At 50.4% G+C, this 226,019-nt stretch overlaps 1 protein-coding gene across 4 annotated transcripts; it reads left to right on the top strand.

Annotated features, from left to right (window-relative positions):
• The first annotated feature begins 23,336 nt into the window (after positions 1-23,336).
• GSG1L (GSG1 like) lies at positions 23,337-225,413 on the top strand. 4 transcript variants are annotated; one of them, XM_077907119.1, is made up of 7 exons: positions 23,346-23,750; positions 94,331-94,378; positions 149,560-149,712; positions 186,516-186,627; positions 199,050-199,202; positions 213,056-213,123; positions 224,863-225,413. In XM_077907119.1, the coding sequence occupies exons 1-7, from the start codon at positions 23,405-23,407 to the stop codon at positions 224,958-224,960; spliced, it is 978 nt and encodes a 325-aa protein (XP_077763245.1). In that variant the 5' UTR covers positions 23,346-23,404; the 3' UTR covers positions 224,961-225,413. The 4 variants fall into 4 exon arrangements, with proteins under 4 accessions (XP_077763246.1, XP_077763245.1, XP_077763244.1 ...); XM_077907118.1 differs by having other exon boundaries at positions 199,050-199,217; XM_077907120.1 differs by lacking the exon at positions 199,050-199,202 and having other exon boundaries at positions 23,337-23,750.
• Positions 225,414-226,019: the final 606 nt, after the last annotated feature.

Raw genomic sequence — 226,019 nt, 5'->3', positions numbered from 1 at the left:
TGACTCTGTTTTCTGCCTCCTGACAGACCTGAGCGGAGGCACTTTGTGGGCAGAGCTGCTGGAGCGCCTGAGCTGTGGGAAGAATAGGCAGCTGAGAGCTTGGAGTCTGGGTCCCTGTGGGTCCTGGGTTCACGGCATCGGCCCATCGCATCCCCTCCCTGGGCCCTGTCTCTTCGCACCATGTGTGGAGGGGCCTGTTTCCTGGCACTTGGTACAGTAGGGCTCCATATCCCCTGGGCCCTGCTCCCCCTGCCCTCGCGTCCCAGGGGCTTTGAGAGCTGTTTGCAGGTGATCCAGCTGGGGCTGCACATCCAGGAGGCCCTGTGTGCCCTGGCCCCTCCGAGTACAAGGTTCCTTGGGGTTTCTACCTGGACGGGGCTTGTGGGATTAAGGACCAGCTCTGTAGGTTTCCCTCACTGTGACGATGCATGTTTGACTCACACTCAGCTCACATACAAGTGTCAGTGACAGTCTAGTCTTCTCGTTCGCCATTGGACATGCGCTGAGGGATCAAGGGCTAGGCATGAAGCAGGGATGACACAGGAGTCCTGCCCTCCGGAAAGGGAGGGGGGATCCTATTGTGTGCCACATGCTTTACATGGGTATGTGTGTGTGAGTGCACACACTCGTGTGTTGGGTGATGGACAGAATGTACTCCATGCTCTGATCAGAGTCAGATGTGCACGAAGTCTACCTCCTTCTGTAACTGATCTCATTTTGCTCTGGAAAGCTGGTGGCATGAAAAGTGTATTTTTTAAAAATGTGCTGATTTAACAGAACCCATTCTCTTCAGATTTAAAACAGGCTCCTCTGGATAAAATGTTCAGCTGAAGTTCAGACCCTAGACAGGCTTTGTGCGAATTTCAAAAGGCACCTCTTCCTCTGAGCAGGTGTGACTCTGTACCAAGGAGAGTGGAAGGCTGGCACGACTTCAGCCGGTACCTTCCCCTCAGCTGGGCCTTCTTGGACAGTGAACAACTGGCACAGCTGTCCATGGTGGATTTGTCAAACTACCCATCAAAACTGTCTTTTCCAAAAAAAAAAAACAAAAAAAAAACAAAACACCTGTCCTTTCTCAGATGGTCTCCCTTCCCCTTCATCCATCCTCTTTCCAAGATGCCTTCAAGGGGTGGGGGGTATAGCTTATGTGTCTATAGGGTTGTGTGAGACCCTCTAGCCCTTTGTTTAGGACTTTAGACCCACAAACCAAAAGGCCACAATTAGACGAGGCTGTCTTGAATATCCAAAATGGACTCACTCCTGCATCCGAGGCCCTGTGAGTCTCTAGGCCACACTCCCATCTGTAACACCTCATCTCCACCAGGATGCAGTAGGTGAATATTAATGAAAGCTGTCACTGGCATCTGCACTGTCCCGGCCGGCTGGGGATGACCTAGAGGCCTCAGTGCTGTTTGGTGCCACAGCAGAGGAGTGGGTGTGGGGCAGCCCCTGCCTTCCCAGCCTCGCCAGACTGGGGGTGGGTGCTGCAGCCACTCCCCTACCGGGCCTCCCCACCACCCCTGGCCCCTGTCCCCTCCCTGGTTTGAGTGACTCGGTGGCCTCCCTCCAGTCCTCCCAGGCCCTGGGGGGTGTAGGGCACTCCCTCCCACTGTCAACCACCCCACCTCCTGGAGCCAGCTCCCACTGCTCTTTTCTAGATAACCCTGGCAAAAGCCATGGCCATTAAAAAGGGAGTTGGCAGCGAGAAGTGATGTCAGAGGGGAAGAGCCAGAGCACAGGTGGGCATCAGCCCTGTGGGTCGGTCCCTCGGCAACATGCTGGCTGCCGCCCACAGGAAGTCCTCAAGGGGCACCAACGAGAAGCTCAACTGACGCGGCTCCCAGGGGTCTGAGGCTCACTGGCCAGTCCTCACTCTGGCCGTGTGGACGTGACGGCAGGTGAAGGACATAGGGGTGGTGGCCGCAGGTCCTCTCTTGGGGAGGTCTGTCCTGTTCCTCCTCCTTTGATCTGTCTACCCTCTCCCCCTCGCATCCCCTAATTTCCTTCAGCCTCTCAGGGGCCGAGTTTAGGGGGGCAGCCCTGGACTCACATGCTTGGGGAGGACAGGAGCTTTGTGGCCAGTCGCTCACACTGGGGAGAACCAAGGGACTTTCGAGCATCCTAGGGAAGGTGCTTCGTTGCCATACGCAAACGGCCTGTCACCTTCCCGTGCCCACCCGCCCGCGGGACTTGTCGGGACATCCAGCTGCTCAGGGGTCCTTAACCAGCCTCGGAGCTCTACCACCAGGGGCCACGCTCCAGCCGCCGGACAGTCCTGCCACCTGCCTTCAAAGTCTTGGCATCCTTCACTGCGCACACTCTGCCTCCCGCTCCGGGAAGCAGCTGGACTCGCTCCTGAACTGGATTCCTACGTAGCACATCTGGTGAAGCATGAAAATCGCCGTCTACACTGGGGAGACAAGACTCCCGATGCCCGAAATTTCCCCCGATGCAAAGCCTGTTGCCAAGATGGATGGCAACTGCAAGGTGACCTGTGCCCACTAGGTGGCCACACAAGTATTTCTGATCCCCGGGCCTCCTACAGCCTCGCTGAGGGTGGCCGGCCTGGGCCTTCGGGGGACCCCACCCTTTGCCTTCTCTCGGTCAGCCCGGGTCCCTCTGGAGGCCACCGGACAGGTGGGTGTCTGGGGGCTTGGTGGGCGTCGGGGGCAGGCGGGGGCTAGACGCGGGCGGACCTAGGTTCAAGTCCCCACGCTACGGCTCAGTGACTGCAGGGTCAGACCCCGAATGTTGGAGGCAGTGTAGTGCCGACAGCCACCCCTAAGTAAGTCCAAATAAGACCAGTTCTAAGTGCATTAGACCAGTCAATTAGTAAAACGGGGAGGTGAGCGGGAAACAAAAAACAAACAGAAACAATACTAAGTCACAGAATTAGCTTTACTATTTGAAGTGAGGTTTTTTCACTTCTATGGAGGCCGATTTCTGTCTCTTGGGCATCTAAGCACACGTCTGTCCGCCCAGCTGTGTGACCTTGGCCAAATCACTTAGGCTCTCTGTGCTCGGCCCTCGTCTCTAAAGCAGAGTTAGTAAGAGTTCCTGCCGGGGACGTCAAAGGACGTGTGACGTCACAGGCGGTGATAGATGCCAAGTATTCAGCTTTGAACCTGGGACACAGTAGTTGCTCAATAAAAACAGGGATCCTTTGGGTTGTTGGAGTGTATTAGCCACAGTGCTGGAGGCCTACTGTTGGCTGGTCAGCAACAGGCAGGGGTGGCTGGGGCGTTCAGCTGCTACTTGATCTGGAAAAGATGGAGACACGAGTCAGGGGTCAGGAAAGGAGACTGTCCCAGGCAGGGCCCCGGTGGTTATCTCTTGGCTTCCCCCCACGTCCCTCATGCATTCCCCAGACACTGGCCACTGTAACAGGTGGATGGTTATTTTCGCTTTCAGGGGCAGAAACTCAGAGACTCTCAGAGAGGACCTGAGACTTGCCCGGTGTCCTGAGCACCTCTGCCCTGAAGTGCTGGCCGCAGGGTCCTGGGCTCCTCTGTGGCCTCCTCCTGCCTCCAGACCTTCTGTTCTGTTCTAGGTGGCTGCCACCCCTGGGGAGACAGCCCGTGACTTGGATGCACATGCACAGAGATACACACATACGTGTGTGCACACACAACCGCTGTGGAGAGCAGGAACTAAGGGAGTGTCCCGAGAGGTGCTGACACACCCACCCCGATCCTAGCCAAGTCCAATGCCCTTTTTCTACAGCTCAGAAGTCTGAGGCCAGAGAGGGGACCTGGCCAGCTGTGACACCCAGGGTCAGAGCCAGGATTAGAACCTAGGATCCCAACTCGGCTCGCTTCTTTTCTCAGAGCCACTGTGTGCCCCTGGAAGGGGTCACCCTGGCAACGGGGGCAGTGGTTGTGGTTAAGGTCACCGGTAATGAAAGCCAGGGACTTAACATTTCTTGAGCATCTACTAAGTGACTGGTTTGTTGGGGCATTTAACGAACTGGAGTAGAAACATGAAATGGTTTCATTTCTTTAAGAAAGGAGATAGCTGGGGATCCCTGGGTGGCCCAGCAGTTTAGCGCCGCCTTCGGCCCAGGGTGTGATCCTGGAGTCCCAGGATCGAGTCCCACGTCGGGATCCCTGCATGGAGCCTGCTTCTCCCTCTGCCTGTGTCTTTGCCTCTCTGTGTGTGTGTGTGTCTCTCAGGAATAAATAAAATCTTAAAAAAAAAAAAACTATTAAAAAAAAAGGAGATAGTATAGCTACAGACTGCCTGGGGTCACATCTGGGCTCCTTGATTCCTGCTGTGTGGCTTTGGGAAAGTTTCTGAACCTCTCTGCCTCAGTCTCCTCATCTGTAAAATGGAAATAATAACACTCTGATGACTAATACGCAGATTAGGTGACACCTGGGTGGCTCAGCGGTTGAGCGTTTGCCTTTAGCTCGGGGAGTGATCCCAGAGTCCCAGGATCGAGTGTCTGGATCGAGTTCCCACATCAGGCTCACTGCAGGGAGCCTGCTTCTCCCTCTGCCTATATCTCTGCCTCTCTCTTTCTCTGTGTCTCTCACAAATAAATAAATAAATAATCTTAAAAAAAATACCTTCCATTAAAAAAAAAATAATGCAGATTAACAGTTGCTAAATCGAAAGCACTGGAACTGTGGCCTGTGTGCAGGAAGCAGTGTGTGTGTCAGTTGCCATTATTACATTCATTCTCTTACTCTTATTATTCACACAGTTGCCCAGAGCTGTCCTCTATGCTTCCGTGGCAGGTCAGCCAGATTCCGTAGCTTTCGTCTCTGCCGTTGGAACGGTCTCGTTTCAATAGAAAGCCTCAGAACTGCTTGCTTGCAAACCTGTCTTCAGTTCCTTTGGGGGCTCTCGGAGCCAGAGCCCAGAGCCGGGCCCTAGGGCTGCTTGTGTGTGCCTGCCTGTGGGGGCACATTAGGCTCGACCACCCCCTCCTCCACCCTCTCCCGCCTCAGGTTTGGAGTCACCGAGGTCCCTACAGACGGGGTCCCACATAAGTCATGGGGCAGAGGCCAGTCTCGCCTCAGAACCCTCTGGTACTGAGCTGGCCCCCACCATGGCTCAGTCCTCAGCACTGTGGACTGAGGTCCAGGTCAGGAGTTGGTACCATCCGAGAGCTCCGTGGTTGCCGGAATGGTCCTGTGATACCCTCTTCTCTAACTTCTGCGAGGACAAAGGGGATCCTAACTTACCCTTCTTCTGAGGGCCACAGAGAAAAAATGTAATTTCCCCTTAGTCCCTCCAGGTGCAGTGCAAAGGCCCTGAGGCCTTCAAGTTGAGATCACCTATGGGCCTGGATTTCTGCAGTGGGCCTCCCACCTTCAAAAGTCGCTGGGCCAGAAGTGCCACTGGTTCCCAAGTGTACCCCCAAATCCTCTGTGCAGTAGAGTCCTATCAGCCCTGGTTCGTCCCCTGCTTCATGCTTGCCCGTTGCCTGTGGCTTGCAGCTCTTCCACTAAAGAGGAGGAATTTGTTTCCTACCCCTTGACTCTGGGTTTGACCATGTGACTTGGATTGCCAGGGACTTGGGCTTACAGGGGAAGGTGGAGGTGACCGTGTGTGTGCCAGTTCTGAGCTGAGACCTTCAGAGCCTCACGCTCCCTTCCTTGTCTGCTGTTGTCAGGAAGAGTAGGCAGGGATGGCCCCATGGTCCCAGGACGGGGGTGGAGCACACGAGTGGAAAAGCCGAAGCCAGCCTGGATGGCTCGCACTAGCCAGCTGCAGTCACCTGAGCGGGTGGGCCAAGCTCAGCAAGCTGCCTGCCCTGCCCAACCCGGCCTAGATCCACCCCAGACAGGTGAGCAGGTGTGGCCGAGAGAAGGAAGGTGCCAGCCTCCCCCCGCACACACGAGTGGGACCAGTGGAGATCCGCAGAGCTCTCCAGCCAGCACATTCTAGATCATCCGGCCCCAGTGAGCTGCTCTTCCTGAACTAAATAAACATATGTTGTAGGCACTGACATTCTGTGGCTCCTTGTTATATGGGATTGTCACGGCCCCAGCTGACTGATACACACCTCCATCTTCTGCCCCACCATGGTAGGGAGGGAAGGAAAGTAAAAATGCACAACTCACCTCCCCAAGCTCGGAGGAAACTCTGCTCATGCTTCTCTCTCTCTCTCTCTCCCTCTCTCTTTTTAAAATTATTTATTCATGAGAAACTCACAGAGAGAGGCAGAGACACAGGCAGAGGTAGAAGCAGGCCCTATGCAGGGAGCCCGATGCGGGACTCGATCCCAGGACCTCAGGATCACAACCTGGGCTGAAGCACGTACTCAACTGCTGAGCCACCCAGGCACCTGTCCATGCTTCCTTCTGAAGGAAACACTGGCTCGGGCCTGTGCGGCCTCGGGCTCAGCCACCGTCCAGTCGGCATCCCTAGGCTGTCTATGCTGTTCTCTTTCAGAATGTGGGGTGCTCGACATGATGGCTTTGGTCCTCGGCTTCGGCCTTAGCTACCAGGTGGCGACAAATATCTCACTGGGTGGCCTGTGACCTGAATAGTATCTTAATTAATCCTCACCTCCTCTTCGAGACCACTCCGGCTTTACAGGTGAGGAAACTGAGGCAGCGGTGGCGGAGTGACCTGCCCAAGGTCACAAGTGAAGGATCCGGGATCCCAACACACAGGTGTCTGACCCGGGTGCCTGTGTCCCTAGTTACCTTGTCCCACCACATCCCGAGGGAAAGCATCTCAGCTGGGTAGGTGGGGCCAGCAGCCCTGTCCGGCCACCTCACGGAGTCTGGGCTGAGAAGGGCTTAGGGCATCTGGAAGTAGCTCTACAGGGTTCCCCTCCTCCTTGCGTCTCTTGTCCCCCAGAAGAATGGCTGCTGTGCCTGTGTCAGGTTTGTGGGTGAGGCCTGGGCTCCGATTGCCAGGGACGGAGTAAGGAAATAGGTGAGCAGCCATGGCCTGGCTAACTGTCCCTTCCTTCCTTCCTTCCTTCCTTCCTTCCTTCCTTCCTTCCTTCCTTCCTTCCTTCCTTCCAACAGTGAGAATCCACCAGGCCCCAGGCTCTGCTCTGGGAGCACAGGACTCACCAGTGAGGACCACAAGCCTGTCCTGCCCTCGTGGAGCTGGCAATCCAGTGGGGGAGACAGAGGAGCTGGTAAATGAATAACTGAGAAATTACACGTGGCCTTTTCGGAGGGTGCCAAGCGGAGGACATTGTGTGGGTGATGGATATATACAGGCACAGGAGAGAGCACCTGTGGATGGATGGTTGGGAGGGGGCCTATCTGAGGAGGTGACAAAAGGAGAGCTCTTCGGGCAGGAGGAACAGCCGGGCAAAGGTCCTGAGGCAGGAATCAGGTGAGTGTGGTAGAAAACAGAAGGAGGACCAGCATGGCCAGAATTTAGAGGGTGAGGGGGGAGTATTATGAGGTATTACTTGATTGTATTATTTTTGATATGAATTTTAAACAATATCGGAATGTCCACAATAGTAGAAAACAGCCCCCTGCCCCTGTGGTCTCCTAACACCGCCCAGGCCGGAGCTGACAGCTTGTGCAGCTGCCGTGCTTGCCAGGAGCCTCAGCCCTTCCTCGGCAGCTGGCTGAGCCTCTGTACCCCCACCACAAACTCAGGCAGCCTAAAAGTGGCCTAGACCCTCGAGCCCCAGACAGGGCCTAGGGGACAGAGAGGCGGCTCAGAGGGTGTGCGCTGGTGCCGGCGGGCCTGGCGGCCTGACACAGGTCACACAGGACAGGTTTGCCCACTGGAGCACATGTCCTGAAGACTGTTTCCCACGACAAGGGACCTTAAAAGTCAAAGCTGGACATAACCGGCCGGCCCCTCCTGAGCTCTGGCCAAGCCTCCCGCCATCCATTCTGTAATCTGGGTGAGACTCCTTTCCATTCAAGCTGATTCTCCCCTTTGTCCTGTTTTAAGGCAGCCCCACAGAAGGGCTGTGAGGAGTGGGGGGATCCGGGCCTGGAAGTGATTCTGGGGTCAAAGCCCTGCTATCCACGGGCTAAGTGGCCTCCCACGGGTCACCCCAGCTTACTTATCCAAATAATGGAGGGAAGGAGGTCAATTGGAACGGTTTCCAAGTTAGAGAACTGTGTGGAATTAGCTGAGGTTGTCCTCACAAGACATGGGTACATAAAAAGAACCATAGGAGGGGTTAGTCCTGCTGGCATGTGATGAAGGACTGGACGCAATAGCCAATTACCTGATGGCACCCAAAGCTATAATCCTTCTCTTCCTGTCTTACCCACTCCCCTCCAGCCACAGGGGGACCCCTGGTTGCTCCTTAGGTGTGCCAACATTCTTCCTTTTGGGGGCTCTGCACCTGCTGGCCTCTCTCCCCGATGTCTGTACCCCACTTCCCTGGGGGTCTGTTCAAGGGGGTGTAAACAGTAACCTCCTCCCTGCTGCCTGTTCTCAGCCCTCACTGCATCCTTTGTGGCTTCTCATCAACACCTGACCTGTTATGTTACTCATCTTTATTTTTGAGGGAAAAGGGTTGTCATTAGTCTCCTTTCAAAAGAATGGAAGCTTCTAGAAAGCATGAAATGACTTATAGTGGGTTGAATGGTGCCCCCACCACCACCACAAAGATATGTCCATGTCCCAGAAACTGTGAATGCAACCTTACTTGGAAAAAAGGCTCTTGAACGATAGAATTAAGGTTCTTGAGATGAGATCATCCTGGATTGTCCAGGGGGCCCTAATTTCAATGACAAGTTCCTTATAAAAGATCCACAGAGGAGCCACCAGGAATGTCACAACCACCAGAAGCTGGGATAGACAGGGAAGGATCTTCCCTTAGAGCCTCTGGAGGGAGTGTTGTCCTGCCAACCCCTATGATCTCAGATTTCTGGCTTCCAGAACCATGAAAGAGTACATTTTTGTCGTTCTAAGCGGCCCAGTTTGTGATGATGGGTCATGGCAGCCCTAGGAAGCTAGACCACTTCTGTATGGCCAATACCCAGAATAGGGCCTGAGATGCCACAGAGCAAGGAGCAGCAGGCTTTCTCTGGAAAGGGCCGGATAGCAAACATCTGAGGCTCTGCAGGCCGTTTGTCTCTGTCTCAACAACCCAACTCTGCAGAGAGAGCATGAAGGCAGCCACAGACAATATGAAAACCGAAGGGCTGGATTCCAATAAAACTTTATTTATGGATGCCAAAATTTGAATTTCACAGGATTTTCCTGTGTCACACAATATTCTCATTTTGATTTTTTCCCTCCTAACTATTTAAAAATGTAAAGAGCACATTCTTAGCTGGTGGGTCGAACACAAACAGGTGGTGGGCTGGATTTGGCGTGCAGGCCACCGTTGGCCGCTTCCTGGACACGTGCTGGAAGAGTATTTGCTGAAGGGTTGAAGAAACATGTGAGGAGGTGGTTGGAGGCTCCAGTCAAATAGCCCAGGGACCGTGATGAAGCCACGTGCACACCGAACTCCCCGAGGATTAAAATAGATTTGGATTCTGGAGCCCCGCAGATTGGCTGGGGACATTGTTCCCAGGTCCTCTGTGCTGGTCTGTGCCACGAGGGCTGAAGTGACGGAGGAGGTGGAGCGTAGCCACAAGCACTCCCTGCACAGCTTGGATGTTGAGCTATGGAGTGGCAGGAGGTGTGGCAAAGTGGGGAGACAGTCTCCTGTCTTCCAGCAATTACCCAGCTCCAGCTAATTCTGTCAGCTGGGAATGAAAGCCCAGGTGCTCGCTGAAGTTTAGATTGGTCCTGAGAAGGTGGAGAATCCAAATGTTTGTATGAAATCTGCTTTAAAAACTTGGCTTAAAAAAAAAGTCATGCCAGGAGCTTCCATATGTCAAATGTATATTGTTACACCCATCTTATGATGGTTTGGGGAGGCCTGACCAACGGCGCACAGCTCGGACATGGCCAGTGCTGGTATCAGTGACCTTGCAGTTTTGTGAGTGAGGGTTCCCTGGGTCTCATTCACGGGGTGGAGGGCAAGGGGCTCAGAGGGTCTCTCTCCAGCTGGGATGGCTGGGTCCCTATCACCTCCAGTCAGAGAGGGCAGAGGGTGAGGTTCAGGTTCCTGGAGGGACGAGGCCACACGTGACTCTCCTCGGTTAATGGAGAGGTGGCCGGGCACACACCCCTGTCCCTGTATCTGATGGAAGCAGCTGTCACTCATGTTTGCTAAGGAGCCAGCCCTTCATCAAAGAAACCTTGAGAAAATGGATATCCCTCCATGCCTGTGTCTTAGGGGCCCGGGAAAGCACTCTGCATGTGCTTAGCGGGCTAGACAGCCCTCGTGCAAACCACTCCTGCCTGCATCGTCTCAATTCACAATCCCATCAGACTCGGCACCTGCTGTAGTGGAGAAGGATTTGCTCTTAATGAGTCTGCCCAGAATTGCCTTGTTGTCTCGGTGTTGACAAACTATATCCCTTAATAAAAGTTTCATGACTCAATTTAGTAAGGGAGACATGTAATCCCAGCCCCTCCTGCCCTGATCTCAGAGATTATCCCCAGGTGTTGGTCCCGGGAACATTCCTGTGTCTGACACCAACACCGTCTTCAGGGCCATTGTCCACCAAGATTGCCAGGGCACCTGTGGGTGGAGAGAGCCACCCACTCCCGCCTCTGCCCTAATGACCTGTAGCCGAGTGTCCGCAGATCCAGCAGCCCTTTGTAACTTGCCCTCTCATCAAGAGATTGGATCTGTTTGTCTGCCCCTGAGGTCTGGCCTGAGGTGCTTTGACCAATAGAATGCATTGAAAATGACTCATGTGAATGCCTAGGGCGGAGCTCCAGGCGTCTTGCAGCTTTCACCTGGGGGAGGGCTCCTGAGGAGGAGAGCTGAGATACCCTCAACCAGTTCAGTGTCAACTGCCAGATATGCCAGCGAAGTCATAATTGACCCCCAGCCCCGGTCGAGCCCTCAGAAAACTGCAGCCCATGAATGATGCCAGGAGAGAGGAGCAGGGCTGCTCAGATTCCAACCTGTAGCATCATGAGAAATAATTGCTGTTTTGTGCCATTGAGTTTTGCAAGTTTGTTAAATGGCACTAGATGACAGCTTTAGCCATCTCTTAGTCTCAGCCATGACCTATGGGTGGGGGCTGACCCACACTCAGCTCCAGAGGTGTGTCCTGACTGGCATAAGCCAATTGGATCATCCCATTCTCCTTGTCCATGGTGAGGCATCCGGGACCATGTGCTGGGGCTTCCTAGAGAGAGAAATCTCCCCACTGCCCAAGAAAGAGCTGGTGTGGTGTGAAAATGTGAGGTTAGGAATCAAGGCAGCCATTTTGGGGACTTCCATGTGGAGCCAAGGGCAGAAGGGTGAAGCTGATACAAAAGAAGATAAACCAGAAGGCTGAAGAGGACCCAAGTCCTTGACATCTTTGAGCTGCTCGATCAAGCCACGCCTAAAGCAAGACTTCCCCCTGGGTTTTTCAATTTTATGAGCCAATGAGTGACCCTTGAATGGTTTAAGCCAGCTCTAAATGACATGCTTTCCTGCATATGGGGCACAAGAGCATCTAGGGGATGTACTTAGAGGTTTTGTTCATTTAAGACATTGGGGCACAAATAGACGAAGAATTATACTAAGGCGTATGCATTCGAGTGTTGTTTCTATTGAAAAACTGGAAATAGGGGTGCCTGGGTGGCTTAGACAGCTAAGCATCTGACTTTGGCTCAGGTCATGATTACTGGGGTCCTGAGATTGAGCCCCTCATTGGGCTCAGCACTCAGTGACAAGTTTGCTTCTTCCTCTGCTCCTCCCCCCACTCGTGCACACACACACTCTCTCAATAAATAAAATATCATAATAATAAAAAAAGGAAAACTAGAAATAACCTGATTGTCAAACAATAGGAAATTGTTCCATAACGGTGGGACATCCACACAGTGAAACACTCTGCAGCCATGAGAGTACATTAGGGGCCATCAGACCTGAATTGAAGTCTTGATGGTGTCATTTGTCTCATGTGTGACTCTAGGGGAGTTATGTAACCCTTCTGAGCCTCAATTTCTTCCTCTATAAAACTGGTACAGTAATAAATGCTCACCCATAGGATTTTTGTGCAAATTAAATGAACTATGTCAAGAACTTAATATAGTGCCCAGAACATTCCTAAATATTTAATTACTGGTTATTATTATTAACAGCATCTAATGACATTGAGCAGTGATTATGATATGATTTCAAATGTAAAAAGCTTGATACAAAACTGAGCATGCAGTCTTATTAAATTTTTATAAAATGTACATAAAATTTTGCACGAAAACACCAACTTATCCCCCAAAATGAATATGAAAACATTGTGAAATTATAGGCACCATAACACTTTTTTGTATTTCCTGAAGTTCTGACACTATCCTTACATTCAGAAAATAAAGCTATTTAATGGTAGAAAGAAAGGAAGGGACAGAGAGAGGAAAGAAGAAAGGAAGGAACGGAGAAAGAAAGGAAGATGGCTCTCAAATCATAAGATAATTCCAAGAAGATAAAGGAGATCTTCTGTGGACTGGTGTTGGATGTTGACCAGGCGGCCTGCAGCTTCCAAGATGGCCTGTAATGATCCCTGCCTTCTAGTCACATTTCTGAGTAGTCCTCTCTCACACTGGTATTGACATGTGTGATGCTTTGAATATTATAGAAATGACAGTGTGACATCTAAAGCTAGATCACAAAAGACATTGCAGCTTTCACCTCATTTTCTCTAAGACAAATGCTCTGAAGAAGCCAACCGCCATTTTGTGAGGGCGCTCAAGCCGCCCTACGGACAGGTCTGATGGCAGAGGTCTGTTGCTTTCTGCCAACAGCCAGCATGAACTTGCAGGGTAGTCACCTTGGAAGCCAAGACTTCAGACACTGTATCCCTGTATCCCTGGCCGATAACTTGACAGTGGCCCCGTGAGAGAACCTGAGCCAGAACCACCCCGCTAAGCCAATCCCAAATTCCCAACTCAGAGACATTGTGAACTAATAAAAGCTTCTAACTGCTTTAAGTGCCTATGTTTGGGGTAATTTGTTACACAGCAGTGGCCAAGAGGGAGGAGCCCGTGTTTATTAAACCTTTGTGTTCTTCTAGGAATCCACAAATATCTTATTGTGAACCCCTCAACAGACTCTCACGTAGTGTCTATTATGAGTCAGTATGATTTGAAGCATTTCCTATAAGTCTGTGAGGCAAAGGCTACCATTATTCTTACTTTACAGACAAACCAAGACACTGAAAGACTAAACGGCCGAGGTGACATAGTGATTGGTGGGAGAACTGAGATTCAAACTCACATAGCCTGGCTCCAGGCTTCTGCCCATTGTACCATGTCGTGAGAAGACACCAAGGCTCAGCAGTTACAGTTAGCTAATGTCTTGAGTTCCCTTCTTTTCTTCCCTCTTGTCCATCACAAAGGAATGGTTTTATGAAGACATATCTTATGAACATCTCTGAGACAGACATATGTTGCCCATTTCTCTACATTCTTTGCAGTTCTCTTGATTCTATATACTTTCTTTTTGGAGAAGCTTAGTGAGTTTTAATGGGGAGATGTCTCCACTTAACCTTTCCCATCTTCCTGATGACCCAGACTTGCTGCACTGGATGCCTGGGGCCACCAGTTTCCCATCTGTGTCTTTCCTCTTTGAGGGTGTGCCTCACACAGGTCATCAGGGAGAGGGCTGGGGGCTGGAAACGTGGGAGAAATAAGGAGAACACAAATGTCCACTGTGTTGGTTAGCTTTTCTCCAAAAATCCTACATAACAAGTGACCCCCCAAGTCAGTGCCTAAAGCAATACTTGCTTATTTATATGGACATGTGGGTTGGTTGGTTGACCGATCTAGGCTACACTCAGTGAGGGAGTTGGTCTTGGCTGGGCTCAGTCACCTATCTGGAAGTCAGTTGAGGTGCTAGGTCTTCCTCCTGGGGCTAGCTAGCCTAGCTCAGGCGGGTTCTTATCCTGGCAATGACAGAAGGCCAATGGGAATACACAAGGTACCTTGAGGCCTAGCCTGGGAACTAGCCCATCAATACTGCTAACTTATATTATTGGCAAAGCAAATCACATGACCAAATCCAAAGTCAAGAACCAGGGAAGTAGGCTCATAGTGGAAGGGCACTCCGATTACATGGCAAAAGGTACAGAAATAAGTACCAGAGCCAGAACAACACCCCAGGCAGACAGCCTACAGTAGCTTCAGACTCCACTGTATTTCTCCAAAGCCACCAAGAAGGCAGGCTCTACTTCTCCCAGGGCCAAGGTCCCTCTGCTCTGCAGCCAGGCTACCAGGTATATGGGAGGGGGCGCACTAAGTCACAACCACCTAGTCTGCTTCCTCCCCCATTGATTATGACCCCGTTAGACTTAGTGGTACCAACATTCCCGAGTGTGAAGACTTACTATAATCCCTTTGATTTATAGCCCAAACCCATCCATTTGTGTGCCCATCCTTGGTTCACTGGACATCCCTGGGGGGTGCTGGCCAGGGTAGATCTTCTCTCAATAATATCCTTAACCCAAGAGGGGGCTCCATTCCATGCTTCACTGACTTCACAATGTCGATGAAACCCTCTTCTAATACAATAGATTGCCTTTCTTGTCAAAAACTTCCAACACACAGAATGAAACTGGCCATTCAGAGGGTTCCTGGGGAGGCCCTTTCCAGGTCAAGGTGTCCTGGGCCACTGGAGTCGGAGTCACACACTTGGGGTTGTATCTTAGCTCTTCCATTGACCTTGGGCAGGTAACTTCTCTGACAGTCTCAGTTTTCTTATCTACAAAATGGGGATAGGGGACACCTGGGTGGCTCAGTGGTTGAGCATCTGCGTTCAGCTCAGGGCTTGATCCCCAGATCCTGGGATCAAGTCCTACATTGGGCTCCCCTCTGCAGGGAGCCTACTTCTCCCTCTACCTATGTCTCTGCCTCTCTCTGTGTCTCTCATGAATAAATAAATAAAATCTTTTAAAAAAATAAATAAAATGGGGATTAAGGGTACCATCAGGGTCATGTGTGTGAAGCTCTGGGTACTTTGTGTGGCATTTAGTGGATATTCTCTCTTTCTTTTACTTGGAAGACTAAATCAATGAAAGGAGGGTTAGGCAGGTGTGTGTGTGTGTGTGTGTGTGTGTGTGAGAGAGAGAGAGAGAGAGAGAGAGAGAGCGCATCTGTACTGGTTAACAGATCATGTGGTAAAGATAAAAGGCTCCAGAAGATATGTCTTGATTATAAACCCAAGGAAGACAAGGCAGTGCTCAGCAGCACAGGCAAGGCTCACTCTTTTCCAGTGAGTTCAGTGCCCCTCACCTTCCATGAGAGTGTGGGACTCAGGCATCCCTTGCACAGGCCTGGACTTTAATTCACTAGAAACCCACAGTGTCTCCTGTGTGGTGGGGGAAGCTCTGGTCCCTGATTCAAGGGTCCCCATGTTCTCACCCTGGGGACTCCCCCTTGCCTTCCCAACAGTCTCCTTTTGGACAGTATCATCTATCACAACCACAACAGTAATGTCCTAAGAGTGCTTTCTGGTTGACCTCTCCCAGTTCTGTCCAGTTCTGTGCCTCAGTTTCCACCTCTGTCAAAGAAGCCTAGAGCTGTGTCTACCTCATAGTGTGGCTTGTGGGTATAATGAGTTAATGGGTGGGGGAGCCTGCTTCCCTAGCTCCTGGCACAGAATCAATATTTTCTATTGTTGTATTTATCACTTATACTCTTACTGCTAAAAACAAGACCTTTCCACAGAAGACTTCCCAGTGATCCTTTCTTATGAGATGGGGAGTGACCCTGAGGGTGACTTTCTATAGCTGCTGAGCCTGAATGTGAGTCTCATGTTTTTCTTTCCTGAAAAAGACAAGTGCCCACATTAGCTGACCTCTTCTGGGGTGACACATGACTGTCAGCTCTTTGTCCTCCAAAAAACAATGCACCTAATCTGCTTTTTCAGGAGGAAGGTGACTTTTAAACAATGCGTGAGACTCATTGCTTTTTTGAGAGGAACTCAGGTGTTGGGAAAAGCATTTTGAAAGCAGATGTTTGGAAACGCTTCCATTGTCATGAGCTTTTGTTGCCAAAAAGCACGGAAAGTATGTTTCCTTTAAAAACTCTCTGAGTCTGCATGCTTTAAGAACTCGAAAACAGAAAATTCGGCCAATTCCAAAATCTTTCAAAAGAAAACTTTTAGGGAGACTTGAACCCACTTGCTAAAAACACACCAACACCAATCTGCTGATTTGTCTACAAGACTAACTGATGGGCATCAAGGGAGATCGACATACCTTAGCCAAATTCCACTAAAAACAGTTCCTTATTTTGTGAATGGACTCAGATGTGAGTATCGATATGTAGAAAGCATAGCCCACAAGGCACTTCTTCCATTCAGATTTATCAATCTTTGTATAAATCAAAAATTCAGCATTGCTTTCATCTTCAATAGCCACTTGAATCAAGTATGAAAAGAACCTTCCATAAAACCAGACCCTTGACCTACTGTAGTGCTGTGTTAACCAATGGTTTTCAAAAAGCGATGAATAAAACACATGCAGTTGCATTGCAAGCAACTAAAATAACCCATTAAGAATGTTTAAGTGAGGGATGCCTGGATGGCTCAGTGGTTGAGCACCTGCCTTTGGCTCAGGTTGTGATCTTGGGGTCCTGGGATCGAGTCCCACATCAGGCTCCTTGTGAGGCACCTGCTTCCCCCTCTGCCTATGCCTCTGCCTCTCTCTGTGTGTCTCTTATGAACAAATAAAATCTTAAAAAAAGAATAAGTGAGGGATCCCTGAGTGGCTCAGCGGTTTAGCGCCTGCCTTTGGCCCAGGGCGCGATCCTGGAGACCCAGGATCGGATCCCACGTCGGGCTCCCGGTGCATGGAGCCTGCTTCTCCCTCTGCCTGTGTCTCTGCCCCCCTCTCTCTCTCTGTCTCTCTCTCTCTCATGAATAAATAAATAAAATATAAAAAAAAAAAAAGAATAAGTGAAAATCGAAAGACTTTTATGCTGTTAGTAAATAAAAGAGAAATATTTAAAAGTAGTGTTTATGCAGTCTTTATGCTCTTTCAATTTTTCTAGTTTTTCTATGTGTGCTTTTATACTGTTAGCTCTTTGGTGCTGGGTGGAGAGGTAGGGGGCTTCCTTCCTGGTCCAGGAAGCAAGGCCGGCTGTGCTGCTCTTGGCCCCTAGGGGGCAGCAGAGGGAAGCAAACAACAGCTTGGAAAGGTCTACTCAGAAAAAACAGCCCAAGAAGGGGCTGGTCCAGGAAACACCTTAAAACGTCTGTTTTCTCTCCAATCTCCCTGTCATCCCTCCTCAGGACTGCAGAAAAAGAAGAAAGAAGAAAGAAAGAGAAAGAAAGAAAGAAAGAAAGAAAGAAAGAAAGAAAGAAAGAAAGAAAGAAAGAAAGAAAGAAACCAGCTTCAGACCTCGAGGACTGAGGAAAATCCCACTGATGCTGAGAACGAGGAGGAGGGTCAGTGAGTGAAGAAGGAAGGTTCGTTTTGGGCCAAGGGGCTGACACTTGATTCACCCGGAGACGTCAGGGAGACAAGCCCTGGATTCTGATCCCTGTCCCGCCCCTTCCTGAGATTCAGTTCCTCCCTGAGAATTCCCTAAGGGTTCAACGATATCTTTTTGACCGAAGTGCCCAGCATGCAGTTGGTGCCACATAAATGTTTACAGGCTCTGACTTGAGTGAGGCTGGGAGGTGGCTTCAGTGTGTGACATAAACCTGGCACATCTTCAAGATGCCTTACCTCCCAACCACCTTCCCTCCTCATCTCCCACTGGCCCCCTGGGCCACCTTCTGGAAACACAGCCCTAGGTCCCATCGTGCTCCTGCTCCACAGTCATAACGGGCTCCCCGGGCTCAGCACATACTGGTGTTCCTGTCCCCCACTCCTATTTACAGATTTGAAAACAGAGGCTCTGAGAGACAGATGTGGCCCACATGTGGCCCCACATGGAAAATTCAGACCTTCCACCCTTGGCCTGGAACACCCAACACTCTCCAGCTCCAATGCCCCTCCTTAGTGAGGCCCCCCGCTGCTCCTTCTCCCATCCTCTTTCTGTTGCTCTGTTGCATATACTACCACGTGCAATTACCGAGTTTATCAGCGGTGTCCGTGTTTATCATTGACTCTTTCTCAAGAACATGAGCCCCATGGAATCAGGAACCTGGTTTGTCTTGTTTGCCCAGTGCCTAGCACAGAGCAGGGACCCAGTAAATTCTTCTTGAATAGTTGTTGGAAGAGTTAAGGCCATCTAATGAAGTTGGTTCCTTTCTCCTCTGGAGAACCCACCCCCTGGGACTTTGACTGCATGGAGCTCTGGGGTCTCTTCCTCCTGTGGGAGCACTCACCAGCCCCAGAGCAGCAAGTAGCCTCTAAACACAACAGCACTGGGGGGTGGGGGGAGCGGCTTTCACGGAAAGCCTGGAGTGGTGTCTTTACCAGGGGAATAAAGAGGGTATTATGCTTAGATACCTTGAGAATGAATGTTTCAAAAACCTCACCGATAATTGTTAATTGACTAATCCTTGGCTCTAATTAGGAGGGCCCAGGGGCCAGGGATGCTCTGGTTTCCCAAGCTCCACTTGGAAGGTGTAAGAAACAGGAAGGGACTTAGGAGGCCCAGAAGCTAACCCATGTCTTTGTATCAGCCGACTTTGAGGAAAAGTTGGAAGCAAAATGCAAGTGGGCTATGTCCGTACAATGCATATTTATACTTCCTGAAAAGTAGTACTTTCATTATGAATAGCAACATTTTTTTTCTGGACAATTTTGTTGAATATAAAAAAGGGCACAATTCCCAACTGTATGGCTCTGTGAGTTTTCATAAACTGAACACCTGTGTGAGGTCGGGCCACCTGGCCCTCCCAGACCCCGGGCCACCTCCCCAGCATAACCATCATGCTGACTTTCAGTACCAGAGGTTGGTTTTTCAAAATATTTTGGGCTTGGATTCCAGGTTCTCAGATTCAAATGTGTCCCCCCAACCCCCTCCCACCCTGGGGCCCCTGACAGGTGTCCCTGAGGATGGAAAGGGCCTCAGGCCCTTCGTGTCCCCTGCACAGGGACTTTTGCCAATGGTTAACCAGGCAAAGATGCAGGCCCAGTGTGGGCATGTCATTTGATCTTGCAAAAGGAGCTAGAAGTCTAGATTTTTATATGAAATCTCATGATTATTGAACAGTGGTAACTCATGAAAATTTAACACGCTGTGGAGACAAGTCCATGCAGGCCAAACAAAATACACTTACGGGCCAAATTTGGCCTGCAGGCTGTCAGTGGGGGTGACCTCGAGGGGCCCTCAGACCTGTCAGGAGACAGGTGAGGACACAGGCGTCGCAGCGCAGAGGAGGCCGGGGCAGGGCCGGGAGGCCTCTGCAGTGGAGTGATGTTTAAACAGTGCTTTGAAGGCCAGCCGAGATAAGGAGCACAGGGGCACTCCTGCAGACGGAGGAAGGCGGGCAGGGGCCTGCTGTCTGGTCTGAGCACCGGGTGGTCAGAACTGCAAAGTGGCAGCGGGAGGAGCGGCTGAAGGGGCCAGGGATGCAGGCTGGAGCCCATCTCGAAGGACCAGGAACAGTGCTTAGATTTTGTCCTGGGGCAGGCAGTGCGGGGGTGGGGGGGCGGGTTAAGCAGAGGTGCTGGGCTCCTGGCTGTGGCCACATGCGCAGGGGAGGGAACCAGATGGGGGTAGACTGGGGGGCAGCAGGGAAGTGGGAGGACCTGATTTGTGGCTGTGGCTCAAGGGAGGGGAAACAGGAGCTTGGGCCCAGATTTCTGGCTCCCTAAACAAATCCCCCCCCACCCCTGACATAGGCTCTCCTGGACCAAAGCAGAGTTGGATCCCTGAGCCCTCTTCCTAGCCAGGCCCTGACCTTGGGCTCTGTCCTTGGCCTGCTTAGCCAGAATCCCACCGCGTCAGTTTAGCAAGAATCCCTCATCCTTGGAACCCAGTCGGATTCCTCGTCTCCATCCCTGACATCTTCTCCCCCTGGGCTGCTGTCAGCGAGAGTCCTGTCCAGTCAGTTTAGCCAGAGTCTCATATCAATATTCCCCCCACCGACCCCCACTCTGTCCCTGGGCTGCAGATCCCCTCTTTTCCTTGTCTCGTTCAGAGTTGAGCCCCATCTCTCTGCCCTCAGGCCAACCCCCCATTGCTGTGACCCCTCGATAAAGAAAGTGTTACTGTCTTTAACAGGTGCCACGACGTTGGTTTCAACCCTCAGTGGCTATTTGAAAATACCCATCCTCTCCAAGGGGCGGCCTAATGAGTTTGCATTCATTTCAGGAAGGGTGCGCAGAAGGCAGCCCCCGTGGCGCAGTGGTTTAGCGCCGCCTTCAGCCCAGGGCGTGATCCTGGCGACCCGGATCGAGTCCCATGTTGGGCTCCCTGCATGGAGCCTGCTTCTCCCTCTGCCTGTTTCTGCCTCTCTCTCTCTGTGTCTCTGATGAATAAATAAAATCCTAAAAAAAAGGAAGGGTGCGTGTGGCATAACCTCCACTGCCGTCCTTATCTGCATGAGGTCCAGTGTGGAATCAGCCAGAATTTCTGATCTTTCCGGGTGGCCCCCCACATCTGCTTCTCCCAAGGCTTTCTGTCTCAGCAAAAGGCAGTCCTGTCCTTGTAGGAGCTGTCCTTGTAGGAGCTTCAGGGTTGTCTTTATACCCTACATTAGATCCTTGCACAAATCTTGCTGGATCTACTTTGAAGATGGACCCTGAACCTCCACCACCCTGGGCTGAGCAGCGGGCATTACATTGCCTGGATTTATTCACTAGCCCCTACATAGTCTCCGTGTTTCCACCCTTTTTCACTCAGTAGCCAGAGAGGCCCCGTTGCACCCTAAGTCAGATCGTGTCTCCCCTCTGTTCAGAGCCCCTTGAGACTTGCATCCTATTTGAAGTAAATGACACAGTCCTCATAAGGACCCAGCCCATGATCTCTTATCTTTTCCCCATCACCTCTGCACACTTGTTTTCTGCTAGTCTCCCCACTGCCCACTCGGCTCCAGCCACACTGCTCTCAGGGTTATTGCCCTACCTCAGGGCCTTTGCACTGGCTGCCCCCTCTTTCTGGAACCGCCTTTCCTGGGATGTCCCCATGGCTTACTCCCACTTTAACTTAAGACTTTGCTCCAATGTCATCTTCCCAGTGAGGACTCCTTGAAACCCTGCTTTAAATCACAACCTGCTACCCTCACTCTGTCCCCACCCCCTACTTTATTTCTCCTCTTGGCTTTTAATACTTGCATAGCCTACATCATAGGTATTAATGTTTGTCTTCTCTTTTCTCCCAGGTCTGCACATCCAGTGGGTGCTCAACGAATGGAAGGACATTTCAACCCCCCCCCCCCCTTCTCTGTGCTTCCTCTGGGTATTTCTGAAGAGGGTGTGATCCTGTGACTTATTTCGGTTGGGATCTGTTGGCTTGGAATACCCAGGGAAGAGTTCCCAGCCTGGAGGTCACTGAGTCCTGCCCACATGTCCATTGTCACAAGCTTCCATCTGAGGGACTGAGTTTCAAATGTGTATGGACACTTCTGTGATGAATATTGCACACCTATTTAGAAGTGTTACTGAAGTCCTTGCAACTTCTTGGCCATGATATATGTTCCCTGTCAAGCCATACCCTCAACTCCATGATTATTGCATGGAGGTCCTCCTCAAAACAGTTTGGAAAGCCTTGTGTAGGGCCAGAAAAGGGATCTAATGAACGAGGCTGGAGACCCCTGACCATCCTTCATATGATATCCTGCCAGGGACATTGCCCACAGTCACTGTCAGCCACCTTAGGCAGAGTAGCAGCAGCTGACAGCGAGCGCAGGTTCACCCACCAGAATAAGGCAATTCATACTCTGCTAACCTTGAATTCTGCAAGCCCTGCCATTCCCAAGCTGGGGGGTGTTGGAGCAGCTCTCAGCTTGGGCAGAATTCAAATGAGCTCTTGCAATCAACATGCAATTAATTGTTATACACCTGGGCATCAGGGTCCCATGCACTGCTGGTGTGAAGGGAGTTCAGGTCATCTCAGAGCCGAGGTGGGGCTGGGGTGCTCAAAGTTGGGCAATCCCAGTTTGCGGGAGAAATCTCTGAAAGGTCAACCTTTGGGTTGCAAATGTGGTCAACCGATCTTGGTTCAGATGTTAATCATAGTGGCTAGCATTTACTGACCACCTACTGTGCGCCAAATCCTTTTCTCGGTAGGCCCGACTCCATTACAACAGCCTGATTCTCCTCCCCTTTTTATAGACAAAGAATTGAGGCTCCCAGAGGTTACCTGACTGTTCAAAGGCCCCAGCTGGCCAAGCCCCAGAACTGCCTGACCCAAAAGTCAGTATTTTTGACCACTCTGCCCCCACCCCAACCTGGAAGAGTCTGAGTAGACAGCCTCTGCAGGGCATCCGTACCTACCAACTACAACTTTGTGTGTCCAGACCTCCTTGGGTCACGCTGCTCGGCACCTCAAGTGCGGATGGTCTGCGGGAGGAAGCCTCATTTGTCCTACACAACACATGCATCTGGCACGTCTTTGCCACCTTTGCCGCTGTTCCATGCCACAACAGAGAGCCCAGGCAACTGTGGGTTCCACCTGCCAGAGAAGCCCTTCTTGTTGCTTTAGGCAGTCTAAGTCGCGGGGGGCGGCCCCCAGGGAAAGCACAAGCCCCAAAGACTCTACAACCCTGCCTTCCTGGTGGGATGCCCCTTCTGATAGGTCCTGCGAGTCCAGGTCCAGGGGAGGGCATCCCTTCCGGGTGAGCTTGCAGCTCCGGGGCTGTGGGAAGCCCAGGGAACTTTGCAGTTCTGATCCTCTGGGGTTCCTTCCTAGGGGTCCTTCCTGCCGGCCCGCGCGCGTCCCTCTTGGGGAGCCCAGCGCGCTCGGCTAGGGCCTCTCTGGGTCTGGAGTAGGATGCCCTCTCCTGGCCGGGTTTGGGGCCCGCCCCCGGCCCCCGTGGGGGACCTCCTGCTCCGAGAGCGCCTTGCCTGGCGTTCTTCTGGCTTCTCAGCCCCTCCAGCCGGGTGCGGGGCTCCTCGGGGGCGTCCCTCCCCTCCGGGTCCCCCGCCCGCGCCCGGCGTGGGGCGCCCCCTCTCCCCGCTTGGGGCGGGCGCCGGAACAGTGTCGCCGGCCGCCTGCAGGTGTCTCCCCACGGAGGGGCGCGCGTCCCTGCGCCGTGGCCGCTGCCAGGCGCCAGCGGCTCCTCGCCGAGGTGCACTCGCGCTCCGGGCTCCGGGCTCCGGGCGTGCCGGAGCCGCTCCGCCGCCGCCGCCCGCGCCCCCCGCGCCCCCCGCGCCGCGCCCTCGCCCTCGCCCTCGCCCCGGGTGGGGGGGCCATGGGCCCGCGCCGCGTCCGCCGCCGCCGATCGCAGGCGCCCGAGCCCCGGGGCGCGGCGGGCAGCGGCCGCTGACGCGGGGCGCCGGCTGCCAACTTCGCGCGCGGAGCTCCCCGGCGGCGCGGTCCCGGCGGCGCGGGCGGCATGAAGACGAGCCGCCGCGGCCGAGCGCTCCTGGCCGTGGCCCTGAACCTGCTGGCGCTGCTCTTCGCCACCACCGCCTTCCTCACCACGCACTGGTGCCAGGGCACGCAGCGGGTCCCCAAGCCGGGCTGCGGCCAGGGCGGGCGCGCCAACTGCCCCAACTCGGGCGCCAACGCCACGGCCAACGGCACGGCCGCCCCCGCCGCCACCGCCGCCGCCGCCGCCGCCGGGAACGGCCCCCCTGGCGGCGCGCTCTACAGCTGGGAGACGGGCGACGACCGCTTCCTCTTCAGGAATTTCCACACCGGCATCTGGTACTCGTGCGAGGAGGAGCTCGGCGGGCTCGGTGAGTGCGCGGCGGCGCCGGCGGCGGGGCTCCGGGCCCCCGGCCCCGCGCGCCCCCCGCGCCCCCCGCGCGCCCCCCGCGCCCCCCGCGCCCCGGCCCCGCGCGCCCCCCGGCTGCCGCCCGAGGGGTCCCGGCGCTCCGCAGGGCTCGGCCGCAGCCCGGGGCGGGGACAGCGGGGGCGCGGGGGCGCGGGGGCGCGGGGGGCGGCCGGGACGCGCGGCCGTGCGGGGCTCCGGGCGCAGCGGAGGCCCTTCCCGAGCGCTGGGCGCCTGCGGGGACGTCGCCGCGCCCCGGGGAGGCGCGTCTCCAGGGCCCCGGCTCCGGGGCTCCCGGGCTCCCGGGCTCCCGGGCTCCCGGGCCGGCGGGGCGCGCGCTCCTCTCCGCGCCACAACTCGTCTCCGGGCTCGCCCCCGCCCCCGCCGTCGTGGCGGAGCCCCGGCGCCCCGCTCCCGGCCCGGCCCGCTGCGGGGAGGGCGCACGTCCCGGGAGCCAGCGGCCCCGCGGGGGTGGGGGTCGTCCTCCCGGACGGGGCTCGGGCGGCCCGGGAGTGGGCGGGGGGGAGGGGAGGCCCCCCTGCCCGGGAGAGAGGATGCGGCGGGCGGGAAAGCGGGACTGCTCGGCCAGGCTCCAATCACATTGGCTGGGGGGTGACTGTCCAGTCGGCAGAGCAAACTGCCCCCGGGGCAGCCAGGGCGGAGGCAGTGCCCCCGAGGAGGGCAGTGAGGCCCTGGGCGTGGGCCGGGTGCGGGGCCACACCACCCGCTGCCGCCCAGACCGGGTTGCTGTAGGTCCGGGCGCCGGGACCCTCTTGAGTGAATTGACCTCTCTCCCCAAGGTTAAAAGTCTGTGCATTCACGGACCGCTCTTGTGCGTCTATGTGAGCACTCCGGTGTAGGTGGGGGTGGGTGACAACGGAGCTTGCCCTGGATGAGCCCTCGGCCTGTTCGCGTAAGGACACAGACAAGAAGGTGTAAGATAAACCCTGGGAGGCTGCTCCCTCTGCCTGGAATTCCCTTCCCCACAGCTTCCGGGGCGTCAGCTCCCCTGGGACTTGCCCACCTGTCTTCCCAGGCAGGGTCTTCTGGAGAGAAGATCTCCCCATCCCCTTTGGAGGCAGGGTCCCCTAACTTTGTCTCTCATCATCACCTTTATCTCCTTCATCAGACTCGGCACAACCTGAAATTTTCTGGAGCCTGCCTCTGGTCACTGGCTTCTCGTCCCTTGTCTCTGCAGGATGTCCCCGGTGAGGGCAGGGACTGGGCTGCCTGGTTCCCCGTCATCCCCCAGCCTGTGGGTAGTGTCCTCTGCATAGTAGGTCGTGTACATTTTTATGGGATTCGCATTGGATGAGACCTTGGGATGATAAAGCAGAGGTTTCCCGGGGTGCTCTCTGCTCTGCCTTGCCTCTGGAGGTGCTGGGCTGGACTTTTCTGTGACCACCTGTGTGACACTAGCCATGTGCCAGACACTCCGTGTTTGGATATGGTTCCACCTCTGACCACTTTCTCCCCATCAGACTCACTTCTGGTGTGCACTCAGAAGTCACATCTTTACTCCGGGTTGTAATTAAAACAAAAAACAAAAAACAAAAAACCTCAAAAAGCAGACTGGCTAAAATTCTCTGCGTTCCACTCAGCCTGACCCTGACCTTTTCCACGGAGGTCTTGTAGTGTCTTGTCCTGGAGAACATCCGCACCTTTTGGGGTAGAGGTCCCCCACACATCACCTTCACTTGTCAGCAAGTTTCTCCTTGGTGTAGAAATGCAGCCTCCTTGTCTTTCCTTCATACATGTACTTAAAAACACAACATTGTGTCTCTGGAGTTGCCGGGTCCCTGCGGTCCCTTCCTCCGTAGGTGTCCAGGCCCTCGATGACTGGCTGAGCCTCTTCACTGAGGTCTCTCTTGGCTTCTCCCTGAAGGTCACGGCCCCACCTCTTGCAGGTACTTCCCTGGTTGGAGCTCATCCGTGTCGCTCATCCAGGGCTTGACACAGGGTGTTTAAGCCGGAGCAGTTTTAAAAATTATTAATTGAAAAACATTTAAAGCAATGTTAGCTTACATTTATTGAGCTTTTAATGCGCACCAGGCACTGCTAAAACTTCTCACCTGCCAGGTCTTGCTGACTCCTTGCCAAGGCCTCCGCGGCAGGCACTTCTAGGGTGCCTACTTTCAGATGAGGAGTTGGGGGTTCAGAGAGGCTTCTGTCCAGGTGTCCCAGCTGGCAAGGGGGCCCCAATTATCTTTGGAGACAGAAAGGGATCTGGGTGGAGTGAATGATGCTGTTGGGGGATCCAGGATGGGCGTCATTTTGGGGGGTGGCACTCAGCCTAAGACCCTCATCCCCAGTCCTGTGTTCGTAAAAACATGGGTGGTTAGTTTGTTGGGCAAATAATGCAAACCCACAGTTTGTCCTTTCCCTTTGATCGCTGTTGGCTAGAGATCGCCCCTCCCAGAAAATCACAATTTTCCTCCCCGAGAGCTTGGAAAATAGTTATCAGCCTGTCAGAGCCGGTGAGAAATTTGGGAGGTCTGAGCCAGCTTGGATGGTTTCCCTGGCTGATCCCATGGTGCCCAAATCCTGCCTTTGCCACCTCTGTGGTCCTGAAGGGATGTCAGGAAGTACCTGGCCTCAAACTTTTGTTGCTATGACAACACTTCTTCTGCGTTCTGTGACCATTTTTTAAATTTATTTTTTACTTGAGGAGGGGAAAAAAAAAAAACCCGCCCCCAACAACCGCCCTCCCTGGCCCTAACAAAACCCTGCCCTCCTATCTGCCCACCTCTGAGACATCGCAGACCATGTCTCTTTCCCTCCCTCCCAAACTACAGGCAAGGCTTTCTTTCCTTCCCAGCGTTTCACGTTCACCCCAAAGAAAACGCCAACCACGAAATCCTGACCTCTCCGTGAGAAGCAGCTGCTAACTGCTCCTTCCTCTCCAACGCCTGATCGGTAATTTCTTTCTGCGCCCAGAAGAGCCTCTCCCCACTCTGTGCAGCCACAGGGAAATCTAATAAGCCCTTTTACCCACATGAAAAAATCTACAGCGTTCACAAAGAAAACTGCAGCCTGTCCTAAACAGACACAATTTCACCAGACCGGGCACAAAGAAAGCTTTTCTCCTTCCTCCAAGAAGGAGCATCAACCTCCTTCAACAAACAGAAAGGGAGCATGGCCTTGACACAGAATTACCCCGAGCCCTTCACGCAAATTGGATTTCTCCTCTGGATTAGATGCTCAGAAGGGCTGGGTGGTTGCCCGTTGTAGGCATTCGGGGGGCGGGGGCAGCGGAGGAAAGGTCCGGAAAAGGAATAGTGTGGTTCTGGGGGTGGGGGTGGGGTGATGGGTGGCTGGGCTGTGTGGTGGTGCTAACTGGGAGCACAGGTGAGGATGGACTTCATCCGGTGTGTGTTTGAACCCGAGGAAGGAGGAGACTCGGGAAGACCGATGGGGTGGCAGGGCAGGGTCGGGGAGGGCTCCCGGGATGCCTGGAGGGAGGTGAGACATCCCTGGAAGGAGGTGAGATGGAGGCAGCCCCAGGGAAGGGCGGGATGGGTCACGGGAAGCAGGAGCGGGACCCTCTGAACCCACTCTTTCCCCTGGGATGGAGCCCATCCTCCTCTGTGAAGGATGGAGGCTTCCCGAGTCTCCTGTTAGCAGCGTGGCTTGGGCAAGAGCCTCAGTTTGTTCCCCTCTAGAATGGGCATCAGAGCAGGTGGCACTTGCTGGAAGTGGGAATATTCAGTGAAATAGTGTGGGGAAGATGCCGTGCCCCTGCTGGGTATGGGAGCGCCCCTTGCCACCCCCCCCCCCGGTGCTCTTCTGCAGTGGTCACCCTGCTTCCACCGTTGACCCCACCACCCCAGTCTGCTCTTCACCCAGCCCCACAGCAGCTGCCAGATCCTGTCCCTCCTTTGTCCAGCCCTGACTGATGGCCCCACTGTCACTTAGAGTCAAAGTCACGTCCTCCCATAGCTCCTCCACAGCTGTGCCACTCCTCTGGGCTCCTCTCCTGCTCCCCTCATCGTGGTCACTGACTCCTGCCACACTGGCCCCCAACGCCAGCACCCAGAGTCTTCGCACTGGCCCTTCCCTCTGCCTGGACAGCTTTTCCCCTAGGTGGCCACAAGGTTGTTTCTAGAAACTTCTTCAAGACAGTGCTGAGCTCTCTCTGAGCACCCAGTTCAAAATCGATCTCCCCACACGTTCCCTGCTTGATTTTTCTCCCAGCACTTGCCACGGGCTTTGATCTCAGTGTTGCTTGTTGGTTCTGCGTATTGCCCACCAGCTCGGTGAAGGTGGCGGCCAAGTTTATCTGCTCCGGTCGCTGCTGGTTCCTTAGCGCTCGCAGCGCCGGCCCGTACTAGGTGCTCCCTGAACATCCGGGGCTTGAATGCTGGTTGTCGTTAGGAGCACTGCCCCTTCTCAGGCTCCGGGTGTCTTCTTACCCTGCAGAGAGGCGGGGGGCCGGCTGGGGACCCCTCCCCGTTCACGAGGTGCCTGCTACACACGACCCCTCCCTTACACAGGGTGTACGTGGGGTGCGTGTGGGTGGGGGCGTGCTCACCAGGAGGAGAAAGCCCCTTGCTGACCCCCCCATGCCTTTCTTTGCTTTCCCATCTTTTCTATGGAAGAATCTACCTCTTCTGCTTGTTCTCTTAAATTATGCCGATAAACCTTTTTCACCAGGGTGAGGACCGGTCTGATGTCCCCGCCCAGGAAGGTTCTAGTGTTGGGAGTGTGTTGGTGTAATATCGGATGGGCTTTGTGTTGGGATCGCCCGGTGGGTGAAGACTCGGACTTTGAAAGGCATGGCTCTAAGTCCAAGACCAGCGTTGTTTCCTTCCACTTCAGGAACGCGTCTATGGCAGCCAAGTGCCATGGTGACACCTGCTTTCTGGGGCACAGAGAGATAAACTGACTTGCTCAAGGTCACACAGCTACTAAGTGGCAGAAGGTTCTAGAACCCGGCTCTTGCCTGCTATGCTGCACCACACCCCCACCAACCCAATTCGTTCAGGCACCCTGGGCTCCTCCAACAGAGGGGAGCTGTGCGCTGGGAGTCATGAGCTCCAGGTTCGAGGCCAGGCTCTGCCGCCAGCTTGCCAAGTGACTCTGGCTAAGTCCTACTCCTTCTCTCGGGCCTTTTCTTTACTTACCTGTAGAATGAAGATTTTGTTTGTTTTTGGTCTGGGTGATGGAGGCAGCAGAGCACCCCATGATGACAGGCTTCAGGGACAGACAGCCCAGGCCCCAGCCCTCCCAAACACCACTAGCCTGCTGTGTGGCCTTGGTTGAGGCGCTTATCCTCTCTGGGCCTCAGTTCCCTTGGCTGGGACACAGGGATGATAACAGCTGCCCCATAGCCTGGCTGGGACATAGGGATGATAACAGCTGCCCCACTAGCCTGGCTGGAGTTAAAGGTGATGGTGCGGGTGCTCTGTGGGCGCATAGCAAACCCTCGGTGATGGCACTGGCTGTGACTGACCCTGTGGCCTGGGGGTCCGCTCCGAACTGTCCATCTGTTTTGTTTGGCCTTACAGTGTTTACAGTCTTGGAGTGGGTCACCAACATTTGCAAATTGAGACACTGCCCGGAAACATCTGGATTTATGGCCTTCCTCAAAAGCCTGGCAGGTCCGTGAACACTGGGCCTGGGATCCCACGGGAGAGGCACCGGCCTATGCCTGTGGCCTCCCCCTCATGGGAACACCATCTGCCCCCTTCCAGGGGCTCAGGCCCCAAGCCTTGGAGTCCTCCAGGACCTACGGCTCTGCCCTGGCCTGTGCCCCAGTGCCCAGCCCCTGGACTAGGACAGTGGCGCCTCCCTGGGCTCCCTGCTTCTGCCCTTGGCCTCCATGGTCTGCCTTCTAGCTCAAGTGAGATCGCCTCCCTCCACTCTGCGTGACCTCACTTAAATTCAGGGCTACCCACTTACGGGGCCCGGGGCCTGCTGTGATGTACCCACATTGCCTCTCTGACCCCACCCCCTTCACTCCACGCTAGCCTCAGGGGTCTCCTTGCTGGTCCTGGAACAGAGCAATGCCCTCCTGCCCCTGGGCCTTTGTACTTGCTGTTCCTGCTATCTGGGGTCTCTTCTCCCAGGCAGGTCTGGGCTCAAATGTCCTGTTTCCCAGAGGCCTTCCCTGAACACTGGCTCTCAATCAGTGACCTCACTCCCGCTCCCCAGCACTGGTCTCCCACCTTCTCCCCCCATGGCTGTAATTGTTGTCTTACTGACTACATATTGTCCTCATTGATTTTGTTTATTATAATCTCTCCCCTTCCCACATGCCAGCTCCGTGGGGGCAGGACTTGGTCCATTTCACAGGATGCCACATTCTGGGACCTAGACGAGCTCATCTGCCCTTAGTAAGGGTGCACGGACTGTGTTGAATGCATTTAGGATTCTAGAACTTCTCTGGACTTCTGGGTACAGGGAGAGGCCCGGGCTCTGTGCTCCATGCCCGTCATTCCCATGGGCTTGTCGTTCGTTCTTTCTTTGCTCCCCCTCTTCCATTCTGCTCCTGAGAAGCAATGCTCCATGGGACCCTGTGGGGAGCTGGAGGGGTTCAGAATAGTCATCACCCCTGTTTAAATTCTAGGGCACCAGGCTCGGAACCATCTATGACCTTGGGCTTCTGTGTTGTCTGCAGGACTGTGATGGTCCAAAGTGACAGAAGTGGACTTAAGTCCCAGTCTGGAAAAAGGCGTGTTTCAGAGAGGCTGCTGTGCCCCACAGCATCCAGGCGGAGAGGCCATCTCCAGGCCCCGCAGCTCAAAGCCAAGGCCACCCAGGCTCCTGCAGCTCCGAATCGATGGGCCCTCCTGCCAACTAAAACCCTACAAGGGCCAGCCCGGAACAACAAGAGAGTGTCATAGAGGGCGTGGCGGGGGCTGTGGGGACCTGGAGACATGTACCTCAGCCAAAGGGGCAGCTGCCGAGCCCCAGACGACCATCCTCATTGCAGGGTGGAGGCCCACAGGGGGCCCACTTGTCCATTTTGTCAAAACTCCAGGTGTTTATAAGAAATCTCTTGCTTGTGTAAAATTCAAGAACTGATTCAATTAAAAATAAGCCTGCCCTGTGGGCCAAAAGCAAACCCTTCTGAGGGGTGAGCAAACCCTCCTCTTGCTAGTTTGCAATTTCTAGAGCAGAGCTCCGCTGGTAACAGGATTCGATCCCATGTCTGTTGGTTCATGGTCTTGAGAGAATCTGATGTGACGGCGTGGGGCCGGGGGCCGAGGCTGGTGCCATCTGCCGTGTTCTGGGAGGGGGGTGTGGGATCACACAGCCGGTCCTGTGGGGACAGAGGACCGGAACTGGGGATCAGGGGAACAGATGGCACTTGGGCAGATACTGAGTTTTAAAAGATAATTTATTTATTCATTTGTTTGAGCGCGAGAGGGAGAGAGAGCTCAAATGGGGGGAGAGGCAGAGGCAGGGAGACCAGCAGACTCCGTGCTGAGCTCCAGCCCGATGCAGGGCTCAATCTCTGCGATCATGACCTGAGCCAAAATCAAGAGTTGGACGCTTCACCAACTGAGCCATCCAGGTGTCCCCCTCCCTTTTTAAAAAGTAATCTCCACACCAAGCATAGGGCTCAAACTCACAGCCCTGAGATCAAGAGTCGCACGCTCCACTGACTGAGCTGCCGGGCACCCCTGTGGTGTCTCTTAATAGTCTCATGGGAAGAGTTTGGGTGTGTGGCATGGCTGGATCCAGCAGGGTTGTTGGGAATCTGAGTCCTTCCAGCACTCGGCTCTGCCTTCCTCTGGGTTAGCTTCTTTCTCAAGTGGACTCTCCCCCTGTGGCCATCCCTGGAAGCTTTGAGCTCACCTCCTGTCCTTCCAGGAACTCCAGTGGATAAGTGAGGTCTTCCTTCTCAAGGTCCAAACAAAAGTCCAGAACTGGTTCTCAGAGGATCCACTGGATTATGTCCTCACCCCTGACCCGATCAGTGTGGCCCAAGGGAGTGAGCTGTGTGGGTTGGCCGGGCCTCATTCACATGTACCCTCAGTCACCTGGTCATGCTCCTGGGGTGGGAGATGAAGACAGCTCTGCCTGAACCGCATGGTCTGAGAGTGAGAGGAGTGTAGCAGTTAGCTCTCGCTGCGCAACACTGGGTAACAACGACGGCCAAGCCTCAGCGGCATCGAACTGCAGGCATTTACTCAGTTTGAGTCTGTGGCTCAGCGATTTAGGTTGGGCTGGGTTGGGCTCACTCACGTGCGGTGGTCACTGGCTGTGGGCTGGGATGATGTTGGCACCTGGGCCTCTTATCCTCCAACAGGCTAACCTGGGCCTGTTCTCATGGTGGTGGCAGAGACGTGACGGCTGAAGCAAGCTGCACCGTGCAAGTGCTCTTCCAGCCTCTGCATGCATCGCATTTACTTACATCCCATTGACCAAAGCATGTCACATGGCCGAGCCCAGCGTGGGCATGTGGGGGATGCTGTGGAGTCACGGGAGCCAAGGGCATGGAAACATGGAAGGGTGAAAGAGTTGGGGGAATTATAGCAATCACTGTATCACAGGCACCCTCAGACTCCGGGGCTGGTCCTAATAGAAGGGACAGTAGATGCTGGTCGGGTGGGAACAGAGATGCCCCCTCCTTACGCAGCAGGGGCACATCTGGGAACCCAAGGAGTTTGTGGCCATTCCGTCAGCCCTGGCCTCCTTCTTTTAGCCAAGACACTGCAGCTGTGCTGGAGGCCAGAGGTTCTACACCATCTGGTGCTCTGGGGCTCTATGACGCTGGTGTGAAACCACGTACCTGTGTCACAGAGAAAGGCATCCCCCCTAAACATACCTGTGGCCTACAGTGTCCTGAGACCTGTCCCTGGAGACTGCATCAGGCTATCCCTGACACACCTGGTGTCTCCCTAACTTGGCTGATGCCCCTGATTCATCTAGAGAACTGGTTAAAGTGCAGGTCCCCAGGGTCTTGCCCTTGGACTTTTTGCTTGGTTGGTCTGGGGCGAGGCCCAGGAATCTGTATTTCTAACCAGCTCCCCAGGGGTTTTGGAGACGCAGTAGTTGTGGGCACGAGCGTCTGAGCCAGCCCTGTCATTTTGCATCTGGCAATGAATGAGGCAGTGGGCAGGCCTGGCGTTGGCTTCTGCAGAGTGTGGGGTGGGGCCGGCCCCCCGGCAGCACCCTTGCCCGCTGGCTCCACCTGCCTCCTCCTGCTGTCTTGTCTTCTGGAACCATCTTCCTCTCACCCCGCTCTGACCGGCTGGCCGCCCTGCAGTTCTGAGCGCTCCAAGCTGGTGTCCCACTCTGGGGTGTTTGCTCTTGCCAGTGCCCTGCCCCGAACTCCCTTCCTGTGTGTCTAGGTCTCTGCTCTGCCGGCAGACTCTTGCCAACCACCAGCCCTAGCTCCTGTCTCCTCCAGAGGCTTCTTGTCTTCACCACACGTCTGGCTCGCTAAAATGACCATCTTACTTATTTGCACGCCTCTTTATGGTTTGTGTCTCTTGTGCTAAAGTGAGCACCTTAGAGCAGAGCAGAGACCACGTTCAGCTGCTTCTCACTGTGGTGTCCCAGGAGCGGGGCACAGCGGTCCTTAGGAAGGGGCAAAATCCCTTGGCCTTGGAGAGCTGATGCCCAGTGCCCCTGGTCCTGGGAATGTGCATATTGCCTCGGAAATGCTCAGACCACAAGGAACCATTGAGGGCTCCCAGAAGGGCCAGTCATGTGGTGTCAGGGGGAGTGGACACAACAGGGCAAGGTCAGACAGTCCTGGCTTGTGGGGAGACAAGCCTGTCCCAGGGATCTCAGAGAGCCCAAGGAGGATGCGGTTTGGGTGGGGACACTAGTGGAGACAGTGGTTTAGAACAGAGCAAGCAGGTGTCTTTCCCCTTCCGAGTTTTCAGAGGAAACGTGGTCCTCAGTTTCTGTATCTGAAAAGTGGGGTTCATTGTGGTACCAAGCTTTTGGACTGGCTCCTTCCAGGGTTCCTGGTTGATACCTACTCCGAATGGAAGGCCAGACTCTCTGCCCCCAAGCAGTCCCTCAGCTCCAAAAACCTATACGAGGGAACTGAACTCTATGGTTGGCTGGTAATGTTGGCGAGGTGTGGAAGGTGGCCTGGGCGCAGGCTGCCCAAGCTGTTTGGAGAGCGTGGTTGTAGGGTGCAGGGCCTGCCCGCCTCCCCACTGGTGGGGACTCCAGGGTCGCCTCTGTGCTCCAGCTTCAGGGAGCAGAGCTGAGGGGACGGCTGGTAGCTGCAGGAGCCTTGTCCTATGTCCCAGCCTGCCAGGGACTGGGTCTGAGGTGACACCTGGACCAGGGTGGGGAGGGGAGGTCAGTGTAGGGGGAGGGAGGGACATGAGGGAGAGAGACACAGACGTAGACACCCACGCAGAGACACAATGGACATGCAGGCATACACAGACAAGAGACGTGCACACCGCATACATGCACACGCACACATGCACACACGCACAGACACATGTGTGCACACATGCACATGTATGTGGAGGGAGCGGCCTGAGTTGCTGGAGGAGAGGGGCAGAGGGGAGCCTGAGGTAGCCCCGGGAGCCAGGAGGGGCACATATGGCCCCTTCTCTGCTCTCTTCCAGGAGCACAGGAGTCTGTGGCTCTTCCAGGCCTTCCTCCCTTGGCCCTGGGCATGTGGGGGATGCAGGACAGCCTGGCCAGACCCTCCCTCACGCAGTCTTCCTCCTCCTTCCATCCATGCCCTATTGGGGGGCTTCCACTCATCCCAGCTCACTGCACCTCTCCAAACTGTCCCCAGTTATTTTTATCCATCATTCACCATCTAGGAAACTCAGCATGTGGGAGGCAGCTTCTCCGCAAGCCAACTGGATCTGCGCCCTGTCGCCTCTGGGACACACTTGTGGATCCTCCCCTCCCCTCCGTCTGTGTCCATTTGTCCTCCCTTCTCTCCGGGCCTCTCTCTACCCTGTGTTCTCTGTCAGAGGGTCCAGTTCCAGAAAAGGGGGAAGGAGGCTTATCTCCTTGATTCTGTCTGTACCCCCTGTGCTCTTGGCTGCCAGCCTTGTCCCATGTGGCACCTCCCCCTCCCCCCCAGCCTCGTCAGAGCTCTTCTGAGTGGTTCTGGAAGAAGCATGGAGGGAGGGAGACCCTCCTTGGAGCACAGTGGGGTGGGGTGGACACAAGTCTCGAGTCATCACTCAGTTGAAGGGAATGAACAAAGCCCAAACTAACCGCTTGCCTTCCCACCCTCATCAGCTGGGACAGGCTGAGTCGTGCTGCCGTCACCACTTGCAAATCTGGGAAGGTTCAGACAACCATGGGGACTGTGTTTCATGCTGTCCTCATCAGGGACCTGGATAAAAGAGGTTCCATCTCTAGGCTTCCATGGCTGTATGGCCAGAGACGGGGATGAGTTTTGCCTACAGGTGGCACCTGCCATTGGCCAGAGCAAATCCCATGATCACATCTAACATCCTCAGGGGCTGGAGGATGGCAGCCCTACCAGGGGCCTAGGAAGCAGGGAGCTGGGAAGATTGGTGACTGTGGGGCTGGCCGCCACACCCACACCCTGCCCCTCTCGGCCCCATCTCAACAAATGACAAAGGACACACACACACATACACACCATTCAGTCTATCAGCAAATCCTATTGGCTTCTTTCTTTTTTTCTAAGATTTTTATTTATTTATTCATGAAAGGGAGAGAGAGAGAGAGAGAGAGAGGCAGAGACACAGGCAGAGGGAGAAGCAGGCTCCATGCAGGGAGCCCGACATGGGACTTGATCCCGGGTCTCCAGGATCACGCCCTGGGCCAAAGGCGGGTGCTAAACCGCAGAGCCACACAGGGATCCCCCCTATTGGCTTCTTTTAAAAACACATCCAGAGTCCAACCATTTCTTGCCTTCTCTCTGCTACCATGGCTGAGCCAGCACCATCTCTTGCCTGGACGACTCCAGCACTCCCGTCACTGGTCTTCCTGCCTCCCCTTGTCCCCCCACAGTCTGCTGAGGGATCCTGTACACATTGGATGATGTCCTTCCAGGATCCTCATCTCACTTGGGAAAAGCTGAAGTGGTCCTGTCAGTGGCCGCAGAACCTGACCTAAGTTGTCCCTGTTGACCCACTACATCCTAGCTTCTTCTGCTGGGCTTTTATGCAAACACTCCCAGGCATCCTTCTGCCTCAGAGCCTTTGCACTTGCAGTTTTCTCAGCCCAACAGTCTTTCCCAGATTCCCAACCTCTCACTAATAAAATGTCCCCTGTTGTGTGAGGTCTTCCCTGGTCACTGTGTTTAAATCTGTGACCCCCACTCTCAGCACACCCTCTTCCACCACTGAGCTTAATTTTTTTTTTCTCCGCAGCACTTCTCCCAGACATTCATTGACCTCAAATGCCCCAGTGATAAGCAGCCCGTGCTCTGAGAATCACGATCTATGTCGACTCTGTTTTATGGACAAGGACACTCAGTCTCTGTAGGGAAAAGACCTCCTTGAAACCATCCCTCGGTCACTTGCAGAGCTGGTGCTAGGACCCAGACTGCTTCCCTGTGGCCCTGGCTTCTAGTTCCTGGTCCTTGATTATCCCTTAAAGATCTGCAGACCTTGACCTTCGGTTTCATGACTTCTGCTCAATTTGTCAGAAGGGTGGTTATTTAAAAATAACCCTTCTCTGCCCCTCAAAAAGCCACATTTCCTGGGATGGGTAGGAAGTGAACAGTTGGAATTACTCTGATGGGAAGTCTTGAGATTTTTTAAAGATTTTATTTACTAGAGAGAGAGAGAGAGAGAGAGAGAATGAGTGTGTGTGTGGGGGCAGAGGGAGCAGGAGAAGCAGACTCCCTGCTGAGCAGGGGGCCTGACCTGGGGCTCCATCCCAAGACCCTGAGATCATGACCTGAGCCAAAGGCAGATGCTTAACCAACCGAGCCACCCAGGTGCCCCAAGCCTTTGAGATTCTTAATCATTCTTTCATTGATTTTTGTGAGTGCCTACTGTATGCTAGGTTTTGTCTATAAGTGCAGGGATGTTAGCAGGTAACAAGGCAGAGGAAGTTTTTAGTCTCATGGAGCTTGCATTCTAGAGCAGGAAGATAGAAGCAAGAAATTGTGTATACATTTGTGCATTTTACTGAGATTTATTGAGCCCCTACTAAGGCCACTGTGGATTTGGTGGTGAACAAAACAAGGCCTTGTCTTCACAGATCTGACATCGTAGGCAGGATAGACCATGGAGAATGGGTTTATTGGTGATCCTGGCTCATGTGGCACTAGATTCAGGCCAGAATGACTCCAGGACGCAGGGAGTGGGGGAAACAATCAGACAGCCTACAGGAATGAAGGCTGACGGGAAGTGAAGGCTGACTTGCTGATGCCACATGTGTTCTTGGTTGCACAAGCCCGACACATCTCTGTGACTTTTCAAGCTTGCTTTTCATTTTCCTGCTAAAGATGGTGGAGTAGAATTTGGAGACCCGTGCCCATTTTTCCATATACGAACCCTTACCTGCCAGCCACGTTGTTCTGGAACTTCAAGTATTTTCTAGGATAGTTATTCTCATCTTCAAAGATTTATTCTTCTTTGAGTATTTGTTTGTTTCATTTTATTTTTAATCTTTTTATTTTTAAAAGATTTTATTTATTTATTCATGAGAGACACACAAGAGAGGCTGACACATAGGCAGAGGGAGCAGTAGGCTCCCTGCGGGGATCCCGATGCAGGACTTAATCCCAGGACCCCGGGATCACACCCTGACCCAAAGGCAGACACTCAACCACTGAGCCACCCAGGCGTCCCCTCCTTTGATTATTTGGAAGGATTTTCTGGAAGCTGTCTTGTTTTCTTTGGTCTTCATTTACTTATTTATTAACTCATTCATTCAACCCATTTACCAAGCACATATCTGCTAGGCACCAGAATACTTGGTGAATTTGATGAACAAGATCCCTGTTCTCAAGGAGCTCACATTGCAGTGGGGGGAGAGAGAGAGAGAGAGAATAAATAAGTTAATAAAATAATGATAGATAATCCAGTGATTGCATAGAGACATAAGTGCTGTGAAACAGGGTCATGAAGTGGCACTCAATGTCGGAGTTTTTGATAAGGTGTCATGGAAGCTTCCTTGAAAAGGATGCCATTTGAAGTGAGACCTGAATGAGCTGAGGAAGGCAGCATTCCGAGGTGAGGAGTATTCCAGGCTAAGTAAGCCCATCCTTAGTGGTGGATCGCTTTGGTTTTCTACCTACAGAGTCAATTATCCGTGAGTTGTGTTTTCTCGGAAAATAATTTATTCATTGAGATTTTTGAACTGACCGGCACAAAATTTAGTACAGTATTTTCCTAGGATTAAAAGGAAAAATCTCTTTGATTAGTTTTCTTTTTGTACTCCTCATCTTGTGGATTTGAGTTTTCTTTCTTTCTCTTATTTTTCTTGCTGGAGTCTGCCAAGTGTGATAGGAGCCCTGGTGAACATTGCTTTTCAAACCCTCCAGAAAATGTGGATTGGCTTGAAATCCTTACACAGGACCTGGGCTGAGATGTTGCATCCTCATGATGGAGGTCCTGATAATTTGTTCTAGCTTCCCCTCCTTATTTTTCAGCCCAGGTCTTGCCAAGCTGTTTTATGGTCCTTCCCTTCTTTCATCCCCCTCCCCCTCAGCCTGTTCTTAAGAATCAGTTCTATATTTATCAATTCTGTTTGTTTAAATTTTCGAATACGGCCTGTTTTCCTTTGGCTTGGTTTTTTTGAGGTTTGCTTTATTAGCATTTTCAAGTATTTGAATTGAAAACTTTGTTTCCTTAGTTTTTTAAAAAAGGAATGCATTTAATGCTATGAGTTTGCCTCTGACCCTTACTTTGGCCCTGTCTTGTGAGTTTCAAAATGCAGTGCTTTCTCTGAAATGATTTTTTAAAAATTCTGAAATTACAATTTTGGATCTAATAGTTCTGAAATTTCAGTTTGATTTCTCATTAATCCAAGAATAATTTAGTAGAGCATTAGACATTTCCCAGTACTTTGTCTTATCTGCTAAAATGTTTGGCATCAGTTTCTAGTTTTACTAAATGATAGGGAAAGTAGCCTGTGAACTTTCTGCTTCATAATTAAAAAAATTTTTTTTGGTATGTATCTTGGTGAATGTCCCTGAAAAAGCAGGGACATTCCCTGTGTGTAGGGTAAAGCAGCTTTATAGATAGCATTTTTCAAGGACTTTCTTGTTTATTTCTCTGCTTTCTTGATCTGCCAAAAGCTGAAGTAGGTCAAAATCTTTCCCTTCCATAGAATTCTTTCCATTTTTACTTGTGTCTCTGATAGTTTTTGTTTTTTATAAAGTCTGAATCTATGTTATTCATCACAAAACAATTCATGACAGTTATATTTTCATTGTGAAATTGTGGATTTTATCTTTTGTCAAGATAAAATGACTATTTTCCCCCAGTGAATGCTTTTTGCTTTGGATTCTATTTTTTTCATATTTTAATATTTCTATCTCAGCTTTGTTTTGTTTGTGTCCCTTTGATATGTCTCTTTCTAGCCTTTTCATTTTAACTTTCCATGTCTTTCTGTTAGGTGCATATTTGGCAAGAGCACTATGGTTAGATTCTGTCTTTGGTACAACTGGAACATCTTAACCAAACAGGACTTAAAAATACATTTGATGTCATTTCTCTCTCTTTTTTTTTTTTTTTTTTTTTTTGTTGAATGCTTCCAATTTTGTAGTCCTTTTTCTTTACACATTTTCTTTGTTTTATCTTTTACTATATGGATTAGGTTTTGTTTCCTTTTTCTTTACTAATAATTTAAAAATATATACACACTATTGTTAATAATGTTTGTAGTTCTTGGGCTTCTATTTCTCTGGTAACTATGCAGAGTGATACAGCATCTAGTGCATTTTTAAAATTCTGCTTTTTACTCATATTTGTAACAACAGTTGCAGAGTGATCCTTTGCTTAGCTGGTTTCAGTGCTAATTGCAGGTTCCTTTAGTTTACTTTCCCTCCGTTTTTGTTCATATGTTATTTGGAGTTGAATGTGAGGTATGACAGTCACCAGTGGTGTTCCGGGTCCCATGCTAGATGCTGGGATAGAATTTTGAAGAGGATGACAGGGTAGGTTCCTGCCCTCATGGAACTTCTAGTTGTATGTGTATATGCATGTGTGTGTACACTCATATGTGAGTGTGTGCGTGTGAATAATACACAAGGGAGGAAACCTACCCCCTCTGAGGAGGGAGATTTAATTAAGACTTGAAGAGTGAGAGGAAGAGTTTCATGGGCAGGTAGAGGAAATGGCATGTGCAAAGGCTCTGTGTAGGGACAGATTGGTGAGTGGGAAGAAGGAAGATGGGTGTGGCTGGAGTATAGTGAGCCAGGAAGTGGGAGAGGCAGCAGAAACAAGATTGGGGCTTTATGGGCATGTAGGTGTGGGTTTTGTCCTCAGTGCACATGATCTACTTCTTAACTCTTGAAACAAAGAAGCAAGCAAGCGAGCAAACAAACAAACACTAAGAATAGCTTTCCTTGGTCTTTGGATATGAATGATAGCATGGCTGGGTATAGAATCCACAGGTTTAAATCTTTTCCCTCAACATTCTGTGGGCTTAACTCTGGTTTCTGGCATCTAATGTTGGAGAAAAGATGTCTAAAGTCAGACAAATTTTTCCTTTGTAGGAAACCTTTCCCCCTTTGAATTCTTGTGTAATTTTTCCTTATTTTTCCTCAATATAGAGAAATTTTCATGGAATTTAGAAATGTTGATTTTTAAAATAAGCTGTGTACCTGTTGAGATTAGCTCAAGGAAGTTTGACTGTATCACTTTCTCAATTATTTCTACCTTTCCACTTGTTCCAAGCTTTTCTTGAAGAACACCACTTATTTATGTGTTTGGTTTCTGTTTTCTGACCTCTAAGGCTCTTATTTTCTCTCTCATAATTTTGATGTTCTCTTTGTCTCATTCTTTAGGAATTTATCCTGGTTGATGTTCTATGAGCTTCCCAGATCTGTGGTTTGATGTCTGACATTAATTTGGGAGTCATTATTGTTTCAAATATTTTTCTGTTCCTTTCTCTCTCTCTCTCTTTTTCCTTCTTCTTCTGGTATTCCCATCACACATATGTTATACCTTTTATCATTGTCCCACAGTCCTGGGATGTTCTGTTCAATTTTTTTCCTTTTCTTTCCTCTTTGCTTTTCAATTTTGGAGATTTCTATTGAGATATCCTCAAGCTTAGAGACTCTCCTCAGCTGTGTCCAGTTCGTCCATCAGCTTGTCAAAGACATTCCTTATTTCCGTCACAGTGTTCTCGATCTTTGGTATTTCTTTTTGGTTCTTTGTTAGTTTTCCATTTTGTGTTGCCCATATGTTCTTTCATGCTGTCTACTTTGTCCATGAAAGCCCTTAACACGTTAATGATAGTTGTTTTCAGTTCCTGGTCTCATAGTCCCAACAGCATTGCCATTTCTGAATCTGGTTCTGATGCTTGCTCTGTCTCTTCAGATTATGGGTTTTTTGTTTGTTTGTTTTGTTTTGCCTTGGAGTATGCCTTGTGATAATTGTCCTGATGGGTGAATGTGATGTACTGGGTCTAAGGAACTGCTGTAAACAGGCCTAGAGTGGCCTGGGCTTGGGTGTTTGCCTTCCCCCAGGTCAGGTAGGCTCCAATAATACCCCAGTAGGTTAGGGTTTGGTTAACTAGGTTTTCTGGAGGGCAGGCCTTGTTAAGAACAGAACACTCTGGCATATTTCAGAATAGTTCCTTTCCTGCTCCCCTGCTGGAAGCATGAGAGGATCTTTATCTGATATTCATTGTGAGGACCTGGTAGACCTTCTGGAGGTGAAACTCACAAAAGTGTGTGGACCCTGATGATTGGGTTCCCCTGGAGTTTTCATCTCTCAGACTTATCCACACTGAGCCTCTGGCAACCTGTCAGTTACAGTTCCAGATTTCCTACTCTGGGGCTGATTCCCATGGTGGTTTCTACTCTGGTAGGTTGTAATTCTCTGTATCCATCTGTCTTTCCAACTTTGAGGGAACAGTTTGTCCTGTGACCTCACTTCTCTTAGGGAAAAATAAGAGTTGTTGATTATGTTGCTTGTTCCACTTTTGAGTTCTGGTTAGGACAGATCAGTGACTTGCAGGCTCCTTATATGCTGGACCAGAAGCTGGAAGCCCTGTGTTGTCTCATTCTTTTGCATTCCAAAATAGTTTAGAAACTTTGTTCTCCAGCTTCTGGCCTCTCTGGAAGTTTGGGAGAGAGGCCTCCATTCCCTTGTCCTTCATACTTTTCTACTCTAGTGACCAAGGTGAGACTCTCCTAGACTAGCCGTGATGGTGCCTTGCTTTCTGTCCCCTGTACTCCAACATGGTTTTGCTTGGACTTCTAAGGGTGGGAAGTGTGGTGTCTCCACCAAAGCAAGAGGAGGCTTGAGGACCTAGTTTCAACTGCAGCTCAGAGGAGCAGAGACATGAAAGAAAGACCCTTTCCACCTCTTGAACTGGGTCTCATTATGTCCCTAAGTCACGTCAAAATATCTTCTCTAGGGCAGAGGTTGAAGTGTCTTGGGTTCAGTGTTACTAACACTCTGCATTGCTGGTTTAGGTTTCTGCAGGGTTCATTTCACCCTTCATTCCTTCCAGTGGGTGACCCTGCCTTTGTATCTGTGGTACCTTACAGTAATTCCTGTCCTCTGTGGCTCCTCTTTCACTTGGACTGCCTTCCAGACAGCTCTTCTCAATGAAATCTGTTGTCTTAGCCTCCAATCTGCCAAGCTTGGTTATAGAATTTAGAGTTTATATTTTCTCAGAGACGCAAACAAATGCTTTCATGAGTTATCTGTGCTTCCTTTAATGAGTGTGCTTCAAAGAGGTACTTCTCTTTTCTATCTTGAGTATATCCTTCCCCTTTTTAGAGTGTAGAATTGTCCTCCCAGCGCCCTCTGGGTGACTATTTTCCATGTGTTTCCTTATTTTGAGTATGGTCTCACAGGTCTCTCCAGGCGTAGTATTTGCTCATAATAGAGCAGGTCCTCTTTTTTTTTTTTTTTATTAAAAAAATTTTTTTTTCCTCTTTGATCTTTCTAACTTACACCTGGCTGCTGTTAGGTTCCTGTTCACCTGTCTTAAGTTCTTTATTTTTATTTTTTAAAAAATATTTTATTTATTTATTCATGAAACACACACACACACACACACACATACACACACACACAGAGGCAGAGACACAGGCAGAGGAAGAAGCAGGCTCCATCCAAGGAGCCCGATGCGGGACTTAATCCCGGGACTCCAGGATCATGCCTTGGGCTGAAGGCAGTGCTAAACTGCTGAGCCACCCAGGAATCCCCTATTCTAATTTTTAATTTTTATTTGAAGATTTTATTTATTTATTCACAAGAGACACACACAGAGAGGCAGAGACATAGGCAGAGGGAGAAGCAGGCTCTTCGCAGGGAGCTCAATGTGGGACTCGATCCTCAGACCCCAGGATCACGCCCTGAGCTGAAGACAGACACTCAACCACTGATCACACAGGCATCCTCTGTCTTAAGATCTTAACTGGTCCTGATGGCTGGCATTTTTATTGCTAAGCTGATTTCTGTTTTGGGGGATTTAAAAAAATATTTTGTGACTCTACAAGCTAGAGGTTAAACCTCCTTTGCTCACCTTTTGGTGAGCCTTGAATATGGCAAGGAGGAATTACTTTCCTTAACAGAAATGGGTGGTGTGAAACTACGCTTTCCAAGGTGCACGCTTCCTATGTTTTCCCCCGTCTTTGCCCAGTTTTCTTTGCAACACAAGATGCGATGCACTGTTGCCTGCCCGCTCAGGCTCTTGGCCATGTGCCCTCACTGGGAATCGCAGATGCTGGATGAAAGCTGGGGGTGAATGGTCTTGGTCTCCACAGAAAGTGGTTCATGTGCTACAGAGGTTGGACACTGCTTCTACCACATGCAGGGATGTCACAGACTTAGGGTGGTAGGGCCCTTCAGGTATCTTCTTCCTTGCCTGCAAAGATAAGTGGATTCATGGAAATTCCTTTTTGGTTTGGTAGAGATCATTGCTGATAGACCCCATTTGTAGCTCCCCTTGTAGCATTTCACTACTTGGTGTGTTTCCTTGACATTTTGGTTGAAAGATAAGAGAGGGCAAATCATGCGTCCCTGGCATGCCACCAGTCCTAATCTAGAAGCCCCACATCCTCTGATGGGCATAGATTTTGTGAAGGAGGAGGGGAAAGTGTGGTAGACATCGCCACTGGATTTAGAATCAAGAAAATATAAGTTGGCATCGTGACTCTTTGATTCACTCATTTGCTCCTTTATTACATGACTACCCCCTAAGCTTTGGATATACATTAAAATTTTATCAGGTGCTTTATCCTAATAGGAATAGATAAAAGATGTTTAGCACTGGGTCTCTGTCCTGGGAAGAATTCCTCCGGGCCAGCTCTGTGTGATATTGACTAAATGACATAAACTAGCAGTACCTCATTTTACCCATCAGTAAAATGGCCATAAAAGCACAAAACAACTTGTGATCTTGAGAAGGTGCAACATACAGATGAGGTCTCATCCACAGGGCCCAGCATCAGGGTGCATGTGTATGTTTGCTACTTTCAGGTCTGGATGAAGCTCTTGGGTTGCAGGGAGGTGGTCTAGGATGGGGAAAAGAGAACTCTGTTAGCTTTTAAATGGCTCTAAGAGATGCTGGGAGTCCAATCAGCACTGCTGAGAATGGGGGGAGCTGCCAGCAAGTCGCCCATTGCCCATATGTCCAGAGGAACAGAGCTTAGTGGAGGGAAGGTTCTCGGTTCTAGGGGCTGGAAGGCGGTCTCCATCTCCTGGGTCCTACTCAACAGAAGGGGTTTGTTCTTTTTCTTTGATGGAAAGCCATATCCTTGAAATTTCATTAATTCATTCATTCCTTAGGAAGTTTTTTTTTTTGAATGCATACTCTATGCCAAGTATTTATTTATTTTTTGTTCTTGTTTTTGGGGGCTAGTTTTTGGTAGTAAGGTATCACTGACGAAAAAGACAAAATCTTTACTCATCAACTTTTGATTCCTTTTTAAGGAGGAGAGTGGCAAGGCAACAAATAAATAAATAAGGTGGTTTCAGAGAGTGAGAAATACAGTGAAAAGAGGGTCGGGGAGACAGGACTTTCTGGGGAGCCAATGTTTTCCCTGAGAACCGACTGTTAAAAAGGAGGCTCCCAGTGAAGATATGGGAAAAGCGTGTCAGGCAGAGGGAACAGCAAGTGTGCAGACCCTGAAGTGGGAGCAGGGGATGAAAAAGAGGTAGATATGACTGGGGGTCAAGTTAGAAGCTGATTGTAGTGATCCACACAAGATAGATTGAGCTAGAAGAAGTAGATATGGGGAAGGAGGTGGTGGGGGTGGGGGTGGGGGTGGGCTTGGGAACTGTTTTGCAGGAAGAAGCAACAGGACTTGATGAGGAGGCCAGCAGAGGAGGAAGAAGAGTCAGGGGTGACCCCTGGGGTTTTGATCTGAGAGACTGGTGGGTGGTCCCATTTGCTGAGAGACAGAGAAAAATAGGGAAGAACAGGTTCAAGGGGGAAAGTCAAGAATTTTGTTTTGGGGCATATTGGGGTATAAATACTCATGTTGACATTTGACCTGCTGAGGACCAAGGACAGAAGTCCAAACTATTGTGTGAGTGTGAGTGTGGATGTGTGGGTGTGTGCTACGGAGGGTTTGTCAACATTGGCACGGTTGACCTTTTAGATTGGCTCTTTCTTTGTTGTTGGAGGGGGGGCTGTCCTGTGCATTGTAGGGTGTTTAGAAGCCTCTGTGCCATTAGCACCCACCTCAGTGGGCCAAAATGACCATCAAAATGTCTCCAAGCATTGTCACATGTCCTCTGGGGGACAGAATCGCTCCTGGCTGACAGTTAACACAAAATCTTCCCAGGGACACGTACTGTTGTCATAGTCGAATGCCAGCAGCCTGCTTCCTCACCCATGGTCGACATCCTTAATTGACCATATTACTTTTTCATACGAATCTCAGACACCACCTCCGAATCCCTCTTGACACGACTGACCAATAGCTGTCATCAGTGACTGAGATTGGTCATGAGAAGAAACTCATTTACTCTCCCTTTTCTGGGTTGGAAAAAAAAAAAAAGAACCCAGAATGCCGCCTGGGGCCCACACGCTTGTTTACAGTGAAACCCTCGATAGCAGTCTCCGTCCATCTGTGCCTCAGTATCCCTGCCTGTCAGCTGAAAGTGAAGCTAACTGCTTTCTACGGATCCGACACAGCCTTAAGTGGGAGGATCAATGAGATAATCTTGGTAACTCAATTTGAGTTTTTGGAGGCGGGCAGAGTATTACAGAAATGCACAGCGGGATCATCATCTCATGGGGTGCTGTGAAGGTGAACCTGTAAATAATTAGGAAACATTTAGCTGTTATAAAGTGCCAGGTTTCATAATGGGAATAATGAAAAAGAAAGGCTCTCAGAAGCGGGCAGGCAGGTTGGAAGGCCTAGCAATCGGCTCTCGGGCGATACTGCCGGGAGGACGGAGGGGTGGTGCTCAAGGCTACGGGAATCTGTGTGTGATGTTTTGTTCAGGTCCCGCGTAACCATGGAGACAGACTTCCCCCCCTTCTTGCCGTGGAGCTGATTCCACACTCCTGTGCTGGGTACATGCCGCACATGCTTGTCCTCCCCTTCCCTCTACCATGACTCCTTCTGGCTTGGGCAGAAGCGAGGAGTCAGAGGAGGCTCTAGAGAGGTCCAGCGTCTTGGAATCTGAACGCCAGGGCTGTGGGTTCAAACCCTGCCTTGCCTCTTCTGGGGTGTGTGAACATGGATAAATTGTGCAGCCTCTGGGAGCCTCCGTCTCCTGATCTGTAAAATGAAGATGAAGTACTTTCTCCCCACAGGGTTGTGGGCGAGGGGTGAGACTCTGTCTTGAGGGGTGAAGTGCTCTGGGAGGTCCTAAAGACTCGAATGTGGCCTCCCTTGTTACATTGTTAATATGGACCTCAGGGACCCAGAATTATAGTAATAGAAACACTTGATTTAAAACAAGTAGAACCAACAAAACCAGACCTGTGGTTCATGATGTCCTTTCACCCTCGGTCTACGGGTAGCCTCACTGTATTTTATTTATGTATTTAATAAGAGCCCTCGAGAACTAGGACCATGAATGACTCTGGCAGCCTGCAGTTTGGAGCCGCGCTGAGTGCCGGGTTGGGCAGCCTGCCTGGGTGCGCGTCTCAGCTCCAGCCTTGCTGGGTGCGGACCACGAGGTAACGACTTTCTCTGTGCCTCAGCTCCTCTTCTGTAAAGTGGGATAACAATAGTACCCACTGCACAGTTATTGTTACGAAGTTTAAACAGGTGGATGTCTGTAAAGCTTTGTAGGACCAGGTCTTGGCTCCTGAGCTATTTTGTTAGGTCAGTGAACTTTATCAAGCCTGACGCTTGATATCCAGTTTCTGGAGAGTTGGTCACAAAGCTGGAGGCAGGATGGGGAGAAGTGGACAAGTTGTGGGTGTGAGTGGCTGGGGTGGTCCAGGCCAGAGGGTGGCGGGGGTGGCAGGGGAGGAGGGGTGGTAGGCCTAGAGGTGGGAGTGAGAGCCTGTCCTTGGTGCTAATGTGGGAACATTTACTCCCTGACCTGCAAGATGGAATGGGACATTCAGATCAAACACACAGCTATCAGGCAGTGGGGGGAGGGCTCAGGGTGCTGACCCATTGGGAGAGACTGGAGGTGGCTACATCCCATTAGGGGAAACATTAGATGGAAAAATGTAATGTGCAGCACTCAGGCCCTGTTTACTCAGGTAAACAGGATGGAGCCAGTGAGTTCAGCAGCATGTAAGAGGTGGCCACGCTGCAGTTAACTGAATTAGATGCGAGAACAAGGTCTGGCATATAATAGTGATGTATATGAATTTTATATTATTGTTATTAATGCTGCTATTATTGTTAGTGTTATTCTTCCTAACAGGGAAAAATAGGTTCCAAACCCAGGATGTGATCTTAGGTCATATCCATAGAAACATTGTATACAGTATGAGGGAGGTATGGTGCCTCTCTTCCTTGCTACTGTAGAGGCACACCTGAAGTATCTGGGTTCAGTTCTGGGTGGCCCCAATTAAGAGAAACATTAATGAACTGCTGTGGGTCTTCTGGAGAGGAACCAGGAGGGTGGCATTCACAGGGAAATGGAGGCTGTGTCTTATTCACCCATTAATGGCTTGCAATTCAAGGAATTAAGGAACAGAAGAATTCTGTCCTTGTGGAGTGCATACTCTTCTAGGGCATATAAACCAGGCCCAGGGCTCTCATACACAGTGGGAGATACAGTTAACAGTGTAGGGGGTTTCAGCTGTTGGGGAACAGCATTATAAACCAAGGGAAGAATGGAAGGCAGAGTGGTCCGGGGCAGCTGGTTTTTTTTTTTTTCTTTTTAAGATTTTATTTATTTATTCATAGAGACACAGAGAGTCACAGAGAGAGAGGCAGAGACATAGGCAGAGGGAGAAGCAGGCTCCACGCAGGGAGCACGATGTGGGACTCGATCTCGGGTCTCCAGGATCACGCCCTGAGCCGAAGGCGGACGCTCTACCGCTGAGCCACCCGGGCGTCCCTGGGAGCTGTTGTGAAATGTGTCAAGGGCTTCTCTGGGGGAAAAAGTCTGCCTTGTCCTATGAGACCCAGAGTCACCATCGGAGGGAGACAGTGCCGGGAGGACTATAGAAGGAAGCTCAGTTCAAGTCGCCCGGGGCCCCCAGAAGCCGACTGTGAGTTGAGGATTTGAGGCTTTACATGTGGCAGTGAACTTGGGAGGGGATTCCAGAAGTTCCAGTGGTGGAGGGGCGCCTTGAGACAGGGTGGGGGTGTGGGCAGCGCAGTGAGTGCTCCTGAGCGGGCCACCTGCGGATTCTGGGAGATGCCCCTGTCACATGAGGAGTCAGGTACCTGCCCGCCACCTGCTGCAGACCACGGTGTCGCTAACTTGTCCTCACCCTGGTTGCTGGCTGAGCCCGTGGGAGGCCGCCAGGACCAGGGGCATGTGGGCGGTGCCTGGAGTTCCCTGAACATGCTTCCTGCCCGAGTGACTATTGCAGGGGAATTGGGCAGAGTCTGCCCTGGGCGCTGTGGAATCTTTGGGGCACTTTGTCCGAGTTGCCCACTTGAGAGATGCTATGGTCCCACACCTTGTTATCCTGCAGGTGACCGAGGGAGTTTGGAGGTGGGTGGATGTGGCGGAAGAATAACTTTTCAAGCTGTTTCCCCCCCACCCCCAAACCACCCACTCCAGGGCAGCCCGGGTGGCTCAGTGGTTTAGCGTCTGCCTTCAGCCCAGGGCGTGATCCTGGAGTCCCAGGATCGAGTCCCACATCGGGCTCCCTGCATGGAGCCTGCTTCTCCCTCTGCCTGTGTCTCTGCCTCTCTCTCTATCTGTCATAAATAAATAAAAAATCTTAAAAAAACAAAAAACAAAACCACCCACTCCAGCATCAGTCTCTGGCTAATTCTAAACACGGAGCCCACTCAGATGCCAGCTGGTGGTCAAAAGTGCCCAGTTTGCTGACCCAAACGAATCCCACACTGATTAATGGTGTTTTCCCCGCAGGAGTGTGGCCTGGTGGCAATGACGTGGCCCCGCGAACCAGGAGATCAGCCCTCGTCCTGACTCTCTGCTGTGAGATCTCAGACAGGTCACTTTCCCTTGGGTGGAGCGAGCTCAGATTCCCATCTGTAAGATGAGGGTTGGATGAGGAAATCTCTAATTCTAGAGCTGACATTTTCGGGCTCCGGAAAAGCTTGAACAAGACATTAAAGCAATTTATTATTTGAGCTGCCATTAAACTACAAAGACCCTGTGTGGAAATTCGGGCTATTACCATGGTGTGGCAAAGTGCTTCCTAATATTTTATGAATTAATCGTGGCCCATTAAAGCCCCTTGTGAGGGAACGCATGTGTGCTATAAAACCAGCCCGGGATGGGTGAGGGGGTGAGTAGATGATAAATAATTACTGTCTCTGAGATGTGCCACCGACAGGCTAGCAAGTGGGGTCCCACAGGAGCAGGAGCCTCACCTATTTCATTGGATTTAAAAGGCACCATAAAAAAAACGTTTAATATACATATTCTTTAAAAAATATAGCCGTAATTAGTGGGGACAGAGGAGGGGAGAGAATTTACCTCCCATTTTACAGTTGGGGAAACTGGCAGAGAAGCTCCATGATTTGCCTTGTACAGGGGTTCTCATCTGGGGGTGATTCTGCGCCCCAGGGGGCACCTGGCAAAGTCCAGAGACATTTGTTTGTCGTGACGGGGCGCGGAGCTGCTCCTGATGTGCAGTGGCTGAGGGCCAGGCTGCTGCGACACCGCTCACCGTGCACGGCACGGCCCCAGCAGCAGAGATGGACTCAGCCCCAAATGTTAGCGGTGCCCAGGCTGAGGAACCCCGCCTGATATCACCCTGGCAAGATCTCCCAGAGTCCCAAGGCTGGCCTCAGCCACCTTTGCCGCCACCCTGGTCTTGCCTGGGCACCGATGAGCCTCAGTCTCTGCTCTCCAAGATGGGCCCGTGCTCAGAGCTCAGATGTTACCCACGTTTTCCTGTCGTGATCTCCTTAGCGCAGGTGCTGAGACCTCCGGACCTGCTCCCTTCGACAGTTTTCCTCTTCCCGCTACACTGTTTTCCCTCCTTAATATACTCCTTTATAGTCTGCTTTCCCATTAATTATTGCCATAAACATTTCTCCACATTTCTGCAGTCCTAATAATGATGATGATTAAGGAGGTCCTACTACTCCATCCTGCTCACAAAGCATCTCTTTTCTGAGTCATTCCTGTGTTGCTGGGCATTTATTGTATCTTTTTGGTTCCTTTATAGTTTAATACCACAATGATTATTTTCTTGAATAGATCATTTTTGTTTGTGGAATTATTTCCTTGGAACAATTTCCCAAGAGTATCTTTCTCTCCCTATCTCCCCCCGTCTCTCCCTCCCCCCTCCCTCCGTCTCCCAGCCTCTCCTTCCCTCTCTTTTCTCTCTCCCTTTCTTTTCCCTGTCCCTGTCCCGTTCTCTCTCTCTCTCTTCCTGCTCCCTTCTTTCCTACCTTATTCGATTTGATTTAATTTAAATTTTTGGAATAATAATATATGCACATGATTTGAAATTCAAAGGCATAAAGCAATGCACAGTAAAAAGTCTCCCTGTTCCCAGCCACCCACTCCCTCTCCCAGGGGCAAGCACTGGTAGCATTTTTCAAGGATTTGTCTCTAACCCTTCTTTATAAATGGTGTCAGTCTGCCCACTGTTCTGCCTGTGGGTGTATGTGGGAGCAGATCTCCTTTAGATGCGGAGGGGTGTGGAGGCAAAGAGGGCCTCTCTGAGGAGGTGACATTTAAGTGCAAACCTAGAGGATGATAAGAAGGAAGAAGAATGAAATAGGAAGAGACAGCAAGTGCAAAGGCCCTGGGGTCGGGATTTTTGGCAGATCAGTAGAACTCTAAGGAGGTCAATAGGGCTATTGCAGAATAAGAGAGGTCACGTGGCTTGGGAGGGACCTGGTCATGCAGAGCTTTGTTGGCTGTGGCATAACATTTGGATTTCATTCTAAATGCACTGGGATGCCTTTGAGGGTTTTTATGCAGGGAGATGGTAGGATATGATTAGCATTTAACAAAAGAGCATTCTGACTGATGCGTGGAAAATGCTGGATAGAGGCAGAAATAGGAGGGCTGACAGGTGGTGGTCCAGGTGAGAGATGCTGGTGGCTTGGCTCTGGGGGGAGACGAGAGAACTGGATGGATTCAGGATATAGTTTGAAGGTACAACCAACAGAATCTGCTGGCTCGATGTGAACTCAAGGAAGAGAGAGACACTGAGGACAACTCCTAGACTTCTGTCTTGAACAAATGAATATGTTTATTACTGTAACAGGGAAGGCTGAAGTAGAGACATATTTTTGGGTTTTTTGATTATTTATTTACTGGGAAGGGAGGGATCTTGAGTTCAGACCTGGCGGGGTTAAGTTTGTGATGTCTGAGTGACGGCCCAGAGGCAAGGTCAAGGGTGGGGTGGGAGGAAGGGGGGGAGGAGTGAGGGAGAAGAGGTGGGGCTACAACTGTGCCCCAGGGGTCAGAGACAGGCCAGAGATCATGATTTAGAAGGCAATGTGCCCGGGGGAGCTCAGACTCTACTACTTTCACCCCAACTGTGACAGCTCTGGGTGTTACCATTCATTTTGTCTTTTATTTCGTAAGTTTCTAATTTTTCAAAGCAAGCATGGCCTGTAGTGAATTTAAACACTATATGGCTGCTTGTATTGGGATTCTAAGGGTTGTCTTCCTTGTTTTAGTGGCTTTCCCTCATCTAGGGTGAGACCCAAAGTCAGCCAGGTACCCAAATTAAGAAAAAAAAGCCTTTCTGGTTTTCCCGCATTCATGCATCTCCAGAGCTGTCTACCTTGAAAGCCAGGGGTGCTCACTGGAGAGGAACCTTCTGGTTAAGAGCTGGAGCTGGCTCTTCTCTTCCATGTGTCTCCGGAATACCCAGGAGATGCAGCTCCCCGCTGATCTTGCTATAATGAATTCTAGTTGCTTTTTCAATATAAGTCCCAATTTTCTCTACTTCCAGCTTATTTTCCTTTTCAATGGGGTTATAATTCCCGTCAACGCTTCAGAAGCCCCAGGAAGCACTCCCCCCACCCTTCAAAACATCAAGGCATGGAACTGGGAAATGCACCCTCTTCTCAGAGTGGCTGTTTTTTGGAAATGGACACTGAGTGGAGTTCACTCTGTCAGAATCAGTGCTCTGTACATCCAGACAGTGAATCTCATATTTATGTTAACATTTATGTAAGGTAGCATTAATTAATTCATCAGGCAGGTATTTATGGAGCATAATCTGTACTCGGGTCACAGCTGAGCTTACTGCCCAGGCCACATCAGCTCGCCACAAAGATTCTGGGGTCTACAAATAGTCAGGAAATGAAGGTCACCCCCCTGGTCAAGCCTCTCATGAATGGACAGATGGACACATCCATTTTTAACCTAGAGGGGCCTCACAGCCTTGGACACCTGGCTTCGGGGAAGTTAATGGATGGGCTCCAGTGTGGCAGGGGTACAGTTACCATAGGGGCCAGGCTCAATGCCATCTGTCCCTGTCCACCCCTTCCCCAGGGCCTGAGTCCTCAGTGCGGGCATTGGGATACAAAAACACATAAGACAGTTTATTTGGCTGCAAGTGACAGATTCCAACTCAAGCTTCAGCAAAAAAGACGAATTTTTGTTGGCCCATGCCAGGAAACATGTAGGTGGCTTCAGGCTCAGCTAGATCCAGGTGCTTGCATGATGTCGACAGGATTCATTCGGTGGCTCTGTTTCTCTCCACCTTCCTTTGTCTCTCCTTCTGTTTTTCTTCCCTCTCTCAGAGCTCTGTTTACTTTGTTGGCTTCACGCAATGGAAGCCTTCATGCGTAGCCCTTAACCAGCTCCATACTTATCCCTCCTCACTGCCAGTTTAGTACCAGTAAACCTCCCAGGGAGGGCTTATTAGTCAGGCGTGGGTCGCTTGCCCTCCCTGTGCCCTCCATCATGAGGGATGTGGCTCTGAAGAGCCAGGCCTTGTCATCTGCTCCCCGCCGGAGCTAGGGGTGGGGTCAGCCTCAACAGAATCCCCGAGACCCAGAGTGGTTATCCCCAGAGGAGTCAGGATGCCACTCCCACAGCCAGGGAGCACTGATGCCAGGCAGGCAGAATGAGAGGTTCTTCAAAGGGCTTCTCCATGCCTCTGTGCCTTGTGTGTGCGCTTCCCTTCCGAAGCAGCCCACATCTGGTCCTCCTGGAAAATTCTTTGTCTTCCTTCAAGGTTGTACGAGGCTCCCTCTGTCTGTGACCTGACATGCTTCGCCACGCACTGTTCTGTCCCCTCAGCTCACAGAGAAGTGTGAAGTCATCATCCCACCCACACTGTGTCACCAGCGAAATGCAATATGCATGGGGCCACTTCCTGGGATTTGGACCGTGTGCTTGGCAAGCCTCTCTGAGGCTTCTGGTGGACTCCTACCTGTCCTTCCAGCCTTGATGCACAGTCAGTGCTGCTTCTTTGATAAAGTGTCCTTGGCCCCTGTCGACATGGGTAGCCACTGCTCTGTGCTCTTGTTAGTGAGGTTAGAAAGAGACGCTGCAAGTGACACTATGCCATCCATATACCTATGGATGGCGATGTGACTGGCTTGTCCCCACCTCTGGCTCACGGTGGCCCCTTGAGACTGATGGTGAGGAAGGTGAACTTTAAGACAACCCGTCATATGTAGGCCTTCACTGGGCGGATGGAACCCGAAAATTCCTGTGGCAGTTAACCGGAACGTTCTCATACCCAGTCTTTCTTGAAAATCCATCTAAGATAAATCAGTGCCCCTTGGGGCTGTACTATGCTGAATGGCATGACGGATGCCTTCTTAGGATCTTTCTCTATGACCAGCCTCACCTGCAGCCTCCTGAATACAAGCCTTCCTCACGTGGGTCTGGGGAGGACTCGCAGAGGGCACACTCCAGAAGTTGTTTTAAGACTACATTTATGTTTGAAAATTTCTCCCCCCACAGCCCTCATTTTCTGCCAAATTCCCCCTCAGGATGGCACAACTGATCACACATATATACACTATGCATTTGAGAGCTTTAGATGGTTGGGATCCAGTATCAGACTAAGATTCTGACCCAATCAAGAATTGCATCCTCAAGTGCATTTGGAATTTATCACCCATCCATCCTCATCCATTTATCCATCCCTCACCCATCCATCAATCCTCCATCTTCCATCCATCCATTACCACCCATCTGCCCATCCATCCACAAGCCATCCATCTGTCACCCATCCATCCACCCACCCATCATCCATCCATCCATCCATCCATCCATCCATTCACAAGCCATCCATCTGTCTACCCACCCATCACCCATCCATCCACCCATCTATCACCCATCTATCCATTCATCCATCCACCCACAAGCCATCCATCCATTCCCCCATCCATCACCCATCTATCCACTCATCCATCCACCCATAAGCCACCTATCCATTCATCCATCCATCCATCACCCATCCATCCGTCTCTCCATCCATCCATCTATTCCTCACCCATCAATCCTTCATCATTCCATCCATGCACGCATCCATCCACACATCCAGTTATCTATGCGTCTTCCATAATCCATCCATATAACAAATATTTGTTGATGTCTATGCTGTGCCAGGCACTGCCTTAGGCAGTAGGCTGCCCAGATGGATAAGAAGATTCCTGCCCCGCAAGAGCAAAATACAGTGAGACAGGTACAAAAGCAAAGATCATTTTTAAAAAAGATTTTATTTATTTATTTATTCATGAGAGAGAGAGAGAGAGAGAGAGAGAGAGGCAGAGACTCAGGCAGAGGGAGAAGCAGGCTCCGTGCAGGGACCCCAATGTGGGACTTGATCCCGGGACTCCAGGATCACGCCTTGGGCTGAAGGCAGGTGCTAAACTGCTGAACCACCCAGGGATCCCACAAAAATCATTTAAAAAGAGATAGGTGACCCTGTCTCACCCCAATGTCAGCCATTTACTTTGTGCCTATGATGCCCATGATACACTTATACTCCAATAATGATCATGGCAACAGTTCACATTTGTTCAGTCTTTATGCAGTGCTTTCTCATGCGTGGCCTCACTTATTTTTTTAGGATCATCCTCTGGGGATAGGCATTGGTACTTCGATTTCTCAGCTGAGGAGGCTGAGGCCCAGAAAGGGCAGGGAACTGCCCCAGGATCCTCACCTTGGGTGTGGTGAAGGTACTCAGATATGGTTTGTGGCTCCTAATCGCATGCTGTGTGGCAAGGTTCTGTCTGCAGCTCTGCTTGCCGTGGGTTGAGAATCTGTCCATCAGCTGATGCAGGCTGTGTGACAGCTGGTAGTGTCACAGGCTACTGGCCCTCCAGTGCCCAGCCATCCATCACCCTCTGTAACTCACCTGGGCTAGGAATGAGAGCTTGACTGCTGGTCACCTCTGCAGGTTCTGAGAGTTCTTGAAGCTGACCCCCCCCCCCCCATTGCCTTTCTGACTACAGGCAGCCATAGCACCTCTAGATAGAGGGAGTTACCACATCTGCCTGGGTGTGTAGCATTGAGGTTAAGCATAGGGCCTATTAGGTCCCTTCTAGATAGTATGAGCCCAAGGCTGACTCTCTCTTTGTGCATATTCTAGAGAGGCATTAAAGACATATTAGCACTGAGCTGAGACTTTCTTCTTGGTATTAATAGAAGGGCAGGAGAAGCATTAAAAAGGGAATAATTTTTTTCTCTCTGAGAGTTAAAAGCTTAGGCTTTGAAGCAAAACTGCCCAGGATTTAAATTCTCGGGCATCCAACGAGTGCTAACTCTTATTAATATTACTCTTATCATCGCCACAGACAGAGTTGAAAAGCCACAAACAGAATAATGTGGTGGTAAAGAGTTTACACTCCAGAATCCTAGGGGCCCATGTTCCAATCCCAGCTTTGTAAGTGACTTAACCTGGGCGAGCCTCAGGTTGCTCACCTGCTGGATCAGGATGTAAGAAAAAAAAAAAAGTCAACACTAGGGAGCATTTGCCACATGCCTGGCACTCTTGTCATGTAATGACACACTAGGCCTTTGTGGTAGGGACTGCCATCATTCCCATTGGACAGATAAGGAAACTGAGGCAGCAGGAGGTATAGTACGTTGCCCAAGTCCCCACAGCCAGTAGTCAGTGCAGGTGGGATTCGAGCCCAGGCTGTCCAGCTCCTGAGGTCCTCACAGGCTTAGTTGGAAAGATCAATGAGATGACGCGTGCACATCAGCTGAATGCCAGGCACATAGAGAGAATCCACAAAGGTGACACTGCTGCTCATGGCATTAGTTGAGACTTTATTCTGTTCTAACGATGGAAATCCTACTACTTATGCGAAGAAAAGAAACTGATTTGCACTTATAAACAACAAAGTATAGGTGGCATCACATTCAACTGGATCCAGGGGCCCAAATATGTCACAGAAGTCTCCTTCATATCTTAGATAGACTCACTCTTTATTGGATGCATCCAGTATTTTCGCCACTAGCTGCATGGCTGTTAGATTAAAATGCAAGCAGATTAAAATGAAATTTAAATTAAACCCCAAATAAAATTTAAACCTGAGGAACTCACTTGCACCAGGCACATTTCTCACATGGCCAGCCCGGAGCGTTCCATCATTGCCACCATGTCGGACTGTGCTGCTCTCTGTGGAAATCAGTGTGCTGCCTGTTACCCCAGCACTCACACCCTACCTGCTTTGCAGGACTAGACAGGAGAGCTTTATTCTTGGTTACTCTGGCAGAAGGCTCTCAGGGAAGGCTCTCATTGGCCTGTTTCTATCACATGGCTCTTCCTGAACCAGTCACCATGGCCGGGGGAAGGGGTGGGTGCGAATGGAGCACTCTGATTGGCTGGCCTAAGTCATGTGCCCAGCCAGAGGTGGGGATGAGTAGACCAGCTCAAACCACCGGACTAGGTTTGGGGAATGGGGGGGAGGGGAAGCTAGAGAGAGAGAGATAACATACTGTGACAGGTGGTATTTTTTGCTCATGGTTATTCATTTTCTCTGCCATTGCCACGTGTCTTTGAGCCTATGAGTACTTTCCCACGCCCCCCTGGACTTTGGTCTTGCTTTGATGGAAATGTGAGCAGATGTGACGTTTGCCGTATCAGTGCACACGAGCCTCTGTCGTCCTTTAGCTCCTGCCTCTGCCCTGACCGCGCACAGTGTTCCCTCCTGCCCCCAATAGTGGCTGTCTCTCCTGTCGCCACAGCAAAAGCTGTCTCGTGCAGACTTGATCTTCTATTTTTATTTTTTTTAAGATTTTATTTATTTATTTATTCATGAGAGGCAGAGACATAGGCAGAGGGAGAAGCAGGCTCCCTGCAGGGAGCCCAATGCAGGACTCGATCCTGGGATCCCAGGATCATGCCCTAAGCCGAAGGCAGACGCTCCACCACTGAGCCACCCAGGCGTCCCATGATCTTCTTGATCCCGGGTCCCATCCTGCTTCCCACACTTGTGAACTTTGGGTGTCTGCCAAGGGCACACAGTGGCGTGTGGCTGACCCGTGGCGGAATCAGGCCCCAGGGAAGAGCAGTCTTGGGCTGAGGCACAGGGGCTCCTCTCCGGATGCCTCTTGGGCTGCCATTCATCCCCTCACAAACGCTCCCCGAGCTCCTGCACCAGGCCGTCTGCTGGACCTGCAGGGTCTCACAGGCCGGCCCAGCCTCCAGGTGCTGCAGCTGGAGAGGAGATTGATGGGCGGGCAGGACCAGAGCTCAGCAGACCTGAGCCAACACAACAGGGGGCTCAGTTGGCTGAACGAGGGCTGGCCTTGAACCCAGAGCATTGTGTTTGTCTGACTAGTTTCCTTAAAAATGCCCATTGGATCGAAACGTGATCCTACCGTGTAGGTTGTCCAGCAAGACTGAAGGGCTCTTGAGATTCTTCTTTTTGTGCAAGGAACATTCCTCCTTGAGCTCATTATCCTCCATCCAGCGCCTGCCATGGCATTTCTCTGTCTTGACTGTGGGTCACATTTTACTCCTGTTGCAGTCCCTGGGGCCATCAGAGTGACAGGCACGTCACACCAACTGTCAGCCTTCTCCTGTCCTAACACATTGTTCCCTGACTTCAGACCTTACCGGTCCTCATTATAAAAGCGAGGCTGGGGATGGGGATCCCTGTTCTTTTGTAGGTTTCTGGATAAAGGCACGGCTTTCTTCTGATTTATTCATGACTTTCTCGGACATTGAAAGCCAATTATGTCCACTTACCAGGGATGGGGGTTACACAGATTGTTAAGGTACGGTTAGCTCTTTGGCTGGGGCTGGGGACCTGGAGGCCTGGGGAACCGGGGAAGGGTGTCCTGGAGAAGGTGGCACTTGAGCCGGGCCTGGGAGGATGGGCGAGTTGATCAAGCGGAGAGCACTTGAGGCAGAAAGAACAGAGAGACGGCCCTTTGGAGGTAGGTCTCCTTTCCTGTTGATGTGGCTCTCCATGCTGCAGGCACAAGGCAGCTCCTTGGTGGGGACAGGACACAGTGACACCTGGTTCATTTGTTCTTGGTGGTGCCCCCTGCCTCTCCCATGTGGGCTGTTGTGGGCCCGCAAGTTTTGCTTTCAGGACCCTTGTGTGGGGCTTTCTCTTGCTTCTGGAGAGGAGTTCTTGTCACAGCCTCGTTTGGTATGGCTGAGGCCTCCAGGTGGGAAATCTGGGCTGCCATGATCATAGCACGCCTGTTGTCAGGCACCTACTAAGTGCCTGGCACTTTCATGGCAGCTGCAGCACATGGAGGCTTTGGTAGATTTGAAAAAGCCTCCTACTCTGAGCATGGAGGGTGGGTTTCACTAAAGTCCCACTGAGCCTCAGGTAAGTTTGTTTACAACCTGAACAGCTGTGCTTAGCAGTCCTGGGCCGCGTCTAGTCACTATCTCATTTAATCTTCGTAACGGTGCTAGGAGGTAGACATGTCCTGATTTCACTCCTGTTTTATGGTCAAGGAAACCGAGTCTTTGAGAAGGTCCAGGAACTTGGTTAAGGTCACCTAGCCAGCAAATGTGGGAGCCACTTCAACCCAGGCATCTCTGACTGCAATACTGCCCTCTCTCTGTCACGCGTCACTGTCTCCTGCCGCCAGCCGCCCGGGCCTCTCTTTTGATGGGCTCTTAGCTGATTTTCCAGTAATGCTCCCCTGCTGTTCTGGGGCCTGTTATCATTCATTATTGCGTTTTGTAGCTTCATAGATTGTTTTATTTTTCACTCCCAGTGGCTCATTGCTTGGGAGCAGCCGAGAACCTGGTGTGCCCTTGCTCTAAATGCATCGTGTCAGATGCAAGTGTATCTAATTTACTATCAGAGTCGGCGGCAGCACCTTGTCGATTCCATTCTGGACTCATTTCCTCTCTGATGATTTCCATGCAGGTGAGGAGATACCTGGCAGCCCCTGGGCCAGGCTCCATGCACACCTCATCTGGCTGTGACCCTAGGGACATTGAGTCGCCTGCAGTTCCTCAGCAGGCAGCAGTGGGGCATATCTCAGGAGCACCAGTTCTTTAAGGAGCAAAACCCCATGTCTTGGGGAGAGCTTGGATTTGGAGACAAAAGATCTGAATTCAAGTCCTCTTGATGCTACTTCCTTGCTGTGTGGTCCCAGGCAAAGCATTTAAGGTCCTGAACCTCTGTTTCTTTATCCATGTAATGGAAGCATCATTTTCCTTCTCCAAGGTGGGAGAAACGTTCAACACTTTGGTGATATCACAAGTTGGTAAGGATGTAGGAACATGGGGCTCTTCATGTAATGCTGGTGGGATCCCCACATAATGCTGGTGCAGCCACAATGGACAACAATTTAGTAACACTTATTAAAACTCTAAATGTTCAGGGGCACCTGGGTGGCTCAGTCAGTTAGGTGTCTGCCTTCGGCTCAGGTCATTATCCTGGGGTCCTGGGATTGAGCCCCGTGTCGGGCTTCCTGCTCAGCAGGGAGTCTGCTTCTCCCTCTCCCTCTGCACCTTTCCCCTACCCCCTGCTTGTGTTCTCTCTCTCTTTCTTTCTCAAATAAATAAAATCTTAAAAAAAACCCCTAAAAATGTTCTTTGCAGCAGCAATACCAACTGCTGGGGCAGTGGCTAGAGAAATGCACCAGGACGAAGATGTTCATTGCAGTCTTGTTCAATTGGAAACAAAATGTTCATCCCTAAGGGGATGGCTAAGTAAATGGTGCAAGAGTCACTCTATGGTATATACTGCACCTGTTGGAATGAATGAAGTAAATCTACAGGTGACAAATGGATACTTATTGGTGAGTGAACAAGAGCAGCATTTAGAAAGAATGATAAATTTGATATGAGACAGAAAGAGAACACTTACATTTTCATAAAGCCTTTAGAAATGGTGAATTATGCTTAAAGAAAGGTGCACAAAATGAAGATGCTCTGCTTAATGCAAGCCAACCTCACATGACCACTTCTGAGGTCAAAATAGAAACTTGCCACCACCAGAAACTCCCTTCATGCCTCTGCAATGACCCCCTTCCAACTTTCACCCCGAGAAGTACCCACTTCCTGGCATTTACAGTGGTTACTGCCATGATTCACTTGACAATTTTGCCACCTAAGCCTATAACCCTCAACACTATAGTATAATTTTGCCTGTGTTTTGCATTTACGTTAAAGGGGTCACACAATGTATTCTGTTGTGACTGGTGTCCTGCTCAGCATTATTTTGTGGGATTTCACCCCATGGTTGCTCCGCTATGGAGTTTTTTTGGGGGACATTGGTATGAATGTGAATGGCTAGGAAGAGAGGTCTGGAAAGGTACCCACCAGACTGATGATATTGGCTTGGGAGAGGGGCCTGGATGTAGGGATATGAGTGCTCTCAGGAGATTTAGGGATCTTCTCTCTGATTTGGATTTTCCTAAAGGAGAAATATATTGATGCCTTACTTGGCTAGTTACACAGTAACAGAAAGAGTAAAATGGAGAGAAAACTCTGTTTGCCAGAGTTTTTGGAGACAGGGAAAGGAGTTAATGTAGATAAAATCTGGAGCACAAAGTAGGGAAGTGGATGTAGGTAAACACGAACTCCTTTTCTTACAGAAGCATCCAGAGGGGCTGCATAGTGGAGTGGTTAGATGCATGGGCTCTAGAACAGGTGTCCTGGGTTCAAATCCTGGCTCTGCTACTTGCCAGGTGTATGACATTGGGCGAATTATTTAATGTCTGTCGCCCTCCCTGAGTTTTCCCTCCCTGTATTAGTTATCAGATACTGCCTGCCAAATCACCCCAAACTCAGTGACTTAAACAACAACAATCAATTGTCACAGATTTCTGTGGGTCCGGAATTTGGGAGGAGTTTGGTGGGTGGTTCTGGGTTGGAATCACTCTTTGAGGCTGCAGGAGACATGAGTGGGCACTGGAGAGTCAGCTTCTGCGGTGGCTCAGTCGCATGGCTGCCAGTTTGGGCTGGCCAGTGGGTCTCTCTCCACATGCACTTGCTACGGGGCTGCTTGAGGGTCCTTAGACATGGTGGCTGGCTTCCCCCAGGCAAGGTCTTTCCAGAAGATCAAGCCAGAAGTTGCAGTGCCTTTTGTGACCTGGCTTTGGAAGTCCCACACTGTCACTTCTGCAGTATTCAGTCGGTCACACAGGTCATCCCCAATTCAGTGTGAGAGTGCAAAAAGCAGAAAGTGAGGCTCCCTGGGGGTCGGGACTGGCTACCACAACCCATCTGAGATCAGAACAGTAGCACCCACCTCCTAGGGCTTTAGTGAGGTTAAGTGAATCCATCGGCGTGTAAGTGCTGGGAGCAAGGGCCGGCACATGGTAAGCTTCCTATGAGTGCTAGTTATTAGCATTATTGCCGAAATGCTGCCAAATGCATCACCTTAATGCATTTTTCTGAGTTTCCTTTAACTGCCTAATTTTGTGATTGTAAGTCAGTTCTCAGGTTTCCTGGAATGACACACCACCTAACAGCCACAAGTAGCCGCGCTTTGGAGTGACCGCCAGGGCAGCCTTTGAGCCACTGCACAAAGCGGGCACCCCACAGGGTCGTTTGCATGTTGGCTTCATTGCGTGGACTGAGTCACCAATGCCCAGTAAGACGGAAAGGCTGATTTTAATCTCTTTGGGCACAGACACTGAGTCTTTGACTTCAATCACCTCCCACATGAGCGCCCAGAATGAGTGGAGCCATTGATGTTAGAGTAGACTTGTTACTTTCACCAAAGAATGGGAAACCTGGCCATCTTCAGTGTTTGGGTTCAAGGATCCCAAGCTCAGTGCTTATAAGGCCAGACAGGTAACCCCAGCTCGGGGAGTGGCCAAGGGTGAGAAGAGCCATGTAAGCATGTTGCTAAACAGCAGCTGACCCTTGGCCTTGGCGTTGGCGAGACAGTAGGGAGCGGTGGGGACTGTGGCAAACAAGCCAACAAATGCCCCGTCTCCAGGGCCATGGTATACAAGACTGCAGGCCAGTGCCGCCTAGATTTCTGCCCCTCTCCTCAGCCCTTTGCTGCCACCACCTGCCACAGCAGCAAAACTCTGAACCCTCAAAGCTCAGGTATTCCAGTTGATGTGCAACCAGTGTGTAGAGTGGCTAGTGGCCTCCTCTGACGAGCTTCTCTCTTTTCTATAGACCGTTAGCACTACAGTACGACTGCGTCCCGTCGTATACCAGAGTTCAGCCTGGCCAGGTCATAGCTGCGGGGAGGATTTATTGACTTCCTTCATCTGATAGCATCCATTGATTGACAAAGTGAGGTTTATCATTCTATGCCAGAGATCATGATCAAAGACAATTCAGAGCATCCTTCAAGCATCACGTGGAGGAAACAGACACATCTCAACTGTTCATTTCGGGGCTGTGTGGGATGGACCCGTTTCCATTGGAGGTGGAACCTGGGTTATTTGACAGATCTGGGCATCAATAGTGGGGCAGATGTACTTAATTTACCTAGAGGTGGGGTGGGGTGGGATAGGCATTGTGGTTTCCTGCCCAATGGACATCTCTTTTCCTTCCTTGTTATTCTTGTCCATCTGACAAGGAGGTTGCAAAGGGCAGATACTTTCCCAACATCCCTCATGGTTAGCAGTGGTTAAATGACCTAGTTTTAGCCAGTAAGATGTAAGTGGAACTCTGCTGGGGACTTTTTTTGGGAAATATTTTCCCTTTGTTGAAAGGATGTGGGTGTGTGAGTAAAGTCTTTCTCACCATCCTGGGTGCTTCCCTGCTTCCTACATGTGGGAATGGTTGGGTGAAGATGTGATGTCTGGAGCTGCAGCATGCATTTTGTGCCTCTAGGAGAATTTCCGAGAATTGTATTCCTGAGCCACTAGAGCAACCCTTAACCACCTACCTCAGCCTACTTGTCATTATTTAAGTCACTGCTAGTTAACTTTTTTGTTTCAACCGAAATCTGTATTTTTAAAATTTATTTATTCATGAGAGACACACAGAGAGAAAGAGAGAGAGAGAAGAGAGAGAGAGAGAGAGAGAGGCAGAGAGAGAAGCAGAGAGAGACGCAGGCTCCATGCAGGGAGCCTGATGTAGGACTCGATTCCAGGACTCCAGGATCATGCCCTAGGCCGAAGGCAGGTGTTCAACCGCTGAGCCATCCAGGGATCCCTGGAATCTGTATTTTTAATGTTATAGGGTATGTTTGAGCATGTCATCTGAGGGTATGGAGAATTGAGTGCCCCTTAAACATTCATGGGAACTTGAATTTTCTCTGTCCTACTCCTAGGCCATTTTCTCTAAATTAAAAAAAAATTAAATTGTCAAATATATCACCTATGCAAAAGAGCGTGTAAAACATACATGTATAAAGAATAATAATAAAATGCCCATATACTCACCACCTCAGTTAAAGATCAGAATGTCATGAAACCTTAGACATTCCGTGTGTCCCTCTCCATCAGACCCCCTTATCCCCAAAGCCAACTACTATCCTTAATTTCGTGCTAATCACTTTCTGCTGTTCTTTAATTTTACCCACCACGGGTCCCTAAACAACATCATATTTAATCTTGCCTCTCCTTGGTTTGTATACAAACGGAAGCAGACATGCACGTAACTATAACTTGCATCTCTCGTCCTACTTGTTGTGTGTCATGTTTTTGAGTTGCGTGTGTGTCAAGTGTGCAGTGATGGTTCTGTCATTCTCACGGCTGTATAGTTTTCTGCTGTAAGATTAGATCGCAGGTGATGTGTTTATCCTGTGGTTGGCAGACATTTGGGATGCTTGCCGTTCTGCTGCTGCTGCCAGCAAGGCTACATTTTTGCCCAGGCATCAGAGTGCACATGTGCAAGAGTCACTTGGGGGCATACACCTTTGGGTGGGGATGCTGAGTCCTAGGAATGCACCTGCTACCTCCATTAGATAATGCCAAGTGGTTTTCCAAAGTGGCTGCGCCCATCTATGCTCCTGGCAGCAGTGCTGGCTGCTCGTGGAGCTTACATTCTCAGTCCTGGGCGCATTCTGTTCGGAATGGCTCTGTGGCCAAGCAGAGTTGACCTCTGGCCTTAGAAGATGCCCTGCCCCCATTTGTCCTTAGGTATCAGCATTCATACTTCTTTAAATGGTCACCCCAAAGTGATTTTGGGGGTTCTGCAATAAGGCCACTGTCTCACTCACAGCCTTTCTCTCTGGGTTCTACTGATTTTGGAGTTTCCAATAAGAGGACAAACTGATTTGACTTTCTCAGTCATGAGAACTGCACCTGATTTGATTTGCCCACATGTCAGCGGGAGCTTTTCCTGAAGGTCAGCATCCAATTTCTCTCCCTGGGTTCTCTCTCTGTCTTTTGAATAATCAACTCTAAAGGTGGAGGCAAATTACAAGATTCTCGGGCATGCACACTGCAGGGAAGTGGGGGCAGTGGGGACAATGTGGGCAGGCAGGAAGTTTTGACAGGAGGTGAGAGAGCCTCTCCTGGGTCTAATTACTGGCATGGATATGTCCCCTAACCTCTCTGAACCTCAATACCCCCTTCTATTAAAACGGAAGTGATAACAGGGTCATCGTGGGAGAGGGGGTATATACAGCGTCTGTCAGCATGATGTCAGCATGCAGCAAGTGCCCAATAAATGTTAACAGCCACTGCTGATAGCAATTCTCATCTGTAGAGTGGGATGCAAAGGGTTGGGATACGTCCCAGGCGTCACTGCTATTATGCCATAAATGAGCCCCGTAAGACTCCTGATTTGTATGATTATGTGCTAAGACAGGGCCGGAGGGACGAACAGAGTTGCGTATGCCTAGGGGAGCTTTCACTTCAGAGCACTGATGAAACCAGAACGCTTCGCCTCAACACCTGAGAGCGCAGACTCCCAGGGGTGTTTGCACCCAGCCTCATGGTCAGCCATGGGTTGGCCTTAAACCCAAGATTCCAGCCATCTCCGGAGATGCAGATCCTACAAGGCCCTGGCTTCTCATAGAAACCATTTCATCAACACTAAAAATGCAATGAAAAGGGTGGCATTTGTCATTAATCCATTCTTCCGGGGGAGGTAGGGCTGATTTATTTATTTATTTAATCTTTAAAGATTTAATTTGTCTTACTTTTATATTTTTACAAATATTTTGTTTTCTATATTTTATATTTATTTATTCATGAGAGACATACAGAGAGAAGTAGAGACATAGGCAGAGGGAGAAGCAGGCTCCCTGGGCGAACCGGATGTGGGACTCAGGACCCTGGGATCATGACCTGAGCCACAGGCAAATGCTCGACCACTGAGCCACCCAGGTGCCCCGAGGGATGACTTTATAGCCTTCTTCATCTCAATTTGCCATCATGCCAGCATTGCTTCATCCCACAACAGCACAGAGGTCCTTGGAGCTACTAATCCAGCCGCTATGTGCAATGAGGGAAGGCACTTGTACAGACATCCAGCTGCTTTCTTAAATTCTCCGATCCTACTAAGGGTATTTCTCAGGTTGTGCTTGTTCCTATTTAAAAATAATAGCATGCTGGGGAAAATCCTATATGGACACACTTTTTCCATGATTTCACCATCCTTTCCCTACTTACCAGTCATGGATGCGTAACCTGTGTTAAAAGGAATCCGTCTCATCGCAGAACAGACTGTACCCTCTGAAGGTCTTTCTGCTCCAGTGTTCTAGAACAGGAGTGAGCAAACTATAGCCTGGGGATGAAATCTGGCCCACTACTGATTTTTTTTAAATTAAAATTAAAATCTTTATTTTTAATTGTGGTAAAAAATAGTAGCACTAAGAATATTCGCATTATCAGTTAAGTGTCCAACTCTGGATTTCAGCTCAGGTCATGATCTCAGGGTGGTGAGATTGAGCCCCATGGCGGGTTCCATGCTCAGCATGTGGAGTCTGCTTACCATTCACTCCCTTTCCTCCTGCCCCTCCCCTGTCCCCAGTTGTGAGCTCTATCTCTCTCTCTCTCCCTTAAAAAAACAATGAAAAAAGATATTCACATTATTATGCTCATGCCCCGTTTTGTCAATAAAGTTTTATTGGAACACAGCTGTGGTCATTTGTTTGTGTATTATCTATAGGCTTTTAAAAATATTTTATTTATTTATTTGAGAGACAGTACAGCATGAGCGGGGGAGGGGCAGAGGGAGAAGGAAGAGGAGAAGCAGACTCCTTGTGGGGTAGAGAGCCGGATATAGGGCTTGGATCATGATCTGAGCTGAAGTCAGACTCTTAACTGACTGAACCACCCAGGTGCCCCAATGGTGGCTTTTTAATACCATGTCAGAGTTGGAGAATTGTGGCAGAGACTAAATGGCCCACAAAGCCTAAAATGTCTAAGATCTGGCTTTTTACAGTTTTCTGACTCCTATTCTAGAATTATGACAATTATCAATTTCCTGTGTCCATGGCCTCTTCCTACTTTGGGTTCCTGGAACCCAAGCATCAGTCATGATAACACTCTGCTCCTGTAACCAAGAGGCTCTACAATACAGTAGGGACTAGTTTCAGCATTTGTCAGTCAAGCTGCCTCAGTTTCTCCTTTGTGACTGAGGACAGATCAGTTCTGAGGAATCATTGACTGAACAGCTGTTTTATCTGGCCACCTTTTTTTGTGGTGAGCTTCCCTTTCCGAGTCACCATTCATCCCTGGTGCCACAGGAAACAGGGGACCCCCCTACATCTGACAGGATGTTGCCCCAGCCTTCACTGGCTAGTCATTTCCTGGCCCTGTAGGGTCACACTTCCTTGCTCCTGGCCCAAGCAGAGGGCGGGAACAGTTGGAAATTAATTTCTCCTCCCTGCCCCCCTTCTGCAGAGGTCTGTGTCCCCAGAGCCCCTGAACCCACACTCTGAAGACTTGTATTTGCACCAAGGTGTCCACCAAGGGCTCTCATCCTGGCCGGGCAGGGCGGTGTCCAGGTAAGAACCGAGAGCCTCCTTTCCAGAGAGGGCAGGAAAAGTACATTTCTTTTTTTAATTAATTTATTTAAAAAATTTTTTTAACGTTTCTAATTTCCTTTAGAAACACAGAAACATTCTATTACAATGCAATAGGTATTCATTGTCAAAAGATAAACTAGTCCGGTAGGACAAAAGAGTGAAAATTAAGATAATTTCTCTCCTTCTTTTGTTCTTTGGCTCCACTCTTCAGTTGAGTCTTATTTTTCCTGTTGCTTTCTCCCCATATACAGCCACATCCTCACGTAGGGTGTGCGTGTATGATTCTGCACTTTCTTTCTTTCCCTGACAGCAGAACTCAAGCGTGTCCCCAAGTCTGTAATATGAATTACATTCTCGTTCTCCTTCTGCCTCATTGTCCATAATAGTTGCTTAGTAACCCCCAGTGAGGGGGGAGGGTTACATTTTTATTTCTTCAGAATATAGGCTTCCTTAAAGCCTAGTGCCAATGTTATCCTCCTCTAAAAAGTCTTCCTTGATTTCTGGAACACAAAATGGCCACTTCCTGCTCCAAACTCCAGGAGCCCTGTCCTGGCTCGGATGTTGTATCTGTCAGGGGGAAGCTATGTTGCTGTAACAAAAAGACCCCACTATACAGATACTTCAAGAACTGAGACGTTATTTTTTCTTAGTCCTGCTTGATGGGGCAGCCCTGTCCCTCCAGCCATTTCAGAACCTTGGTTCCTTCCAAATCCCTTAGGGCACCTCAATATCCTCATGGTTGAAACTGGGCCCCCCAGGAGGCTGGGACAGAGTGTGGAGGAGGCCTGCCTGATGTCTTCACAAGTGAACTGGAGTGTCCACTTACAAGCCATTGACAAGAGCTTTGTGAGGCTGTGCCTCCTGCCTGCGAGGCCAGATTTTGGCTTCAACATCATAGAAGAATGGGAAACAGGGTTTGATGGACAACGACCGGTCTTTGCCGTAAGCCTTGATGCCTTTCCCTCGTGTTTGGGATCCACATGTTTGTGTTTCATGGGTTTGGCATTGGAAAGGGTGAGGGAGCAGGATCCAGGGCTGGCCCACCATTGCATCTTCCTTCAGGCCCATGCGGCAATGGCATATGGTTGACACGTGGTGATGCAGTCAGTCATTGCGTCAGAGGGTGGTGGACTCCAAACAGAATCACTCACTCACTTGGAAGATACCTGTTAATGTTTACTGTGTGCCAAACGTTGTTCTGGGCCCTGGAGACCTCAGACATTATTATCATTATCCTTTGGGGTTTCTGGAATAGGAAATTCTCTTCCTGCCCCAGGGCCTTTGCATATGCTGTTCCATCTCCCTGTGGCTCTCCTCCTCACTTGCTGACTCAGCCCCTACTTTGTGTTTCTTCATAAATGTCAAGGAAATTGCTCAAGGAAACTTCGTCTGGCTCCCCTTCCAGACTGGGTTGGATCCTCCGCATCATCCACACACTGTACTTTCCTTTGTCACTTTATCAGAATCATGTTGAAGTAGATTTTTTTTTTTGGTATGAGATTTTATTTGAAGTCAATCCCTACCATGAGTGTGGAAGGTACATGATGACAGGTGCATTTTTGAGAGCTCAGTACCCAGGAGAACACCTGGCACCATAACCATTCTGTCTCTACTTGTTAAATATTTTACCAGTATTATTGCCAGTTCACAGATGAGGAAATTGAGGCCCAGAGAGGTTGAGCAGCTGGCGTAAGATCACACAGCTGACAAGTTTGGGCACTGAGGTTTCAGCCTATCTGCCTCTAGAGCCCTTGCTTTCACAGCTAAATGCAACAAGAGTGCCACATGACATGTGCTGTAATAGGTTATTAATAGGGTATTAGTTTAAGGGGTGGTGGGAAGGCAGAGGAGGGCATGACTGACTCAGCCTGGGGGAGTGGATGGCTGCCTGGAGGAGGCTGTGACCTTGAAGACTCAGAAGCCGTGGGTAGTTTGGAGCAGCTATAGCGACAGTGGTGAGGGGATGTGGAAGGTGGAACCAAATGCTGGGCTGGTTGTGAAGGCCGTGCTTTGGGCTGTCAGGGAGCTTGGGCTCAGTTGAGCTGTTGAGAACTCTCAGTTTCCTAAGTAGGTGTGGGGGGGGTGACATGATCCAGTAGGTTCCATTTAGAACATCACCTTAGGTCAGGGCTGCCTGCTGGCGCTTGTTGGCACGGGTTGGCTGGGCTCCCTGAGCATCCTGCAGTGGGATTTGTGGCCAAGCCTCTTAGTTAGGATTCTGACCACGGAGCCAAACACCTAAAATGACAGTAGGTTAAACAAGACAGAAGCTTTTTTTCTCTCCCACATAAAAGTCCCAATGAGTTAGTACTTCAGCTCCATATTGGGGACCCAAGATTCTGCTAGATAGTTGTTTTGCCTGTTGCCCAAGACACAGCCCTTGTCTTCATGGTCTGAAATAGACCACAGCCATGGCCAGATTCCAGCCACCAGACAGGGTGGCTCTTTGGGTCAAATAGGATCCTCTCAGTTCAAACTGGAAAGAGTAAGAGGTTTCACATAGGAGTCAGGGTTTGGGTTCTTGGACAATAGGAGGGCTCTGGTGGTCATGCACGGAGCTGCAGATGGAGCTGAGTAGCGCTCATCTGTACACCCCCCACCCAGACCCCCAGCCGCTCCCTGACTCCTGAGGCCTGGGACTCCGCAGCCCCTGCTTTGGGCAGGGATGCCCCAGGGGTGCTAAGCCAGGGGGCCCAGCTCTGGCAGGAGCCATCATTCCCTCCTGATGAATGTGGTTCCAGCTGCTCCCTCTGCCTTCCCAATCCGGAGACTCTAGGGGGACCTTGCTAGAAGTCAGGGTGAGCTTCCTCTCTAAGTGCCCCTTGGACGTATGTCCTGGGCCGTCATGCACCATCCTGGGAATGCCTCTCACGGGGTCCCCACATGGGCAAGCGCGCCGGGCCCCGCAGAGCCCCCACGTCAGCCCTGCTCGTGGAGGCTCTGGCACCTGCTGTGCCATCCTAGAAAGGGCTGAGGCTGGCGCAGCAGGAGCGATGCCGTTCCGACTTCCTGTCAAGGACGAGCGTGGATGAGGCTGCACACGGAGCTTGCAGTCAAGGCCCTGCAGAAGCTCTAGATTGTGTTCTCCCGCTCCTGCTGGGCATCAGCTGCCTGGGAGTGATTTCCTGGGGAGGGATAGTTGGCGCCGTCCTTATCCATTATTCCTGACACCAGGCCTCCAGAGGGGAGGATGGATGGCTCTCCTCTCGGGGGCAAATGTTGACGAATGTGCTAGAGAACGGGGAGGCTCGCTGCCCCGCAGGTGCGGGCTTCGGGGTCCGGATGGCCCCTGTGGGCAGGACATGGCTGGCCCCTCAAGGTCGAACAGCACTTCCCAGTGTGCAAAAGGCTCTCCCATACAGGTTCGAGTTTGGTCTAATCCATCTTCCTGAGGCCAGCTAGTGACGAGGCCTCCATGCCTCCTGAGGACTGGGCACCTTTGGCACAATTCCCCACAGAGCGTGTGGCCTCTGGGGTCCAAGCCCTCCACCCCACCACCATCGGCAACTTCTCAGAGGCCTCCTGAGTGCTTGGGGTTGGGATCTCTCATAGCTGACTCTCCTCCTGAAGGGAGGTAGCTCAGATGAGATGCTCTCCTTATTTGGTCCCCATGCTGACCAGTCCTCTGAAAAAGGCTCAGGGCATTTGCTCATCTTCCTGAGGATCCTTGGGAGGTGACGTCACACAGTGCGGGACTTCCGGCATCTGGCTGGCCTGTCCTCCTTCCACCTCCTTCCATCTGACTGGCCCGTCCTTCCCATCCACCTGGCTTTTCCAGGGAGCACCCGATGCCACCCCCTTCGTCCCACAGAGGCCCTCCCTTCTGCCCGGAGGCCTTCCTCTTTGGGGCAGAGGTACGAGTGTGCGCATGCTGGGGCCTCTGTCCTCTCCTGGAGCACTTGTTAAAACGTTTTTCTCAACTGAGTGATTTCTGTTCCCCAGAGGAATTCTGGTGCCCGCAGCCAGGAGAAGATGGGTCCCCCACCTGGTGATGCTGCTCACAGCCGTGGAGTGGACTGAAGGAAGGCATCCCCTCCGTTTTCACAGATGAGACCCTGACACAGAGAGGTGCAGTGACTCCCGCAGGGTGGCCCAGCTGGGTGGGGTGCGCCCTGGGAACTCAGTGCTCGGCGTGCTGACTCCAGATCTGGCGCCCTTTGTGCGGGGCCTCGCTCTGCCTTTTCGAAGTCTCTTTGCTGGCTCACGGTGCCGAGTTGGCTTCCACGGTGAGCCTTCCTGGGATGACCAGACAGAGGGGCAGCAGCGAGACATCTGTGTGCTCATCCAGCAAGTATGTGCCGTCTTGTGCCTGGCAGTGTGCTGGCAGGCAGTGGTGAATAAGGCAGATGGGGACCCCCTGCCCACGAGGGGCCGAGGCTGGCAGAGACAGACGGTGAGCACGCACACAAACGTGTCTGCCCACCGTCGGGTACAAGTGCCGCTGAGGCAGGTACATCAGGGTCAAGGGGCAGGGGGTGCAGAGGTGGGTGCGATCCTCTCCTGGGGGTCAGGAAGGCCTTGGTGAGGGTGTGAGCCCCGCTGGAGAAGGAAGGAAGAGGGCAAGCAGGGCAAGCAGCTTTCCCGCTTCTGGGGGAAGAGGGCAAGCAGGTGCAAAGGTCCGAGTGTGGACAGTGCACGGGAGCGTGGGGAGCAGAAGCCCCAGGATTGGAGTGCGGGGCCGGGGCAGTGAGTGGGAAGGGCCCCTCACACAGGGCCCCTGCGCTGGGTTCTCTCTGTGCGCTGGGTCCTCCCAGGGAGTTAAAAGTCCTGATACCCTGACCCACCTTCTGGGCCTCCAGGTGACTCATATGTGGGGCCTGGGTTGAGACCACTGGTCTAGGGCCCCGCAGGCCTCTGTGAGGATTTGGGTTTTATTTCAAGTGTGACGAAAAGTGCTGGAGGGCAGGCGGGGAAGCGACGCAATCTGATTTACTTTTCTAGAAGAGCTCCCCGGTGGAGCTGGCATCTTGGAACAGATGGAAGGCAGTGGGAGAGAAGGCAAGGAGGCCACGCACGGGGAGGCTGCTGCCGGGGTCCAGGGGACGGACAGAGCTGGCTGCTAAGGAAACCAGTCCTGGCTGGTGGGGCCTGGGGGATTGGTGCTCAAATGACCATAAACTTAAATGGCTTAAAACAACAGAATTCTCTTACAGTTCTGGGGGCCAGAAGGACTAAAATCAAGGTATCTGTAGGGCTGCGTTCCTTCTGGAGGCTTCCGGGGAGAATCTGTCTGCTTGCTTTTTCCAGCTTCTAGAGGCGGCCTGCATTCCTTGGCTCATGGCCCTTCCTCCATCTTCAAAACATATCATGCCAACCTCGAGTTCTGTTGTCACATCTTTTCTTTTTTCTGACTCTGAGCCTTTGGTCTCCTTTTTTATAAGGACCTTTGTGATTACCTTGGACCTACCCAGATAATCCAGAATAAGCTTCTCAACTCAAGATCTTTAATCACATCTGCACAGTCCCTTTTGCCACGGAGGGTAACATATTTATAGAATCTGGAGATTAGGATGTGGAAATCTTTGGGTCCAAAAGTCAGCCTCAGGAGGAGGGTGTGTGGTATGGGGCTCAGGGACTCTCTTAGCTCCTCAGGGGCCCTCATGTGTCTCCCTGCCCGGACACAGCTATGCCTTGGCTTTTGCCTGGGTCGCAGGCCAGCTCTGGCTCTGCTTGGGGCCTCAGTGGCAGCGGCCACAGGGTGCAAAGGCTTCCCAGTCTGAGAGAGGAGGCCCGTGAGCCACGGGAGGAGACAAACTGAGCCTCCTCTCCCCTGCTCCTCCTGTGGGCTCTCTCTTCCTTCCTCTCGACCCTGCTGTGCACACAGGAGCTTCCGACTGAGTGGCTGTCTGCCCAGCTGCCCCACTGGCCCGGCTGGCACAGGACACCAGTCATGGGCATGTTCCTGTGATCACCCTGACCTTGATGCAGTGAGTCTTGTTTGTTTGTTCCTGGCTCCGGGTTTCAGGGTCTGCAGAGCAGTCCTGCCCTACACACCTCAATGTTTAGGATCTGGCCTGTCCTCTCTGTTGCCCCTGTGTCCGGGGTCCCGTGTTGCTCCCAGTAGGAAGCTCCTCACTTCTCTAAGCTCTGGAAACTCTGGTGGCCTCCTGTGGAGTTGGTAGAGGGGAGTGAGATGGAGACAAAGAGGGAGGGAGTCAAGGCAGGCTTCCAAGAGGGGACTCTGGGGGCTGCCAAGCACAGGGCACTCTGGAGGTGCCCGCCTAGCCCAGGCCTCCTTCTCTTGAGAGTTTTCTCACCCACAGTGGGGGCCGAGATTTACTGGGGGCCTTGCCCTTCCCTGGCTGTGGTGGTTGGCCTCTCAGGCTGGACACTTGACCTGACCTGGGCCAGTCTGCTGCTCTGCCCTGGGAATCTGAAGGCCTGAAAGACAGATCAGTCCCCTGGGGCTGCATGCCCATGTTCAGAGGAGCAGAGAGGGGCCAAAAAGAAAGATTTTGGAGCCGAGACCACCAGAGAGAGAGAGAGGCTGCCCTGGCTCCAGATGGCTCCCCTCTCCTGGCAGTGCCTGCATCTAGGTTCAGAGAGACAGCCTTACCACCTTCCCCGTTAACAGGCCTCCACCTCTTACCTTGTGAGTGGGTTCTGGCTTTTGCAACCACACAGCCTCCAGATAGAGCTTTTAAGAAATGCAAATCAGATCACAGGGCTCTTGCTCTTGTGCTTGGCTCCCTCAGTGACTTCCCAGAGCCCCAGCATCGCTCCCACGTGGGCCCCAGCACTGCTTACTCTTCCCATGTCCCCTCTTTCTGTCCACCCAGCACCCACTTAGCCCCAGGCCCTCCAGACTCCTTGCTGCTCCTCCCTTGCTCCAGTATATTCCTGCCTCACTTGATATACTTCTCCCTGGAATTCTCTCCCCCTGGATCCTTAGATAGCTGGAGTCTTCATCAGGTGAAAGCTAGAATGTTCTCTTATGAGAGAGAAGGCTCTGGTCGCTTGTCAAAGATGCCTCTTCCACCGCATCTCTCCACCTCACCTCCCTGTTTTGTTTCATTCGGAGTGCATGTTGCTATCTGTTGTTTGCTTATTTGTTTAATTGTTTGCCGTCTGTCTCCTTTGCTGGAACTTCATGTCTTGTTCACTCCTGCATTTTCAGTGCTTGAACAGTGCCTGACACATAGTAGGTGCTTGATGGACATTTGCTAATTGAATGCAAAAAAAAAAAAAAAAGGTAAAAGGGTTGAGAGACCCCCTGGAGTTTGGCTGGAGGGAGTTAAAGGACACATCTCATTCTCCTGCACGGACAGGACCTCTCCTCTTACCCATCAGTTGCTCTGACCCAGTGGGTGATAATTCTAAAGGTCTCCAAGCGGTGGGCGGAGATCAGGCAGCTGGGCTGCAGAGAGGTGGTGCATGCAGTAAAGTGGCTCAGATCCTCCGGGACCTCTCTGGTCCCCTTCTGGGCTGATATGCATTCCACCCACTGGACCAGCGTCTGCTCTTTTCCTTGGGTTCAGGGAATGTTTCTCCAGGAGGGTCCCCTGTTTTTCCTAGAGTCCTTTAGTAAGTGACCACAGTTCAGATTCCCTAAGACTGGGGGCTTTGGCCCGGGGAAGGGTCTTGCATCTGAAAGCGAGCCTCTTCTTGGATAAGCTGGCACGAGAGACCATCTCACACGAGGGCGAGTCACCTTCTGCCTGTCTCTCTCTGCTTTGTTTTAAAAAATTCATTGTATTTATTAGATATGCCATTACACAATGATCCTGCGACATATTTCATGCTGTAAAGAGACCTCTGTGCCATCAGGCTGTGCAGACATCACAGGCTGGTGAGAGAGCCCGAGGGTGGAAGATCTGGGCTAGTTTGGCTTTAGCTCCCTTTATCTCTGGAAAAGTGATTTCAAACTCCGAATTACCTATGCGAATGGGGAAGAGGCAGGATGAACAGACGTAACCCAGAGTCCCCCTCACCTCCCGGCCTGGTAGAGATGGCTGACCAGCAGCTGGTCTGGGTGGATGCGAGTTCAAAAAACTTTCTTTTCCTGCCTTGCCTGAAGATGGGAGGTGCTGATGAGCAGTGCCAGGGCATGGGGCGGAGGTGGGGGAGCCCGAATAATCCACTCCTTGAACAATCAGCCCTGAATAATTGAGCTTTGACAGGGCGTTGCAGTTGTCTTGGCCTGGAGATGTTGAGTCTGGGAGACAAGGAACAAGCAGATGAGAATGAGAGGGTCTGAGGAGAGGACACAGGATTTGGGGCTGATGCAAAGCAACTTGGGAATGAGAGGATTTTTTTTTATTACAATTTTAAACTATGGGGGCAAAGGGCTCACACGGCCCTTAGGGGAGGGGAAGGTTGCAGGGAGGAGGAGAGGAGAAGCATGCACAGGAAGGAGTGATATTTCTTTCTAGACAGTAAACAACTGCCAAATAACCCCCAGAAACAATGCTCTAAGAGCGTCTGTGGGAAGCTCAGAGAGCTGCTCGTCCTGAAAGAGTTATAGGTTTTGTTCAAGCTTCGTCTGATGCTCGCTTTAAAAAAATAGATTTTGTTTCCCCTCTTGCAACAGTCTGGAGGGGAAAATCAAGCACATAACAGCTGCCTCGTGTCATCATTTAGGCGCTGATGAATAAACTGACACTGGCAGGGGTAAGCAAATAGATGGTGAGACGCGACCCAGCCGCTTCCCCATGATCTCTATGTGGATTTTCCTTGTGGGGATGGTCCAGAGGAGATGTCCCAGCCCCGGGGTCGGGTCCTCCTGGCCGCTCAGCAACATCCCAGGCCTCACCTTCTGTGGTGGCCTAACTTTTGAGCATGCAGGGTGTGCACGTGTGAGCAAGCAATGGCTAGGAACATGGCCTGTTGTAGATGGGACCGGGCTTGAACTGGTTTCCACAACACACTATTTGCAAACCCTGGGCAGCGTCCCTGTTCCACTGAACCTCTGTGGCTTCAGCAATAAAATGAGAAAGATAGGGATGCTTGGGTGGCCCAATGATTGAGCATCTGCCTTTGGCTTAGGGCTTGATCCTGGGGTCCTGGGATGGAGTCCTGCATCCGGGTCCCCACAGGGAGCCTGCTTCTCCCTCTGTCTGTGTCTCTGCCTCTCTCTCTGTCTCTTATGAATAAATAGATAAAATCTTAGAAAAAAATAAAATGAGGAAGACAATAAATGTGGGAGTGATGGCTATGCTTATCACTATCCTATGGCCCCCTACATTTCCCAGCGTCCTTTGCTGTCCCATTGGCTGTGGGACTGGTGCCGCCAATGTGATGTGAGTGCAAGCGATGTGTGTCCTTTCCGGGCTGAGGTGGGTAAGTAGACCGTGTGCCTTCCCTATACTTTTGTCTCCCTTGGCTGTGGTGCGACTGCCCCATGGAAGGTAGCTTGGGTCCCTGAGTCACTGCGTGGATGGAAGTCACACAGGAGAGGGAACTGAAAAATAAGCCTTTGGGATTTTGAGCAGTTTGCAACAGCAGCTAGTATCAACTACCCAAAGGAATACAGTAGGACTCCTTTGAGAATCGTTGTGAAAAATTAAACAGAGAGGCAGAGCTCATAGAGAGCTTAGTAAAGTGCTTAGCATGTAGAAAATGTTCAATAAATATTAAGCATGCAGATTAATTTATTTACAAAGCTAATATTTATCGAGCTTCTGACATATGCCAGGTACATGGAATCATCATAACAACCACAGACACATAAAATTGTGGTTTGGATCAGCATGGTAACATGGAAAGGACAGAGAGGACTCGGTCACTTGTGAGTCCAGTGTCTGGGAGCCTTCCCGTGTGCCCGGCATCACGCTGAGTGGTGGGACATGTGGATGAATCAGTCAGTTTCACTCCCACGTTGCTTACAGGCTGCTGAGAGATGCACAGGTAGGCAAATAATTCAAATGCCAAGTGGCGAGTGTCATGCAGGAAGGTCTTTTCAAAGTGCTGGCAGTGTCCCTAATTTTGCTTGGGGCAATCAGGGAGGGCTTTACAGAGGAGAAGACTTTTGAGTTCAACCTTGAAGGTCTGCATGAGAATCAGACAGGTGAGAGGCACCTGGATGGCCCAGCAGTTTAGTGTCTGCCTTCGGCTCAGGGCGTGATCCTGGGATCCTGAGATCGAGTCCCGCATTGGGCTCCCTGCATGGAGCCTGCTTCTCCCTCTGCCTAAGTCTCTGCCTCTCTCTGTATCTCTCATGAATAAATAAATAAAATCTCAAAAAAAAAAAAAAAGAATCAGACAGGTGAGAAAGGGCATTTCAGGCAGAAGGACAGGTACATCATCACAAGGTCTTGTGTCTGCTGACAGTGACGAAGTGGTGGCTGGAGTCCACGGTATCCATGGCAGCAGGTGCATTGCCCCCTTCCCAAAATGTCCACAATAATCCCTGTAACCTGTAAATATTCTACCTTAAATGGTGAAAGGGACTTTTTCAAATGTGATTCAATTAGGGATTTTCAGTTGGGGAGATTATCCTGGATTTTCCAGATGAGCCCCAAGCTAATCACATGAATCCTTAAAAGTGGAGGATCTTTCTCAGTTGTAGTGGGAGAAGGAGGCATGTCTCTCAGAGAGGAGAGAATCAACAGGGCTGACTTTGCAGATGGTGGAAAGGAAGGTGGGGAGTCGAGTGTGCGCAGCCCGAGAAGCTCGAAAAGGCGAGGAAACAGAATCTTCCCTAGAGCCTCCCCGAAGGAACACAGCGCTGCCAACACCTTGACTGTAGCCCAGTAGGGCCCACGTTGGAATTCTGAGATACAGAATTACAAGATTTTTGTATTCTTTAAGCCATTAAGTTTGTGGCAGCAACACAATGTCTGATGGGGAAAGCCAGGCTGTCCTGCTGGACAGAAGCAAGGACAGAGGGAGCAGTTTAGATTGGTTCTATATGTGCACTGGGTCTCAAGTTTCTGTGACGTTCCCACTTTTCCACGTAATATCAATGTTCTGTATTCTGGATTAATATTAGCTAACATTAATATTCTGTGTTAATATTCTGAGAAAGAGAGAAAGAGCTGCCTCGTTTGCTTTAATGAGTGTGAATTTTCCATAAATTGCATGTGTATTTCTTGTTTAATTAACGGACATGCAGGTTGTTTCTAGTCCTTTGTTCTTAAAATAATGCTGCAGTTATCTTGACCTTGTGTCATTTTGCACACATGTGAGTATGTCTGTGAGACGAGTTCCGAGAAGTGGAGTTGTTGGGTCACGGAGAATATGCATCTTTGGGAGTCTGCATTTTTAATAAATGTCTGAGGGCATGATGATTCTGGTGAGAAGTGAATTTAACATGGAGGTTGCTGAACAGAATTCAGATCTGGGCTCTGTAAACATCCCTGTGGCTGACGGTGCGGAGGCAGGGAGGCCAGGGGAGAGGCTGAGGCAGGGGACCCCAAGACAGATGAGCGTGTGTGTGTGTGTGTGTGTGTGTGTGTGTGTGTGAGAGAGAGAGAGAGAGAGAGAGAGAGAGAGAGAATATGTTCTGGACTGCCCTGGCCGAGTGTAAGTTGATTTTCTTACTTTGTTTGTTTTTAATCAGCTTGGGAAATCCCTAGCACATGAGAGGATTCTTCTCAGTGACCCTGGGGCTGAGAGCCACGTAGGGTGAGGGGCCCGGGTCCCTGAGGACAAGTGAGGCCTGAGTTCTGATGTGTCTTCTACCTGCCTACTTTGACTGGGGCAGATAATTACCTCTGTGATGAGGATGGGGAGCAGGGAGGAATAGGGAAAAGCATCCTTGTAGCCTTTGAACCAGAAATGTGTTTCCATATTAGACCCCTTCTGAGAAAGATGAGAGCACAGAGCCCATACTGCCTCTGACCTTCTGATTTCTGGTGTTTCCATGACTTTTACAGTTACATCACGGTGTTGTAACACAATATCTCCAATTATTTTATTTTGGTTGTGTGTTTCCATAGGTTTTCTGCTTTGATGTTTTTGCTCTAAATCCTTCATTCTTGACTCTTCCCTGGGTGAGCTATGTTTCAATGTCATCTAGCTTTTTTGAGAATGGCTCAGGGATACTCTTCTCTCTCTTTTTTTTTGGGGGGGGGATACTCCTCTCTTCAAGTACTTTCATGGCTGAGAATGTCAGCCTGCTGCCTTTAGAGTTGAACATGCTGCTCCCTTGTTATTTATCTTCCTGAAGCCTCCCCTGAGAAGAACACTGTTCCTGTTATTTCCTCCATTCCTCCTGAGGATGGGTTGAGCGCCAGCTATTCTTGGGTGGCCCGGTAGCCCCCTGAGCATGGGGACACTCTAAGAGGATCAGAGAGTGCCATAATTTGCAATGAGGAACTTTTGGCTGCCAGTTTCAGGGCAGCTGAGCAGAAGATTATCCTTCTTCCTGTGTTTGGGATATTTGTTACTCTAAAAATATTCATGGCCGCTGTGTACAGCCGTGGAGGTTGTGCACTGCGTGACTCTAGGGAATGTCATTCGTATATACCACAGTTTGAATGGCGATGCCAGTGTTGTGCAGGGTGGTGGCCCTGCAAACCCTTAGCCTAGAGTGGGCCTGGAAGTGCAGAATTCTTTTATCCCAGTGATTCCCACATTTTAGTTTTTCTCATATCACCTTTGTGAATCTGTTCTTAGGCATGTACCCTTGTTCTACTATGATTTTTTTTTGTGCTCTGTATTGGCTCCCACTTTACTTACATAAATGAATTCAAAAGGGGAACTTTATATTACAATTGGAAATAGAGAATCAGCACAACTTGCCAAAAATAGAATAAATATATATACGCATACGTGTGTGTGTGTGTGCACGTGCAGAAAACAAAGCAATGCTATCAAATTCTCGCCAGATACTTCTGGCTTTTTTCTTTGTTTAAAATGGAAGATTAGTAAGTATTAGAGCGATGTTAAGGACAAGCTAGCACAAAACTGAAATATTCTCCTGGAAGCAATCTGAAGGGTTGGAAGGGAATTGGGGAGGGAAATCATTCCCTATGATGTGATTCAGTGTAATTTAGCGCCACATCCCCCCGTCATGAGCCACTCCTGGGACATGTGAGGAAACACTGGCCTAGTCTGATATGCCACCCACTCCAGGCTGCTTGAAGCTCTTGGCAACATCTCCATGGGGTGGGCCAAGCCTTTCTCATATTCTTCCTCCACGGGGAAATTTAATGGTACCTTGGAGGGGCCATTTCCATGGCTGAACTCTTCTTGGGTTGTATTGGACAGATGCCTGGTCCTTGGGCCCAAGTGGGTTTAGTTCCTCTCCTGGGAATCAAGCAGGAAAGTCGAATCCTCCTTCTACATTCTCTCTCCCCAAACGTGATTCAAAGTGGTGCCTCTATGGGTTACAGCATCCTGGGTGGAATCCTGGATCCACTACATGCTATCTCTGTGTCTTTGGGGAAGGTGCTTAACCTCATTGGGCCTCAGTTTCTTCATCTGATAAATGGGAACAATAACAGTACCTCCTTTATGTGGTTTAAGAACTAGACGAGTGCCTATGGAGACTTAGAACAGCGCCTGGCACATAGTGAGTGCTCAGGAGGTGTTTGCTTGTATTGTTTTCTGTGGCCAGGGACTGTGGACTTCTCATCCTCCCTGACCTTCTTCTGGATCAGAAGGCAGGGGACTCAGGTTCCAGCTTCAGCTCAATATCTGCCCAATGAGGAGAACTCAGGCAACCCATGGGCCCTCCTGGGCCTTTATTTCTACATCTGGAAACTGAGGGCTGTGGGCTCCATGGTTCTTATGTCCCTCCTCCATCTCTAGCTGATTTGGATTAATTCTGTGCCTGGGACAGAAAGGAAATACCGGGACAAGAGGTTGGAGGACCATAATCTCCATGTTAGTCACCGTGTGCCACAGGAAAACTATCTATGCTCCTTTTTTCCTTTCACATTTCTCTCTCTCTTTCTTTCTTTCTTTCTTTCTTTCTTTCTTTCTTTCTTTCTTTCTTTCTTTTAATTTGTTTTTAAAAAGATTTATTTATTTTAGAGAGAAAGGGAGGGGAGGAGCAGAGAGATAGAGGGAGAGAGAGAGTCCTCGAGCAGACTCTCTGCTTAGCATGGAGCCCAACGCAGGGCTTGATCCCAGGACCCTGAGATCATGACCTGAGCTGAAATCAGGAGTCGGACACTCAACAGAACAAGCCACCCAGGCACCCCTTACAATTCTCTTTCAAAACATGGTTTTGGGGAGTGAGACAGGACAGCTCATGGATTCCTGATGGTGTGTAAAGAAAAGGGCATAAATAAGACTGAGAGATATTAGGAAAGGCAGATCTGTGTAGTTTTAACCAAATCTAACAGATGGGATGACATAAAAAAAAATCACGATCTCCTTAATTTATCAAGCTCCCTTGAAAGATGATGATACTAATAATTGTGAACACTTACTGAGTCCTTGTCATGCACCAGCTGTCTCACGTGTGTGGTCGCATTTGATCCCCAGCTATGTACCAGGCAACAGTGGCTGCTGTAACAGATAAACCCAGAGACGGCTGTGGATTAACATAGTAGCAGTTTATTGTTTGCTCATGTGACATTTCAGTGTCAGTGATTCTGACGGATGGCAGCTCTCCTCCACACAGTGATTCAGGGACCAGGCAACTTCCACACTGTGGTTTCATCACTTCCCAGGGGCTCAGAGCCCACTGTATCTAGGTGACAGAGGAAAGAGAAGGCGTGTCCACTTCATAAAAGCCCTCTCCAGCCAGGCACTACTCACACTTTACAGGCAGAACCAGTCCCATGATCCCACCAGGATGCAGGACTGCTGGAAAAGATCGTGCCTGGCTGGGTGGCACTTTCCTAGCAATGACCCACACTACAGGAGTAGCACAATTTTTCGGTAATAGCCAGCTGTTTCTGTCACACGTTATGTAGTAACGATGACGATCATACCCATTTTACAGATGAGGAAACTAAAACCCAGAGTGTCTAGGCTGGGTCATGGAGCTTGTAAGTGGCAGAGCTGGGACTTTGGCTCAAGACTCTGTGAATTCAGAACTCTTACATTTAACCACTATGGTATTAATTTAAAATAAGCATTTAGGTTCTTCCAGCTATAAAATTCTTTAGAACAATCTTTTCCCTACGGTTTACCCACAGTGCCTGAAATGCCCAAGCAAGGCATGTCTGGAGACTGTGGTGATGAGGTCATGATGCCAGGCAGGATTTCAGTCTCCAGTATTTTATCCACTTGGAGAAATGATTATGCCCAGAAAGTTGACCCACATTTTGGACTCCTGCCAGAAATCAAGGCATGGTACCATCTGTAAGAGATAAATAAATCAAAATATCATCAGCAGATAAGTGTGTACCATCTGCTGCCCTGTCAGTTGAACTGGCAGAGGCCTCTGGAGAATTCCAAGGAAGTGCTTGCCAAGGCTCTGCTGCCAGCCTGGATAGTGAGAGGAGAAGCTTCGCACAAGATCTGCTGGCATTTTTCTTTATTCTCTGATCTTGGAGCTGAATTCCTTGAATCCAGCCAGCAAAGGTGTGTGAACTTTTGCCCTTGCCAAACAATCAAAATTATTTCCCATCGGCCATGGTGGTTGGGGGCCAGGACCAGTTCTTCTCTGCCCTCCTAGCTAGTTGAAAGCACCTACTGTAGAGAAAAACTAGTTAGGCATCTGCCAGGAGGTGGGGTCCCCTGGAATCTCGGTCTCAGAACCAAACAAGAAGCAACCCCGTTTGGGTCCTGTTGGCTGGGCATCTGGAAATGCGGTCGCATCCTCATGGCTGCTGGTTTCTCCTGCCACATGTGGAGTCCTCTTGGGAGGGCATCTGGGACCTACCTTAGGAAGAATGGAGTTTTCTAGAAACTGCTTATTCCGCTAGGAGGCGGTCGTGGCCAAATGCCAAGGCTCCACTGAGCCATCCCAGTTTGAGTCCTGGCTCTACCACTGGCTGAATGAGCTTAGACAAGTTACTCGGCCTTCCTGTGCCTCAGTTTCTCCATCAGTAAAACAGGGATGGGAGTTTGTAAAACCCTCTGGGCCTGGTACAGAGTATGTGCACAATATATGTTAGCAAATATTTGTCGGCTGGCTTTGTGTGACACCAGTGCCTCACCAGTGTGACACCAGTGCCTCACCACGGTCGCCCCGATGCTGCTCCCCACCCTGCACGCCACAGAAACCTCAATTACACCATCTGGTGGGGTATGGAATTAAGTCACGGTCCTCAGACCTGGGATCCGGGGACCCAGCCAAGGACGCTGGTCTCCCCAGTGCCCCTTCCACTTGCTGCCCATCTTCCCGCTGCCAGCCAGACCTGGACTCCTGTGTGTTCATGCCAAGGGCAACTTGGCCGACCCTCCGTGTTCCACAGACCTTCTGCCAGCCTTGGGCATCTGCTTCTGGCCACCTCCCTGGATGCTGCCTGCACCCCTGCCAGGTTTCCTCCACCTGCTCAGGGTGAGGTTGCATCGTTATGGCTTCCTGCTTCTGGCTTGGGAAGACTTCCCAACTCTCTTCTGGAAGACTGCAATGTGTCTTTAACTTAGAATCCAGGGAAGGAAGCAAAAATCAAAAATGACTCTTATTTACAAAGCCAAGCAAAGGACGGTTTCATGCACTCCCCTGTTCTCCTTTTTGTGAACCTAGAAGGCAGGTACCCGATGACTTCCATTTGGCAGGTGAGGGAGGAAAAGGATCCAAAAGATAAAGTCACTCTCTGAGATCATGTGGCTAAGAAGAGGCAGAGGAGGGATTTGAACTCATGTCTTATGGCTTCTGAGCCCAGACACCTCCATTTGCCTCTGAAGAGCACCTTTTTCAAGGACGGAGCCTTGAGAACTCTGATGAGTGACAGTGGGAGTGTGGGTATCAGCATATCGTGCTGGCCCTCCTGCAGATGTTGCCTGGTTTATTTTTTATTTTTTAAAGATTTTATTTATTTATTCATGAGAAACAGAGAGGCAGAGAGAGGCAGAGACAGGCAGAGGGAGAAGCAGGCCTGGGTACCCAACACAGGGCTCGATCCCAGGACCCCCGGATCATACCCTGAGCTGAAGGACAGACGCTTAACCACTGAGCCACCCCGGTGCCCTGTGTTGCCTGGTTTAAATCCTAAGTGGTGATGTCTTGTTTTACCTCGTTTGGCCCTCGAGCAACCCCATAAGGTGGGAATGATCACCCTTTACTGGCAAAAACAAAACAAAACAAAAAACAACCAAACAAAACCCATCGTTCCCCCCCAGTCCTCCACAGTTAGCAGATGGCAGAGCTGGGATTTGAACTCCCGTCTCTATGAAGTCAGAGCCCGAGCTTCTCACCAGGAGAGCTCTCACCAGGGAGCACACCCTGCTGGCCTCCCTGCACCCTGGTGCACTTGGCTCTGCTCGTCGTCACCACACACCAGCCTTTTTCTCAAGTAAACTGGGCCTGGAGGAGGGACCACGGGTGAGATCCCTGGCTTCAGGCCTGAGTGGTGAGCCCGAGCCGAGGCAGCTGTGACCTGGCCGGTTGTGTCCAGGGCGGATTCCTGGAAGCCTCGTTTCTGCCGGGGACGCGTGCCAGGTGCTCTCCTTGGTGCAGGCTCGAGGTGCCGGCTGACGAAGCTCAAGCTGCTGTGCCCAGGGAGATTTCCGAGGTTCCCCCGTCCCTGCTCTTAGCTCAGCGGGGTCCCTGCAGACAGGGGGTCAGAATTCTGCAGCCAGCAAGGAGGGCAGGTCGGGCCCTCTTGGGTTATGTGTTTTATTCCCTCGCTGCAAAAAGCCACCAGCTCTCTAAGGTGATGTCACAGGGTCTGGGAAGAAACGATCTTCCATTTGTCTTTTCTGAGCAAGGGAGCAAACCCTTCAAAAAGACATTTAGACACAACTTCTGGGATTTGTTTCAAGATAACTCTATATGGTGGGGGCTACGGGGTAAAGAAACAAGACTGGCCGTGACGTGACAGTTTCCAAGCTGGGGATGGGGGAACGTAGGGCTCCTTGCACTAGTCTCTCTGGTTTTGTACAAGATGGGAATTTCTCATAATAAAATGTTTTAAAAGGACATTTCGGAGACACTGTTGATTTACCTGAGCCCAAAAATCTCATGTGGCTGTGAAATGTCCTGAGTCTCTGTCCTACTTCTTTTTTTCTTTTTTTTTTAAAAGATTTTATTTTTATTTGAGAGAGAGAGAGAGAGAGAGAGGGTGAGAGAGAGCTTGAGCTTGGGGAAAGGCAGAGGCAGAGGGAGAAGCAAACCCCAGCTGAGCAGGTAGTCCACTGTGGGGCTCGATCCCAGGACCCTAGCATCATGATCTGAGCCAAAGGCAGACACATAGCCAACTAAGCCACCAGGTGCCCCTGTGTCTTATTCTGGACAAGCCAATCCTTTGAATGATGGAAAGAGTTTTAGAAAGACATGGACCTGAGCCCCCATCTTGATTCTGCTACTTCTTGGCTGTGTGACCTTGAGGAGGTCCCTTTGCCTACATGAGCTTGACTTCCTCATCTGTAAAATGGGGATGGATAGTGACCTCATTCAGTTGTGATGCCGGCCAGGTTCTTAGCATAGTGTTCACTCTGGGCTCTCCTTGGGTCACTGGATCCTGGATCTTGGGTAACATAATGTTCTAGCTTCCACCTGCTGGTGGGGAGATCTGCCGTGTACAGCCCCAAAGGAGTTCAAGCCAGAGGGGCCAAGCTGTGCCTGAGGGAGAATGAGACAATATAATGAAAGATACTGTGATAAAATGCTGGAAATTCAGAGCAGGGAGACATCTTTTTGGGGGGGAGTGTAGGTGGTTGGTGAACAAGATAGTCTTCCTTGTGGGAAACTAGGGTGAGCATTGAGCTGGCTCCAGTGAGCCTCTGGGAACACAGTGGGTCTTTAGGGGACTCTCCTTCCTGGGGAGGAGATGCTCTCTTTCACCTTCTCAATTTTTAGTAACTCACTGTGAGCCAAAGGGAATCAGTGGAGGTAGCAATGGGAGAAAGAGCATCTTCAAGGGGCAAAAATGAGGCAATTACTAAACAATGCCCATGGGTTTGGTGGAGATAATGGGCAGTGCAGGGCCACATCCTGGGCACGGGCTCATAAGGGAACTATACATTCCCGCAGATGACACTTGGCAGTGTGGTCTCCTGCTCACTGAGCTGTCCTCGCTGTACACCTGGTGGTTGGCACTAACCCCTACTGATCCACCCTGTTATCAGTACTTAGAAACACTAGCATTGGTGGTTTTCACTTTATAGATAGGGAAACTGAGGCACCAGAAGGTTAATGTGGAGTCATACATCTAGTAAGTGATGGAGTTAAGCTGAACCCAGGTGGGTCTAGGGCCCCTGCTCTGAGCCCCACTCCCTTCCTCCACCCACCACCGTACATCAGTCTGCTCTCCTCTCCATTGGACAGCAGACACCAATGGCCAAATGGACGGCCACCCATTTCCTAAGCACCCACTCTGTGCTAGGCACCATGTCTAAGCTCTGTGGCCGTATCAGGACTTTACAACGCTCCCATAGGTGCCATACCCATGAAACAGTCAAGGAATCAAGGCACAGAAAGACTGGGGAGGGCAGCCCTGGTGGCGCAGCGGTTTGGCGCCTGCCTTTGGCACAGGGCGCGATCCTGGAGACCCTGGATCGAGTCCCGCGTCAGGCTCTCTGCATGGAGCCTGCTTCTCCCTCTGCCTGTGTCTCTGCCTCTCTCTCTCTCTGTGTCTCTATGAATAAATAAAATCTAAAAAAGAAAACCAAAAAAACATTTAAAAAAAAAAAAAAAGAAAGACTGGGGATTCATGTGGAAGGAAATGACAGGGTCAGGATTTGAACCCAGCTCTGCTGATCCCAGAACTCAGACTCTTGGCCACTCTGCTATCCTACTTCCCAGATAGTGCTGTTTGAAGGCATGTCCATTTTGATAACATGAGCTGTCACTAAAGATAACTTACTGTTTTTCTAATGTTGAAAATAGTTTTTTTTTTAATGAACCAGATTGGAGGGACGCCTGGGTGGCTCAGGGGGTGAGCGTCTGCCTTCAGCTCAGGGCGTGATCCCACATTCCGGGGATCGAGTCCCGCATCGGGCTCCCTGTATGGGGCCTGCTTCTCCCTCTGCCTGTGTCTCCGCCTCTCTCTGTATCTCTCATGAATAAATCAATAAATTCTTTAAAAAAAACCATCAGATTGGGATGTGAATCTCAGCCTAGCTGCGTGTTGGAATCAGGGAGTTTTTAAAACCTCCCTGAAGTTTAGGCCCCACACAGATCAATTAAATCAGGGTCTCTGTGGGTAGGGCATGGGGTTCCCAGGGCTGAGAGCCACTTAAATTGGATGACCTCTAGGATTCTTCCCAGCTTTCACGGTCCACAGTTCACAGAAGGTACGCTGCCATCAGGTGGCAGTAACATGCCACAGCTCCATGATCTAATTGACAAGCCTCAGTCTAAAGAGATAAAGTGCTCTTGTCTTTAATTTTATACCCCAATTAAATCCCTTAGTTAAACATATCAACTTAAGGATAATTGACAAAGATGTTTTAAAGGCTACTTCTAAAAGCAGTAAGACAATTTGGTACAGTTTGATATCTTTCACACAAACGGTTAGCTAATTTTTATCATGAAGAATAGGGGTTTGGAGAAAAAAACTCCTCTCTGTGTTTGGATATCAAGTAATAGACTTGCTGACCATCAAAATAGCCAGTCTTCCTTATGTCATTACTATGATTTTTTCTTAAACTTCAGCATTGTCCTGAATAGACAGTGTGGGCCAAGTTTGACCATCTCTGTTCAAACATCATCCATTTGGTCTTGTCCATGTAGCAGAAATAGAAATGCGAGAGCCATTTTATTTGGCCCCTGGTGGATTTTCCCTGTCTGCATGGGGGGGGATATGTTCTTGGGGGATTCCTTTCAGGATCTGGAAGCTCTACACAGTGGGAATGGCTGGCTGCAGTAGGAAATTCTTACATGGAAACTGAGTACATAGCTGGAAAAACTTTAGGGCATGGAGTTTGGAGTCTATAGACTTGGACTGAGTCCTGCTCCATCATTACTGGCTGTGTGGTCTTGGGCAAGTCATTGAAAGCTCAGAGCCTCAGCTTGCTTGTCTCTAAATGGGGATTCTCAGAGCTACATCATTGCAGGTTATTATGAGATTAAAGAGAAGGCAAACACACTTTTATGATAAAACCACTCAACAAACCAGGAATAGGAGGAATGTCTTCAACCTGATAAAGATTATCTATGAAAATCCTGCAGCAAACATCATACTTAATGGTATAAGAATGAACGTTTTTCTCCTTAAGATCAGGAACAAGACAAGGACGTTTGCTCTTGCCACTTCTATTCAACATTATGCTGGAGATTTTAGCTAGAGCAATTAGACAAGAAAAAGAAATAAAAGGCATCAAGATTGGAAAGGAAGAAGTAAAACTACCTCTATTTGTGGATGGCATGATCTTGTATATAGTAAATCCTGAGAATCTACTGAAAACTACTAGAACTTATAAGCGAATTTAGCAAGATTACAGAGCACAAGGTCAGTATACAAAAATAATCATATTTTTATACCCTAGCAATGAACAAACTGAAAATGAAATTAAGAAAACAATTCTATGTACAATAACCGAAAAGAGTAAAATTCTTAAGAATAAATCTAACAAAATAAGTGTAAGACCTATTTATATTCCATAAACTACAGAACATTATTAGAAGAAATTAAAGAAGATATAAATAAATGGACAGACATTCCATGTTCATGGACTGGAAGACTTAATATTATTAAGGCGGCAATATTCCCCTAAATTGATCTACAGACTCAGTGCAATCCCTATTAAAATTCTAACGATGAGGTGCCTGGCTGGCTCAATTAGTAGAGTACATGACTCGATCTCTGGGTTGTAAATTCAAGCCCATGTTGGGTATAGAGATTATCAAGAAATAAAAATCTTAAAAAAAAAATCCAACTGGCATTCCCCCCCCCCCCCCCAGAAATTGACAAGTTGATTCTAAAATCCATATGGAGGGGTGCCTGGGTGGCTCAATCAGTTAAGTGTCTGACTCTTGATTTCAGCTCAGGCCATGATCTCAGGGTCATGGGATTGAGCCCCACATTGGACTCTGCACTCAGCAAGGAGTCTGCTGGACATTTTCTCTCTGTCTCCCTCTGCCTCTGCCCCACCAATAAATAAGTGAATCTTTAAAAAAAATAAAATTTATATGGAAATTCAAAGGACCCAGATTAGCCAAAATCATCTTAAAAATGAAACACAAAGTTGGAGGACTCATTCAATTTCAAATCAAAAACAGTGTAGTACCAGTATAAGGATAGGTATATAGATAGATCAATGGAATAGAACTGAGAGAACATAATAAACCCTCCCATTTATAGTCAGTTATTTTTTGACAAGGGTGCCAGGACAATTCAATGGGGGAAAGAATAGCCTTTCAACAAATGGGCTGAGACAACTGGATATCCACGTGCAAAAGAATAGAGTTGGACACTTTTTGTACACCATGCACATAAGTCAACATCAAATAGATGATAAACCTAAAGGTAAGAGTTAAAATAATAAAAGAATAAGACTAAATCTTCATGATGTTGAGTCAGGCAAAGCCTTCTGAGCTATGACACAAAAGGAAAAGCAACAAAAGAGAAATAGATAAATTGGGCTTCATCGAAATTTAAAACTCTTGTGCTTCAAAGGACACCATCAAGAGAGCGGAATGACTATTCACAGAATGGGACAAAATTTTTGCAAGTTGGATATCCGTTAAGGTATATGTATGCAGAATATATAAAGCACTCTTAGAACTCAATAATAAAATGACAAAATAATCCAATTAAAAATGGGCAAAGGATCTGGATTTCTCCAAAGATGACATGCAAATGGCCAAGAAGCACATGGAAAGATGCTTAACATTACTAGTCACTGGGGATGTACAAATCAAAACTGCACTGAGGTACCACTTCCCACCTGAAAGGATGCCTATGATATATACAAAAAAGATACAATAACAAGTGGTGACAAAGATGTGGAGAAATTGGAACCCTTATATATAGACACATAGCTAGTGGGAATGTAAAACACCATGTCTACTTTGGAAAAGAGTCTCATAGTTCCCAATAAGGGTCAATAGAACTTCCACATGACCCAGCATTTCCACTCCTAGGTATAGACCTAAGAGAAATGAAAACTTGTCCCCACAAAATCTTGTTACATGAAAGTTCATCAATAGCCAAAAAAGTGGAAACAAACCCGAAATCCATTAACTGATGAAGATAAACATAATGTGATGTAGCCATACCATGGAACATTATTCAGCCTTAAAAAAGGAACAAAGTACTGGTTCATGCCACAACATAGATGAACCTTGAAAACATTATGCTAAGGGAAAGAAGCCAGACACAAAGGATCACGTATTGTATGATTCCATTTGTGTGAAATAACCAGAATAGGCAAATCTATAGAGAAGAAAAATAGATCAGGGGTTACCCAGTGCTGGGAGGATTGGGGGAAATGGGGCTGACTGGTAATAGGTATGGCGTTTCTTTTTGGGGGGTAACGAATGCGTTCTAAAATTGATTGTGGTGATGGTCACGCAGTCTTGTGAATATACTAAGAATATACAATAAACCTTTAAACTGTCAGCTTTACGTTGGTGAATCGTATGGCATGTGAATCATATCTCAGCAAAACTGTTGAAGAAGAGAAGGCAAAATGCTTAGCACATCAACTTTACCTATCATCGGGAGCCCAGTGGTGGTGGGAAGACAATAATGGGGGAGCTGGGAGACCCGGAGCTGTAGGGCCGCTTCTCCCTCTCATCCAGCGGCACAGAGCCAAGGACTCACGATGCTTTCATGGATGTATACACAAGTTTTAATTCTTTTAATTCTTTTAAAAAAAAAAGGGCACCTGGGTGGCTCAGTGGTTGAGCGCTTGCCTTCAGCTCAGGGCATGATGAGCTGGGATCGAGTCTCACATCAGGCTCCCTGAAGAGAGCCTGCTTCTCCCTCTGCCTTGTCTCTGCCTCTCTCCCTGTGTCTCTCATGAATAAATAAATAAAATCTTTTAAAAAATTGGAAGAAAAAGATAAGCTTTTAGGTGAAGAGAAATCTTAATATGTAGTGTTAATATATTTGTTTTTAGCCAACGCAATTGTAAAATGTAATTTTTAATTCAATTTTTTTTAATTTAGGAAGGACCCCAATAGGTCAAAGTGCCTAGGATCCACAAGGTCTGAACATGGCCCTGGGTGTTGGTCTGAATTTGACCATTAATGTTTTCTCTCTCCAGATTTTGAGAAAACAATATAACAGTAAAGAAACTTAGAAGCAATTCATTCAAATATATCCATTCTAGCATACTACTGATTCTTATTTTTTTTTATCCTGCTTTCCAGTTCTTGGCTGTCAGCAAACATCTCTTTCAGTGGGTTCTAATCTTGGTACCTCTGACTTGCTGTGTGGTCCCAGGTGGTCATGCAGTGGCCCTGGGCCTTGTTTTCTTGATCCATGAAGGGAGGTAAGGGTCCTGTGTCTCAGCATAGAGCCCCGGGGAGGAAGCCACAGGAGCACCATCCAGCCACCTGTGGCCTCATGATTCTTTGGAAGGGATGATGTAAACAAGACAGGAGTCTACTCCTTAGCTTGGCACTCAAGACCCTTTGTGATCTGGCCCTTGCCTTCCTTCTCAGCCTCATCTGCCAACATTCCTCTTGTCTGATTTGCATTTGTATGGGGCTGGAAGGACACTCAGGATCCCAAGGGGGCTTCCAGGGAGCTTCTTAGAGAAGAACTTAGGAAGCTTCAAGCAGACACATGAATTGAGAATGCTGAAAGCTTCCAGATCCTTTCCACCCCTCCCCCCGCCCCCCGCCCAACTCACATTGGTTCCATTTTGACATGAAATCTATATCCTTGCTGGGATTAGCAGTAAAATCCTTAAGCCAGGGATTGCAAGCTGACCCTAAAGGTCTTCCGACCTAGTGTCCCAGGGACTGGCTGGGTGGCTTCAGGGGAGGCTAGAGGGAAAACAGCGGGGAGCGGCGGGGACTGTGGCAGACTCCAGGGCCTGTCCTCCATCTGAAGGGGGCAGCATCTGACCCATCTGATTGTTGCTCTGTGGGCTGTGAGCCCGGCACGGCCAGCTCTTCTGGTTCTCATCTGGATTTGTGGGCAACATTGTCCCTCTGGCAGGTTGCAGTGTGTGCTGCCTTTGTGACAGAGGGCCTGGAGGCCGGGCCGTCTTGCTCATCACCGTGTCCTGGTCAGCATGGTGCCCAGCGTCAAGGAGGCCTGGGAGAGACAGACTTAGAGTTTCTTAAAGATTGAAAGTTTGGGTGTAAGACATTCATTCATTCATTTGCTCATCTCTTTGTCCAGTCACTCTTTGGTTTATTCATTCATATGCTCCTTCAGCAAATATGTATTATGCCTTCATATGTACCAGACCCTGTTTTAGGTGGTAAGGGTCCAGCAGGAAGACAGCTTGGGCAGTCAGGGCAGGGACCTTTGGAATATTAAAAATTGGCTGGGGAAGGTCCCCCTGAGAAGGTAACATTTGAGGAAGGTGATAAAAAGGAGGAAGGGTAAACCATTCAACTATGTGAGGGAAAAATGCTCCAGGTAGAAGTAGCAGTATGTGCAAAAACCCTGAGGCAGAGGTATACCTGGCACATTTAAGGATCGGGAAGGAGATCAGTGTGGACAGAGCCAAGTGAGTGAAGGGGAAGCTGGTAGGAGATGGGGTTAGGGAGGTGATGACCCTGTGGGCCACGAGGAGGACTTGGGTTCTCATTCTGTGTTCTGAACAGAGAAGGACATAATAATCCATCCTAGGTTATAAGAGGATCCGCTGGCCACTGTATGGAGAAGGGCAGTAACAGGGAGACCCAGGCAGAGGCTACCACCATCATCTAAGTGGAGATGGTGGCTGGAGCAACGGAGGGGGTGAGAGGTGATTGGATTCTAGATACACCGCCATGCCAGAGCCACAGATCGAATGTGGAGGTGTGAGCCAAAGGGAGAAATCAAGGTTGATGCCAAGGTTTTGGCCTGAGCATGAGGGAGGATGGAGTTGCCACTTCCTGAGCTGGGGATGCACACCCTCATGGCGCTCACAACCTGTGGGTCATCCACCTAAGAATCATACGAAGAGTGGAACCATAAGGTGACTGGGTGTTGGAGAGGGCCAGGGGGCCGTGAGAGCTCATGGGAGGGGAAGCGTGTCCCCAGCAGCGGGAACAGCACGGCTGAGGCTTCGTGGTGGAGGGGGCATGAAGAGTGTCAGGGCTGAGTGCAGGGGTCTCCGTGAAGAAACTTGGGGCATCATTCTTCAGGGAGTCATCAGAGGGTTTGAGCGGAAGTATATGTGCCTGTGTGCGTGTGTGACGTGATCAGAGCTGTGTGTCCTGAAAGCATCTCCCGGGCGGCAGCAGCAGTGTGGAGGCCCCTGGGGAGCCTAGCGAGGGGCTGTCCTCATCCTGCTGGGTCTGGACGGGGTGAGGGCTGTGGAAGGGGACCGAGGGCTTGGAGCAAGTGTGAGCCACATGCTTGGGCAGGTTGGATCGGGGGTAAGAGCGGAGGTGACATCCCTGGTGCTGTTTGGCTGAGTTTGCAGATTCGCTGCCCACAGTTTCCTTGGGGACATTGGCTTTCCGGGAATAAGGGATAGAGATACTCGGGGCCCCACGTCCTGCTCGGTGACAAGGCTCAGCGAAGGGGAGGGGTGCCTGAAGCTATCACTTCCTCTCACATTCTGAAACCCTTCTTTTCTTTTTGAAGGTGAAAAATGTCGCAGTTTCATTGACCTGGCCCCAGCATCGGAGAAGGGTAAGTGTGGCCCCCGCTCAGGTGTGCAAGCCCAGCGCCCTTCAGAGACACTTCCTGCCCAGGTGGCTTCCCGCAGCCCCGTGAGGGTTTCTCCAGCAGCACCACTGGGTGACGGCTCCCCAGAGACCCATAATCCTGCAAAGCTTCAAGTTTCTCGAGCGGTTGGGAAGGGGAGAAAGGCAGGTGGAGGCCCATCCTGTCGTTCCCCTAAGTGGGACAGTCCCGAGAGTCATAATGCTTCCATGTCCCAGTCCACACCAGGATTGGGGGGGAGGTGGGATAGGTGTGTGGATGTCGGAGTGAGGCTAGACCAGTGTTGGGGGCGCTGCATCCAACTGCAGGATTTGTCCTCAGGGGCGGGAAACCGGCTGTCCTGTGTCTGTCACTCCCTGTGCACGGGGCCCAAGAGCAGAGATGCTGACCCTCAGCGACGCTCAGAGTAGAATGGTCAGGGGCTGGCCGCAGCTCGCGTGTAGGGTGAGCACAGCTGTAGGATTAGCTTTAGCTGTAGGGAATGGTGGTCCAAAGTAGCCGACTTCAGAGGAGAAATGCGCATTGCTTCTATAAAAGTTTGAAAGTAGGCAGTCCAGGTGGCTCTGCTCCATGAAGTTCTCAGGATCCAGACCTTGATGACCTTCTCCATCATCTCTGTGCTTTTGTCTTCATAATCTAAGATGGCAGCTGGAGCTCCAGCTGTCACACCTGCCTTCCAGGCAGCAGCTTAGGGGGGGCAAAGGAGAAAGGGTCAAGCTTGTGTGTCAACTCCAAGGTTTCTAGAAGTTGCCCACAGTACCTGCTCATGTTGCCTCGGCCAGAATTTGATCCCAGGGCCAGACTCAGCTACAGGGAGGCTGGGAAATGAGATTGTTATCCTGGCAACCTGGCAACGTGCTCAGCTAAGGCTGGGGTTTTATTATTAAGGGAGAGCGAGAGAGCAGATTCTGGAGGATGTGCTGCCAAAGGAACATGAGGGCATGGCTGCCTCCTCAACCTGCCTCCCCCCTGCCACCGAGGAGGATGTGCAAGGAGAGCAGGTGTGCTGATGTCTTCAAACAGCCTGGAGATTAGGAGAAGGCTCTGGTTCTGGGCCTCGGGGTGGGGAAACTGAGGCAGAAGTCCAGTCCTAGATACTGCCCCAACAGGGGGGATTTCATCATGCCTGACTCAAGAGAAATGCTTTAATCCAGGGCTTGGGGCCAGTCATGTCCCCTGCTGGTGGGGCTGGGCTTGTGGCTGCCCTGCAGTGTCTGGAGGGTCAGGGACCTGAAGGCTAGATGTTGGCAAAAGGGGTACTGGCAAGGGGGCTATGTGTCACAGAGGCGAGTGATGTTTCTGTCTCTCGGACACTGTCCCCTTGGAGAGCTCCAGGCAAGTGGCAGCTTGTGAGTTGGGGACCCTCAGACCCAGGAAGAGGCCCAGCCACCTCCCCCAATAGCAGACTTTCGGCAGTGGTGGGGCACTACCTCCTCACCTGGCTTCCCAGCGACCGTGCCCTGCTTGGCTATCACAGGAGGCCACCCTGAAGTTTCGAGCTGAGCAGCTGGGCCCCAGCTTCCAAACTGAGGTCAAGAAGCCTTAGGAATACTGCTGCTAATACCTAGATGGTGGAGGGACACCCAGGTGGCTCAGCGGTTGAGTGTCTGTCTTCAGCCCAGGGCATGATCCTGGGGTCCCAGGATCGAGTCCCATGTCGGGCTCCCTGCATGGAGCCTGCTTCTCCCTCTGCCTGTGTCTCTGCCTCTCTCTGTGTGTCTCTCACGAATAAATAAATGAAATCTTAAAAAAAAAAAAAGCCTACATGGTGGATATGCACTGGGCAGTCCCCATGTGCCAGGCGCTGCATTAACTGAGAAGCCCCCCACAACTTTGTGAGGAGCGGCTGACAAAGTCACCCCACTGCCAGATGCAGAATCTGAGCCTTACAGACTTGAAGCCAACCCGCGTGTCACTTCTCATGCAGGGCAGAGCCCATGCTTCAGACCCCTCCGTCAACCTGCGTCTTACAAGCCTGTACCTGGAGGCGGCCCCTTGCCAGTGTTCGGCCAACTCCAGTAACCCCCAAGGCCATGGAGCTGCAGGGCCACCTGTGCCTCACATCTGGCATCCAGGAGGCATGGCCCCTGTGTGCACATGTCAATGCGTGTGTACAGTGGGTTGAGGGTGAGTGTGCACATGCCCGAGCAGGTGCTCCCGTGAGTAGGTGTGCGTGGATCTCCTGTGTGTACACGTGCGTGCCTGTGTGAGTGTGCCTCCTCTTGTGTGCCTGGGTAAGCACGCATATGTGTGTGTGTGCACGTGTGAGCGTGTGTGGAGTGTGTCCATGTGTGTCCACATACCTCATCGAGGCATTTGAGCTTTATGCCTGCTTCTCTTATGAGGCCTGAGGGCCCCAGAAAGATTGTATCTTTGTGTTTTACTGGCCTCGTGATTTTTCTTTCAGGGCTTGGTCGCCCCGCCAAGGACCTTCTGGCTGTGTATATAAAAATGTTTATAAGAAGGCTGAGTGGGCTGGCTTTGCCGCCAAGTGGCAGGACGATTTTCACGTACTCGCTGCCTGCCGAGCACTTCAGCTGTCCCTGGGATCGGTGGGGTTTGTCGTGCAGCTCCGCGGCCTCTCCCCAAGCACCCCCCGCCTGGCCCTCCCTAGATGCCTGCAGGCAGGTGGGCTCATGGGACCATCCCTCTGTGCACCTCTCACCACGGCTGTCCGTTTCAGATGAGAACCCCGAGCTGCAGAGATGGAGTGAGTGGTTCAAGGCCACACCGAGAATCTGGGGCTGGTGTTCGAGCCCACGTGTGTTCTCTCCCAACGCACACTCTTCTCCTGCATTCCTGTCCCTGCGCCCACTCCCTCTGTGACTTACCTTCTGATCTGCCAGATATGGTAATAATCATGGCACTCACACTAACCGCCTTTTATGCAGTGCTTATTGTGTGCCAGGTGCTGTTCTGAGAGCTTTACATCCATCGGCTTATTTTAATCCTCATTTTACAGGTGAGGAAACTGAGGCAAAGAGTGAATTGACTTGCCTGAGGTCATACAGTTAGGACCCTGGAGTTTGAACCTGAGCAGTTTGGCTTGTAAATGCCTGGTTCTTCTGCTGAAAAAGTAGGCCTCCAAGACACTGTGAATGAGCGAGTGTTTGTGTGTGTGTGGTATGTGTAGTGTGTGGTCAGGAGTCAGTGTGTGTATGTCTGAGCAGGTACTGCTGTGAGAATGTGTGCACGTGTGTCTTGTGTGTATGCTTACATGCTGGTGAGTGTGGGGCCCTGTACATGGGTGCACAGATCAAAGTGTGTACATGTGCATAGATGCATGGGTATGTGTTTGTGCATGGGTGTGTGTGCATATGCAGAGATCCATGGTGTGTGTCTGTGCAAGCATGCACGGATGTGTGTGTGCACGTGCAAAGATGCATGGATGTGTGTGTGCACAGATACCTGGATGTGTGTGCACATGTGCATAGATGCATGGATGTGTGAATGCACATGTGTGTGTGTGCATAGAGCCCTGGATGTGCATGCACATGTGTGTGTATGCACGTGTGAGGATGTGTGCTGGGCTATACTTCCCCTTCTCCTTCACCAAGACCTCTGAGCTGAACTTAGGGTGTTCTTAGACTAGTGTTCCCCTTCTTTTCCTGACCTTCTGCCTGGCAAACCACAGTCCTGCTTCAAGACCCTTCACGAACGGCACTCCCTCTTTGCCATTTTTTCCAATATCCTCTTGCCTCTTGCTTCCCGACCCTGTCCCCTGGAAAAATATTTGTCTGTGATCTGTCTTTTTACCATGGCACGCATTTTTCTTAGTTTGTGCCTGACCATTGTAGTTTTGTGCTTCACATGGGAAATATCTTTTTGTTTTATACTAGCCTAAGCCACATCCATTTTTCATCTGGATTCCTGCCACAATCTCTTAACTGCTTACCTCCTTCGGTTCTTGCCCCCTTGATTCACTTGTGCCAGAATGATCTTTTTAAAGCATAAGTCATCTCATGTGAATCCCTGTTTAAAGTCCTCCCTTGGCTTCCAACTGGCTCAGAGAAAAAGCAAACGTGCTCACCCCACCCAGCCTGTGAGGTCTGTGGGATCTGGCCCCGAACTTCTGGATCTCATCTCTTGCAATTTCCCTCCCCTCCTTCACCACACTCCACACTCCCAGCTCCCCCAGATCCTTCCTGTTCCTTGGGTCAGCCAAACACGTGTGTGCCTCAGGACCTTTGCACTTGTTGTTCCCTGCTCCCAGAACTGTTCTCTCAGCTCTCTGCACAGCTGGTCCCTCCTCATCATGCAGGCTTCTGTTCCAATGTCACAGCCACAGGGAAGCCTTCCTTGAGCATCCTCTTATCACAGCCCTGTTTCCTGCCAAGTCCATTTCCACCCCTGCACGTCACTTATTACTGCCTACAGCGTATTCAGTGCTTACCTGACAGAGTGTCAGCTCCACGAGGGCAGGGATTTTGTCTCCTTTGTGACTCACCCTGTCTCTGGTACCCAGGAGCAAAGCCTGGCTCTGTAGGCGCTCCCCAACACCCATTGAATGGGAGAAAAATGAACATGGATTTTAATAGTATGCACTCTCGTTATAAAAATTGTAACAATCTTTAAATACAAAAATGAGGAATGAAAATCTCTTAGGAACCCACACGCTAGATATTCTCTAATAATGGTTTGGTTATTAGCCCTTGAAGATGATAGATAGATAGATAGATAGATAGATAGATAGATAGGCACACACACACACATATATATAAAATCATAAATTGCTTTTCATATCAATACCTAAAACCATCTTCATCTTTTGGAACAATTATATAAATTTCCATCACGTGCTCACGTAGGAACTGTTTACGCAGGCAGTCCTATAGATGGACGCTCAGATTGTGCCTTCACTGTACCTCAGGACTTCAGTGTCATAGTAGATGAGTCACTCGTATGCACATCTTTCTCCTTCACAGGTCCGGGGCCCTCTGAGGATAGCCGTGGTTTCTTATTTACCTCTGGGCCTCGGGGGCCCAGCCCCACTCTGGAGTTGCACTCGCAGAATAGTAGAATAAGACTTGAACAAAGTTCTGCCCAGCAGGCTCTGGGAGGCGGCGGAGGACGGTGAATTAAAGATACCCGAGCAATTTATAAAGATGAAATGGGCAAATGCAGACAAACAGCAGTGTCTGTAGGTTGTGAACTTGATATTGAGAATGCAGAGAGAATGCGTCTCACACTGCCTTGTCTTCCTCTTCCCTTGTCTCTCAAAATCTCAGTCTCTTATTTGCTGGGGCAAGATTCCCCTCCCTATGGCCAGATTCCCCTCCCATGGCCAGTGGGTAGTCTTCAAACCTAGCGTACTAGTCAGCAACATCCACCGTAATGCTGGGTAACAAGCCATCCCGGAGCTCAGGGGCGTTCAGCCTTTGTTTTTTGCTCACATGTTTGTGGATTGAGTTGGTCCCAGTATGTAGTCTGGGCTCACTCACGTCTGTTCCATGTTTGTTCATTCTGGAGGCCAGGCAGAAGGGACAGACATGCAAGATGGCAGGGCACCTGGGTGGCTCCTTTGGTTAAGTGTCTGACTTTAGCCTTGGTCATGATCTTGGGGTCCTGGGTTTGAGCTCCACACTGGGCTCCCCGCCCGTCTGCTTGTCTCTCTGCCTCTGCCCCTCCTCCCACCTGTGCTTTCTCTCTCTCTCAGATAAATAAATAAAATCTTAAAAAAAAAAAAGAAGTAATAAGGTAGCTAACTGCACAAACACATGTTAGACCTTTGCTTGCGTCATGTCTGCTGTCATCCCATTGGCTAAAGAAAGTCACACGGCTACATCCAACATCAATGAGGCAAGAAATACACTGACCACAGGCCTCAAGGACGGCTGGCACCTGGTTGTGCTGGAATCGGCTCACCTGGATTTCCGGGGTGTATGTGTGCATATGTGTGCGTATGTGTGCATGAGCCTCACTGATTTGCTGGTCAAGGTCTCCCCTGGTCACTGTCTTCCCAAAGTGACCTATTTATTTCTCCATGAGGGACTTTAATGTTTGGATGGTTTCTCTTGCCAAACACCAACCAGGCAGCCTCTGCATGCCAGTCATTTTCACACATGCCTTCCAATCTGACCGATATTTCCTGAGTACCCACTACGTGGCAGGCTCTGGGCGAGGCATTGGGGGTGCAAATATGAATGAGGCAGAAGTCTCTGCCCTACAGGTGTGGGAGAGAGCTAAGGAAATGGTTAGCAGACATCCTGGCAGGGCTCCAGCCGAGCAATAAAGAATCCACCCTGCAATGGAAGAGGCAGGAGGGACGAGATTTTGCCACCCGAGATCTCTGCAGAGAGTCCCTGAAGATGTCTGGGTTTTCCTGCCTTTACATCATTAACAGGCTGCCTCGGTAAGGATTGGTCCAAGGTGTGATGTGCGGAATGTCCCCAGTTCCTAAACCCCAGTTTGGAGCTTTCCCTCACGGGGTGCCTGTGCTCTCCTGTAAATGAATGAAAAATGAATGAGCGAATGAATGAATGAGCTAATTGAGCCTCCCGTGATTCACAGTCGTCATCAAGCAGCAACCGATAACCGCCGGTCTGCTCTTCCTCGGTGCCCATCAGCACTCACGGTGGAATACGATTCAGCAAGCGGGGAGAACAGTCTTCAGCTGCTCACGGCAGCACGGGTCTGAGCAAGGGAAGGCAGCTTCAAGAGAACACATCCTATCTGATTCCATTTATATAAAACTGGAAAACAGGCAAAAATGAGTCTGCACCGTGAGAAGTCAGGACAGTGGTCGCCCACGAAGACTGGAGGGGGGCGTGCAGAGGGCGCCGGCAGCTGGCGATGTTCTGATTCTTGGTCTGGCCGCTAGTTACGTGGACTGTGTTCCGTTCATGAAAATTCATCAAGCTGTATACTTGCGGTAGATGCACTTTTGCTGTCGGGATGTGATACTTTAAGAAAAAGTGCAACAAAAATTTCCCATTTCTGAATTCGAAATGATCCTCCTAAAGCGAAAATCCAATTGTATCGGGATCCTGCCTGAACCCCTTCCCTGGGTCCCAAACTTTATATATGCCAGGATATTTTAATATGGAGTTCATCTCCCTTTGTGATCCATCTGGAGCTAGTCTGCCTTTTTTATTCCACTTCCTACCATCCCTGACATTGACCCTGGGCTCCAGCCCTGCCTTCCCACTCAAGTACACTTCCCTCAAGGTCCCCATCGTCTTTCATGCCTCTGTGCCTTTGCATATGCTGTTCCCTCTGCCTACTTACCTTTACCATCCCTTGTGTGCCTTGGAAAACTTCTATTTATCCTTCAAAACCCACCTAAGACATGACCTCTTCTCCTTCTTCCTCCTCTTCTTCCTCTTGCTCTTCTACTTCTCCTCCTCCTCCTCTTTCTTCTCCTCTCCTCCTCCTCTTCTTCTTCTTCTTCTTCTTCTTCTTCTTCTTCTTCTCCTTCAATTGAGAGAGAGAGTGAGCAAGGGAGGGGGTGGAACAGAGGGAGAGGGAGAGAGAGAACCCTAGGCAGGCTCCACATCCAACACAGGGCTCCATCTCATGGCCCTGAGGTCACAACCTGAGCCGAAATCAAGAGTCCGATGCTCAACTGACTGGGCCACCCAGGCGCCCCAGATAGGACCTAGTCTGAAAAGCCAGCCTGAACCTAGAGGTATCCATGGTGACTGGTCCTATTAGGACCCCATTGCTCTGCATTGGAATCATCTTCTCCATCACACTGGACACTCCCTGAGGACAGGCACTGGGTCTGGTCCTTCTGGTGGCTCCTGTGCCCCAGGCAGATGGGGTTGGCACACAGTAAGCATTTAGTAAAGGTCTGTTGAATGAATGAAGGAAGGAAGGACGGAACAAGGACCATGTTGTAGACCCTGGGTGGCCCATCTGGGTTTAGAAACCTGGAATCTGACTCGGGAGGCTGTGGTCTCCTCTGACCCGCCCTGGGCTGAGCTGTGTTAGCCACCCCCGCTCCCCGCCCCTGTTTCCCAGCTGGGATCTCTGGCAGCCACCAGCTGGCAGCCTTTTGTGAAACAATCTCCAAAGCTTGTAGGTTTCATTTGTTTAATATTTCGGGGATGTGTAGCAATGTGGTGGCTCCACGGCCACAATCCTGAGTCCTGCCTGAGTCATTTCTCACTTCGGTTTCTATAATAGTTTCTTGTTGGTTTCCTCAACCTCTCTGTTCTGCGCCTGAAATCGATTTACAATTCTGCTGCTCACTTAATTTATTTAGTGCATTTTATTGATTTATGTCATAGAACCGAAACATGCGTAGATCAGAACACGCTGGGCAGGGGAAAGGGAGAGGACACCCAACTTTCACAGCCGCCTGGGATCTGACGTCGGAGCCCCACGCTGGTCAGCGTGCACCCCAGCACACCGGGTGGCCGGCGCATCCTGTGCCCGTGTGTTAAGCCCAGGGGGTCTTTCCCCTCTGTCTGCCTTGGGAGCTCACTGTCAACCCAACACGAGCCAGCCCAAAGGTCCTGCCTCTGCAAAGTCCTCCCTTTGCCCCCAGACCTCGTCAGTCACACCTGCTCCATGCTTCTAAGTTCCGGGGAACATACCTGCCGTCTGGGGCCTGACAAAACGAGAGCTCTGATTCTTTCATCCCCTGAGACCGAGATGAACACAAAGAGGCAGGAGACCAGCCCCAGTGGTTGACACGTCCGTTGTTCCCTCTCACCTGCCACTCCCAGACAATATCAAGATAATTCTTGCAGCCCTTTGGCCAAGGGTGGGAGTCATCAATCATCTGAATGGCCCTAGTCCGTTTGTTTAGGTAGCAGAGCTCTGGAATCCTATCGAAAGAGATCGCTTCCTGGCCGTTCTCAATAATCTCATGACACAGGCCACCTCACTCACTGTCATTTAAGTCCTGGAGGCAGAGAGGACTGCAGCCTTGCTTCCAGGGATGGGCCGCAGTGGCTGTATCCACCTTGCCTCAGGCCAGTGGGTGGCATCCCTCCATGCCAGGCTGTGTGCCAGGAGCCAGGCCACTGAGGGAGTCACACCGGCTTCTGCTCTTGAGGAGCCTTCTAGTGGGGGACTGATGGGGAGGACAGTCACATCTGTGGATCTGGGACCCAGGCGGGTGGCCAGAGGGCTGCAGAAGGGGATGATGAGAGTCTGGCAGGCTGTGCGGAGGGGTGCCACGTGATGAGGGTCCTGAAGGCCGAATGGCACTCCTCCTGGTGCATAAGGGGCCCAGGGGCTGTCATTCCTGGTAGAATGAATGGCATGTGCAGAAGAGTCCACGTGGCAGATGCACAACAGTCATTTACTGAATGACTGAAAAGTAGAAGGAGGGTGGAGTCCAGAGAGGTTAAGTGCCTCGCTCAAGGTCACACAGCAGGGTTAGGTGAGAGTCAGGCTCACCCTCCAGGCTGAGATCTTTCCAGCAGCATCCTGCCTACCCTCCCCCACTCCTTTCTTCTCCCACCCACCCCTCCCACAACCCTCCAGCATCATTTTCTCCAGGGCCCTGTCACCTCCCTCATTCTGAAGTGCCGTTTCTGTCACTTTCTGTTCTGAAATTCTGGATTTCTCTAATTACGGTCCCTTACGAAAGGTGTTTAAATCCCGATGCCTGGTGGAAGACTGCTCCTGGAGATCACAACATCTAGTAATTGCTTTAGTTGCTCTAATTCCAATTATTCAAGATTATCTTTCCAGGTAATTAGGTGTCTGGGTAGTCTCGCCTGCTCAGTCTCTCAGAGAGCGTCATATTAACCCCAAACGGTGACCAGCTTTCATGTTTCATAATTGGAAACAGTTTCTCCACGGTGAGAAGACTCTCTTAAGTGTAAACAGTGGTAATTTAAATTTCTAAATGACTCTGTGGTCTTATCATACTTTGGTGTGAGAAATTAGCTTGGACACTTCAATCCAGCCCTTTGCCTATCTGAGCAGGGGTTTCAGCAGTAGGGGGTGGGTGGTGGGTGGGGAATAAGACTTGCTGAGCTGCACGGGGTCTGCAGAATTTGAAGGATGCTGGCTCCTTTCCATAACCCAGAGAAGTCTTCCCATGGTCCCTGTCTTCCTGCACCTGTCCTGGGAATGGAATTTGCAACAAGACCCTTCTATTTGGCCCAGGTCCTGCATTCGCAAAGAGCTTTAACTTTAGACACACGATGATTCCTTCAAATGAAGTTTAGACATACAGCTGCAAATCAGGGTCACCACATTCAGTTGTGCAGGTTACGCACTGTGTAACTCTGGTGTCATGATCCATACTGTGGTCTATGTGAATGGCATAGGATTGGGCAGTGCACATTCTGTACAACTGTAGGAGGGGGCCAGGGATACATGGACAGGGTTAAAAGAGGAGAGCGTTCAATATACAATCTATACCTACATTTCATTGTTGAACCACACACTGCCTGGTATGAGCTGCGAATCTGTGACCTTATTTTGTCGTGTTTCCTTGTCTTAATCAATATAATTTCATTGGTATAATTTAGGATCAGTGAATTGTACAGGTTTTAAATGTACGATTCAATGAGTTTCAGGGAATGCGTACATGCGTGTAACCCAGACCCCTGTCAAGATAGAGAACCATGGCCAGCATCATGGGCTTGTGACCTACACAATCACATACGGGTCCCATGCACAGAAGGGATTTACATTTGGTTTTATGCTCCGGTGTCACTGTCTTGAAAAAATTTAAAAAAAAATTTTTTTATTTATTTGACACACAGAGAGAGGGAGCAACCGCAGGGGAAGTGGCAGAGGGGGAGGGAGAAGCAGACTGAGGGCTTGATCCCAGGACGCCAAGATCACGACCAGAGCCGAAGGCAGATGCTTAACTGACTGAGCCACCTGGGCACCCCTGTTTTGAAATCCCTAATAATTTTTTAAAGATTTATTTATTTATTCATGAAAGACACACACACACACACACACACACACACACACACAGGCAGAGACATAGGCAGAAGGAGAAGCAGGCTCCCTGTGGGGAACCTGATGTAGGACTTGGTCCCAGGACCCCGAGCCAAAGGCAAGCACTCAACTACTGAGCCACCCAGGCACCCCAGACCTGGGATTTATTCTTTTTATTTTTTAAAGATTTTATTTATTTATTCATGAGAGAAACAGAGAGAGAGAGAGAGGCAGAGACACAGGCAGAGGGAGAAGCAGGCTCCATGTAAGGAGTCTGATGTGGGACTCGATCCCAGGACTCCAGGATCAAACCCTGGGCCAAAGGCAGGTGCTAAACCACTGAGCCACCCAGGATTCTCCCGCCCAGACCTGGGATTTAAATGTAGAGTTTCTGAGTACAGTGTTCATGCAGTGCGTGGGCTCCAGGTTCAAATCCTGATTCTCCCTTACTAGCTGTGGAATGGCGGGCTTGCTGCTCATCCTCTTTATGGCTCACTTTCTTAATCTCTAAAATGGAGATAATAGCATCTGCTTTGTGAGGTTCTTCTGAGAATGGAATAATCCACATGAGGGGTTGGTGCAGGGTCTGGTGCAGTCAACGCCAGCTTGAATGTTCTCTTGTATTTTCCCATCCTCGGTTTGGCCCAGCCTGCAAGAAAGCTCACTTGGAAAGTAACTCAATTTACATTGATTTCTACTCAACTAAGTTATTGAATAGTGCACAGAATTCCATTCACTGCTAGATACTTCCACACCCCTTGTTTCATTTAATTCTTTCAACAGCCCTTTGGAGTAGATGCTATGATTTCTGGTTTACATCCAAGGAAACAGAGAAGTTGAGCTATTTGCCTGAGGTCACACAGCAAAGAGATGCATCCATCAGTCCCATACCGTTTCTGCCACACTTCACATGTCTTTCTTCTCTCTCTCTCTCTCTCTTTTTCACATGTCTTTCTACTCTGCCTGGTGCCTCTGGCCCCTCTTCTGCTCCTCAGGCCCAGAAAGTTCTTTGGTTGGCTTTGCTGTGTGTTCTGAGCCAGCCAGGCGGCCCCCCTGGCTCACAGCTGTCGGGGACTGTGGAGCAGAGGGAGGTAGCAGCTGAGGGGACCCACGGCTGCTCCTGCTCCCAGCACCCTCTGCTCCTCACACATCCCATCTGCTGACTTCTGCGGCCTCTCATTTGCAACCATCTGCTGGGCTCCCTGGAGGCTCTGTGAAGGCCTGGGATGTAACACAGAACCCCCCCTCCCCCAAATATGCTGCTTTTTGCCTGTGTGAAGAGCAGAGGGCTTCAAGCCCCTGAAACCCCTATCCATGCCTCGAAGCCATCAGGAACTACAAACTCAAGAGAGAAGGCCTTTCAAAAGGAATGTTCTAGAGGGCTGAAGCCCCCGCCCCAATTTGCTGCCCAGGAATTGGCTCCCACAGCCCTGGTATGGATTCCCAGAGCCAGCCCGACTCCTACACCTACAGGCTTTGCTTCCTTTAGGCTTTCCCCTAATCTCATTTTGAGTTTAAAAAGTCCAGCATGTCCTGGGCAGGGATGCCCTGGCCTCTGCTTGTCCACAGTCTCTGTGACTCTGTGACTTTGTGGCCCTTAGTCTTCTGATTTTCAGCATGCAATTTGCCAGAGTCAGAGAAAGGCCCGATGTGGGGGGCAGTGATGGGGTGCTTCTACAGATGGGAGAGAGCACAGGTGGCTTCTCCAAAACTGGTGTCTGGTTGGTCTCATCGCTCAGGGTCCTTGTCTGGCTCATCTCTGGTGGTGAGGACAGAGACTGTCAATTTTATTCATTAGTTAAAGAATTGTGTGTGTGTGTTTGTTTTTGTTGTTGTTTGTTGGTAATAGCTTTGTTGAGATATGATTACTTACCATGGGATTTGCCTTCTTAAAGTGTGCAGGTCAGTGACTTTTAGTATATCAGGGTTGTGCAACCATCACCACTATCAACTTCAGAACATTTGCATCACCCCAAAGAGAAACCCTGTTTCCTTAACCTTCACTCCTCAATCCTCCAGAGCCCACAGGCCTCGACAACCAGTGATCCACTTTCTGGCCCTGTAAATTTGCCAATTCAGTCCACATATGAATGGAATCATATAATATGCGGACTTTTGGGTCTGGCTTCTCTCCCTGAGCATCATGTTTGCAAGGTTCATCCACATCATAGCATGTGTCAGTACTTCATTTCTCTTGATTGCCAAATAATCTTTTGTTGTATGGAGATATTACATTTTATTCATCTTTTATTTATTTATTGAAACTTTTTAAAATTGAAAAGTATAGTAACAATTAAAAATACATAAAATACAAATATAGAGCTTAACAATCTATACTGTAAAGCAAAAACTTTATTTTCACTGAGGTCGAGAAAGAGATCGCTGCTGCACCGCCCCCCCCCCGCCCCACCCCATGTGTCCTTTCCTGAGCACTAACTCCCGACCACAGAGGAGAGTAATTACTGCCAGGCAGGGTTTGGCAAAGCATGGCCCATTGCTTGCTGTTGTAAATAAAGTTTTATTGAAACACAGCGATGGCCGTTTTCTTATGTAGGTGTAGCTCTCATGCTATAATGGCCAAATTAAGTGGTCGTGAGAGAGACCATATGGCCTCTGGTTCATAGACAGCTATCTTCTCACATGATGAAAGGGGCTAGAGAGATTGGGGGGATTACAAAGCCATTAATCCCAACCTCATGACCTATTCACCTCCCAAACGCCCCACTTCAAAATACCAACACACCTGGAGTTAGAATGCCAACATATGAATTTGAGGAGAAACAAACATTCAGTCGATAGCAATCATAGCTGTAGTCTGTGCATTTTCATTGCTATGTAATATTCCATTTTGACTCTACCTTCTTTTGTGTTCATTCTACACTTAATGGATATATGGGTTACTTTGTATTTTTATTATGAATATTGCTATTGGTTCTTCAAGTGTGGGGCCCAGATGGATGGCATCAGTGCCTAGGAGCTTGTGAGAAGGCCCCACCATGCCCCCCTCCAAATGAGAAACTCTGGGTCTGGGGCCAGCCGTCTCTGTGACAAGCCTTCTGAGCAGCCACTCCCGTGTGAGACTCATCGCTCCAGTGTTGACCTCAACATGGGGTTGCTCTGTCCACTTTGTATTATCTGCAGTTTTACTAAGCCAAACCATCTCAATTTCCAAAGTGGGGGTACCAGTTTACACCCCCACTAGTAGGGTATGAGAATTCCCATTGCTTTCTCCTTGATAATATTTAGCGTTACCGGATATTAACATATTTCCAACCTGATGGATGAGAAGTGGTATCTCACTGTGCTTTTCACTTTGCACTTCTCTGATTGCTAATGGGGTTGAGTATCTTCTGACGTTTATGCCTATGTGGATTTTCCCTTGCAGTGCCTGTTTGCTTCTCCTGCTTGTGTTTCTATTAGATTGTCTTTTTCTTAGTGATTTATAGACATTCCAAAAAAGTTTTTTACATATTTTAATCCTTTGTTGCCTATAGGTATTTCAAATTCCTTTTCTCACTCTGGGGCTTACCTTTTCACAGATGTCTTTTTGGTGAACAGAAGTTCTCAGCTTTTTTATTGTGGTAAAATATATATAACCTAAAATTTACCATTTGAACCATTTTTATAAGCATATAGTGCAAAAAAAAAAAGCATATAGTGCAGTGGCTTAAGTATGTTCATACTCACCTGCATCCATCACCACCATCCCCCTCCGGAGAGCCTTGTCATCTTTCTAAACTGAAACTCTGCCCCCATTAAACACTAACTCCCCACTCCCTCATCCCTCTGGACCCTGGCAACCACCGTTCTGATTCCTGTCTTTAAGAATTTGGCTACCACATTTTGTTAACCTATTTGTGGATGGACATTTGGATTGTTTTTACATTTTGGCTGATGTGAATAATGCTGGTGTGAACATGGGTGTACAAATATTATCTCAAGCCCCTGCACTCAGCTGTACTGGGTGGATACCCAGAAGTGGAATTGCTGGATCACATGATGACCAGATGTTTAATTGTCCGTAGACCTATCATACTGTCCATCGCAACTGTACCATTTTACGTATATGATGCAAGAGGGCGCCAATTTTTCTACATCTTCACCAAGATTTGTTATTTTATGTTTTGATAATGTGTGATGTGTGTGATAGGGTGTCTCACTGTGGTTTTGATTGGCATTTCCCGAAGGACTGGTAATATGGATCATCCTTTCATGTGCTTTTTGGCTATTCCATATATCTTCTTTGGAGCAATGTCTATTCAAGTCCTTTGCCCATTTTTGAATTGAGTTGTTTGTTTTTCTGTGATTGAGTTGTGGGAGTTCCTTATATATTCTGGATATTATACTTTATCAGATATCTAATATGCAAGTATTTTCTACCATTTTGTGAGTTGTCTTTTAACTCTGTTGATGGTGTCCAAAAGTTTTTAATTTTGAGGAAGCCCAATTTATTTGTTTTTTCTTTTGTTGTCTGTTTTCCTTTGTTTTGCTTTTGGTGTCAAAACACCAAAAAGAGCTAAGAGATCATTGCCAAACCCAGTGTCATGAAGTTTTCCCCTGTGTTTCCTTCTAAGAGCATGAACACAACCAGAACTTCTTAATCTATCCACCCACTTACCTATATACCTACCCATCCATCAATTACCCACCCATCCATTCACCTATCTATCCATACATATATCTATCCATTCATCCACCCATCCACCAATTCATCTATGAATCCATCTATCCATCCATCCATCCATCCATCCATCCTTCCATCCATCCACCCAGTAAACACTTACTGATTTCCTACGATGTGTCAGATACTGGGGATATATATGTTGATTTGTGCAGGTCCTACTGGGTTCTTCTTGCCTCAAAACTTCAGTAGCTCTACTGATTCTCCAGCTGTACCCACACCACTTCTGACCTCATGAGAAACACTCCAAGGCTGTTCCAGGGCCATTGGTCTAGAAACCTTTTGCATTCGTTTGCTTCTACTCTGTGCTAGGTGCAGGGTAACTCAAGTCTTGTTACTGTCCTTGTCTTTCCTTGGGAAGTTAGGTGGTTCTTTCTGCTTTAAGATTTCTGAAAGTCTGTTATTCTGTCCCTTACAGGATGATGATGATGATGATGATGATGATGATGAAAGAGAGACAGAAAGAGAGAGTGTGTGTGTGTATGTGTGTGTGTGCATATGTGTGTAAGTTGGGGGAGAGTGCAGGCGCTACTTTAGTGGTCCACTCCAGCATCTTTACTTTCTTTGCTTTTCCTTGTTTAGTAACCCCAGCTGGCATGATAAAGAAATCCCCAGCTCTCAGCGGCTTTGCATGATCAAAGTTGGTTTTCTGCTCACATGGAGTCCAGTGTGGGTGCTTTGGTGGCAGGCTCATCCAGAGATCTGGTCTCTTTCCTTTGTAGAACTTTGGAGTGTTTTCCGTTCAGCCAGTTGGGGAAGAGAGTAGAGGAAGATGTGGGAGGTCCGTAAGGGCCCGGCTTAGAAGCAGCTCACTTCATTCCCAACCCACATTCCTTTGGACACAACTCAGTCTTACAGCTGCCTTCAACTACAGTGGATATAGGGAGATGGAGTTTAACTGTGTGCTCATGAGGAAGAAGAAATGGGCCTTGGTGACACATAAAAGTCTCTGTCATGCCCTCTGACTTCCTTTCCTCTGTGCCTTGGGCCAGGGAAGCTCTATTAAGTGTAGGATGTGGAGGAGAGGGGAGGTAGCCCAGACTTTCCCTCTGTTCTTCTAAATATATCATTTACAGTACCAACTGTGGCTTTTGAACTTAAAAGTGCAGACTTTTGCAGCTCTGTAGCCTTGTTCTTGTGGCCTGAGAGCTGGCCTTGGCATTACACAGTACCACCCCACTCCTGCAGCAGTGAATACAGGTGGCAAAGGACCAGGGTTCAGGAAGGCTGTGGGAAATCTCAGCTAATGTCTCAAAAAATTATCTCGCTCCAGTTAACCTAAGAATCTGGCTGGGTGTCTGCCACATTTTAGTTTGCAGATTTCTTGCTCTTTTTGAAATGAGAATGCCATTCCTGCTTTCAGGTACTTAATTCCTCACTGGTTCCTCAAGCTTCCCCACTGCACATCAACAAAGGGCCCGCCTGTCCCCCTTGGAGGGTCCTAGTGGGGTTCCACCTTGCCAGTGCACACGCTGCCCTTTTCACTTGAAATGAGCCTCTTCCTTGCCAGAGAAGTCAGGAACAAAGCAGAATCTGGGGAGCTCTGCTCACTTGCTGTCATGATTTGACATCGTACCTTGGGCTCCGAGCAGCCCATTCATCCCTGCCTTGTTATTCTTGTTCTGAACAGGACCGCAGAGCCCTTTGTGGCTCTCGCCAGCAGGTTTTTTTTTTTTTTTGCGACGGGCTCTTGTCCAGCCTGACAAGATCTCCTTCTCCACTGGGCCGTCTGCACCCATCCCTGCCAAGACTCCAGCTGTGTGTGGAGGCGTGCTTGCCTCTGCAAGCCTTCACGGAGCGCAGCATTTTGGAGTCTTGGGAAGTCAGTGGCCATCCCATCCCGTGTGGCCCTCTGCCCTCCCGGGGGCCCTCTATCTCCCTGGTCAATCATTTAGGCAATCATGTACTTCTAGGTCATTCTCCTAGTGAGACAAACCGGGGCAGTGATGCAGAGAGCGCTTCCCAAACCCTTGGCACCACCATGGATTGGAGACTGTTGGTCCAGCCAAACTAGCAAGGGGTTTTGAGAGGACCATCCCACAGGACCCAGATGACAAGTATAGAGGACCGGGGGATGGGGAGAGAACCAGGGTTCGGCTTAGCAAAAGAGGATGAGCCTTGAGCCGGAGGCATCTACGATCTGAGTTCAAACCCCAGCCTCTGATTTGCAAACCCACTGTCCTTACCCATTGTGAGCCTCAGTTCCCTTTATTTGTAAAGTGATCAGGATCACCTCCCAGGAAGGGTTCTGTGAATATCAGCACCGCCTCTCCCCTTGCCTGGTATGCTATTGGAAAAGAGCATGTAAAATTTTTAGTGTCCTGGGCAGGCTAGGTGAAGGTCAGGTGGGGTCGATTCCCTGGGTCCTGAGGTTGAGGGGCCTGAGATGATGCTGTCGTCGCCATGTGGGTCTCGGAGCCAAACCTGACCGTGCTTGGGGTAAGAATCATCAGGCGGAGTTCCTGAGTGGTAGCCTTTTACAGGCTCAGTGGTCACCATAAGGAAAGGCATCCCAAGTGAGAGGAACAGCATATGCAAATCCCAGAATGGATGTCTGGGGTCTGTTCTGTCCACGGTAGTGAATGGCCCTCGCTGGACTCTGAGGGGGTGGGGAGGAATGAGGAGCCAGGCTGGAGGGGTCAGCAAGGCTAGGTTACAAAAGCCTCAAATGTTATGTCAAGAAACTTGGTCTGTGTCCGGAAGGCCACCCGGAGGATGAGCAATGGGACGAGTGGCAGCATGATGTGACCTGAACTCTGAAAACTGATTCACAGCTGTCTCTAGACAGATGGGTGGCATCGGTGAGCAGCAGTGGGCCCCAGAACCCTGAGGGAGCTCGTGGAGGGCTGGAGCCATGTCCCCTTCATATCTGTGTCTGGGGTGTGGCTGGGAGCTTGAGGAAGTGCTTGGTTAAGATCTGGACAACATACATGTTTCACAGATTCAAAGTGGAAAGAGCCTGAGGTCAGAACCTGTTTTATAGACTAAATTTGGCGTTGAAATAAAAACCCAAGAGGAACCCTGGTGCTGTCTCTGAAATCATCCTTCCCCCATCAGGGCATGAGGAGCTGGGGCGGTGGGGCTTAGCTTGCCTTTAAGGGACTGGTAAGGCTGTCCCTCCCAGGTCAGGGAGGAGGTTTGATAATGGGAGTGGGTGGGGTTCTCTTCCAGCACCTCGTTTCAGCCAACTCTTTGCATAATGGGCTCCTTCTCAGCCCCAGGTCCCACCTCAGTGTCATCCCTGGAGAAACCTTTCCCTACTGCCTTGGTAAAAATAGACCCCTTCCCTGGCCACCCTGCTCTGCACAGATCCACAGATCCCTGGAATGACTTTTTCTGTGTTTACTTGTTTGTCTTGTTTGCATAAGACATTGAGTTCCATGAGGGCACTGTCTGGCCCGCCTCATTCGGCGCTCACCCAGTGGGTGCTCAGTCAACGTCTGAGCTACAGAGTGCAGCCTCTGCTCTGAGCCAAGCCCTGCGCATAGACCATCTCATTTAATTCTCCCAGTGGCCCAGTGGAATAGGGGCTGCTTTTGCCCCCATTATACACAGGGACAAACTGAGGCTCAGAGAAACTGAGAACGTTACTCAGACTCGCACTGCCACCAAGTGATGGAGTCGGGATCGACTGGCTTCCACACCATGGTTCTGTGCTGGTGCCAGCGCCATTTGCTCTGGGTCTCCTCTGCTTCTGGTTCTCTTCTGCATACTGGTTTCTTTGGAATTGAAATTCATAGCTTTACCTTTTAAACCCTCCTTCCCTTCCTGCACCTCAGTGGCTTTTGTCCCAGGAGGTTTATGTAGAATCAAATGAGAGGGAGCAGGAGGGTAGCAGGAGAGGGGAGGCACTCACACTTGGCCTGGCGGCCCGCTCCCTCCTTCTGGGCTGCAGTGTGCCTTCCCCTCTGCTGTCTCATTATTTCCCGTGGAGTTTTCATCACTGTCTCTTTAGGACTCAAGTTGACAAATAAACTGGCTGAGTTGGTGAGAAGGATTTAATTTAGCTCACTTCGTGCCCTTCATTCTCTTGTACCCACGCCAGTGGAGGGAGAGGGGTGGGCAGGGGTCAGCATCGGGGCTTGGCCTCCAGCAGATCTGGGGTTGAATGTGGGACCTCAGACCTGTTTCTGAGCCTGGCAGGAGGTGGGTGGGAGGGTAAAAATGACAAAGACCTGGGCATTTGAGGTTTGCATTCTGATAAGATAATGTGAAGAAGCTTCCTTCCAGGAGCGGGTCCTGGTTTCTGAGAGTACATGAAGGCTTTGGATTATTGACCTTAAGTCATTGGTTTAGCAAGTATTTATTGAGCGCCAACTGCGGACTGCCCCAGGATTATTGTAAGGGTATATTGTTCCCCCATGGACTCGCTTTTGGTGAGGCAGGAACTCAGGGGGAAGAGAGTGAGCAGGTGTGATTCTCGGTTCAAGGTGCTGATGGGCAGTTGTCCGTGCGTGTGTACAGGTGATTGATAGATTTCTCTTTATCCTCACCTCTTCGTTCCCTGTCTTCCATACTGGCACCCAGCGATTCTGCTTAATGTACTCATCTTTCTTTCTTTCTTTCTTTCTTTCTTTCTTTCTTTCTTTCTTTCTTTCTTTCTTTCTTTCTTTCCTCATGATCCTATGCGTTCTTTTTTTTTTTTAATTTATTTTTTATTGGTGTTCAATTTACTAACATACAGAATAACCCCCCGTGCCCGTCACCCATTCACTCCCACCCCCCGCCCTCCTCCCCTTCTACCACCCCTAGTTCGTTTCCCAGAGTTAGCAGTCTTTACGTTCTGTCTCCCTTTCTGATATTTCCCTGTATTGCTTTTGCATATTTTAAACCTTTATCAATACTACATCTATTAGTCAGCTATTTCTGCAGTAAGACTGTATGAGAAATCATGCCAAAACTCAGTGGCTTTCAAAATCAAGGATTGTTTTTGCTTGTGGGTCTGTGGGTGGGGTGGGATTACTGTTGCAGGCTGGGCTTGCTTCTAGATGGTCAATTGGGTTCATGTCTGCCCTGTTCACTTCCTAACTTTCTGGAGCCAGCATCTCCCTGGAGAAGATCCTCATGGCCATGGTGGCAATGAAAGAGGCAGGAGAGAAATCTCTGATGAGGCTTAAGCCTCGGCTGGGGTGTCTACACAGTCACTTCTGCCCTTCTTCCAGTGCACAAAGCAGGTCACACGGCCAGGCCCAAAGTTAGTAAGGTGGGGAAGCATATTCCGTCCCACGCATCAGGGGTAAGAATGTTTGCTGAGCAGGAATGTGGTCGATCACACAGTGTGTGTTGTTGATCTCTGTGTCTTAAGTTCCCACGGAGCACTGCATGATTAAAGGGCATCTGCGTGGCTGTGGGCACACCGGATCCGACCCCTGATGCTCCGTGCCGAGCGTCTCCTCTGCGCTACCTACTGTCCTAGCGATGGACACTGAGCTTGTTTACTGCTCCCCGCTGCCTGTCCTCCTGAGGACCTGTGTGAGAATATCCTTGGGGTGTACGCCCAGGAGCAGGATTGTGGGGCCCTAAGAGGGTAGGCTATACTTATTTGGAGAATTAACACCAGTGCTTGCTTGAGGACCCCATACCCCCCCGCAGCCAGACCAACATTAGGCCTTATCCAGCTTTTTGAGGTCTGCCTCTCTGGTGAGTAGAAAGCATCAAGTCAGGTCTTACAGCCTTCGTTTGCATTTCTCTGATTATTAGCATATCTTATTGTTCTTCCTGCATTCCTCAGGCTTGGATTTCCACTTCTGGAAACTGCTTCTTCTTGTCCTTGGTGCTGTGTGCTTTTCACCTGGAGAATGGCCATGGGCTGAGCTGGGGGCAATAGGGTGGAGACCACCCATCTGGACACACTGGGCTGAGGTCGGAGACGGGCACCCATGTGGCTGAGTCCTCGGTGGGCACAGGCAGGACTTGTGCTGGAAAGAGGTCCAGGCTTGTCCGCTTTGTCTCAGCATTCATTATTTAGACTTCAATAGCAGCTCTGAATGGGAAACTTGCTTTCCTTTGATTGGCTCCGTGAAGAACCCAAATGAAGAAGCAGATGCCAGATTATTTGCTGTATTACGAGTGACTTGGGAGATGCCTAAGAGGTACCCAAGCCCATCTTGCTCAGATTGTTATGGAAATTGAGAAAAAGCTGTTCTGAGCCATACCTGTCGAGGACCTACTATGTGCTCAGGGCCTCCTACATGCTGAATTTTCAGGAATAATGATGTCACCTCAGAGATGAGAATAGGACCTACCTCATTGCGGCCTGTGAGCATTAAAGCCATTAAATCCATTCACTCTATCAACAAACATTGACTGAATACTAATACTATTATGTGCCTGACATGTGTCAGGCCCTGGGATACAGCAGTGAACAATAAGAAAACAATCCTACCTTCTTGGATCTCATATTCCAAGGGGGTAGGGGAGGGGGAGTGAGAAAAGAAATGAGTATGTGGCAGGTAGAGAAGGTATTAAGAGCTAATGAGGAGATGGGGCAGGGTGGTTGCACTGGTAAACAGAGCAGTGGAAGAAGGCCTCCTCTGGCTGGTGGCATTTGAATAAAGACCCAAAGGAAGTCAGGGTCTTTTCTGGGATGTAATCTGGGCTATAGGAGACCTATTAGAACAGGAAAGAAGGAGAGGGTGGTGGAGGAGAGAAGAAAGCTGGGACCCTGCCTAGTCCCTCCTCATTCTCTCATTCTGTGCTGGGTCACCTCACCAAGCTCATCAAGGAGCAGACGTAGCAATCACAACCGCAACAGTCAAGACTTTTAATAACCACATTCAACAGAAACACAACTCAGGCTGAAAGGAAAAAGAAAATGTATGGGTCCAAGTAACTGAAAATCCACCTTCAGGCATGGATGGATCCAGGATGCAAAGTACATCACTGGAATCAATTTCTTTTCAACTGTTGGTTTTCTTCTGTTAATGGCTTTGATCTTGGGCTGATTCTTTCTAGAAGGTGGCAGAATGATTGCTAGAGGGTCCATATACAGCAATCCCAGAGGGAAGAGAGCTTTTTTCCCTTAGCAGCACCCACAAAAGCCTCAGGCTGATTCTCACTGGAATGGTTTTGGCTCCTTGCCCTTTTTAAATTAATCATTAGGGAGATGAAAAACTCTGATTGGCCAGGCCTGGCTTGTGTGACCATCCCTGGGGCTAGGAGTGAGATCTCACAAACCACAGGACGAGTGCCACAGGACGAGTGAGAGGAAGGGTGGTACTCTAAGGAAAACTGTGCAGCTGTTACCAGAAGGGAGTGTGGGCTGTGTCATTCTGCCCCCCACACTATGATTTCCATCCACCAACACCTGCAAGGAGCCATTTATCCTCTAGTGCAGTGGCTCTTGAGTCTGGCTGCACACCAGAAACACCCTGGGATGATTTAAAGGAAGACTGGTGCCTTGGGTCCCACTCAACAGATTCAGATGCAGTAGGTCTGAGATAGGAGCCTGTACCATTTTATTTTATATTTTATTTTATCTTAAAGTAGTATTTTATTTTTATTTTATATTTTATATTTTATTTTATTTTAAAGTAGGCTCCATGCTCAATGTGGGGCTTGAACTCACAATCCAGAGATCAAGAGTCTCATTCTCCACCCTACTGAGCCAGCCAGGTGCCCCTGCACCATTATTTTTTAAATGTTACTCCAGCAATCGGGGCCGAGAACTCTTGTTTCTGAATCCCCACCCCTAATTCACTCCATGTATTACCATTCGATTATAAGGAAAGACTTCCAGTGTCCTAGTTCACAAGGAGGAAGGGGCAGGAATCCATAACCAGACTCGAAAGCCCTTAGCTAGTCTCTGGCTTATATATTAAACTGAGGTTTGAACTGGCCTGGGATGGGGACCAGTGGCTTCTGACAGGCATCAAAGCTACTGAAATTCAAGCCCTGCCACCTGGGGCCACCGGCTGCTCTGAGGACCCCCTGATTCCACCTGCCACTGCTATGCCCGGCCACCACCCCTGTGTCAGCAGGAAGCTCCTGGTCACCTGAACGAATCTAATTAGATGCCTCTCTCTGGGGTGGGCTGGACTCTAGACACACGGAGCTCTGGTCTCTGTTTTGTCCTCTTTCTACTCACAAGGATTTTGTTTTCCTTAGAACTGGGCCCTGGGGGCGGAGATACTGGGAAGGACCAGGTGACACAGAATGAGAGGCATTTTCATGGATGTTAGTTGCTGCCATGTCTTGAGGACTTGGGCAGCTTTGGATGGGGAGAAAGTTCTGGAGTTACGTGGACCAGGGCTGCAGTCCACACTCTGACTCGCTTCTCTTTGTGATGTTGATCCTGACTTCTTGAGCCTCAGTTTCCCCATCTGTCAAATGTGGCCAATAGGAATTTCTACCTAATCGGGCTTTCGTGGGAATGAAACAAGGCAGTGCTGTGGAGTCTGTGAGCCTGTGAAGGTTATTCTGACCTTCCGAATAAATACTTGTTGAGCGCCTGCTTTCTCAAAATCTGTGGGAGGTACACAGGGAGACTTTCTGCCCTCATGAGCTTAGAGTCTAGTGGAAGAAACAAACATGAATACAATGAAGCTAGGAATGATTTATGCAAGGACAAAGTTGTGGTAAAGCACAGATTCTCCACTGTGGCTGCACATCTAAGAAATATGGATGCCTTACCTGCCCACTTCGAGATTCTGATCCACTGGACCTACGCTGGGGTTTGGGTACCAGTGTTCTTAAACTCTCCCCAGGTGATTCCAATGGGTGGCCAGGATTGAGAAGCACTGGCCAAGTGAAAGGAAACTTGCCTAGACTGGGAAGTGAGGGTGGGTGTCCTGGAGGAGGTGAGAACTGAGGGACAGGTGTGAGCCTACTAAGGTAGGGCTTGGTGGGAGTGAAGGTGAAAAAGAGTGTCCCAAGTTAGGGAATAGTATGTACAAAGGTCCTGTGGTTTGAAGGGGGATGACATTGAGGAGGGGGTCCAAGAAAAAAGCCAATGTGGCTGGAGCACAGAGAAGATGAGGGTGGAGATGTGGGAGGGGTCAGACTGCACAGGACTTTGAAATCTTTCCTCCATCTGAGCAGTAGAGAGAGCCATTGAAGGATTCTGGTGAGAGGTGACAAGGTCAAATTTGCATTTTCAAAAAGATCCCTCTGGTTATTGTGTGGGGGAGTAGATTGGAAGGGGATCCATTTGGATACAGGAGGCAACACTGTCCCCTGGGTGAGCAAAGACAGGGGGTAGGGTGAGGGAGTAGCTCAGCGTAGATACAAGTATTTGGCTTTGGCCTCAGGCTCTGACCATGCTGTCTTAATTCTTCTGAGCCTCAGTCTCCTCATCTGAAAAGCAAGGGTGGTAGTCCTAGCTACCTCCTGGGCGTGGTGTGATCATGAGATGGGAGATCACTACCTGGCTACACCCCAGCAGGCACCTGATTTGCTATCAACTTTTTCAGGCCACTTCTACTTAGGCAGCTCCCTCTTCCTCTTCAGTCCTTGCCCCAGATGTCACATCTTCCAGCTCGTTGTTTCTTGGCTCGGATTCCTTGTCAAAGCATTTTATCAACCGGATGGCACTTGTCTGCATCCCCTGCTGGGCTGACCAGGAGCGCTGCAAAGACAGAGAGCATAATCACTTTGATCAGGGCTCCATTTCTAGCCCAGTGCCTGGCACATAGCAATCCTTAATAAATGTGATAAGTGAAGGCATATGTGAAGGCTCAAATAAGTGGATAGCCCCCTCCCCTCGCATTTTATGGAGCCAGGACTGAGTATAGACTGGCTTGCAGTCAGGTGGTTGTAGAGCACTTCAGTGATGGCTTCCCACACTTACAGTGTAATGTCTCCTAGCAGAAGATGGGACAAGGCTCTGTCATTCCTTTTCCCTGTCTCATATTTGTGAAGCCTGTTTTGTTGAAATCCAATTAGAAGCCCCACTTCAACTAATGTACAAACACTTGCACGGAGCGTGCCTCTCAAACTTAAACAACACACACATTTTATGCAGCTGATTTTTACCTTCCTCTCCGATGCTGCCATAAACACATTATGGTTTGGACCTCCTGCGCTGCCCTCTGCTGTCACCATTCAAGGACTCTATGCATGCCGCAGGTGGGACCATGTTCTTGGTTGATCCTTTGTCTTTGCTTCTTTGCTGGCTTGGTTAATGATGCCATCATTCATCTTGTCAACTCCTGCCCCTTGGCACTAACGTGAAAGCACCGCTGGTCCTGTGGATTCTGCTTCCCCGGGTGGGTGGATTCTCTTACCTCCTTCACAGGAATGCAGCCATGGGTGAGCCTGTGGGATTACCCTTGCATGATTAGGTGGCCTGCTCCTAACGGGATCTCCTTCTGCCTACCTCTCCCCTGCTACACATCCTGTATTCACACCTGGGCTTCCCCAAATCAGCACTCCTGTGTCTCTTTTCTCTGAAATCTTGAGTGGCTTCCCTTGGCTCTAGGTTTCTGAGTCCAGCCTCCTTTAGTTAGTGTTTAAACATTTTCCCCCAATTTGGCCTCAGTCTAGCCTTACATTCTACCCTTCCCCCTCTTCCACCACCCAGTGCCCCAACTCCCCAGGGACACTCATTCTTCCTGGAAAATGCCCCTCAGTGACTGCCCCTCTGACTCTACTCAAGCTGGAATTGCAGCCTGAAATGCTGGCCCCTCCCACTATTGACATTTACACACCCTTCAAAACCCAGATCAAATGCCACCTCCTTTATGAATTTTAATCTCTACTCAGATTTAATTGCTCCTTCAAGTTGGATGTAAGTGAAACATCCAGACAAGGAATGAGATAGATACCCTTAGCTGTCTTCCCAATATCTGTCCACCCTGCCTGACTCCTTCCAAAAGGAATTTGTTTTTGTTCAGCTATCCACATGATTCCTGGGGAATGTAGCCTGTATCCCCAGCCTGTATCTTGATTGATCTAAATCAACAAGGTTATCCTGTCCCCTTGACAGTGATTGGCTTAGAAGTAGGTGTGTGGCCCAGTTTTGCTGGGAGACTGTGGAAAACTTTTTTCACTCTTAGAAGAGATAGAAGAGTGTCTTCCACTTCAGTCTGGATTGCTGACAGCATATTATGACCGTAGGGGTCAAAATTAGGACAACCCATCATCTGTTACTGTCAGGATGACCCAGCACAAATATGGGAAGGACTTTGTGATGATATTGTTGTGTAGCTAAATTAATCAACCCCAGAAATGCTTTCCTTCCAAGGTTTGTTTTATGTGAGATAAGAAAATCTCTTATTGTTTAAGGTAGTAGAATCAGGATATCTTGTTACTTGCAGCCTAAAGCACCCAGGCAGATACAAGGACAATAGCTAAATCAATTCAGGTCTGTCTGCCTCTCTAGGATATTATGCAGCCACTAAGAAAGAAACTCTAAGGTTGTGTAGCCACATGAAACAACATTATGACATTATGCATACAAAAACTCAAGACACAAGATGTTGGTCTAGCATGGTATAGAAACGTATGCAAATGAAAAGAGATCAGAAGAAAATGATTTTTAAAAATGATGATGGCTGTGTTAGGGTAGTAATCTTGTTCATTTCTCCCTCCACTTCTTGTAACCTTTAGCAATGTGTGTACACAATACACATATATGCATATACATTATACTGAATGTGCTATATATAGTATATAGTATGCTATGATATGTAGTATTTACTACATAGTACAATAAGCACATATACTAAATATATAATACCATATACAATGATATATATTCATATAGTGATATATTCTTATGTATATTTACATATGCATTATGTATATTTGCACATATGTAGTTTTGCTCTTACTGATTTAAGTATTTTGTAAGCATAAATGTTACATTTATAAGTACTAAACATTAAGCATTTCATACATATTAAATTGAGTTAATCCTCACAAACACTCTGAAGAAGCTTCTGTTGTTATTCCCATTTTACCTTGAGGAGACTGAGGCCTAGAGAGATTGGGCCTTTGTGAACTTGTGCAAGGTCATAGATCTAGTATGTGGGAGACAAGATTGGAACACAAGCAGCCAGGCTCCAGAGTTTGTGGTCTTAATCGCCATGGTACACTACCTCTGAGTGTCTATAAAAAATGGTTCCCATGATACTCTCTGGTTTTGCTCTTTTTGGCACACTGTATACCATGGATTTCTGATGAAGTCTCCCCCTTTGTCATGGGGCATGGGATTGACAGAGTGTATCAAGGATGTGGGAGTGGGAGGTGGTCTTCATCTTGGGAGCGGGTATGGAGCCTTTTAAGAATGCAGGGACAGAGGCAGTAGCTCAGCAAGTGTTGCCCAGATGGCTGTTGGTGCTGAGTGCCACACAGAGGCTGTGCCACACAGAGGCAGTCCCACACATAGGCATCCTGGCTAGGGGCAGCAGAGTAAAGCTTTATGGTCATGTTCAGTCCATATTCCAGCAGCAGGCTTTACCCAGCCAGTAAATACTGGTTTGATTTGTCAAATACATGCAAATAGTATGTTTAAATCACAACATGATAAAGCAGTTGTGGAGGATGAGGGGGTATGAGGAGGTTAATGAGCATCGGCATGGGATACCTCTACCTGTCTATGATTGGGGAAAACAATGATAGGTAGGATTGAGCACTGTCCGTTGTTGGACTCATATCCTGCGGCCAAAGGTACTGGGGAACTGTCCAGCAGGCAGTGCTGAAGGCTTGGGTCATAAAAGAAAGCAAAATGTGGAATGAGCAAAGGGCAAGGAGATGGGGAGTCACAGGGACTGTAAATCCAGGTCAGCATCTGCATCTTCTCCTGAAGGTGATTGGTAATATTGATCAGGAGCTAATCTATTGTTATCAAGTAGGGAAACTTATTAAGTTAAATAATAAGCATATAAGATGTATTTGGTTATAGGTATGTGAAGGAAAAATAATAATTACTGGGCTATGCATATTGGGAAATATTTTGTAGTTATGGTTGTTTTTGGAAAAATAGAGTATATTGGATCAATGGAATCAGACAAATATCTTGCGCAGTAAGATACTTGGAGACACAGCCATGATAAAGAGGGGGAAAACTGCAGTTTTGACATTCCTGTGGCCACTAGAGAGATAGAAGAACTAGACTAGTGCAGAGGAGAGAGAAATAAGTCATTTTCAGGGCAGGAGGGATGGATGATGGATAAAGGAGATGCGTATGGGCATGGTCACGGCAAGGGTAAATAAATGAAATGTTGATGAATTTGTTTATTATGAGCTGCTTAGAGGACAGAGTTGGCTGGGGGAAGGCAACAGGTACTCTCCTGGTGTTTTTTGGGGGGTTGGCATTACTTATCAGAAATTTTAACATCTTGATTCCATAGTCTCCTTCTCTGTGTCTCACTGATGCAAAAAAGGTGGGTGACAAGTATAATCAAGGCAGAGTCCTCATCTTAGGAGGGCATTACAGCCTAAGACACATCATCCAAACAGGAACTTTGAAAAGAAACCAAGACAGGGATCTAGATATACAGAGGGTGGTATCTGAGCTATCCAGCCACTACCCCAGCTGGACTTCCTAGCCCACCTCTATGAGCTGGGGCACAATTGAAAAGGCCTTTAAGGATGGGTAGGAGTTTTTGAGGAAAGATGTGGGAAAAGGAGACCCAGGCAGGGAGAATGGTGGGGAATAATGGAGTTGGGGTTCATTGTGGTTGAGGAGATGAAGCTGGTAATGTTAGTAGGGGCAGGAGTTAAAAAGAATATGCCAGATGAACGGCTATGGACTTCAAATAGTCCTAAAAGCGATACTCAAAATCTTTTAACAACCAACAGACACCGACTGTAAGAACAGGTGCTGGCCATGGTGCTGGAGTGAGTCTTGGAAGGGGAACCTCAGGTCTTGCTTGGAAACAGGGGCAGGAGCAGTGTACATGTGGGGGGCACTGCTGGGGAGAGATGGTGCTCAAGAGAGCAACTATTTACTGGTATGAGCTGATATGAAAGTATTTCAATATTTGAACCATCAGAACGGCTGTACGGGTGTGAATTTGCCGAACATCAGTCCTGAGTTGAGAGCAGGGGAGTGACACAATTGGATTTATGCTTTGAAAAGTGGCTCTAGTCATAGCAAATGTTTGTTTACCAGGAGGATTGATGGGGCACAGATATTTGAATGGATAGGGATCTGGGTTGACTTCTTTCCATTTGACAGAATGTAAAAGTCCTTCTCGTCCTTCTCAGCCTAGGCCTGGCCAGAAATCACCTGTTTACATCTGGCCCTTCATTCCCTGTGACTGGATATATCCCCAGCTCCCCACATTGTCTGCTCTTGGCCACTGCAGCCCAAGCTGCCTCTGTCCCTAGCTGATTGTCTCTACTCAGCCCTGTCTGGACACGCCTGCTGTGCCTTGCTCTTTTCTTCCCTCACCAGCAGGAGAATTGGCAATCTTCTGGGATTTAATTACAGGTTCCCTGAGGGCCTTTCAGCCCATCACAGGGCTCCTACAGGCTGCTGGGAGGGTGACAGCAGCGTGCGGTGATGAACAGCAGCTTCCCTGCATGGTGGCTGTACCCAGTGGCCGGCCCACGCTCCTTGGGCTGCTCTGCATTTTCCTGAGCAAAACATGTCTCATTCCCATTTTGCAAGATCAGATAGCAAACGGGGAAAACACTTACAGCAGGAGAGATGATAAAAGAGAGAGGGCCGTGCAGCCAGGGTGGAGGATAGAAAGCACAGCAGTTCCCCTGGAGGTGATGCCTGCTTCCAACAACTCCTGTAACCTCTTTGCATTCGTTAAATAATGACTTAGTAATTCTGCTCACTTTAATTAAGTTGACCCAGTGTGCTGACAGCTCAGGTCCAGGTGGGGATCTTTTTGGCCTTAGGCAGCCATGCTAGAATCCAAGAAAGTCCATAGAGGAGGGCCAGCAAATACACAGCATGCACACCACCCATTCCCCAATCCTCCACCCAGAGCAGACATTGCTAATTGATCCTGGCACCACTAAGCCTGAATGTTACAGGAACCTGGAAGTGAGTATTGGCTCTTCAGGTCTCAATAGTAACTTAAAATAAGACAATAAGAGATTTTTGTTGTTGTTCTCTTGAAGTACAGTGACACTGTAGGGTCTCAAATATGCCTCAATGGAGGACATTATGAACATATCATAGGAGGTTTCTTCCCCCCAGGCAAGATTCCTCAATATTTCTCCCAAGTTAGCTCCCTCTGAAATGCCATGTGGTGTGGGGTTGGAAGGACCTTCATAGGGAGATATGGGATAAATCCATTCCCCTCTGTATCCTTTGTTCTTGATCTTAGGGAATAAATAAGCATCTAAACACCTTGTCTCTCGTTTTCTTCCTTCAAAGTGAAAATCAAATGATATGGACTCTACATCATTATCAACTAGGGCAGAATGCAGAGCTTGTCCTCCCCCCCCCCCCCCTTTGCCACTGTGCTGTAAATTCTCCATCGCTCCCAGTCTGTGTGGTCAGGAAGAGGCTGACTCTACTCTCCAGGGGTGGGCCCAGGGTCCAGGCCTGGCCACTCAGAGCTTTCCATCATCTTGGCTATCATCGTGGATGCTGGATTCTAGTAGACTTGTAAGACTCAGCTCTGGGGTTTTGCTGTATTTTTTGAAAAAGTGAGGGCCTCTTACTGGGCTTGCAGGCTGAGCTAGAGGGGCATTAGCATGGAGCTGCTGGTGAATGTCTCTGTGGCCCCTGGGAGAGATCCTGCAAGGCCCTGAGGTGGGGCTGAACTTGGCATGTTTTAAGCACAGAAAGACAGAATGGCCTGGAGAATGAGGGGAGAGTGGTAGGAGAGGAAGTCAGACATTTGCAGGTTATTCGAACAGCAGTGGGAAGCCATCACCACTTTGGGCATCCCCATACTCTCGAACTTTCTTTGCTTCCAACTCTTCCCTCTATATGAGGCATCTTGGATATTACCAGGTTTGATTAAGAGTTGGAAGACCTGGGGCATCCTCAAACTCTGCTGATAACTTGCTCAGTGAAATGGGCCACTTGTACCCCTCTCTAGGCTTGTTTCCATTCTGGTTCATGATGGAATTGGACTAGTTCAAGGGTAACAAAGAGATTTCATCTTCCATCCCTTCTCTATTTACTGGGCAGTGCCTACCTAGACAGCTATGAGGAAAAGGATCGTGAACATTGCCCAGGATCTGTGGGAGAGTGCCATGATCAATTAGCAATGTCTGCCATGGGTAAAGAAAAGGAAATTGTAAATCGTTCATCTCAAGACTGCATGCTCCCGGAGGTGTCTCCCATAGCATTTTATGGGTCTTTGTCAAATACATCAGCTTGGAGCACCAGCCAGGAATAAAAGTGTCCAGCAAGTTAGGAAACTTATGCAGGAGCTCGAAATCAGCCATAGTGGAAACATTTGCTACAAATCAGGGGCTTTTTTGTCTACCGCTCACCGCCCCCCGGCCCCCGAGAACCAGCTTGCCAACATGCCACTGGCCTGGGGCAGCTTTCTTGCCACTGCATAGAGCCTGAGACCTAAGCCACGGAGTGGAAGGTGGAGCCAAGAGATAGAGGACCAAGCCCTGAATCCAGCTGAGCCTGAAGCTGGTCTGCCTTTATACCTTTCAGCTGATAAAATTATTCTTCTATAAGCCTCTTTGGGTTGCATTTTCTGCCTCCTTACAACTAAAAGATGACTGGTATAAATTTTGTATTCAATATGCAACAAACAGATGGTTTAATACTCATCTCTTCAAATGTGAATAGTTCTCCACTGGCTTAGGAGGAATGTTCAAATCCTCACCCAGCACCCCAGATTTCCTGCAGTCTGGCTCCACTTTCTTTCTCTGGCCTCAGATTAAGGCATCCTGGGCTCTAGGTTAAATGGACTTTCAAGGTGTTTTCATTAAAGTCTTCTCCCACCCCTCCTCTGTGCCTTTGTCCATTCTGTTCCCTCAGCCACTCTGCTATGCCTGTTGCTATCTGAAAAGATCTCATTTACTTCTTAGCTCATTAATTTTCAATCTCCCCAAGGGAGCAGACTCATTGTTTCGTTCACAGCAATGTCCCCGGCACCTCAAACAGTGCCCGGCATGGTGCTCAATCAACGTTTGTGGAATGAATGAGGACTGCGTGGGCCCATGAGTCCGGGAAGCCAGGGTGACTCTCCACTGTCATTTGTTTGTTCACTATCCTGTCCTGGAAGCCCAATCTTTATTTATGGCCTCACAAGGCCTTCTGCTGTTCATGGATTTCTTTGCTTTCAAATATTTCTTTCATATCTAAAATAGAAGGCTGGCAAATGCCCCCTAAATCACCAGACTTCCTTGGCGGCATGCCACGTGTTCAGACCCCGTCCTGCCCCTCTCTCTACTTCCTATTTTTGAAACCAGTTGTGTATGTGTGCATGCATGTGCACAAGTGTTCGTGTGTGTGTGTGTGTGTGTGTGTGTGTGTGTGTGCATGCGCACACACCTCCTCTGGGAGAGAAATGCTTCTCTGTCCCTACCAACGGTTGCCCCTTCGCTCAAGCTTGGGCTGGCCTTAGCTTCAATCAGTACCTGTGTAGTAGTGGCTTAGTTATACCTGCAATCAGGAGCTCCTTGCTTGGTTGCAGGTAGATTCTTCTCAAAGCCCATTTGGGATCACAGCCCTTTGATTATCACACAAACGATACAGGAGCAGTAATTACAGGGCTGCAAAGTTGAGCCAGAAGAGTGCTGCCTGCCACTTTGCTGGACTCCTTTCAGACACTTGTTATTTTTCCTTAGGTGTGGGCGTAGCCAGGGGCAATCTTCAAAATATTGAGCAGCTGGTAGGATGCAGGACTGACCAATCAGCCTGGTTGTATCCTTCCTCCCTCATCCACCCACCCCCATTTATATATTATTATTTTAAGTATTAATAGCTCTGACACAGAGGTACAACCTACAGCCAGGCTCATTTGTGTTCGATGCTTTCAAAACATCAGATAAGGAAACCGAGACTCAGAAAGATAGCCATTTTTACATTTTCTGTGACCATCACACTTTAGAGCTACAGAATATTGCATCCAATGATGTACCAAGTTCACATAACAATTCTCCTACTGCCAGGCAATTTATATTGTTTCAAGTCTTTTTTGCTGGTATAAATAATGCAGCTGTGACAGTCTCCATGTCATTAAAATTCCTTGAAGAATTCATTTTGGATGACTATATAATATTTCATATTGTCAACAAAAATGTGTGTACAAGGATACTAATCACATCATTACTTATAATAGCAAAAATTGAATGTAATTAAGCCACACAGAAAAATGCTCCTGAGATGATATTAAGTGAACACAGCAGGGTACAGAATCACATAATCAGTGTGCTTCTGATTATGGAGGGGGAGAAAGGTACAGATGCATGAAAAAAAAAAGAAAAAGAGGGAAATATCCCTAAATTTTACCAGTGGTTATAGCGGGGTGATGACTTTATGTGGAAAATTGTTATTTTCTTATGTTTCTATATTTTCTGAATTCTTTACAATGAGCGTATATTTCTTTAACATTTTAAAAATCATAAAAATTTTTTTTAAATAAATAAGTTCAGTCTGTGCATTTGGCTCATTGCTCTAGCCTAGGGTTTGGCAAACTTTTTATAAAAAGGGCCAGATAGTAAATATCTGATAGTAAATATTGACTTTCTAGGCCATATGATCTCTGTTGCATTTACTCAACTCTGCACTGGCCTGTATAAAAGCAGCTATGACAATTCATAAACAAATGGATGTGAGTTTTTCAATAAAACTTTATTTATAAAAATAAGAGGTGGGCCAGATTTGGCCCCTTGGTAATTAATCATTTGCCAATCCTTGTTCTAGTCCACCTTAACTACTGTTTTCCTTTAAAAAATGACATTGTTGGGCAGCCCGGGCGGCTCAGCAGTTTAGTGCCACCTTCAGTCCAGGGCCTGATCCTGGAGACCTGGGATCAAGTCCCACGTCAGGTTCCCTGCATGGAGTTTGCTTCTCCCTCTGCCTGTGTCTCTGCCTCTCTCTCTCTTTTTCTCTTTCTCTCTCTGTGTGTCTCTCATGAATAAATAAATAAAATCTTTTTAAAAAATGACGTTGTTAAATATCACAACAGATACATTCTAATATTTGAATATAGAAAAAGGAATATTTATAAAAATAAGTTCAAAATACCAATAACAAAAATGCAGTGAACATCCATGTACTGATCACCGATTTAAACAATATTGCTATTAGATTCAAAGCCCTGGGTCCCCCAACCCCAGACTCCAGACCCTTCCTTCAAAAGGAACTAGTTTGACCACAAGTTTGTACCTCTCAATACATTGTGTGGTTTTGCTTATTTTTGAACTTTGGATAGATTGGATCATAGTATATGTATTATTCTATAACTTGTTTATGTCTTGTTCTTATGATTCATCCACATTGATGTGTGTACACAATCCATTTCTTTGCACTTCTGCATAGTATTCCTTGATGTGACGATACCATAATTTATCCATCAGACGGTTGATAGCCATTTGGGTGCTTCCATTTTTTTTTTCCATTTCAAACTGTGTTCTGAACATTCTTGAACACATGTTATGGTGCAAGAATTTCTTGCACAAGGGATATCAGGGCTATTGGGTCATAGGACCTGAACATCTTCAACTGCACTAGGTAAAGCCGATTGTTCTCCAAGTGGTTGTATCAACCCATACTCCCTCCACCATGGGATGAGAGTTCCTGTTGTTTCATATTCTCACCAACACTTGCTATCTTCATGCCCTAATAATTTTTTATCTTAATATACTTTTTTATTTATTTATGATAGTCACAGAGAGAGAGAGAGAGAGGCAGAGACACAGGCAGAGGGAGAAGCAGGCTCCATGCACCGGGAGCCCGATGTGGGATTCGATCCCAGGTCTCCAGGATCGCGCCCTGAGCCGAAGGCAGGCGCCAAACCGCTGCGCCACCCAGGGATCCCTTATCTTAATATTGTAATTGCTTATACCACCTTACCTCCCAAAGCTTTGTGAAGTCGGAAGATGCCAGATCTTTAGGCTTAATGCCTAACTGGAACTGGGAGTACTTGAGGAAAAAGAGGCAGGCTCCCACTGGACAAGGTGTGTGTACCTGTACAGTATGTGGGCATCTCTCGCGGGAACACTGGGGATCATTGAGTACGTAATTCATGTAATGCCAGGTCTCAGGCTGTTGGGGCTCAGGCAGGGGTAGGGTTGAGCCTGGAGGTGGTGGTGGTGCGGCCAGGCTGACCCCAGAACAGGGCACTAGCTGCAGGCTGAAATGATGCTGGGATGCAGTCTCAACCTTTCGGGTCCTGTCCTCCGCAAGAGCCCTTCCACCTCAGGGTCTGGAAGGCTCTGCAGCACCAGGGAGCCTGTTCAGATCTCAGCTCTGATATTTAGCAGCTGTGTGACCTTGATCAATCAATGAACCTTCTGTGCCTCAGTTTTTTTGACTATAAAATGGGGGCAATCATAGTACATTCCTCGTAGAGGTTTTTGTGAAGATTGAATCAGTTGAAATAGGTCATTTGATTAGAACAGCACCAGTAAGATAGTAAATAATGTTATCTATTATTATATTTATATTCACATTAACAATAGCTTCAGAATACTAGCTATATTACTGTTGCTGTTGTTATTTCTCCCGAAGAGAAAGAATTCTCTTGGATGTCACAGCATTTATCTTTGTCCCAAATGTGGACCAGACCAGGAGGGGCGAGCAAGGGTATACATCACTTAATTGCTCTGTGATCATGGGTAAGTCACATTGCTTCTCTGAACCTGGGTTTCCCTAGTGGCTAAATGGGACTGCTCATGCCCTCTTCAGAGACTCAGCAGTGCTGGCTTATCTGGGGCAGGGCACAGGGCAGAGTCATGGTGGGTACTGGGTGACTTTTTCCATCATTCCATTGCCCTTGCCCATTCTGAGCAGGGCTGCAGGCAGATAGTGGTGAACAGGGAGTGAGTCCTGATCTCTAGGGTCCACAGTCTCATGAACAAAGCAGATCATGGCATTGTGGCAACAGGAGTAACTGTTATATGTATGGTGCGCTTACTGGTGCCAGACATTGTGTTCAGCCCATCTCGTGGGTTATCTGTGAAGGATAACTGCTGCCATCCTCACCATGGTGAGGCAATGGGCCCACAGCCCTCAGAGCTCTTATGATTATGCCAGGACTTGACCCACCATCTCTGACTCCAGCGTGTCTTAACTGAGCTGTGTTGCACAAGTACAGGAGGGTAAGCCCCTGACCACTGGGGTGGCGTGGGAAGAGGCATTACTGGAGGCATGCATTGGATGAGTTGCTTAAGCTGGGTATTGAAGGATGCATAGGAGTTGGCCAGGCACACCAGAATGGGGACAGGGCGGGCCTGCCAGGCAGATAGGAGAGCACTGGCAAAGGCGCGAGGTGCATGTGTGGGGGATTGAAGAAGAGTCCGTTATCTCTGGCCATAGTAACACTGCATACAAACCACAGCTGTGCAGGGTTGTGGGAATACACAGGGGTAGCTCAAGCTCCTGGGGAGGTTGGCTGGGTGTCCTGCTGATCCTGGCTGGGTCTCCCAGGTGTCTAGGCATAGGCAGAGTGTTGCTGACCTAAGCTGGCCTCAGTGGGGTTGATTAGAACTCAGCCCTACCCTGTGGGTTCTGCATCCTCCAGCAGGCTACCCTGAGCATGAGCTCTTGGTGATGAAAGTAGTACAAGTGAGAAGGCACCCCTGGGTGTGCAATGCGCTAGTGTCTCATCCACTAACACCCCACTGGCCACAGCAAGTCACGTGGCTGAGCCCAAAGTCCACGTGGAGGGTACTGCAGAGGGCAGAGACACGAGGAGGGGTGAAGAATCCGGGCCGCATCTGCAAGCTGCCACACAGGGAGTTGACGGAGGCCGAAGCGCCTGTGGGGTGGTCACGCTGCAGATGAGGTAGCAGAGGTCATTGGGGACGATCTGGGGAGAGTGGAGGGGCCAGCGGGAAGTGGGGAGGAGATGGGAGACTGTGCCGAGCACAAGAAAGGACACAGGCCTGGACCAAGGCAACAGGGGTGGAGACAGAAGAGATTGATTATGCCACTTCTGTCCTATAAAAACCAAGGAGTCAGGCTGAGGCACTCGGGTCTGCTACGCAGATGTCACAGATGGCCCCCGGGATATAATTGGCCTTGGCCTCTGCAGAAAGGTTAATTGCTCAGATCACAGAGTCTGAGGCTCGCAGGACTGACAGGAAACCTCCCCAATTAAGGACCGGGAGCTGTGAGCTTCGGTCCCCTCTGGTCACTTGACTAGGCTGTGGGCAGCAGTGGAGGGGCAGAGCGGCGAGAGGCCCTGCCCAGGGAGCTCAGAGCCCCGGAGAGACACTAAGCTTGAGCAAACATTCCGGGGGCTGTGACAGACAGCCTTACAGGGACAGTGGAGGCTAGAGGCTGTTTTGGCTGCAGAAACAGAAAACTCATTCCAACAGGCCTGAGCCAAAGGAGGAATTTGCGGCTCCTGTGACTCAGCGGTCAGGGGTGGAACCCGGTCACACAGCTGGATCCTGTGCTCCCTCCCATCTTCTGACTCTCAGCTGGGCCTTCCTGTGCTGGTCCCATTCTCAGGAGGGGCTACATAGCCCCTAGGAGATGCTCCCCCCACCAACAGTTCCAGGTCTCCATCCTCCCCAGTTGAGCAACCATCAATGGCAAGGGAGCACCTCCTTCCCAGATGTTTCAGCAAAGGTCCGCAACTGGCTCTGATTGGCCCAGCTTGCATCCCAAACCCACCCCTGAACCAATCACTGTGGCCTGGGTCACAGCCCAGCTGGAACTGGGAAGGGGTGGTCTGCCCTACCCCAGTACGAGGGCTGAGAACCAGGGCACAGTGGTTGGTCCCTACAAGGAAAAGCTAATTCTATTCCCAAAATGGATGCGGGTCTGGTCCAGGGTACCAGAGAGGGAGTGGTGGTGGAGACAGGGTATCGGTACCTACCAGGCTCCCAGGAGTCATGTCGAGAAGGCAAGGGCCCTCAGGAACTGTTGTGCGACAGCCCATTTCACAGATGAGGAGACTGAGCCAAGGATATGGTCATCTTGAAGTGGGGAAGCTGCTAGGAAGACAAACAAGATGGTAGAGTGGGGAGGGTCTAGGGAGAGGAAGGTTGGATTGGTGGATAGATTAGGGCCTTTCTGGGTCCTGTCTGAGGAGTTGACATTTTAGTTGAGACCCTAATGGAGAAGAAGAGGCAGCCACGTGAGGATAAGAGGAAAGATCCTTCCAGAGGGAGCAACTAGGTGCAGAAGGTCCGAGACTGAAGCAAACTTGGTCTCTCAGGGACCCAGGCTGATGGACACACCAACATCTCAACACAGGCAGGGGTGAGAGCCGGAAAGGTCATGCACCAGCTTTTTCTATGCATTTTCTTAAAAGTGATGCATATTTCTGCATAGAGCTGGGTGGCCAGTACAAGTCACCCTGTCCTTCCTATCTGCACAGGGGCCTGGGAAACAGAGGGGGGGTGGCATGGTTATCGAGTGAGGAGTAAGTGTGCCTGCAGGGCAAACCCACCATCCCTCCACCACCTTCTACCAGAAACTCTTATTTCAAAAATCTTTGCTGTTTGAAGGGCTGTCTGAAGAATGCTTTAATCTAAATGTTATTACTAATGAGGCCTAATCTATTTTCCCCTATGATTTTAGCTACATTCATTTCTTCTTTTGTGAATTATCTGGAAACCTAACCTCCTGGGCCTCCTTAAGAAAGTTGTTTTTTGTTTTTGTTTGGTTTTGTTTTCCCCCTTAACCTGAATCGCAAGGCATTTGGGAGCTCTGATCTCAAAGGCCCATCCACCTTGCATATTCTCCTGGATTCTCTGATCTTTAAAAATATCAAAGGAAATGCCATTTATATTGGCAAAAGCTTTGTGGGTGCCTCCCAGATGAAAGAATAAACCCCTGAAGTTGGTGAGTCTAGATATTTTTAGACTTTTCTGCTGGAGTGATAAAACCAGGATCCTTTTGGCCAAGGTGGTGATGGGGGTGGGGGTGGCAGGGCAGTGGCAAGAGAAAATATGTTGTCTGGCTCCAGTGTAATAGAGTAAGGGAGACTCAGGGAAGAATCATGCATTAGTTTCCCCCTGCCAAGATGAATACCCTGCTCAGATCGAGGAAGCCCATCCTTTGCACCCTCATGGATAAGCCCTAAAAGATTTCTGCCTACAGACATTCCCCCCCCCCTCATTCTGTCCATGCCTTGAAGATGCTGACATGGGCTTGCATAGCATTTTTCAATCTGTGGGGTCAAGCCTAGTATACAGTAGGAGCTACGTACGTGTCTGTGGTTAAGAATCAGAAGACCTGGGTTGAAGTCCACTATCTTGCGGAAGTTGTGTGACCTTGTTTGATTCTTATGCCCCCTCTGGGATGAACGTTTACCCTCTGAAAAATGAAGTACGGTGAACTCAGTTGTGGCTGGGTGTCTGAGTTCTGGGAAGGGTTGGGAACTGGCATCCCAGGACCCTGCCATCACTCAGCTGTGTTTAGTTGACTCACATGATGTTTGAAAACATTAGAATGCATTGCTGATGTTTCAAAATGCAGAGATTTCACATAAAATCAGGATTTCTGGCTTCTTTTGAAAAGTTGGAAGATCTAGCGATTCTGGGTGCATACTCCTTCCAGTTGGATAGAACCAAGATGCAGCCTCTTCCTTTATCCCAGATATGGGTTGCTCCACCCTGGGATGGACACCCTGGCAGCTGGCCACCAGGTCTTGTCGTCTTCCTGACATGGAAGCAGAGTGTCAGTCCCATTTATTTTTGGGACTGTGCCTTTACTTAGGAGGAAATTAAGAGACTTCTCACATCCATGTTCCTTGCAAGGGTGGAAAAGCATGTGCAAAGGCTCTGAGATAGGAATGAGTTTTGTATGCTCGTGGATGGAAAAGGCTAGACAGATGGGTGGTGGGTAGGGTCCTGGGAGGAACTTGACTGTGAGGGGAAACCACTGGAGCATTGATACACTTAAGGAAGGAGGTTTGATTTGCATTCTAGAAAGATCATTTTGGCTGCTGAATGGTGATAAATGTTAGGGGAAAAAAAATAAAAAGGGAAGAAGACTAGAGGATGCTGGTGGGGGGTGTTGGCAATTTGACATAGTGGGATCAAGGAAGACATCACTAAGAAATGATATTTGAGCAACACTTGGAGGAGGGGAGGGAGATCCAAGGGAAAAGCGTCAATTTAGGCAGGGGGAATGACAAGTGCAAAGGTCCTGAGGCAGAGTGTGCCTGGAGCATTGAAAAACAGCAAGGAGGCCAATCTGACTAAAAGGAAGTGAGCAAGGGGAGGGAGGGTAGGAGATAGAGTCAGGAGGGATGGGGGAGTTAAAGGCCATTGCAAAGGTGGCCCCAACAGTGAGTGAATGAATACTGGGCCAGTTGGCATGCACACGCAGAGTGGCTTCATGGAGGATCACAGAGGGTCTCTGTCTTGGCTGGGGCCCTCCTGAGGTCAGGACTTCCGAATATGAGAGTGTGGGGAGGGGGTGGATGCTGCAGTCTGTCTACTGAGCCCCGGACTCCTGGCCTGCTCTGTAAGAGTTGAACATTTTGAAACATCAGCAATGCATTCTAATGTTTTCAAACATCAACTTTGAAGCTGCCGTCCCTCCATAGCCCCCGGGACGGAGTCTCCCCACCTTGCGCTGTGAATAGGTTCCACCTGGGACCATCGGTGTGTTGCAATGCTGGGCATAAGGGCTGATGGAGTCAGGTGGGGGTTTGGGCCACCTTAGGTACTTGCCTTCATGGGACACATGTCAGACTAGTGGGGTCCTCAGGGCTGAAGCCTCTGCTGCTTCCTCGGCCACAGATTCTTTTTTTTAAAAAAGATTCTATTTATTCATGAGAGAGAGAGAGAGAGGCAGAGACACAGGCAGAGGGAGAAGCAGGCTCCATGCAGGGAGCCCGACGTGGGACTCGATCCCGGGTCTCCAGGATCACGCCCTGGGCCAAAGGCAGGCGCTAAACTGCTGAGCCCCCCAGGGATCCCCTCGGCCATAGATTCTACCCTTGCCTTCAGGGATCCCACCACGGTCTCCCCGCAGGTCAGCATGGACTGCAGGCTGCGCCTCCCTGCTCTCTCTGAGTGGCGGTGGCACGATCTTGTGGACAGGCACCCAGGTCTGACCCTTCCACCCCCCACAGGAGGCTTCCCCCAGCTCCCACTGCCCGCCGGATGAAGTGGCCTCCCCTGGCCAGTTCTGGCTTTCACACTTGGCCCCTGTGGTCCAGCCATGCTCGTAGTCCTAACTCCTGCTCTTGGTCTGCTCTGCCTTCCCTGGACCCTCCTCTAGAAACTTCCCGGACTGCCCAACCTGGCCCAGGCTGGCTCCTGGCAGCAGCCTTTCACGGCGGCGTTCCAGGTCTGGGGCAGAGCCAGCACTGAGCCACAGTGAGGCTCTATGTCCACATAGGCCGAGTCCACACTGTAACCCTTGATGGGGGTGTTATTGGCATTCCATTTTACTGATGAGGAAACTGAGGCCCAGCAAGATTTACATAACTCGCCCCAGATCACACAGCTGGCAAGTGGAGGAGGTGGGATTTGAACCAACCAGATTGGCTGCCCTCCTCTTCTCCCTCCTTGGCGCAAACCTCCCTGAGCCTACTGGTTCCCGTCACTAAAGCCCATGGGGTCTACACTGCCAGCCTCACCACCACCGCTCCTATCCCAGCCTCCAAAGTCACATTCCCCTTGGCATCGGCCTCTGAAGAAATCTGCCTCCCTCTCCACACACAGAAGGATCTGGATCTCCAAAGCATGTGGCCTCTTCTCATCTCCATCCTCATTCCCCGTGACCTTTGGGTGGCATTCATAAAAGTGGCTCCTCCTTCTTGGATCACTTGCTTCTCTTAGCTTGCTGCTGAAGGAGTCTGGCTGCCTCTTCTTCCTCTATGCTTGTGTCATTTCGTCATTCGTTCATTTAACAAATATTTACTGAGTGCCTCCTGTGCCATGCCAGACACTGTCCTCAAAGACAGTGCTGAACATGCCAGACAAAATCTCTGCCTGCATGGGGTTCTCATTATGGAGAGGGAACAGGCCACACATAAGTGAACTACCAGATAACATCATTTCAAATAATGAAAAACAAAACAGGGTAAAGTGTTGAAAGTGACATATGTGTTGGGGTGGTAGCTACTTTAGATGGAATAGTCAGTGACATCTGAGCTGGGAAGCAGTCAGTCAAGCAATGTTAGGGGATAAACATTCTGGACAGAGGGCACAGCAAGTGCAAAGGCCCTGAGGTGGCTGGAGTGTGGTGGGTAAGGGGACATCCAAGGGTATACAGTGGCTTGACAACCTGGTGGGATCTTGAAAGCCAGGCGGGGAGTTGGGGTTTATTTCAAGTGCAATGGGAACTCTCCAGAAGGTTACAACAAAGGAGAGACTTACTCAAGATAGTACTGAAGTCCTAGCCACAGCAATCAGATAAGAAAAAGAAATAAAAGACATCCTAATTGGTAAGGAAGAAGTAAAACTTTCACTATCTGCAGATGGCATGATACAAACATAGGAAACCCTGAAGACTCCACCAAAAAACTACTGATAAAAGGAACTATTTAAATAAACAGATAAATAGAACTGATAAATAAATTGAGTAAAGGTGCAGAATATGAACTCAATATACAGAAATCTATTGCATTTCTATACATTAATGATGAAATAGAGAAATGAAGGAAGCACTCTCATTTACAAATGCACTATAAAGAATAAAATACCTAGGAATAAACTTTACCAAGTAGGTTAGAGACCTGTACTCTCTGAAAACTATAAAACATTGATGAAAGGAATTGAAGATGACACAAACAAATGCAAAGATATTCCATGCTCATGGATTAGAAGAACCAATACTGTTGAAATGTTCATACTACTGAAAGCAGTCTACAGATTCAGTGCAATCCCTATCAAAATGCCACCAGTATTTTTCACAGCGCTAGAACAAATAATCCTAAAATTTGTATGGAACCACAAAAGACACCAAATAGCCAAAGCAATCTTGAGAAAGAAGAACAAAGCCCGAGGTATCACAATCCCTGATTTCAAGATATATTAATGGCATTTATATTTTTAGAAGATCCCTCCATCTCAGAATGTGGCCCATGCAGCAGAACCACCAGGGGTGCTTTTTTAACATGTGGATCCCCACCTCTGCCCACATCTGTGGCATCGGCTTCCTTGGGGGCAGCCTGGGAATGTGCATTTTAACAAGCACTTGCAAATTTGAGAACCGCTGCTTCAGGCAGAGATTCTTTTTTTTTTTTTTTTATTTAAGATTTTATTTATTTATTCATGAGAGACACACAGAGAGAGGCAGAGACACAGGCAGAGGGAGAAAGAAGTAGGGTCCCTGCAGGGAGCCCGATGCCGGACTCCATCCCAGGACCCCCGGGGTCACGCCCTGAGCTGAAGGCAGCCGCTCAACCAATGAGCCACCCAGGTGTGCCTTCAGGCAGAGATTCTTAACTTGGAAATTACCAAGGGGTAGCAGACAAAATTCAGGGGATCCAAGAGTTTGGGTGGCAAAATATTACATCTCTACTCTCATAGCCTCTATTTGGCAGTCTGTAGTTCCCTCCTAGCCCCACCTGGGACTTTGACACCAATCAGAATCAGAGTTTTCACGACACATTACAGGGTTTGTAGAGATCTCGAAAATACCACTTCCCTCCTCACTGCTTTGAAGCCATGGGAGTTATTAGACCTTGTTATTTCATGCATTAATAAAGAAGCATGTAGGTTAATATTATACATCTGACTTTTTAAAAAATGTCTTGATAACTCCATTTCAATATAATTAGTTTCCTTTGCAATTCTATATATGTTTGTTTTATGCATTTAAAGACGTTATTCAGAGGAAGAACCCTTAGGTTTCATCAGCTGTCATAGAGGTGTGCGGCCCAGAAAGGGTGCAGAACTCCTGTAGGGAGCTGGAGGCAGGGAGAGGGGGGCACGCAGGCAGAGCTGGATGCCACTCCTGACTCCCCTTGCCAATGCTGTGGGACCTTGGGCAAATTACTTTCCTCCTCTGTGCCTCTGTGTCCTTACCTATAAGGACCTATTTCTAATGCTTGTTGCACCTATTTCTAATGCTTGTTGGAAGGACCCAGCCAGGCCCCCGGGGGCAGGGGGCGGGGGCACCAGGACGTGCCTTTCATTCCACTGGCATGTGCTCATTGAGGCTAGCTGAGGGGGGCGGAGCTGGACTTGCTGTGCTCTGAATCCCAGCTCTGCCGCTTGCTAGCTGTGACTCTGGGCTGAGTAATGAGCCACTCCGTGCCTCAGTTTCCCCTCCATAACTTAGAGGTAATAATAGCACCCAGGTCATAGGGTGTTGTGAGATGAAATGAATTTCTATTTGCAAGAGCCCACTCTGGTGGTTGGCGCTCCTTAGGCGAAATATAACATGGTCATTATTGGGTGTGTGTCTCACCCCTGAAGTTAAATTTGGAGTTCCCGGAGGGCTGGATCCAAGTCCTGTTCCCCTCTGCATTGTGCATACTACCTGACACAGAGTCTGGATTTGGGAAATATGTTTCCTGCATGACTGCTCTTTTTTTCAGGGTGAAGCCACACCCTAGAGGTCAAGATCACAGAGGGCAAATCAGATGCCACCAGGGCCACAAGGGACCCCGGATTCTTTAAGGGGGCCACAGGGAGGGACAGAGCAGAGGGCTAGAGCACAGCTAGTCTTGGGGTCCTGGGCAAAAACTGAATCTGGATAATCCAGTTGACAGGATCTCCCCACCACCCACTGAGCCTGTCATCTTCCCTAAGCCCTGACCATATCTGTCCCCAATTGAATACTGGCTTCTTTCTTTCCTCTCACTATTTCCTTCCAGCTCCATTGTAAAGGTCTCTGCTCACCCTCAGGGTGATTCCCTGGGCTGTAGCCTCTACTGTGGGATACTACAGGGAAGGGTGGGGAGTGTGGCAAACAGCAAAGTACCTGCCTCGCCTGTGGGAGTAGCCACCCCTCGGCTCTAGCCGATGTCTTCAGGTGGTGGCATAGTCCCGGCCTGCTGGGTTTCCACAAGAATCTAGATTCTCATGAGGCTTTCCCATTTTGAAATGTTGGCATGGAATTCAAAATTTTTAAAATACCACGTAGACCCAGAGAGGAAGACACACACACACACACACACAGGCCAACAGACAGAGAAAGAGAGGAAACAAAAAACTCCAGAAAATAGAAGAACAACAAAAAAATCTCAGAAACTTGTTCTTGGGCCAGTATGCAACTTCTGACCTACCCTGCTCTATTTCCTTCACCTGCACAGCAGCCCCATTTGGGGAGAAGGGGAGGCCCAGGGAGGTGAGAGCACTTGCCCAATACAATGAGGTGGTGGGGGAGGTGGGCAGCATGGGGCTGGGGGCCAGAACCCAAACCTGGCCTTCTAAGCTTTTCCCACTACACTGCAGCTACCAGCCTCCTCTCAGACCCCAGCCTGTGTGGGCCAGAGCTTATGTCCAAGGCCAGCTTCTGGACTCTAAAGAGAAAGAAGACTCATTGCAGTGTGGTGCTGAAGGCCAAGGTCACTATGACACATCTCAAATGCTCAGTGACTGTCCCCGGATTCCAACAGAGCGGTTTCTAAAGGGCATGTCTGCTAGAGTCATTTCTAAATTGACGGGGACTGGAGCCTTGCAGAACTCTGGGGGCAGTAAGGCATTGTCAGAATCCGTTCTGGTGATAAACTAGTTTGTCCACTTGAGAGCTCGGAGGAGAAGGACTCATTCCTTGGGGCTCAGAGTGTCAGCTTGATACACCCACATTTGCTGAGGCCCTACAATGTGCCAGGAACCAGACTAGGGGTGGGCTTTGCAGCCATGATCTTCTTGACTTGTCCAGAGAACGTGCAAGCTTGGTCGTGTTGATTCCATCTTATAGTCAAAGAGACTGAGGCTCAGAGAGGTTAGATAAAGATCCAAGGTCAAATCCAGACCTCTATGACCCCAAGACTCTCTCCATCTTAGCACGGCATCTACCTGGAAGGAGTGGAGAGACCATCTTCTTTGCTGAGGGGGATCCGAGGGCCAGAGCAGGGGCTGGGTGGTCAGGAGAGGCTTCTTGGAGGAGGTGACCTTCTATGAAGAAAAAAGGTATATTAGTTTCTCTTTGCTATTGTAACAAATTAGCACAAACCTAACGACTTAAAACAGCATAGATTTCTTATCTTGCTGTTCTGGGGATCAGAATTCTAAAATAAGCCTCATGAGGCTAAAATCAATCACAGTGCAGGAGTGTGTTCCTTTCTGAAGGCTACAGGTGAGAAACTGTTTCCTCGCCTTTCCAGCCTCTGGAGGCTGCTTGCGTTCCTATGCTCGTGACTAACCCCATAGCACCCCAACCTCTGCTTCTGTTGTCCTATCTCCTGTTCCTGAATCTGACTCTCTGGCCTCCCTCTTATAAGGACCCTTGTGATTACATGGGGCCCACCTAAATAATCCAGGATAATGTCCTCGTCCCAAGATCATAATCACATCTGCAAAGTCCCTTCTGCCACATAAGAGAATATATTTGCAGGTTCTAGAAACCAGGATGTGGGTATCTTTGCAGACCCTTATTCAGAAGCAGATGACCCCACCAGAGGCCAACACTTCGAGGGCTGGAGTCAAGCCTGAGGCTCCAGAGGGCATGGAATGTTCAGCAAGCAGCCATGCTGAGGGTTGCTGGTGGGCAGAGCTGCTTAGGTCCCACTTTTCAAGGGCATCAAATGCCACATCGGGACATTTGAACTTCATCCTCCAGAGCAGTGCTCCTCACACTTGAACGTGCATCTGGATCAGCTGGGGATCTGGTGAAAATGCAGACTGTGAGTCAGTAGGTCTGGGCGGGGACCTAGAATCTGCATTTCCTATAGGCTCCCAGGGGCTGCAGCTGTTGCTGCTTTGTGAACCAAGGCTCTAGAAAAAGATGGTGATGCAGAAAACAGTTCCACCCAGGCTCTGTGTTTCCAGAGCATCACACTCGTTGGCATTTGAATGGCATTCTCTTCCCAAGCCCTCTGCTAGCTAACGTTTTTGCACATCCTACAAGAGCGGCCACTGAGGATCGCCACCATGACCTCCAGTCCAAGCCTAAAAGGTTCCGTCTGACTCATTGAAGGAAGTTTCCCAGCGCTGTGACACCAGCAACTCACCAGTCTTCTCAGGCCTTCATGCAAAGGATGTGGCGCTGGGGTGGACAAGATGACTCGGGAATAGCTCTCAGATCCCCGCTCTTGGCTCCATTATATCAATGTGGGCATATTTTTAGAGCTGAATTGTCTTTTCTTTTAATCTAACTCTTTGAAAATTGGCACCCTGGTGTGTGGGGTGGCGTGGTATTTGCTGGAACCCCTCCCCCCATCCCTGAGCAAGCTGGATAACCGAGGGTTTGCTGGGTATTTCACTCCTACATGGAGATATGTGAGGACCATGTAGGGTCTTAAAATGTTACTTCGACGCAACGCATCCAGGATAGAAATGCCTTTAGACATCATTGTATAGAGGGCTGTAAACTCAGACTCATGAGAGCTAGACGGGAGCCAAGAAAGGGTGACGGGAACCCTTCAGGCGGGGTCTGTGCTGACCCAGACCTATGTGCCCTGTCTCAAGCGAGCAGCCCCAGCTCAGCCCTACAGTCATCAGCATATGGGAATGCAGGTCCAGTATTGCTGCATCCACTCATTTTGCAAACGAATCCAGAAACCTGGATGAAATTTTATGTGAAGTCTCCTATTTTTAAATGTTGATAATGAATTCAGATATTTTTAAAATATGTGTGGGCCAAACAAGACATTTTTGTGGGCTGGATTCGGCCTGTTGGCAGCTTGTCTGAGAAGCCACTTGTTTTACTGGGGGGGAAACTGAGGCCCACAGAGGCACAGGGGCCTTCTTGAGGTCCCGCAGCATCGGCTGGAATGCAGGGCTGCTGAGTTCCAACTGACCATCCATCCTCTCGCTGTGGCTCCTCTTCGGGCCACCTCCTTCCCCCTCCAGACCTCAATCCCCGCACCTCTCTGAGGGTTACCCTGCTCCCCAGTCTTGCAACATCCAGCAACCTGGGATGTTGACATGGCTCCCGCTCCCTACCCCAGTGCCCTCAACTGGTTTTGTGACATGGGTGCATCCTAACTCCTCTCTGGGCTAACATCTCGTGGAGATGGAGCGCTGGGGGTTCAGTGGCCCCCAGAACCCCTCCCTGCAGGTCCCTGAAGCCTCCCAGCCCCTGAGCATCCCCACCTCTGAGCTTCAGTATTGACATTCTGCAAACAGCAGCTGTCATGAAGCCATTTCCAGCCCCAGAGGTCCTGGCCCACGTCATTTACATGATTTAACATGCTGGGTTTCGGGGGGCGTGTCTCTGAGCCCACAGCCAGCAGCCACTGCACCATGACTTATTGATTTGACATATTAAACTGATGGATTTGGGGGGGGGGAATATTTTATCTTGAAATGCCATGGTGCTTTGGGATTTCATATGATTTTGCAACAGTTCCCCTCTGCTCCCCAGAAGGGTTTTATTTGTCCAGTGGCTGGGATGCACTTGTTCTGGCTGCCTACTCCTTGGCCACATCCCATGGGAATAACAACAAAGACAATAATAGTAACAGCTCGTGCTTACATAACACCTGCTGTGTGCCAGGCACTGCCCTAAGCACTTTGCTCATCTATTAACTCGCTTTGTCTTCACACAGCCTGCAAAGTGGGTACTACATCCACTCCCAATTGTCAAGTGAGAACACAGGTTCAATGGGAGTGTGTCACTTGCCCCGTCTCCCAGCTAGTACCCAGTAGAGCCAGGCATCAACCGAGGTGAGCCGGCCCAGGTCCCTGTTTTTCATGCCTGTGCCCCACTGCCACTTATAATTATCCTAATTGCTCATAATTATACTTATTAGGAAGTAATAGTAACACTTAGCTTCCTTGAATACTTCCCAAGTGTCAGGCTTGTGTGATTTACAGATCTTGTCTCATTTAATGCTCAGGACAGATCTATTATGCCCATTTTTCAAATGAGGAAACCGAGGGACAGAGGCATAAGGCCCCCGGCCAAGATCGTACATCCAAGACACAGTTCCCACCCGTGATCTCCCACTCAGCCAAACTGGTCCTGGAAACTCTCTTAGCAAGGGAGGGACCGGGGCGAAAGGGAAATTGTTCTTGAAAACCCATCAATTCCATCAATGGAGGGTCAGAGTTGGTGTTATGAAGCTGTTTTTTAAAAAGGCAAAAAGAGCAGCTAACAGGATTAGCTGTCACCCCACGGGCCCCGTACCTGATGAGAAGCCATTTCATTTCTTCTGCCCTGGGAGGTCACCAGTTCTCGGCTGTAAATCGAGCCATTCGTGCCAAAGTCAGAGACTCTAAGCAATCATCTCTGTGATTCCTTAGACTTTCTGGATGTCACCAAGGCAAGACCCCACCGTCCCGGCTAGAGGCTGCCAGCCCACTGTCCTTTCAGATTTCCTTTATTCACACGTGTGGGCATCCATAACAGGAATAATCATGATGAGCACTGATTGCAGGCCAGGCCCTATGCAGTGGTTTCCAATGTTTAATTATTCAAGTTCCACCTTCTCTGTGTTTGCCACACGCCAGCATCTACCATCTAGCATTGACTCAATCTTCTTCTGAAGTTGACTCACTTTTCTCTTTTTTTAGGGGGGTAGGAGGGACAGAGGGAAACGGAGAGAGAATCTCAAGCAGACTCCATGCACAGCATGGAGCCCGACGCAGGCCTCCATCTCACGACCCTGAGATCATGACCTGAGCCAAAATTAAGAGTTGGACACTTAACTGAGCTTAACCCAGGCGCCCCTGAGGTTGACTCGCTTTCTTATACGTACATTAAAAAGGGAACTTTTGATCAGTGGTGCTCATGTTTGAGGGTTCGTCAAGATCGTCTGGAGAGCTTGTTACAACAGTCAGGTCCCGAAGCCCAAGAATTAGCATCACACGTTGTTGCGTGCGACTGCAGGTTGGGGCCCACGCTGAGACTGCTGGCTGAAACTACTGCTCTAATTGGATCCCTTGCCAAAAACCATGATGTGTCAGGGAGGGTCCCTGCAGGAAACAGAATCCCCCAAATGGTTCAAATGAAGGCACTTTAATGAAAAAGTCCTTATAGAGGCATGGGAAGGGCTAAGAGAGTCTGAGGCCCCCAAAGGCTGGCTATAGAAGGGAGACGTTACCAGTCTTGGGTGGGAAGGAGAAAGGGTGGGAAGACTGTAAGAGCCACAGCTGCTTTGCTCCCACAAACTTTGGGAGCTGTCATAGAAAGAGAATGAAACCTCTGCCAGAGAAGGGGCTCAAGACAGGGAGCAGGGCAGAAACACACTGACTTCTCTCTTCCCACCCTCCGATTTCTAGCCAGTGCCCCTCATTGCTCATCCAGAGGGCCAGGCAGCCTGGGGGTGGGTTCCTAGGAGTCAGGTCCCTGGGGCACATAACAGGGTGGAGAAAGGTAGAGAGCAGTGGGTGGGGGAGAATGGGAGAGGATGGGGCTGATGGAGAATCACCAGCCCAGGAGGAAATCGTCTAAGTGTCCTTCACGTTGACCTAGGAATTGCCCAAGATTTTGAGCCCTCTCACGGTTTTAAACAATTAACAAGTGCTAGAAAGGTGTTAAGGACACATTAGCACCAAACAGAGACTCTTGATTGAGGTGATAAGAATTTTTAAAATAACAGAGAAGTGAGTAGCTTTTTCACTTTTTGACTCAGACAATTTCTCGTGGTACCTCCCACCCCACCCAGGAAACACAGATGTGTAGATGGCACCCCCCAGCGTTACCCACTTGGAGTACTTAGCTCTCATCAGGCATTGGTTGAGGGCTGCAGCTGGGGGTGGAGGGTGGAATCAATCCCCCCACACACACACCCTGTCTAGCCTGCTGTGAAGGTGGGTGAAGGTGGGGGTGGGCGCTGGTGACCAGGGCAAGCACTGGGCCAGAGAGGGCCATATGCCGGGAGGGGGCAGTGTGCGCGGAAGTGCTGTGGCAGGGGTGGGTGGGGCACCCATCATGTCAGCCTCACGGCCCTCTTCCCAGCCTGTTCCCTTGGGGACTGATGTTCATGAGCGTCTCAACCACCCTCGTGCCTCCAGTTACCATCTCTTTGACAATCATTTAATGAGTGCCCATGTCTTGCCAATGCCTGCACCTTTCTGCCTGAGCTCCAGGTACATCCTGGACATCCTGCCGGAGGTCCTGCAACTGATGTGGAAGCCCACTGTCTTCCTGCCTTAGGATCACCTCATTCTCAGTGAAGAACATTCACCATCTGCACAGTTGCCCAAGCTGGACACATGGCCCCACTCTGGACTCCTTCCTGTTTTTTGTGACCACATTCACGGTCAGAGTCTGCTGAGCCCATGCCTTGGGGGTTATCAGGTTCCCCACTTGTCCTCACCCCCACTGTTGCCATGGCAGGCCACCATCATCTCTTGCATGGAGCATAGCAGGGACCTTCAGCTGGCCTATCCACCCATGCATCCTTCCTGAGCGGACCTCTTGATGGGGGGATCCTCCCTTTGTTGAGACCCTGAGGACCCCACTGGCCTCTGCCTCGTGGGTGAAGCCCACCTTCCACAGCTTGGCTTTTGGCATCCTCATGGCCTATTTTCCCTTGTGACGTCCTTCCTCCCACCCATCCCCCAACATCTGGGGGCCAGCTGGCCTCAGGATTGTTGAGTACTGAAGCCCACCCTCTCCCCCATCCTGGTTCAGGAATTGCTTGGGATGCTGGAAAGCATGTAGATGAGAGTCATGGCCAGGGACCCCTGTGTCCCTCAGCTTAGATGGGCCCTTCTGACCAGCCCAAGAGCAGAGAATAATATGATTTCAAAGTGGCTACTCCATCCTGCCAACTTATAGCCATGACAGGTCCTGGCGTCAGAGAGGTCCAGTTTTGAACCCAGATGGTACCACTATCTAGCTGTGTAGACTAGTTGCTTCGTCCCTCTGAACCGAAGTTTGCTCATCTGTAAAGTGGGTGCTACCTCCCTACTCATAAGGGTGTTAGGAGGATAACATGTGAGTGCCAGTGTCTGAGGTCAGGTTCCCTAGATGTAGACACTGAGATGAGGATTCATGTGTAAGTCATTTACAAAGGAAATGCCCCAGGGGAGAGGGGTGAGAGAATTGGGGGAGGCAGGGCCAGGGAAATAAATCTGGAAAGAATAAGAGCCTAAGTAACTGTAACCAGGAAATATAGTGCCTGTTTCTCCATAGTTAACTTACTTATTTTCTGAGTATCTGAGCCCCTGACGCCCATCACACCCCTCAGCCCATCTGAAAAAGCAGAGCTGAATGCTGCTGTGAGGGCAAGTGGGAAGGGTGGAGGCCTGGCCTGGGCCCATGTAGGCAGGGATAAGAGCACCATCCCCTTGGGGAGGGGGAGTAGGGATGCTCTGGGGGAGGCACTGAGTCAACAAGCAGCACAGTGGTGAGGGGCGGCCTCCGCCTGCCACCAGGATGACAGCAGCTGGAGGTGAAGGCTGCTGGGAGGGAGGCCAGGCCTCCGAGGGAGCTGCCGCCCTCCTGGTGTGGCTCAGCTCACCCCGTATCTCCTGCCTTCCTCCCTGCTGCCTCCGTGGGCCTTGGGCCAGGGAAGGGCCTCGGAGGCTATGAGTGTGCCGTGCCAGGGGGTGTTTTAACAACATCCAGGCTGCCAAGAGCACATTATTCTTTTACAGAAATCCAAGGGATTGCCCAGGAGATATGATATTTTTGTAGCCAAAAAAAAAAAAAAAAAAAGAAAAAGAAAGAAAGAAAGAAAGAAAAGAAAGGAAAAAAAAAAAAAAAGAAGGAAAGAAAAAAGAAAAAAGAAAAAAAGGAATTTCTCCACAGCTCTAAAAGCCCGTGTGCTAGGAATGATAGTGGGTGTTCCAGAATCTGGATTCTTCATCAGGGAGCAGATAAGGACTGAGAATTTTCTGTTTGTTTGCTTCATTCACTAAATGGTATATTTTGGATGTCCCTAGGACATTTCTGGTGGAAGGAACAATTTATAAAAGCAGAGAGGTAGGAAAGACATGTTTGACAAGTTTGGAAAACAGAAAAGCTGAAGATCGGGACTCTTTGTTGTAAGGGATAGAAATTCCACCTCAGACTGGCTTCGGCAAAGATAAGGACTTAACTGGTTCATGTGACTGAAAGAACAAATGACAATAGCTTCAGGCATGGCTGGATCTAGGGGTTCAAACAATGTCATAGGACATAATCCTCATCCATCTCAGCTCTGCCTTCCCTGGCATTGGTTCTCCTTTCACAAAGGCCCTTGCTCCTTGGTGACTCAGTGAGTTCCATCCTTCCACCCTCCTAGGCTCAAACCCAGGAGAAAGAAAGGACTTTTCTTCGCCAATAGTTCCAGCAAAAGTCCTGTGACTGACTCTCATTGAACTGACTTGGGTCATGTGTCCATCTCTGGCTGGCCAGGCCTGGTCCATAGTCCCTTCTCTAAAGTGTGGGGCTTGCTCTAACACTGGTTAGTGTGGCTTTAAGGTAGGTCGTGTGATGCGTTACATTTTCTCATGCCCATCCTTTTTCTCAGAAATCTTATCTGCTCCCACGATTCCATTTCTCCCTCTTGACTCTGTCTCTATCCTTGGACCTCACTCAACCCCCCTGGGCTCTATTTCCAGGGGACCATGGTGGGGGCATGTACCTCTCATACAACAACAGTAATATCATACATTGAGCTGTCACTAGATGCTAAGCACAAGCTCTTCACATTGCTGTGTAGTGGAATCCTCACAGCATGACAATATTATGAAATAGGTGTTACTATTATCTTTGTTTTCTCCATGAAGAAACAAAAGCATAGAGAGGTTCATTCTTAAATCAATGACTAGAGTTCGGGGTGGGGGGTCATGAGGCTCTGGTTGGCTAGATAGGAATCATGTGCTTGACCATGGAGCCAAGATGTGAGTCAGCTGCAACTCAACTACACAGACCAAGAGAAGGGAAAGGACACTCCAAATGAAAAACATGTAGAATGAAGGGAGCGAGAATGTGGGGTGGGAGAAACAGAATATGCCCCCTAAACTAGGTGGTAAATGATGGCAGTCCAAATTGGAGAAGTTTGGGAGGAAAGGGAGCTGTGCTAGCATAGGATCCACAAAGACTTGGGCAGCGAAGCCAGTGCAAGGACAGAGGTGCAGCTGGCCTTCAGGAACAGCTGGAACCAGGCACTCACACTCTCATCCCATTGGCCAACACTAGGTCATGTGATCACACTGGACCAATCAGCTACGCCCAGGAAGGCAGCCCCACTTTTTTAGAGCAGGGCTGCTGGGGGGTGGGGGGGGGGTTGGTTAGCCACGAGGTTGAAGCTGGGGAAGGAGCCGTAGTAGTTTCTAGAAAAAGGGGGATACGGTACTGGGCAGACGAAAATGTAGGCGCATGCTTGTAGCTGCAGGTGATGGAGAACCCCGCCCTGACCAGTGTAACCATAGGGAAGCACTCGGGATTGGTGGTTGGCCCAGTGACGTCACCCTTCTGGTTGCTCTTCATCCTAAGGCCGGTGCCCCCACCCCCGCCCCCCGGGCCATCAGACGGCTGCCAGGAGCGGAGAGGGACTGCGTCCATCTGCAGGGCTGGGGGGTCCTCCCTGCGGTCAGGACGGGCCGATGCCCATGGCATCCCTCCTCTCACGGCCACTCTGCGCCTGTCGTGCAGGGGTCCTGTGGCTGTCGGTGGTGTCCGAGGTGCTCTACATCCTCCTGCTGGTGGTCGGCTTCAGCCTCATGTGTCTCGAGCTCTTCCACTCCAGCAATGTCATCGACGGGCTCAAGCTCAACGCCTTCGCAGCTGTCTTCACGGTGCTGTCAGGTAAGGTGGGGGGGCCTCAGGTGGTGCAACCTAACCCCGGGCTTCCGGCAGAGCGGACCCCGCGGGGTTCCCGGGCCGCCCTGGGGCCGAGGCCTGGCGCTCCCACCCGGTGACCGTGCACCAATCACTGCCCTTCTCTGAGCCTCCGTGTTACAGTTTGTAAAATAGGATTTGTCTGCTCGCCTGTTCACTCATTCGGTGGTTATTGAATCACTGTGCTAATAATAAGTACTGGGAGGGGGGATCCCTGGGTGACTCAGTGTTTTGGCTCCTAACTTTGGCCCAGGACCTGATCCTGGAGTCCCGGGATTGAGTCCCAGGTTGGGCTCCCTGCATGGGGCCTGCTTCTCCCTCTGCCTGTGTCTCTGCCTCTCTCTCTCTCTCTCTCTCTCTCTCTCTGTGTCTCTCATGAATAAACAAATAAAATCTTTTAAAAAATAATAAATACAGGGGTTTTAGTGATGAACAGAAAGGGTCAGTTGTAGTCTTCCTGGAGCTTAACACATGTGGGAGAGAGAGGTGGATTAGCTTGAGATGTATTCAGGAGCTGAACACCGAACAGTCTAGTGATGGATGGTATTTGGGGGATGAAGCAGAGAGAGGTGCTTTATTAGAATGAGGGGATGGTGGTGTCTCCTGTAAGGATATAAAAGGGGGGCCTGTTTGGGGTGGCAGGCATATCACTCATCTGCTTTAGCTTATTTGCCTTTGAGACATTCTTGTGGAAGCTGAAGGAGCAAACACCCCTGGAAGCTCAGGGGCTAGTGTGGGGTGGGCAGAGATTGTGTGTCACGGCCACAGCTGAGGACTTTGAAGGTTTTAGGGAGAACGGGATGCTCCGAAGCATGATATGACTCAGGGAGGTGGAGACAGACGACTCCAAGAAAATGCCATTAGGTAAGGTGGCCAGGTGCCCAGAGTTATTTCAACAGATCCCGGTCATGAGGGGTTAAGCAGGGAATGTGCCAGAGGGAGTCAAAGGAACCTATAAACCATAACTTCAGGCGGCCTGACAGATAGAGTGGTGGCTTGGCTGTGTAAGACATCTGTTCCTAAAAAGCCAAATGTAAATTGAATTTCTATAAATCTAATCCCATTCTTCATGCTTTGGAAGAACCCTCTATTTAATGAAACCGAAACAATGAACCTTTTGGTGAGGGAAATAATCTCCCCCTAATTGAAGTATGTGTATATAACAGAGGGATCCCTCGAAGATTGAGAGCTGAATTCAAGAGATTACAGGACGTGCCACAGATCAAAACATGCATGACCTGGCTTTCTTGGGATGTGGAAATGTAACCATCATAGTAAAGGAAAGCAAGGAGAAGCAGAGTGATTCTCAGTAGCATGGTGTCCGTTTTGGCTCCTCCTCACACCATTCCTAGCTATTGGACTGTGGACTATTCTGGACCTATTTGTTCTCCCTGCCCCCTGATCTTGTATTCATTTACTCAACCAATATTCAATGAAGTCCTACAGGACCAGGTGCTGTGTGTTTGGGGAGGTCAAAGGAAAAACAGCTGTGCCTTCATCCTCCCGAAGTTTGCAGTCTTATGAGAGACAGACTCATCAAACGATTATAAGACGGTGGGTTGACCTCTATGTACTGGGTGTGGCGAGAGGCTACAGGAGGGGGACCCATGTTAGCCTGGGGTGGGGGGTGTAGGGATGGGTGGTTGGAGGGCATGGGGAAGGCACCCTTTGAGCTGAGACTTGGAAAAAAATATAAGAGTTTCCTTGACAGACAGCTTGGGGAAGGCACACCAGATAGAGGGAACAGCATGGGCAACATGCTGTTGTGGGGTGACATATTCTGGAAACTTCGAGTAGTTCAGAATGATGGGAAGGTAGAGGAGAACAAGCAGGAGAATTGAGAGATGAGGCTGGAGAGCTGGGTGAGGGTCTTGGTGCTTTGCAATGATCTTTAGATCTTACCCTGTAGGCGACAGGAAGCCTTTAAGAATTCAAAGCAGAGGGAGATATGGTCATTTGGGGTTGAGGCTCAGGCTGTGGTATGGACGGAGTGAGGTGGGGAGACTGGCCAGGAGGTGACAAGCGCAGGGGTGGTTGGAACAGGGGATGCGGGTTCACCCACCCTCCGGCTAAGAGGTAAAGTCAGCAGGGCTGCAGGCAGCTCAGGAGAGCTGTGTGGGCATAGAAAACAGAGCCCAGGGAACTTCCTAGTGTGGAGTCCACAGAATTCAGGAGGTGCACGAGCCTGATGGGGAAGAGTTCCAGCTTTATTTCTCTAACTTGTAGCGGTCATGCAGTGTGTCCTTCAGCTATGAATGGAGGCAATAAAACTCGGTAGCGGGTGGCACCTGTTATGTAGTCACCAATAGTAATCTATATTTTCCTCTCACGCTGCAGTGGTGGCAGATATCTCGACATGCACTCATTCAAAATGTGATGCCTCTTGGAGCTTCTGCGGAGTCTCGCTATCTAGCATGTTAACGAAGAAACACATGTACTCCTGTACCGCAGACGTATTTGAGTATTTTGCTAACTATATTTCTGTATAGCTGGTTTGCTCTGTAATCCTATGTATTTTATTATGCAGCCAGAAACACCGTTCTGAGGAGGGGCCCACAGGTCCAGGTGGCCAGAGCCTCGGATCTGGTGTCCCCTGGCTGGTATCTGGCCAGGAACGTAATGAACGGTGTAGCTCTGAGAGGGGGAAGGTGGGAAAGGAGCAGAGAGTGAGAGGTGATGGGTCCGGGCTGAGGTGTGACATGCTGTGGGACCTCCAGGCTCCTCTCCCTTGTTAAGTGGTTTCACCTTTTCTTTCCTGGCTCCACGCTCGAAGATTCCCTTTCATTAGCCCAAGCACCCGGCCCTCCCCCTCAACCTGCTCACTCCAGTCACAGCATAAAAGCTGGTAGGCAGCCCAGGACAACCATCTCCAGGTCCTCAAGCAAACCTCTTGTGGGGTAGGAGGTGGGGCCTCTTCCCCCTGCCTCAAAGGGCTTATCAAAATTTTCACCCCTCAAAACAAACAAACAAAAAAAAACCCCAGAGTCCCACCGCTAAAGAAAATAAGATTGTCTCCAATAATTTCAGACAGATAAACAATGCAGGGCTCAGGAAGGTTAATTGACTTGCCCAGGGTCACACAGCTGGTCAATTGTAGAGGCAGGATTAAGCCCAGCTCCTGCTGGCTTGAAAGCCCTGTGCTCTTTTCAAGGGATGGAGCTGCAGGGGTGACCGGGCTGGAGGGAAAAGTCTTAAAAGTCTTTAGGAAACAGTAACTAAGAAGGCTGTGTGAGCCAGATGATGTCGTAAGACCCAAGTAGCCGGTGGAGGAGAGAAAGGATTTTGTATTGCTGCCTGGGGGAAGAGAAATGGGGGCAACAGGATGCCAGGGGAGAGGCTGCCTGGCCTTTCCCGAGCCAGTTGTGAACAGGGCAAGGGGTGAGGAAGGGCCTGGCGGGGTGCGGGGCTTCGGGTCTGCTCTGCTGGGAGGGAAGGGGTGGGCAGGCCACTGGCAAGGCCCATGTGGGGGCAGGGCTGCTCCCTGAAGCCCCAGAGCAACTCACACGGAGGAGGGGTCCTCCGCCTGAGGGCAACGCCTCCAGGGTAGAGGGCAAAGCAGAGTCGGGGCAGCCCCTCCTTAACCCAATTACTATAATCAATTATAACGAACCAAGTAATTATGATAACTCATGATAGCGGGCGCCGGCTGAGATGCCGCTGAGCACCAGCACTGGGCTCCTCCTGCCACACGGTGTCCTTGGGAGGAAGAGACTAACACTGCCATCGGCAGCTGGGAACACCCACTTGCCTACTGTGCCTAGCTGGTAAGTTGTTGAACCCCCCTAACTGCCCGAACCTGCCACATGAAGTGCCTGGAGCTGGGCTTAGCACCTGGGACCTCAGCTTATTGTTGTTATTATTATTGTTCCCAGCAATCTTCCAGTAAAGCGAGGGCAGATAGTGGCCCCAGGACCAGCCCTGTTAAGTAAGGGGGCACCAAGGGGCTCATGCTCCGTCAGTGAAAGGAGAAGGGGTGACACAACCCACCCAGCAGGGCTGCATTCCTGGCTGGAAGTGGTTGTAAAGATACGGTTGCTGCCCTGTATCTTTACAACCCCCCGCCCGACCCCGAGGACTGGGGGCTATGGTTGCTGGTCCACTGGCCCTGGGGGCCTAGAGCTCATAGAACTTCTAAGGATGTATGAAATGTTTTAATTTTGACTGTTTTTTCAAATCGGAAGAAAAAAATGTCATAGTAACAAAGACCTAACAGTGGATCTAGACAGGATCATAATTGTCTTTCTACTACCACTGCAGTCAGAAAGTACGATTTTTTTTTTATAAAGTATGATTTTTAATATTTCTTTTACGGAGGAAAAGGCCCATGGAGGCAGAAGTGTTTGGGACCCATGAAGGTCATGATGTGGCCCTGCAGTGGGCCACAGCTTTTCTTGGGCTCTCAGGACTGAGCAAGACCCAATTCCAGACCAGGCGTGGCTCCAGCTGCCTGTGGCCCCTTCCTGGGTCCTGTGATTTCAACCAAGAGGTACGGAGAAGACCGAAGACTCCCTGAGTTTCTTCCTCCAGCAACGGGAGGCATGTGAGAGCAGGCTGAAAATGTCTGTTTCCCCGCCCCGATTCCTACGAAAAGTGAGACAGATCTCCTTAGGAAAAACACAAAGTCATTTGGAGAACCCCTGCACAATCCAGCCAACTGTGGGCTTTCAGTAAGAGCTGCAGTGACATAAGAGAAACGTGACCATTTCTGGGAAATAAGCAGACCTTGCGGAGAAGTCAGGAAGAGTATTTTGTTGGTAACGAGAAAAGGAGATTTTGCAATAAAACCAAAAATGACCAAGAAGAGATTGCTGTTTGGAATCAGGTTTAAGGAGCCACGTTTAGAACGAGGTATTGAATTGAAGAGCAAGCACCTCCATGGCCTGCAAGGGGGACGCCACAGTGTGCTTTGGACAGGTTTGGGGATCTTGGAGCTTCTCTTAGTGTGGTGATTGTCACTTGTTACAATAAACCATCACATATTCTTTTAGGATGCACTTCTTGATACCCTAATTCTTGGATCTGTGGTGAAAGAATCCTGCATTGATACCCCCCTCTGTTCAATCTCCCTGCCCTGGTCAGACTGGGTCTCTCACCCAGAACTTAGAGAGCAAGTACTTCTGTATATTTTTGCATCTAAAAGTGCAGAGTTGAAGTCAGAGAAATAAGTATTTCTATATTACTAAAGATTCTTTTGATTGCAAGTGACAAGAACCCAATCATATTAGCTAATGGAAGAAAGGGGATGATGATAGAAATCTGTTGATTCATGTAATTGAAAAATCCAAGGTGATTGAGCTTCAGGCATGGCTGCATCCAGGTGATCATGTCATCAGGTATCTATATCTCCACACTCTGCTTTCCTCTGATTTCATTCTCAGGCCTTGTCCATGTGGCGAGAAGATGGTCATGGCAGCTCCAGGCTTACATAAGATTCAGTGGTAGAAAAGAACTCCTTTCCAACAGCTCCCACAAGACTTTAAGGAAGACCATGACTGGATCCACTAAGTTCATGGACTCATTCCTGAACCAGTCTCCATGCCAGAGAATGAAATACTCTGATTAGCCAGGCCTGGGTCCCTAGACCTATCCATGGTGTGGGCTTAGCTATGGACCAAGCACGATGATTACACAGTGGTGGACAAGCAGTTGCCCAAAAAGGTTGCCTGCAAATCCAAATGGTTGGTCAAGTTGGGAATTAGCAGGAGGCTAGCAGTGGAGCTAAAGGACCCAGACCCCTAGGAATGGCAGAATTTCCTTAAAGCAGATCCTAAGATTAAGATTTGTGTGCCCATTGCTTATTTGGGAGGTGATCCCAGGAAGTGTGGTGGGAGAGTGGAGAAGGAAGATGGGAAGGGAGGAAAGTCAATAAAGAGAGTGTCAATGAGCAGGGGAGCACTGTGGGCCACTGGGGTTCAGTCCTGGGGTCCGTCTGAGAGGCTGTGCAGACGACACCTCAGAACTGTTCACCCAGTAAGAAAGCACCGCTATTTATTCACCAGCCCCTTTTGGGCACCAATTTAGAGTCCTTCCCGAGGCATTAAGCTTCCAGAATCTCTAATCTCCGCCTAAGAGAGCAAGTGTCAGAGGAAGGAAGCTGCTGACGGGCACAGGAATTGCCCTGGCCCCTGCTGCAGGTGGCCTCTGGTACAGGTGTGGGATGGACAGTGTCCGGGACAGAAGAACAAGTCAAAGAAGGGGTGCTCTGAGCCACTGGCCCACTGTAATATAGTTCTGATGCTATCTGCCTGCATCCATTGCCATGGGCCCTGGGAAGACTGCTCCCACCTCAGGTGCCCGCCACAGGTTCAGCCTCGCTTCTGACCCACTGACAAATTCAGGGTTTCCTCCACCCCCCCCCACCCCCCTGCCCCGTGATAAACCACTAAACTACTCACAGAACTCAGGAAAGAGCTATATTTAGGATTACGGTATTGTTGTGAAGGATGTGGTCAGGATAAGAAGAGACCCTTAGGGCAAGGTCTGGGGAGGGCCTCAGGTGCAGAGCTTCCATGCCCACCTGATTCAGTGGAATCGGGGTGCATCGCCCTTGTGGCATATCCATGTGTTCATTAACCAGGAAGCATGCTCGAGCCTGGTGTCCAGAGTTTTTACTGGGGGCTCATTACGTAGGCATGATGGTTGGGATTGCTAGCCCTGTGCTTGAACTTTTTTTTCATTTTTTTTAAATAATAAATTTATTTTTTATTGGTGTTCAATTTGCCAACATACAGAATAACACCCAGTGCTCGCCCCATCAAGTGCCCCCCTCAGTGCCCATCACCCATTCACCCCCACCCCTGCCCTCCTCCCCTTCCACCACCCCTAGTTCGTTTCCCAGAGTTAGCAGTCTTTACGTTCTGTCTCCCTTTCTGATATTTCCCACACATTTCTTCTCCCTTCCCTTATATTCCCTTTCACTATTATTTATATTCCCCAAATGAATGAGACCATATAATGTTTGTCCTTCTCCGATTGACTTTTTTCACTCACTGTGCTTGAACTTAACCTCTAACCCTACAGCCTCCCCTCTGGTGGCTGATATTGAACTGGCTCGAAGCCCTGCCCTCTGAGCATGTGGTGGATGGTCATTGAGTCATCTCATTGGTTATCAAAAACTCAGGTGTGATCCAAGGGCTCGGGAATAACAAAGAATCAAAGACACTCCAATCACCCAGGAAATTCCAGGGATTTAGAATCTATAGAGTCTCCCTCTCAGAAGGGAGGCAGTGAGGGGTGCGGGGGTGGGGTGGGGTGGGGGAAGGCCAGTCACATTCTTTATTAAACAGCAGGGGTCTGGTTGGGCAGACAGGAGCTGTACCTGCGGCACAGGGCTCACCTGCCCACAGCCAGGTTTTGTTTGGGTGGACTGGCGACACTGATGAAGTTTGAGGGAGGGAGAGACCTGGGCTGTCTTTTCTGATTTGGAGCAAGTAACTTAAGCACTTGCAAGGGAGCTGGGCCTGCTCAGCCTGCAGGCTTTCATGGGGGGTCCTGGAGAGTTTGGAGTACTTCTCTCTGACTCCCTGGGTCCACCAGGTAGCAGATCACAGCCAGCCTCCCCAGACTCAGTTCTCTAAAGCTAACCTGGCTAGGGCCACGCTTATTCCCTGAACTCAGGTGTGCAGGGAGCACTGAAGTGCTCTCCTTTCTGGAAAGGAAAAGATTTTATGTATTTGAAAGAGAGGCAGCATGCACAGCAGAGGGAGAGGCAGGCAGAGAGAGAAGCAGACTCCCAGCTGAGCAGGAAGCCCAATAGAGCTCCATCCCAGAATCCTGAGATCATGACCTGAGCCAAGGCAGCCGCTTAACTGACTGAGCCACCCAGGCACCCCCAAAAGGACCTTAATTATAATTCTGCGCTTTTAGCCTCCTGGCCTAGCCTTATCTTTAGAATTTTGGGGGACCCTCTCCCTCCTGTCTTTGCTGTATGGTCTTACATAATGTCAGACAGGGGATGGGGTTTCATCTTTGTCATCGTCCTACAGGTCACAGTCCCAGAAACCTTTACAGCCAGAAGTGTCCCAGAATCCAGACCTTTTCAGATTTTCGAAGGTAACGTGATCACTAGGCCATTTATTACCTAACACCGCAGCAAGGGCTCGGGCAGCGCCCTGTAAGCGAATACATTTCATATCTCTGCAGTAAAATCCATGAATATTCATGCTAGGGGGATAAATAAAGACTGTTCAGGTTCAGTAGCTTCACATCCATTCAGTTTGGGCTTTTCTGCTTGGTGAGTTCAGGCCAAGCCAGACTTTATGTCCAAAATGAGTTACAGAGAAGCTTTTGGATTTCAGAAGTTCTGAGAATTTGGAAGTGTAGACAGGAAATTATGAACTCAGTAGCTACCATTTACTGAGCATCTACTATGTGCTAGGCTTCTAAATACATCACCCCTATGTGATGGTAGGTGCTATCATTAGGCCCCATTTCACAGTTGAGAAAATTGAGGCACGAGGTGCTAAGTGCAGTTCTGGCTTCAAAGCCCATGTATGTTACTACTGCATGAGTCCATGCAGGCTACGACTGAGCCTCTGCTGCCCTGTGCCCAGAGTCCCCTCTGGTCCCCAGGGCCACATGGGAAATGGGAAAACGAGGCTGACACTTTAGTACCTGTGGTCCTGTCACTCCAGATCAGAGTTTTCAGATCCAGTCCCCACAGGGACCATGTGGGTGACATTGGTGGGTAATGCCAGCTGGATGGACTACAACAGTGATGGTATTGCTGGCAAACGGGGGGGGGGGGGGGCGCGCCCCATCAGCAGCACATGGTTGCCATGGAGAAATGTGCATGGCCTTCTGGGAAAGCCCCAAATCAGATTGTTTAATTCCATTGTTTTTAAAATAGCCTTATTGAAGCATAATTTATAGATCATAAAATTCACCCATGTAAAGTGTACAATTTAATGGTTTTTAGTAAGCATCAACACAGTGCAATTTTGAGATCTTTTCATCAGCCCCATAAAAAACCCTGTACCCACTAACGCTCCTTATTTTCCACCAAACCCACCAGCCCTGGGCAACCACTAATCTATTTTCCATCTCCATATATTTGCCCTCCAGACATTCCATCTAAATGAAATCATGTGATAGAGGGGCTTTTATGACTTGCTTCTTTCACTTAGTGTGAGATCCTCACAGTTCATCCGTATCATAGCAGGTGTCACCTCTGTTCCTTTTTACTGCTGAATAATATTCCGCAGCACAGATCCACCACATTGTGTTTTTCCATTTGCCAGTGGATGGACATGTGTGTTGTGTCCACTTTTTGGCTAGCTGCGAACATTCTGTGGTGGCGTACAAACATTCACGGACCAGTGTTTGTGTGGACATATGTTTTCCTAGGGGAGGAATGGCGAGGTCACATGGTAACCCTCTGTTTAACTTTTTAATTTAAAATATTTTAAACTGTGCCAGCCAACAGAACATTACTGCGGACCTTCATTTCCCTCCCCTGCCCCAATCAAGAAAAAGCTAACTTTTTTCTTTTTTTTGTCCGGAGGACTATAGTGAAGACAGCTCACTACCCCACCCCCTCTGAGGCCCCTGACCTAAAATGCTCAGCAATTAAGGCTTCTGAAAGTGGAAGCCTGGAAGGGAAGGATTCACAGATGGGTTTTTCTTGCCCCTTTCCTGCAAAACCTCTGGCATCAGGAAGTTCAGAGCCTCTGAATGGAGGGAAAGAAAAGGGGAGAAAATACAGGGGAAAAAAACATGAATTAAAACCCGAAAATATCCAGTCACACCCATTTATGCCCGAGGACCAGTGGCTTACTCACCAGGTACCTGAGGTTGGCATCCCTCCAAGGGACAGCTCTCTATGTGATCATTTCCAACCCCGTTAGGGGTTGAAAAATATATAGAAGTCTTTTCTCACTTAGCCTAATTTGACCATTCTCAGGATTCTTTTTTTTAAACGAAGTCTGTTTTTGCCATTTCTAGTTGGTATTTATCAAAGGTTACATTTGTAGAAGTGGATCCAGGCTTCTTCCCCTGACTACAAAGTGTGGTCTGTGCCTTCTGCTCTAAGTAACGTCATCTGTGTTTCTGTCCCTCCTGGCTGGTCCTCACACCGTCCTGCCCAAGCCCCGGGCTCCTTCTGCCGGACTGCCCTCCCATGCTCGGCTGGCTCACTCTCTCACAGGACCCTCTCAAAGGGCATCTCCTTGGGAGGTGGGGGAGGCGGTCTTCCCCTCCTCTGTCCCCCTCCCATCACTATCCATTCCCTCCTGTGTTGTTTTTCTTAACGGCTTACAGCTTTCCAACAGTACGGTAGGCACTCGGTATCGATTGAGTGGATACAAGAACTTATAACCCATTTGTTTACTTGTCTGCCACCCCTCCCTTCTCTCCAGACCCAGTTTTCTCAACCTTGGTACAACATTTTGTGCTGGATCATTCTTTGTGGTGGGGGGAGGTGGGCCGTCCTAGACCTGGTGGGATCTGCAGCATCTTTAATCTCTACCCACTGGATGCCCCAGTAACACCCCCTCCCAAGTCACGACAACCAGAATGTCTCCAGACCTTGCCCAGTGTCCCTTGGGAGGCAAAGTCTTGCCTGGTTGAGAACCATGCCCTCCAAGGTGGGCTCCATGAAAGCAGGGGCTTTATCTTTCTCTTTCACTGCTGTGTCCTGAAGGCTTGGCCCTCAGCTACTTCTCACTGAGTGCATGAGAATTGCAGAGGTGAAGCACATGAGTGGACCCCTAAGAGTGGGCTTGGTGGTGTTTGAGCCTCTGGGATTGCAGCTGGGCTTATAGAGCAAGCTTGGACTCTGGAACTGGACGGACCGAATCCGACCCCAGCGGGAACCACATTAGACTGTGTGGCTTGGGCAAATTCCCTATATTCTCTGAGCCCCTGTGTCGCCTCTGAAAAAGCAGCGCTGGGATGATTTTGAGCAATGAAATGAAATCGCCCATGGAAGAGCCAGTGGAGCGAGTGGACACATGGCGTGTGCTCAGCCCTTGCTTGTTAAACAGGGCTGCTCTGTCGGGTGAGAACAGGCACACGGATGCCAGGATGCAGGGACCAGGTGCAGGGCTAACTGAACCATGGGTAGGTGACCGTGTGTCCTGGTTGCTCCAGTTTGAATGATAAGCTAGCTGTCTGCTTGCCCTGCTTATGGGGCACTTTGCACGTGCATTACTCCGGTGAATGCGCCCTTAGTTTTTTAGAAGAGTGTGTATCTTGCCCTCAGGTTTCCTAAGGTAGAAACCCCCAGCCACCCACACAGCATCAGCACCAGCCCTTCCTACCTGCCAGTCCTCTGAATTGCTCTTTCCTCCTGCCTCCAGGGCTGCATCTTTTCCCCTTGGCCCCTCTCTGCTTGCTGGGACAGCAGCACTTTTAGTTTAGGTTTTATTTCTTTCTTATTTTTTTAAAAAGGATTTTATTTATTTATTTGACAGAGAGCATGTACAAGCAGGGGGAGCAGCAGAGGGAGAGGGAGAAGCAGCCTCCTGCTCAGACATGGGGATCTATCCCAGACTCTGGGATCATGACATGAGCTGAAGGCAGATGCTCAACCGACTGAGCCACCCAGGTGCCCCTTACTTTAGATTTTAAATGTATTTTGACTCCATGTGGTTGACAGTCACCTGGGTGGCAACAGGAACAGAGGCCGGCTGGTCCCAGCTGGTTGGGAGCTGGAGGAGCTGGGCCTCTGACAGCCAGCCTCTCCCCTGGGTGTAAGTGGTTCTTCCACCTTGGACCCACAGAAGCTTGGAGAAAGAGCATCAAATGAAGCCTTAAAGGATGGGCAGGAAGGTGGTAACACGGTGGGGGATGACAAAGGGAGAGAGACCAGGGACACAGGATCCGTTCTTCGATCGGTTCTCCTCCCTCCTTCTGTCCCTCCCTCTTTTTCTTCCTTCCACAGATAGTCCTTGAGCATTTCCTCTGTTCCAAGTGCCAGGAAACAATTGGCAGGCTCTCTGCTCCAGGGCCCTGTGTCTGGTGGAGGAGGCAATGGATTACTGAGTGTTGGAGCCTGTGATTTGTAGAGGAAGTCCCAAGGCTGCATCACAGGGGACCATGCCCTGCTAGGCTGCCCTCTGAGGCCTGAAGGATGGGAGGATGCCCTCTGGCTGAGGGGATAGTAGGGGTGAAGGGGATTGGAGAGAGTACTCCAGGCAAGAGGGCAACGAGAAGGAGGGCCCCAGGAAGGTAGGATGTTCTCAGGGTGGAGGAACTATGACAAAGTAGCCGTAGGGGGAGCTTGGAGAGCAAGGAGAGGCGGACAGCTGTGAGAAGCAGAGGTGGATGGTGCAGGACTTCTGTTTTCTCCCCAGGACGTCAGGGTGGAAGCCAGTGAATATTTTTAGCAGGGCAGGCCCAGGGAAGGTGACACCTGGAGTGGCTGGCAGGCACTCTGTGGGTGGGGATGGGGAAGTGGAAAGTGGGGTGGGATTGCAGCAATCTGAGGATCCTAGGCTAGGAAACGTGGGGGCTTACTGTGGGTGGGGTGCAGTGGGGGAGCCCCTGAGAGTTTTAAGCAAGGAAGAGGTGAGGAGGTTCCTAGATTGGTCAAGGTGAGAGATGCAGGTGGCTTAGGCCAGGGTAGCGATGGTGGAGGTGTGATAGGTGGTTGGCTTCTGGAGGTGTTTGAAAGGCAGAACCAACAGGATGTGCTGGTGGATCAGACATAGGGGAGATGGAGATGGAGATAGGGGGTAGGGGATGAGGATAGGGGATGAGGGTGGGGGATTGGGAATGAGGGATGGTGGAGGGAATCGGGATGAGAGATAGAAATGGGGATAAGGGATGGGGGTGGGGATGAGGGATGGGGGAGTGGAGATGGGGATAGGAATGATAAATGGGGGATGGGGATGGAGGGGTGAGAATGAGGAGCTCAGATTTGAGGCATGCTAATTTGAGATGTCTGTGAGAAGCTGCAGGTGAGCAAGACGTAGCCCCTGTCTCTAGGGAACCCAGCCTGGAGTTGGAGGAACCATCTTTGACACACCTTAGTGGCAGTATAATACTCTGATAAAGGCTGCCAGAGGCATGAACAGTATTACAGCATCTGGACTACTTGGAAAGGCGAAAGGGCCTCTGCAGAGGTGACACATTGACTGTTCTTTGAACAAAGGTGGGTGTAGAGTGGGGAAAGGCATTTCAGGTGCAAAGGAGGCACGATGGGGCCTGGAACATGCAAGTGGATCCATAGCTCACCTGTGCTTTGGCATGCGCTTGAGGGGTGCAGGGGGAGATACTGCTGGAGAGGCTGCCATGCTTGGCAGTTCAGATTTCCCTCTGAGCCAGTGGGAACCAGTGATGGTTCTAGATCGGGGGGAGCAAGATGGTCAGGAGTGCCCTTTCAGAAGGTCCTGCTTTATTCCTCTGCCAGTTAGGACAATGTCCTCCCTTTGACTCACAGGCAGAGAGGCCATAGTGTGCTTCCAGGACAGTGTTTCCCAACCATATTTTTATTATTGCTCTCCTAGGAGTCTTGTTAGAAGTTTTTCTTCCTAATTGTCCCTTCCTCCATGTTCCTCCATGAAATTTTCACACCATGGGTATACTGTGTATTTGCTTACATATTATATGTACATCTGTGCTTTCTAGATAAAAAGAGTGAGGGGGTTTTTGGGGGCACATACAGGTCAACATGGGAGTTAGAGGCACTGACACCCCCCCCATGCAGTCGAAAATTCATGTATAGCTTTTAACTTCTCCAAAACTTAACTATGAACAGCCTACTGTTGACCGGAAGCCTTACCAACAACATAAACAGTCAATTAACATGCATTTGGTAACTTGTATATATTGTTTTATATTGTATTCTTACAATAAAGTAAGCTAGAGAAAGAAAATTAAGGAATCACAAGAAAGAGAAAATACATACATTACTTACTGAAAAAATTCCATGTTGGAAGTGAACCCGTGTAGTTCAAACCCGTGTTGTTCAAGGTCGATTGCTCATGGTAGCCTTTCAGGCTAAGTATGTTGACATCCATCTGACTGTGGGAGAGTTAAGCCATGCTCTGGGAACCTGGGGACTGGCATCTGCCCTTCTCTGATGGGCTGGCTGTGGGTCTTTGCTGACCTGACTGGTTGCTCTGTGAGATTTAATTTGCCTCCATGAAGCAGTCCCGATGCACCGTGTCTGTGCTGACCCAAGGTGCAGATATGAGAGGGGCCTGGCCCTGCTTTCTATGAGTTTATGGCCAGGGGATAATGGGACAGAGAGACAGCCTGCCAAGGATAGGACTGGACTCATCATCCTGAGGGTGCTCAGAAAGATTGACACTGCAGAAAGATTGGGCCCCAGCGAGAACTGTAGTTTTTTTGTATTTAAATAAAATTCCAGTTATCAAGAAAGTTAATCACTGATACGTTGCTGGTGGGAATTTGAAATGCTACAACCACTTTGGAAAATAGTTTGGCAGTTCCATTCAAAAGTAAAAATGGACACAGCAATTGCATTCTTGGGCATTTGTCCCAGAAAAAGGAAGATTTATTTTCACGCAGGAACTTGTACACGGATGTCCATAGCAGCTTTATTTCTAAGAGCCTCAAACTGGAAACTAACCAAATGTCCTTCAATGGATGAATAAATATATAAGCTGTGGTATATCCACACCATGGAATATTACTCAGCAACAAAAAGGAACCAACTGCTAGAAATGACAAGAGTTGGCAAGGAGGTGGAGAAGAGAGAATCCTTGTCCACTATTGGTGGGAATGCAGGCTGGCACAGCCACTATGGAAAACTGTATGGAGTCCTCAAAAAATTAAGAACAGAATTACCGTATCCAGTAATTCCACTACTAGGGTTCACCCCAAAAAATAAATAAAATAAAAACACTAATTCAAAAAGATATATGTACTTCCATGTTTATTGCAGCATTCTTTACAACAGCCAAGATACAGGAGCAACTGAAGTGTCCATGGATAGATGAATGGATAAAGATGTGATATATATACACAATGGGATATTACTCAGCCATAAAAAGAATGAGATCTTGCCATTTTCAGCAACATGGATGGAGCTAGAGGATATAATGCTAAGTGAATAAGACAGAGAAAGACAAATATCATATAATGTCACGTATATGTGGAATTTTTAAAAACAAAACAAATGAACAAACCAAAAACCAGACTCTTAAAAACAGAGAACTGGTGGCGGCCAGAGGGGCAGGGCGGGGGGATGAGTGAAGTAGGTGAAGGGGGATTAAGAGGTACAAACTTCCAATTATAAAACAAGTCATAGGGATGAAAAGTGCAGCACAGGGAATATGGTCAATAATATTGTATGGTTGGGCAGCCCGGGTGGCTCAGAGGTTTAGTGCCACCTTCGGTCCAGGGCGTGATACTGGAGTCCCGGGATCAAGTCCCACGTCAGGCTCCCGGTGCATGGAGCCTGCTTCTCCCTCTGCCTGTGTCTCTGCCTCTCTCTCTGTGTGTCTCTCATGAGTAAATAAATAAAATCTTTAAAAAATACATTGTATGGTGACAGATGGGGATGACACTATCATGGTGAACACTGAGTAATGTGTAGAACTGTCAAGTCCCCTATGTTGTGCACCTGAAAACAAGTATAATGTTGCATGTCAAGTATACATCAATAAGAAATTTTTTTGAAAAAAGGAACCAACTACCGATGTATACAACAACTTGGATGGACCTCAAGGAAATAAAGCTGAGTGGGAAAAGCCAATCTCAGAGGATACATATGATTGCAATTATGTAACATCTGCAATAATATAGTTACGGACACAGAGAACAGATTAGTGGTTGCCAGGGATTAGGGGTAGCAGGCTGATAGGTGTAGCTATAAAGGAGCAATATTAGGGGGTCATGTGATGATGCAGTCAAGTATCTTGATGTGGTGATGTGGTAGGTGTGCAAGGCTACACATGTGACAAAATTGTAGAGTTACACACACGTGTGTACATAACCGGTGAAATCTGAATCAGCCTTATGGATTGGGTCAAGGGCAATTTCTTGACCTCCATATTGTATCCTAGGACTGTACAAGTTGTGTGTTAACAGTGGGAAAGAAAAAAAAAACAGTGGGAAAGGATGTGGGAGACATTCTTGTACTTTCTTTGCAACCTCCTATAAATCAATAATTACTTCAGAATAAGAAGTTAAAAAAAAAAGTTCCAGTTACCTGAGTTAGAAGTCTTAGAGGTGCTCCAGTTGGAAACTTGTCCTTTTTGTGTTCCCTAAGCCGCTTGGCCCGCACTCACCTGTAGCGTTATTCTCACCTGTCTGTGGCACGTCCCAGGAGATCAGAAACTCAACCAGAACGGTCCTGAGTCTGGAGCTCTATGAGAGCAGGTGATGCCAAGCTCAGCAGGACGGGCACCCAGAATGCACCGTTCCACCCCTCCCTGCCTTTGCTTGGGCCCTTTCTGCCGCCTACTGTCTTCTTCCCTTCCTCCCACTGCACCTTCTCCATGAACACAGGCTGACCTTGCCAAACCCAGCTCAGAGCTCACCTCCTTTCCCAGGCCTTCCCCACACCCAGTAAAACAGAACTTTCTCTCCCTCAGATCCCTTCCAGGGGTCAAAAAGGTAAATGCCTTCAGTGGCCTGGAAGGAAATATGAGTGAGAGCAGGAATACTGCAGCAATGGCATAGGCAAGGTACAGGGAGACGTGGGCCTGGTGGCGCCTGTGAAGATCTGTGACCACAGGCCCCAACTAAGTGGCACAGCTCCCATCAGACTGCTGAGGGTCGTCGAGGGGCAACGTGGACCCACTGTTGCCAGAGTTTCTGATCTTTACAAGAGAAGCCAAAACTCCTATAATTTTAATGGAAATCCTCCAGATTTTTAAATGTTGGCAAAAAAAAAAATCCATTTTTTACAGCTCTAGCCAACATCTGCAGGTTGGATTCAGCCCATGGGCTGCCAGTTTTAGATACAGCTTATGTCTTTCTATTTTAGTATTTGTAATAATTGATTTTACTTCACTATTTATGTCATCCTCCTCATTAGCCTCGGGGGAATGGCCATGCCTTATTCACAGCTGTATCCCCAGTGGCTGGTCCAATGCTTTGCATACAGAGGATGCTTAATAAATATTGGTTGAATAAATGAGTTGGAATATTAGGAGCCAGTCAGGGCCTGCAGAGGAGTCTGAAGATTCTAGAAGGGAACCAGGGTCTGTCAGCTGAGGGTAGCCAGTGTGTCTTCAGGAGGTAGGGCTGAGGAGCAGACTGTGTCCTGTCCTTGGCCTTGCTGAGACTGGGCTTGGTGATTGAAACTCCGCCACGTCCTCTGCATGCTCTGGAGGCAAGGGTTGGGCAAATATGCAGGCCACTGGGCCTTTCGTACAAATGACAGGGCCAGGCAGAAACTGGGCTTTGGGGAATAGGAGGAGGTGAGAATTTTAATAAGTTTAATAAAAACTGGAAGTAAAACCCACAGTCCTGGAACTTCTCTGTTCTAGCAGTTTTTTTTTTTTTTTTAAGATTTTATTTATTTATTCATGAGAGACAGAGAGAGAGAGAGGCAGAGACACAGGCAGAGGGAGAAACAGGCTCCATGCAGGGAGCCCCATGTGGGACTTGATCCTGGGACTCCAGGACCACGCCCTGGGCTGAAGGAAGATACTCAACAAGATCCCCTGTTCTAGCAGTTTTAAATGACTTAGTAGAGTGGGTATAGCAAGGGTTGCTGGGTGCTCAGGGGCCTGGTCTCAGAGGAAACATGAGGAGGCACTCATCCAAGGGAAGGCTAGACTCTGCGGGGCATGGCCAGGAAGGGGCAGGGCCTGGGCATGTGGCCAAATCTGGGCAAGGCCTGGGCATGTGACCTTGGGTGGAAACCAAGTCAGTGGGCAGGGCAGCTGGAGATCCTCAGCAGGAGCATGCTCCCTCCTCTCCCCAGTGGCCAGGACTTCAGCCAGCTAGGGGCTGAACAGGCATAGGATGCAACCCCAGGCAAGTGGGTTCGGGAGGGAACTAGGCAGGGAAACAGGTCAAAGCCCTGTTGTAGAGGAAAAGGCTGTGCTCTGAAGTCTCTTCCGTATGGTGGGGCAGGGAGGGGGAGAAGGGGAAGGATTTAGCATAGGGACTGGAGTTCTCCATTAATTTCAGAGAACAAGACTCCAAGGGACTCCTGGGATGCCTGAGTGGCCAGGGCTCGCTAGTCTGCCCTGCCCCTGACTGATCTAGGCAGGAGCCAGGCCCTGTCTCTGCTCCCAGGGGTTCCCTCTGTGTCACTCATGTGCCAGGCACTGTCCTTGTGAATGTGAGCTTTGGGACAGGATTGGGTCTGTCTTGTCATTCCTGTATCCATAGTACCTGGCACAAAGGTGGCCTTCATAAATGGTTGTTAATGAGAAGAGTGTAACAGAACCTGCCTTACAGTAAGAGGAGGCTCATGGGGGACACATCAAAAACTTCCTGCTCCTCACATAGGCATCTGTCTCCTTGCCCCTGGGCCAGGGTGGGCCACCGATATGGAGAATGGAGGGGGGTGGGCATGAGTTGTCCTTACCCGCCTGAGCTCATTCTTGGGGTGGAGGCTGGAGACTCCCTAAGAAGTACTCCATCATAGATAGTTGTGGAGAAGTGAAGGTGGAAAGGTGTGGGGGATGAAGGACAAACTGCATGGGTGCAGATTCTGGCCTCGTCACCAACTGTGTGTCTTTGATCAAATTCTCTATTTTCCCTGAGCCTTAGTTGTCCCTTCCCCCAAATAGGGTAATAGTCCCACCATTAGTCCCTACCACATGGGAAAGTTGCAAGGATTTAATCAGTGAGCATGTACTGAGCACTTAGCACAGTGCCTGGTATGTGGTTGGTTCTCAGGGCAATGACTGAGAACCTAACAGAGTTGGGAATATCGTGGCAGTTTGAGGATTTTCACAATAGCAGTGATTTGACCTTACAGTGGCCATGTATGTAGTTCATGTAAAGAGAGAGGGAGACACAGACCAGTCCAGACACAGGGAAAGAAGATGTGTATGAGATACCCAGAGACAGAGAGTCAGAGAGATACATGGAGACAGAGATACCTAGAGACAGAGATAGAGGGAAAGACAAACGTACAGGGAAAAACAAGGGAAGGGAATAGAGACATAGGGAGGCAGGACTCGAGAGAGACACAGAGGGAGGGAGAGTATGAAAATACAGTTACTGGGCAGCCCGGGTGGCTCAGCGGTTTAGTGCTGCCTTCAGCCCAGGGCGTGATCCTGGGGACCCGGGATCGAGTCCCACGTCGGGCTCCCTGCATGGAGTCTGCTTCTCCTTCTGCCTGTGTCTCTGCCTGTCTCTCTCTGTCTGTGTCTCTCATGAGTAAATAAGTAAAAAAAAAATTTTTTTAAAAAGAAAATACAGTTACTGCCTGTGGTTACAGCCCACGCAGAGGAATGGCATATCCAAATCCTGTTCGTGTTTATCCAGTGTGGTCACTCCCACCTCCGCTCCCCCACCACCCGGTGGCAGTTTCTGAATCCCCCAGGGACTGAGAAGGGCTGTAAGGCTCCCAGTCCAGCAGACAGAATAGTTAGGGTTTGGATCCCAGGTGGTGCCGGGGCAGGGGACCCTTCCCAGGAGGGTATAGAGCCAAGGGATGACTCTGTCTTGAGTCCAGTTCAGGAAAACATGCTCTGAGGTCCAAGCTGGGAGCAGGACGACAAAGGGTCAGGTGCTGGGTGGATCAGGAGCAGATTGAGGTAGTGAAGGAACAGGAGGTTGCTGGACTGGAGCTGAGTGTGGCTAGGAGCCCAGTGCCTGGGTGTGGGCTGGGCTGGCGCCATCGTGCTCTCCAGAAGAGACCTATGCTGTTCGTCCTGCCTAAAACACTGTTGCTCCTTTTTCTTGCCTTCCCCTCAAGCTCCAGGTTGGGTAACATCTTGTGAAACGTTCAGTCACTGCTACCAGTTTCTTGTCTATCCTTCTGGAATTGTTCTAAATTTCAAAATGTGTATATGGTACATTGCTTTTTTTTGCTTAATATTTCTTGGGGGTCATTCTTGGTTGGCATATCTTAACCTAATCAATTCTTATTCACTTGTGGATTATTAATTTAGTCAATATTTCCTGAGCACTTTCTATGTGCCAGACACTGTTCTAGGCATTAGAGACACAACAATCAACAAAATAGACACCATTTCTGCTCCAGGGAGCTGCTGTGCTGGTAGGGAGAGATATTTAATGGTTAAATATACAAATGACCTGTTAGGTGGGATGAGTGTTATAAAGAGGGGGGAGGGCTGTCTCTTATACTGTGCTAAGGGGGAGGGCATTATGGTAAAGTGATATTTGAGCAGAAACCTGAAGGAAGTTGAATTAGTTATTGATGTGTAGCAAGTTACTCCCAAACTTAGCATCCTGTGGGGCGGGGATCCGGGCACAGGTGAGTTGGAAGCCCTGGCTCCAGGTCTCTTATGGGTTGTAGTCAGGCTGTGGGCCAGGACTACAGTCACCTCAGCGCTTGCCTGGGGCTGAAGCATCCACACACAAGCTCACCCTCACGGTTGTGGCAGCTTCATTTCCTCACCGGCCGCCAGAGCCTCTCCCAGGGACTGCTTACAGCGGGGCAGCTTGCTTCCCCCAGCACAAGTGATCCAGGAAAGAGAAAGAGAATGCATTCTAAGAAAAGAGCGAGAGAAAGAGCACCCAGGATGGAAGCCACAGTGTTTTTCAAGCCTAACATCAGAAGCAACATTCCATCACATCTCTATTCTGTCAGTAAGTCCAGCCCATACTCTCTGGGAGGTAATTCCATAATGGTTCCACAACGAGGCAGGGATTGTTCCAGGCTATCCTGGAAGCTGCCTACTGCAGAAGTGGAGATCCAAGGGCAGAATGGCTCAGGTGGAGGGATTGCAAGTGCAAAGGCCCTGAGGTAGGAATATGCCTGGCATAATGAAGGGACAAGGAGGCTAGAGAAGCTGGAAAGGAGTGAAAGAGTGGGAGTGATACAGGAGGTCTGGTCAGGGATGGAGACATAGATTTCTGTTGCCAACGCTTAATCCAATAGTCCGCAGTTGGTGGACTTTTAGGGTGTTTTCAACCCTCTGCTGCAATGAATATCCTTGTCCAGCTGTCCTTGTCTATATGTACTAATACGTCTGAGGCTAAATTCCAAGCAGTGGAATTGCTGGGTCAAAAGGAAGGCGCATTTTCAGTTTGGGCAACCGTTGCCAAATTCCCCTCCAAAGAGCTGACCTTCCTGCTGGCCTCCTCCGAGGACCCTTCATGCCCTTGCCTTCACCGCTGCCTGCCTTGGCCTGGTGTCCTGTCCTGGCTGTTTCACACTAAAGGTTTGTACTGTCTCCCCAGGCTCCCGTCTTCCCTCCATCCCAGCGCCCTCCCTCCAGACGGCCTCTGCTGCTGCAGATGGCTGGGGAGTCTAAGAGCCCCTTGGAGGACACTTCCCCTTGATGGAAATTCTTCGCGCTTGGAAAACTCTTCTCTCAAACGGTATCCTCTGTGTGCTTTTCCCAGGTGTTGGAAATTCCCTGATGGCTATTTTGAGACAATGAGTTGAGTCTGTGCTTGGCTGCCATTTATCTCTGGGAAGGTGGCTGGGCTCGCAGAATCTGCCAAAGGACCACACTGAGAACTCCTGGCCTCGGAGGAGAGGCTGCTGCCCCCTGGTGCTCCCCCTCTGCATAAAGCTGAGCCACACACATTTACAAGGCCTGGTGAGGCCTGGGGGCTCTGAGACCCAGTGGGGTGGAGACCACATACGAATCAACCAGCATTTACCAAGCACGCCCTGTGTGCTCTGTGCTTTTGTGTATAGTATGACTAAGTGGGGGAAGTGTCACCTGCATGCTTATAAGCTTCTAGTGGCTTCCTGTTGTGTTCTGAATAAAATCTCAACCCGTCCCCAAACTGGCCTTTCCCCATCTTCCTGCACTTCTTCACCCCTTCACTACACAGGCTTCAGCCACACTGACCCATTCTCCCCTTCCAAAGGCCTTGCCAATCCCTGTTGCCTCTGCTTGGAACTGTTCCCAGGCTTTTTCATGATCAACTCCTTCTTATCCTTCAGGTTCCAGTTTGAAGCCCTTTCCCAGAGAGTCCTTCCCTGATGATCTCATCTGAAGTCACTATCTCCAGGCACTCTGTCTCCTCAGTCTGTGTTTTCCTTGAAATTACGTCTTTATTACATCTGTTTCCCCCAGTTGACTGTCAGCTCCATGAGGACAGGAACTCTGTCTTGCTTTCCACCATGCCCCCAAGACTTAGAAAAATATCTGGCACACAACAGGTTACTCAAGGAATGTTGGTTGGTTGTATGAGTGGATATGCCTGGGTGGTATTCTCACTTTCCAGATAAGGAAATGGGGGCTCAGAAATATTAAGTGACTTGTTCATGGATACACAACTGGGTAGTTGCAGTATTGAGATTCAAACCCAGGTGTATCTAACTCCAACCCAGTGCTCTCTCCCCTGCTGGGTGGCCAGACAGTGCTGGCTGTCCAGAGATGACTGGCAGGCATCAGGCCAATGCTTGAAACTTGAAGATTTTTGGTGTCTTTGGGCAAGTATGCTGGGGCGGAAAGCAGGCTAGAATGAGAGGCTGCTGCCTTCCTCATCCTCCCCTCTTTGATAAAGCCATGCCAGAGACTGCCATGTAACATTACATATTCTGGCAAAGCCTGCGGGCTCTGAGACCCACAAGGGTGAGACCACATAAGAGTCAGTTGGTGATGACAGGCAAGGACTGGGTCACCATCTGGGTCACCAATAGCCCTCAGTCGCTCCTCCTCCCCAGCCACATTTCCATTTTTCTTATCATCATGCTTAGTCATACCTCTCCTCCTGAGGTTCTGGTTGCTTGGGAGGGCAGTGCTGGTGTCCTTTATCTGGAGAACTTGGACCCTTTAGGGAGGGTAGAGAAATATTCAGGGGTGTCCACTCTGGAGCTAGCCCACTTGGTCCTCCACACACATCCTTAATCTTTCTCCTTAAGCCTCTGTCTTCTTATCTGTTAAAGAGAGTAATAGTTCCTCCTTCATAAAATCTCCCAGCGGGATCAATGAGGTGGTGCAGATAGATTTCTATCTTGCGTGCACAGTCAAGTACCCATGGCAGTAGCTTCCTATTAGTCACCATGTAGCCCAGACATCGCCACACAAGGCCTTCCTCCTTCCTCAAAGTCTGCCTGGGGTACCCCATACTACATCACTTCTCACATTGCCGCCACGCTTCCAGTTACTTGCTCTCCTTCATGAGGACACACACACACATTCCTGAACCTCCTTTGTAAGGACAAGTCATGACCAAGCAGATGTGTCAGTAAGGGTATTGTTACTTGGCCTGAGACACAGAGGGCCCTCTGTTCCATGCTCTGGTGGTGAGGAGAGTGAGCTGAGAGTGGTGGAGCAGGAGGGTTGGGGAGTGTCGGGGGAAACTAGCGGAGTGGAATAGCATGGTTCTCAGGACAGGAAGAACTTATACTCTAACCAGCATGTGTCACCATCCAAGGACATCTGACTAGCAGATGGAGCACTGCAACAGGAGTCCTGGGGTCAGATGGAGGTGAGGCATGGCAGCGACCAGTGTAGCCCTCACACTTGTAGAGCAGTGACTATGCTCTAGGCACTGTTCTGTGTGCTTATGGCTCGTTCCTACAACCAGGTGGGGAAACTGAGGCATAGCATTTAACAGATTAGCCAGATCACATGGTCAGTAAGTGTTGGAAGCAGGATTTGGATGCAGGCAGTCTCACTCCAGGGGTGGGGTGATGGAGAGGGTGTTTTCCCAAGAGCCCTAGAAGACAATCAGCCACTTGGGAGGGAATTGGCAGTTTGGTTGGGGAAGGTATCTGTCAGCTTTGGGAGGCAAAGTGAGGTACACAGAGCTGCTCCTAGGTCAGGCCTAGGAAAGGTGAGCAGCCCCGTCTGGGTAGCCTGGGGCAGGAGCCGGGCAGCTGAGCCTGTGGCCAGGAGTCTCTGGCTGCATGGCTGAGCCTTGCTGGGGCGGGCAGGGCTGACTAAGGGGAGCCCCAGCTGCAGGCTGCCCCCAGGCCTGCATAGAGCCACCGCTCACTGGCTTCTGTGTGGGCCTCACAAACCCAGCTGAGCCTTGATTCCTTGCAGCCTGACATCTGGGGGCCTCGAAGCCTGGTCCCCGCTCGGAGCACCAGGGATCCGTGGTGGGAGCATTTCTCTGACTCGTGGGCCTTCTTTAGAAGAGGGATAGGCAGACTCACTCCCACCCAAGATGAGTATGGAAGGGACACCAGTGCCGACAGCAGCAAAGGCAGTGATGTGCAGGCCTGGCATTGATGCCATGGCACACCCTGGGCTCATGGGGGCCCTACCTTGCTATCCTCCATGAGCACCCCCTCCGCCCTGAGATTTGCTGAGACCCAGGCAACTGCAGATGCTTCCCCTGCCAGAGCTCTTTAGCGCTGGCCAGAGGGTGACCAGGGACAGCACCCAAGCCCAGGCTCTGGTGCCCCACCTCACTCCAACTTTGTCGTTTTGTCACCTGGCCGTGTAGGGCTCCATCTGGGCTCCTGTCCCAGGAGAGGGGTGGGCTAGGAGGTGCCTCTCTATGAGCACCCCTGAGCCAGATGTCAGGGATACCTGCACCTGTGGTGGGGACAGTAGAGCCGCTGGGCTTCCAAGGGGGCAAGGCTGACTGCGCCCCGGGCCCCCATGTCTTCAGGACTCTGCAGTGGCTCCTCATAGCACACTTGCTGCCTCCCTGTCCTGAATCTGAGAACAGACCCAAATTCCAGGTCTTAGCTTACATGTCACCTCCCCAGAGGGGCTGGTGCCAGCTTCCTTGGCCAAACTACCACTTTGTTCTCATGCCCTCTTTTCCTTTATAACATTTATTAAACTCTTGAATTTCAAATTTATGTATTTATTTTCCATCTTCCTTCCTAAGAATATCAGCTCCATGAGGACAGGGGCTTTGTTTGCCTTATATACTCCTTTATTTCCCAGACCACGAGAGGATGGTCAAGTGCTTTGCAAGTCGTAAAGTGCCCAAGGAAGAGGAGCCCGTCTGGAGGTTTTGGTCTCTGGAGGTTTTGCAGCAAGGCTCCAGCTCATCTCATTTTCCTGGTGCGCAGGCAGCTTCCTGGGCAGCGAAACTAATTGGATAGTATCACAGCGTCGCTGCAGGGAAGCGTGGAAGCCCAGAGCACTTAAAATCTAACCGGCCAGAAGAATAGGATTTGCATTTCAGCTAATGTGACTGGCGGATGGAAGAGTGGCTTTGGGAGGAATGTTCTCAAGGCTGGCCAGGTGTGAGGCAGGGGGAGCCCCAAACTCATCATCATTTTCTCTGTGTGGAACAGGGTCCCTCCTGGGCCAGGGACCCATGGTGGGGGGGCTTGGGGGAGCACTGTGTGAGACCCAAATACAGTGAGTATTCCTGCCTGGATCTTGGGCACGTGGACTAGATACTCCTGGGAGGGAGAGACAAGGAGAGAGAACCAGACCAGGAGGGAGAGTCAACAACAGAGGCAGAAGGCAACGGAAGAAGAGACAGAGGCAGAAAGAGAGAGAAAAGCCAAAGGGAGGGGCCCACACAGCGGGCCCCAGTGAGCACCCCCACCTTGGCCCCCCGCTGATTTCAGAACCCCTGGTGCCTTTCCTAGTGTGAGCGTCTTGCCTAAAGAGCGTGCTTTTAGTGTTTAAGGATACTTCTCTTTGATGCCACGAGGGCCCCCAAAGTTAAGCTAATTCCTTCCTCTGGTGCCCAACCCAAGAGAGACAATCAGTGTGCAGATTGGAGGAAAGCTGGCCTTGAACTTCCAAGGGAGAGTGTGTGCTCTGCAGGATGCACTCCCCTGCCCCCCCACCCCCACTCACCCGCCCATGGCCCCCAGATGCCTAAGCCTGTCACCGGTGTGGCTGATGGGATGCACCCAAGCCTGCAGCCCCCCTTGGGTGCCTGGCAGCCAGCTCTCACCTGATCCAGCATTCCTCACACTCTGTTGTGCGCCCCTCCCTCCACGAAGGTTGCCACATCCACAGGGACTGCCACTTACTTCACATTTTCCTCTAAATCACTCACTTTTTAAAAAAAAAACTTAAATGTATTCAGAAAGGAAGCTTCAGATCACGACCGGAAATGAAAAGCCAGTAGCACTTGCAATAAATAGAAGGGAATCGTAAAACTGGGGAAATAAAAGCTTCACCATTATAAAAATGTTTGTGGAGCATCTGAACCCCTGGTCTCCCCCTGGGCACGGCTTCCCTCTCCCCATCCCCCACGCAGCCACCAGGGCCAGTTGGTAACCTCCGGAGATATTTTTGGTGGTCACTGCTTGGAGAGCAGGGAGGTGAGTGTTCCTGGCCTCCAGTGAACTGGTAGAGGCTGGGGATGCAGCTAAACCTGCAAAGCACAGGACAACTCACCCCCTTGACCGAGGGTAATAGGCCCCAGATGTCAGTGATGCTAAGGTGCAGAACTTCTGGTCTGGAATAAGCTCCAGCACCTGAGGGACGTGTGTCCCACGCTTGGGCAGCTTCTCCCCCTTCAGGCTCAGCTGCAACACCCCTCCCCAGGGACACCTCCCCAAGCCCCAGGGCGAGGACTCGGAGGGTCAGCTCCTGTGGCCCCTAGCTTGCCTCTCTGTCTGCATCCTGGTCTTACATGAGAGCTGCAAGCCATCAGGGTGCCTGGCTCACAGGCATCTCTGTTTAGTGGTGGGGCCTAGAAGCTGGGGGTGGAGCTGGCTGGGAGCCTCTGAGAAGGCACCTCTCTTGGCAGACAGGGCTTCGAGGATCATGCATCGAGCCAGTTTGTTCCTCATAGTTGAGCCCAAGGCCAAGGCTTGGGTAGAATGTCAAGACCACGGTCCTGGGGTATATGAATCTCCAGGGTAAAGATGCAGAAGGCAGGGGAGAGAGGGCCAGAACTTTGACTTGGGGTGTAGACATGTCAGGGGAGCCTTCCAGCTCTGTGATGGAGGGCCCCATCTTGCTCTCCTCCTTCCCACCCATGCCTGCTCCCCTCCCTCCTACCATCGTCCTGTAGGTGAGGGCCCACCTTTTGTTTTGGGGGGCTTATGAACATCCAAGGCCATCAAAATGGGGTTAGTGCATGTGAAGAGTCACACAGGAGCAGCCCCAAGAGGACATAACCCTTTCTGAACAACCTTGAAGTTGGGAGCCCATAGCCAGACTGCTAGGATGCCCACTGCTGTCTGACATCCGCTCATATTGGGAGAGGCCCCTCTGTGGGGGCTGACCTCATGCCTGTGTGCTCCCAGGGAAGTCCTGGAAGGGGGCTGCTCTGCTCACATCTGCACAGTTAAATTCATTCTTTCCTGGGACACACTGTCCTCTCTTCCTCCCCTGCTTCCTCCCACTACCCCCAGGCAGGCAACTTTATCTGGTTCCCAGGTAGAAGGGAGAGAAGCTGGCTCTGCCTCTGCTTCATCACTCATTCTTCCAAGCCTTCCCAGTGAGCACCTGCATGTAGACTTGGGAAACCCACAAAGCTGGGACTTAGACTCTTGTTTTCTTGGTCTTCTGTGACATCTGTGCCCCAAAGTCATTGAGATCTTGTCTCTAGTTGCCCAGATGAAGGAGGCTATCAGGAAATGCTGAGACCAGGTGGGGGACAAACCCCATGATGTTTTTTAAAATATTTTATTCATAAGAGACACAGAGAGAGGCAGAGACAGAAGCAGGCTCCCCTTGGGGAGCCCAATGCGGGACTTGATCCCAGGACCCCGGGATCACGCCCTGAGCCAAAGGCAGATGCTCAACCACTGAGCCTCCCAGGTGTCCCCTAAATTCATGATTTTTAATATCAAAAATCATCCCACCACTAAATTGCCCTGTGCTACCCCAAGACTCACCAGGAATTGGGGCACAGCCTTGGGGGACTCCTTCTAGAACCCTACCTGGTGGGGAGAGTCTGAGCCTGTTCTTTGCCTCGGGGCTCAATGGAGGTGGCTGGGGCGGACAAGGCTGGTAGCGGTTCAGTAAACCCAGTTCTTGAAATGGGAAGGTCCCCAATTAAATAGCACCTCTGATTTGGGCCACTTCACATTAAAAGGCAAATAGAGAAATGAGCAGAATCCAAACAAGCGTGATGCTAATGAGTCAAGTGGTCTGAAAGGCAGACCTCTGTAGGAAGGGCAGAGGAATGGCAACGATCTAGCACCGGGCAGACAAGGTTGAGGGGTGACTCGGTAATTGCCAAGCTCCCAGAGGATCCCCCCCGAGAAGAAGCCAACCGGCTCACCCTCGTGTCCTCGGAGGGCAGAGCAAGAAATTAGCTTAAATTGGAGCTGGAAAGATTTAGGTTATGTGTAAGGAGGAACTTTTTAAACCCTGAAATATGCTACCAAGAGAGGCTTCGGGTTCTCGGGAGAGTGTCTAAAAATAGCCCAGTCTTTAAAAATAGTTCTGGGCAAGCTTTAAACAGAGCCTCAGCTCGGCTCCTTGGTCACGGTTTTCAGAGCAAGCGGCCCACCGTACGCGGCCCTCCCCAGGTCCAAGGGCTTGAGGGACAGTCAGAATCAGCCTTTGGTCCCTGTCCAGACAAACATCTGGATTTTTTTTTTTTTATGTTTTAGATACTTATAGATAAGGGATTTATTTTTCTGTCTGCCTCCCCGCTGATGGGTGTCAGGAAGTACCAACCTTTAGAATCTCAAAGTTTTCTTTCCACGGGAGCATATTCCGGGGCCGATGTTAAGTGGGTCAACCCCGTCCGTTACCCTGTGTCCCCGCGCCCCCCATTCCTGAGGCAGGGCTTTCCAGCATCTGTGGGGTGGCTGCAAATTCATCCATCTCAGCAGAGCCCCCACACCTCCGGCGGACCTGCTCACCTACCTCCTGACCTCAGCAGCCTTGGCTTGGCCATGTCCTTGACGCCTGGGGAGCTACAGCGGCCTCTCCCAGCTTCCCTGCCTCCCACCTTCTAGGTGTCCGCTCGCCGGCCAGAGAGATCTTACAAGAGCACGTCTGATTCTTGCCTTCTTGCTGAGGGTTCCGTGATTCCTGCCCGTTTGCCCTCAGGACAAAGCCCAAACTCCCTAAGAGAGCTCCAGAACTTTTTCAGTGTCTGGCTTATCCCTCTAGCAGGAGCTCCCCCACCCATGTGCCCTCCTGACAACCCTAATAGCCCGCCTGGCCACTTTGCCTCTGGGCTTTGCCAGAGCTGGTTCCATTGTCAGGCCCACCCTCTTGTTCCCTCGGAGCCCATAGCTTTCAGCTTGGACGTCACTTTCTCTGGGTGACATTCTTTCCTGACCTTCCCATGGGCCCCTGGCCTTCCCCACCTTGTCTGCCCTGGTGCACACCAGTCCCCAGCTTTCTCCCATCCCCCCAGAGCACTGGGAGACCAGTTCACTTGTTCCCAGGGCATTCCCTCCCCCAGCTGGAAAAGAGCTTGGCTCCCAGCAGGTACTCAGTACATGCTCAGGGACTAATCAACTGAATGTCAGGCCACCATAGCAGGGGCTTCAGCTCTGCTGTCATCCTGCCCAATCTCATCTGGTTTCAGCCTCCTCCAGGTCCCCACCAGCCATGTGACATCCCGACATGACGTGCATGGGATGTTGGCAAATCCAGATCGGTGCCCACATACACAAGAATAATTATTTAGACCTGAATGCTCTCCGAGTGTGTGAAGTAATCACTTAGACAGCATCTATTAATAATAAACTCTATTATAAATTAATTAATCAGCTATTTCCCGGATATCTCAATTAAATGGAGCGTGCCCTCAGCATAACACGTCCAATCCCCGCAAAAGGGAGGCAGGCCAGGTGCAAGACGTGTCTTGGAAGCCAGGCGGGCATCACTGCTCTGTATCCTGACCCAGGGGGCAGCTCCAGGCTGCAGAGTGTTCCCATGGGGGGGGTCGCCCGGGGCCAGGGTCCACCACTGCCCCCCGCACAGGGCGGCATCATGGGTTAGCACTCCCGCGTGTCCTCCCTCAGCGCTGGCGTCCCCCTGCCCTGTTGCCAGATCTCACTTTACCACTTCATACTCCTGAGCACGGCACTGCCCCGGGGCCACCTGCACTTGCACGGGTTGTCGCTCCTCTAACCAGCAGTCTCCCCCTGTCTACCTGATGGCTTGGGGTGAGCACAGGAACATCCTCTGTCTCCTCAGCATCCCTCCCTGCACCCCGCTGTCCCCTGTTTCCTGCTTCTCCCAGGGTTTTGATGCCTGCTCTGGGATTACTTGGCTGCTTTCTCTCCTCATTTCAGCCTACTGAAGCTGGGCATCTGTCCCCAGCGGTCTGCATGTTGGCACATCCAGTGGCTGCTTCTCTGCCTTCATATTTGACCTCACGGGCTACCCCTCACTTCTCGGCCTGCGTACATCGCCCGGCCCTGGTGATGCCACACTCGTTTCCTCCTGCCGCCGGGGCCTCTCCTTCGCCCGCTCCGCCCGCCCCTCCGGCCCACCCTAGGCTCAGCTCCTCCTACAGTCTCTCTCCAGGTGGTCTCTCCAGGCCCTTGTCCCTGTGCCAGTGACTCGTGCATTTAATCCCGACCTAGGCCTTTCCCTGAACTCCAAACTTGCACACTCAGCTGCTTGCTTGCTAGCTCTGTTTGGATATAAGATATACATATCCCACTAATGTGGCCCAAATGGAATTCCACCCATCCCAGTGTCTTCCTTCCTTCACCTTCTTCATCTGCCCGATTGCCCACACCGAAACTCTAGAGGTCATCCTCAACTCCAGGTACCTTCGGCCCATGTCCAGCCCATCAGCGTGTCCTGTGTGCTCCACCGTCACACCTACCCCGGAGCTGCCCCCAGAATCTCTTTGTCGTGTTGTCCTATTTTATTTTCATCATGGCACCTCTCACTACTGGACGTTTTCTTGTTAACCTATGTGCTCGTCGTCTGGATCTCTCCTGTAGAACCTGAGAGCCTTGAGGGCGGGGCCTTAGTTGTCTGTCAGTGGTCCCCATGCACTAGAATAATGCGTGACATGTGAAAAGCATTTGGTAACTATTCACTGACAAATTGAATTAACGAATGATAAAGAAATGAATGATGACTCGGGTCTTGGCTCATGTGGACGACTTGTTCTCCCGAGTTGTCAGATCTGGTCCCAGGACTTTCCACGAGCCACCCTGCTGCCCCTCCCCCATGCACCTTGACATCCTTTGTCGTCTGTTCATTGGACACATTTTGAATACTTAAGGTGTGCTGAGACCACAGACTTGGTCCCTGGTCAAGTGTGCCATCTACAGGGCCTCTACAGTGAGTCTCAGGCATGCGTTCATTCATTCATTCATTCATTCATTCATTCATTCATTCATTCAAGAAACACTGATATAGGGCCTCCTTCCTGCCAAGCACTGTTCTAGATGCTTCACAAACATAAGCCACCTGATACTCATACTCATACTTAGGTGCTATTATTACCCCCATGTTACGCTTGAGGAAACTGAGGCACGGAAACGGGAGGTCACCTACTCAAGGTCACATAGCTGGTGAGTGACAGCACTGAAAACCATAGACTCTCTCTCGCTTTGTTTCACTCCTGCTTTACCCTGGGCTTACCTTCTGTCCCCCACCCACACTGTCTCTTAATTCTGGGCCCATGCCAGCCCTTTCGGACTTGACAGTTCACTTCCCATCCTCTGTTTGACCAGTGGAGGGTAGGGCAGGGAGTCGTGGCAGCCCTTCCTATCTGGGGTCTGGGAGGCATCACACCCAGCCCAGCTCTGGCCCCTCACTCAGGTCACTTCCAGTGCTCTCCAAAGTCCCCCAGGGGCTGGGAGGAGCCATGCCTGCCTCACCATGTGGGCCGTGGGTCGAGGCTCTAGTTCATGACATCAGGAGTTGGAAATTGAGACTGACAGCCAAGTTTCCTGGTATGGGGCCCCACCAGGAAGCAGCAGGAGCAGAGCAGGAAAGCCTCATTCATTTAGTTCATGCTAATTTAAGAGGTGCAGACACTCTGCTGAAAGTCACTTTTTAATTCAGAGGAGCTGGAAACAATTCCTTCTGTGAAGATTTGTATGACAGATGCTACCACGGACCTCCCTTTGCCGAGCAGACATGCTTCCAGAAACATGGGCGAGGGTCGGATTTTTAGAGGAGAATCTTCAAAATGCAATCAGAGAACCTCACCAACCTTTCTTTGAGTGAATTGTAATTTTCTTAAAGCACGGCCTTTCATATTTGGGAGTAAATGGAATTCGATTGAGAAATCAATGGTTTTTCAAACTAACACTTTGGAAAATTAATTATTCTGCCAACAGGCTGGGTCTGGCTTCTGGGTCTAGCTAGGAGTTTTCATTATGTCCCCACTGCCCTAATACAAGGAGAGGTTGTTCTCGTGAATGTTCTCCTTTAGTAGATACTCATTAGAATTACCAATGGCTACCAATATCCCCATTTTATAGATGAGAAAATCAAAGGCACCCAGAGGTCACATCACCCGGAGAGCATCTGGGCTGGCATAGTGTGGAAGGAACCATAGAAGTTAGAATGGTTGAGGGTTTGGAGAGCAAGCCCCACCCCCCAGAAAGGGACTGGGAGGCAGGGGCTTGGGAAGGGGTCAGGACCCCATTAAAGGCACAAGGCTCCTAGGTAGGGGACCAATTCCAGGGGGAATGAGCACTGGGCAGTGAGGAGAAGAGGCTTGTCCTCCCAGCTAACAGACTCTCCTGTAGGTTAAACTAAAACAGCGTGGCATTGACACAAGAACAGAGAGAGATCAGTGGAACAGTGCCATTAGGACGCAGACTCACATACATGTGGGGCTTGGACTGTGTCATTTAAAATCAGTGGAGGGAAAATAAAATAAAATAAAATCAGTGGAGGGGGTGCCTGGATGGCACAGTTGGTTAAGTGTCTGCCTTCGGCTCAGGTCACGATCCCGGGGTCTCAGGATCAAGCCCAGCTTCATTGTTGGGCTCCCTGCCCGACAGGGAATCTCCTTCTTCCTCTCCCTCTTCCCCTCCCCCTGTTTGTGCACGTGTGTACTTGAGTGCACTCTTTCTCAAAATTAATAAAATTTACAAAAATCAGTGGAGAAAGAACAGGTCATTCTATAAGGATTCGAAATAATTAGCTGCTCATTAAATAGTTAACTTAGATCCTTAACTCGAGCCATTCACCAAGATAAATTCCAGGTGAATTAATATAAAAATATAGGAATATAGGAACATGTGTCTATGATGCCACTTTTCTAAAAGTAGACACAGGCAGCAAAAACCGAAAAGGAAAAGACTAGTAAATTTGGTGATATCAAATATCAAAAAGTAGGACAAACACGGCTTTATCCATAGTTGCCAAAACTTGGAAGCAACTGAGATGTCCTTCACCTGGTAGATGACCCACAGGTGAATGACCTGTGATGTGTCCAGACGGTGGAATATCATTCAGGCGCGAAGAGCTATGGAGGAACCTTATATGTGTATTGCTAAGTGAGAGAAGCCGATCTGAGAAGGCCACACATACCGTATGATTTCAACTATGTGACATTCTGGAAAAGGCAAAGTTATGAAGGTGGCAAAAAGATCAGTGTTTGCCAGGGGTTTAGGGATGCAGGGAGGGAGAGGGGTGAATAAGTGGATCCCAGAGGATTTTTAAGTCTGTGAAACTATTTGACACAGTAATGATGGATACATGTTACCAAAGATTGGTCAAAATCCATAGAAAATACAACACAAAGCGCAAACCCTAATGTAAACTAAGGATCTAGCTAATAGTAATGGATCAGTACAATTTGTCAATTGTAACAAATGTACTGCACAAATGCAAGATGTTAATCACATGAGAAACTGGGAGGGTGGCGACCAGCAGCACAGGGAACTCTCTGTAAGTCCCCCTCACTTTTTCTAAGAAAACTTGAAACTGCTCTAAAAAAAGTAAAGTCTATTAATTAAAAAACAAAAAGATGTTCAGCACATAGGAAAAGACAAGCAGTAAACTCTCTGTAGTCTATGCAACAGGCAGGATTAATATCCAGGATACATAAAGAATTCCTACCAATTAATAAGGGAAAGTGTAGTTTTTTGAAAAAAGAAAAAGTTGACAAAGGATACAGACAGGCACTATATACACAGAGGTAGGAATGATCTACCCAAAGGTGATCAGTGATTGGGTGAAAGGTGCCCAAGCTAATCTAGCAATGAGGGGAAAATAAAACTTAAAACAGTGTTGAAGTGTCATCCTGCATCATGCAAGGAGCAGTTTTTAACGTGTTAGCATCTCCAGTGTTGGTGAAGAGCCGGGTAAGTCCCCCCAGACAGCCGGCAGAAGCACAAGGTGGGACAACCAGCGCGTAACAGCGATTTCCCAACATTGACTCAAATTTAAAATGCATATGCTTTATGACCCAGAAATTCTTATTATTCCCTCCGGAGAAATGTTTGCTGATACACAAAGACTTGCAGAAAGGTGTTTATTGCAGCACTGCTTATAGAGCAAAAAGCTGGAAGTAATTTAAAACCGTCAATTGAGTGGATAAATAAAACACGGTGCTTGGTTATTAAGAAATCATATACATCGGTTCCAGAGAATAGGGTATATCTGTTATGTACCTTTGGCAAGTTCACCCAGAATTGTATCAAGTAAAAAAATAAGATCTCCCTGTGGCTCACCATTCTCCTCCTGCCAACAGACTGAGCCCAGGCAGAGAGGACCAGAGAGGACGCTGTTGTTGGATGTGATAGCCCAGGACAGTTCTGTGCCACCTGCCAGGGCACAGCCAGGGATGCGGTCTAGGGTGTACTCGGGCCTGGCAGAGATAGCTCTGGGTAGGCTGGGACTTTAGGAGGCTCCGGTGCCTGGATTTCCTCCCTGGATTTCCTGACTCGAGTGCTCCCACTGGCTTGCATCTGAGGTCTGAGAATAGTGGGAACTGTCCATGAGGGGCTGACCCAGGCTCAGAGAGGTGCCCAGCCACCTCTGTCTCCACTGGGCCCAGGGTCCAGTGACTGGAGTGAGACCCAGAGATGTGCTGGAGCACCGACTGTGCACACCTCTGCTCTGCTCTGCTTTCAGTGACAGCACATGGGTAGCTTGAAATTGGCCATAGTGGGAGTAGTTGCACCATCGAACTTGGCAATCACGACCATTTGGGACTTTTCTTTTCCCTCTGGAGAACCAGTGGCTAAACATTTATCTTCACACTATGGGAACACGGGATGGCCCCCTCCTTCCACTCCCCACGCTGGGTTCTAGGATGCAGAGCCCTGCTGTCTCTTCTGTCTCTGCTTTATCTCCACCTCTTCTCCCCTTATCTCCACCTTTCCTCTTACCTCCTCTTCAAGAAGAGGGGAGAGGGTGATCAGGCAACCGAGGGAAGACAGATGCATGCTGGGCAGCATGGAAAAGGCCCTGGAGTTGAGGGCATTTGGATCTGCACACCAGTCACAAAGATGCCATTGACTCCCTTTGTGACCATGGACAGACTCCAGGCTTCTATTTTCTCACCTGTGAAATGGGTATAATCATATTGAGGGCTACTATATACAGCTGTGCAAGAGGGCTTCTGCTTCAACTCCAGGGAGGGACATGCACGTAGACTGTATTGTGAATAGAGCCTTATGGAGACGTGCAGTGGGCAACCTGAACAATGGTACATAGGCCTGATCGTGGTACTTCATGATACTTCTGAGAGTTGTCATGAAAATTAAGAGGGAATAACAGAATGCGTGGCACATAGCAGGTGCACAAGCATGATTACTTTCCTCGTTATCTACGTCTTCCCTCCTCATCAATACCTTATCACTCTATCTTAAAGTCAGGTTGATGAGGGCTCCCGACGCCACCATCCATACAGAGAATTGCCCCCAGGGTTCTAATAATCCTGATAGCTGTAATGATAACATACCCCCTAGGCACCGACACTACCCTTCACCTTACCAGTCACAGTCTTCATCTTAGGGCTCAAACACTTGAAGCTCAGAGAACGAAGCTTTGCCCAGTGCTACAAGGTGAAAATGTGATGGAATAGGATTCCCACTCAGATCCTTGGGAACCCAAATTCTCCCAGCCAGTGGGCTCAAAGATTTTTGACCATGAGCCACAGGAAAGCATTTCTTATTTCAGATACATGAATAGAACTGAAAATTTCACAAAACAATATTCACTCTTGCTACACTTGATGGTATCAGATATTTCTATTCTATTCCGTCGTCGTCGTTGTTGTTGTTGTTGTTTTAATGCTGGCAATCAGTGGAGGTGATTTCATGACCCACTAGTCTAGTGAGTCCAGACCTGCAGTTTGAAAAATACTCTCTAGGCTGCTTCTCCCAACTATAGTGCACAGGCTAACTTCGGCTGATGCCTGCTTTTGTAAATAAAATTTTATTGGGGGCAGCCCGGGTGGCTCAGCGGTTTGGTGCCACCTTTCAGCCCAGGGCCTGATCCTGGAGACCCTGGATGGAGTCCCATGTCGGGCTCCCGCATGGAGCCTGCTTCTCCCTCTGCCTGTGTCTCTGCTTCTCTCTCTGTGTGTCTCTAATGAATAAATAAATAAAATTTAAAAAATAAAAATAAAATAAAATTTTACTGGTACGTCGCCATACTCATCCATCTATGTATTATCTGTGGCTCTTTTGTGCTATAGCAGTAGAGAAGTAGTTGCAACAGAGACTGCGCGGACCACAGAGCCTAAAATATCTGCTTCTCTGGTACTTCACAAAGTTTGCCCATCTGGGCCCAGATCTGACTCTGTGTCTCCTTTGTTTAATTTCTCCAGGCCTGCCCTGTGCCCTCTTGCCCAAACTCCAGCACCTTGGCTGGCCCAGGAAAGCACCACCCTCGGGCTTCCCGCTGGGGTCCTGCCACCAGCCCTCTGCCTCCTGTGCTGTCCCCCAGCACAGACACAGGGGGACAGAGCCCCAGATGGCCTCCTGACCCCTTGTTCTGCTCCGCCCACAGGCCTCCTGGGAATGGTAGCCCATATGATGTACACACAGGTGTTCCAGGTCACCGTGAGCCTCGGCCCCGAAGACTGGAGACCCCACTCCTGGGACTACGGGTGGTCCTTCTGGTAAGTGGCTTTGACCTTCAGGCATGCTGGGACTTCAGCAGTCGGCCCAGCTGGGGGAGAGAGGGACAGAAGATGAAGGCAAAGGCAGCCCAGAGTCCAAAGGCACTTTGAGACCTTAGAGCTGGGGTTGGCAGACTCTGGCCCATGGGCCAAATCTGGCTCACCACCTGTTTTTATGCAGCCCTCAACCTAAGGATGCTTTTTACATGTCTAAATACTGGAAAGTAAATCAAAAGAAAAGTAATGACATCTTGTGATGTGTGAAAATGAGGCAAAATTTCGATTTCAGTGTCCATCAATGCAATTTCATTGGGACAAAGCCACACGCTGACCTGTTGCCCGTGGCTGCTTTCACGCTACAACAGCAGAGTTGTGGGTTCTGGTTGTGACTGACACTCGATGGGCTGCAAAACCTAAGATATTTACTCCTGACGCTTGACAGAGAAAGTTTGTCGACCCTGCTATACAGGCTGCTCTGGAAGGTGGAGATGGAAGCTAGCAAACCGTGGGGACCCTGGGGTCTGACAGGCTAGGGATCCAAAGGAAGGCAAGACTCCCAGGCGTAGGTAAACACGGGGTATGTATTGTTAGTTCAGGCAACAGAAGAGTCCAAGTGGATCAGCTAGGGTGCCTTGGGTTGTAGCAGAAAAATCCATCCATGTCAGTCCAAGCAATGTGGAAATAAGTTGGTTCCTGTAAGTGGAAGGTGCAGCCATGTCGTGGACTTCAGGGTATGTTCGATCCAGAGTCTCTGATGTCATCAGGACTGACTGCTCTTCCTCGGTGATCATCTGCATGTTAACCCTATCCCTGGGTGGGCTTCCCTCCTGGTGAAGTAAAAGCTGCTCCTGAGGCTGGTGCTTCTTCCTCCACATCACAGGAGAAGAAAGGGCTTCTCTTTCCCCAACATTGACTAGAATCCCAAGCCTCCCTCGCATGGACCTAGCTTAGCTCATTTTCTTTCTCCTGAAATCATCACCACAGCTGAGGGAATGTCATGAGCTTATTGGCTTATCTTGCCCACACTCACCTCTGGAATGAAGAATGAGCCAGAAACTCGCAAATGGTGAGTAGGTGGAATGGATGCTGGGTGAGCTACTACACGGTCAGCTTCAGGCACAGCTGGATCCAGGTGATCGGGTGATTCATCAGGAGCTTAGGCAATCTCCCCTCCCCACTTTGCTGTCTCTGTTCCCTTTGTGTTGGTTTCATTTGCAAGCAGTTTTTCCCCAAGCAGAGATGGTCACCAAGCCCAGCTCAAGGCTTACATTTTACAAATGCAGCAACAGTAGCAGAAACATGGGGCTTCTTTCCAATATTTCCAGCCAACATCCTGCTTATGGCTTTCATTGGATTGGCTTAAGTCAGGTGTCCACCCCATGACCAATGATTTAGACCCTGAACAGACTGGACTACTCTCATTGGTCTGGCCTTAGTCACAAGGTCAAGCAGGAGGGATTGGCCCCACCCAAACCCTTGGACAAAGAAGAGGAGGAGAGGTCCCCCAGCAGAAATTTGGGGGTGGGATGGGGTCATCAGAAGAAGGAATGCATGCTGGCAAGAATGCGACCACAGATGTCCATTACCCAGGGTCTGCAGGTCTGCAGACCATTTATCCACTTAATTACTTTACATGCATTTACTGGATGCCTACTTGGGGACAGCCACTGTCCTAGGAGCTGCAGGCACAGCAGTGGCCAAGACACTGTTGTAACAGGCCATTGAGACAAGTACACAAGCTATCATGTGGTGATGGGGGGTTCAGAGCACAGAGGAGGGGTTGCTGACCCAGCTTCGGGCAGGGAGGGTCCTCTGGGGAGAAGGTGGCCAGGCAGACTGGTGGAGGAGGGAACGAGAGAGTGTGCTGGGCAGGAGGAACAGCAGGTAGCAGAGGCTTTGGAGGAAGATGGTCAGAGTGGAGCAGGAAGGACTCTAACACAGAAAGACCCCCTTTCACCCCCCACCGTGGGGACTCCTGCTAATTGCTGCCCCTTCCCCCTCTGCTTGGCTCCACTCCTGTAAAGCCATGTGCCTTAAAGGGACCTGGACCCTCCAACACCATCCTGATCCCTTGAAGTGGAGGGACCGCAGGGAAACCAGCTAAGGCTCTGACCCCCTTTTCACCCAATGCTTCCCTCCGTCTAGCAGTTCTTGCCTGAGCTCTTGACCTCAGAAGCTCGTCATCTGAGCTAGAGAAGGTGACAAAGGAAAGGAATGAACATTTTTAAGTGTTGAGCCTGTGTGTGATAATCCCTGCCATGTATGGAGCGCTGGTATGTTGCCGTAACAACACCATGGGGCGGGTACTTGGTGGAGAGGAAACTGAGGCACAGGGAACTTAAGTCACCCCTCCAGGCTGTCTGGCTGCTGAGCGGCAGAGCAAGGATCTGAACCCAGGCAAGTCTGGCCTCGGAGCCCACACCCTCAGCCTCTGTATTTTGCCTCTCCGAGAATGGGTAACGCAAAGACAGTTTGTAGATATGCTTAGCACACTGTTTGACGCATGGTAAGTGCTCTTAAACACCAGCCTTTCTTTTTTTTTTCTTATTGATTTTATTTATTTATTTATTTATTTATTTATTTATTTATTTATTTATTTAGAGAGCACCAGTTGGGGGAGGGGCAAAGGGAGGGGGAGAGAGAATCTCAAGCAGACTCACGCCGAGTGCAAGTATGGAGGCTGATATGGGGCTTGAGCTCATCCTGAGATCATGACCTGAGCCAAAATCAAGAGCCCAAGAGCCCGACACCTAACTGACTGAGCCACCTAGATGCCCCAGACACCTGCCCTTCTAATATTACTGTTATTGGTATGAAATTAACATATGCAAAACCCCCGTGTTGCATGTGTGAAAACTAGGGCTCAGAAAGGTTGGGTCAGTCCCCCAGGGTCCCACAGCCTGAGGTGGTAATAGGATTCTCAGGTCTCTCTTTCTAGGAGCCCCTAGCTCTCTACCCTGGCCCCCAGCATCTAAAACCAAGCCTGCTGATGTCAGCCACAGCAACCTTTCTTTCTATGGAAGCTGGGCCTCGTGGCTTGCTCTTCTGCTCCCTTGGGGCTGGCCTCGTTCTCATTTGACTTATTTAAGGCCGGGGCCCAACGTGCGGTCCCTATTAGGGCTGATCCATTTCTTCTTGTCAGCAAGGCCTGCAAGATGGATCAGCCCCATTTTTCATCCTTTGCTTTTGGGGCCTCGCCAGGGCTGTGCAGTGTCATTTCTCTTGTTTAATATGTGTGAGGCCATTTGTCAAAATTCTGGACCCAGCGCCTCCCCTGTCCCTGCCCCAGGCACCAGAGAGGAGACCAGCTTTGAGGCCAGGCAGCGCCAGCCTCTTGTCTCCCCACCCAGCAGGGCAAGACACACCTCAGGAGTTTGGGAGGTGGGGGTTAAGAGGTCAGATATCAGAGATGCCCAGCTGATGTTAGGCACCAGCTTCTGGGAGGAACATCTGTGCAGGAAGAGAAGTTTCCATGATTGGGAGTCAGACAGCCTGGCTTACAGTTTACCCTGACGTGCATGGCTAGGGTGCTGTGGGCCGGCAGCGCAGAGGTGTGGTTGAGGCCAGAGGAATCAGATGACTTAGGAACAGACTCTCACTCTGACTCTTGCTGGCTGCAGAGTTGCATGAGGTCACTCAGCCTCCCCATACCTCAGTATCCTCATCTGTAAAATGGGGATGGCATGAGTCTCTACTCAGGGGGCTCTTGCAAGCAGTGTGTCAGTTTTCTCTTCATTTATAACACATCACCCTAACATTTAGTGGCTTAAAATAAAAATATGTTACTGTCTTTTACGGTTTAGTGGGTTGACTGGGCTTAGCCAGGTCGTTCTTGCTCAGGGTCCTGCATGACACTTAGGTGGGATGTTGGCTGGGGCGGCATCATCTGGGACGTGGCCAGGCAGGGTGTCCAAGCAGGCCCCGCCTCCCAGCACTGGCTGCGGTGCGGGCTGGGGGCTGGGGGTCAGCTAGGCAGTCAGTGGGAGCAGCCTCTTGCGGGGAGCAAGGACTCCAAGAGGTCTGAGCAAAAGTGACAAGTTTATGACCTTGCCTCAGGAGTCACACTGTCACTTCTGGTACATTCTGTTGGTCAAGAGCAAGTGATGTGGCCGGATTCAAGGAGGAGGGGCTGCACAAAACGTGAACTTCGGGAGGTGAGGCCCCTGGTGGTGTGAGGGTCATCTCTGGTTAGGAGCTATGATGAGGACCATGTGAAGTGACGCAAATGAGGTGCTTAGCACAGAGAGTGTGCTCCACAAATGTTGCTGGAAAGGCAAGCGATCCAGCCTCTCAGTGTACTCGTCTCTAGAGCAGGTAATAGTGATGTGTGTTTCATAGGGTTGTTGGAGGGACTACGTGGGACCAAGCTTTTAAAGTGCTTGGCACACAGGAAGTGCTTATAAGGGGCAGTGATCATAAACGGTGGTAATGACACTGAGCCTTTGGTAATGCTGCTCTCACTTGATGAGAGGCATGTGTCCCGAACGTCCCTGTGGTGACTTCCAGTGGGCAGGCAAGTGGTCCCTTGCTGTCTGGTCTCTGGGCTCCACCTGCCTTGGACATGCCTCTCACATTTGCTCCCAGGATGTCAGTGTTTCCTTACGATCCAGCCCTGCCCATGCCTGACTCCCCACTTTGGCCCTAAGCTTCAGAACCCCATCGTTGCCTGAGCCCGGGACCCCTCTAGTGCTCCTACCTTTTTTCCCCCCAGCTATGTGGGTCCTGAGCTGTTTGGTCCTGTTTCCCCTGAGCTGTCTGGTCCTGCTGCGCTGACTCCCACAGAGGAGTTACCATGTCAGACAGTTCAGGGACCGGGACACAGCCTCAGAAAGAGCAAAGGCTCAGGTCACACAATCATCCTAGGTGCTGCGAACTGCATGCAGCCTGGGGCTGAACCCAGCCCGGTGATGTTTTGTGTCCACCTGCCACGGTGTTATATAAAAGATGTATTTGGGTGCCTGGGTGGCTCAGTCAGTTAAACATCTGCCTTTGGGCTCAGGTCATGATCTTGGGGTCCTGGGTTGGAGCCCCTCCTCAGGCTTCCTGCTCAGTGGAGAGTCTGCTTCTCCCTCTCCCTCTGCCCCTCCCTCCTGCTCATGCTTGTGTTCTCTCTCTCTCTCTCTCTCATACACACACACACACAAACATACACACGCACACACACACACAAATCTAAAAAAAACTATTAAAACTACAATGTTTAAAAAAATAAAAAATAAAATATGTATTTGTTTTTAACATCTAAAAAAGTAAAACTTTTACATAAATATCCAAGTTTGGGGCTTCTCTTCACCATTAGAAGTTATGGCCTTGCCTAACTGGCATTGCCACATGGCAGCGGGAGCTGAAGCTGAGTGGCGGCTGCCCCTTTAGATGGGGCACATGCTCTCCAGGTCACCGTTGTCCCCACCACTCCTTATTGCCTTATACTTTCCCCAAATCATCATCCACCAGACCCTGCAGGAATTTGAGTTGTGAAGGAAGGTCAGCATGGCAGTTTTCCTGGCGATGACAGGAAAGTGGAAAGCTAGTCACTTTGTTCTTCTCTTTTGAATTTGACCAAAATGGAGAAAGATTTTTAAAAAGCCCCCCTCCTACCACAAAACAGTGAAACCCCAATCCTGAGCATTCAGCCTGCAGACTGACTGTGGGAGAGGATCATGGAGTTGTACTTCATAAGAGCTAGAAGCCCAGAGAGGTTAAGCAGTTTGGCACAGGTCACAGAGCAAAGAGTAGCAGGTTGGGCCAGTACTGAGTGGGTGGTGCCTCTCTGTGTGCCTCTGAGACTCCGTCTGTGTGAAGCGCAGTGGCAACGAAGGCTAGCTTCTTCCCTCTCTTGGGATCCTAGGCTGCCCTGCCCTCTCTGCAGGCCGTAGCTGGCATTTCAGCAGATTGACCCCTTACGGGTGGGGCTTCTGCTGCTATCACCAATGAAGAGCCTTGGCCTCAAAGAGCCCCTGGAGAGGGTGTATTTACTGATGTCCCTGCTGAGAGGCTGTGTGGTCAGCAGGAAGCTGGAAACTCTCACTTTTTCATGTATTGCCAGGCAGCTAGCCTTGGCCTCCCTTTGTCTGAGACCAGGGAGGGAACGGTATGGCTGGCCAAGGGTGCCTGCTGGCCATGGTTGGACTAGCTGGGCTTCTTGAACCTGCCATCATCAGCTCTTGGTCCCTTCTGCTCTGGGGCACTGAGCATTTGTGTCCTGACCTGCACAGTGACTCTGTGCCTATCTGTCTTGAATGAGGATGAGGGCTGCCTCTCTCAGTGGTCAGTAAACAGTCTTCCCACTGAGCAGGGCCTGGGGCAGATTGCAAGGTGGCATCTATGTATGCATCTCTGAATCTGCCTCCAGCATCCCCTCTGCCCTGCCCTGCAGCTCCCAGAGGACAGAGTGGTTGACAACCACTGTGTCGACCCTATCACCCTCGCATTTCCTCCCTACAGTGTCCACTCTGCTCTTGGCTCCAAAAACCAGGCCAACCTCCCACGTATCTCCCTGCACCAGCTCAGAAGTGCACCAGCTCAGAAGGGCAAGCTGCAAACATCAGCAGGTGTTCCAGCCCTGAGGTTTTCAAACTCTGCCCTGCGTGGGGGCCCCGGGGGGTGTTAGGATGAGGCACAGCAGGGAGATTCACGCAGGCAGCCCTGAGCCCTTCATCCACATGAAAACCAGGACGGTGTTTTTATATCAATTTGTTCAATGTGTTATCATCGTATCTGTATTACTTCATTCTACAAATATTTACTGAGCACCTACTGTGTGTGTTCTAAGTGCTAAGGATATAGCAGTGAACAAAACAAAGCTCCTGTTCTCACGAAGCTGAAGCTCTGGCATGGGTGGAAAGAACATCAAAAAACAAATAATTGGGACTACCACTTCTGGAAGGATGAAGTACACATACTTCTCCCTATTTCTCCTGCTAAGTATAACTAAATCCTGGAACATCAGACATAAAGCACTTAAGCATAAGAAGACTCTGAAGAGCGGACAGAAGACAGTAGACTCAGTAGACTCTCTCAGGGTCTGAGAGACAGCACATTGGTATGGACTTTTTGTCTAGTGCATCCCACTTTGGAAATGAAGAAGTCAGCAACCCAGCAATGCCAAAAGGTGCGCACATACACAAACACACACACACACACACACACACACACACAGACCCCACCAAAGGTCTGCTTTCTGTAGCCAAAGGACCAGAGAAGGGGGAGCCTACTAAGAAAACTTAGCAATAACTGCTCTCTATAGTCCTACATCACGGAAAACAAAGCACAAGCAGACCAACGGTTGTGGCTTGACACCCCCTGCCATACCAAGCTTGGATTCACCTCCTCAGGCTGCAGTGAGGCACCTAAGTGCGTGCCCCCTCACCTGCTGTGGTGATGCAGGAGTAGGGAGCTGGGACTGTCACTTTGCTGGAGCAGTAACAAGCCCCACCCATCCCCAAGTGGCAGTGGAGATCCCATGGGGAGCCTGGACCCTGACCCCAGCTGGCAGTAACATGACTGAATGTGTTCCCCCTAAGGCTGGGAACACCACTCCTTCAGCATGGTGCTAGAACTTCTCAGGAGTGCAGGACAGCATGAAAAGTAAAGCATACAGACTGGAAAGTAAGAAGTAAACCATACTTATTTGCAGATGCCACGATTGTCTATGTAGAAAAATCCAAGAAATCTACCAAAAAATGCCTGGACCTAATATAGGAGTTCAGTATAGTCTTGGGATATGAGAGAAAAACCACAAAAATCAATTATACATACATATCTCTAAGATTTACTGAATTTAGAGAAAGAGCCTGTGTGTGTGTGTGTGTGTGTGTGTGTGTGTGTGTGTGTGTATGAGTAGGGGGAGGGGCAGAGAATCTTCAAGCCGACTCCCCACTGAGCATGGAGCCTGACATGGGGCTGGATCTCACGACCCATGAGATCAAGACCTGAGCCAAAACTGAGAGTCAGATGCTCAACTGACTGAGTCACACAGGTACCACAATCAATGTTTTTTAAGATTTATTTATTTGAGAGAGAGAGTGAGCAAGAGAGCACTAGCAGAGGAAGGGCAGAAGGAGAGGACAAGGAAGAGAAAGAATCTCAAGCAGACATCCTGCTGAGCGTGGAGCCAGATGCAGAGCTCAGTGTCAAGATCCTGAGATCACGGCCTGAGCGGAAACCAAGAGTCAGATGCTCACCCAACTGAGCCACCCACACGCTCCAGGGCCCCAATTATATTTCTATAACATTGAGCAGTTGGACAACAAAACTAATAATACAATACCATTTGCACTTAAAAAAAAGTGAAACACTTTGTCCTAAATCTAACAAAACTTCTGTAGGACTTGCATGCTGAAAACCACAAAATGACAATGAACGAAATCAAAGAAGATTGAAATCAATGGTGAGGAATACCATGTTTGCGGTAAAGACGTCAATTCTCCGCACGTTGGTATATAGGTCTCATGAAATTCCTATTAAAATCTCAGCAAGACTTCTTGTAGGTATAGACAAGATTATTCTAAAATTTATTAGGAGAGGCAAAGGAACTAGAATAGCTAAAACAAATTTGAAAAACAAGACTAAAGGTGGGAGGAACCAGTCTATCCAATTTCAAGACTTAATATATAGTTACGGTAGTCCAGACTGTGTGGTATTGGCAGAGGGATACACAGAGATCAATGGGACAGAGTAAGGGACCCAGAAATAGACCCACACAAATAGGCTGAACTGATATGTGACAAAGATGCAAATCCATCCAGTGGAGTGGGGGAGGTAGCCTTTTCAACAAATGGTGCTGGAACTATTGGACATTCAGAGACAAAAAAAAATCAATCTAAACTCTATGCCTTGTATAAAAAATAACTCAAAATGGGTCGTGGACCTAAATAAAAATTGTAAAACTATACAATTTTTAGGGAAAAAAAATAGAAAATCTTTGGGATCTAGACCTGGGCAAAGAGGTCTTGGATTTGGTATCAAATGGATCAAAAGCATAAATGGAATATATAATAAATTGGATTTCAACAAAATGAAACACTTGCCTGGGCAGCCCGGGTGGCTCAGCGGTTTAGCACCTGCCTTCAGCCCAGGGTGTGATCCTGGAGACCCAGGATCGAGTCCCACGTGGGGCTCGCTGCATGGAGCCTGCTTCTCCCTCTGCCTGGGTCTCTGCCTCTCTCTCTCTCTCTCTCTCTCTCTGTGTCTATCATAAATAAATAAATAAAATCTTGAAAAAAAAGGAAACATTTGCCCTGTTACAGACCTTGTTAAGAGGTTGGAAAGACAAGTTACAGAGGAAGAAAGTATGTGTAAGCTACAACGTCTCTGACAAAGGCCTAGTATTTAGGATCTGTACAAACACTCAAAACTCAACAGTAAACAACAACAGCAGCAAAACAATCCGATTAGAAAGTGGGCAGAAGAACATGAACGGATATTTTGCCAAAGAGGATAAACAGATGGCAAGTAAGCAACTGAAAAGATGTTCAACACCATTAGCCATTAGGAAAATGCAAATGAAAACCACAATGAGGTGTTACTACACATCTATCAGAAGAGCTAAAATAAAATAAAAAAAAAAACCAAAGTGACAACGTGACATGCTGGTGCAGATGTGGAGAAACTCTGTGATATAAAGGAACAAATGGTTGATACACACAGCAGCCGGGATGACTCTCCAGAGTATTATACCAAGTGGGAAAAGCCAATCCCCAAAATACGTGCTTTGTGCTTCCATTTATGCAACGTTCTTAAAATGACAAAGTTGGAGAAATGAAGAACTGATTAGTGGTTGCCAGAGGTTGGGAGGGGAGGGGGGGTGGCTGTAAAATGGCAACAGGAGGGATCATTGTGGTGATGGATAGAGACGCTCTGTATCTTGACTGTATGGGTGTCAATATGCCGGCTGGGGACTGTATTTGCAAGATGTTACCATTGAGGGAAACTGGGTAAAGGGTACATGGATCTCTCTGTATTATTTCTTACAACTAAATGTGAATCTATAATTATCCCAAAATAGAAGGTTTCATTTAAGAACAAAGAATAATAAATAATAGGAAGAAAAGCTACAGGAGAATTACAGGGTGTGGTGAGGGCTGAGATGAAATCGAACAGGGGTGTGTGACAGGGAGAGATGCTCCTCCTCTGGTTGGGTCATCAGATTTGGGAGTTGGACCCGCTCCTAGATTAGATCCCTGACCGTAAAGACTAGAAATTCACTTTAAAACTAAGCTATGTAAGAGAGAGGAATCTATAGAAAGTAATTGTCCAAGAACTTGGGTTGCCAATGACAGACACTCAATCCAAACTGGCTTAGGGAAAGAAAAACTCATAAAGGAATTGGGGCTCCCATAGCTGAAAAATCCAGGGATAATGGCTTCATCTTAGGGATCTAGCTCTTTTTCATGGCCCCCCTTTGAGTCAGCCTCCTTAGCAGGTTGCATAGTGGCAACATAGTCCCCAGAGCAGCTCCAGGCTCAGATGCCACCAGCTTGGCACCCCAAGACAAAGATTTCCAAGAGTCCTGCGATTGAATCTCATTAGCCTGACTTGGGTGTCACATGCCCATCCTTGAACTAATTACTGCATCTAGAGGGAAGAGATGATCTCATTGACCAGGTGATGGCCGTGTGATCATCCCTAAAGATTGAGGGTGAAGCCAGCTGCACACAAACCACATGGCCTCAGAGGAGGGGAGCACCTGGATCCTTAACAGAATGGATGCTGGTCAGGCAAAACCAACCTGTGTATCCTCGTGGAATCCCAGGAAAAGCCCGCTTCTTTATTCTCCATCCTCATGTTCTGAATTTGCACCTCTGTAGTTCAAACACACATCCCACGCTGAGCTAGTCTTGAGTGTCATTGCTCCGAGGAGAGAATATCTGATTGGATCACCTTCGGTCAGATGTCAGCCCTCATCCAATCATCTGTGAACAGAGGTCGGGATCACCTGCTGGACTCTGATGGACAGGACAGTTCTAAGAGGGGCTGTCACAGATACTCAAGAGCTTCTGGGAGGTCTAAATTAGCTCCTTATCATGAAGGAACAAGGAATCTATTAATGGTTTGGGCGCTAAGGGATAGGTGATGATAGGGGATCCCTGCAAGAAAGGCTGAATTCTCATACTTCCCCTTGCTTTCCTTCTGGGTGTCCTGGGGCTGACGAAGAGAAGAGCAGTGGGTGTGAAGGTGGGCTGCACCGCATGGGGGGTGATATTGAGAGAACCAACAGGTAGCTGGCAGAAGGGGAGGCTGGATGCCCTGAGACAGGGCCGTAGCACTGAGCCCTTGATTTGGAGGAAACCAGTCATCAAGGCAGACACTGGGGAGCAGGGACCTGGACACCAGACTGGGTACAACAACCAGAGCCAGGCAGGTCCCCACTGCTGGTTCTAAATGTTACTGCCCAGTTTTGGCCAGAGGAAGTAGGCAGGAGGCCACTTCTCGAATGGACCCTGGGTCGGAGAAGCCTGGCAGCCTGGCTGGCTGAGCTCCGAGCCCCACACCCCCCTTTCCTTCTTTCCAGTTGTGGATAGAAAAGATGCTCCAGCTCTGGCTGGCTCCGCGTACACATCAGGTGAGTGTGGCCAACAGTGGCCAGCTGTGCTTGGAGGAAGAGCGGAGCAGAACGCCACACGGGTCATTGTAACTTAATCTCTCAGAGGGAGAGTTTGGAAATGAAGCCAGACAGGAGTGGTAGTAAGAACCTTGAAACTGCGGACGGTAGTAATGACAGCAAACCTGTCTTGGGTGCCTACTGTATGCTCCAGGCGCTGTTCTGAGATGTTTTGAATGGTTCATCTCCTTCAATCTTGGCAACAACATTGTGAGCTGGCGCTTGTTATGTCCCCTAAAATGACATGAGGAATAAGAGGCAGAAAGGTCAAGCAACTTGCCCAAGGTCACACATGAACAGAGGTAATTTAACCCCCACGGAAACCAGCCTTTAGGGTGTCTGACCCCCCCTGCTTCTCTATTATTAACTCCAACTAATCGCACTCTCCCTCACTCCAGCGTCCCAGCCAGTCTCTGGACTGTTCCTACTGCCTTGCGCCTCCACACCTTTGCACACGCCCTTCCCTCTTCCCACAATGCCCTTCCCCTGCTGGCAAGCTCTCTCGTTCTCCAAGACCCCATGGAAGCATAGTTGTGTTCTGGTGACCTTCCTTGAGGCTGGCACCCTCGGATGGAAGGTCTCGCTCTTGTCTTGCCTCCCAGTGATGAACTCTTGTCATGTCTGCGTCAGAGTGTACAGACTGTGAGTGGGGCAGGGACCAGATCTTCGTCTTCTCCACAGCAGGACCTGCTCTAGTCTGGCCCAGAAGATGCAGCTGTGCAGGGTTGAATGCATGTCTGGCAGGGGGAGGGGAGAGAAGGGGGGCTTCCTGTCCCCTGCCCACCCTCACTGTGGCACCTCTCTCCTCGTCTCTTGGCAGCCTGGCGTGGGGCTCCTTTACCTGCTGCATGGCAGCCTCTGTCACCACACTCAACTCCTACACCAAGACGGTCATTGAGTTCCGGCACAAGCGCAAGGTCTTTGAGCAGGGCTACCGGGAGGAGCCGACCTTCATACACCCTGAGGCCATCAGGTACTTCCGGGAGAGGTCAGTGCACATGGGGTCACCTCTGGCCACCATTGGGAATCCAGACCCCAGGGTTTGGCCTCAGTGGCCACAGGGCTCTAGTCAAAAACTAGAGTGAATGATCTCACAGAAGCATAGTAGGGGGTAGTGGGGTAGAAGGGACAGGCTGGGGGAGGCAGAGTTTGGACCCCACTGTGTTGGAATTTCTGGGACATTTTGATATTTTATGAGACGTGAGGTTGCCTTGTGATCAGAGCCCAAGAACCCAAGAAGAAGAGAACTGAGTCTGGGTGTTTGCTATTTAGCCTCATGCTTCTTAGGGGCATACAGAGAAGGAACTGTGGTCTCCTTCTTGGGCTCTGTCACAGCATTGAGTGAAAAGAGGACCCAGCAGTGGGATTGTTGATGACAGGTGGAAGAGTCCCTCAAGATCAGGGACTACATCTGATCACTTGAGTCCTCAGAGTCTAGCTGGGAATAGAAGTGCCAATAAATTGTGTGTGTATGAATGGGTGGATGGATGGTTGGGTGTATGTATGTATAGTTGGGTGGGTGAATGGATGGGTGGATAGTTGGATAGATGGATAGATGGATGGATGAATGGGTGGATGGGTATATGTACATATATATGGTTGGGTGGGGGCGGTGGATGGATGGATGGATAGTTGGGTGGGTGGATGGTTGGGTAGATGGTTGGATGGTTAGGTGGAAAGATAGATGAATGAATGCATTTGTGGATGCATGGATGGATGGTGGATAATGGACAAATGGAAGGACAGACAGGCACATAGTTAGCATATTTCCTGGGACCACCTCCTAAGCAAACTACCCATACCCAAATTCTTATCACAGGGTATGCTTCTAGGGGAGCTGACTGGATATGCAATGATGCCTTTTAATGGCAGAGAATAGAAAGGATGTCAGGACTGATGACAAGAATCTGAGGAGGAAAAGGGGAAGGATGCTGCGGAGCTGGGTAGCATTGAGGAGCTGGACTCTGTGGGGCAGTGGAAAGGTTTCAAGCTGAGGAGTCACATGATGGAGGCCACACAGGAACCTCTCTGACTGCTACACACCCTGTCATCTGTCCTGTGCCATGTAGGTCTCCTTTCTGTCCCTTGAACACCGCAAGCTCAACCCCTCTTGGGGCCCTGGCCCTTGCTGTGCTCTTGCCAGCAGCACTCACTCGGGTCTCAGCTTGAACATCATCAGCTTGGAGAGGACTTCCTTAATCACTCGGTCTCAGTTGGTCCCACGCACTCTGTCCTAGTCACTGTTTTTTCGGAGCGCCTACACAACCTGACCTTATTCTGTTTATCGGTTTGATAGTTTGTAGGCTGTGAGCGCTGTGATAGACTTGGCTTCGCTGTCTTGCTCCCCGCTGTATTCTGAGCGCCTACATCTAGGCCAGGCACCAAGTGGGTGCTTTTTTATTTTTCTTTGCGTAACCAGCTCAGTCCTTCTCTCTGGAGACCTCAGGCCTGGCTGTCTCATGTCCTTTCAGCTCAAACTTCACCATCATTGGGCAAATTCAGCTTCACAGCACCCCCATGCCAGAGTCCCAGGTCAGGTGTCCAGTCTGGGGACCAGGCAGCTGTGGCCAGGGAGCTCAGGCAAACAGGGTGCCCATGGCTGTGGACAGAGCGTGCTCTCTGGGCAGGTGGCAGTGACCAGCATAGGACGGGACCTGCAGTAGGCACTCAGGAAACATTTATAGGAGCCGTATAGACAGCTTGATGTCTAAAACCGCCCCTGAACACTGTGTCCTCAGCCATCCGCTCGGCTGCAAGAGAGCCTGAGGCAGCCACGGGCAACCTTGTTTTGCTGAGGCAGAAAACAGGACCTCATAGTTCTCCATCAGCGAGAAGTTGCTGTTTTCTGGGGCCCTGGTTGAAACTGTCCCTATCAGCTCAGGCCCCAGCCATGTGGGGGCAGACGAACGGTTCCCAGCATATGTGCAGCATATCACTTTACACGTTCATAACTTGAACATTATGCAGAGGTTCATCAAATTTTATTTCCCTTCCTCTCTGAGGAGAGCATTTCAGCTTAGCTGGGCTGTTCTAATTTCTTTTTTTTTTTTTTTTTTTTGTGCCTTCCCTACAAAGAGCTCAGAGTGCATGGATCTCTTTCTGCCCAGGTTTGCAAGTGGCCCAGCAGCAAGCAGCAGGGCTCAAATTCTGCAGTGGCCAGTGTCCTCAAAACTGCAGCCATGGACACCAGGGGAGAGATCTGAGGGGCCCACCTGCCTATACCCCCTACTCCTTGAGGGGTGGGGTGTGCCCTGGAAGGAGCAGGGGTTTGGGGGGCCTAACTCGGAGTGCGTGGGTGTTCCAGGCCTGTCACTTCACTGTTGTGTGATTTGGGGCAAGACTCTGTCTGGGCCAATGTCCTCTGACCCCCAAAGGGAGAGCCCAGAGCCACCAGCATCCTGGGAAGTCACACTTTGAAAACCCAGGTAACATCCTGGGCACGGTACTGCATTTTGTGTCAGTGAGTCTGTTTCTTCTGATGCTGATGTGAAATATCAAGCTCGGTAATAATTAGGTGATTAGCTTAGGAGACGGCATTTTGAGATCTTAGGAATCTAGTAACTGTATTACTAACCACAGCAGGCATATGGTGCTTGCCCCGTGCCAAGTACTCTTCTTGGGTCCCCGTTTCATAGATGCGAAACCAAGGCACAGAGAGGTAAAGTAAATTGCCTAAAGTCCCACAGCCGGTAAGTGCCAGAGTTGGGATTGAAGCGGGCCACAATCAGTGTCGTGACATGTGGGCTCTCAGGACTGGTCAGCAGCCTCTCTGCCTGGCATGGAGGTGGGAGCCGGGCTTGCATGGGTGAGTGAGGGGAGTCTGTGGGACTGTTGCAGTGTGAGGGCGGGTGTGGTGCCCTGGGAGAGGGTGCAGGGCCTCCCCACCGGCCCTGCCGTTCCTGTCCCTGGAATTGTGGGTCTCACTTCATCCAGGCCTGCCCACTGTGCTCCTGACTGAGGACAAGGTGCCGCCCTGCCCTGCGGGGGCTGATGCAGCAGGAAGGGACTAGTCTGTCACCAACCCCCCACCCCCCTCCTGTTGCAAGTCTCAGGACAAGTTGGGCAGATTCTGAAGTCTTCAGGGGTTTTGCAATTCAGGTGTGCGTGTGTGTGCCCGCACGTGTGTGCATGGGAAGGGGCCACTGTGCATGCGTGTGGAGCGGGGCCGGGGAGCCTCCCCCTGACTCTGAGCAGGCTTGCCAGGTCTGAGAAACGTCTGGAATTAAGCGCTCCCAGTCACCCTGCTTGCTGTCCCCGCAGAGGGCATCTTAATGGGGCCTCCTGAGGGGAGGGTCAGAAGCTGCTGAATGAAAGGTAAATATTTGCAGACCTGGCTTTCTTGCATGCTTAATGTTGGGATCTGCTTTAACATCTTGTGGAGAAAAGCCAGACTTGTTGGATTGGACTCTAGCAGGAATTGAGCTGCACGGAACAGACATGCCGCCTCCCTGGGGAAGGCCACAGGGGTGGGAGAGCCAAAGTCCCCGAGCTTCCAGGGAGGACTGCCTTGCTCCCCTGGTGGCATCCTCCCTGGGGAATCAGATCACCCGCCCTCACCTTGTGCTCTCAGCAGTGGAGTGTCCTACTCCCTGAACTGGATTTACCTATTAACCCCTTTCCTGCCTTGTTTGTGTCTGCCTCCTTCCCACGTGCACGTGTGCACACCATGCACGCCGCCAGAGAAAGCAGGGAGTGGTCTTTCTGGTTTCCACTGGGTCCTGGCACCTGCAGCCTCAGGGGCTCAATAAGTCATGTTACTAACTATCCATAAAAATTACATCGTTCCTCACCATGCAGAGCTGTACGGTGCTTCCCGTCACGCACCCGGTGTTCCTGGGTCTGGCCTGCGTGCACTCATTTAACCCTGGATGCGCTCATTAACAAGTGGACCAGGGTTGAAATTAACTCCCCGGTTTACTAGCTGTGGGTCCCCAGGTAGGTCACGTCCTCTCTTAGAGCCTCAGCTTTCCTGCCTGGAAAATGGACTGGCACCCTTCCTTGCGGTTTCGTTTTGAGGATTACATGAGACAATGCAGTGAGGTTTTGGTTGTAAAACTGGGGAGGGGGGCCTCCCTTTCCCTACCTGCACCCCTGCCAGAAACCTCCCTCTGTATAGCGCAAGGAGGACATGCTCCCTGCCTGAGAAAGGGGCACAGCAGGTGCTGTAAGCTGGCAGCCCTCGGAGAATCCTGCTGAAAGATGTGCTCTGTTTGGTGGTTTAAAAATATTTAAATTTTGGCTGAGTTTTAAAAATCAGGAGATTTTGTGTTAAAACGTCAAGATTTTTGCTTCTCATGGGAAAGCTGCAGGTCTGGCCCCCCTGTGCCCCTGCTCTGGCACGGTGTCAGTGGGCTAGAGGAGGAGATCTGCCTTGGGAGTCCCCCAGGCTCACTAGAGGAGGAGTATCTGCCTTGGGAGTCCCCCAGGCTCGCCTGTCACCTGTCCTACCCCTGGCTCGGGGTCCATTGAGCACAGCAAAACAGTGCAGCCATGGGGTCTCCTGGAGGTGACAGCAGGCGGAGGGCCCAGGCCCACCCCAGGGCAGCTGGCGGATAAAAGGGCTTTCAGAGATGAGACCCTTGAGCCAAGTTTTTAGAGACACGTGCCTTGCTCGCCAGCCAGATGGGCAGCGGGTGAGAGAAGGCGTTCTCAGGCCCAGGCAACAGCACGAGCAGAGGCCAGGAGGGGGATCACACAAGTGTATTTAGGAAAATCTGAGCAGTTTGGGTGATTTATTAGCGGAAGTTGGACCTGGGTCTCTGCTCTCTCTCTTCCTCCCACAGCGTTGGGGGTGGGGGCTGGTGGCCCCAGAGAATTTAATATTACCAGCATGAGACCGTGGATTAGGAGCCCTCCCCCCGCCTCCTTCCTGGGTGGCACACAGCCTTCCCTAGGCCCCGAGGCCGACCCTGAGCACAGACCTGAATGATGGGCACAGACCTGAATGACTCCTACACCATTGAGGGCCTGAGCCCCCTCTTTATCCATCTCCCTGCCTGGTGCAGAGGGGGGCTCTCTGCTGTCTGCTCCCTCCCATCTGTTGTAGGGAAACTCTTGGAAGGGCTGTCTCCACTTTGTTACCTCTCTGTCACTGTCTACCATCCCCCCCCACACACACACTGCCCCAAACAGCTCCCAGGGGCCCTGACACTCTGCACACACACCATCCTCCCTCAGCCCCAACAGCCACTCCTCTCCTCCCCCATTCTGTTAAATGGCCATGCTCCCGGGGCCCTTTCTGGGCCCTCTTCTGTCCCCATTTGACATGAGTCTCAGTGGCCACATGTGTGCCAGGACTCCCACATCCTCGTCCACCCCTGACAGCCTGGCTCCATATCCATCTGCCTCATTATCGCCTCTGCTTTGCATTCTCAGAGTCACCAAAAATCAGCATGGCCAGGACTGACTCATGATGGTCTCCACCAAAGCCAGTCCCTTCGCTTTGTCTCTCTGTCCCCCTGTGGTCCTGCGCCCCTGGGAGCCCTACGTGGTGTTCATGCATCTGGCCTCACCCCTCCCATCTGTGCCCCCCCAGCAGGATACCCCTTCACTGTGCCACCTCTTTCCCATGGCTTCCTGCCTAAAATGTCTCAGTGATTTCCCATGGCTCTGGGACAGCTTCTCACCATCACCTATGCGGCCCCGCCACCGCCTAGCCTCACTGAGGGCCCTGGTCCCCTTCCCCTACACACAGCACCCCCTGGACCCTCATGGTTCCCCAGTCGGGTGGTTCTGCCTGCGTGCAGCTGCTGGACCGCTGGCCTCTCTGCCTGGGGTGTCCCCTGCTCTGCCTTGTTGACGGTCAGCCCTCAGCTGGTGCCTGCAGCATTGACCCTGAGGCAGACAAATACCTCTCCGTCAAGTAACTGCCCCGTGAACCATCCCCCAGACACTCAGCTCTAACCCTGCAGTTACTCGGCAAGGCCCATGGGACAGGGACCCATGTCCACTCCCCTATTTCGTTCCTCACGAGAGTGACTGAGATGAAGAGCAGAGAAGAAAGCCTCTTGCAAGGAGCTTCTTGGCAGGTCACTGGCCAGTCATTTAGGCCAAGTGACCTATGCCCTCTGGGAGCTGCCAGTGGGCTTGCCTGTGTGACCTGTTGCCCACCGTTTCCCTAGCCAAGCTGAGAAGCACCACGCCTCGGCGTACTCACCTTCTTGTATTAGGCCGAGGAAAGTGCTTTTGAGATAAACCAAGTCTCGAGCCCCCGAGAGGCTGCAGAGGGTGGGGCGGGGGTCCCACGTGTGCTAATGATTATTTCGTTTTCTAAGCCGCAATTTCCCACCCGTGCAGTTCTATCTCAAAGTGCTCACATCTAGAGGTGTTGGTTAAAAACCAAGTGTTGGAGAAATGAGAGAGAAAGCTCAACTGCACATGGCAGTCAGGAAAGGCGTTGACAACGTGGATGGGTATTGTTCTTCGCTGTTATTTTCCCCAAATGTTTCCAATCGTGGTGTATTACTCATAAGATGGGAAGAGCAAAAAACAAAAGAAAGAAAAAAGAAAGGAAGAACGAAACAAAGAAACAAAGGAAGAAACAAAGAAACAAAAAGCATCTTTAAAAAAAAAAAAAAAACCCATTCATTTCCCCCTGTCCCGGAATGGCGCTTTTGATATGAGGTTCCAGAATCTTAATTTCCTACTTAGAGCCATCGATTCGCCAACATTCCTTTTAATTCCAGCCTGTATTCCGTTGCAAATGGATCATTTCGGAATCCCTGTGTCCTTTGTCCTCTGCGACTGTCCCCTAGATGTGGAGCCTCTGAGACGTGTTCGGTCACAGCACCCCCTGGCCCGCCTTTATCCGCTTTCGCGGCCCGCGTATCCCTTCTCAGCGCCGCCCGCGCCCGTCCCCGCTCCGCGCGGGTCCCCTGGAATCGCCGTGTGTTCTGCAGAGGAGCGCGGCCCCCAGCAATGAGAGCTGACCCCGCGGAGACGCAGGCCCTCGGCTGCTCCGTGACCAGACGGCGGCCAGCGCGGCGTGCGGGGAAAGCTGAGCGCACAGATGGGCTGTGGAGTGCAGAGCGATCAGAGGGAAGCAGGAGAACATCTGGAAGGAACGGCCGCTCCCTGAACTCCCCCATTTTCTCCTAAATACCAGCCAGCTGGAGGGGACGTGAAAAGTGGGGGGGAGTTGGCCAGAGGGCCTCCGGCCACCATGGTGTTGCCTACGTGTAGCTGGGACCGTAGAGGGGGACACGGGAGGCCTGGGTCCACTGGGTCACAGCCTAGGACACGAGGACGACGCGGCCAAAGCTTAGAGGAGCCCCACGCGTGCCCGAAGCCGAGGGTCCAGCGTCTGGCTCCCCAGTGCGATCCTGGGAACCGGTTAGAATGCACTCTCAGGCCCTGCCCCAGATCTGCTGAAGCAGACCGGCCGCTTGGGGGACTTCGGGGCACTGCCCAGCTCAGGAAAGGTCAGGTCGGAGCAGATGCAGTCCCGCTGCGGCTTGGGGAGATGGACATGCCCAGTGGATCAAGGAAGGCCCTACCCGCCAGCACCCCTCAGAGTGTGGCCTCCCCCACCCAGGGCCCGTTTGCAAACATCCACAGTGACGTGAGGACAGGAGTTGAAGTAGAAGTTTGGAAGCTCTCAGATGGCTGAGCTTGCTGGGACACCCAAGCTTGCTTTCCTATGTGGTTTTTTCCATTTCCTCTTCCAGTAACTCATTTTTATTATATTTTGCTTTTTAAAAATATTTTATTTATTTATTCATGAGCAAGAGAGAGAGAGAGAGGCAGAGACACAGGCAGAGGCAGAAGCAGGCTCCATGCAGGGAGCCCGACGTGGGACTCGATCCTGGGACCCCAAGACCACACCCTGAGCCAAAGGCAGATGCTCAACCATTGAGCCACCCAGGCATCCCTTTATTGTATTTTACTTAAAAAAAAAAAAAATTAGTCCAAGGTAGATTGGAAATTAAGGGGGGAAACCTAAGTCCTTTGTCAGACAGGTTGAGGAGCATGCACAGCCCAGACTGCCAGTACATACTAGGAAGTGACTGGAAGTTTGGAAAACAGAAGCCAGCCTGTGGCCATGAGAGAGGGGCTGGCTTTGAGGATGATACCCGCAGGACCACGGGAACGGAGAACATTCTGGAAGGGCTGTGCTGGGGAGGCCCTGGGGCTGCTTTCACAGCAGAAAGAAGATCTGATGGAGCCCCTGGCTGTGCTGACGTGACCCGCGGTGGCCACGTTTGGCCCTGGAATCAGGCGGGCAGGTATTGGGGGGCCTCCTGAGGAGACAGGGCAGTGGTTCTGGGCCACCTTCAAGCCCTCAGAGCCTCTCTGCTTCCGTCACTTCCCTCCATCCATCTCTTCTCTCAAAAAAGAACCAATAGCCAGTCTCAGCTGGAATGGAAGTTTGGGTCACTGGGTGGTGGCTGTTACCGTGCAGTCACACCAGACACAGCTGTTTGCACATCTGCTGGCAGTTCTGAGGGCCGGAACTGGATGGTCCCCACTTCCCTCCAGGACCTCACGACGCAGGCAGGTGTAGCCCGGGCGGGTGTGCCTGCGAGTCCCCTGGGGGCCGGGGAATCTGCAGGACGCAGTGGAGGACACTCCAGGTACAGGGACCGTAAGGCTGAGTTCAGACCGCAGCCCGGCGCTAGCTGCAGCCAGCCTGTGTTGGCTCGGGGGAGGTGGGGGGGAGCAGCGTGCGGCTCCTCGGTCAGTGACGTCACACTCTCACCTTCACATCAGCCAAGGGGCGTACGCACGGAGGCCGCAAAGGCCGGCTCTTGCCTTCTGTTGGAGGGCCAGCCATTCACCTTCACCAGAACCACACCGCTCAGCTTGGGACAAGTCCCGGGGCTACCTCAGCCTTGGTGTTCCCATCTGTAAAGTGGGGATGATGGTACTGATGGCGGCAGGAGCCTTGGTTGGGGTACAGGTCTGAACAGGTGCAAAAGGACCCCAAATGGTGAGGATTAGGACGATTTATACAAGTGTATTTTGCTCTCACTTGAAAGTCAGAGCAGATACCGCAGTTCCTCATTCTCACCCAGGCTTATCCTCCTCGCTGGGCACCAGCCGAGCTTCTGCGTGGACTCTCCTTGTCCCCAGTTGGGGAAGACTGTCTCTCCTAGGAGCGAAGGCTGCGTGTGACCCGCTGCGGGTGCGCCCTGCCCTGAATCCAGAGGTGTTCAATGCCTTGAAGCCCTTTCTCTGCTTCTTCCAAAACACCCCCTTTCCCCGAGGTAGCACATGGCTCAGGTCTAACAGTCAGAGTGGCAGAAAGGGTGTGTGTGTGTGTGTGTGTGTGGCTTTTGGGGGGGGCGAGGGGATGGGAACTGGTGAACATGCTAAAACACTATCCTTCCACATCAGAAACTGTATGGGGTGGAGTCACAGGGGGACAGACCATAACGCCCCCCCCCCCCGGAGATAAGGCTGATGATGACCATAGTAATAATGACGTGATGAGAACTCCACAGACACATTGAACTTCCCACGGACTCATTCATTTAATCCTATAACCAGGGCAGCCCGGGTGGCTCAGTGGCTTAGCGCCGCCTTCAGCCCAGGGCATGATCCTCGAGACCAGGGATCAAGTCCCACGTTGGGCTTCCTGCATGGAGCCTGCTTCTCCCTCTGCCTGTGTCTCTGCCTCTCTCTCTCTCTCTCATGAATAAATAAATAAAATCTTAAAAAAAAGAAAATCCTATAGCCACCCCGAGAGGCAGGCGCGATATTACGCCTGTTGATCAGAGGAGGAAATCAGGCTTGCAGGTGACCAGGACGTGGTTAGACTCAAGCAGCTTTCAGAGGAGATGCCCGACAGCCGCAGAGGGAAGCACAGAGCGGGTTCACGGAGGACAGAGGTGCTCGCTGCCCACCTGCCGCCCCTGCTGAGCACTGCATGCATCCCGGCGCCACCGCCCATTTACCCTTCAAGGCACGCACTTAGAGTTGTGGGTACTTTCTTGCACCACCGTTAAAAAAAAAAAAAAAAAAAAAAAAAAAAACCACCTGTCTTTAGAAAGCACATAATATTTCCTGCAGGAAATCACAGTTCAAATCAAATATAATTGTCACCCAGTGCCATTTGCCCTTGTTCCTTTTCTTTCCATGCAGAAAGAAAGGAACCCCATGCAGGCTACTCTCAGCCTCAGGCTGCCTTTACTCCTTCCTTCCCCCTCCCTCTGTGCTGACGTTCTTGGGGGTGCCTGGTGCCAAGCACCGGGCTCGACCCTGAGGTCTCCAAGGGCAGAGCGAGATAAACTCTGTCCTCTTCCCTCAGACTTCAAAACGTACCAGGGAAGATCGACAAGCGAATTTAGAAGTAGTGGTGGTTAACCTGCTAGGAGCCCTCGCTCTGTGCCAGGTACCGGCACTGGTGTTCACAACCATCGGCGGGGCAGTGGTGCTGGTCTTCACCGTCATGCTTACCATCCTGTGCCGTTGCCACAGAGAAACCTCTAGATCGTGGGATTCTGAGCAGTCGGGTGAGCTGCACAAGACAGGTCTTTCCAGAATGGCCACACGGTGCAGCAGAAGGACGGGCCGACCAGTGTGGGTCCAGCCCCCAACCTGAGAAGTGAGCAGGTCAGGTGGCCTCCAGCAGGCTGCCGGTCCCCGAAGCCCCTGCTGGTCCTGACAGGTGGCTCTCAGCCCTGGCCGCACTCCCCAGGTCACTTCAGCCGGCCTCCCAAGTTGAGACCCACTGTTAAGACCAGGGATTTACATGCTGTCTCCCAAAAAAACAAATCTGGCTCACCACCTGCTGCGAATAAACGTCTAGTGAACACACCCGTTGGTTTGCACAGTGTCTGCGGCTGCTTGTGGACCACAAGGGCGGCTGAGTGGTCGGTGACAGAGAAGCCTCATGTCGTTACTACCCAGACCTTTCTGGGAGAAGTTTGCCAATACCTGTACCAGGCAGGTGTCCACCCTTCCAACCTGCTTAATTAACACTCTCTGGCCTAAAACTTAGCATAGTAAGTTATGATTATTTGTTTATGTGCATAACAGGCATGAGCTTCTGGAGGCAGAGGCCCCTCTGAGTCCTGCCCGTGGCCCCCAAGCCCACGCTCACTGATTGGCAGGTGTTCATTGATACGTTAACTATTGAGCTTTGGGCTTCTTGGCAACCAGGTCTCCGTGACCAGGGGTGGGGAGGGACCAGACCAAGGTGGGGCTGTTTCTCTCCTTAAACACCAGCTCCTTTGCTCACTGGCTCCCCTCCCCAGAGCTCAGACTCCCAACAGAGCCCAAGGAGGAGCCCAGCATGAGGCCGAGAGGAGGGTGATTTCAGAAGATAAGAAGCCATGAGAGCTGGGAGTCTTGGGTAGATCGATGAATCAGTTCAAAGTTAAGGCTGGGAGACACAGGAGGGTATGCAAAGCCCATATGGGACGGGCAGGGCAGGCATCCGTTGGTCCAGAGTCCCTGGGCATGGCCTGGGAGAGGGCGCTCTGGCACGAGGATGGGCTCCATTACCTGGTCCAGTCTCCATCCAGTGTTTGCCATTTCATGATGGGTGGAACCCTAGCCTTGATTACCTCTGGGGATGGGGAGCTCAGCAACTTGCCGGACATACAGGCAGCACTACTTGGAGGAATGTAAAACTGGACAACCCCCAAATGTCTGTCAGTAGCGGATTGAATATTAACTATTCTCTCACATGCAATACGAGGAAAAAGGGGAATGAGATGTGTCCTGACATAGAACGATGTGGAAAATTTGTGGGTAAGAAAAAAAAAAAAACAGGTTACAAAAGCATATTTAATTTGAGGCTGTATATGTTTTTTCAAAAGTTTGAATTCTGAAAAGATAAACACTAAACTCCTAGCAGTGATGATGCCACCACATGGAGGTGTCATTATAAGGAGACTTCTGATCTATGAGTGGGACATGTTTTTTGGGTTTTTTTGTCTTTTAATAACAAAGAGCTATCAGGAAAATAACAAAGATGTTTCTACTAAAAGATGCCCCCCCACAAAAGGACACCTTTCCTTGTGTGGAACCTTCCCACAGCATCAGCTTTCTACAGCACACTTGCCTTCTTACAGCTTCAGCCCTTGGGGCTTTGTTCTGCCATCTGGGACCACCCAGGCCACAGAAAATCTTGTACGAACAACCACCACCATGTTCAGAGTTTGCTCCCTGGGAAGCCTGCGCCTAGCCCCTGGGTGCAGGCAGCGTGGGCAACCTCGGGCGGCGTTACACCGCACTTGTTGCCTGACTGGTGTGCACACTGTCTTCCTACTGGACTGGATGCTCTCCGAGGGCAGAGCTGAGGTAGACATTCCATGGTGCACACGGCATCTGGAGTGAACTGCCCAGGGCAGCTCCTCTGGACATTCGTGCCGGATAAATGAATGAGCAATCCGAGGGGGGCGAAAGGCTCCGTGCATGAGTGTTTCCCTCCCTTCTCCTGGCAATGCCAGATGCCATTGCTTGCTTGTCATCCATCACCTTCCGCACGTCTCCTTCTCCAGCCCCACACTTCTGGACACAGCTGGGCAACTAGAAGTAAGACGTGATGGGAAGAATCAGAAAACAGGGGTGGGGCAGTTTCTTGGGCGAGGCCTGAAACTTCCCTCCATGAGAGAAGAGAGGGTATCAGTGCAAAGAAGAGGTGATGGAGGAACGCAGAGCAAGTAAAAGGCAAAGAGGAGGGCTGCCTGGGTGGCTCATTCGGTTAAGCATCTACCTTTGGCTCAGGTTATGACCCCAGGGTCCTGGGATGGAGCCCCGCATTGGGCTCCCTGCTCAGTGGGGAGTCTGCTTCTCTCCCTCTCCCTCTGCCCCTCCCCACCACTCACTCCCGCTCTCAAATAAATAAATAAAATCTTTTTAAAAAGGCAAAGAGGAATTGAAGAGATATAAAACCGTGCGGCCACAGATACAGAATTGGGAGTACTTCTGGTGTTGCTCAGCAGATATGATAATGATTGGAATCGTTTCTACTTCTGGGGACCAGATTGTGATCCTCTAAAGGTGATGCACACCTGGACCACGTGGAGCTCCGTGACTTATTCGGGTTACGAAGGGACGAGCGCTGTGTGGGAACATGGCCCTGCCCGTTCCCCAGGCCCCAGGGCAAGGGTCTAGGTCTGTGGCTGCCTCCACCCAGACCCTTGTCAGCCACTGCTCTGTGCTTGGCATCCCTGCCACACCGTTGCAGCCCCCTCAGGAGCTGTAGTCATCTTGAGACGCCAGAGGAGAAGGAAGCTGCACATGTTGGTGGGAAGGAGCCACCTTCCAACCTTCCAACCTTCGGTGCCAGAAGTCAGAAGACGTGGCTTTATTTATATGTAGAAATGCCCTGAGGAAGTGTTTTCATTTAGTTAAGAAAAGTGACACAGTTATTAGGAGTCCGTTGCCCCCAAATCAGAGGATAGAGGTAAGCAAAAAGAAGGTTCCAGATTTAATCCCTCTATCCTCCTTATCTAGGGTCAGTTACCATTGGCCTTTTGGTATATATTCTGTCAAATAATCTTTTGTGCGTATCAGCGTATAATTTTTTTCATCAAACCATCATTTCTAATCTAGCACTTGCACGTAATGGAACCTCTTTTTCTGAGAACACGCAGGTTTGCATCCCTCTTCTGCCTCTAACTTCTTAGCTGTGTGACCCTCGGCTGGTCACGTTAGCTTTTGATGCTTCAGCTTCTCCATCAACAAAATGGAGATAATGGTGTCCATCTAACAGGGTTGTGGTAAAGCGCCCATGCGGTGGTGGTGGCGGCGGCGTGGGTGGCTTTGCACAGTGTTCCCAAAGGGAAAAAAGGCTGTATTTTTTTCTGGGTCCTGGGTCTGTGGCAGCTCAGCTTGCACCGTCTCACACAGGCTGTTGGGTCCTTTTCTTTCCAGGATCGAGAAGGGGGATGGGCACGAGGAGGACCTCCGCTTAGACTGTCGCCACGAGAGATACCCTGCCCGTAAGTGGCCTCGTCTGCAGGAGCCCGTGCCGTCCGAGGAGAGGGGAGCCTGGAGATGAGCCAGTCCAATCTCTCCCTGTGCCCCTGCTTGGTCCCACAGACACACTCTGCAGATGGGGAAACTGAGGCTGGCATCGTGGTGTAGCATGTCCTCTGCACACGGCAGCCTTGGTCCTCTCATGGCGGAGATGGGATGCTAAGCAAGTGAGGGGCCGTTGGGTGTTTCAGGGCAGCCCAGTGAGCCACAGCTCGAGGCCAGGCTGGGCTGGGTGTTGGTCAGAAGGGGGAACAGCTCCCCAGTCCAACTCGCCAAGTCAGGGAGGTGACAGTGGACCACGTGTGTTTGGGCTGGGGAGGCTCCTGGCAGCCCAGAATGCATGGACTTCATAGGCCTCACTGTGGGGGACGCCCTAGACAGAATCGAGGGCACCGATTAGGAAAACAAATGCCTGGACCAGAAAGCAGAAGGGAGGTGAAAGGAGAGAGAGGGCCTTGCTCCAGCCAGAAAAGCAGCCGATGTGAGGTTAAAGTTAAAGCGGCAGCAGCTCAGCTCAGCCCGCACGAGGCCCCGCGCGCCCCCCGCACACCCCACCGCACCCCAGGCTCTTCTTGCCTGGTCTCCTGGCCTTGCCAGCCCCCAGCCCCGACAGCTGGGACTACGAACCACACTTTGCAGGTGAGGAAATTTGGACTCAGAGAGGTGGAGTAGCTTGCCCAAGGTCACACAGCTCTGCTACTCGTGGCAGGGCAGTTCCAGCAGATTCTCTCTGCGCCCCACCCACATCTCTCAGACCTTTTAGGAAGGTCCCGTGCCTTCCAGGGGTCGGTATCTGCGTCCCCGGGAGTGGGCTCGCTCCGAGGCATGTGTTTTGCATGGTCCCCTGGACGGCTAGAGACCGGTGTGGCGGGCTTCACAGCCCTCCCTGGGCTGGCGGCCTCCCCATCTCTGTGCTGCTTTCCCTCCCTACGCCCAGTTCCCTTGCACCTCCTGACATCTCCCCGACTCTCCAGCTCCTCCCTCAGGGTCGGCTCTGGGGATATCCGAACGGACACAGTGGAGACTTGAACTCAGGTCTGTTTAACCCCAAATCCCGTGATCCCGGGAACTGACCGAGAAGTGGCTCAGCCCGGAGTGAGGGGCCTGGGAAGACAAGAGGAGAGGTCTGGGCTTCACTCTGGAGGAAGAGGCTCCTGTAGGAGGTGCCACCCCCGTGAGATGACCAAGACAAGAGTCACCCACCCGAGGAATGCGGGGTGGCATCGCAGGGGGTGCTGGGCTCACCCACTGATTGCAGGCCAGGTGTCTGTGCTGGGGTGAAGGCTTCCTGGAGGAGGGGTTCAGGACCCAGGGCATGGAGAAGGTGGGGGTGGAGAAATCCCTTAGGCTCGAGAAGCACGTAGTAGGGATAAAGACTGAGAACGCTGACGTGTTCAAGCACCATCAGCTCCTGCTTGGGCCTGAGCCTCCCCACACTCCCTGCAGAATGGGCAGGCAACCTTACCAGTCCCTGAAGCCCAAGGATGAAGAAAGAGTTGGAGGGACCCAGTCTGGCTCTAAGAGCAAGCCCTGGAATTAATGAGGATGCCCAGGGTTGGGGGAACTGCAGACCTCCCTCCCCCAGAGCCCAGCCCCGTTCCCACGGCCCTCACCCCTGCCCTGGCACCCAGTCATCTGCCAAGCAGCATTCCTTCACGAAAGGAGCATCGGGTGCCCTCACATGCGGGTCAACGGCCTGCAGAGAGTCCATCTTCCATCCCCTTGAAGACCAGCCGTGAACCAGAGCAGACAGGCCTCCGCCTTGTGGGGCTCACAGCCTAGGGGGAGGGAGAAAGTAAGAAGTGGCCCAGAAACGAGACAGCCTCAGGTACCGTCAGGTGCTCAGAGGGAGCGTGTGGTGGGAGAGAGAATGGGGCAGGGTCCTGCAGAGCCACCTCTTGACTGGAGCCTGAAAAACTGAGAACCAGCCAGTAAAGGTCCTTCCAGGCGGAGCCTTGTGCAAACGCCAAGTCCCCAAAGCAGGAGCAGCCAGGACTGGAAGCCAGCGAGGCTGGAGCAAGGGGAGCAGTGGGAAGGCAGGAAGGCAGGAGATGGGGCTGCGGGGGCACAGGGGCAGGAGCGTGGGAGGGGGCTGGCCGTGCGGTGGGGAGCCAGGGCCATTCTGAGCAGGGACGAGACCTACCCAGATTGTTCGTCTGTGTCTGTGTGTCGATCTCTACCTTTAGTCTGTACTTGGGACTGTATCGGCTGTCTGTCCCGTATCTATCTCTCTATCCGGCCATAAGCGTCCCTGCGTCCATCTGTCTTGTGGGGAAGGGGTGGAGGGTGCGAGGCCAGAGGCCGGCCGGGCAGCTTAGGTGCAGGCGTAGCCATTCCCAGGAGAGGCGACGCGGCCTGACCTCCGGCGGTGAAGGTGAGAGCGGGTGCGCTCAAGAGCTCTCTGCTGGAAGATTCGTCAGAATGTCTTCATTGGGTCTCCCAGAGCAGGTCCAGAGAGAAGGACTCAGCAGCAAGCACCTGTCTGGGTGATCCCAGAAAACACAAGTAGAAGTGGGGGAGGCAGCCCCTGCAGGGAGAGGCCGTGATGGAGGCGAGTGCCCTGAACCCTGCTGAGGGGCCCGGGGCGGCCAGTGCAGAGCACACGTACCGGAGTTACCCGCATAGCCACGGCTGCAGCTCTGCTCGGGCCCTGAGGGCGGCCGGGCCACGGAGTGGTGCCTGCATCCCCCTGGGGCAGGTGGAGGTCAGCAGTCCGCTTGGCCGAGGGGGCACCCATGGCATCTGCTTGTCTGCTCGGAGCCCAGGGGACAAAGCTTGCTCCAGCCGTCAAGGGCCTGGGGGCCCCGAGCACCCAGCATGGAGAGGACAGGCTGGTGGGGCTGCGGTGCTTTGTCCGGGTGATGCTGGACGGTGTCAGAGTTGGGAAGGGAGGTGGTTGAGGCTGAGGAGGTCCTCCAGGGAGCACGCTGCGGGTGGGGAGAGGCAGTGAAGCAGCCGATCCTAATGCACCGCCCTGGGACTGGGGGAAGGTGAGGACGGCACTGCCCAGGGCTGTCAGCGGCCCCCGGAGATTTGCCACCTCCCTGTACCTCAGGAAGGAAGGGGCCTCAGATCCCACGGCACCTCTGCCAGGTGTGTCTTTTACCAGGTCGCCCAGCTGCCGGGGACAGCAGTCTTTCCCCCGGGGCCAGCAGAGGCGCTGGAGGCTTCCGTCAGCTGTCAGAGGAGTTGGCTTCGGTCACTTGAATTACCCTGCCATGGCTGCTCCTGTGGCCACAGGAAAGTCATTTATTCAATGCATCTTTTTTTTTTTAAGATTTTATTTATTTATTCATGAGAGACACAGAGAGAGAGAGAGGCAGAGACACAGGCAGAGGGAGAAGCAGGCTCCATGCAGGGAACCCGATGCAAGACTCGATCCGGGGTCTCTAGGATCAGGCCCTGGACCGAAGGCGGTGCTAAATTTACCGCTGAGCCCCCCAGGGATCCCCTATTCAACACATCTTTATGAAAGATGCTTCTCTAGACTGGGCCTCTGCTGGGTTCTGGAATACGGGGGTGAACCAGGCGTGTTCCTGGACGGGAGAGCTCCTGACTATGGCTGGATCGTGTGGCCAGAGCTGAAGTGGGGTCAGTGCAGGGGTCGGTGTGACAGCAGAGGCAAGGTGCCTCATCCGGCTTGCGGAGAGGGCGAGGTGCCAGAGAGGGAGGAGATCTTTGGCCAGGGGTGATCCAGCTTGGTACAGTCCTACAGCGCTACAGATTCCTGGACTTGATTACAAAAATAGTCAACAAGAAAAACTCAGTCCCACCCCCTCAGGTCTGCTGCTATCTCGTCCTGGTGTGTGTTCTGAGGACTTTGCATTTATCCACTTACTTAATCCTAAACACCGTCCCATTTTACAGGCAGGGAAAGTGAGGCAGAGCTGGGATTTGCACCCAGCCTCTCTGGCCCCAGAGCCCAAACCCTGGGCCACCAGTGTGAGCTGCCGCATGTCGGTGGGTGGCTCCCGTGCCGGGCACAGGCATCTACCAGTCGCCGGGCAGGGTCCAGGGCCTCCGGGCCCAGCCACACGTGGACTTGGTCCTCGCAGACCTCGTGGGCTAGGAAAGCAGCCTCCTCAGGCCACCTGGGGAAACAGCACCATCTCCAAAATGCAGCCTCTTAGCTGCTCGTGGGGTTTTGGCCAAGAAAATATTTTGGAAATGCCTGGTCGAGTTTTGCAATATTTCTGCACCGAACAGCTGCTCGGATTTCGTGGTGGGCTGACTATCGGGCAGGAGGAACGGGGGAGGAGGAATGTCAGCGAGCCCGCGTTATTAAAGGCTTACTGTGTGCGGGCCTCTGCTCAGCCGTTTGCAGCCCCAGGAAGGAGGGCTGATGACTTCTGTGGGGACGGAACGAGTGAGGTGTGGAAAGGCACCCTGACTTGCTGGGATCTCTGGTCCCCTGGGGGAGACAGCCCAGCTCGGGTGTCCATCTCCCTCCTTCCTCTGGGTACGAGGCCATTCCTGCTCTGGCTCCCAAACCCCCACCCTCAGCTCCTCTCACTCTCCCTTCTCTCATTCCAACCCAGCCCCCCCCCCCATCTTTTCTCTTTCTAGAACATCCAAAACATCCCCTCACAGGGCTTTGCATTTGCCACTCTCGCTGCCCGGAATGCTCTCCCTCTGTATCCTTGCATGGCTCACTTCGTCTCACCTTGAAGTCTCAGCCAGAAGACGGCTTGCTTGGAGAAGCTTACCCTGACTGCACCGGCTTCTCCCACTGTCCTCATTATCACTTTGTTTTCTTTCCTTCATGGCACCCGTCCCTTTCTGAAACTATTTTTTGTATTTACCTACTCAGTTTTTGTTTGGTGGCCTCCTCTGTTCTAGGAGAACAGGCCCCCTGTCTTGTTTTGTTTGCATCTGATCTGAGAGCCTGGAACAGTGTGTGGCACACAACAGGTGCTCAATTGCTGCCTCCCAAGTTTCTCCCACCATTTCCCACCAGAGCAGTCACTTTTCCGTAAATGCTTACATGAACTTGTGGTTATCTTAGTTGCCCCGGAAGTCGCTATTTTTTTTCCTTGGGCTACCGTGATATGGATTCTGCTACAATTTCTTTTTCCTGAGGAAAGAGTTTGCTTTTGAAACTTGCCTTTGGGCCTTTGCAGTGCCATCAGCTAGCTCGGGAGCACATCAGATGTGACATTTGATGGAGGTGATGCTGCCATCTGGTCCAGGTGTCTGCATCTTCCTTCTGGGGGCAACTGGGGCTTGCAGCTGATTGCAGCTGTCAAGTTCAATGCCCAAGACAAGCTTTTGATTTTGCCAGGTGTGTCTGTAAGGCCGGGCCGGGCTGGGCAAGAGGCTGTCACTTGCCGGGTGCAGAGGTGGCTTCTGGGAGCTCCGTCTGGATGGGTCTCTGCCGCTGCTGCCCTCAAAATAGCAGAGGGAATTTCAAGGAAGACTTCCCTGGGTCCAGAGCAGCTTGGCATTTTTATTAGATCAAAATCAGATCCAATATAGTACTGCTCAAGTCTGCTTCTTTTATTAAAATGGAAACAGACAATATTTCTGAAATAAATATCGATGCCAACTCGCTGAGCACCCAGGCGGGTATGTGGCTTGGAGACATCTGAGACCCGGGCCCTGGGGGCTGTGAGATCCAGGCCGATGCTCACATCTGAATCACCTGGGGGACTCCCTAAAATGCGGATTTCCAGGCCCCACCTCTGCGTTTCTTGCTCAAGAGGGCTGGGTGGGGCCTGGGAATCTGCATTCCTAATGGGTCCCGGTGATGCTGTTTCTGCTGCCCTGCAAACCGGCTTCTGAGCAGTACTCAGCCTCGAGCCAGCACCTGTCGCTCTGAAGTTGCAGCCAGGAGCACGTCTGCATTTTGTCCCTTGCTTGGGCTCTTTGGTGGCTTCTGGATGGCAACTGGTGCTTCTAGGGCCAGCTTCTCTTCAATCCATCCTCCTAAGACAGTTTTGGTCCTGTCCCCCACCCCCCCATCCCCTCCTCCTAGCTTCAGAAGCTCCTGTGGTGGCTCCCCTGGCAGGTGTCAGGCACTGTGCTGACCCGTCCCACACATGCCCGCAGAGGCCTTCTCACCCCATCCCACCCCCATCCCCACTTCATCTCGCAGCCACCTGTCGCTCTCAGGACCCTTCTCTGTAACCGTCTCCCCACTAGGATGGAGATGTCTTGAGGACAGGGGCCTCATCGCCACATCTGCACGGCAGCCCCAGTGCCTAGCCCATTGTCTGTCTTCGGCACATGTCCGGCGAATGAGGGACATTAGCTCACTTAGTCCTCCTGCAGTATTTGCTCTGACAAGTATTTCCATTTATAGGGAAAGATACTTGGGTTCAGAAAAACAAGGTCATTTGTCTGGCCACCATTTGTCTGGTGTGTGTCTGTGGTCACAGATCTGGGCCACTTGCTTTGCCTTTGTTCTTGTCTGTGACCATTTCTGCCCAGGGCAGTTGCTCCCATGGCACCTGTTCCTAAGAAGCACTTGGGGGCAGTTGTGAAAATGCAAGTTTCCCTGGAGATTCCAATTTTTGGGTTTGGGGCAGGGCTGAGGAATCTGCATCAGGTAAGTCTGATGATAAGGTGGAGGCCCCAGGTGCAGGATGAACCCTGTCCCCCCTGAGGGGGCTGCCGGGCACCACAGCCCCCCGCTTCCCCTCGCCAGCTGCAGGTGCCCGGCTTTCTAGCCACATGAACCTTCTCGCTCCCTCCAGCCAGCAACAGTGCTAGGTTTTTCACACCTCTTGAAAACCTCATTTACCTGCCAAGAACCTATTTCACACTCTGTTCCTTCTGCCTGAAAAGACCTGCTCCCTTCCTTTGCTGGACAAAAAACAAACCCTACCCATGCAATAGTGAGCTTTCATAGTGCTTTCCAGGTCTAGTTCAAATGTGCGGGGATGGCAGCCAGCCCCCCTCCACCCCCCTGCCAGAGGTGGTCCTGTTCCTCTCAGCATTTTCCTATCCTGAGGTTCATGTCTGTAAGGTAGGATTTGATGATGGTTACAAGCCCAGCCTTTGGAGCTGCCTGGGTTCAAATCCAGCAGTGGGTCTTTGGACAAGTGACTTAACCTGTCTGGGCCTCACTTTCCTCATCTGTAAAATGGGCATAGTAATGGCACCTCGCTCATATTTCTGAGCATTAAATGGGCCAGTGCACATGAGGTGCAGTGAATGACTCCTGCCACCCTGTAAGAGCTGTAGACGTGTGTGCTCCTGTCACTTCCTCCTATTTGCGTGTCTTCCTCACTAGCGCTAGCAGGTGTCTCACTCATGTCTGCAGACCCAGCACCCGCTGTGGAGGCTGACACACAGTAGGTGCCCAACAAATGTCTAGTAAGAGAATGAAGGAGTCAGTGGTCCTGGGAGAGGTGGCAGGTTAAGTGAACTTAACCCGATCGATCCCGAGTGTGGAGAACAGATGAAGAGCACGTCATGGTCCAGAAACATGGAGTCCCCAGAAGATGGACGTGTGTGAGGACAAGGATGGGGCCCCCATTTGATCCCTAAGACAAGCTGGCCCCCAGGTAGACCACAAAACCCAGCCTCCCCTCCACGTGGATCTCACACACACCTGCTCTTCTTCTCAAACCTTTGTTCGTTCATTTAACGCATCTACGTTATGGGCACTCCACGTGGATTTGAGCCAGGTGCTGGGGTCACAGCAATGAGCAGTAGCACAGCTAGTCTCTGTCCTCACGTTTGACATACAGCTCAGTAGGGGAACCTGGGAGGAATCGTGTCAATGATTTGGTTCTTACTAAATACACCAGAGTCTCTGAAGTGCCCTTAGGATCCTGATTTACAGAGCAGGGTTGACTTGGAGAAGCAGCTGTAGGGCCCTCGCCAAGGTGGCAACATTTTAGGAGGGCAAAGGGATGATGGTGCCACTAGCTCAAGGGCCTCCGAAGCCAGACACCTCAGCGCCAGCCTCCATTCATTTCTCCATCACGCCCCTCAACCGTCTCTTTCTAGAGGAAAGAGTTCGAGGTGGGCTAGCTTGACTGTAGGCTCTGGATGGGCCCCGAGGCCTCAAGGGAGGCCGTCACCCCCTGGACAGCAGGGCGGGGCGGGGCTGCTGTGGGTCAGATCACCAATACCAGCCGCTTGCCCACCGTCTTCAATTCCTTTACCAGCTTCAGAGCGCCTTGGACGCGTTACATCCCGTCTAAGTGCCGTGCCCCCATTTCCCCTGCGACACGGTTGCGGTGGCACTGCCAGTCTGGGCTTTCAAGGGCCCTTCCGACTCAGTGAATCCATTCTGGAACAGAAGATGCGACTGCACACAATTCAGCAGAGCTGAGAGCTAATCCCCTGGGGATCCTGGTGCCCTGGGGGAGTTCATGACAGTGATTTCCCGCTGAACGATGAAGAAGTTAGGACGGAAGGGACAGGACATTAAAAATGTTCATGTGCATTTGGGCCAAGTACTCTGCTAAGCCTGGTTGCTTCCAAGGGAATTTGAAACGCGGTACTAGCTACCAACCCTCTGAGCGGCGCCCGGACAGAGCTCTTTCCACCCTTGGGCCGTGGCTCCCCATCTGTGAAGAGAAGTGGTTGAACCCAAGCCCCCTCCAGTACTGGCATGTGGCTTTTTCTGCATCTATCTGAAGTCGGATGATGAAGGATTTCTAGTAGGATCTCCAGAAGGATTTCTGCTGGGCCTGCTGAACCCTTTGTAACTCACATCCGTTGCAGGCTCAGAGAGGAGAAGGAACTTGGCAACAGTCACACAGCTTTAAAAAAAAAAAATGGTGACACAGCTTATAAGCTGTGCAGCCTGGATCTGAACCTTTGACTGCCAGAAGTGGTCATAGTTTTTCCCCCTAAGCCCGTATCTACAAGAGGAGAGATACCAAGGAGCCTCTCATAAGGGCCGGCCGAGCTTCTTCTCCAGGCTTGGAAATTCCTCCAACCTCCTCCTGCCTGCTTTCTTCATTTGTGATAGGAAAGCTCAGGACTTGCTCTGTGCCTGGCCAGCTGCTGGGGGCCCAAGGCTCCAGGATGGAAGCAGACCCAGTCCCTGCCTGCATGGGGTCCCCAGGTTAGTTGGGGCCCCCACTATACAAAGTGACAAGCCCAAGGGGAGAGAGCTCTGCAGCATGTTATGGGGTCACAGTGGGGAGCGAAGCCTGGGAGGTCATGGGATGCTTCAGCCAGGAAACAGCAGGGAAGGGCACCGGGCTGAGGGACCAGCATGTGTAAAGCCACGGCACAGAGTCACGGAACCAGGATGCGGGCTGGGAAGAGATGCTACTCAGCCCACAGATGGTTGTAAATGTTTGATTTTTTAAAAAAGATTTTATTTGTTCATCAGAAACACAGAGAGAGGCAGAGACACAGGCAGAGGGAGAAGCAGGCTCCATGCAGGGAGCCCGACGCGGGACTAGATCCGGGGACCCCAGGATCACGCCCTGGGCCGAAGGCAGCGCTAAACCGCTGGGTCACCCAGGGGTCCCGGTTGTAAATGTTTTAAAAGCCTCAGTTGTCAGTATTGAAAAGCCAGGAGATTTTATTTCGAAATTCTGATTTTTAGCTTCTCTGAACTTTTTGGAAGATCTGAGCTCACATTCTCCATGGCAACAATTGGCCAGAGCTGAAGAATGGCTGCTTCTGGCTGCTTCGCCCATTTATGCCGTTCGGCTGGGCCTAGTAGACACGTTGAGATGGTATTCTCCGATCTACAGGACGAGGTGCTCCCCCTCCCCCCACCCCCAGCTAGGACCTCACCCAAAAGTAGAGAGACAGGAAGAAGGGTGGTGGCCTGCGGGTCACCCCTCAGACATGGGGAGGACAGAGCTCCCCACTCTCCACTACAAGTGGCTCTGGGCCCCCAGCCCCTCCCCAGAGACTGAGTAAGAAAGGAGGGTCCCAGTGCTCAGCGACAAATCCACCTCTGGATCCGGGGGATGAGGAGCCTGGTTTTAGCTCCAAGAAGGATGGGGATCATGGCCCTTTCCTTTTCCCTCAAAATTCATGATCACTTTCTCTCTGTTCCAACAAACTCTCCGGGGTTCGGCCTGTTGGCAATGTCAACATTGCAGCTACTATCACTTTTAAATATTCATTTAGGAAAACAATCAAACCTTCCTGCACATCAAATATTTGCTTCTAGGTTAAAAAAAAAAAATCCAAACACCTATATCTTGGCAGCATTCTTCCAAAGAATGCAACTGTTAGTGGCTGAGGCCAAAACAAATGTTTTCCCAGAGGCCAAATGGTTCCAGAATGTTTGCCAAATATTTCCCCACCCTTTAAAAAATAGAGTAAAATTAGCAAAGCAGTAACAGTAAATATTAAAAACTGAAAAAAAAAGTCAAAGTAATAAAACCCCAAAAACCATCTTCCCCTTTGACCGTGGCCTTCCAGCCTTTGCCTTGAGGAAGACTCTCCCAACAGTCACAGCTGCCCTGGGGGTGGAGGAAGAGTAATGAGCTGTCTGTCTTTAGAGGTGTGCAAGCAAGAGCTTGGTGTCAGCAGGAATTCCCACCCCAAGGGTCTTGCTACAAGGAGCCCGTCTGACCCCAAAGGGTGACAAGAATATCTGAGCCTCCATTAGAGCTCAGAGCAGAAACACAACCAAACGACATGGAACAAGTGTCTCTACTGCGGAAGTTTGGAATCAGGAGGATAAGGATTCAGTCTGGCTCCCCCATAGCTGTGACTCCGAAGGCGGCTGCTTATCCTCGCTGTCTCCCTTCCCTCATCTGTAAGATGGGTCGTAGCTACTTCACAGCTTGGGAGGCCAGAGGCAAGTCGGTGTAGACCGTGGACGCTCCGTCACTGTTGGTTTCCTCTGGGGAGTGCTGCCGGGAGGGGCGCTCCAACGTGAGGGAGACACAGTGGGCTCCAGGGATGTCCGGGGGGCTTCCTGTCGGAGGGGACACATGGGCTGCGCCTTGAGGATTTGATGGCCAGGAGTACAAGGATGGTTTGGCAGGTCTTGGGGGTGGGGGGGTGGCCCCGATTCCGGCATTGTCCGAGGCCGCAAAGGAGGTCTCCGAGGGGAGGCAGAAGGCGGGCTTCCCGAGCCCAGGGCACAGGCCTGGTGGTGGAGCCTTGCCTGGGGGCCGCGTAGACGCTCTGAGCACATGCCCCTCGGGTCACGTCAGGACGGGGCTGGGAATCGTGTGCCCTCAGTTCTCCTGAACATGTGGAGACATGCGGTGCAGCTCGGGGAAGCCCTGCCGGGGAGGTGGGGGGTGGGGGGCGGTTCCAGGATGGCCGGGCTGGATGGGGGGTCATGGGTGGGCAGGTGGGGGCAGGACGATGGAGGGCCGGTGGCTGGGGCCACCGGGTGAGTTAGTGGGTGTGGCGGCAGGGTGGGGAGAGGTGAGCGGGCGGGGAGGTGGAGGGTGAGGGGATGAGGATGTTTTGGGTTACAGGCAGGTGTGGCTGCGGGAAGCTGGGCTGCTGGCGTGTTAGTGGACGGCGTGAGGGCAGGTGCGCTGCTGTGTTGACGGGGGGAGGTGCATGAGTGGGGGTGGGTTGTGGGTGCGAGGACTGTGTCGGAGGGCGTGCTGGACACATTGGCGGGTGCTGTCTAGGTGGGTGGGTGATGGGGGCACGGGGTGGTGAGCCGGTGGTAGAGGGCTAGATGTGGGTTGACAGACGGGGGGTCGGGGGATTAGAGGGCCGCTGGAAGGCCTGGGGGCGGGTGGCCAGTGGACGCGTGGGTGGAAGGAGGTGGCTGTCAGCACTGACCACCTGTCTCTTGGCAGGACACCATCCACACATGGGAGATTCCTGGCCCCGGAGCTCTGCACAGGAGATGCCAGAGCTGAACCGTCAGTGCTGGGTCCTGGGGCACTGGGTGTGACTGAGACCCGGCCTGGCCCCCAGACCTCAAGCTGTCACCAGGACCGGCCCCCTGCCAGAAGACCAGCGGTCTGGTGCCCCCGGAAACCTGGCCCGTGGGCTGTGAACTCAGCCGGCCTGTGTGGGAGACCCAGGCCTGCCCTTCCCACTGCCGCCTGGGGCTCAGGGCCCCGGAAACAGAGCCGGGGTGGCCCGAGGGAATGACCAGGGCTGCACATGCGACTGTGAGACAGCAACTCCTGACTCTTGCCACTGTCACACGCAGCGCCCTGTCTGGTGCAGCTGGGGCGCCAGGAAGGACAAGGCCACTGGCCTCTGAGGGCCGGCCGGGAAGTTCAGGGGGTGCCCGGCGGTGCGCCAGGCAGGGAGTGGGTGCGGCTTCCCGGCGCTGGCACCACCTTGGGGGCACACAGCAGGCACACAGCAGGGGCACAATAAATGCTTGTTGAACCTGTTTTGTTGCTATGTGTGGAGGCCGGTTGCTCTCTGGGCTGTGGCTGCCCCCACGGCCCCATCCTGTCGGGTCCTCAAGGAGCCTGAAGGTGAGACAGCTGCATGTGCTGGGGTCAGGGCCAGACACTGAGGTGCTGGAGGGAGGAGGGAGCCCAGAGAGGAGGCTGGGGCTGGGATTGGGGTCAGGGCAGAGCCAGGCTGGCAGGCTGCCTTGGATTCCCAAGGGTGGGCACGGTAGGGGTGGGACAGGCAGGTGGGAAGTTTGGGAGGCCCTCAAGCCAGGCCCTAAGCTGCCCTGACCCCATGGGGACCCTTGCCCTTGTGTCTGGAGCTACCTTTACATAAAGCCCTAGGGCTTCGATGCCTGGGGAAACATCCTATTATAAAGATGAGGAAACTTAGGGTCACAGAGATGAAGTAACTTGCCCAAGATCACAGAGCTAGTGAATGGCAGGGTTGGGATCGGAACCAGGACTTTAAGAGGCCTCATCCCTTTCCAGAAGGATTTCTAGAGCTTTCCCCCAAGTAGAGAATGTTCTTCATCCTTCCCTAAGCCCATCCATCATCTGTCATCCATCCATCCATCTATCCATCCACCCATCATCCA

The sequence above is a fragment of the Canis aureus genome, chromosome 8 (genome assembly GCF_053574225.1).
Source record: "Canis aureus isolate CA01 chromosome 8, VMU_Caureus_v.1.0, whole genome shotgun sequence".
In the NCBI taxonomy this organism is placed as follows: Eukaryota; Metazoa; Chordata; class Mammalia; order Carnivora; family Canidae; genus Canis; species Canis aureus.
The sequence above is the reverse complement of the archived record's forward strand: the minus strand, read 5'-3'. Positions and strand labels throughout refer to the sequence as shown.

Excerpts from the sequence above, each read along its gene's own strand:
- GSG1L (XM_077907118.1), top strand. The coding sequence starts at position 23,405 with ATGAAGACGAGCCGCCGCGGCCGAGCGCTCCTGGCCGTGGCCCTGAAC. Across the intron at positions 149,713-186,515 it reads TGTCTTCACGGTGCTGTCAG|GCCTCCTGGGAATGGTAGCC; the intron begins GTAAGGTGGGGG and ends CTCCGCCCACAG. Across the intron at positions 199,218-213,055 it reads ATCAGGTACTTCCGGGAGAG|GATCGAGAAGGGGGATGGGC; the intron begins GTCAGTGCACAT and ends TTTTCTTTCCAG.